Source organism: Urocitellus parryii, chromosome 10 (genome assembly GCF_045843805.1).
Source record: "Urocitellus parryii isolate mUroPar1 chromosome 10, mUroPar1.hap1, whole genome shotgun sequence".
Lineage (NCBI taxonomy): Eukaryota > Metazoa > Chordata > Mammalia > Rodentia > Sciuridae > Urocitellus > Urocitellus parryii.
This window is the reverse complement of record NC_135540.1, coordinates 114956062-115239483: the sequence shown is the minus strand read 5'-3', so window position 1 is coordinate 115239483 and position 283422 is coordinate 114956062. Positions and strand designations below refer to the sequence as shown.

The following is a 283422-nucleotide window of genomic DNA, read 5'->3' as shown; positions in this document are numbered from 1 at the left end:
AGCAGGTAAGGAGGACTATTAGGTGATCATTGGAATTGTGCCAGTTGTTATTTTCCTTGGCCAAAGGAAATAGAAATGAATATCCTCCTCAAGACAAGCCTGAAAGCTGTGTTCATGTTTCTACAATGCTGTTTTTACAGCCCAATCAGTATTGACTCTGATTTTAGGACTGTCTCTAATTGCCTGCCAGTCTTCCCTCTGGCTGAAACTTCTCAAAGGAAGACTTACCTTTCATTTTTGCAACCCCACGTTCCTAACATGGGTAGCCAGTATTGTGATAAGTGAAAGAATAAATAAATGAAAGAGCCTTGGGGTGTACATAGATGTTAACCAAGTCTCTTAAGCACTAAGTCCAATAAAATCATATTGGTGAAGTTGTATTTGGGAGCTCCATGTTTCTATAATTGCAAAATATATCCATTCTCATCTGTATTTCCATTATCTCCATGAAATCTAAGTGTGTTAAACTATTACATTAACTGTGGTATCTTAGCTGCCTTTTAAATTAATGGAAAAGTTAAAAATACTGCTATAAAAGAGATTATCTTGCCAGTGCATACCCAATGCAAACTTATTAAAAGACTCAATGTTTAAGAAATTCCCCTTCTTAAATAGCGTAGACTGCATAATTATGATAATTGAATATTCCTACTAATGATTCGAAGACTCAGATACATTCTTGATGAAAAATTATCAAACATGGTGCTCTATTTTTAACTTAGGACTTCAGAGGGTTTATTATTTTGAAATCAAATCTATTAAACTTCATGAATATATTACTCCTCATTAAGATTCCTTTTGAATTCATTTGACATATTAAAGACAGGGTATCAGTGAATAATTTATAAGTAAAAATCATCTTATGATATTTATTTTAGAAATTAAAGCAAATAGAACATTTTATATGAAGGAGGAAAAGCGAAACAAGTAACTGGCAAAGTAGGACTAGACAGGAGAATGTCAAGGTTAATTTTCCTACTTCTAGAACACTCTTAGCTTATTATTGAAATAATTTTGCCAAATACTTTATTTGTGAAAGACATTGGTTGACAATTCAATTCATTTTATAGGCCAACTGATATTGTGATTAAAATTAATTTAGTGCCAGGCGGTGGCATGTGCCTGTAATCCCAGTGGCTCAGGAGGCTGAGACAGGAGGATCACGAGTTCAAAGCCAGCCTCAGCAAAATCAAGGTGCTAAGCAAGTCAGTGAGACCCTGTCTCTAAATAAAATACAAAACAGGGCTGGGGATGTGTCTCAGTGGTCAAGTGCCTCTGAGTTCAATCCCTGGTACACCCCCACACACAAAAAAAATTTAAAATGCAAACAATTATATTTAAATCTCCTTAATCAACATAGGACTACATTAAATGAGGCTACACGAACATGCTCCTGATGATCCATAACCTTAAAAAAAATAAAGCATTATTATTATTACACTATTGCATGGGCAAAACATATTACCTAATAAGCAACCCTTTTCTTATAGTGACTCTGCAAAATTCCTTCTACCACCAAAGGGCATCAGAAAAAAACAGTGGTGTTCAAACATTCTTGTTTGTTGGTCCCAAATAAGGATCCTTTGAAACAAATTTCTCAAATAATTCCATCATCCCAAAGCATTTGAAGAAACTATTATTTTCAGTCTGGGAGAGCAGCATTGGAGCTGAGGAAATTAAGAGAAACATCCCAATCAAAGAATCAAAGATAGCTGATTATCATCAAGATGAACTACTGACACATTACTGTTAGGCCAGGGAAGTTTGGCTAAGGTGAATTTTATAAAAGCTCTTTTCTTCTACTCACAAAAACAAGGGCCTCCAGGGGCTCCTCCCTGTGAATTTCTGAGCTGCACTTGACATCTCTCTGTTGCCACTGTCCCAGAAGGCCAAGTGTCACACTCAGAAAGAACTAAAAAAAAAACTGTGCATCTAACCAAAAAAAGAGGAATGTTGGCAGGTTCTTGGAGTCACTAGTTCTCATAAAACACTAACCAATAGTTAGCAAATAGGGCATTATATCTTTTTTGAGCTAATTTTCTGGTTTTCATTAAATTCAAATGATTGTTAGGAGGCGATAGGTATCTACCTTATATAACTATTGAATGAGTTTACTCTCAGCCCACAATAGCTTAAAAATAGATTTTCTTTGTTCTAACTATTCTCTGTGTAACATATTTTCACCCAGGGAAATCAAGCATTAAAAATATATGCCCTGATTGCTTAATTTGAACAACATCATGGCGGCAAACAAAAAGAAATTTTAAGAATTCAATCTCTTGCAAAATTTCAGTTATAGTGTTTATTTAGCAAAAATATTTTTATTCGGCTACTTAGCATCATTTAATATGCAACATTAAATAATCATTGCAATATGGCATCAAATATAATTAGCAAAAACATTTTTATCAGATGACTTAGCATCACACATATGCAACAATAAATATTCATTGCTGCAAATCATCAAATATAAGTTTTTCACTGATTTAAATAAATTCGTATGATTTCTATTTAATGATAGAGTATTTTTTTCACTTTTTTCCTACTAAGTGCTAGAGAGCACAATTACATCTAAACATTTACATTACTGTGTCTTTAAATCTTTTACTAACAGTTCACATTTACATCTATTTTTCTAAAGTTTCAGTGATCATGTAAGAGTTCTCTGAAGTTTTTACAGAATTAATTTTGTTCCATTTTTCTCTAGTCACAAACACACACACACACACACACACACACACACACACACCTGTTTAAATTTGCACCAATCTCATTATATCTAAATACTCTTATTTTTCCAAAAGCAGCAGTAACTTATTTGCACAAAATTGTTGTGATGGAGGGAATTCAAGCATGTTATCATAATAAATATTGCTCTCTCTATCAAATAGGTTCAGAATGTAAAAGCATGCTTAAAACTGTTTTGAAGGAAACTTTCAAAGAGTGAAATCATGTGAGAAAATGGTTATAAACTCAAAGTTTGAAATCTAGACTGCAGATTTTAAATGTTACATTTCATTTTTATGAAGTGTTTCCTTTTATTTTTATGTATGCTACAAGAGCTAAGTACTAAGAATTCACTGTGCTATGTAACAGTCAACTAAAATTATAATTTCCTTTTGTTTTACTAGTTTTTCAGACACAGCCCATGCAGCATGTGTCCGAAAGGATCTTTTCTGTGACCATTAACTGACAATTTTTCAAATTAAGAAAGAAGAACTAAAGTACAATTATACACTCACCTTTTGGTGTCTTGAAGTGTTCTGGCAAAATTAAAATGAACGTGATCACTATTGCCACAAACAATTTAAGGAGAGCTGTTTTTGTCATATCTATTCACATGACACCAGCGTGCTCCATGCGATACATTGATGGTGTGTTGCTTCCTCCTTCAAGTTTCATCTCTGCAGTCCCTTGAGTTAGTACAGTTCACCTCGTACTCACTTCCTTCTGAGTGAGACTTTAGAAAAAAGAGGCCTTGATCTGAGACTTCTTCATTTAGAGTCACTTTCCATTTAGACAACGGTTCTCTAATAAGCAATTTTAAATAATCTTCTAAACAGGAAAGACAAATAAATGACCTAAAGAAGCAAAGGGATCTTGTCCTCATGTAAATTGGATCCTGTCTTCCCACGTTTAATAACGTGTGAGAGTAAATACAAAACCTGCAATATACTTTCCAAAAATAAAGCTGAATTTCAGTCATGCCCAGGCTGTATGGACATCATCCATTCACTTACATATGAAACAATTATTGATCCCTCCCAAGTGTCAGGTGATGTGCTGGATTCTGGTGGTCAGGAAACAGTAGTCTGGAACACAGTAGGTAGTGCAAAATGTAGTGATAAACTAAAGATGCGTGCAAATATTTGGTTCTACTTTACTACCTTGTATATGTGCAGTAGAATGGAACTCATTAATATTAGGCCTTATAACACCATGATTATTGTTACAAATTCCATATTTTCTGCCCATTTAAAAAATAAGAACTTTCATTATAGTAATACCAGTGAAATAAAATCCTTCATCTTAGAATAGAAATGAAGCATAAAGATACAGGTCAGGCAACAGTCCTCAGAGGGATCCTTCATTGTTCCCATCTCCCAAGTTTCACTAAGTGATCCATGAACAATCTACTCCTCATTTGGATCCTGTTTAGATTCCCCTAAACATTCTGACTCTTATTTATGAATACAAACATTCTAATCATAATTTTACTGAATTTATGAAATGTATCAAGCAAGTACTTGATATAACACCATTAAGTAAGTAATTTCTTGAACAATTTCTTTTCAAAGCAACTAAACCACTTCTATTTTTTTCCACTTTAATTTGATTTGATTGCAATAATTGTGTTATGTTAATGCCTATTCTTTTTCCGTGTTAATTTTAGAACAGTGCTTTGGTTCATTTATTAATTCTCGTGTCCATATCAAACTTTGTTGGTTGGTGACCTTTCTTTGTGGTAGTAGTTTTTCCAAATCTGTCGGCATGCATGCACATGTGCGCCTCCTCCCCCCGACCCCCACACACACATACACACTCATTCGCATACATGACCCTGCTCCCTACTAATCTGACCTCAGGCCGGTTGTTATTCTTGGGCACCTGAAAAATATTTTTCTCTTAGCATCTCCATGGGGCCTTTGTCCTGTCTGGGCTTATGTGTTCTATACCTGGTATCTCTGGTGATGTCTAGATACTTGGATAACAGGAGAGTAGTCCAGGGGCCCTAAGTCCCAGGCCACAACCTGACTGCTCTGAGAATATGGTGGATTCAGATCCCACAGACACACTATAATCCACTTGCTGGCCTTGGTGTTTTATCTCTGAATTAGCAAATCTTGAGAAAATTAAGTATGCCCTCAGGTATTTCAGGAATCTTTAATTATTTTCTTATATTGCTAATCCAATTTTATTAATACTTTTAACATTCTGTCTATAGTTATTAAATTATTAGCTGAATGATGGTCAATTACAAGTTCCAAATATTCACTATGCAGTTTGTGTTTTTCAAGATCCAACAGCAAGGGTTAAAAACAAAGGATCCGGGCTGGGGTTGTAGCTCAGTGGCAGAGTGCTTGCCTTGCACATGTGAGGCACTGGGTTCAATCCTCATCAACTCATAAAAATAAATAAATAAATAAACAAACAAATAAATAAATAAATAAAGGTATTGGGTCCATCTATAACTAAAAAATATTTTTTTAAAAAACAAAGGATCAAAACATATTGTTTTTTTTTTCCTGTGGATAATTCATCCACTGAAATGTTTTATAACTGAAATTACTGGATCACAAAATAGGTAATTAAATATTTCCTTCTGAAACACCAGCAATCTCTAAAACTAAAGAATCAAGCTAAGGTTTTTTTGTAGGCAATTCATCTTAAAGTGAAAATACCTCAGAAATAAACATAGGTGTGCTGACCTTTGATTCTATTTAACTTTTAAAAAGTTATTTTTAAGAGAACAGAAGTAACAGAAAAGTTGGCAACAAACCCAGAATAGACAGCATTGAGTGATGCATAAGCAACTTTTTTTTTTTTTTTTTTTTTTTGGTACTGGGTATTGAACCCAAGAGTGCTTAACCACTAAGCCACATCCTCGGCCTTTTAAAAATTGTTTTTAATTTTTTATTTTTGAAGCAGGGTCTTGCTAAATTGTTTACAGCCTCTAGCTAAGTTTCTGAGGCTGGCTTTGAACTTTCAATCCAATCCTCTCAGACTCCCAAAGCACTGGATTACAAAACTGTGCCACCATGCCTGGCAAACATTAAAAAAAAAAAAAAAAGATGTTATTTGTGGCTTTAACTTCTACACTATGAAGGTCAGAGTTATAGCAAATGCTAAACCTCTAAGTTTATGAGTCTGGGTCATCATTAGAATTTAATCTGCATATTGACCTTGGGAACTGTGGGAAGCCAAGGGGACTCTCGGAAGGTGAGAGTAGGGAAGGGTGTCCTTGCTGCCTGGCTGTTCTCTTGTGATGTCTCCCTTGCATCTGTGCTCCACACTATTATAGCTTCTGTTACCTGTGCCATCACCTCTCGGTCACCCAAACTTGAAAATGCTGCAGTAGTTATTAGTAAGGCCTACATTCAATTTTTTAATGGCCCATGGATGGATCATAATTCACTTAACCATACTCTATGTCATTTTAAAAATTTTATATGCAACACCATGGTGGGAAGATTCACATCTATAAAACTTTATGAGTCTGATTATAGAGTAGAATTACTGAGACGAAGAGTGTGAAGATATCTGAAGTTTTTAATTCATCGAACCAATAGTCTCAAGCAAAGTTGTGCCCACGTCCACTCTACCAACCACACATGTGAGTGCCCATGGGTCACCAAACTTCATTAGCCATCTTATTCTTCGAGCCTTTGATAATTTGAAAAGACTAAAGTGTTGTTTTGATTTGCCTTTCTTTAAAGATTTCTCATATTGGCTAGCAATTTTAATTTCTTCTCTTTGTTAATTGCCTATTCATGTCTTTTATTGGAGCATTTGTGTCTTTCTTATTGACTTACAGGCCCATTTCTCTATTGGAACATGTGCCCTTTGTCATATACGCTGCGAACATTTTCACAGGTTGTCATTTGCCTTTTCGTTTTCTATGTGGTATTCTTTTTATCCCCTGTGACAGATTGTAAAATATCTTGCATTCTGTACTTAAAAGTTTTTTTTTCTGAGAAACACAGTTCTCCCTCATTGTATTTATAATACGAAAAATAATTTATAGTTTATCAGATAGTTGTTTCTTCTTAAATACAAACTTTACCTGTAGCCTAATTTTGGCTGCCTGACTACATACCAACAAGAACCATTGGGGCATGACCATCTCCCTCACAAGGGAAACATCTAACCCTGTAATAACTTGTTAGAGTTGATAATAATACCCACATTTTCACAACTATGCTTAACAATTTCCAAAGAACCTTCACAAATATTAGATTATAAAATGAGACTCTAGAATTAGTCAGTGGCCACAAATTGCAATTACTCATCCACTGTGGGCTTCTGCATCTTATTTCAATAAAGGAATAAGAGATTAATAAACTTAAAACACAAGAGGTGGTTGTTATTGCATTAGTGTTTAACTTTCCTGTCTTGTATTTCATGTCTGAGACCTAGTTTCTCAAAATCCTTTAATTTGTCTGTACCAGAAGTCTTAAATAATTTTACTTTGTGTGCTAGATACAAATTTTTAAAATGAGAGAAATTTTATTTCAGGGAGTTATTCTACCAGGGAAAGTAATAACAAAATACTTTTAAAAGATAAAAAATAACAGCCTTAAAACAGTTGGTTTAAATGTAACTTTTATATAGTTACCTATTGTTATAGAAATACACGCATATATATTTTATATGAGGAATTTTCTATTTCTTTTTCCTAGATGAAACTACCCTTAATTCCTTCATCATATTCTGTGGAAAGATTTTTGGGGGATCAAAAATAACAGCAATAATCATGACATTTATTGAACATCTACTGTGTGCTACTGTACAGAATCAAATGTTTTGAATGGATTATTTTTATTCAAGCCCCTAGCAACTCTCTAAGGGGGTTACTATCACTAAACCAATTTTAAAGACAAAGAACAGGAGGTATAGAGAAGTCAAATAACATGCTCAAATCACACAGTTAATGAAGAGTAAAGCTAGATTTCAAACCCCGAGGGTCTGACCAGAGTTAATGATCTCAACTCCATTCTGCGTCATCCTTCCCTCTGGAGGTTTTTGAGAATTTTTGTAGGAAAGGTCATTACTAAATAACAATAGAAAACACAAATGTATCCCTTACTATGTGCCTACTTCATACTAACCCAAGGGTTCTCAATGGTGCACTATTGACATTTTAGACCAGGTATTTCTCTGTCATGGAGAACTGTCCTGTACACTCACTCTAGGACGCTCAGCAGTAGATGCCAGTAGTAGTCCTCCTGATCCCAGTTTTGACAACAAAAAAAGCATCTCCAGACATTACCAGAAGTCCCTGGGGGGACAATATTGCTCCCAGCTGAAAACAACCACAGTAATCAATTCACTTATATGAAGTCCTTAAGTCTCCACCACAACCCTATCAAACAGTTACCATCATTATTTCCATTTTACTCACTTCAGGTTAGTTCTATTTTGAGTAATCTAATCATCCAGAAAGTGAATTCAAAAGACAATTCATAATCTGGACCAGCCTAATTACTTCTAATTGTATTACTTGCAGATAACCATCTACTTTGGCTACACAGCAATACTTAGATTAAAACATTTTGTAGGGAAAATAATCTCTTTTTAATGAGATCTGCCTGAGTGTGGAGAAGGTCCTGGGAAATTCTGATCTCCTCATTCATTTTGTGGTTCATTCAACAAATACTTACCAAACACATAAAATGTCTGGCAGCTTCCTGATCCCTGGAAATCTGGTGGCAAACAGGCAAAATCCTCCCCTCACATTTAAGTAGAAATGAACATTTGAATGAGAAACCATAATCAAATAAATAATGGAAATAATTTGTTTCCGGGTAATATTAAGTATTCTAGAGGGGAAAAATCAGGCAAAGTATGTGGGTAAGATGTGCTAGCAGAGAGTGGGGCAGGGAACCTGTTTGTTTAAAAAGGATGTTGATGCAGGTTGTGTATGATCCCATTTATGACACTGGGGAGAAGGCGGAAACACAGGGTCAGAAAATAGATCAGTGGTTGCCAGAGGCTGGAGGTGGAGGGAGGGGTTGACCAGGGCACAAGGGAATTTTTAAGATTGTAGAATTGTTCTGTATCTCTTTTTTTGCTGGTGATTATTTAACTAACAGTGTTAGTCAAAATTCTAGAACCGTGCACAAGAAGGGGTGAATTTTACTATACGTAAATTATAACTCAATAAGCTTAATTAATCCTCCCCTCTCCCTCCCCCCACCCTTCCCTCCCTCCCAACATATCCTGTTTGATATTTTGGGAACAGAGATAATTGAGAAAGGAATTATAGTGATATTTCTGAGTCTGCCCCTCTCCCCAGGCTTAAACTTCACAGAAACTTAAACTTCATAGAAGAGAAATCAGAGCAGACCAGTAGGAGACAACTGAGATACCTAGTTCCCCAAAGAGGTTGTTGCAAAGAAGCCCAGGGCATGAGGCACCCAGGAGGGCACCCCTGCAGCAATCAGGCCTCTCAGAAAACCAGGCAAGGTGCTTGGCCTTGTGCAGACATGGGCTGTGGTTCACTTGGCGTATTTCTTCTCCAGAGGGGAAAGTCTAGTTTGATCTATCTGCCATCTCTGTGATGAGAATGGTCAGAACCTGTAGAGTCCCCCTCACTCCAGGCCTTCACACATAGGCCTCCTCAGAGGTGGCCCCCTTCCCACACATAGCCCGCTTGTGGCTGCTTTGCCAACGCTGTCCCTACCCTGATCACCTGTGGCTGGAAGGCAGCCTTTTCTACTCTCACACCTGGCTGCACTGAGATAGCAGCCTGCAGGAAAGAACCTGTTGGAGCCACTCTCCTTAAAGGACTTGGGCCAGACACATCTATGTTGGAAGACTCCAAGGGAGACAGGAAGGGAAATGGGCCCTGGAATGGATTTCTAGAACCACTATCATACTTCAACCTTTGTCAATAAAGCTTCTGGCAACCAACTTGACATTAAAATACCACTCGCACTTTTTTGGGGGGAGGGGGGATACTGGGGATTGAATTCAAGAGCACTTAACCACTGAGCCACATCTCTAGTCCCCTGTCCCCATTTTTTATTTTTTTATTTTGAGATGGGATCTTACTAAGTTGCTGAGGCTGGCCTCAAACTTACTATCCTCCTGTCTCAACCTCCCAAGTTCCTGGGATTATAGGTATGTGCCACCTCACCCAGCTAAAATTCACTATTGTAAAATCACATGCATAAAGAGAATAGAATAATCAAATAGAATAATCAAAGCATTCTTTATGCTGTTAGAATAATATAATAATATTTTACTCTTCAATGAAGAAAAATCAATTGCTCAAAGTCTGAAATTATCAGATCTAGTAGACGCAGTCTCAGATTTAAAAAAAAAAAAAAAGCTGCCATAAGAGAACCTTCAGAATCTAAATAATTCCATTTCTTGATTTTCTTGGGGATGGGGCCGAGGAGAACAAAATGTTTGTTTTCTTCCTTCTTTGTATCACTTGGACTATTGACTCCGAATGAATTCAGATGTGTACAGTGCGTGTCACCTTCTAATCACCTGCTGTTTTTTTCTCAGGTCAGCTGCTTGTTACACAGCCAGCATCTCTCCCCAAGAATTCTGGGCTAAGTATAGTCATTGAATATAGAAGGCAAGTGTGAACTCAGAGGATGTGTGTTTTTTAAAAGACGAAGAACATGGAGGCAAAAGAGGAAGCCTAAAAATTGATAAGAACTTTTCCGTTTATATATCTGTCTGATTTATCACTGTTCGTTCTCCACTCATAGCAAGTAGCACAGTGTCTTCTATGCTGAAGGCCTCTTCATATTATTTGATAAATGTTGCCAGATGAGTATTCTGTAAGCACAGCAACAAACCCAAATGCTTAAACTTGTATAGTGGCTTTGAACTTGATCTCTGAGAAAATGAAAATAGAAACCAGAGTGAGTGGTTCCTGTCTTAGTGATCAGGAAGTAATTTATCAAATACTAAAACATATCCTGGAACATTTTTTAACTCATGGGAAGTCAACATACAACTGTCTTGCAACTGTTATTTTTTAAAAATGTAACAAGGGTATTGAGATGTTGGGATGATTTTTTTAATGCATAGGAATAAACACAAGTACTTTGTGTTCATTTGCTTGCCCTTGTAAGTTTATGGAATCCTAAATTTAAAACCTTCTAAAGTTTCATGAAACTAGTGGTGTAACACTATAAATGAGAGGACTGTTTCTGTCTGTATATGTTATAGCCCGGGGGAAAAAGATGGTCATACTCTAATAAGTTGCTATTTCTCAAGGCATTGTGTGTAAGAGGTGTTTGCATTCATGCATGCATTCATTCAGAAGGTATTTATGAGTGTCCATAGCAGGCACTCTCAGCTATTCAGATAGATAAATAAGCCAACATCCACAGCCTCAGGAGTAGTTGCTACAATAGTCAGGCACCCAGGAGACTAGGAGCACAGAGGAAGAATGCACACGGCCTAGATAATTCTACAGGAGGTGACTTTGGAATTGAGTCTTGAGGACCAGCAGATATTGGAATGGAAGATATTCCAGATAGAAGAAACAGAATTAAAGGCATAATTGCGGGAGAAACATTATGTTCCAGACTCTACAAACAATTCAGAAAGAGCACAGAGCTGGAGAGGGAGTCAGGGGGTAAATTATGAGAGACTTAAATCATGCTTAGTTTGCCTTGAAGGCCATAGAGAATCACTATAGCACATTAAGAAGAATCTAGGGATGAACAGAATTAAACTTGTATTTCATATTTTTATTTTCAATTAGAAAGTGTGGTCTGATTATAGGATATCTACTTGTGGATAGCTGAATGGAAATATATGTGTAAGAGAATGCATATTCCTTCCCATGTCCCCAGCACTATAAGGGGCAGTTCTTGTGTAAATGCTCTGGGGACTCCAAGAAGTGGCCTGACAGTGGGCTTGCAATGATCTTCCCTCTTGTGTAAAGAGTGACTCACCAGAAGCAGGAGCTTATATGCTCTGCCAGTCACCTCAGTCCTGCATTTTGAGTGCCAGAGCCCTCTGGCCAGAAGTCAGAATGAAAGGCAAGAAAAAGTGGGACTTCTAGCTTCACCTGTGGTGGGGAACAAGCTAGATGGCTCTCCCATGAAAGGCAGAAAAATGACTTTATCATGTGCAGAAAGAAAGAGAGCTTGGAAGAAAGGGAACCAGGCAGATTGCCTACAAATTTATAACTGCTCTTTGGAGATGAAAATTTCTTCTTAGGAGAATAGGAACTGAAAGAGTAGCTAAACAAAATAATGAAGTTATTGTTGTTTATATTTCCTTGATTATTTCATTTTTATTCTCCCTTAGATTCTGGTAAAGATCATTCTGAAAATTCTAGGTTTGTTGGACATGGTAAAGAGCCAAGGACTTTTTTATTTTGGTTGGGTTTACTTGGCCACGGTGTCTCTTGACCTAGAGATTCTCCTTACTGGGGTATGCTCTGGTCATACCTCACATAACTAAATATTTTTTTAAATCCCCCCTGAGGTGCTTTAATCAAACAGAGTGGTAGGGAAGTGCTCCATCAATGAACTGCATCCCCAGCCCTAGTTCTGTGTCTTAATGTGACCATTTTGACATGAGGCTGTTCTCATCAAAACATGAACAGTAGATTGGGGCTGGGTTTGTGGCTCAGTGGTAGAGAGCTCGCCTAGTATGTGTGAGGTATTGGGTTTGATCCTCAGCACCACATAAAAAAATACATAAAGTAAAGGTATTGTATACATCTATAACAAAAAAAAATTTTAAAAGAAACATGAACAGTAGAAATACTGTTAGAATAAATCCTAATCTTCTAAAAGAGATGTCTTCCTGGGATCCAGATTTTGAACATATATACAGTATATAATTGCAGTTTAATCTTTCAATCCTTTCCATCTACACACTCAGCACTCAGAACAGAAAATGAAAAGTCAACCATTTATTTATTAAGGGCATCTACACATTAGGATCAGTACTGGACTTTACACAGATTCAAACATTAATTATATAAAGGTAGAAAAGGGGTGATCCCTTTCCTGGCTAGCCCAAGGGTCATGGCTGGCACCCCCATATCAGGTTAACAAGGAAAAAAAAAGCATAAGAAATTTATTTGACCATGGTTTTTCCTTGACTTGGGAGTCTTCAGATTGAGGACCCAAAGGTATAAGGGAAACTCTGATTTTATGGTTAGGTTTGATGGAGCAGGGGCAGTCCCATAGAAATATGGCTGGACCACAATTGTCTGAACTCACAGAAACAGACCAAATGGAGAAACTCAGTAAGGAAGGCCTGTTTAGATTCCTCTTGGCCCTCAATTGCAGTAAATTCTTCCTCCCAGAGATGGGGCAGGACCCCTGTAAAATGAGAGTCCCATGTCATATAATCAAACAAGCTAGGTCAGAGAATGTCCTTATGTTCATCTCACACAGAAAGGTATATTATTAATGATTTTTTAATGGCTAGCTTTGGGGAAAAGGAGTTCTGGTTTCAATGACCTCAGGGAAGGGAAATTCTAGTTTCTAAGGCTAGCCTTGGAGAAGACTGAAGGGTGAGAGACAGGAGGGCAAAGGGCAGAGAGAAACTGCTTCTGGGGCTGCTTTTGAGGTCTTTGTTTTGTTTTGGAGTGTTGTTTTCTGAGTTCCAATAATTGTTAACCCTCGTGGTCATGGCCATCGTCAATTAAAATTATCTGTGCACTAACACACCATCTGTCAAGTTATCAGTAATAAAATTTAAGGTTCAATTATTCCACTTCTGTTCACTGTTATCTTGCTTTCTCTCAGAGGCAAATATTAAGGCTTGACCACATTTATTTTATTTTTTTTAATATTTTTTTTAGTTATACATTGGGCACAATATTTTTATTTTTATTTTTATTTTTTATTTTTATGTGGTGCTGAGGATCGAACCCGGGTCTCACACATGCGAGGCGAGCACTCTACCACTGTGCCACAACCCCAGCCCTGACAACATTTATTGATCTATCATTATACTTTGATTCTGTGAATCTATTTATGGGCCACATTGTAAGATCTCAGCATAAGTTCTTAGCTGTAACTGCTTCTTCAAATGCTATTGCTCAGCATTGCCAGAATGAGCGATAAAAACAGCCTTTTCAGATTCTAATTTTAAGAGTAAAACTGGGCTATGTTTTAACTTTATCATCATGTCTAAATCATATGACTCATAAAATCACATGAAAACCTTTGTCCATAACAAAAAAGAATATAAGCTATGACTCCTGCGTGGCATCATCATCCATTCAAAAAATATTTGTTCAGTATCTACTATACATCAGAGACAGTAACAGACACTGGAGATGTTAAGAGTGAACTAAACAAAGTTCTGCTGTCATGGAGCTTACATTCCAGTGGGAGTAGAGAATTAAACAGATATGTAGGTGTTGCTAAGAGCTGAGAAGTGAGGAGATGCCGGAGGGAATCCGGAAAGGTGGCATGAAGAAAGAGAGAGCCAGTTGTGCCAATTGCTAAGAGAGAGTCTGCCAGACAGAGGGACTTGCAGAGGCTTCACAGGCAGCGGTTGGAGTAAAGACAGAAGAGGAAGTAGTTCAGCCTGGCAGAGCTGCAAGAGAAAGTGCAAGTGGCGGGAACCTAGGCTAGGAGCAGGAAGCCAGATCACAAGGGATGTTTTGATTGCTTTTACTGGAGTGATGGAACAAATAAGCTGAAAATCCAGATTAACAAATCAAATGGGATAGGATTCAGGATGGAACAAGCAATGTTTAACATGAAGAGTGGGGGACTAGAAAAGGGATCTATGGGAATTCCTATATCTTAATTTAAGATTCATTTTTTACTAAATTATAAGCTGATTTGATTGCAATGTTTTTCTGACTTTTCTTATTATAGGCACAAAAGAAAAATATTGAATTCAAATTCCAAAACTGAACAACTAACTGCGAGCAGGAAGAAAAGAAAAACTATAAAAAGAATGTCATTTGCTTTTAATGTGCAAAATATTTTAATGTGCACAAATATTAACACTGAAAAGGCAAATAAGAGCTGAAAGGTTCTACCAAATTCCAGAAATTCCGGCTATGGGTTTACACACTATCTTTTGAGGTTAAAGATAATGTTGCTGAAGTAATTTTTGTCTTGAGTGTAGGTGTCATTGTATAGGGTTGGCTCTGATTAAAAAATAATGATAATAATGTATCCTATGCTTTGTGGTTGGAGCCTGCCTAGATAGAAACAATTTGTGATGTATCTCCTTCTTGATTGTAACAATATTAAATTGCCCCATCTACTTTCCCTTTGAACTAGCAGTTCGCGTCAATGCTTTATGATTTTACATTATGTTGCTTTTTCTAACCACTTTCCCAAGAAGGCATGCACAAAACATCCCTACATAGACGTCCCAGGCACCCCAGGCTGCTACCACAATTTGGTTATGTTATTCAATTATCAGTCTTCTGGACCACTTGCTTTGCATTGGGTTTTTATTATGGAGACATACTACAGATCTCTTGAGAAATATCTGGCCATCACAGACAGCATTCAGATGGGTCAGAGTAGCAAACACCAAATATGCAAAAGATGAAAATATAAATTACTTTGAGAATCAAAAGCAGGTAGGCTCTTTTTTTTTTTTTTTTTTTTTTTTAACACATCACTCTGAGAATAATTAAGGAAGCCCTTCCTTTCTTTATCCACTCTGAGCTCCCCAGGGACAAGGACCATAGCTATTTTGTTCAAACCTAATGATGAGGTAATATATAGATAAAGCACTTTAGATAGGTGTTTGACATATAGAAGCTGGATAAATTATTATTGTTCCCAGCACCTAACACGTAGTTCAATATTCGTTTGCTAGAGAACTGAATAAGTAAACCACATCTCCAGATTCTTTGTATCCCACCCCTAGAAACCAATGATGTGGTCATAGTGTTGCGATCATAATTGCAGTGGCACAAATCTACTACCTAGAGCACAATAATTATAAGATGATTGCAAGGGGAAGAGTTACAGGGGCTGGAGAAGAGACACCTCTTGGTGAGTTCTCTCAGTGCTCTGACACAGCACAGGCCGGCTCTCTGATCGCCTTCCAGCCCTGCAGAGGGACCTCTTTCTAAACTTCCACCCCCAGGAATTCCCCTTTCCCGGGTTTCCAGGGACCAGGAACAACCAGAATCTTTGTTAGGCCCGCCTCCCACTCCCCCGCCCCCCCGCCCGGCGGCCTGCCTTCACTAGAGCCCCGCCCAGCCTGACGTCCTCCCCCTCCCCCCAGCGAGCTCGGGTCGCCGCAGCTGGCGCCCTCCACTCCTCTCCCAGCTCCCCTCCTCCCCCTAACCCGCTCCAGCCGTCAGCCAGCGACCCGCGGGGTCAAAACAAGCCGCCAATCCGCCGGCGACCGCGGCCTTTCCCCGCGCGCAGCCGGAGAAGGGGCGGGGCTCGGCGGGGGCGGGGCCTGGCGGGCGGGGGCGGGGCGGCAGCTGCCTGCCCCGCGCCGGGACTGACGGGTGAGCGGGTCCGCGACCCCCACCCACTCGCCCGTGCGCCGCCCCCTCCCTGGCCGCCCGAGGAGTTTGGCCCGGCCTGGCGCAGCCTGACGGAGGGGAGTGGCTCTCTCCGGGCCGGCCGGCGCCGGGGGTGAGGGTGCCGGGAAGGGGCTGGGGGCGCGCGCGGGGCCGTGCCTCCCTCGGCTCGGCTCTCCGGCCCCCGCCCCCCGCCTGCTCTCCTCCGCGGGCCTGGCCGCCCCGCCCCGCCGTGACCCCCGGGCGCCCCGGGAGCCCGACGCGGTAAGTGCGACTTCTTCCTCGGCGTCGGGGAGGACCAGGCCCGCTCCCCGCCCCAACGCGACCCTAGCTCCGGCCCCGGCAGTCCGCAGCGCGCTCCGGGAGGCGGCCGGGAGGCACCGTGGCGCGGAGCGGGTGGGCCCGGCGGCGCCTCCCCGAGCCGCGCGCGGGACTCGAACCCTGGCCCGGCCTCGCCGCCGGTGTCCCGGACCCGCGGCCCGGGCCGCCCTGGAGTTGTTCAAAGTTCTCCATGCGGCGTTGGTGGCCCGCCGGTGAGGAGCGGACTGCAGTTCCCAACCACTTCTGCTTTCTCGGACAGTTACCACCAATAAAACAAACGAAAACGTTTCAGATTTTCCCCTTCATTGTTACCTGCAGACAGTCACACCTAAGTTTTTAAGTTTTCCCTTTATGTACTAGCCTCGGGGATGGAGAATGAGAAAGGAACTGTACTCTGATAGGACTGACTCCCTGTGGTTGGTTGGAACTTGCATTTAGGCATTTATTTCAGTGCATATTCTGGAATTAGAAGCTGGAGGGAAAGTTTATCGTGTCAAAGAGTAAATCTTGACTGTCGTCTTTATTTTCGTTTCGTTTAATCCTGAAAAACATTCTCGAGGGTTGATCCAGTCACAAAATCCACAAAGTACAAAAGTGATATTCAAAGCCTCTCTCCTCACTTAAGCTGGGCACCCGCACAATATTTCAGTTTCCTGTATATCCCTTCAGAGATTATGTACTTGGGGATGCCTCTTCTGCTTCCTTTTAAAAGTGGAGTTGCTTTTATGAAATGCCTAGCAGATTTGCTGATGCGCAATAAATGTTAATTTTTCATAGAAAACAGTTTAATAAATCTGCCTTCCGCTCAGGAAACAGTTTAATTAGTCTTTTTTTTTTATTAGACTTGCTGGGAAAAATAATTTTCTTTTGGCTGTAAGCATTTACAGGTTTGACTGCATAGTGAATGTGTGTGTTCTTTTGGTTTATTGGGACTTAGGTGAATACTTTCACATAAAGTCGAATACATTGACATTTTGGGGTAATGGGGCAGTGAAGGAGAAATCAATATATTGTAAGAGAGGTCTTAATATATACAAAATATAGTTCCAAAAATTCTCTGAAACAATTTATGAATAGTACAATAGGGACAAACAAGCTAAATGAGAAAATTGAGGTAGAGAGAGAAAAAAAATACAAAATCAAGGGAAAAGATAATACCAAGCACATACTATGAGGACCTGTACTAGAAGTGAGTCAGTTCAGATTTGGGGCTTGGTAGGAGCCTGGGGTGGTGGGGGAACACAATACAAAGTAAACTTCAGTATGTTTCTAATTGCAGCATTAAACCAGTTCTGCCTAAGCAAAGCATTTGCTAGTAAGGAGCAATGAGAGGAGCATTTTCTCATAGGCCCTAATAAAAAAAGGAGATGTGATATAGTTGACAATATCTTTAAAGAAACAGTTTTGCACAAAAATATTTAATATAGGCCAGTAATAGAACTCTAAGGATAAGTTCTCTGAAGGCGTCGTTTGATTTATTCATAACCTTTAGAATGATCTGGACTAGGATTTCCTAAACCATGTTCTAGGGAATGAAAAATTACTTGACTTCTTGAAATAAAATTCTGAGTTCAAATAAGTTTAAGATAGCTGGGTTAGACAGAGTCAGTTGTTTTTTACAACAGTTTTTTGAAAGGGTTTCAACGCTAGTGTTCAAGTTGACTCTTTAAAGAGGAATATATTTTATAACCATCTCCAAATTTAATGGATGAATTATCTATTCTTCACACAGTTCTTCATGAGTATTTCCTACAACTCAGATTTGATAAGAAGTGGAGAGCAGAAAGTTTGAAGTTAACCAGTATGATGAGGACACCCCCAAAGTGAAGATAATCTAAAAAAGCCAGAATTTTAATATATTTTGTATCAAAGAGAAAGGTTACTTTCCCCCTGAATTCTTTCTTCCTTTTTTTTTTTTAATATTTATTTTTTAGTTTCCGGCGGACACAAACATCTTTGTTTTTATGTGGTGCTGAAGATCGAACCTGGGCCTCACGCATGCCAGGCCAGCAAGCTACCGCTTGAGCCACATCCCCAGGCCCCTCCCCCCCCAATTCTTTCATAATTCTTTGTTGTTCTGCAAGTTGCCTGTTGGGCCAAATTGCCCTCTTAGATGTCTTTCTCTTCTATGCTTGAAAGCACTGTGAATCAAAGTAGGTTTAAGCAAGTAGAAGTCTTTGGGGAATGATTTAGTTATTCTTGGAGGTGAATGTGTGATTGGCATGTTATTTTATCACAAACACTGTTTATACTATTAATTTACTACCAACTTTTAAATTCTGTGATTGTAAAAGACCTTAGAAAGCATGGAACATAGTATAAAGAGAAAAGATTTAGAATCAGAAAATCTTGGATTGTGCTACTAATGTGCAGGATTGTTTTCAGCAAATTTGTGAACCTCTCTGAATTTGTTTCCTTATTTGTAAGACTGGAGTGATTATAGCACACAACTCATTTATGGAATAAATACTGAGAGCCTGCTAGGTACTGGGTAATAGAAAAACAGCTTTAAGAATGCAAATGAAATAATGTGTCATGAATCCCTGTCTAAATTTATTCCAGAGGAGTAGAGATGGCAAGAGTTAGAGCACCTTATCTAAATCTATTTGGTTCTTGAGTTTTAGACCACAAGTACAGAAAGTTGAGGGGATGAGGATTTGTTTTAAAATTTTTATCTGAATCCTTTCATTTTCTGTATTTGGATTATGAGTTTAGAGAATATGGGACAGATCTATACAAAAGTGATTTCTGAATGATATACCCTGTACAAAATGTTACCATTCTGAAAACAAAGAGAGGGCTAGAACTGTTCATTTTCTTCACACCATTTGTGAGGGAGATGTTTGATAAGTATATCGGGCAAAGTATATATTATGCTATAGGAATTAAAGACCCTCACATCCTACCGGTTTGAAACAACACAGGTTTATTTCTGTCATATGAACAGTGAAGGGTAACTAGAGCTTTCTGCTCCAGGTAGTCATTTGGAATCCCAGGATGTCAGACTCTATCTCAACAAAATTCTTCCACAGTTGTTAAGGGAAAAGGATGTGGTGAATGATTGTACATTGGCTCCAAAGGCTTCTACTTGAAAGTGAAAGGGTAACATGTCATTTCATTGGCCAGACAAATGTATGACTACACCTAACTTCAACAAAGTGGGGAAATGCAATTTTACCATGTGGCCAGGAAGAGGAGAACCAAAATAGTCTATGAACAATTTTAATGAGTGCTTACTAGTCATTAAACTATAGGCTATGGGCTTCATAGTTCTAAGAGTTAACATATACCTCTGGGGCATATCTATAATCCCATCTACTCTGGAATTTGAGGTAGGAGGATTGCTAGTTTGAGGCCAGCCTGGACAATTTAGCAAGACAAATAAAATAACAAATAAAAAGAGCTGGGAATGTACTCAGTGGCAGAGTGCCCCTGGGTTCAGTAGCCAGTGCTGCACACAGCCCAAAACAAGAAGCTGAATAAGTCAAATCCAAATTACATTTTTGTATTCTGTTTAAGAAATAGGAAACAGTATTTCTTTGTGTATGTATGTGTGTGTTTAAACAGAATTATACTAAGAATTATAAAGAACATCTTTTATAAAATTGAAATGAAATTCTGTTGAAAACTCCACAATTAGATGTACTGTTTTGATCAAGTGAATTTCATTCTTTTTTAATTGTATATCTATTCAGTAATCATTTGTTACATTCATATAAGGCACTGTGTTAGGTCCTGTGAGGATAAAAAGATGAATAGGGAGTTCACAACTCTAATAGAAAATAGCTCTAATTTGAGTTCTCTCTCTCTTTCTCTTTAAAGCAACATTAATAGAATTTTTCAGCATGTTAAAATCTGACAGAATCTGTGTGTGTGTGTGTGTGTGTGTGTGTGTGTATTATACTTTGTCCCCCTGCCTTGTTTTGGTCTAAAGATTATTTCCTGACAAGTTACATAAAAAACTACTTAAACTAGCTTAAGCAAAAAGATTGTTGCATTAGAAAAGGAATATAGCTTTCTGTCTTCAAGGCAACTGACATCAGTAACAGAAAGTTAGGAGCTAGAGCTATTTTCTCTTTCTCCAGTTCTATACACTTTCTTGACAGTACGTCTTTCTTCACATATAATGTCTTTGTTTTATTTCTCCATTCACTAATTTTTCTGTGTTTTGTTGTTACATGGGTGCTTTAACTAAGAGTTTACTCACTTGAAATTAGAGCCTTTGGCAATCCCAGCAGATCTAAAATTTTTGTAAGTGCCCCATCTTGGTTAGCCCTTAAGTTAACCACTATGAGTGTTTATAAATAATGGAGTTAGCCCTTATGTATAACAAATTAGGTATTTGGCAACTTTATAGAAAAGAAGGCAGTTCTAATAGCTTGCAATCAAAGCAATCTGAGATTAAAGAAATTTGAGATACTGTCAAAAGTTCTGCACAGTTAACATTAGCTTGCAAATTCTAGTGGGACAGACTGATAATGACAGGGTAAGAAGGGAGAACTGAAGCTGCCATATAGCAATTATATTCCCTCCCTAAACACTTGCAAATATCATCTCCACTGTAATCTTTTAATTCCTCTCTTTCTCTCCCAAGGTACAGGTGATAAATAGTGAAAACTTTGCAAGTCACTTGCTTTGATTGATATAGGACTCCCTTGCTTCTCCTCATAGCTAATAATGTAGAAAGAAGGGAACACTTAATATGCTACTTTGCTCTTTTCTGTCATCCAAACTGATCTCCAAGACACTCTTTATCTGGATATTTTTGCATTTTAACATACTATTACCATCGCTCTTCACCAACTTAATCGTGTTTTTATTCTCAGTAAATTTCCATTCTTATTCTATTAGCTGTGTGTACTTAGCTTCTGTAGCAAAGTTCCCTTGCGTTCTTTACCTATTCGATATCTCCTTTCTTCCCAGTCTGAAAAGTATCCATAGCTTCACCTCAGCAGATGGCTGAAGGGATGAACTATGGGGAGGTGGTATATGATACCTGGAAGAGGGGATGCCCAGAAAAATAACAACAGAGGAAGGTGAGTAAAACTGTGTATAAAGGGCTGGGGTTGTGGCTCAGTGGTAGAGTGTTCGCCTAGCATTTGTGACGCCCTGGGTTTGATCCTCAGAACCACATAAAAATAAATAAATTTAAAAGAAGGTATTGTGTACAACTACAATAATTAAATATTTTTTTAAAAATGTGTATGAGATCAAGTGGGATTTGTCAAAGATGTATATTAGCTAAAGGAGCAAAGGGGAAGTGGGTGGGTTCAGACTGTAGTGGTTCTTAAATATCATTTTAAGATGTTCTTATACTATGCAATGTTCTTACTGCTATGCAGATGAAGGGGTCATCTTAGGTACAACCAAATGTTCAAAGTTAGAAAATGATAGGTTTGTTTACTCAGAAGCCTATCCAGTTGCCAGCAGAGCTGTCTCAGTGTTCCTAATTGGTGGGAGGGAACTTCTCAACAGTTCATGCAGGTGGCTCACAAACCATCTGGGTAGCATCTCAGAAGAAGCTCATCTTAGGTAGGTATAGGAGCTGCTGGGATTAAAAAAAACTCATGTCTCAATATCATACAACTCAATATCATACAACTCTATAAACTTAGCTTCTATAATCCCTGAAAGGATTAAAACAGCCATCACAGGGAAGTCAAAGCTATAGTTTTCCTCATGAGGTATTTATAGTTACTGAGTTCCCATGCAAATTTACTGATCAGGGAGATCATTTTTACTATAAGCAATGTTGCCAAGTAATGTATTTAACGCACCTAATTCTGTGGATTGCTAGAGTAACAGAACTGAGAGGGTTAAATGAAGGTTAAATGCAGAAGAATTTTGTCAACTCTGCTTATATTTGTATTGTCCACAACCCCTTTTGTTTAGAAAGTAGTCAACAGTGTTTATTTTGCTTATTTTGATGTAGTGTGTTTTAACTTTTTATCACAGATAAAGTGTGAAATAGAGTGAGAGGAGAGTAAGGCTTGAAAGTTAGGCAAGGACTATTAGATCATTAAAATCCTGGAATTCTATGCTAAAAATCTTGGCTTTTATTATCTTGTAGAAGATCAGAAACAAAAGAGTAAAAGTTTTGGGTAGAATAATGTAATCAAGAACTGAGGTTTAGTAAGGCACTTTGGCTGTGCTGTGGAGAGTGGATAAGACAGGATTTAGACTTAAGGCTGGTTGTTTTATTTCTACTTTTTTTTTTTTTAATATTGCCTTTCTTTGGGCAAGATATTTCTCTGATAAGCAAAAAGAAGTAATACTCAATTCTATGCTCTATAGGATTTTAGAATTGCTGGACAGGTTCTGCATGGTCTTTTGAAAGGGTCTGAACCAGTTTGTCCCTTAATTTATCATCTCCTTTCCCCAACAGAGGTTGAAAGGACTATCCTGAAGGGCGTCTTAAGAATGATGGATTTAACCTAACACTAGGAAATTCTAGCCTCCACTGACTTCCACTCATCTCTGTTGTACTCACTAGCATGTCCCATTTTCCTTTTTGCTGGAGTTAAATTATAAGAGCAGTTTATTGGTGGCTTTTAAAAATCATTATTTTTTAGGTTTAGTTTAGGGCAAGCCAGGGAATTTCTTTAAGGGTTAGCGGTTTAATTAACATCTGTAATGATAAGCCATTTCTAATTATAAGCTGTGTGAGAAATAGTTTTCACATTTTCTCCTCTGTATTTCTTATATTTCTCTTTACTGCCCTTTCCTTACCAGGCTATGCTGTTATAATAAATATATTGTTTATAAAATCTGATTGATCCAGCAGCAGAAACAAGTTGATCTATAATTTGATCATTATGTATTCAAAGACTCCAGGACACTTTGATTGGTATATTTGTGCCTAGAGAGTACCAATTGATTACCTTTTCCACCTGTATCACCATAAAGCTACGTGGAAGACAGAAATACTTCTGGATTTGATTCAGGTCAGTAAGATAAAATTATGGTTATCCAGACTATTTCTTTTTATGTCTTATAAGACAGCTAGGTATCTTAGCATATGCCAAAGATAATGGATCAGGCAAAAATTTGGCATTGTTTTCCCACTGCCTTTTGATATTATCAGTTTCCATCCTTGTGCAACAGCAAATATATATTTATATTCATAAAATCTAAGGAATGGTGTCAAGAAACTTTTCTTTCTTTACCAGTAATCAAACCAAAGGGCTTTTTATTTTTGCTTAAGATTGATCCCAGAAGGCTGGGGTTGTGTCTCAGTGGTAGAGTGCTCATCTACCAGGTGCGAGGCACTGGGTTCAATCCTCAGCACCACCTAAAAATAAGTAAAGGTAGTGTCTCTAACTTCAATAAAAAATATATATATTTAAAAAAGAAAGAAAAAGATTGAACCCAGGGTTTTGTAAGTACCACACCCTGCCTGGCCAGCCCTATTTTCAAAAGAAATCATTTTTTATAATCATAGTTATTAAAGTATCAATTCCAACAATGTTTTATAGATGAGCTAAGGGGAAAAGGCTCATTAATTTAGCCAATTTTTAAAAATATTTCTTGTTTTACTACCAAATACTAGTGTACATATTTGAGGAATGAAAAAATATACTTCTGATACTATGGTTTAGCACTGTGCTCTATAGGAAATAGTGACAAAAATCAGTATGGAGACAAGTGGGGGGGAAATATGTGAGGCACTTGTATTTGGTGAATAAATGCCACTTGGGCATTAATTTCAACTATGATGAACTGAACAGTATTTTCTGATATAAGAAATGTAAGCCAGGCGTGGTGATGCACACCTGTAATTCCAGCAGCTCTGGAGGCTGAGACAGGAGGATCCCTAGTTCAAAGGCAGCTTCAGCAAAAGAAAGGCACTAAGCAACTCAGTGAGATCCTGTCCCTAAATAAAATACAAAATAAGGCTGGGCATGTGGCTCAGTGGTCACGTGCCTCTGAGTTCAATACCTGGTACATCCCACAAAAAAATTAATTTAAAAATGCAAACAATTATATTTAAATCTTGTTAATCAACATAGGACTACATTAAATGAAGCTACATGAACATGTTCCTGATGATCCATAATCCTTAATACAAATATAAAACATTATTATTATTACATTATTGCAGGTGCAAAACATGTTACCTAATAATCAACCCTTTTCTTGTAGTGACTCTGTGCAGAATTCCTTCTACCAACAAAGGACATCAGAAAAAGACAGTGGTGTTCAACATTCTTGTTTGTTGGTCCCAAATAGGGATCCTTTGAAACAAGTGACTTGCTTATCGTAATGTAAGCTAGCCAATCACAGAAATTAAAACATTAAATAAGTGGGACCTGTGGGCGCTAGGCAGGACTGGAATTTTCTAGTCACAAGCAAATTGTAAACAGAAGCTAAAATTGCAGTCAGTTGACCACAGTCCCAGGTTCAAGCAGGTGCTAGACAGTCACATTCTGAACTTGGGCAGGGGTTGGAAGGGATGAGAATCAATTTCAAAGTCATGCAGACCTACAAGTGCACTCAAACCCAGGATGTAGCTCATCATGACCACTGCTGCATCCTGAGTAGGGTACAATTTGTGGGGTTCAAAGTACAGAAAAACAATTTTTATAAGAAAACAGCTTTCGTTTCAGTTTCTCAGAAACAGTTCTTGTAACAGTTTTTTTTTTTCTTTTTTTTAATAGAAGGCAGCAAAATGGAGTCTTAGGCCTGTCTATGACAGTTCTTGCTTTATAATTGTCTTATCTCACTTATCAAAATCTTATAATATATATTTTTTACTAATCTATAAACCTATAACTTACACTCTTATTGATTGTATTTATCAGTTCTTACCACAACATTAACCTTATAGAGAAGATACCAAATAAGTAATTTTAGTAAAATAATTGAGTTATCTGAACAAGTAGTTTGAATGCTGTGATCATATGGTAAGGGAACGTAATTTAAAGGATAAAATTTATTTCACTTGCATTTTTCACCTTGATCATACAGGTGTGTATTACAGTGCTTTTACTTAGATTATACAAATAAATAAAATCCCTTTATTAGATGGCTTTTTTCATGAAACCATATGTCAGTTTTCACTATATATTAGAGTTCTTGACTGCTAAAACTTCAGTTTACTATGAAGCTTACAAAGCTTAGTTTATTACAGCTGAATTTAAATTTGATGTGTTTATAATTTTAATTTGATAATTAAACAAAAATAGTACATAATTATTTTTAACAAGTTGACTTAATATTGGGCTAGAAATCTTCCCCCCGCCCCACGGTGCTGGGAATTTGAACTACAGGCCTTGCATGCACTAGACAAGCGTTCTACCATTGAGCCACATCCCCAGCCCTGCATTAAAAATCTGAATTTTGGATTTCAAAGTATATTCTAAGTTTTCCTAATTACCAAAAAAAAAAAAAAAAAAATGGAACTGAGCTTGGGGGTACACACCTGTAATCCCATCTACTTGGAAGACTGAATCAGGAGGATCATAAGTTTGAGGCTTATGATCATAAACCTAGAGCTATAAGTTTGAGGCTTATTGAGACCCCGTCTTAAATATAAATGGCCAAGGATAATGCACTTGCCTAGTATGTGGGAATCCCTGGGTTCAATCCCCAGTACTGAAGAAAAAAAAAAGATGGTGCTAGGTGCCATGTGTTTATGGTAACTCTGAAACTTTGAAAACAGTGCAAAAATAATCAATGTTAACAGCCAGCATTTGTTTGTCCATACTTTTCTGATTTCTGAAATGGATTTATTTTTTAAAATATGAGCTAGATTCTGCTCTAGGCCCCTATTTCTAGTGTTAGATGTATCATTAAAACTAAGTTTGTCCAGAACAGCATGCAGTCTCCCTGAAATTCTATCCTTATTAATTTATTTGTTATTGTTACTATTCTTCCACACACTCAGGTTTGAAAAGATACCATCATCTTCATCATTCTTCCTGTCCATTTGCCACAGGCATACCATAAGGTCTGTCTCTGTAGTATTTTTTACATTCATCCCCCTTTCAGATCTTGTTGCTTCTAGGCAAGTTTAAATAGTACCTCTTACATTGTAAAATTTTCCAACTGTTTTCCCAACTGAAAATCATATTCACCAATGCCAAATTCATCTTCTTAAGTATACCTCTACATCCTCCCTTCAGGAGCCTCTTCCTCACTCAAGGAAAGAGTACTTGTCCTTGACAATTCAGTTAGCATTTTATTCAAGACCTTTTTTTTTTTTTTTAAAGAGAGAGAGAGAATTTTAATATTTATTTTTTAGTTTTCGGCGGACACAACATCTTTGTTTGTATGTGGTGCTGAGGATCAAACCCGGGCCGCACGCAAGCCAGGCAAGCGCGCTACCGCTTGAGCCACATCCCCAGCCCTCAAGACCTTCTTTTGCTTAATTTTAAGATATTTCAAGTCAAGGTCTCTGCCATTAATTTACTCATTTATTTCATCTTATTTAAATTCAGTAATATGTAAATGTCATATACTACACAAAGTGTTAGGGATATATAGTAGTCCCTGCCCTGACAGATTTTATAGACTATTTTCTCATCTTTGTTTTCTGTGTAGAGAATGGCTCTTTGTTGGATTTATATAAATATAGGATTTTTAAAATTTTATAACACTTTTATGAGTTTGAAAAAGAGTACAGATTACCTAGTGTATTTCTAGAATTAAAGTCAAGGTTTAAAAAAGCAAATCTCAAATCTTTTCTATCTGGGTAAATAATTTCTGCCATCATACATTTTTAAGTGTTAGGTGGGATATAGTTGAGAAAAAATTTAGGGAGTGAGTCCTGCCAGGTTAGTATAGTAAAAATAGTTCTGAATGTTTCCTTTTATATTTTTATTTATATTATTTACACTTAAAAATATAGAAATAGATTTATTAAAATTGATTACTTTTAGCACTGGGCATGTAGCTTAGTGATAGAGTGCTTGCGTAGCATGCATGAAGCCCTGGATCCAGTCCCCAGAACTGGGGGAAAAATGATTACTCTTAAATACTGTTATCTTAAAAACCAAACCAAAACAAAAACCATGTGAAGAGAGATTTGAATAATGATTATTACCTATATAAATTAGCTACTAAATAGCTATGGTTTAAATTATTCAGTGACTTGATAGCTTCTCCCCACCACACTTCTGTGCTGGGGGTAGAACCCAGAGCTTCATGCATGCTAGGCAAGCACTCCACCACTGAGCTACATCCCCAGCCTGACGTTTTTTCTCCCCTACCTTAAATAGGTAAAAGAATAAATACATAACATTTATTACATTCCCAACGCATTGTAATATAGATTCCAAAGCCATAGCTTTAAAAGTCACATAGTTGGAGTGTGCTTATCTGCCCTCTGTCTCAAAGACGTTTCATTGTTTCTACTGTATTACTGAATACTGTGTCATGTTTCAAATTCACAAACTAACATTTGAGCAGATATGAAGCAAAAATTTTAGATGAGTCCCTTAATTACTTTTTGAAAATGTGTTCATAATTGACACTTATATGTGAGCATTTGTATCTCAAATTTCACTTGAAGTAAAGCAAAGTTATTAAAACAAAAAGGTACAGAATATAATTTTATAATCAGTTTTAAGAAAGTATGTGTCAGTTTGAAAAGACAACTGCTATTTAGCCATTGGTTTTCAAAGTGATAGAATTTTATATCTCAAGAATGAAATATAAAAAAGAAATTCTTGGAATAACATGATTTTACTCAAGTTGAAAAATTTTAAGAAGATTTTTGTCACCGGAGGTAAATGCTTTCTTTTTCTTCTTTCTACTCCCTGCCCCTCAACACACACACTGGGAATTGAACCTGGGGGCTCTACCACTGAACTTGCAGTCCTCCTTCTTCAGCCTCCCAAGTAGCTGGGATTTCAGCTGTGTACCATCATGCCTGACTCACTAATAACTTTTGAAATATTTGGTTTTTAATTTATTTTATAATTTAAAAATATACAGGATGTTTATAATATACCAGTTAAACAACAATAAATAAGCTGGGCGCAGTGGCACACACCTGTAAACCCAGCAGCTGCTTGGGTGGCTGAAACAGGAAGATCGTGAGTTCAAAACCAGCCTGAGCAACAGCAAGGTGATAAGCAACTCAGTAAGACCCTGTCTCTAAATAAAATAAAAAATAGGGTTGGGATGTGGCTCAGTGGTCAAGTACCCCTGAGTTCAATTCCCTATACCAAAAAAAAAAAAACAAAAAACAAAAAACCACGAAACAATAAATAAATAACTAGAAGGAGGACCAGTAGAGTAGAGGAAAGGAAATAGGGGAAGGGAGGAGTAAAAGGAAAGTAGAAATATTAGGGATTGAAATGGACCAAATGATATTATATACATATATGAGTATGTCAGAGTCAACCCCAGTATTATGTTTTTTTAAAATTTATTTATTTTAGTTTTTAATGGACCTTTATTTTATTTATTTATATGCAGTGTTGAGGATCAAACCTAGTGCCTCACATGCTAGGCAAGCACTCTACCGCTGAGCCACAACCTCAGCCCAACACTATTATGTATTAACTATAATGAACTGATAAAAACATTTTTTAAACAAAGAAGCTTAACTCTGGCAATAAAACAAAAAACCTTGAAATTTTATTAGAAGTATATGTCATTAATGGTAAAATTCACCATGATGTGAATATTAAATCTTTATATTAATAATTTAAGTTTTACATTAAAATAATCTTCATGAATAATATTTATAATAGTAATAATTAATCTTTACATTAATAAATCAGACATGCTTTAAAAATACATGGTATAGCTACTTGCATTTTGTTATTGCTCTTAAATTTGTTGGATTCATTCATTATTGGAGAACCACTTATGGAGCATGTATTTGCCAGGTACTATTCTAAGGGCTAAAATTACAGTGATGAACCCAAACAAAGTTGTACTGCAGTTTACTCTGTAATGAGTTTAAAGAAAGTAAGCAAATAAATATTCCAGCTAGTAGTAAGTGCTATGAAAGATTTAAGAGGGTCAGGAGGACAGAGAATGATAAGGGCCCTAAATTATATAGACAAGTTAGTGAAGATCATATATACATAACAATGTAATGATTTTCTATATATATATTGATCTTCTATAAATAATTGCCCTAGTCAGGCATACTGGTGCATGCCTCTTTGAGGCAAGAGGATTGCAAATTCAAGGCCAGCCTTAGCAACTTAACAAGACTGTAAGCTTAGCAAGATCCTGTCTCAAAATTAAAAAATAAAATAAAAGAACTGGGGATGTGCCTCAGTGGTAAAATGCCCCTAGGTTCAATCCCCAATACCTAAATAAATAAATAGTTCAAGGAAGTACTTATCAGAGCTGGATTAATATTTGGTTGAACAATTTTATATCTTTTTGGCAAAAGTTTGATGGGACAGAAGAAAAGTATTATTTAAATAATAACTTCATGCCATAAAACATTAATTCTTAAGTTTACTACATATTTTTCATAAAGAGAATATCAGAAATATTTTTTACAAATCAAGAAAATAGTAGGAAAAAAAGTAAGAGACCTAAATATCCACTTCGTAGAGGACATACAAATAACCAATAAACGTGAAAAAAATTACTCAACTTCATCATAATCAAGGAAATATAAAAGAAAACTAAAAGGAATACCACCACTCACCCAACAGAATGATTAAAATTAAAGAGCTCAACAGTACCAGTGTGACCTGGAATTCTCTTGTGCTGCTTGTAGAAGTGTAAATTGTTGACAATAGTCGAGTGTAACATATTTATACCTTATGTTCCAGCAGTTTACTTCTGTACACACACACACACATAAATGCATATATACATGCAACAGACAACATGTATAAGAATATTTATATAGCAACATTATTTGCAAAAGCTTAAAACTAGGAATAACTCAAATGATTGTTAGCAACAGAATGGATTTTGATGATTGTGTATTTATACAGTGGAATACTATATAACCATAAAAATTAATCATCAGCTGCTACAGACAACAGATTGTGTGTATGTGTGTGTGTGTGTTTGTGTGTGTGTGTGTGTGTGTGTGTGTTGTGCTTAGAATTGAACCCAGAGCTTCACACATGCTAGGCAAGTACTCTATTATTGGGATAGACCCTCAGCTGCAGACAACAATTCCAAAACAGTGGTGAACAAAATAGTACACGGGTGAATTTCAAAAACAGATAAAATTAATTTATGATAAGCATGTTGGTTACCTTTGGGGAGGGGCATGAAAAAGCCTTTTTGAGTGCTGGTAATCATAATCTTTTCTAAGCCTGGATGATTATATGACTGACTCATAATTCTTTAAGCCTCCAGTTATAATTCGCATACTATTCTATTATGTATCAAACTTCTAATTTTAAAATATTTTGAAAGGTACAGGCACTAGTTAATATTCATTTGGAGAACAAATTATTTTCAAAATACAAAAATACAGAGTGACTATCTCTAATACACAGAAAGCTTCTACTTGGTTCTAAAGAAAAGTTGAATAGACCAAGAGAAAGACAGGCAAAAAAAAAAATATAAGTAGATAGCTCAGAAATGGCCAATAAACCTATAAAAATATGCTCCAATTCAGCAATCATCTGGAATTAAAAGAATTATAATACTCATTGTTAATTGTCAGGCCTATGAAAATAGACGAGAAGGGTGCGCTCACTTTATGTTTGAAATGTGAATTTTAGGGAAGGTAAACTAACTATTCAAATTTAAAATATACATACCTCAATCCAGCAGTCATACTTCTGGGAATAAATTTCATCAGCACAAAAGCTTCACAAGGGTGTCTATTTCAATGTTATTGTAATAGCTAGCAATCAAACAAACACTTGAAATCAACCCAAATGGCTATAGCAAGAGATAGTTCAATGAATTGCTCTAAAATTATGAAATATCATACAACTATTAAAGAGGTTATTAAATTACATTTCTGTGTATATATAAAATTAGGTGAGAAAAGCAAAATGCAAAAATGATATATATAGTATGAGCTCTCTTATACCAATAGTCAAAATCATATAAAGGAATATGTAGGTTTTATATTTTATAAACATGAAGAGAGCTGTGAAAGGTTGCATACTAATCTGTCTACATTGATTACTGGGAATAATTAGTGGAGGAGGATTGATAAATAAAGGTAGAACTGAACAAGCATACAGTGAGTCCACTCATGTGAATGGCTTTTTTTTTGGGGGGGGGGAGGTGTGTGTGTGTGTGTGTGTGTGTGTGTGTATACAGCTAAACCCATGATCATGACAGCAGTGTTAAATGCTATGTAGCCTTTCCCAACTCAGGATCCTGATATCTCTTTAAAATCAGGGACCCTATTTCAATGGTTGATCTCCCACTGCAGTCCACTCAGAACATCTACTACATTAAAGAGTTATATATTCAATGTATATCTGAAAACTTGACGAAAAAAGTATATTTGGACCCTCTTGAGAATGGGGACATGGTTTAACATTATAGCATTCTTGTCTAAATTTTTTCTAATAGAGAGTTATGTTGAGAAATGTCTCACATTTCAAGTTAAGGTTTTAGTGAGTCAACCAACCAACCAGTTAAAATCACTCTAGCTATTAGAATTAGCACTTATTGTAATTAGAATCTCTCATGCTGATAATGTGCTCTCATATTGATTGATTAAATCCAATTTAAAATTTATTTATAAAACCTCATGCCGCATGCCTGTAATCCCAGCTACTTGGGAGGCTGAGACAGGAGGATCACAAGTTCAAGGTTCTAGCAACTTAGTGAGGCCTTTCTGAAAATAAAAAATAAAAAGAGCCATGGATGTAGCTCAATCATAAAGCACCCTGGTTTCAATCCCTGGTACCAAAAAACAAAACAAACAAAAACCCCATATATTAAAATGAATTTTTAAAAAATAGACAATTATGCTTTGTTAGAGTGTAATTTTTAAACTTACTAAAAGCAGGATATGTTAGTGATTCATTTGTCTCTCTTGGTGCCTCATAGGTATAAATACATGGTAAATACTTATTCGAATGACTAAGGTAAAGATGACAAGATCATTATGTGCTATTACAGTGAGAGTTGTTCTTTGTATCAGTCTATACCATGCATTGCAATGCCCACTCAATGCCTGTAGCACTCTGCATTCACTCATCTAAAACCTACCTTTCCCCCAGTTTCCAGAAGCCTTTGTGGTGGGAGGGAGTGGTGCTACCATTGTTGAGAATGAAAGGCTAGAATGTTTGAAGATGTGTTTATAAGGGTGGTAGTGACTGAGCTATACCTTGAAGGATAAGGAGGATTTTAAAACCAGAGAAACTGGGAACAAACAGTGTTGTTAAAGAGGGAGTAACATAATGTAGACTGACTGATGAAATGATGGACAATAGTGGACAATAGCCTGTGTTGGACAATAGTTAGAAAGAAAGAGTGGAGTGAGAAATAAAGGTAGAGTGGGGTTTTAAGGGTTTTGATAGGAAGGAGCCTGCCTGGTGAGAAGAGAAAACTGTCATTTCACTCCCTCATGCATCCTGCATACTACCACCAAGTTAATTTTCTAAAATATTGCCCTGTTCAACAGACCACTTAATAACACCTTTACTTTATGCCCAAGGCTTTTTATCGCGTCAGATTCATTAAGTTTATCTCCTATACGTAAAATTAATTAGGTATGGCTGACTGGCTGATCAAACTGATATTTCCCCTCCTTCCTCTTCAACATGCTCATTTCATGCTTTTATTAATCTCTCTCTTACTTTATATAAATCTGTCCTCCTTCTGCCTAATGATACTGGCTTGTGCCACTCCACACCATCCTGATATCTCCTTTCTCTTATAATTTTTATATTTTTTCTTGTAGTATTTAGAACAGAATCATAAATGGCTTTTCATGCTTCTCATTCTTGTTTTTCTGAATAATTTTTATTCTCCTAAAGGCTGTGCAAGGTCAAGTTATATGCCTCACAATATTCTTGTAAGCCTCCAAGATAGCTTTTTGTTTTGATTTTTGGTCAGTTGTTATAGATATTGCCTTTTGTATGAAATTATTCGATATAGAAGTAAATATTAAGTACCTTAAAAACTGGAATTCTGCATTTATAGATCATAAAATTTATTACTGCTGCATTATAATGTTTCATATTTTAATTTGTCAAATACTTTTTGTTTTAATAAAAAGATTTTTTTATTTGAGGTATAGAAACCAAGATGTGTATGTCTCCGTTTCCCTTATAATGCCTTGTACAATGCATTGCTCACAATTAGTACTCTATATCTTAAAAACTTGATGGTTTTTTAATTTGCTTTATCAGTTTTCCTTAACTGTACCCGTGTTCACACCATTGCTTTGTTTTGCCAACAACAGAGGGCACCATTAGGATACTTGTACACCAAGGAATAGCCCTTTCCCAGTCCTTCGTTGCTTTGTAGGGTGACACTTTCTTTTCCTAAGCAGTATCATATAAATTTGAATATTATGCTAAATGGAAGTGGTTCTATCATGATTATAGGAAAATATTGGCTTCAGGTTATTTATTTGAAAAAGAGTAAGTACTGTCAAATTTTGATCCTTTGTGGTTTTCAAACTTTTTCTCCTAATTCTTCTCATTATTCTTTAAGTGAAATCTTCCAAGATCTTATTACATTAATTAGATATCCTCCCTTTTGAAGGGAGGAAGAGATGGAAGTTAACAATCTAGAACTCAACCTTTGCACTGTTTCCTTCTCACCCCTTATCCATAGAGCAGTTTGAAAATCACCGCAACTCATCTAATTAAAAATGCTTTTTAAAAAACTTATTTTGTGATGTCTCACCTTGGAACTTGGTTTAAAAATAGAAACATTTTGGTTGTATAGTGATTTTTTTTTTTAAGTACAAAGAAAAACGCTCTGGAATACATTTCTTGTTTCAGCAATAAAAGAGTTAATATACTAAGCTGTAAAGACTGAGATACTGCACTGGGATAGTGCTTTCTGTCTCTGTCATTTGTGGTTTAAGAAAAGGGGGTGGTGTTCTGCATTTGAAAGGACTTTAATGAATGCTGTCAGTGTTTGTGAGAGCTAATGGCCAGTATGGGAAGGGAGAGCAGGGAAAGTGGTCTTGCTGCTTCAGGATAGGCGGATGAGAGTTTGCTCTGATTGAACGGAATGTTCCACCGGGTTTCATCTTTATGCATTATCCTTTGTTCTTTATAATCTGATATATTGGCATAAAAGTAAATGTAGATATATATATATATATGCATGTAATTTATATTCTCTTAAATCTGTTTGTTGTGTACAGCAGGGCATATACTTCTCTTATCTTGGTTGGATGCACAAATCTGTGTGCAGTGCTTTTTGCCCGTTGCCTAGACGATCACTTGGTTTCTCTGAGGATGTCTGGTTCTCGTAAAGAGTTTGATGTGAAACAGATTTTGAAAATCAGATGGAGGTGGTTTGGCCATCAAGCATCATCTCCTAATTCTACAGTTGACAGCCAGCAGGGAGAATTTTGGAATCGAGGACAGACTGGAGCAAACGGTGGGAGAAAGTTTTTAGATCCATGTAGCCTACAATTGCCTTTGGCTTCAATTGGTTACCGAAGGTCCAGCCAACTGGATTTTCAGAATTCACCTTCTTGGCCAATGGCATCCACCTCCGAAGTCCCTGCATTTGAGTTTACAACAGAAGATTGTGGCGGTGCACATTGGCTGGATAGACCAGAAGTGGATGATGGCACTAGTGAAGAAGAAAATGAATCTGATTCCAGTTCATGCAGGTTGATTATTTTCTTACTGTTAGAAATGGGGTGTGGGGGTATATTCTCTATAATGTTTTAAAATAATTTAGCATTATTATTTTAAAACTTGATTATTTGTATATCCTCATACATATATAGTATATTGGTATGAACATGTACTTTTTGCTAGGATTTAAAACAATGTTTTAACAATTTTGTAAAATTATAAACATATAACATTCATTTTGAAATATCTTGTGTTCTATATATAGATCTGGCTCTGCTTTGAAAATACAGTACCAGTTTTATGCATCATTGACAGGCGGTTTGTTCCTTCATTTACCTTCTATATTCATAGCAAAACTAGAGAAGACATTTCTATTGTATAAAATTTTGTGACATTTTAGTTTATAATAGATTGTAGAGTCAAATTTGAGTTTAATGAAAATGAAAGGTTTTACAAAGAGATACACTTATAATTGCCTATTTTTGACACCATTTTAATTGTCAATACTATTTTTCTATGGTTATTTCTCTTTGTCCTATCTATGTTGCAGCTCTCAGACTAATACAGAGAATACTAAGTAACATGTCTCTTTCTAAGATGACAGCTACTAATTCCGGTTATCTTCACTTTGACTGACATTTGTGTTTTTAGGGAAATGAAGGACATCTTTTCAGGAGAGTTTAAGGGAACATAGAGGGGCCAGATGTGGTCAGCTGGTAAAAAGGGGTCAAAAAGAAGGGGAATAAGTTGGAAGAAAAATAAATAAATAAAAATTGATAATTTCATAATGACTTTATGCATCTTCATCCTTGGAATTTGGCTTTATCTTTGAAATAGATTTTCTTATTAATCAGTTTAAACCACTATAACAGATCATATAACAAGTTAGAGCATGAAAGTCATCTTTCTGATTCACCTTCACTCAAAAATATTCCTAAATATTAAAAGGCACTGATGTTTGTGATTTAGCTGGTTTAATTCTTTATTTTTTCTTTTAAAATTTCTTTGCATGTTTTGACTATACTTAAAATTCGCTTGTTAGTTATGATTAATGTAAGCATCATAAGGGATTGAGATAAAATGAATTCAGATATTCAGGTTTCTCTTATTTGGGGATATTTACCACCTTTTCCTCTTCTAACCTTCAGAACATGGAATTTTGAACTGTGGTGTTGAAGTGATGAAAGATATAGACAGTCATCTGTAATCATTTGAGTAATGGAGGGGAGGGATAGCTTTACACTGGTAAATAGTGTATCTAATTCACAATGTTTTAAATTAATTTGTAAATTTTCATTATCTTAAAGGAATAGGAGCCACTAATATTTTTAATATGGAGATCAGTTGAGCTAATGTGATTTCATTGTTTTGTATTATGTTTGGAGACTTGTTGCTCTAAAGAGAATAACTTATATAGTAAAAGGTTCATGGTTTTTCATTTTTGTGGGAAGCTAAAGATTAATCACCATTTCATTTGAAAATCAATATGTCAAGAATATTTAAACAAAATTAGAAAATATGAAGCATTCACCTCTTTGCCAGCATAGATTGTAAAACTCTTAACATGTATCTACTAGCTGGATAAATTATAATGTGAGTAAAAAACTCATATTCATGTATAATCTTGGAAAGATTGTACACACATTAGTTGCTATTGTTTACTTCCTTACAACAAAGGTAGTTTGCATAGCAAATGATTACTAAAATTTAATCTTTCTTTGGTATGCATACTGAAATATCTTGGTGAGCTGTTCATTATGAAAGAAAAAAGATACGTGTTTCAACTAAGAGATTGCTATGAGCATTCTTCAAGAATTTAAAATTGATATTTTTATTTACAAGAGCTAAAAAATAAAGTGGCATTTTAAAAAATCTAAAACATTTATTTTTTATTTTTTAAAGTATTGTCCTTTCATCTTTTTTTTAATATCTTCATTTTATTTTTATGTAGTGCTGAGGATCGAACCAAGTGCCTCACGCATGCCAGGCAAGCGCGCTACCACTTGAGCCACATCCCCAGCCCCCTAAAACACTTATTTAAAAAATGGTAATCAAGAAAATTGATCCGAGTAAGATGAGAGTAGACAGTTCACATCTTCAGAGACCAAATTTTTCCTAAAATATTATTTCAAAAATAAAATGAACTGAAAGCATCTTTGGTTTCTAGATATAAGGGGAATATGTCAAAGCAATTTTATATACCTGATGGTTTGAAATTTCACTCTTAACATCTTATTGCAAAACAGGAAAAATTTTATATTTTAGAATGTCTTCTGTGTGTATACATGCACCTCTTTCTCTCTCTCTCTCTCTCTTTTTTTTCCCTAGATTGAATACATATAATTCTTATATCTTCCCTCAGTCCTCTAGCTCTAAGTCTTTGACCTTTACATAAAGATACATTTATTTGCCCTCAGCTTTTTGATTAAGTGAGCAGTCAGACTTCTCTAAGTGATTTTCCTTCTACTGTAAATAAGTCAAAGGCTGTCACTGATAACATCAAAAGAAGTTTCAATGGCATTCATCAAATTTTTGTATATAACTTGGAAATAATTTTTTTTAAATATTTGTAAATAGTGAAATGTATTTTGACCATATTATAGATTGATATCTTAAAATATTAAAGCTATAATGGGAAATACATTTGATTTTCTAATTTCTTCTTTTAGCAGTCATAATGTTTACATAGCTCCCAGAACTTAAACTGAAATTTTGAGTAATTAGAGAAAAGGAAAGTAGCTGAGTGATTTTACAAACCCAGAATCACAATTCCCTCAGTGGATCTGGACCATTTAAGGCAGGAATTAAGAGGCATCATAGGAGGTAATATGTTTTGTCAGCTATATTCTAGCCACAATAAATATCTGTCTGAGCATTAGACTTCTGGTAATCTGCTGCCATCCATCTGAGTGGTTTAAAATATTCTCACATTTTTAACTTTGGTCTTGGGTCTGTAACCTAGCCATCACTTCTCCATGGGAGCATCTAAGTCATTACTTTGTTATTTAAATATAAATCTTGTTTTTTTATATCACGAGAAATTTTAGATTCCAAATAACAGAACCACTTTTTTTTTTTTTTTGAACAATAGGTTCCTAAGACCATAATTCCAGACAAATTCTTTCCAGAGATAGGAAGATTTTTATGGTGGCCCACCACATGACCATATATAAAGACAGTTTGCACGTTACTTGATTTACTCACGTTGAAATTATGTAATTTTTGACATCTTTTAAATTGGGGAAATTTCATTATTTCACATTTTGCTTATGAAGTTATTATGAATTTTGGGCTATTTTTAGTGTGCATAAAATGTTATTGCCCTTTAAGAATATTCAGAAGTAATCAAAGCTAATACTGTGTGCTTCCTGTGAGGCACATAGGAAGTTCAGGGCACTTTAATATATTAACACAATTTTTAGTTGTTACTGCTCTCAACCTAATTCTGATTTTACAGATGAGACAATTGAGGCACAGAAAGGCTAAGTAACTTGCTCAAGGTTAGTAAGTAAAATGGCTGTATTTTTTTAAAATAAAGTATTTTTAGAACAGTTTAAGATTTATAGAAAATTTCCAAACATAGTACAGTGAGTTTCTATATACCCAAACCCACTTTTCCTTATTTTTTATATCTTACATTAATATGGTATATCAGTTTCTATTATTTAGTCAATGTTGATATATTTATTATTTAACTAAAGTCCTATAGATTTCCTTAGTTTCCTACCTAGTGCCCTTTTTCTGTTCCAGGATCTTTTCCCAAATACTACCAATATATTAAGTCACAATGTCTCCTTTGGCTCCTATTAGTTGTGATAGTTTGGCAGACTTTCCTTGTTTTTGATGACTGTGGCAGTTTTGGGAGTTCTGGTCAGGTGTTTTGTAGAATGTCTTACTCAATTGGGATTTGTCTGATGGTTTTCTCATGATTAGACTGGGCTTATGGGTTCTGGCTAAGACTACTAGAGAAATAAAGTAACTTGATTTATCACTATAGATCCTGACCTTGATCACTTGGGAATAGATTCTTTTCTGTATTTTTTAACCGAATGCTCTGTTACCTACATACAAACAAGTCATTTCTGTGTGACTGTTGTTCACTAATCATAGAGTTCAAATTGGATTAACATATACCTCATTATTCATTCTAACCATTTTCACCTTCTTTCCCCAGCTAATTCTTCATCTGCCTCTTGAGAATGTGAAGACTGGCTGGGTTACAGGTACAGTCTTTTGACCCAGCCACAACTCTGAATCCACACCCTTTGACCCATCTTACATATTGCTTTCCTGTCTTTCAACTCTAGATATCCGGAACTCTTCTATTCCTTGGTCAACCGATTTGCTTCTCGTGGCCTTATCTTGAAGGCACTTAGGTGTCCTCTTTTCCCAACAGGGTTATGTTCATAATGTCACATTTCTTCAAAGGCTGCTTTTTTTCTTGGCCTCTTTTATGTTGACTCTGGATCTCATTGTTTGATCCAGTCTATTAATTTTGTTCAGTCTTAAATTTATATTCTTTACATTTTCATGTGAAAAATAAAATTTGTTTCCAGAAATAGCAAAGTTCAACTATAATAGTTCTTGTATCTGGGAAGAATATATTGCCTTGTCTCCCTTCTCACATATGTGCCCCCATCAAACCATGGACTCTCATGAGAATCTAATGTAAGCTCTTCCCAAAACATATTCTGTGTGTCTTAAATATTGGTACATAGTTCATGGACCCCCTGAAGCCTATCTGTATGTCATATCAATCATAGTTCTTGGTTTTAAGTAACTGAAATTGATTGGATGATTTAAAAGCAATAGAATTTCTAGGAAAGCTGAAGATTGAGCTTCAGAAAAGGATAGGCACTACAATCACATAATTGGCCTTAGAAAGGCCATTTTGTTTTTGTTTTTGTTTTTTTTTGTACCAGGTATTGAACCCAGGGGTGCTTAACTATTGAGCCACATCCCCAGCCCTTTTTATATTTTTAGATAAGAGTCTTGCTAACTTGCTGAGGCTGGCTTTGAACTGGTAGTCCTCTTGCTTCAGCCTCCAGAAACCTGAATTATAGGTATGTGCCACCACGCCTAACTCTAACTCTAAATTTTTAAAGCAGAAGAACCTGTCTATGCCACTTATTGTTCACATATTATTTTCTTTTGCTCCATTTGGAGCTAGGCATGAAAACAATGGTACACCTGTGCATGTTATTTAACTTGAGGAAGTATATGAGCAGGGCATAGGCTAAGGTGATGTATTAGAGATTCAGAAACACATAGACTTAAATAAAACGTAAGTTCATTTCTCTGTCTCCTGACAGATGGGCAGGTGGCCCAGGGCACATAATAGCTGTGCCTCATAAATTAAGAGATTCATATTCCTTCCATTTTGTTTCTCCATCATAGGGTGTTATCCTTTCTGCATGGCCAAAGCTTATCTAGCCCCCTTGTCTGCATTTCAGCCTCAAAGAGAGAAACGGGAGAATATTAAACAAGTGATACAGGCTGCATATATTAGTACTAATTACATTTCTTTTTTTTTTTTAAAGAGAGAGAGAGAGAGAATTTTTAATATTTTATTTCTTAGTTCTCGGCGGACACAACATCTTTGTTGGTATGTGGTGCTGAGGATCGAACCCGGGTCACACGCATGCCAGGCGAGCGCGCTACTGCTTGAGCCACATCCCCAGCCCAGTACTAATTACATTTCAATGATGAAAACTTAGATGATCACAGCTAGTTACAAGGGAAGCCCCAAAATGTAGTCCTGCCAGGATAACCATGTGACCAGCTAAAACTCATTATTATGGTAGAAATAAAGAATGGATTTGAGATTATAATCAGCAATATGCAAGAAGTAAAAATAAATAGAATTCTTCACACTTCTTTTGGATCTCATTTTCTAAGTGATTTTCCCCATAAAACATAATATAGTTTTATCAAAAATTCATGGGAAGGGGCTGGGGATATATCTTATTTGGTAGAGTGCTTGTCTCACATGCACAAGGCTCTGGGTTCAATCCCCAGCATAACAAACAAAACAAAACAAAACAAAAAGTCATGGGAATAGGAAAGAAAGAAGAGTGATCAGATATAACTTTCCTATTATTCATATAAGAATATATGATCAGTGTAATTCCATATCAGGTACAACCACAAGAATGGGAAATTACATTCTACTGCCATATATAACTTAAAAGAACAATTTTTTAAAAGAAATTAAAAAAAAACTCATCAGAAAATAGAGATAAGTAAAAATGGAAAAATAAAGATCAGTTATTATCCAGTTATCCCAAAATAATAACTGTTAATTTAGGGAAGTATCCTTTTAGTATATTTTTATACATGTATAGTAATAATCTGAATTTAAAAAATAAAAATCTCAATTTTATTGTACATGTAGATCTATAACTTCTTTACCTTAGTGTAGATTTTTATCTTATAACTATTTTGATCACAAAAAGCAAACCCAAATCAAATAAGCAAAAGCTGGAGGTTTTTTTGTTCACATAAGTAAATAAAAATCCAAGGACAGAGCCTACCTAGACATGGCTGGATTCAGATACTTAAATAACACCAGTAATCTATTTTTCTCCCTCTGTAGATTCTGTTTTTCTTTGTCATGGCATTATCTTAGGTAGACTGTCAGCATGGTAGCAAAAAAAAAAAAAAAAAATTAGTAGCTCTTAAGTTTGCTTTTTATCAACTTAGAACTTCAATGAAAAGAGAAAACTCTTTACAAGAGTGCCAACCAGTCATGAATTGACTTAGACTAGCCCTGTTTAGATCCTGTGCCCACCAGAACCAATCATTATTGCCAGGAGGTATGATGCTATTGGCCAGGCCTGGGTTGCTGGGTCATCTCTGCCTAAGCCATATGAACTGAGGTGGGGAATGTGTGGTTTCTCAGAAGGTACATACAGGTGAGTTCTGTTACCAAAAGAGGAATCCAGGATAGGCAGAAACAATTTTGTCACTCAAAACATCTTTCCACCTGGTTAAATAACTTATATCTTTGTAAATGACTGCACCATTCTTTCGAGTATTGGTGTGCCTTTTGTTCAATCAGTGTTTAGATTGTTCCAATATTTTCCTCTTAGAAAAACCTGTGGTAAATCTTCCCTATTGCTAGATCTTGTACATATAGGTAATTATTTCCTCTGGACAGAGTCCCAGGGGTATGTATGTTTTTAGGATTCTCAATTTGTATTTTCAAGTCCTTTTAGGAAGATTATACTGTTTTAGTTCTCACCAGCATTGTAGGAAAGTACTCATTGTACCTCCTTCAAAGTGATTATCACCTACGAAAATTTGATTCTTGGAAACATTTAACTCTTCCCCATAGATATCCTGGTCATGGTGCCAGCAAGGAAGAAAGCAAACAAACAAACCTTAACTTCCTGAATCCAAACATGTTTATCTTGAGAGGAAGGGATAATTATATTCTTTTTAAGCGGATGCTAGGGATCAAACCCATGTCCTTGTACATGCTCAGCACTTATTCTAGCTCTGAACTACATCTCCAAACCTTGATGATACTGTTTTTGTCATTTTTCTATGCAATTGGCTTGTCTTCTCCTTGGAGGGGACCACCTTCTTAAAGAGGACAACCCCAATTGCTCTTCTAAACTTTCTCACCCATCTAAACTCTAAGACATATTGCAGATTTTACTGCTATTTGTTGTCTTTCCAAATACTAATCCATGCAGATCTTTCCCTGCTGTGCAGTCCTGTAGGAATTACACTCTTGGGGATAAGATGATCAATTAGAGTAATAGTTAGAACTTCTATTTGTATTTAATCTCTTAAATTATTTTTATCTGTATTTAATAATATGAATAGTAATTGGACAGTGGTATCTACTTCTTTTATAAATAAGTAAATATATTTGAGCACAAGCTTAAAGTATATTGCAAAGGCTATGCATCAAAAAATTTAGAGACTGATAGCCCGTATTGAGTAATTTATATTTTCATTTTATATTTATGGTTTTAAATATTTATAAAAGACGCAAAAAATTTTGTGATACAGTAATTGCAGCTGCACAAAGACATAAATTCTAATTGCCATAAGCAAAGATGCAGGAGTAAATCACTTACCTAGGGAGTAAGCCAAACTAGACCATTTGGAGTTTCAGTGTACATTTTTTACTACTCAGAATTATATGTAATATAATGCTTGTGAAGTAATTGTTAAAACTTCATTAGAAAAATTACTCCATTAAGAAATCCTTGCCGGCCCTGGTAGCACACACCTGTAATCCCAACAGCTCGGGAGACTGAGACAGGAGGATCCATCCTCAGCGATGGTGAGGCACTTAGCAACTCAGTGAGACCCTGTCAATAAATAAAATACAAAATAAGGCTAGGAATGTGGCTCAGTGGTTGAGTGTCCCTGGGTTCAATCCCCAGTACGAACGAACGAATGAAAGAAAGAGAGAGAGAGAGAGAGAAATCCTAATGCAAATTCTTGTGATAGAATAAAAAAACCTAGTATAACAGAAAAAAAAAAAAAAGGTGGGGGGTGGTGGGAGGGAAGAGCCAGGCCTGGTGGTGTATATACCTTTTTAACTCCAGCCACTTGGGAGGCAAGAGGATCGAAAGCTTGAGACCAGCCTGGGCAATTTAGCAAGATCCTGTCTCAAAAAATAAAAAATTGGGGGCAGGGGGCTGGGGGATATAGCCCAGTGAAAGAACACTTTCCTGGCATGCACAGGCCCTGAGCTGAATCAAAAGTACAGATTCAGGGGTAGTGGGGAGGCGGGGACCTGATAATACTAAGGATCATTTATTTTTTCCTTTCTTTCTTTCTTTGTTTTTGGTATTGAGGGAGGAACCAAGGGTCACTCAACCACTGAGCTACATCCCCAGCCCCTTTTAAAACTTCGTTTTGAAACAAGTTCTCATTAAGTTGTCCAGGCTGGTCTCAAACTTTTGATCTTCCTGCCTCAGCCTCTCAAATAGCTGGGATGATAGGCATACACCACTGTACCCAGTTCTGGGGATCAGTTTTTTAAAAAGCCAACAAAACAAATAATATCATATAAAGATAAAAGTCTGAAATCATAGAACTTTCCACTGAAAAGCAAGGATCTTCTAACAGTAGCTTACTTTGTGTACTTACTCTGTGCTAGAGCCATGCATGAATTATTTCATTTTGTAGATCTCCCATGAAGGATTCCCTAAAAGAAAATACTATGCATTACTTATCCCCATTCTGTTGAAGAAGGTAAGCATTTAACTTCTCTAAAGAAGTTAAGTAACTTGTCCACGGTGATACATAATGAGTGACAGAGTGAGAGGCGAACCTAGGTCTGTGAGACTAGGGCAGCATTGTGCAGAACTTTATGTATTGATGGGAATGTTCCATGTATTTGTCATCCAGTTTGGTAGCCTCTAGTGTCATGGGACTTTTGAGCATTTAAAACATGACTAGTCTAAGTAAAGAACTGAATTTTTAATTTTATTAGACTAGTATTTGTTAATAATTAAAATAGATCCATGGGCTAGTAACTGCTGTATTACATAACACTGCTCTAGAACCTTCTTAAAATGCTCTTAATTACTTGCCAACACCTATCCAATTCAATCCTCCAAACTAAAGCACATAGAACAAAAAAGAGTAAGGAAGTATTCACATTGTCAGCTACACAGAACCAGAGTATTAAAAGCAATTTGATTAGCCAGGGTTAGGGATGTGATCTGTCATGGAAACCTGAGATTCTTTGCTCTCTTATTCCTAGCCAAGAAGCAGTCACAGGGTGATGAATTTTGGTCTAAAATCCTTAATTCCAATGTCTTTTTTCCCCTTTTGAATTACCATTCATATCATATAAAATCATTCTCCTTTTACACTCTTAGTCCTTGTGCCCACTGCCTTAGTATAAAGGTAAGCAGGAATTCCCATTCCTTTGTTTGCACTTTAACCACCCACAATACTTCCTGACCCTAGCTTTGTAACCTGCTCCTGATGTTTTCGTGGTCAGTCACTTTGGCCATTTGAGGCCTCAAATTTTCTCATCTGCAAAATAAGAAAGTTGGATTAAATGAGTAGGTTTCTTCTAGTTGTAAAAATTCTGTATGCAATTGTTTTAATGACTGTAGCTTAATGTCCTATAGTTGTATGGATGTGTAGTCAATTTTTTAAAAGTAAATTCTTGTGTTGTTAAAATTCTATGTGCAAAGTCCCAAATGTCTTTAAAAAAATAAAAACAAAACTACTGCTAGAAAGCTCTATAGCTCTTCAAGTCTACTGAATAGCTCTGTTTCATTCTCCTTTATGCTCATTTTGTAAACAATGGCTTTACTTTTCAGTAGCTACAAATCAGAAGCCTGCACTTCTTTGGGGCCTCATTTGAAGCCTTGGAAGTGATTACTATATTCAAAAACCTTAGTGAATTGATTGTCACATTTAAATAACATGTTCATTAAACATGTGATGGCAGTTGAAGACTCAACAGCAAATAAAGAAGTTTGAAATGTTGTTTTGGAAGCATAGATTTTTTTTTTGTTAATGTTTATGTATATTAACAGTTAAGATATTTTACCTATATGTTCATTTGGAAAAGAACAAATACTCCATTAAATTCTACTAATTCATTTAAAATATTTTACTCAAGCAATTTCAGTTTGCATATGTTTGAAGTAAAGTATCCATTATGTAAATCAGTAATTTGAACTGCAGGTTCATCGCATACTAATTTTTGTAACAACCATTTCTTGACTAAATTGTACACCAGTGAAATTTGGCCTGTAATAGATGTTAGGGTCATCTGTGGGGTTCTTGAAAAATGCAGTGTTCAAGTCTCATCTCAAACCTTGTGACAGTCTCAGAGAGGAAGGGATTGAATGTGAATGTTTCCCAGATTGTCCTAATTTCTTTCAGGTTCTGAACAAAACACTCTGAAAATTCTTGGCAAGAAAGAATTGTTCTCTTTTATTGATTGGGTTTATACCAACATCAGATTTAGCCTGTAATAACTTAGTATAGTATTATGAAGTTTTTTCAGTCTTTCAAAATTTAGCATTAATTAGTGTTTGTATTTGGTTGATCACAATTCACTCAGAAAACATTTACCCAATTCAATGCTTAGTCATTGCTGATAACATGAAATATAAGAAATGTAAAATATAGGAACCATAAGAAACAAGTACCTGATTTATTTACTTGACTGGGTGATTAAAATAATTTATGACTTACAAAAATTTAAAAGTATAATTTTATCTCATTCTCAGATTATTAATACTCTTATAGTTATTTATTGGTACTTTCTCAATATAAAACTTCATTTTACTAAAAAAGCATTTTAAATCTTCAAGTTATTATTATCAAATCACCATTATTTATTTTTCCCTAGATTTAAAAAATATTTCTAATCTGCATTTATATAAATAACTTGTAATTCTACATTCTTCATTCCAAATTTAAAATGATGATGTTCTTAAGTGGAAGTTTGAGTACGTACTTTACTGGATCATACCAATAACATTCATAGTATATAACACATATCTTCTAGATCATATGTATTATCCTCTAATGGTCTGCACTCATGTGAGTTGGGGATCAAATCCAGGGCCTCACACATGCTAAGCACATGTTCTACCACTGAGCTACAACCCCAATCTCCCAAAAGTATTTTTTAGTGCCTGTATTTACAGGCACTAAAAACTGCATTGCACTGGGAGGATTTAGGCAGCAATGTTTATTATAGAGTACCGTAAACTTCAGAAATAGATAAATCTCAGTCCAGTGTTTTTGTGAGTATAATCTGAATGTTCTTGCTTGAGTACCATTTCGTTTATTTGACCTCTTCTTTTACCTAAGTCCTCAGTCTTCTCCATTCAACCCATGAATAGGGAAAGTACAGGAAAACCATACCTGCTCTCAACCACTTTAGCTAAGGTGAACTATATGAAGTAACAGTTTATTTCTATCATAAAGCCACCTTTTTTCCAAAAGAGGCTGCAAAATGTCGTGTAGCCTTATTCCCAGGAAAAAAGGAAAAAAGATTTCAGTAAACACAACAAAGGCTCTGCAACGACCTTGTCTCTGCCATGAAAAACTCTATTACTTTTGACAAGGCACTCAATTTCCTTCAATTCTCTTTACTTTAGAAAGTAAGAGATCCAATGACTTTTTCTTTTTTTTGATAACATTATTAGATGCTTTTATTAAGAAAATTCTCTTAAAATATGGTGAGGCTTGATTCAATAAAACATTCATCAGAATCACAGGTTTCTTTTAAGATCTGATCAGAAATGAGAATTAAATTATGGCACAGTCAGTGACTTTTAGTGAATTGCATAACCAACAGATATTGATGACTTGATTTAAATGATGTTGGAGAGTGGATGGGGGTAGAGCATGTGGATTCAGATTCCCTTCCTAGTCCTAAACAGTTCACTACCTATCAGTAAATCAGATAAAAACATAGAACTCATACCTCTTCGAACTATAATTTGGAAATTTCAAATCATTTTTTGGATATGTGGAATCAGGCCTTCAGGTTATTTTAATCTAATTCAACTTACTTAATATACATTTATAAGTTACCTGGGCTTTTAAGGACTGGTCAGAGAATCAAAGGAATTATTTATAACTTTTATGACAGTGCGTTTTATAAATTAACTGTGGCATATAACTCTTTTTTAAAGAAAAGATGACTTGGACTTATATTTCCAAAACAGTTTAATTGCTTTCTTGCCTTCAAAGATAGGAAGAGTGAACAGTTACATCTTTAAATATAATGTTAGGAACCCAGCTGTCAATATGAATATAGCTTGGCTCTTCCTAAGCAGAGATGTTAGGTTTTTAAAAATGAGACCTCATAAATAGGTACTACAAAGAGTATGTGTAGCTATTAATTAACAGATGTCATATTCACTCATAGTAACTTGAGCTATCATTGATTTTAAAAAAATAATAGATTAAAATTGAGAGCATTGATTTGTTTTATTACATTTGAAGTATTTAAAAGGATATAATAGGAAAGATCTTTTTAAGTGATAGTGATATTTTAAAATGTGCATTTTCTTTCTTTTCAGGACTTCTAATAGTAGTCAGACATTATCATCCTGCCATACTATGGAGCCATGTTCATCAGATGAATTTTTTCAAGCCCTTAATCATGCTGAGCAAACATTTAAAAAAATGGAAAACTATTTGAGACATAAACAGTTATGTGATGTAATTTTAGTTGCTGGTGATCGCAGAATTCCAGCTCACAGGTAATTGTTTTCTAAATTTGTATGTGTGAAATATTTCCTGGGTAATTTTGTTATGTATGGCGAGGTAACATACTGCATTTGACCATTATGCTTTTGAAAAGGGGTAGATCTCATGGGACTTCCACAAAGAAAACAGTGCATATAGAAATTATTATACATTGAATGATCCTAAAAGGCTCATTTTCCCTTTTTAGAAGCATACACACACACACACACAAAAAAAAAAAAAAAAAAACACACTGGCCTTAGACAAGTCAATATTGTCCGGTATAGATTTCAGCTACTACAAACAGCTTTCTTCCACAGTTATTAAATACTTTCAGTAAATTCAGGGGAAATTAGAGTTTATGGGTATTTAGGAAAAAGAAAAACTGGTAGAATAGAGTTGCTAGAAGTGTTAACAATTGTTAAGTTTTTTTGTTTGTTTTTGGTGTTGTGGGTTGAACCCAGGGCCTTATGCATGCTAAGCATGTGCCATACCACTGAGCTACACACCTGGCTCCCTAACAGTTTTTTAAAAACTACATGTATCCTAACTTCTGTTTGCTGATCTCTTAAGAAATATGAAAAGCAGTACTGGGGGCGGGGGGCAGGAGCCTTTAACAAATGATAAATCATTTCATTTTCTTCTGATAATTTCATATTCATTCAGTTGTTCATTGTTGATCATCACTGTTATCCCAAATGATTTTTCATGCCCTTCAAAACTAATTAACAAACACTCTGTTCCAAAGAGTTTTTTTAAAAAAAAAATCTTCCAAAATAGAAGTAAAACAAGAATGGGCTTTGTCTTATAGTTGTCAATTTTGTGTACATTTATTGAGCTAATACTATTTACTAGTGACAGAGCATCCTATTAAGAGCATGAGTTTATGCTCATATTAAAGATATTTCAATCTGATTTCATGGAGATATCTCAAAGTCTGTAGTATTTCCTGAACTGAACACATTACCAGATTACCTGACATACTCATGTTAGCCATCTCACTTACAGGAGTCTTCTTACTGGTATCTCTGCTTAACACCTTTACCCTACATTGTTTTCAACACAGCCATTTGAGTGATCCTCTAAAATGGAACTCGGATCCAGTCACTCTGACCAAACCTCTCAATGATTCATGTTACTGAGTATGAAAGCCAAAGTACATTTAGTGACCTGTGTGACCCAGCCTGCCATTTCCTAAGGTTCTGTGCCACTGCTCTCTTGCTCACTCTGCAAGAACCACACTAATAGCTCTATAATTTCTTATATGTGCCAGTAATGACACTTCTGTCTTTGGACTTTTGTATTGGCTGCACCTTCTGCCCAAATGCTGTTCATAGATACTGTGACTAAGTAGCTTATTAGGTTATTTTAAAAAATGATAAACAGAAAATAACTTTCTCAAAGTCTTTGCCCAAATATCACCTTCCAGTGAGAGCGACTGTTAAACTCACCGTATATTCTCCATTTGTCTTTACGCTACTTCCCCCCACAGCACTTATCACCTTTTTGTTTACTATCACATATGGTGCTACTCTTCATTGTTTCTCTCCTTTACTTCTAAAATGTAAGACTACATAAAGAAAAGTCTTTTTTTCTGTCTGGTGTACTGATGTATCTCAAGTATCTAGAAGAGCACTCATTAATTGTTAGGTGCACATCAGTATTTGTTCAGCAAATGACTGAATGAATAGGTAATTCTATGAAGAAGGAATCTGAATGGCTAGTAAATATTTGAAAATATCTGCACCAATTATTAGGGGAATGAAAATTAAAACAGCAAGATTGTATATTTAAAATTGTGCAGATGACCAAAAATTTTAACATCTGACAATATTATGGAGAAACATTAGCTCTTATACAATACTAGTCGGGGTCTAAATTGGTACAGTACCTTAAGAGAGTCATTTGGCAAACCTTATAACTCAGTTCAGTTCTAAGGAAGCAGAAGAATGGAATTAGAGAGGGACACAAAGGGAACTTCATCAATAATTTGTATTATTATTTTTACTTCTTTAAAAAATGGGTGAAGGGCTAGGTGCAGGGGTGCATAACTATAATCCCAGTGGCTCAGGAGATAAGGCAGGAGAATGGTGAGTTCAAAGGCAGCCTTAGCAACTAGTCAAGACCCTAAGCAACTTAGCAAGACCCTGATTCAAAATAAAATATAAGGCCTGAGGTTGTGGCTCATCTAGCACATGCGAGGCCCTGGGTTCAATCCTCAGCACCACATAAAAATAAATAAATAAAGATATTGTGTCCAACTACAACTAAACAATAAAATATATTTTTTAAAATATATAAAAAAGAGTGGGGATATGGCTCAATGGTTAAGCACCCCTGGGTTCAACACCTAATACCAAAAATAAAAAAGAATAAAGGGACTAGAGATGTGGCTCTGTGGTAAAGAGCTTGCCTCCCCAGTGCAAAGCTCTGGGTTTGGTCCCCAGCACTGCAAAAAACAAAATAAATAAATATAATGTAAATCTGTGTAAGCATGCTCACATAAAAATATCTTCAAGACATATAATCAAGTGAAAAAAATGCATGTTTCAAAAATACATATATTTGTAACTACTTTTATTTTTATTGACTGTCAAAAATCTTGCTGAGTCACAGCTACTCAGGAGGCTAAGGTAGGATTGCCAGTTCAAGACAAGCCTGGGCAACTTGGTAAGACACTGTCCCAAAATAAAATTTAACAATGGCAATTGCCTAGCATGTGAAAGACTCTGGTTTCAATCCCCAGAACCACCCCTACCCCAAAAAAATCCACAGAAACAGGCCATATGTTATTATGTATTATAACAAAATATTATAGTTTCATAGTACTAATACATAAGTATTATAATAATATAGGTACAATGTGCTATGATAATAAAATGTTATAAAAGTTAAAAATAACTTGCTAAAACCATTTTTAACTGTTTCGTATATATTCATTCCTTCTACCATTGAATTTTTTTAAAAGATAGCTTAGATTATTTTAAAAAATGATAAAAAGTAACATTTTTTCTTTTATATATGTAGTTGATTTAATGCTGTGGGCTTGTGGCTTGTTTTCTGGATGTTATAAAGTTGTATTTGAGTGATAAGCAGGTAAATCATTTACCTCAGCAGAAAATTTTCATAATGGTAATTTATTATTCAAAGGAAGGAAGTGGAGCATAAAGCAATTTGTCAAACTTAAAATGCATTTCCCAGTACCATGTACTTTCTATGGGTAACAAATTTTTTGAAAAAGATGATGAAGCATTTATTAAAGAACATCAAATTTAAGACGCTCATTGATTTTTTTTTTCCTAATCCTCAGATTGGTGCTCTCCTCTGTCTCTGATTATTTTGCTGCCATGTTTACTAATGATGTCAGAGAAGCAAGACAAGAAGAAATAAAAATGGAAGGTGTAGAACCAAACTCGTTGTGGTCCTTGATTCAGTATGCATATACAGGTAATAAGTCTGAAAATGTAAATAAAACTCCTTAATCTTGTGTTATATTATTAGATTCCAGATTTCCAGACTCATTAAAATATGTCTGGCTAACAGTTAATTCTGCTATTGTCATTACCATCTTGATAATACCTCACATAGGTTAAAAATCTCCATGTTAAAACCTTTAAAGTACATCATAATGAAGCTTTTGAATGGTATTTTAAAATATTAATATAATAATTAGATGGATTATGTAATTAGTGAAAATTTTGCACTTAAAATTGGAGAGTTATATAGAACTGATGTTACAAATATGTCATTTTAGAAATTCTGAAAATAAGACATTAGTTTCTCTTTTTATTTTTTAATAGAGGTCACAAAGAGCTAATAATTTTCCCCCACATTCAATACTTTTTATTTTATTTTTTAATGTCTTACACTTTCTAGGTTTGTAATACATATAATGAGCTCTTATTTCGAAATATTACTACTAACATCAATTATTTTATAAAATAAGATTCATGTATTTCCCTATTTAATGGAATTTCTTTTTATCATTAAGGCCGCCTTGAATTAAAAGAAGATAATATTGAATGCCTGTTATCTACAGCTTGCCTTCTTCAGCTTTCACAGGTTGTGGAAGCATGCTGTAAGTTTTTAATGAAACAGCTTCACCCGTCCAACTGTCTTGGAATCCGTTCTTTTGCTGATGCCCAGGGTTGTACAGATTTGCATAAAGTGGCTCACAATTACACTATGGTATGTATTTGAAGAGCAGGCAGGCATATCCTCTTTGCCTTATTCCTTATTGTTGAAGGCTAATATACATATTGGCTTTGTCATGAGTCTTGAGGTTCAGGTTCATGGTCTACCATGTCATATTTTCATTGAATTTTGAGGAAAAAACACCAAGTAATATTTTTGAATGGAAGAGCCAGGCCCTAAGTTAATATAGTCACTAAGAAGTAGAGTGGTATCCTAGTTCAATATTTTCAGACCTGCTGCTTTTTAAATCCAGACTTTCCCAAACATTTTACTTTATAGCATATGGATGCATTTCAGAATTGTCCACATATTCACTGCCAGAAATCAGTGATAGTGGTTATAATGTATTGGGACAGTACTGATATAAATGATGAGAAGATGAATAGGACACTTTTTAAGAATGAATCTGATTACTTACAAGAAGTGTTTTTGTTTATTTGTTTGTTTATTTGGTTTTGGTACTCAGAATTGAACCCACAGTTGCTTTACCACTGAGCTACACTCCTAAGTTCTCACTAAGTTGCTTAGAGTCTCACTAAGTTGCTGAGGCTGGCTTGAACTTTCAATCCTCCTGCCTCAACCTCCCAAGCCTCAGGAATTACGGGCATACACCACTGCACCCAACTAACAAGAACTGTTTATAGACTTGATTTAAATGCTTCAGTTAGAGCAATTGACTTCTAAGAGAAGAAATAATGTGAATATTCACATACATGTATGCAGCTATCCACATTACTAATTTTATCAGCATTTAGGAAATGCCATTTTGTCTACCCTCTCCTCCATCCTTCATGCTTCCATTGAGTTGTTTGTTTTGTGTAGAGATTGGCATTGCTTTAGGAAGCTTCCATTAGAGATACAGAGATTTGGAGAAATAAGAATAGGTTATTTTTAACCTATTGGGAAGATTTAGTCTACCTATTTCATAAGCTTGATGTGAAAAAGCATTAAATGTTAATAAAAGTTAACACTCAAAACTAGCAATTGGCCCATCATCTCCCCAGTCAGAAAAAAATGCCATCATCACATGCTCATCATCATTATTTAGGTTTACTCCTTCAACACAGTAGGAGTTTATGTGAGGAAACAAAAGCTTTCATAGAAAACCACAGTGTTTATGATTGGTTTTTCTCCCTGTGGTTGTAATCACTTCTCAGGAATGTTTCTTGTTTATGATCGTCACAGGGCCTCAAGTAAAAAAATAAGAGATTGCACAATAGGACAATAATATACAGACTTAGCATGGTGGTAGGCTAATGTTTTTTAAATTAAGTCCATTGAAAAATTTCCTGCTCAGTCTTTATCCTTCTTTGTAGATTTCTCATTTTAACCTTACACCTGCAGATTCAAGTAACTTTTATGACAAGATTAATATAAATAAATGAAATATAGCTAGATTTTTTTCTTCCTAATAAGTTTATAATTTAATATCTCTTTCCTAGGAGAGTTTTATTCAGATGAAAACATTTGTATGCATTTAGGTCACTTTTTTGTTTACATTAGAGATGTGATTGCTGCTTTAAGGCTTAGACATAAATTAAATTTGAATTACCTGGGTGTTTTTAAATTTTTCGTAGCCAGTTACTTGTGGTAAATTTTTTTCTCAAGATCATTATTTAACATTACTTAGTTTCAGCAGAGACATGAAATGGAATTCTAATAACAATAAGTAACTTAGAGGCAGATTGTCTGATTTGAATTGTTGCTATGGGAACTGAATAAAAATGTATAGCAAAATTCAATCTTCAATTTAAATAAATCCCTCAGTAATTTTATTTGCTTAAAAACTATTCCAAAGGGGGAAAGAGTATAATGCTAGCAAGTGTTTGGTAGCATGATATTTGTATCATAAAATGGATTTAAAATATGAAGTAAGCATAATGTATGCTAGTGAAGTCAGCCAGTAATTCATAGGTGGACTGGACATGTTCCCTAGTGTGGCACAGGTACAAGGAGAAAAGGATAAGCACCTCCTTCTCAGAATCTGGGGCCTGGAAACTTTTGTTCTACTTCTGACTGCCATTAAACAGGACCTGGAGCAGACCATTTAATGTCTAGAAGAAGTTTGACTAGTTATTTCATTACAACTATTTAATATCATTATTGATTTGGAAAAACAAATGTAAATATTTAATTTAAAAATATTAAATTGTTTATCAATCTACAAAATTATAAAAACACTGAATTCTGCAAACAAAAAGCTGCTTTAAAACAAAATTTATACTTTTGAAAAGCACTTTGTGTTTAAAATTGAGTCCAGTAGTATTTCATAATTTGTTGAAGAACTCAGGTTTTCACTTGATATAAATTATTCAAAAATGCTGTCTTTCCACCACCTTTTTGTGCCACCATAATGGTGCACATGAATGTCCTGGCTGATGCTCTCAAGAACATCAGTAATGCCAGGTCCTTGTTAGGCTGAGCTTCAAAGTCATCATCTGGTTTCTACATGGTAACATTGGTGAATTTGAAATCATTGATGATCACAGAGCTGGGAAAATTGTTGTCAGTCTCACAGGAAGGTTAAACAAGTGTGGAGTGATCAGCCCCAGATTTGATGTGCAGCTCAAAGACCTAGAAAAATGTCAGAATAATCTGCTCCCATCCTGTCAGTTTGGTTTCATTGTATTGACAATCTCAGATGGCATCATGGACCACGAAGAAGCAAGATGAAAACACACAGGAGGAAAAATCCTGGAATTCTTTTCTAAGTATATAAAACATACACAATAAAATGCCTCAATGGAAAGAAATAAATAATATAAGAATGGAATTCGCAGTGTTCTGAAATATATGCATAAACAGTTTATCAAAACCTTATGTATAGGGATAACTGGATCATACCTCAACATTGTAAAAGCAATCTATGATAAGCCACAGGCCAGCATCATTCTGAATGGAGAAAAATTGAAGGCATTCCCTCTAAGATCTGGTACAAGACAGGGATGCCCTCTCTCACCACTTCTGTTCAACATAGTCCTCGAAACACTTGCCAGAGCAATTAGGCAGACGAAAGAAATTAAAGGCATAAAAATAGGAAAAGAAGAACTTAAATTATCACTATTTGCAGATGATATGATTCTATACCTAGCAGACCCAAAAGGGTCTACAAAGAAGCTATTAGAGCTAATAAATGAATTCAGCAAAGTGGCAGGATATAAGATCAACACGCATAAATCAAAGGCATTCCTGTATATCAGCGACAAATCCTCTGAAACGGAAATGAGGACAACTACTCCATTCACAATATCCCCCCAAAAAATAAAATACTTGGGAATCAACCTAACAAAAGAGGTGAAAGATTTATACAATGAAAGTTACAGAACCCTAAAGAAAGACATAGAAGAAGACCTTAGAAGATGGAAAAATATACCCTGCTCATGGATAGGCAGAACTAACATCATCAAAATGACGATATTACCAAAAGTCCTATATAAGTTCAATGCAATGCCAATCAAAATCCCAACAGCATATCTTGTAGAAATCGATAAAAGAATCATGAAATTCATATGGAATAATAAAAGACCCAGAATAGCAAAAACAATACTAAGCAGGAAGTGTGAATCAGGCGGTATAGCGATACCAGACTTCAAACTATACTACAGAGCAATAGTTACAAAAACAGCATGGTACTGGTACCAAAACAGGCGGGTGGACCAATGGTACAGAATAGAGGACACAGTAACCAATCCACAAAACTACAACTATCTTATTTTTGATAAAGGGGCTAAAAGCATGCAATGGAGGAAGGATAGCATCTTCAACAAATGGTGCTGGGAAAACTGGAAATCCATTTGCACCAAAATGAATCTGAATCCCTATCTCTCGCCGTGCACAAAAGTTAACTCAAAATGGATCAAGGAGCTTGATATTAAATCAGAGACATGGCATCTGATAGAAGAAAAAGTTGGTTATGATCTACACGCTGTGGGATCGGGCTCCAAATTCCTCAATAGGACACCCATAGCGCTAGAGTTAACAAATAGAATCAACAAATGGGACTTACTAAAACTAAAAAGTTTTTTCTCAGCAAAAGAAACAATAAGAGAGATAAATAGGGAGCCTACATCCTGGGAACAAATCTTTACTCCACACACTTCAGATAGAGCCCTAATAACCAGAATATACAAAGAACTCAAAAAATTAGACAATAAGATAACAAATAACCCAATCAATAAATGGGCAAAGGACCTGAACAGACACTTCTCAGAGGAGGACATACAATCAATCAATAAGTACATGAAAAAATGCTCACCATCGCTAGCAGTCAGAGAAATGCAAATCAAAACTACCCTAAGATACCATCTCACTCCAGTAAGACTGGCAGCCATTAGGAAGTCAAACAACAATAAGTGCTGGAGAGGATGTGGGGAAAAGGGCACTCTTGTTCATTGCTGGTGGGACTGCAAATTGGTGCAGCCAATTTGGAAAGCAGTATGGAGATTTCTTGGAAAGCTGGGAATGGAACCACCATTTGACCCAGCTATTCCCCTTCTCGGTCTATTCCCTAAAGCCCTAACAAGAGCATGCTACAGGGACACTGCTACATCGATGTTCATAGCAGCTCAATTCACAATAGCAAGACTGTGGAACCAGCCTAGATGCCCTTCAATAGACGAATGGATAAAAAAAATGTGGCATTTATATACTATGGAGTATTACTCTGCATTAAAAAATGACAAAATCATAGAATTTGGAGGGAAATGGATGGCATTAGAGCAGATTATGCTAAGTGAAGCTAGTCAATCTTTAAAAAACAAATACCAAATGACTCCTTTGATATAAGGGGAGTAAACAAGGACAGGGTAGGGACGAAGAGCTTGAGAAGAAGATTTACATTAAATAGGGATGAGAGGTGGGAGGGAAAGGGAGTGAGAAGGGAAATTGCATGGAAATGGAAGGCGATCCTCAGGGTTATACAAAATGTCATATAAGAGGAAAGGAGGGGCAAGACAAGATAATACAAATGGAAGAAATGATTTACAGTAGAAGGGGTAGAGAGAGAAAAGGGGAGGGGAGGGGAGGGGAGGGGAGGGGGGATAGTAGAGAATAGGACAGACAGCAGAATACATCAGACACTAGAAAGGCAATATGTCAATCAATGGAAGGGAAACTGATGTGATACAGCAATTTGTATACGGGGTAAAAGCGGGAGTTCATAATCCACGTGAATCAACCGTGTAATATGATGTATTAAGAACTATGTAATGTTATGAACGACCAATAAAAAAAAAAAAAAAACTTATGTAATGGTCTTTTTCTCACTAATGAAAGGCAATTAATGCTATTTGTAAGTAGCAATAGTTACACTAATGTTATATAAATATGTTGATTATACTATACACCATACCTTTAAACAAATGGAAATGCATATTATTCTGATATCTTCAGAAATTCACATGATATTATGTAATTAATATTTTTACAGGTAGCTATGTTATCTTTTTATATATATTTTTTTTCCAGTCATTGATGGAACTTTATTTAATTTAGTGATTTGTATGTGGTGCTGAGAATTGAACCCAGGGCCTCACACATACCAGGCAAGTGCTCTACCACTGAGCCACCACCCCAGCCCTGCTATGTTATCTTTGCCCTTGAATTCCCATTTAGGCTATTTCCTACATTTTACTATTATCAGTAATAAAATAAATTCATCTTGGTTTTACACTTACACAGTATTTATTAAGAATTAAACCTCAGGGCTGGGGTTGTGGCTCAGTAGTAGAGAGCTTGCCTAGCAAGCACTGGGTTCAATTCTCGGCACCACATATAAATAAAATAAAGGTCCACTGACAAAAAAAAAAAAAAAAAATATAGATATATATATATATATATATATATATATATATATAGAGAGAGAGAGAGAGAGAGAGAGAATGAATTAAACCACAAGTGGAATAACTGGGTTGAGAATTTTAGCATTCTTGCTGTGTTACAAAATTATTTTACAATGTCAGTATACAGTTGAGTAATTACAGTTTGCTTGAAGCAATTCCAGCAATGAGATTATATTAAAAGCTATTTCTGAAAATGATAATCAATCATTTAAAATAGATTAATTTGGGTATCTTTTAACAAACCATGATGAATTGGGGCAACTGAATTTAATTAATTATTCATGAATGGTTTTCCTCTTAAGAATTTCTGCTGAAAGGGATATCAACCCAAGATGTATTTTAGATAAGTACCTCAGTCAGATTATCACAGGCTAAATAGAAAATATGATTCTCATTCTTATATAGAAGATAGCTATTGATAGACCTTATCTGTAGCTCTAATTTAAACGGCCTTAGTAATTTTACTAAAACTCTGCATGCTGAGTCAGGGATAACACATTAAGAAGTATAAGAAAAACATTAAAGGACATATGTCTAACATTTGCATTTATATTTTTTCCTTTTTTTTGCATTTATATTTGATGATATCTTAAAACCTTTCAAATAGGTGAGTAAGTTTTCCTTCTCTCCAGATTATTTAGCACAATAACCTATAAAGTTTATCTCACACCTAAATGCATTTCTAGCTCCCATTTCAAATTATAGAGAGCTTGATTCTAGCCAGGATTGAATCACTTTCAGTCAAAGGTCCTTGTCCTACTACATTCTAGGTTAGCACTTTTGCTTTGGTTCTTTTTCCTATGAACCAAAATAACTTTACATAAATCATATTAGATGAAATAAAAATTTTTGAAACAGACCCAAAACTCTGGATGGTCTTATAAAATAATCTTAATGGCTAATTTGGTTTTAGAATAAACTTGAGGACAAATACTCTTTAATCTAGAACAGTCCTGGGAAATCTGGCCAGCCTGGGCGGCATTTTTGAATAAGAGAAGTAACTTCACGCTCACCCAGGTTAATTTGGCTTTACTATTACCTAAATTCTTCAGCAATCACAAATCCAAACTAATTCCTGATGATAGAGTATCATGCAGATCAATGTCTAATACCAGGTTTGTTTATTTGTTTCCTATTTTCCTTCAAAAAACTTGCAGATACTATTCCCTAACTTGGACAAAGCAATACCTAAATGTCACAGGTTCATTTTAAAAATGCTGTAAATGATATAAACCATAATTTTTAAAATTTATGTTTAGCAACATAATGGTGACTTTTGTTTGTTTGGCTTGGTTGTTTTGTTTTGCTTTGGTTGCAGTACTAGAGATTGATCCCAAGGGTACTCTACCAGCTACCTCAACATGCCCAACACTTTTTACTTATTTGTTTATTTTTTGAGGCAGGGTCTTGCTAAATTGTGGAGGCTGGCCTCAGACTGCCTGAGTCCCCCAAGTTGTTGGGATTACATAGACATTCACTATTGCACCCAGCTCGTAATTTCAGTTTAAAAGTTTCTTTCTATTGTTTCTTTTTACAGTAAGTGGTGACACATTGTAAGGTCTAAAGTATAAATCATGTTTGGGTACCTAATACAAAAACTTGTAGTTTCTTTTAAATAAACTGTGATGACCAGAGGAACCATATTACTTATTTGCTGTTTTACTGTTTAGGAACATTTCATGGAAGTAATCAGAAACCAGGAATTTGTATTACTGCCAGCCAGTGAAATTGCAAAGCTCTTGGCCAGTGATGACATGAACATTCCAAATGAGGAGACAATATTGAATGCACTTCTTACTTGGGTCCGTCATGATTTGGAACAGAGACGGAAAGACCTCAGTAAACTTTTGGCTTATATTAGGCTACCTCTTCTTGCACCACAGGTAATTAATAAATACTTCTTTATAGATTTTTTCTTTGCTTGTTCTATCAAATTTTTACATATATTCCTATAAAACATAGGTGAAAAGATAATAAGCTAATAAGATTCTTCTTACCTAAGTTGCATCAATTAAAATTCTTGATTTTGAATTTATAATTTTGACTCAGCTACAAACCTATGTTACCAGTTGGAGGAGAATTAGTAACAAAAGAAACACTGGACTCTAAAAACCAGAAAATTTAGATTAGTTCATTTGCCTCACATTTATTAAGGATCCACTAAATACCTAAATTCTATCCATATGCAGATTAATTGAATTAATCTAAGATTAATAAGATATGATGATAGTTCCACCTGTGACATTTTAAAATTCTGTGACTTGGCATATTCTCACACTACAGTTTCTTTGTCAAGTGGAGATAACATCCTTTCTGACCATCTCACAGGATTATTATGAGGGTCAGAAATGTGTTCTGTGAAATAGCGTGTGCTATAAATAAGATTACCTTACTTGTATTAATCTTGAAAATGTATTCCTGTTGTTGTGAGTGAAAGTTACTCTTTATAACTACCTTACAGAGACAAAAATCAATGCTGATGCTTTATAAGAAAGACTTTCATCTTTTTAAGTGGGATATTGTATGAACATACAGTCATGAGACTACATGAATTGATGGCAATTCAGGAAAAATAACAATAAAAATATTTCTTATGAAATCAGATTTAAAGAAAGTAGTTATTTTTTTTTTGCTTCTACCTAGCAGAATTTCTTTTCTAGATGAAATAAAATCTGAAAAAAAATCCCATTAGATTTTGAAAAGAATCTGTGCAATTAAGTGAGACCTTTAGAATATCTATTATCCTAGATACTGCTGGCAGTCATGTCCATAAGTTGTTAAGAGTTGAAAGCACTTACAAGATCATTTAGTCCAACATCTGTGGTACAAATGAAGTAACAAACCAAAAAAGTAAGACTCTGTGTTCAAAATCACAAAGTGATTTCTGCCCTTCTGCACTGTGGTTTTATTTGTCTTTGCTCCTTGGCTATCATCACAGAGCTAATGAGAGGTAGAGGTGGGAGTCAAATCCAAATAAAGTTCTATGCCACTGAACAATTCTGCCTCTTGAATGCACCATGTGTAAAATTGCTGTGTGGAGGAAAGGATATCAGGTGGAGTAATAAATAGGTCCAAACTAAATCAAATTATAACATATATTATAAATATATATATATATATATATATATATATATATATATATGGAGAGAGAGAGATAAAGATTGTGATAAATGGATGGAACATGAAAATAATAGGAGTAGCCCACCACAAGTGATGGTGGAGAAGCAGGGGATCTCTTTCCTAAAGTGAGCCACATAATCTGTACCATGAGTTAGCTACCAAAAGAGGGGCACAATACCCAGGGGGGATAGGAGATTGTACCTTGTTATGGAGTCATGAGTGAATATATTATGTTCTGGAATCTGAAGCTAGTTCACATGGCTAGAGTATAGAAATAAAGTGGGGTCGTGTCAAAATATGAGGTGGGAGAGGGATATGGACCAGATCATGAAGACCCTCTAGTCATGCCAAGGAATTTTAATTTTGTCCTAAAAGCAATGATTAAGCACTAAAGAAAATGACATAACTGATTTTATTTTGGAAAGATTGCTGCAAACACATTGCAGAGAGTGGATCCAGGGGGTCAAAACTAGAAACCCATTAGCAGGGTTTTTGGAGTTCAGCCAAGTGAAATAGGCACTCTGGCAGAGGAAGTAGAGAATTACCAGACTCAAGAGCTATCTAGAAGGTCAAGTTGACACATCTTAATGACTCAATGGTAGAAATTAAGGAGGGCCCAAGATGATTCTGATTGGTGCAATAGGTTAGTAAAGATGCTGTCATTTGAATCAAGAAATATAGGATGAAGAGCTAATTTGGGGTATGGAGTGGGGAAAGAAGTGGGAAAATCATATTCCCAAAGCTTCTAAGTGCCTTTAATCCTCTTAGAGTCTAAGGGAAAAAAAATTGAAAACTACTTACTTAGGTTGTTGAAGCCAAAGCCAAGAGAACAACACAGGCCAAGAAGAACACAAGAGTGCTAGGTATAGAACCCGAGGAAGTACTGTTTTACTTGGCTAAGTAACTATAGAGTGCTATTAAAAACTGATTTCAAGTTCAAGAAGGAAATGTTAACATCAGAGAAGACAAAATAGGAGGAGAAATCCCCTGTCTTGCTGCAGTGGTTCTCCAGGTGATCCCCAGCAGAAGGGAGTTGACTCAGAACCTCCTGGGGACTTGTTTAGAAAGCAAATTATTAGGCCTCACCCCAAAACTAGTGAATATGAATCTCTGTGGGTGGGGCCAAGCAAACTGCGTAAGAAGCCTCTGTGGCTTTGATGCATCTTCAAGTTTGAATACCAGTGTCCACTATTGTGAGGTGGAAGGAGTGAAGACATTGTGGGCATGTTGCCTTGTATACTCTAAACTGTTACTTTACCTTTTTGTGCAACATTTTTTGCTGAGGGGCCTGCCCTTCCAGCATTGACTATGGGGAGCTTGAGAGCGCAGTGAAACCCCTCCAGAGACCGTTTCAGAGAACTGGGTCTGCTTTATTGAGCAGCAAAAATAGCGTTTTACAGTGGGTATGTGCCACTTTAAATATAACAGTCATGATAGGCCAGAGGTGATACACAACTTATATTATGGGAGTTCAGACACCAAGAGTTCAGGAACTGCCACATAGGCTCACCTTGTACCAATAGGGGAATAATTTCTTGTCAAAGGAGCAAGAAAATGGTGCTTACCAGTGTTCTGGCAGCACTTTGTCCCAAAACACAGCGTTCTGTTAGGACTTCCCTGCTGTACAATGAGCAAGATAAGCATTCCCCCCCTGAGGGTCCAGAGTCAGGCCCACCAACAGTTTTTCTTTTCTACAGTGATAATACTAAATATGTTACAGTATTGTGACACTTAGAAATACTGGCAGTGGTTTATTTCCCTTGATAAAAGTGAAGAGCAAGGCTACAGAATTATTAAGTAGTAAAGTTTTGAGGTAGAAACTAAAATCAATCATGCAAAAATGTTGAATTGTGTTGTGTTTTATTTTTAAAGGTAGGAAAATATGAGAGTTGCTAAAATTATTTAAATAATAAATGACTGATATTTCTAAAATTCAGATTAGGTTTAGTAACCTAGAAAATTTTACTTTGAAATAGTTTTGTACTCATGATACCAACTAAATGAGGGTTTACTATACTACATTAATATGAGGCAGTATTTGACCTAATGAAAGTGTTCTATTTACATTTAGTGTCTCCAACAGTAGATCTTTAAAATGATGTAGGAAATAATTTGTGTAACTGTAATCCTCTATCAAATGATCATTTTAGTGTGGCTTTAAAAAGCCACAATAATCGAAAAGACAAGTGTTTATGGTCAGTTTATTTTCCTTTTGCCTGGAGTGTTATTAAAAATGGATTCCAAGTTCAAGAAGTAAGGACTGTGCATGTTGTCAGATGCGACAAAAACAGTAGGAGATATATCTCCTCAGTATATATAGATACATTGATATATTATTTAAAAGAACTTAACATTGGAATTGTTAAATGTTCCCAGTGGTAGCCTGAATTATAAGTATGTTGGTCTCTACTGTTCTGTTCTCAGTTTTCATTATGTTTTTTACTTAAAGTCAGAAATTTAAAATGAATTAGTATTATATTAATTCACAAGTTTTAGAAACAAAAACAATTTTTAAAAGTCTTCAGAATTCATAACATTCTATTTGTGTTGACAGTTTTAGAGAAATTCCATATGGTAATGTGGCAAGCAAGTGTGAGAGTGAACATAAAAATTTACAAAATGATAATGTTTCTCTTCTATTCCAAATGCTTTCATCTTAATAATTTGCCATTCTCTCATGGCAGAGAAGCCACTTAGAAGAGTATGTGAGAATCTGTATTTTATAGTTCTGTCTTAGTGCCTTTTTTTGGGGATTGAACATTGGGGTGCTCTACTGTTAAGCTACATACACAGCCCTTTTGTTTTTTTATTTTGAGACAGAGTCTCACTAAGTTGCTGAAGTGGGCCTTGAATTAGAAATCCTATTGTCTCAGCCTAAGAAACAAGTCTCATGGACTGGAACTGTGGCTTAGTGGTAGAATACTTGCCTAGCACATATGAGGCCCTCGGTTTGATCCTCAGTACCACATAAAAATAAATAAATAAAATAAAGTATATTTTTTAAAAAAAGAAATAAAGAAGTCTCATGACCTACCCTAGAGTGTAAATTCTGATATTAATTATTCCATATTTCTTCTGTGCAAACAAAACAGTTATGCTAGCCACAGAAGACATTAGTGAATGTATGTTAGGTTGGCTCATTTAGATTAATCTCACTGTTCATATTACTTCTGTTCTAATTATTTTTACTCCTTTTAAAGATTGAGTAGATTTTGTAGTAATTGGGATTCAAAGTAAAATATTTTTTAGCATGTTGACAGGCTATATAATTTATTAATAGATGGAATTAACTATATTTAAGTAAAGAAATTAGAAAAAATAGAAAAAAATAAAGCCATGAATATAAGAATCAGATTAATCAAATGGAAAATAATAGATATTATTCAAAAAAATTATTCAGAAAGCAATAAAGAAGCTTAGCACATTCCTATAATCCCATCGATACAGGAAGCTGAAGCAAGAGGATTGTAAGTTTGAGGCCAGCCTGGGCTACTTGGCAAGACCCTGTCTCAAAAGAAAAATTAAAAGGCTGGGGTTATAGCTCAGGGGTAAAGTACCTCTGGGTTCAATTCCCAGGACCACACACACACACACACACACACACACACACACACACATACACAAACACACAAACACAAAGTTAAGAATAAAAATACCATATGACCCAGAAATTCTACACATAGATTATCTACCTAAGAGAAATGACTTGCACATAAACTTTCTTAGCTTTATTGATAATAGCTCCAAACTAGAAACAACCTGAGTGTCCATCAACTGATGAATGAATAGATGAAAAGAGATGTAGCCATATTCAACAATAAAAAAAAATAAAATACTGATAAATGCTACAACATGGACAAACGTCAAAAACAAGTGAAAGAAACAAGACACAAAGACCACATATTGTAAAATTTTATTGATATGAAATATCCAGAAAAGTGGATGTATAAAATATCGAGGTGATGAAAATGTCCCCAAACCATTATGTGGTAATGGTTTTACAACTGGGTAGATTCACTAAAAACCATTGACTTGTTTGCTTGAAATGAATTAATTATGATAATTCAAATATGCCTTAATTGTAAAATTATAAAGAAATATATTGTCAAATACAAGCTGGCAGTGTATCAAAATGATAATACACTATGTCCAGGGAGACCTTTTTCCAGGGATGATTTTTATTTTCATTAATACACCAAAATATTTTATTATCAAACATCTTTTTTAAAGTTTTCATAACTTTATAAGTTATTATAATGAAGATGTATTGTGTACTTAAAATTTGCTGCGAGAGTAAATCTTAAGTGTTCTCACTACACACGAAACAAGGTAACCATATAGGGTGACAGATCTGTTCATTAGCTTATTGTGATAATCACTACACAATGTATACCTGCATCCTGTTGTGTACCTTAAATAAATGCAAATTTTGTTTGTCAATTTATTACTCAGTAAAGCTGAGGGAGAAAAAAAAGAACAAATCCATGAGTAGATATAATTTCTGGATATAGGGAAATGCTAACAAGCACAAAGAGAAATCATCAGGAAGGATGCTATTTTTCCCTGCTATCTAGAAGAGAACAAGGAAGATGTCAAGTGGTTGCTGAAGTCTGCCTAGTAAAGGCTGGAGCCAGGACACTGTAGAAATGAGAAGAGTCCTAGACAATGAATTGCACTACAGAGCTCTGTGTGCTAAAGATTGGAGCTAACATGACTTGGGGATTTTAGTGCTGATAAACTTGAAGTGACACCACTATTTCTATTTTTTTTCTCTTCCACATTTTACAATGCATCATTCATTCTGATAGTTCATTCACTTTGCTAATAGCCCTATACAAAGTGCAGGTATTGCCAATGAAGGGCCTGTGCAGCGTGTGAGCCAGCACTGTCCAATCAAAGAAGACACACATGGCATTAAATCTAAATAGCTACATAAAAAAGAAAAGAAATAGCTGAAACTAATTTTCATGTCATTTAACCCTGTATATTCAAAATATTATCATTTCGATATGTGATCAATAGAAAAATTAACAAGATATTCTTTGTATTTCATAACGTATTGTCTGGCATAATTGGTACTAAGTGTTAGCTCTTCTGTGTATGTCTGTGAGTGTGTGTGTGTGTTAGCTCTTATCATCAGATTTAAGCTTAATCACATCCTCATCTGCAAAGCACTCATTACATCAATAACTTTGAAAGAGAAAGTAATATAATTGATAACAGGTATTTGGAAAAAATTTGGCAACCAGTCTTAATTTGAAACTCTAAATCAGGAAGAGGAGACAAACTTAATAAAGATGGGTTGCCTGACGCTATATCACTGATTATCCTAACCAATAAAACAATAACACATGTCAGTTAAGACCAGGAATGGGGATGCTCCATTTTACTCTACTTATTTAAACATTGCTTTGAAGGTTTTTACAAAGTAATAATAAAATAACTGGTGTACACATAGAAAAAGATGTCAAACTCTTCCTCTTTGATGATTGTATACATAATAATAGAGGGTAATCAGGGAATGTGGTAAAGTAGCAGGTTAAAATACAAGCGTAAAATAATCAGAAGACTGTCTTTCTTCCAGCAAAATATAAACATGAAAATTTTAAGATATATACCCAATAGCAAAAAGAAAATAAAATATTTAGGAATGTATTTAATAAAAGAAGGGCATAAGACTCATGTGAAGAAAGCTATACAACAAATGGAAAGACTTCTTAAACAGAACACATTAATATCAAAATATAAACTCAAAATTAATAAAGAAATTTAGTGCAGTTCACAACAGAATACCAAAAGAATCCAGATGATGAGAGGGAATTGGATAAAACCATCTTAGGTTATATGGAAAACAAGGACTCAAATAGCCAAGCAAACTGTGAAAATTAACAGTGAGGGGAGACTTATATCAAATAATAGAATATGCTATAAAGACTCTGCATAAAAACACAATATTAGAATAGAACTAGGCAAATAGATCAATAGAACAAAGAATCAAAAAAGATATGAGGGGCTGGGGCTCAGTGGCAGAGCACTTGCCTAGCACATGTGAGGCACTGGCTTCAATCCTAAGCACCACATAAAAAATAAAGACATGCTGTCCATCTACAACTACACACACACACACACACACACACACACTTTTTTTTTTTTTTTAAGATACGAGATCTGCTTTTGAGGCTGTAATATATGACCAAGGTTCAATTCATTTGGAAATGGAGTGGATTTTTTAATAAATGGTATAGGTGTAAAACTGTCTTTATCTGGAAAAAAATAAAAATATTCCTCCACTTGTTCTATGTCACATGAACCAATGGCCGCATGAAAGAGATAAAGCAATGAAATTTTGCCAGATAATCTAGGAGGCTACATGTGCAAAGTGAAATAAAAGCATCTCTAACTAGATTGGAAATTCTGAAACTAAGAAAAAATGACACATATTTGACCTAAAAATAAAGATTGTTTATAGGCCAAAGTATTATGAAACAACCTTAGTAGACAATGCAAAATCTAGAAAAATACAGATGTTTATGTGTGTGTGTGTGTGTGTGTGTGTGTGTGTGTGCGCGTGCGCAAGCATGTATAAGGGAGAGAAAAAGAACTCTTCAAAATTTCTCATCAAATTTAAAGCAACAACGGAAAAAAAAGAGGCAAAGGGAGAAAGAAAATTTACAAGTGGCCAAAATATAAAAAGATGTTGCATGAGAGGGAAATGTGCTACCATTGGCAAAATGAAAAGATCTAACACTACTTCCTGGCAGGAATGTTGTGCTCATAGCTGGTGCAAAGATGAATTAGTACAGCCTCTTTGGAAAGTATTCTGATGTTTATACATCTTTTATATTTATATACACCTTTTGAACTGCCTGAGGGCATCAGCACTTGTATATGTTAAGGTGTATGTACACACACTGGAAAAAAACAATGTTCATAATAATAAGATGGCTAGAAAATTTTAGTATACCTGTTAGTTATTTATAAGAATACATCTGAACAGTATTTCTTTAGGAAGACTTGAAGAATTTTTCATGAGATATTGTTAAATAAAAATGATAAGATGCAGCAAAGCATATAATAAAACAAATAGCAAAAGAGAAACCACATGCCACACACACGTATGAGAATTATGTCAGCAGAGGACTGTTAAATAGGAGAAAGAAATGAAAAGATGCACATAGGTTGTTGGTCGGGCAGTGAGGAGTTGCACAAAAGGGAGGCATGATGGAGAGCCCAGCACAAAAGGAAAATAATCATTTTTAAAAGATAGGTTATAACAGTTTTTGTGCATTTACATAAAATAAGATTCAGTGAAACACAAGGAGAGTTAATTTTTCTTTTAGAGTAATCACAGTTCTTTGTCCTTTGAGAAATTGGTAAGTTGTTTTTTGGTGGTAGTATTTGTACATCATTTAAAGAAGTCTGGTAAGTGCAGAATAATTAGTCAACACCCACTTAGTATTTCTCAGTTAAATTTATTTATAATTATAACTGTAAAGTGATTTATGTTGGAAAATCTGGAAATTATAGAAAAATAATAAAAAGATTAATTAATATATGTATATAATAAATAGACTTTTAATTGTTCTTTAATAAAAAAAATTGGTTAAAAAAATTACTTATAAAGCACCAGCATTCCCACTACCCAAGAATAAGTGCTATTAGGTTCTTAGCTGGGTACAGTGAAGCATGTCTGTAATCCCAGCAGCTTGGGAGGCTGAGGCAGGAGGATTTCGAGTCCAAAGCAGCCTCAGCAAAAGCAAGGCACTAAGCAACTCAGTTGAGACCCTGTCTCTAAATGAACTACGAAATGGGGCTGGGGATGTGGCTCAGTGGTTGAGTGCCCCCGAGTTCAGTCTGCACTACCCTCCCCCCAAAAAAAAGGATCTTAGAGTACATCACATATGCTCTTCAATTTTTGCCTTTCAATGACATTTAAAATGAAAATCTTGCAAATGTTACATGTTTTAGTTTCAAATGTGTTCAAATTTGAATTTTGTTTTCAAAAAACAGGATAATTTCCATTCAAAAGCTAGTATCATTTATTCTTCAACCTTACTGTTTTCTTGGTCATTCAGTATATATATATATATCATTCATTTCTAGTTCCTGGCAGACATGGAAAATAATGCACTTTTTCGGGATGATATAGAATGTCAGAAACTCATTATGGAAGCAATGAAGTATCATTTATTACCAGAGAGACGACCCATGTTACAAAGTCCTCGGACAAAACCTAGGAAGTCAACTGTTGGTACATTATTTGCAGTTGGAGGAATGGATTCAACAAAAGGTATTTATTTGGAAGAACAGAAAAAGAGAAATTTTAATAAGTAATAATTATGACCAAAGAGCTCTTTGGAGAAATGGCTGGTTGCAGGACAAGGGCAAAAAAGAATTACAAGATAAGCCTGGAACATAACTCTAGTGCCAGAAAGAAAGTGCTCAAAGAATGATGGAAACAGGTCAGTACTCACAGCAAGCAGTTTGTAGGGGCTACCACTGTCTAAATCTGGGGTAATTTGGGTATCAAATAATAGACTCTAAAGACTGAGGGAGGAGGATCACAAGTTCAAGGCAAGCCTCAGCAAATTTGCGAGGCCTTCAGCAACTTAGCAAGATCCTGTCTTAAAATAAAAAATAAAAAGGACTAGGGATGTAGCTCAGTGGTACAGTTCCCTGGGTTTTATGCCCAGTCCAAAAATAATGATAACAGTAAAGGAGTATAACTAAATACATTGGTAAATGTCTGAATCCATGCTGATAAAGAAGGGAGAGGAAAGTTTTTTCTTTATAGTAGAAGTGCCAACTGTTAGGTGCAAAAGGAAAGATAGAATTTAAAATGTTGCCATTTAGCAGCCATCAAAATCCAAATTATGAAATGTTCCAAAATCAAAAAACTTTTCAAGTGTCATGTTGGTTCTCCAAATGATGGAGGTGCTCTTCATCTCATATTTTCAGATTGAGGACGCTCAACCAGTAAAGTCAATCAGTCAATCAATCAGAAACACTCAAATCAGAAACACTTCTGGTCCCAAGTATTTTATGTATCAGTCAAGAATCCTCAGTGTAAGCCAGGCATGGTGATGCATGCCTGTAATCCAACTAGTAGGGAGGCTGAGGCAGAAGGATCACAAGTTTAAGGCCAGCCTCAGTCTCAAAATAAAAATAAATAAAATTCAAAAGAGTTAGGGATGTAGCTCAATGGTAGAGTATCCCTGAGTCCAGTCCCTAGTACTGCAAGAAATGAAAGGAAAAAGGAATTATCAGTGTATGGTAAGACTGATGGGTAAAAATTTGAGAAAAGGATATTTAGACTCAAAGTACCTCCTAGCCACATACTTATTAGATACAAAGGGTAAAATAGTATCTTTACAATAGAGAGCACTGGCACACATCCACTTAATCATCCACTTAATCAAAGATAATGTTGCCAGTAATGAGAATGAGCGGCAGCATGTGCCTCTTATAGGATGCACTGTGAAAAACTCAGCAGCCCACCTGTGGTATTCTTGTGAAAAGTCTATAACCTGAATTCAATCATGAGGAAAAAACAAATCTAAGTTGAGAGACAGTCTACAAAATAACTTGTCTGTCTGTAGTTTTCAAAAATGTCAGTGTTGTGAAATACAAAGTAAAAAATAAAAAGATTCAGACATTGTTCCAGATTACCAGAGAATAAAGACACATAGCAACTATTATAATCAATCATCTTGGTTTTTCTTTTGCTTTAGGACATAATTGAGATGAATGAAAAGCTTCAAATAAGGTCTGTAGATTAGATAGCATGTTTAATATTAGTTTTCAGACTTTGATAATTGTATTGTGGTTTTATAAAAATAATGTTGTTCTGAGGAAGACACTCTAAAGTATTTAGGGGTATAGGGTCATATCTCTGTAACTGGCTCATATATAGTTCAGAGGAAGAAAGGCAAGCACACACACATTCAGACTAGAAAACAAATGTAGTAAAATGTAAACATTTGGGAAATCTGGGTCAAAGTATCTGAGAATTTTTTATACCATTCAGTTTTTACTAATGATAAAAATTACAGTAATGAACAATATACATAGTACCTACTGGCTGCCAGGTATTATGTTAGAAGCTTCTATGTGTTAATCTCTCCATATACATTGATCTCCCCTGTGTCTACATTTCTAGTACTAATCATCTACAATCCTTTGACAGTACCTCTCTAATCTTAGCTTATTCTGCTTCTTCCCTTGCTCTTCTCTTCTAGCCCCTAGAGATTGAAGCAGCATATATATTTGTTTACTGTCTCTCTACGTCTTCTCCTCAAGTAAGCTCCAGAAAAGCAAGGAGTTAATATATCCTGAGTGCCTAGTACAATGCCTTGCACATAGAGCATCAGTATCTGTCAGTGAATGAAGATTTGCTTTGCCATCTCTTGAATTACTTGTACAACTGAAGCCCTAAATTTATTAATCCTGTGTGTTTTTCTCCTGTGTGTTATCTATAAGGAATATAAAATTATGAGCTCTAATTGAAAGTTTTGTATGTTATTTATCTTGTAGGTTCATGGAAGCAAAGACTGACATCATTTGATATATCTGTCTATAGATTTGATTTTATTCTCATAGTTCTAACTTGTTTAAAATATCCATCTGTCATTACATGTGGTGCTAGGCTTTGTAGTTATTACCAGCTCCTCTTCCCCTCTCTCTTTCCTTCTCTTTTTCAGGGCTTTAACTGTTTATCTCTGTATTAATCTGTGTATTCTACTCTCTTACTTTGACTTTATTCTCATATTTCCAACTTGTTGAAAATATCTACTTGACTTTCACCATTCACTTCAAACGTGGCATGTTTAAATCTCTGACTATGTCTCCCAGACTTAAGAGTGTAGAACCAAAATAAGTTTTCTTCAGTGGACATCAATTCTGGCTCATTTAAACAGATAAGGGAATTTATTAGAAGGTTGATGAGACAAGGGCACTGTGTCCACTGCCTGCTTCTTACTAATGTCCTGTGTTTAACTTCTGTATGCAAGTGTTAGGTCAATCCTGAGCATTAAATGTCTAAGGGAAGGAGAACAAGTATCTGTCTTTCCAGTTTTCTGGGAGATGAGTTGCTGCCTTCTATCAAGACTTATACATACAGTGGGAAATTGTCCAAGCAAGAGAAAGAAGCTCAGATTCTAGTACCCAAAGGAAATAATTCTCTGTCTCAAATCTTAAATTCTGACAGCTGTGTCTTCCTTCACATGGGTCTTGTATCTAATTCCTTCAGATCTCTACTGCCCTCTTTCCAATATTCCAGGTAGCCTCCTATCAGCCTACCTATTTGGATCAGGTTAGCTTGGGGGAAATAGCACTCATTATGTTGTGAGTATCTGTTATTAGGAAAGCTCTAAGAGCCGAATACAGTTCTTGCTCTCTTTTATAGTTGAGGATACCAAGACTAAAAGAAGTTAGTAACTTTTCCAGGCTAACATAACTAATTAGTGATGAGATATAAATAGGCATTTTAACACTGGAGACCATACTCTCTGCTCCATTAAGTCTTCAGTTAACATTATCACTACTCTGCTCAAAAACTCCAGAGATCTTTATTTCTTACCACATAAGGAATAAATTCCTCATTTCAGCTTTTAAGACATTCTTTAATCTGGTCCTTGCTGCTTGACCAACTTTATGTCTGAATCTTTCTTAATATTCAAATACTGTGACCCTCTATCCTATATAAGCTATCTTCCCTCTCTTTATCTTATTCCCAATATCTTTATAATGAAGAATGGTTTGCCTTTGTTGGATGGTAGTCAGATCATTCACTCTTGATCCCTTCATATGTCTTTTTAGTATAGAGTCCAACAAATAAGCTGATGATGATTCTAGATAGCCACTAGAAAGGTGTCAGAAATATTTGTGCTTACTTTTTAAAGGTTGGTCCTTCATTATAAGTTAAAGACATTCTGTTTTTACACAAAACTTTATAATTGTTAGGATTTTTTTATTTTTGGAATGTTTGGATTTTTAAAAATATTTTCGACTGTTTTAATATTTTGTATGCATTAGACTTGAAATTATCAAAAGAAGTTTTAAGTTTGAATTTATTACACTGTGATACTACTTAGTAAACTAGATATTTAAAAAAAAATAACTTAGGGGCTGGGAACTTAGTTTAGTGGCAGACTGCTTGCCTAGCATGCTCAAGGCCCTGGGTTTTATCCCCAGCACCACAAAATTAATTAATTAATTAATTAATTAAAGTTCAAAAGAAAGATATTTCTTAAATATATTCGTGAAGAGAGATGATTAACCTTTATTGGATGGGAATTTTTATTTGATTTGATTAATTTTATGGAAGGAAAAAGATTTTAAGATTTTTTTGTTTTGTAATGTTTTATTTTTTTATTTATATATGACAGCGGAATGCATTACAATTCTTATTACACATATACAGCCCAATTTTTCTGTTGGAGTCCAGCTCCAACAGGGGGTCTCAGGAGACGAATGGATGGTGAGGAGTCAGCAAAAAGGGGGTGGAGAAACAACAGACACCAAAGTAAAGGTGCTGAATCCCAATCTTTACTTGTGAAGTTAATCATATATACTTTTCATTTTGGCAGGCTCACAGTACTTTGTGGTTACAAAACAGAAATCATTATTCAAAGAAACAAAGTATTACATAGCTACAATTAGAATAGAAGAATGTATCTTGGCTTATGCATAAACAAGCAGTTTTACTTTCAGTTCGAGTTTGGCTTTGAGCTGTTTCTGCTTAGTTAGCTTTTAATAATAGTTAGAAATGTCCCAGACTACTGGCCTATACCTTGACTATTCTTTCTTGACTTACTGACTGGAACCGGTGCTATGATTACAGCAAGTGGTTAACTTGAAAAGAGAGGCTACTAATTTTAATCAAACAAGAGCAAGAGCACAAACCATTGTGCACAGGAACAAGAACAAGTTGCCCAGTACTAAGCACTAATCTGTCTTCTTAACATTAATTCTTCTTCTCTAGATTTTAATTTTCTCAAAAACTTCCTTGACTGTTTTTCCTACAAGGGGTTTTTCATTAAACGTTAACAATTTACATTCCACAGCTGAATCATTGCATTTAGAGCAAACAGATTTATTCTTTAGAAGTAGTTGCATTAATTGGGAAAGTCATGTTTTTTCCTTCATACTTAATGGTCATATGAGAAGTCGCAACTATACTTATTAAAGGAATACAAAAACAAACCAGCCCATTCCCAGAAATATACTGTGCTCCTCCAGAGGATGGAAGCCTTGCGCCATCCACCTCAGTAGGGCCTTGCCATTGCCTGAGTCAGGGGAGGGGCGCAGCATTTTTCATATCTCTGGTTGTATACAAAATATATTCACACCAATTTGTGTCTTCATACATGTACTTTGGATAATAATGTCCATCACATTCCACCATCATTTCTAACCCCATGCCCCCTCTTCCCTTCCCACCCCCCCCCCGCCCTATTGTCTATCCTTCCATGCTCCCTCTCCCTACCCCCCTATGAATCAGCCTTCTTATATATGGGAAAACATTCAGCATTTGGTTTTGGGGGATTGGCTAACTTTACTTAGCATTATCCATCCATTTACCTGCAAGTGCCATGATTTTATTCTCTTTTATTGCTGAGTAATATTCCATTGTGTATATATATGCCACATTTTTTTTTTTATCCATTCGTCTATTGAAGGGCATCTAGGTTGTATAGGGCATCTTAGTTTAGCTATTGTGAATTGTGCTACTATAAACATTGGATGTGGCTGTGTCCCTGTAGTATGCTGTTTTTAAGTCCTTTGGGTATAGACCAAGGAGTGTATGGATAGCTGGGTCAAATGGTGGTTTCATTCCCAATTTTCCAAAAAATCTCCATACTGCTTTCCATATTGGCTGCACCAATTTGCAGCCCCACCAGCAGTTATGAGTGTATCCTTTACCCCACATCCTCGACAACACTTATTGTTGTTTGTATTCATAATAGCTGCCATTCTGACTGAGGTGAGATCATTTTTGAAGTGATAAATTACATAAACTCTTACATGAAATAATCTAAGCATATGAATAGAATTTCATTATTGCGAAAAAGTTATAAAGAAAGATCACTCACATTCAAAAGTATTTTTGAACAGGTACTATTAGAAAGAATTCTGTTTGGTGCTGTGAAGAAAACAGATGGAAAGAGAATTGGTATTAATCCCAAATAACTTAAAACTGCATAGAACCAGTTTTTAAAAAGAACTATAACATAAGAAAATATAATATTTATATGTAGAACAAAACTATTTGTAAATTTTAGGAGATTATCAATTTTTAGGAGATTACTAGTTCTCTGACCTAATATAACAAATACTTTAGAATAAATGTTTGTCACAATCATAATTCTGTAAGGCTAGCACTGATGACTTGGTATATTAGAAGCTTAGGAGAAAGGGTCCTAATTGAAGTCTTCATGATTGGGGGCTGGGGTTTTTTTGAGGGGAGGTGGCGGTTTTGTTTGTATTTGGTTTGGTTTTTGTTTTGTTTTTAATCTCTACTGGTTTTAACTCATAAAGAGAATAGTTCTGGAATCTTCCAGTTTTTAAAACAATGTAGACAGCATTAGCAGAAATTCCCTAACGTCCCACACTTAAGTTCCCAAAACACAGACCTTTTGCCCTTCCTCCTTGCATAGATGTGGTTCCCTCTTCCTATAGAAGCCAGCCTCTGCCTGTGCTGTGGGTACTGCCCTTTCCTGCTTCCTCAGGAACCTCACACTATTAATTATGATTCCTTTTCATCTCCAGTGTTTTCAGCTTCCTTCTTTTCAACTAGATTCCTCCCATAAGCATTTAAACCAACTCAAGGTTTTCCAATTTTAACAACAAAGTAAAACCTCCATAAACTCTTCTTGTAACCCCTTTATTCCTCCTCCCTTTTGTAGCAAAACTTCTTAGAAGAATCCTCTGTGCTCGTTATTTCCAATTCCTCACCTCCTATCATGTCTCAGCCACTTAGTTAAGAAAGTCTTCCTCATATCATCAGTGGCCTCCATGTAGCTGAGTCCAGTAATACCTTTTAGTCTTTGTCTTAACTTGCTTCTCTCAAGAGCATTGATGATGTTAGCCAGCCTCCCTGCTACCAGCGTTTTACCTTTGCCTTGCATGACACTAACCTCCTCTGCTTTTCCTCCCACTTCTGGCCATAGTTTCTCAGTCTCCTTTGACAGCTAATCCTTGCCCACTTTACCTTTTAATTCTGGGCCTGGCTTATGCCCTGGAGAATGGTAGGAGATGAGGTCATGGATGTAGGAGGAGCCCGATATTGCAGGGGCTTCATGGGATACAAAGTATTGTTCTCAATGCTAATAAAAATTATTCTTTTGTATGCATAATTTTATAAAATAGTCAATCATGGTGGCATTTTCATTCACATAATTTCTGCATATTACTGTTAAGGAGCAACAAGCATTGAAAAATATGATCTGCGTACAAATACATGGACTCCTGTGGCAAATATGAATGGGCGGAGGCTACAGTTTGGTGTTGCAGTGTTAGATGACAAACTGTACGTGGTTGGAGGGAGAGATGGACTGAAGACTTTGAATACTGTAGAATGCTACAACCCCAAAACAAAAACTTGGAGTGTGATGCCTCCAATGTCCACACACAGGCATGGCCTTGGTAAGTATAGCTGCAGATTCACTATACTGTCATACATCTGCTGCCATGGTATTTTACATTCTATACCAGGCAGAAGACAACCAACATAGTAGCTGAGTTGGTAGTAATCAACCACCAAGCAATTGTTCTCATACTCCTGTTATCTGAGAAGCAGAAGCAGAGAAAACAAGCACATACACAAGTATGACAGCAGCCAGTGCAGGTAAAAACATATCTGAGGGGTTTAGGGTAGCAGCATGGTCGAAGCCACCTTTTCACAGAAGTGTTCTATGTTTGCAGTTAGTTTTACCTAACCTCATTTAAATGCTTATCTAAAAATATTAGCATTATTATTTTTTATATTTATGTAACCCCTGTTTTTAAACAGAAATGGAATAAAAACCCAGAAGAATTTTGAGGTGGCAAAGAGAATGTAGTAAGAAAGACTTTAATTTTATCACTCAGTAATTTACTGAGCATGATTAGCATATACTGTTTGCCCTGCTCTTTCTTCTATATGTTACACAGATGAAGACACTGTCTTCACCCTCAAGGAACTGAGGGTTCATTCTAAGATGCATGGAAGAGAAGTTGGGGACCTCTTTTTTCTCAGTGAAATAGGATAACAAGTTGTTTTATGAGAATGAAGGAGGTAGAATTAAAACTAGATGGGACTTAAAAGGTGTGTGCATCACCCAGCTTTTACTGCATAACAAACCAGTCCAAAATGGAGAAGCTTAAGGCAACAACCATTTATTTGGCTCATGGGTCAAAAGAACAGTTTTTCTGGTTTAGGCTGCCTTGGATGATCTCTACCAGGTTTTCATAAATCTGTGGTGGGCTGGCAGGTTGACTAAATGATCTGGGATTGCCTTATTCACATGTCTGGTAGTTTTAGGCAGGTTGTTGGCCTGGCCAACAGCAGCAACTGCCCATATGACTCTAATCCTTCAGCACATTAGCCCTGTGTTCCTTCACATGGTGGCATCACAGGCTTTTGAAAGCAGCAGGAGAATGCAAGCCACACTGCTCAAAATTTCAGGCCTCTACTTGCATTATATTTGCTAATGCCTCACTGACCAAGACAAGTCCCATGGGCAAGCCTAGGTTTAAAAAGTAGAGAAATAGATTCCTGTTCTTCAAGAAAAGACCTACAGTCACATTGCAAAAAGATGTAAATTCAGAGAATGAAGAATCAGTGGCTTTATAGTCAATTTATCAGATTAGAAAAGGTTTATAATAGTTGGAATAAAGAATTTTATAGGTCACTATAAAAGATGGATGCATAGCAATGAAAGCACAGTTGAATTTAGCTAGCATGGTATATACTCAATTTGTTAAATTAATACTAGGCACCAGTGTGGATAAAGGCTGCTCAAAAAAGCCAATAGCCAATAATAAATGCTATCTAGGAATAAAGACTGATGTGGTGACAGGAACAAGAAAACAGCAAAGGGACAAGGAATTCTACTAGTTGGTAATTAGGTTTCAGTGAAAGATATTAAGTTTCAGTACAGGAGTAAAAGCCAAAGAGTTGGGCTAAGGGACACTGAAAGGAGGAGTTTAAAATTAATTATATGAAATGTAACAAAGAAAACTGTAAAACATTACTCTGAAGTCCATAAGATCAGCTAATACATAGGCACAGAATAGAACATGTATCTTAAGAACAAATCAGATTTATTCATTTTTGTTTTGTTTTGTTTGTGCTGCTGGAGATCAAACCCTTGGCCCTGTAAATTCTGAGCTACACCCCTAGACTCTGAATGAGAATTATAAATTTGGATTTACTATAAACAAGGGTTGATAGTTTAATTCAACTACATACTTCTTCTACCATGTAAAGAGAAATCTAATTCTAATTTAAGGTAAATATAGTACATAGAATATAATGATTCATGATTTGTGCCAACTGGATTGTGCATGAAATGCTATCATGAGTTCCAGGTGCCATATGAAAGACATTGTGAACCATAGCAAGTTAGAGGATGATAGTCAATAGTTTAAATGTCTTCTTTAAGTCCTAATTCAAAATTTTTGTTTCATTTATTCAAAACAACCTTGGTTTTACCTTAATAATAAGTAAATTTTATAAATTTGAGCTCACTTTATTTAAGAAACACTCCCTTTATCTCTTCATATGTGAAAATTATATGAAGAGTTCATTTGAAAAAAAGCTTCTACAACTAAAATTTCTTTCTCAAAGCTATTATTTAAGGGGTTGGAGTAGGAGGACTCTTTTTCCTTTACCCTTTGATTAATTATATATTACATGTTTTCGTAGTACATCTAAAATTGGATATGTTATATAAAATTGGCAATATATAAATATTATAAATATATACCCATACACATATATATGTAATCTCCAGTAGTCAGCACTGTGGGGCACAAAACATGATATAAAAAATGAGTGAAATAAAATGTTACTTTGGGTTATACATGAAAAACAAATATTTTAATCTTATCTAACCATGATCTCACAAATTAAAATATATTTGTATTATAAAAAGTTTTTTGCCCTCAAGTTTTTTACCTCACCTGGCCATAATCATGTCCTACCTCTTTTCAAAACCCTCTATTGGCTCTTCTTCTCATTAAGAGTAAAATCCAAAGTCCTCAAACAAGGTCAGTGTACTTATTTCTGACTGCCCTGTGTGATGTGACTCTGCACTCTTCCTCCTCACCTACACTCACCCCCTCAGTCTCCCTGCTCCGCCAAACTGGCCACGTGCTGTACCTCACACACACCGAGCATTGCTCTGGGCCTTTGCTTATGCTGTTCCTTCTACTTCATCTTATCTTCCCAAAGATAACTCCATGTCTGATCTCCTAACTTCATTCACTCATCAGCTCAAATGTCACCTTATCAGAAAAGTTTCCCTTGGCGCTCTCTACCCTTTTATTTTACTCCTTATCGTGCCTGTGTCTTAAAAATATAAGGTCCAAATGGGTCTTACATTTTCAGGAGACACAAAATAGATATTTTTTACAACATCTGGCAAGTTCTATTAAATGTCTGGCACTTAGTAGAAACCCAATAGATAATTGTTGAATCCAACTTGACTCCCTGGCAGTGAATCAATCAATTGGCTTATAACAAATCTAACTATAGTAAAGTATCATTAATTTGAATTAATAGGAGGAAAAGAATAAATTTTTTTTCAAATATGTCTTAAATCCAGAATTTAAAAAAATGTTTTTGGCACTGTATCTGGTATAGTTTTAAATTAACTTTCCACTGTCATGCCTGGAAATAATAGTTTCTAAAAGCTTTAAGAGCAGAACTACAGTGCTATTTTATCCCTACCCACCTACCCACTAAGAGGAGCAATGAGGAAGGCAAATATCTAAAGTACAGATTTTTGATTGGTTACATTTATATGTCTTAGGTGTATTATCCTTGGAGTTCAGCTTACATGTGATGTTGGCAGCAAATATTCTTGGCAGTCATCACCTCTCCCTGTCTGTGTGTAGGTGTGGCTGTGTTGGAAGGTCCCATGTATGCAGTAGGCGGACACGATGGCTGGAGCTATCTGAACACAGTAGAAAGATGGGACCCTCAGGCTCGTCAGTGGAACTTTGTTGCCACCATGTCCACCCCCAGGAGCACAGTCGGTGTGGCAGTACTAAGTGGCAAGTAAGGAAGTGCTTAAAATTCATTAAAACACTATACCTGAAATTTATTAAGCAGTTATCATTTCCAGTTTAAAGAAATGCATAAATACTTCAAGTGATTTAAAGAAACTTTTTAAACAATGACTCTTTTTATAATTTTAAAAACAAATGAAAGCCCATCATTGGGCTTTCATTCTAATGTGCAAATGCTGTCCATTTTTAATCATCATTTAGAGTGAAGAGATTTTTATGTAAATAATCCATATTAAAGTTTAAACCAAAAGGTCAAAACTAAGGGAAGACTTGAGTTGTTTTTTTTATCTCTTTTTTCATATTTTCAGATTCTTTGATGGCTGACTCATCTACCAAGTAGCTATTAAAAATGTAAATAATACTGTCAAAATCTGATGATTTATATATATACCTTTAAAAGTATATGGTCTTTTAAAAGTAGGGCAGTCTGTTTCTATGTTCCTCTAAAACTTCCTTCTGTCTTCTCTACTGACTTGTCTTTAATTTGGCTCCTCATCTTTTAAAACTTGGTAAACTGGCAAAACCAGAATGGATTTGGAAGGAGGCTCTCTCTTGCCTCTCATCTGCTATAAATAAACTGATTTAGATAGACCTTCACCCGTATTTCCTGGTTATTCAAAAACTAAATGTGAAACTTTTTCACTCCTTTCATCTGTAAAATGAAGCCCTCCATGAATGTTAAATAAAAATTTTTGTTGCATTCATTTTGTATTATTATTTCCAGAAAGAGAAGAAATCAGAAAATAGAAACCTAGAATTGTTAGTAGAATTGTATTTTAAGAAAATACACATATCTGTTCTCCTTACTTCTCCCTTCCTTTATTTTAGTTAAAGAAATAACTTACAAATGTGTCACTATGTATATTTACTAACTTTGATACAAACATCAACCATTACAAATCTGAAATAAGAAAAAAGAAGAAAATTAAAACAGTCCCTTGTTTATTTAGACCTTTTTTTTTTTTTTGAAAGAGAGAGAGAGAGAGAATTTTTAATATTTATTTTTTAGTTTTCGGCGGACACAACATCTTTGTTTGTATGTGGTGCTGAGGATTAAACCCGGGCCGCACGCATGCCAGGCAAGTGTGCTACCGCTTGAGCCACATCCCCTTGTTAGACCTTTTGGGTTAAACTTCAGGGATTAGTTTGTTGGGTGAATTTTTGTTCAATGTCAAGTTTCTGAGCTCTTATTTCTAATAGAGGACAAAGGAACAACCACCTTCTTTCTTTAAAACCTGATTTCCAGAAATAAAAATAATTTACTTCCTTACCTTTCTTTGTCCCCTAATGATAAGTCAATATTTCATATTTTACCTGCTGGAAATTTAATTAATTGAATATAATTGATACAGCCTTGAATAACTTCCTCTTTTCTTATTTTATAATGTTCAATGGAACAAATGTAGTTGTGTTTATGTTTTATGCGATACATTCTATATCTTAAAGTTTCCAAAATATTGAATTTTTTCTTTCTATGGTATTTGACAGAAAGAAGCTTTACTTAGACTTTCTTTCTTCTCTCATCAGGCTACCTCTAAATTGTTGTTAAGATATTTTTAACAGTAATATCTTAACTTTATTTTAAGTTCAAGTTTAAATTTTATAAAAATGATATAGAAGAATAACTCAGTTTTCAAGAACATCCAGCTTAGTTCTGTTTTCTTTTGGTTATCTAGTAGTATGAGAAAATCCTGATTCACAGATAAAAGGTTGAAATGGCAATAGTTATTTTAATTACTAATTTAATTGGAGTCTCAGGAGACTCTTCCATTAGATTGCTCAAATAATTTGAAAGTAGTAGGAAAATTTTTGTTCTAAGTTGAATATCAAACAGTATCAGCCAACTACTTGCATTCTTGATCATAAATTTAAAAGTCTGTGAAGATCTAAATCTTATTCTAAAATACATAGCTCAATATTATCACAAGTTGATGGGCTGGGGTTGTAGCTCTGTGGTAGAGTACTTGCCTAGCACATATGAGGCACTAGGTTCAATCCTCAGCATCACATAAAATAAGTAACTAAGTTGACATAATTTCCTGTTTTTATTGTAGTAGATACTGTCATGTGAGAAGAGAAATGAGTTCTAAATCTTGCATGGAATTTAATTGAGTCAGGTGATATTTTTGAAAATTAAAAATTCTATCAAAAACTTTAATTTCAAATGAACCATTTTGGGAATACCCCTGCCCCATTCATCTGTAAAATCTATTCTTAGAAGACAACTTTAAAACCATTGCTTGAGATAATGATTCTTCATGAAATGTTAACAACACATTTAATTCTTAATATTAACTCAGTATAAATGTTGTTTGTACAATTTTAAGATCTGCTAAAAATGCTTTTTTCTAAAAGAACACAAATAGAGACAATTTTTCTTTAAATACTTATATCATGCTTACTACATGCTAAGCACTGTAATTATTAATAATACTGTGATATCATGCTTATAGATGATGAAATTGAGGCACATAGAAATTAAATAAATTGTCCACAATCACAAGGAGTAAGTGAAGAAACTAGCATTCAGATCCAGATAGTCTGGTTCAAGAATTCATGCTCTTTATCACTGGACTATATAATTTTTACAGGGAAGACTCATGGTAGAGGGCCCCAAAGCCTTCTCCATGTGTGTGTTTTATCTATTCAAAGACACATTTTTTTAACATCTCTAAAATTACAATGCCTGTTGCAGTCAATGGTGACTTATCAAAGAGATAGCAGCTATTAAATAGTTGTCACTGCTTTCATGTGCAGTTATGTTTTCTTTTTCATGTATACAGGGTGATATATAACATATACAAGTGTCATTTAATTGTTAGATGTCTTATTTCTTAATGGCACATAAATTGACAGTGTCTCTGACAACTGGGCATCTTAATTCAATGAAATACCATAAGAATAGCCTCTCTGTCTTAAGGAGAGCAACAGCACTATTTCTTATTTATCATTTCTTGTGTTCTTTTTACAGACTTTATGCAGTTGGTGGTCGTGATGGAAGTTCTTGTCTCAAATCAGTAGAATGCTTTGATCCTCATACTAATAAATGGACACTGTGTGCACAAATGTCAAAAAGGAGAGGCGGCGTAGGAGTAACAACCTGGAATGGATTGCTGTATGCTATTGGAGGACACGATGCTCCTGCATCCAACTTGACTTCCAGACTCTCTGACTGTGTGGAGAGGTAATTTTCTGAGAAGGAAAACTAGGGGGAAAAATCAAATATAAGACTCTAGTACCTCCAGGAAAATTGATAACTCTACTGAATATCCATCATATGCGGAATGGTTCTTTGGGAGTTCTGTAGGCATGGATTGTCTGCTCTAGCCATCTCTTCTTCTGTCTGCCAGCAGCCTATACTCAGATTCTTTTCTCATCATGTTACTGCTACTTACTTAAACTTTACCTTAGAATTGATTACATAAATTATTAATTGAAGCATATGGCAAACATTTATTTTGTGCCTGTTTTGTACTGGATGCTATACCTACTAAGAAAAGGAGCTTAATGAAGTTCAGAGAGAATGAACCTAAATAAAAAGTTAAAAGGATAGAGACATTTCTGACATATTTGTATACAAAATGAAATAATATAAAATTTTAAAAGGCTAATAATATCTCTCCTTTTTTTATGTGTGTGGTCCTGAAGATCAAACACAGGGCCTCACACATGCTAGGCAAGGACTCTTCCATGGAGTTATATCCCCAGCCCTCTGCAGCCCTTTTTATTCTGAGACAAGGTCTCACTCAGTTGTCCAGGCTGACTTCAAATTTGTACTTCCCCTGACTCAATCTCCTGAGTCACTGGAATTACAGGTGTGCACCACTGCACCCAGCAGAGGCTAGTAACAGATCTTAAAAAGCTTAATCAAGTCATTCAAACTGATTACACAAAGCTCAACTTTGGGGCCAGAGAGCCTAATACTGGGAGATTTGGATGGTACATGAGGTACCATGTCATACATTCATTCTAGTCTAGGAATGAAGAGTATTGAATGCATTTTAGAGGTAGAATCAACAGAAGCATGTATGAACTCTCTAAAGCAGAAAAGAATGTGGCTCATACAGGAAACTAAAAGGCAGCCGTTGTGGCCAGAGAGCAAAGAGCAATGGAGGTAGCGACAGGAAGGAGTTGGAGTGGATGGGGACAGATTATATAGGGTCTTGAGACATTATAAAGGATTTTGATTTTAAAGAGGAATTGTAAGTTAATGAGTGCCCAAGAAACAAGGACTTGATCATATTTTTTAAAGATGAGGGTGATTTATTAAATAAGTTGTGACTAGAAGGATAAAAAGAAAAATCAATGTTTGTTGATAATAATGAGCACTCTGTAGAATAATAAGACTTGGTTCTTTCTTGAGAAAGCAGTCAAGTTACACCTTGTTCTTCCTCTGTATGGGGATAAAACATGCTTGTCACATGTTATAATTCAGGAAGGGAATGTGGAAGACTTTATACACTTTACCCCATAAATTATGGGCTTACTATAGTACTATATCCAGCAAAATTATGGTCATTGATAGAAGAGGTATCAAAAGAAAAATAGGTCATCTTAGCCAGAAGCATCTGCTCATCGAGAGACCACTTTGGGTGTCTAGTTAAGATGTTTCATGAAAGGGACAAGAAGATCTAAAATGGGCAGCTACAAGATTGAGGGTATAAGTCATCATACATATAGCTTAATGTATTTGATTTTTCTACATTTTCAATAGGTAGCTTAAGGCCTTGACTTAGTTTTTAGTATTTATTTATGTTAGCTCCTTTTAAGTGTTGCACATATGCTAAATTAATCTATAATACTATAATTTAAAATATTTAAGAAAATACTGATCTTTTCTCTAAAACATGTTGAAATGATTTTTTTTTAGTTACATAGCAGACAAGAAGACAGACTTAAAGGACAAAACTATTTTTACATATAATATTTTGAGAACAATGTCAGCTCCAGTTCTAAAAATTTTCTTTCAGATATGATCCCAAAACAGATATGTGGACTGCAGTGGCATCTATGAGCATCAGCAGAGATGCAGTGGGAGTCTGTTTACTTGGTGATAAATTGTATGCTGTTGGAGGATATGATGGACAGACATACCTTAACACGGTGGAGGCTTATGATCCCCAGACAAATGAGTGGACCCAGGTATAGCCTTTTCATTTTCATTATCATACTCTCTTTTTGTGAAAATAATTTTTGGTAAAGAACCACTCAACTTTGTCCAGTATTGAAATGTATTACATGGATATGATAAGGTCACCTCTTGATTAAATAAGAAAAAACAAGAGACAATATTTAATTTTAAAATATAATTAAAATCCAAAATTACCTTCAAAGTATAAGTTAATACTCAAAAGAAATTATTCATTGATCCCATCACTTTCTTGGAAATGTTCTGGCACTGAGAGAGCTAATAGGGCCACAGGAGGGCTATCACAGAAGGAGGAAAAAGGATGAAAAATAAGAAGCAAGAACAGAATCAGAGAAATTTGAATAATTTGCCCATGTACGAGTAATACTTTTTGAATACAGAAGCATTGATATTTGAGAGCTGATTAAATTAAATAACAACCTGATAAGATGGCAACCCTAAATTACATTAATGAATAAGAAACTGGGCATGGCGAGCTTTTAAACAGAAAGAATTCCATATCTGTTTCTGCGGGAGCTAAACACACGTAAGAATCATCATCACCAAGACTAGAATCAGGACTTTGTGCTTATAAACACCCAGTTTATAAAAGACAATAACTGAGTCAAGGTTTTCTTATATGCAGGGAGCAATGGTAAGTATATCCCCAAAAAAACTTCTGAGAATCTGATTGTCAAAGAACTGACTTAGGTAGGTGAGAGAGATGTGTGCAAAAGAAGAACCTACAGTATGAGAGAGGGGATATTAAGTATATCTTCAGACAAAAGAAGTGATTGTTGGGATAGCTTTAGTGAGGAAAAAGTGGGATTTTTTAAAACTAAGCATCAATCTGAAGTGATCCAATTCAAAAGGTTAGAAATAAAGGAGAAATTGTGTGAGAAAACATGGAAGAAATGTCACTGACACAGAAATACACAAGACATATTGAGGGAAAATGGCTGGTTATAAACATGCATGCTAGAGAGGAGGAGCTTTTTTTAAAATATTTTTCAAAACATTTATTTTATTTACTTATTTTTTATGTGGTGATGAGGATCAAACCCAGGGCCTCACATTTGCTAGGCAAGCACTCTACCGCTGAGCCACAACCCCAGCCCGAGGAGGAATTATTAATGAAGAAGAGGTTGGGTCAGAGTGGAGCCCTATAAAGGCCAAGCTAATTAGTTTGGTAATCAGCAGCCAGCAGAGGATTTTACCAAAGAGAGTAATACTGTTGGGCTCAGTGTAAGTTGGGTTAGGGCAGGGCAGCAGAGATACTGGATAAAAGGAAAACATTTAGAAGATTGCTTCCATTGCAAGGCTACAAGTGTTAAATATAGATGAAGTCAAGAGATATTACCATTCCCGCCAACCAGTCCTTACAGACCCATGCTTATTAGTTGGACTGGGAGTGTGGCCTCTGAAAAAAGCAACAAAGGAATGATCAGAGAGAGTCTTAGGGCTAGTGGAATAAGATAGTCACAGGAAGGAGAGCATTTCAACTACATAAAGAAGAATGGAAATTCATCATTCCTGATGTTGTGGGGCCCTCTGAAAATGTGACATAAGCAGAAGCCACCACACAATTTAAAAAGTGTGGGAGCTAAAATAAATTGACATTTATTGTGCACATTATATGTATCATGCTGTAAGCACTTCACATTAAAAAATGTACTTAATCCTCTCAACAACCCTGGAAGGTGTAAGTGATCTTATTTCTACTGTATAGGATAAGGAACCTGAGACACAGAAAGGTTAAATAGCTAACCCAAGATCACATAGCAAATAAATGGTGGGATTAGAATTTGAGCCAAGGACTTTTTTTCACAGTGGAGATGACAGCAAGAGGGTGAGAGAGATTCTGGTAGAAAAAACTTTTGAGCATCTTCTTGAAAGAAGGATGGGAAACAGAATTAAGAGTAAAGACTGGTCATCCAGACTAGAGGGATAATATTACTTCCCGTGGCTTGAGGAAAAGATGAGAATATGAATACAATGGTACAGGGAGTTTTTAAGTGAAGAGAAAGGTAAGAAAAAGACTCTGATGCTACCTCCTTAATTTTATTTCTTAAGTAAATGATATATCTTGGAGAAAGATAAAAGGGATAAGACTGAGTGTTTGAATTAGAGCTGCAGGATTTCCTTAGAAATTACATGATTATTAAATAACAGATACAATTTAAAAGGCTTACAAAACATTAATTGTACTTGTGTTTAATGGCACTGGCCTATCCTCAGGTTGGCAAACAACTGCTCATGAGCTCAGTATAGCCTTATACATGCTTTTATAAATAAAGTTTTATTAGAACGACAACATCGAAAATAAATTACATAATTACCTGATATCAGCCTCCCATGATGGCAGAAGTAGTTGTGAATGACTATGAAGAAGTCCAAAACGAGGTAGAAACTCTCTTTTTCTGAGAAGTACTTGATTTAAGCCCTTATATCAGTTATAAGAAACTCTGTTAGCCAATATTTGATACTTGTTATAACAGATAATTAATACTTTATGCTAAAAATCAGCTAGTACCAAAATCAGTAATCTGGATCACATAGCTATTTTGCTTACATTCTACCACTAATTCTCTTTAAGACACCTAAAAACGTGAACGTATACCCATAGAATCTGAGAATAAATGTTTTTCTCTCAATGTTTAATATATGGACAAGAGGTAATTTATATAGGGACTGAAATGAGATTGCAAAGTCTCAAGCCACCACCTACCCCACTACCAGCCTTGACTCAAAGCACAAGGTGACTGCAATGTATTCCCGAAGTCTAAAAGCTAAGCTTTCTAGTTGGTTGTCATGACAATATCACCTATTGACAGTGTGGAGGCTTAATATCTTGGGGAAAATATATTGAGAAAAGCTGCTAAATACAAACTGACATTTGGTTTTAAATGATTTAGAGGTTATAGCTTCTATAATACTATAATAGATAAGATTTTAAAATAGGTTAATTGATTTTTTTCAAGGAGAAACAGTAATCAAAACTGATTCAGATGGAAAACGACTAAGAATTCTCTTACAATTAAAGTCTGGTCATTCTCAAATCTTCATGGGGGTGATGGTAGGGGTGGCAGAATAGGCAGTCAAACTAATTAGGAAGTCATCTTGCTATTAAAGATTTGACAGAAAACACTTTCTTATACCCTTATACGAATAATAACAAAGCAAACTTTCTTAGTATTTTGCTTTAGTCACCCCAACCCCAAATGCTAACATTTTAACACACCTGCATAGATTGTTACTGTGTTCAGAATACTGTTCAGCTTTAATTGTTGAACAAGTAATCTTTAATCTTGTCCAAACCTTAATTTCAGCTATGAATTGCCTAGTGTCTTGGGTATTTTTAAGAAAAAAAGAGGACAATAAGTGAAAGATGTAAGAATTGTTCCTTATCTATAAATTAAGATTATTGCTTAGATTCATTCAACAGGTTTGTTTCCACTCCTGCTAGAGGGTTGTATGGGTAGTATTTGTTTGGTGACAGCGTTACTTAAAGTGTTCAACATTTTTTTTCACATCCATATTGTTCAACATTTTAGCCAAATATAATATTTCATATAACTAATTCCTAAGCCATCTGAAAAAAAAAAACACCTTTAAAAAGAATGAGTACCACTAATCTGGTAATATGCCCAAAACCAAATAAGGCTGAAAATTTGACATCAAGAGGGGAGGTCACAGTAGGGCTGAAGAAGCAGGTCTTTACCAACAAATAAACTATGTCACTATTTCAATGGGAGTAATATCCTCCAAATCCAAATATATCTCTTTTTGTTTCTTTTTTAGGTTGCTCCACTGTGCCTAGGAAGAGCTGGAGCTTGTGTTGTGACTGTAAAGTTATAATTTAGTGCTTTGTTTTCTAAATGAAAATATCTTCTTCCTTTATTAATTTACTACAATTATTCTACTATCAGTGGATATGTTTTTAGTAAATGTGCAATATTCCTGGGCACAGAGTGCCTCATCTCAAGCTGAAATGTGGGGGAAAAAAAAAAAAAAAGCAAGGAGTGGATGGACCAGGATTAAAACTTTCATTTCTTAGTAAATCAAAACTACAGCTGGTGGATTGTGAACATATGTTCCTGACATGAAACATAAAGAAAAAAAGTGCTACTCCAAAACAATCCAGTGTTAACCAGAAATTTCATTTATTCATAGTTTAGCCCATTTTACTTACATTATCCAGATTGATTTTATAACAGCACAAACATCATTAAAAACTTCTAAAATATTATTTTGTAAGTTCATCATACATGAATTGCAGTAATTTTTGTTTAATCATAATCTCTACTTCTGACATACTGAAGACTATACTATCTAGTTTTTTCACCTACACTATATATGCTTTGGTTGTGGATTTTACCTCTAAAATTGGCGTAGTCCAATGGGGGGGGACGCTAAAGCATTAGAACAACAATGACCAAATAAAACAATATGATCTTTGGGGTCTGTTTAAATCTTCATTCCATTATATTTAGATTCATCAAGAATTACATGTATGATGTTCTTTAATTGAAATTTAAACATATGACAGTTTACATTAAATATATGCAAACTTATGTAGAGAAAATAAATATTATATGCCCTTTACTGTTCTTTAACCTAACTAGTATTTAATTACATGAATTTGTTTTGTTTCCTTTTCTATTACAAAAAAAATTGTTTGATTTGTCTTTTGATATTGACAGAACAGGATGTTATTATGTTCAAGTTTTGTGTTTGCCTCTTCTGACTTGTCTCTTACGTTTTGTCACAGTTAGTAATCCATCATGCATTTTTGTAATCGAGCAGTTTGGAGGGATCGGGCTAATTCAATATTTGAAAAATAAGTCTAATGTGTTTGTTACCCAAAGTTTTGTACATTTGTAAACTCTAATTACATCTGTGAATGTTAATACTCTCCCTGAATTGTGTATTGTTTGCAAAAAAATGCACGGGGCAGTAACATTTTTTTTATATTTCCTACTAGGCATAAGTCATTAATGAATCTTTATATAAAATGAGTCTAAATTCTCATCTTTCAAAATTCATTAAAAGTTGGAGCAAAATCTCTTTTTAAAAAAATGAACTGATTTTGAATGCACATGAAATGTTTCTGTCTAGGAACCCAAGAAAGGAAGTGCTTCTATTTCCAAATCAAATCCAACAGTCATTTTACTGATGTAGTCACTAAGAAAATAATGGTGATAGTGATTTGTCATGTATTAATATTTTACATGTTCATTTTGAGTGTGAGTTCATTATTTTCCTGGCAAAAGATTAGTTATGAAGTATATTTATGTATATTATGAAGTATATTTAAGGGAAGGGAGGTGAAGAGCAAAAAATCTAAGAAACAAAACAAAAATTTTAGTAACAGAATCCTCATTACATCCTCACCTCCTTGAGGAAGCTGAAATCTTATGATCGTTTCTTGGAACACTCATTATCTGCTCTAGTTCCCTGTCCCCACAGAAGACTCATGTTAAAGTAAAGGAACTAATTCTCCCCTCCCAGGACTTGCTTTCCTTTATGGAATTTCCTACTCTATTTCAGGGCCCCTCTAGTGCAGTTTTGTAGGCAGTAGCACCTGCTCTCCTGGGTATCATTAGACCCATTTCTTTTCAAGGGACGGGGAATTTACCAAGACCTTCATTTAGCTTCTAGTCCCGATCCTATAATTTTAGAGAAAAGCATGGCTCTTTCTTGTGTTCACATTGCTGCCTTGGCTTTTATTATTAGCCTGTCCATTAAGATGTATGTCTAGGTACTGTTTATTTTAACTCCAATTAATGACCACTTTATGAAAAATAATACTAATAATTATTTAATGCTTGTTAAGAACAGAAGTCAGGTTTTTTTTGTATGCATTAATTTTCTTAATCTTCACAACAACCACATGAGATAGATTCTGTTATTATTTTGTTTCTTACAATTAAAGAAACAGGCAGAGAGTTAACCCCAAGAGTATATGTAGCAAGTAAGTGGCAGAGCAAGGGTTCACACACACACACAGTCTGACTCGGAGTCTTCACTCCTACCATTCTTGCCTTTGAGTAGAAAAAGAGAGGCTTGTTTTATGTGAGTAATCATTTGTTTTGGTAAAATGAAAAACTAAAGGAGTTTATGCTCTTTAGCAATAAAATTTACACTAGTCGCACCCCATCATAAAATTATGGTTCCTTAGTATTTAGGGAAATTTTTGTTTAACTCATAAAATTCTATACATATTTTTCTTGAGAAAAATAAATGTAATAAAATATGGCATACATTTAAGTTCCATAAATATTAGATAAATTGCATAGTAGCTTGAGTAACTAAACTATAAATGAATTTATTTGTCAAAAGTATTGTTGCCAATGGATTAGAAAACCTAGATAAAATGGACAAATTTCCAGAAACATACAAATTATCAAAACTGACTTAAGAAGAAAATTTTTTAAAAAACTGAAGAGACATGACAAGAGGCTGAATTGGTAATCAAAAACTTCCAACAAAAAGGTACAGGACTACACAGGTTCACTGGTGAACTCTGCCAAACATATAAAAAAACAATTGACACCAATCCTTAAACCCTTCCCAAAAATGGAAGAGGAGGGAACAATTTGTAACTCATTCTGTACAGCCAGCATTACCTTGATACCAAAACCAACACAAGAAAACTATAGACTAACATCCCTATGAATATAGGTGCAAAACTCAACAAAATACTCTGTCTAAATCCAACAGGCCTTTAAAAGGATTATACACCACGACCAAAGTAAGATTTGTCATAGGAATACAAGGATGGTTTAATGTACCAAATCAATGTAATACACCAAATAGTAAAATGAACAGAAAAAAAATACTTCCATTGATAGGAAAAAACACTTGACAAAATTCAATACCCTCTCATGGTAAAAGGAGGGGGGAAAAAAAGCAAAAATGTGAAGAGAAGAGGATTTACGTAATCTGATAAAAGAGACTCTTAAGCAAACCCAATTTTACTGCTAAAGAGCATAAACTCCTGTAGTGCCAAGACTATTTAAATGTCTTCAACAAATGGAACTGAGACAACTAGATACTCACAAACAACAACAAAAATGGAGTCAGGCCCTTACTTCACACCCTGTACGAAGATCGATGCAAAATTGATCAAAGGTCTAAATACAAGAGTTACAACCTAAAACTCTGAGAAGAAAACAGGCATAAATCTTCATCATGTTAGATTTAGCAGTAGTTTCTTACATATAATAGCTAAACCTCAAGCTGCAGAATACATAAATTAGACTTCATCACAATTGAAAGCTTCAGTGTATCAAAGGACACTATCATAAAAAATGAAAAGCTAATTCACCAAATAGGAGAAAATATTTGTAAGTCACATAGCTGGTAAGGGACTAGTACCCAGAATATAAAAGGAACTCCTACATTTAACAACAAAAAGACAACCCAATTTTAAAATGGGCAAAGGACTTAAACATTCCTCCAGTGAAGATATACAAAGGGCCAACAAGCACATGAAAAGATGCTCGCATCATTAGTCATCGTGAAAATCAACATCACAATGAGAGATCACTTCATACCAACTGAAATGACTATAATTTTAAAAACATAAGTGGTGGAAATAAAGTGGAGAAATTGGAACTTTGATTCATTGCTGGCAGGGATGTGAAATGGTGCAGCTGCTGTAGAGAACAGTTTGGCAGTAACTCAATAAGTTAAACAGAATTACCATATGACCCAGCAGCTCCACTCCTGGCTGTGTAGCAAAAGGAACTGAAAATGTGTTCAAATGAAAACTTGCACACAAGTTTAGTAACACTAGGCAAAATAGCCAAAAGTTAAGAACAGACCTATGTGCATGAGCTCATGAATTGGTAAGCAAATGATGCATACACACAATGGAATTTATTCAGCCATAATGTGGAAAGAAGTACTAATACATGCTGTGACATGGAGAAGCCGTGAACACGTTATGCTAAGTGAAAGAAACCAGATACAAAAGGCCTCATGTGCAATGATCCCTTTTATATGAAATATCCAAAATAAGCAAGTCCATACGGAAAACAAATTAGTGGTTGTCAAAGAGGAAGGGGGAGTGGGAAGTGACCACTGAATGAATGAGGAGTTTGGGGATGATGGGAACGTTCCGGAACTAGTTATTGTGATGGTTTCACACAACATGGCGAAGAGTACTATATGTCACTAATGGTAATCTTTATGTTTATTTTACCATAATTTTTTTAAAAAACTTTTATTAGATACATTACAAATTATTTTTTAAACATAATGATAAGCATCCTATACACATCACTAGAATTAAAACTCTGGATTTATACGCATCCTAAAGAGGATTTTTTTTTTCAGTGTAATTTATGAATAAACACATTTTTTTTTTAATCTGACAGACTAAGCGAGAGACGGTGACAAACGTAAGAGGGAAGTTGGAGTGGGAGCTCTTCCTCAGTGCAAAGGCACATGATGGGCTTTTCAGAACTGTTTCTAAAAGAAGGATATCATTCCACAAACTGTATATTATTTGAAGTTATTAAGACAACTCTTACTCAGAAACAAATATGCAATAAAATAATAATTTTATCATGCCTGGGTTATACATTTCTTTGTGATATTTTTATTATATATCATTTTGTAACTGGAGTACAAAATATATATACCATGAAGAATTAAAGCCTATTTTGGGTATTTTCATTCTTCTGGCTCTTTGATAACGTCTGTAGATTTATAAAAATGCAACAAGTCCTCCAACATAGCCTCTGTCCTCACTCCTAAGACCTATGAAAGTGCTGTTTGTGTCATTCCTGGGCCTGAACTACTCTGATATCCTGTGAATCCCAAAGACATTCAGTACTGATTGATTTGGGTATTAGCATCAAGACTACACCCTACTGCCACCCTCACATCCAGTCTGAGCAAGGGTTTCCTCTGGCTGCCTAGTGAGGAGGGATCTCAACAGCAAAACCAGGGAAGCTTGGGAATCAGACTGCTTTTTTCCCCTATGATGCTGGGACTGAACCAGAGCGCCTGGCTTGCTAGGCAAGTGCTCTTCCACTGAGTTGCATCCCCAGGCCCAGGAAAGAAACTTAATGCCCTGGATCTATGCCCAGGCTGAAGTTGGTTCCTTTTGATTATTCACAGTGCTTTGTGGATAATAATTGCATCTGAGGCATTTTAAAATAATTTTATATTGTTGAAATAATATTACTTAAATAATAATAGGCTTGTAAAATTAGGTTGGGCAGGCAAATGATGATTCAGTGACCATTCAGTTATGACAGTAAGTGGCAACATACTTATAAAGTATTAAGGTTATCCACCCAACACCAGGTTTAAAAACTTGTCAGATTGTTTAATATGTATTTTTCTGAATAAATTCTGCACAGTAAAGTTTTCTTGCCACTTTTTAAGATAATAAAAACAATTGGGTGCCACAGTGCATGCCTATGATACTGCTGGTTACTGGTGACAAGTCCTGCTCTGTCACATTTTGAAGTATAACATTAGAGAAGCACGCTGAGGCAAGCGTATAAACAGGGTTTATTTAAAGGGGGATAACATAAACTTCTCCCAGGAGGGAGAAGGAGGCCATAGCTGGTATCCTGGTATCCCAAGAAGTGAGGGTATTCTGCCTTTTTTATATGTCCTGGGCCTCTTGTTCTGCTCTCTTCCCCTTATCTCTCTCCTTCCTGCTTATGTGACTAGGCCCAGGCGATGCTCAGGTAAGATGGCTAAAAAGTGAGAAGCAGGTGGGCTGGAGGAGCCAAGGTGGAGTGATCTGTGCAAAAAGGGGTGTAATTAACAACTTTTATAACTCCCAGTAGGGAGGGACAATTCCTGGGTTAAGTTACCTTAGCAACAGGTTGGAGTAGGGGCAGGGTATCTTGATAAAGGTGGAGGAAGGACTCTGAAGGCATTTCATTCCCTCAGAAGGTAGTCTCCAAATTCTTGGACTCAAATTGGCCTCGATCTAACTGACCCAATTTACCTTTCTATACTGACTATCTTTAATTCTGGCTTCACCTGTAATCCCAGCAACTTGGGAGGCTGAGGCAAGGATCCCAAGTTCAAGGTCTGCCCGGACAATTTAGTGAGACCTTTCTGAAAATCAAAAAATTAAAAAGGATTGGGGATGTAGCTCAGTGGTAAAACCCCTGGATTCAATCCTCAGTACCGCCCCTCCCCAAAGTAAAAGCATTCTACTTGAGATTAAAAACTAAATTTTAAAGATGATTTTCTCTAAAATCATGCAACTTTATAAATCTATACTATTTGACAAACAGTTCAAGATATACGGAGTAAATTTTGTGGAAGGAAGAGGCCCTTGTCTTGTGGTAGGTAGCTGGAGCAGTGAGGTTAGGGAGAAGCTGTCATTCAAAGAGCTGTCTGTGCATGGACAGGAATAGCTGTGCTGTGTGAGAATGTCAAAGAAGAAAATGCTGGGTAATAAGTTTGGCAAAAGCTGACCTACTTATTTGTCAGATTCCGGATTCTTTATTAGAAACAGTAGCAAAGCTGCAGAAAAGGACTGGGGAAGTGAGTTAATTCAGCAGCGAGCTCCTTTATCTCAGAAATGTCCTGATCAATGAGGCATTGAGCAAAACAGTAGGGAGACTGTGATCCATACATGAGTAGGTGATAAAGCTAAGGAGGAAAGAATGTGAGTTCCTTAAGAGTATATACCAGGGTACATTTTAGCCTTTTATCTGCCAATAGACCTTCACATAATATACACTCACTAATTATTTGTTGAACATAAATATGGAGGTAGACTTGCTTTAACATGAGTCACTTCTAATTTGGTGGAATGTGGGTAAATGATATCACAGATTCTGAAACACAGTACAAAAAGAACTTACAAGGTGTCCTTGTTTGGGTGTTAGGGGTGGAGGTAGGTTTGGAAAGAGGTGGAAAAAATGAGCCTGGAGGCGGGACCCCAGGAAGGAGTACCCCAGGATGACTGCACATTTGAGCATACACAAAAGAATAGTGAGAACTGCCAGCCAATTCGTTATTTTGCAGATTTTTAAAATAAACTTTATAACCTATTGTTTCAAATTAAGGATGCCAATCATCCCTCCTGTCTGTACATTGACTCCAAAATACACGGAGACACTGGGAGACGGTCATAATGACTGCTGGAGATGCAGTGCGCCAGTAGGCTCGCCTTCACTCGGACCACCTGCTCTTCCCTTTTTGACCTTATTGAAACAGCCATTTAGATCACTTGCAGCTAAAATATATTTTTTAAATAATTTTATTTCCTCCCAGCAATAATACAACAGATTTTCAAATGTATTGTCATTTTACTTAATATTTGGGTTGTGGGGAAATTAACTTCTCTGTGTTATATAAAGAATAAGGAATAGTCACAGTAAAAAAAAAATATATATATATATATATATATATATATATATATATATATATATATATATATAGTCTTTACAGAGATTGTACTAGATGACTGATCAGATCCCTTCCAGGCTACAGTACTGCAGAATGTAGGTTGTTTCTTGTGGGCCCGACCCACCAGCAATGACAGCTTTGGATACCAGACCCAGCCAGACCCAAATGCTACCGGAGTTCTCAACATATTGCTTGAACTACCTAGCTCAGTGATTCTCAACCATTGTGTCCAGAGTTACTGGATGTGCTCTGAAGTACCTAGATGCCTGGACTCTACTCCAGACATGACATCTTGGAGTGTGAATCCCAGGCAGAACCCAGGTGACTCTAACGTGCAGTCACGATTCAGAATCATGACATCACCCGCCCCAAACATGGAAGCTTATGCTCCTCTCAGACTCTCTCACTAGCTTGCCACTTCTTCAAATTAAGGCCCTCTGTGTTATTCCAACAGCAAACCTTCCAAGCATCCTCAAGCACTTTACAGCAGGTACAGGGACACTGGAGCCTGGAAAGGACTAAAGCCATCACTTAGTACAAACTTTAGAAAGACTATTTATTACCATGTTATTTCTTATTCTTTATGTAACGCAGAGAAATTAATTTCCCCACTACACAAATATTGAGTAAAATGTCAATACATTTGAAAATCTGTTGTAATATTGCTGAGAGAATGGTTTGTTCACATAATTATGAGATTGCAAATCATTATTATGTGCTTAAGTTCCCTGAGGGCCAGTACTAGGAACTTGATTAGTTTCATTAAACATGTGCAAGAAATATAACTGAATTTATTTTAAAACATCATATGATTTAGAGGCTTCTACTAATTTAGATGTGTTTTCCCCAAGTTATACCAAATCAGTGAGGCTGAAAAAATAATAGTAATTTGTAAAACAAATAGTTTACTTTTATCAAAGATACTTACGAGGATATTTGTAATAGTCTAAAATGAAACATGGATAACTCTGAGCAGGAATTGGTTTTCAGATAAGATGTTTGAATAATTATTCAGATGAATCATCCTACTTGAACCAAAATTCTGAATGAAATATAAAATATTATTTCTTATAAGTATTGAATAACAGAGTGTTCAGGATGATATGGACAAAAATCTAAACGAAAAGAGACAAACACTTGGAGAAATGCCCAGAGCACTGAAGCTCGGTTCCGCAAGAGCATTTGCCAAACAAGCTTCCCTTTTGATTTGTTGGCTTCCCAGAACAGGGATAAAAAGTCAAAACCTAGGACATGCCCAAGGTGGAAGTGCTGCAGTCTGGCTGGGTACAATTCAGGAGCCACTTGTCAAGCAGAAATGAACTTTATTTTTAGAACACACAGGAGGCACCACAGGAACTCTTCAGGAATTCCCTGAGTCCAACTGCCACCACCAGGCTTCCAGCGAGCCCCTCAACCCCCTGACCCCCCTCTTGAGACCAATTGGCTGGGTCACATGGGCGGAGCCAAAAGAGTCCCCCAAGGAGCAGCTCCATGGTCTGAAAGGGCAGGGAAACAGCCCAATGAGCATCACCGCAGAGGAGCCAATCAGCTGGAAGTTTGCTTGGGCCACTTCGGCTGTGGCTCTCAAAAGGAAGAACTTCACCTCTGGGAAGCTCAGACCTCTAAGTGCTTCAGCTTCCAGAGTAAGGAAAACCAAGGGAACATCTCCTAACTCCTCATTGTCAGGAGACACACACACAGACACACATACCTTGGGCACACTCCATGAGCACACACCTCAAAGTGGCTGACACAATTTGACCACATGCCAGCCACCCATAAAGTCACAGCCAGTGTTTGCATTACCTGGGGGGGGGGGGATAGGAAATCTGAACAGACCTATAGTTACTTTCAGAAATTCATTTGAACAGAATATAAATGCCCTAGAAATTAGGTACAGGCGCTATCATGAAGTAAGGCCATATCCACACAATTTTAATAAAACATTTCTCTAAGTGTACCTTCAACCATGCTAAAACCTATTAATTACATTATACTATGCAATTCTTTCATTCCTTAAAATATGTTGAAGATGTCTTTTTCCTTAATTCTATCTAGTCTTCTATATTGTTCACATCATTGATTGCCATTACTCTTACGTTATTTAATGTTTGAGCATTTTAGAAAATGTTGTAAAATCTAACTACGAGAATGAAAAGGTAGTTTACTTCCAGGAATCACAGTCACAGTATATCATGATTGCCAAATGATGATAAGTCCCTTGACTATAATAAAATAATAATTTAATTAATACTAACATTTTAATAATCATCATTTAACAACTAGTCTGTCTTATTGGTAATAAAAATTATTCAAGTCCATTTTTTCTTTGACTTATCCAAAAGACATTTTAGTTTGCATCAAATTATTAAAAAGTATGCCAATTCACAATTCTGGGTTGTTTACCAATACGTGTAGTTAATGCTATTTGCCACGTGGTCCTTTTTTTCCCATTAGTTACATTGTGTTTTAAGATTGACACTAAGGAAATTTTCATAATTGTCTACATGCATATTTATAATCTGTGCCTGTAGAATCACAGGGAGTGAGGTGTAACTATTCAATGAAGTATGTGACAAATATTATTAGAATAAGTAATATGATTAAAATTGGGACTGAGCTGTGACTCAGTGGAAGAACATTTGCCTCACAAGTGTGAGGGATGGTTCCATCCTCAAGCACTACATAAAAATAAAAAAATAAAATAAAAGTATTGTGTCCATCCACAACTAGATTTTTTTAAATGTTTAAAATTAAGATTTTTACATTGTAGCAAGGCAAGTTTCCCCAAATAAGTACATATTTGAATGAGTCCCTTTTTGAAGGCCAAAGTTAAAGAAATATACCTAGTACAAAATTATACCTGAGCACTCTAGGTCAAAAAAATAATAATAATAACTAAAGTCAGAGCTACTGCTTTATGGAGGGAGTTTAAGCTGTCTTGATTATATAGGATGATGTATACTCCGTGCCAAGGTCAGCACATCAGCACTCCATTTTAAGTATTTCCTTTTCGTGAGAAGTGACAGGCTATATAGTTTTGCCTGTTGTGTATGTGAATGAATGCACACACACACACACACACACACACACACACACATAGAGCACTTAATAAGTTCCTTTCTATGGTGGAAGGACAAAAGAAGGGCACTTTTTAAAGGATGACATATTTAATGACCTGGTTTCAAGGAAGGATTGTTGCTATCAATAGAACAAAGAGCAGAGCTGTTAAGAAAGCAATAATGAATGGAAATGGCAGAAAGAGCCATTAGTAATAAGTCAGAAATCTATTATCATAAGTTTAATGTAATTTGAGAGAGGCAAGTGCTTCAAAATTCTAAGGAAAATGTATAGTTAAGTGAGAGAGATAATTATGCTGCTGTAACTAATCATCAGGAACCAATCAGGAAACAAAAAACACATAGTAATCTGAAGAGTGGAGTCTTAATAAAAGAATTTTGTACTAAAACAGAGAAGTAGACTCACAAGGGATTGGCTGGATAATAGAGTCTAAGATTTATTTTCCTCTTCTTAAGTTAATAAATTAACCTGTTATTATTTAATGGATGACATCCATGGGTTAGAGACAAAGAATTTTTATCACCTATGGCCCAGAAAGCAATAGAGGTATCATGTTCAGGTCAATTCTCCTAGCATCTTAAGTCTCACAGGAACAATACAGAGAACTCCACCTAGGTGGGAATCCACTGAGTCAGGAAATCTACTCCTTTGTAATCAGCAGTAGGTAAACCTGCTCTTTGTTCTCTGGGTTTCTTACTACAAACACAACCCTGGGAAATGAGCCAGGTAAATTTGTAGTGGACCTGTGGCAAATTGCCTCAGTCCTTCCTCCTGCAATTCCTCCAGCACCATCTATTGACCATACATTGTGCTAGCTTCGAAGGAGAAAAGGACCATTTTCATGGAGCAGGTGATAAAGGTTGGATACAGAGATGAGAAGCAATAAATTGAGAACTGGCAGATATGATTATCAGTAATACAAGGCACAACTGAGTTAAGATATTGTCTGAGAATATAGAACAAAAAGGAAGAGTGATTCAATTCATTTTAACAAGGTTTTGTGTGTGTGTGTGACACACACACACACACACACACACAGCTGCTATATTCTGAGAGTTAAAGTAACTAAAAGGCATGGTCCCTAACCCTAAGAGACCTTAAGGAGCTCACAGCCTAGGGCACAGAAAACTAACCATAAAATAATGTCTCAAGTAGTCTTTTTTTACATCAATGATTTCCTTTCATAAAAAAAGAGGTAAAGAAGGGAAACACTTTAGTAAAAAAGAAATGTGCCGTGGATAATTGCCCTACAAGAAGATGAGTAATAAATCAGATTATGAGGCCTTAGAAGAATTCAGAGGAAGAAGTAAGATAACTAAGATTTTTAAAATATGACTCTCTTCAACAATCATTGAACCCCATAATATATTAAGATTTATTACATAAACTTAAACTTATATGGGTAGCAAGCATTTTCATAAATTAGTTCAGTTGGACTGAGGCTGTAGCTCAATGGTAGAGCTCTTGCCTAGCACTTGTGAGGCACTGGGTTCAATCCTCAGCCCCACATAAAAATAAATAAATAAATAAAGCTATTTTAAAAAAGAAATCAGTTCAGTTAAGGTTAGTAAACATTTATTGAAGACCTAGAAAATAACAATTAAAGAATGCAATAAATTTTGTTAAATGACTAACAAATTTATAATCCTTTTCTCCTACATTTTCTGTTGCTTACTTATTGATCACCTCTTCATATGGCAGCAGATTTCTAATATTTTCCACAGAGAGAATGGGAAGGTAATTTACTTTCTTCTAGCATGGTTGATCATAATTTATTATCAACAATTTCAGCTTCACCACTTGCTATTGATAATGTCTTGTCAATTTTAGAACTATTACCAAATTGGGGGAAAAACATATTCCTTTCACATGTGAGCGCTGTTTCTCCTCTATTTTCCCATACTGCTCTGCTTTCCTTACTTTTAAGACATATTGCTTTCAGGATAATGACCCCTGGCCCTGCACCTTCATGCCATTACCTAAGTCAGTTCAACTGCAATAACTTCATTGTACATGAAAGTAAGGTACTGACAAGGGACCACTGATTTTTGTCAATAGGCAGTTTCTACAAAGCAGAAACTATTGTCTTGGTAAATGCTTGACGGCTGACTCTGTGGGGATAAAAATAATCTAGGAATTTTACCATCTGCTAATTTTAATGGTATAAATACTCCCCCCAATACTAGGTCCAATTTCCAGCTATCAACATGATATCACTAAATGCAAAGTTGGGAGGTGTCAGGCACAATTGGGGGTCCTGAGCCAGCGCTCCTGGGTTCCAGCCCACCAGGGAGTAGGAAGATCAGCACACCATTGCTCTGCACTGAGGACAATGTGGAACAAGTAACAGGAGTGATTTCTCCAGAAAAAAAAATAATGAATCTAAGTTCTGATGAGACTGTAATTTTATTGATCCTCACACACAAGAACTTCAGCTTTCTTTTTCTTTTTTATTTATTCTTTTTTAGATATACATGACAGTAGAGTATATTTTGACATATTATAAATACATGGAGTAAAACTTATTCTAATTAGGATCCCCTTCTTGTGGTTGTACATGATGTGGAGTTTCACAACTTACTTATTTTAAAAGCATCTGAAAAGCAGCTAAATTTTTTCCCCTGTTAAATCATGAGTCATACATGTTGTCAACAAAGCAAAAAGAATTTAAATGCTAAAAAAATTGTTTTATCATTTGAAACACGAAGCAGTCTTCTGAGAGTCACAAAACCTGTGAAAAAAACATGCTGGGTTTGATAATTTCCCTTACATTTCCAGAGAGTGCTAGTAGTTTCTGCCCCACTTTGATGTTCGTCTAACTAAGTTGACACCTCACTGCATCAGGGAGGGAGTGAACTAATGCTGATGCCCATCCCCAGGGCATAAGAAAGCACCCTTCTCATGATTTACATGCAGTAACCCAATTTAAAAGTGGCAGAGACTTGAAACCAACTAACAAAAAGGAATATCAAAATAGCCAATATAAATATGCAAAAGGAGCTAAAAATCATTAATCAGTAGGTAAATGCAAGTTAAATCTGTGACAGCACCAAACATCACACTAAAATAGATAAAAATTTTAAAAGATTGGTAATACCAAGTACTGGTGAGAATAGAGCAACTAAAACTCTTAAGCATTAGGTTGGGAAATTAAATCAACATAATCACTTTGTTTAAAAAAAATGCTTTCCAGAACCTACTGATAATTTACTCTAGATATACGCCCAATGGAAATAAGTGCCCATCAAAAGACGTGAACAAAAATGTTCATAGCAAGCTTGGCTCAGTGGTGCATGCCTGTAATCCCAATGGCTTGGGAGGCTGAGACAGGAGAATCGTGAGTTCAAAGCCAGCTTCAGCAATTTAGTGAAGCACTAAGTAATCCAGTGAGACCCTGTTTCTAAATAAAATACAAAATAGAGCTGGGGATATTGCTCAGTGGTCAAGTGCCCTGAGTTCAATCCTTGGTACAAAAAAAAAAAATGTTCTTAGCAGTTTAAAGTAGAAATAAACCCAATGTCTGTCAACAGAAAAAAGAATAAATAAACTGTGGTCTTTCCCCACCCCCGTACTGGAGATTGAAACCCAGGACTTCATGCATAGTAGGCAAACACTCTACCACTAATCTACATCCCCAACTCTTTCTATTTTATTTTGAGACAGTATCTTACTAAGTTGCCCAGTCTGGCCTTGAACTTTAATTCCTCCTGCCTCAGCCTCTCAAGTAACTCCCAAAGAAATATAGGCCTGTGGCATCACACCAGGATCTTAACTGTGGCATGTTGATACATGCCACTTATGCATAAAAAAGAACCAACTGCAAATTTGTACCAAAACATGATGACTCTCAAAGATATAATGCTTGATGAAAAAAAAAAAAACACACGCAAAAGAGTACATGCTTATATGTTTTTTAATGCTTCCATGGATATAAAATTCAACAAGAAGCAAAACTGACTTTTACTGTTGGAGAAGGGTGTGTGGATGTGGATATGAAAGGGAAAAAACTAAAATGTGGTATTGAATTGGAATTAGTATAAACTCATGACTTTCAAAATAGATAGATAAATAGATAATAGAGAAATAAGTGTGTGTGTGTGTGTGTGTGTGTGTGTGTGTGTGTGTGTAGAGAGAGAGAGAGAGACACAGAGAGAGAGAGAGAGAGAGAGAGAGAGAGAGAGAGATACAGATGTATGATAGACAAGCAGATATCTCTAGGTCTATCTAGTGAAAGCCTGGTAACGACAATACTCACACCTTATGTTAAGGTATTGTCTTCTAAATATCATTTTCTACCAAAAGGAATGAAAGATCTTGGCAAAATGGCTGATTTCAGAGCTGGAGTAGGGAAAATGAAAAGCAAACACGTAACAACCAACTATGCCAAAAAAATGAAATTGTGCTCAAAGAATGATAAAGGTAGGTCAGAAGGTCACAGAATCCACTTGGATGGGGCTTCCACAGGCCAAATTGGAGATAATATTGAGAAATTGCTGTGACACCATTTTTGAGAAACCAGCCTCTACCTCAGAGCAAAGCCTGTCCAAGGAAGGGGGTATGACCCTTGTCCTCAGAAAAACCCACAGAGCACTCCTAAGCACATACCCACCCTGCTGAGTTGTTTGTCTACAAAGAACAAGAGAGATCTGCGGAGCCAGGTGTCCCTGACTCAGTAGGCTAGGTGAGGACCCATAGCAACCCCCTAGCAACCTCCAATCAGCATGAGACAGGGAAAATTCCTGGGATGCCAAATGACCCACCAGTAGTTTATGGTGGTTGATAACATGTTAGGAAACCATGTAGTTCAGCAGTACACCCCTCGTGGCCTAAACCAATCAGGACATTTATTGTTTTAATGATTCTTTGTGCCAAAGTATGTTATAAAATATTATTTTCATAATATTTCAAATACTATTTTTTAAATATTGTGGCCTAAACCACAGTCCCAGCCCTCTTGTACTAACCAACCACCCCTACCCAACTTGTTCCTGCCAGTGAATGTGCTAATCAATGTTTAAAGTTGTTGTTTGACTTTCCCGTGATGTGAAATTATTTGCTGTGTGATGTTGTGACGCATAGACTATCCCCCAAAAAAGCCTATAAAATCTCACTGAACAAAGGGCCAGGACTCACTCCCTGGGACCACTGTGTTGGAAACGATTGTGAGTCCAGGCTTGAGCTTGCAATAAAGGCTCTTGTGTGATTGCATCTGATTCGGCTCCTGGAGGTTTATTGGGATCCCATGAATCTGGCATTACAATCTCAGTAGAGAAATTAGAGTAATAAATTATAACCATTTGAATAAAATAGGAATTCATACAGATTAAAAGTTTTTCTGTGGATCAGGATGTTTATACATCTCCCCTTCAAATATTTCTTTATTCCAAAGGTCAAAGAGCAACTCTATTATTAAGAAGACTAGCAGACACCTCTTTAATCAAGTGATCAAAGTGAATTCATCACTTTGTAAGTGAATAAATAAAAATCTTATGTCTAAACTACAGAGACGGTAAAAAGATATCATTTCCCTAAGTACACGTATAAAGAAACGAATGGTGTGAATATACTTTGTATACAACCAGAGATATGAAAAAATGTGCTCTATATGTGTAATATGAATTGTAATGCATTCTACTCTTATATATAACAAGTTAGAGTTTAAAAAATAAAAATATATTTGAATGCCAGGAGTTTGGAGTTGGGAGGGATAAAAAGGTGGAACACAAGGGATTTTTAAGGCAGTGAAACTATTCTGCATATTATAATACAGAATATATTATATAAAATATTAAAATATAATATTATAAAGGCAGATATAGTTTTTTTGTTTTGTTTTTAACATGTGTCCAAACCCACAGAATGTACCACACTAAGAGGAAACTCTAATGTAAAGTATGGACGGACTTCTGATGAACTTGTTGTCAATGTAGATTCATCAATGGTAACAAATATACCACTGTGGCCAGGGATGTGGTAATGAGGGATTTGTGAGCAAGGAAGGCATTATAGAAACTCTTAAAACCTTTTGCTCAAATGTCCTGTCATCTCTAAAAAAGTATCTATAGTATCTATTTTTTAAAAATCTAATCCTCATGATAGGATGAATGAGAATGCGGCAACATTTTCATGATATTCCTGCCAAATATGCATCATCTGAATCTAATCATGAGAAAAATCAGACAAATTAAAATGGAGGGTCATCCTAAAAACTAACTAACTTGGGATTTTCAAATGTGCAAAGGCATGTGAGTTGAGGAAAGATTGAATAACCTCACCACACTGAAGGCACAAGAAACATCACAACTTTAAAGTATTGAATCCTTTGGATGGAATGCAAGGCCTCATGCATGCTCAGCAAGTTCTCCTCCGCTGAACTACATGCCTGGCCCATGGAACAAATGCTTTGCCTTCCTCAAGATGCCCAAGGAACATTAGTGTGGCTGAAAATCACCAAAAAAGAGTTAACCACTGAAAACTGCACATCTAGTCTCAGACTTGCCAATGTTAGCTTCTCTGCATATTACCCCTCAAATCTTCATCACAGGAACAGGAGATATGAGCTTATGAAAATGACCCATATTTGAGATATTGCAAATGAAGCAGACAAAAGTCTAGTCTCCATTTTTTCCCTTTGGGAAATTCTTAGAAGAAAATTGATACCCTTCCATGGGGAAGAGATAAGCCAAGGTGAGCACATGGAAAAAAGGGTTAGATGTGCAAAATTACCATTTTTATAAGTTTGAGGAGATGTTTGCATTAAAATATCTTGCTAGTGATGAGACAAATGAAGAGAAAGCTTATTTTTTATATAGTTATGGTTTCCAGGGAAGAGGAAATGTTAAAAGGAGTTGGGGTCAAAAGAGGTGCGAAGATACACAGAATTTTTTAAAGTTAAAACTTGAAAAAAAATCAAGAGACCAAGAAGAAGTTAATTTATGCTGAATATTCTATTTCCCTAGCCTACCGTCTACCTTTTCCCACTTAAATAAGTCTCTATCCCTGACCTGTATTAAATATTCTGTCCTTGGCGTCATTTCTTAGCCTTTAGAGCATGTTGATGCTGGGAGCAGCCATATCCGCCTACATGAAGTCTCACATGAGAGAGCAATTTACATCTTATTTAGAATTTTGTGGGCAAAAAAAATCCACATTTATTGTCCTGTAAGTCTTTGAAAATATTGTTTTAATGATTCTTTGTGCCAAAGTATGTTATAAAATACTATTTTCATAAAATTTCAAATATTATTTTTAAAATATTTTGAAACACTAACTACTCAACAACCATCTCCACTGTTCTGTTTAGAAACCTTAAGTTCACAAGTCAAAGAGAAGTAGCTACTTTCTGACAACATCAAGATCATTACAGAGCAAATAGAGAAACAAAATATCTGAATACAGAATTTCAAATCTACATTTAAATTTTTTTCTTAGTTGTTGATAGATCTTTATTTTATTTATTTATATGTGGTCCTGAGAATCAAACCCAATACCTCACACATGCCAGGTAAGTGTGTTTGCTACTGCTGAACCACAGTCCCAGCCCTCAAATCTACATTTTAAGAAAAGAATCTTTCCTTTTCCCTTTCCCTTAAAATGTTTATTTATTCACGGAAACATGGGCAGCTTCTTGGAGAGATTCAATATTTCTGAAAGGGAATATTTTCTTCTCTCAAAATCCTGTTCACACCATGGAAAATGATTTGATTGTTCCTTTCAAACCTAAAAATGGATCACGATCCAGCGATGGCATTCTTGGTGTTACTCATAGTGTCCCAGAGAAATGAAGATTTATTTTCACACAGGAACTTGTACATAAATGTTCACAACAACTTTATGGCCCAACACTGGAAATGACCTAAATGTCCTGCAATTGGTGAACAATTAAACAAATTGTGATACATCCATACCAGGGAATACTACCCAGCAATAAAAAGGGACCAAGTCTTGATACATGTAACAACCTGGATGAACCTCAAGGAAATTATGCTGAGTTAAAAAAAAAAAAAAAAGCCAATCCCAAAAGGATACATATGACATAGTTCTATTTATGTAACCTCCAAAAAAATAACATAATTATAGAGGTGAAGAATAGATCTGTGACTACCAGAGGTTAGAGATGGTGGGGAGGGGAAATATGGGTATAAAGGGATGATGACAGAGTAGAGGACCTTGATTGGGGTCGGGGTCACACAAGGTTTTGTACGTGATAAAATTGCATCAAGCTACCCATATGTGCATGCGCAAATGCATATGTAACTAATGAGATCTGTATAAACAGTATGGATTATATCAGTGTCAATCCCTACCGTTATGATATTTTCTTACAGTTATAAGATGTTACTAGTAAGATGTTAATGTTGTAGGAGGCTGGGGGAAAGTGCATTTCTTTGCAACACTCTATTTATCTCTAATTATTTCAAAATTAAGAGCAACCCCCTCCCAAAACAAAAAGCCATTGTACAAACATTAAATCTTTCAGTTTAATGTGGTTTCTTAGAAATACAAAACCAGCAGGAGAGCAGGAAGGGGACTGCTAGCTGGGAAGTGTGGTCCTGCACTCCCTATGTTCACCATGGCAACATGGTAGCACTTCCTATGTGTAACGTATTAATGTAACACATTAACCAGGATTATACAATGTGTTCTGTATTTAGGTCTAGGCTTGGGTGTGTTAGGGCCCCAACTGTGGCTCATACCTGCCGTCTTCCTAAGGCTATTAGGATAACTTGAAATCTAGGGACAGGTCTTGGGACTTCTGACCACTTGGTCCCTATGAGCCTGTGTGTTTATGACAGAATGCTGTCATTTATCAGTTCTGCTACTTACTTACTGTTTTCACTCTTTCAGAAGATGTCCTTCAAAATAGTAACAACTTTATCCTAGGTTCCAAATGTATCTCATTATTTGGCATTTTTTAATAACATAAAAGCAGCATTATATATTCTTTTTTAAAAGAAAAAAATTAAGTTTAATTCATTGTTATATATGCATACATGCACACAATGTAACTATATAATTTGGTCACTATCATTTCCCAGTATTTCTCCTAAATACTCATGACAGTTTGCCTATCTTTCAACACTGACTTTTTTCCCTGTTCTTTTTTTTTTTTTTCTACTCCCTTTGGCATGCTTCTCCTCTGCACTTTTCAAGAGAGGAGTATCTTTAATTGTTTTTAGGCTTAGAGGACAGAGTCAGAGGTTTTAAAATTATTAACACAAACTACTGGGACAAGGGATAGCATTTGGTCCTTGTGTGTTTTCTAGAGAAGGCAAGAGAGTTGTTTTTTTTTTTAAATCAATTTTCAGATAAAGTATGTTCTTAGGTGTAAGCAAAAATAACCAAAACAGGTTTTGGCAACACAATGAAACCAGGACAGGAGCAGACTTCATAGATCAGCAATGCTTTTACTCAGCAGCAGAGTCAGGCATCAGAGGGGCTTACTTTCTGGGTACAAAAAGGCTCCTGGTTGCAGAAGGGGTCTTGGTTTTCATAGGTTACATTGAGAGGTGACTTAATTATTGACATAACGTGTCGGTTTGGGCACTCAGGGAATAGATTGTGAGAATCTGAAACTTGATTTTACTGGGCAAGGATGAAGGGTCCAGAAGTCAGCATTCAGTGCTTATATTTTCCCTTGGGCGTCTATTGTCACTGGGAAAGAATTTACTGAGAAAGGATTAATATTTGTCCTGTTCCCAGGGACTGTCATTTTAGGATTTATGTTCACCTCCTTCCCAGGGATTGTCTTGCACAGGGAAGGATTTATTGGGGAAGGATCAATGTTTTGCCTTCTTCTTCCCTCATCCTGGGTCATTCTACTGTCTTTGGAGGTTGTCATTTTCCATATCCTTCATTAGGTGTATTCAGGACACAGGTAAGTCAGAAATTCTTCCTAAGGCTATTTATGAAACAAAGAAAAAACTTTGATCACATAAATAAGTAGATGCAATCATGGTTTTATGGTAATTTTTAATCAAATTTTCTGAAATGTTAGTTTAATCAAGAAAATTGCACTAAATGTAAAAGTGAATGTGCATAGGTTTATTGTTAATTGAGGCAAAATTCATATAACATAAAGTTAACTACTTTAAAGTGAACAATTCAGTATTATTTAGTACTAATAATGTGTAACCACCTCCTCTATCTCATCATCTGGTGCCAAAACATTTTCATCAACCACAAAGAAACATATCCACACCCAGTAAGCAGTTACTCCCCATCCCTCCCACCCTACCCCAGCTCCTAGAAATTGCCATTCTACTTTCCATTTCTATAGATTTGCCTATTCCAAATATTTCCTATTAACGGAACTTCAGACTTCTTTCACTTAGCATGTTTTCCAGATTCATCTGTCATAACGTGTATAAAGAATGAAGTATTCACTTCATTCCTTTTTGTGGCTAAACAATATTCCATTGTACATATATAACACAATTTGTCCATCCAGGGTCATTGGAGTTGCTTCCTTTTGGCTATTGTGAAGAGTGCTGCTATTGTATTCTGAAATGAGTACCTGTTCTCAATTCTTTGGAGTCTATATACGTGAATAGAATTGCTTGGTCATATGTTACTTCTATGCATTTTTTTAAAAGAACCCACCAGACTGGTTTCCAAGAAACAGAGCTGTTTTACATTTCCATGCATGGGCTTTTAAAGAAAAGTATGAATCTTTTAAAATGAAACATGTTTCCTAAATGCTTCCTTGAGCCCAACACACCTCAAGTGACCATCAAGTAATTCTAATGGCAACCAGGACTGAAAACTATAGCTATTCTATATGACCTCAGAATTAGCAATGCAAAGTTTCCCCCTAGAGAATAGGAACTATTAAATTTTCATGAGACCAAAACTAATTTCAATTGCCCAATTTCCTTGGTTCTTGAATCATAGCCATGTAACTGAAGCTAGAATCTTGATTGGCACATAACTGGGCAAAAACACTGGCTGATGTTGAATACCCAATTTTATTTAAAGCTTAAAATCAATCAGCATATCGCCAGGCAGTGGCACACACCTGTAATCCTAGTGACTTGGGAGGCTGAGGCAGGAGGATCTTGAGTTCCAAGCCAGTCTCAGCAACTTAGTGAGGCACTAAGCAACTCAGCAGACCCTGTCTCTAAATAAAATGCAAAAAAAAAAAAAAAAAAAGGACTGGGGATGTGGCTCAGTGGTTAAGTGCCCCTGAATTCGATCCCCAGTACCAATAAATAAATAAATAATCAATATAACAGCAATTAATAATTCTTAAACTATATCAATAATTTTAGTCACCAATATTAAATAGGAAACCAGAGGAGAAAATGGAAATCTCATGATCAGATAATATTTTTAACATACTTTCTTTTGTTAATAATAGCTATGTTTATTAGACTTTTTGTATAATATCAGGAGACAATTATTTTTCAAATAGCTATCAATTTAACATATGCAAGCCTAAATAATAAGTTGAAGGCAAAAATATAAGATGATCAAACAATATTGGCATTCATTAGAATTGTAGTTGTTAGACCACGACGCAAGAAAAGACCACTGACTCCAATTAAAATCAAATTTAAGCAAGCTTATTATTTCAACCGGCTGGGCTGCCTCTCCCAACAAAATCGTGGGAGCCAAGGACAGCCCTGCAGCTTTCTTGTAGTCCAGGTTTATAGCCCAAAAAAGTCACACAAAGGGGGGTTACAGATAACAAAACTGACAAGCCTAACACAAATGCTAGTTTACATTTTTGCCTGCCCCGACATCAGAATTTATGAAGGTCATTAGAGCCTCAGAGAGAGTCGTTATCCACCAGGGAAGGCCAGGATTTATGAGGCGTCACTAAGGTTTAGGAAAGGATTGTTATCTGGTCAGGGAAAACCGGACCTGGGTGAGTTCAGGGCACAGGCAGGCATTCCAAGCAGCTTTACAACATCAACGTATGGCCAGGCTATGCAGACATCCTAATATTTTTACAGAAAACAGAAATGAATCCTTCATAACTTGTGACAAGCTGGCTTCTGATCTAAAGAGAGAATTAGGCTAGGTATATCATAGTGTACAACAAAAAAGTTTTCTGCATTTACATTCATTTATTTTTAAAATGTTAATTCTACCTAAATTTTCCAGTTTTGCATTTAGTTTTAAATGTCATTATTCTATCCCCAATTTTACACCATTCTCTTTTCTCTTCAACCTTGGAAATTCTCCTTTCTCTCTCTCTCCTCATTTTTTTCCCGACTTGCAGCAAACTGTTATTAATGTTTCAGTATCCTGTTGAGCTTCATACAGTTCTTACCAGTTTTATAGCAGATTCTGGCAAATACTTTTTCATGATGTCATCCTTTTTCAATTCACTCTGAGAATTGCTACCACAGATATTTATTTATAGGTAAAATAAGCAATTTTAACTTATTTAACTTACAAAAATAAAAGCTCTGGGTTCTATAGAATTACTTCCCACCCCATGTGTTAGGAGCCGCTCTGGAAATACAGGCCCTTAAGTCCTGAGCAAGAGATACTGAACAATTATTGGGCTTTACCAATATAATATAACTTGGGCTTTACCTACTAGAATAATGAGGCATGGCTCCAGGAGTAGGCATCACCCAGTGGGGTTGAGTTACACTCACCTGTTCCTTTGTAATCCTACCCCTTGCCCTTTTTCAGATAGAATGGTTTAAGAAACAGTGTCCCCCAATAAAAGCCAGCTCCAGCACCCCCCCTCTCTCGTCAGCCTCTCATGACTTTTTCTTGCCCCTCTTGTGGGAGCTGGGGAAGCTGTCATGAAGCTCATATTAAAAGGTATTCTGTGTCTGCGTGGTATTTTATGTCACCCCAAATTCACACGAGTGACTTTGGTTCAGTTGTCCGCACTAGAGAGGGGTGCACCCATGCACATGTACATGCAGGTTGTATAATACCTTGACTAACTCTTCGGTGACTACATTGACTATCTCTCAAGTAAGTGGACACCAGACCCTTTCCTAGTCGGACAGGCTTCATCGTGTACCTGGCTCTCAAGTTTTAGAAAGGGAAGCTGGATTTCCCTTCTTTCCCCCAAATTATAATTACAAGAAGTGATATTGGTAAGACTAAAGCATTTCCCAAAGAGCATCATAAATAAAAATATCTTTACTAACAAGTTTCAAATTAAATTTTTTTCATATAATTAAAATCTTCTTAAATTAAAAAAAAAATAGGGGCTGGGGCTGGGGCTTAGTGGTAACACACTTGCCTGATAAGTGTGAGGCACTGGGTTCGATTCTCAGCACCACGTATAGATAAATCAAAATAAAGATCTATCAACAACTAAAAAATATTTTAAAAAAATAACTGGCCAAAATCTGAAGAGATTTTCTGCAGTTAAAAACAAAAAGCTACATATATTCATTTGTTAGAGAATCTAAAACATGATTCAACAAAGACTGGATCATCAAGAAATACTAGTGTCTAGTGTTTTATTACAGGGAGAATGTGAAAGGAAAAGAGGAAGAAATGATGTTAGATCCAGATTTTTCAAATCTTTAGCTTAATTTCACAGGGTTGAGGCCACATTTGCTGAAGTAAAGATTCTGTCCATTGAATTTCAGTGGCTTCTTCCCATTTTCCTTTACATAATAAAGGTAACATACCCTCAGTGGCTCAGGAGGCTGCAGTAGGAGAATTGCAAGTTCAAAGTCAGCCTCAGCAATTTAGTAAGACCCTGAGCAACTTAAACGATATCAGTAATTTTAGTCACCAATATAATAAACATAACTACTTAAGAATTCTAGCAGTTTAAGAGTGGATCTTGATGACCTCATCAAGGTTACCTGTATCTTGATGCCTCAATTGTTAAATAGTGGGTATTATTTGCCAAACAAACAAGAAATATGAATGAATGAATAAATGACCCTAATGTCTCATTCTAGGACTGCCCAGCAATGGTGGCACATGTAGACCACAGGTAGCCTGTAAGGGTTTAGCATCAGGTGCTAAACAGATTTCTCAAATGCAAGATTAACGGGGACAATGACCAGTGTCTAGTTGGGTGGTTCTTCTTCCTGCCAAGGAGGGTGTAAGCCACCTGAAATCTTAAAGTCTAAAATAATTAGTGACGAACAAAAGAGCCAGAAATATATTTACAAAACAAGAGCCTCTGAAAGATCCAGTCCACCCTAGAGCTGGAACTAGACAAAGAAAAGATGGCTCTGGTGGTTGATTTAAGGGGGTACATCAAAGGCAGTGATGTCTTGCAGTCAGCAGGTTGATTGGCAACTTGGCAGGTCACACCCATCTCAGGTGCTGTGTGGGACATGGCAGAGTGGGACAGAAATTCACAATGTCTCTGGGCAATTGACCAGGAAAATTGACCACTGGTCATTCCCAGACACCAGATGTTTCTGTCCACTAGGGCTTGATCAGCAGTGACCTACACACAACTCTTAGACGGCTCCTGACAGAATATGGCAGGGCAGGGGGGTGACAAGACACTGGCATCTCCCCAGATCATGGATCTGGGTGGGAGTGGTGATGCTGGCCCTGACTGTGCCACAGGCTGGGGGAGCATCAGATATGGTACTCATGGTGATGGGAAGGGGTGTCAGACTGGACTCTAGAATTAGAATACTTGGATTGGAAATTTGTTTTCTGAAACTTAGCAAAAATGGACAGAACCTAGATATTGATAATAACTACCCTCTGATTATCAAACAGTGGGACCCCATATCCCTAGTCTCTGAACTGACCAATCAGGGCTTTGGGCATGCAGAACCAAGAGGCTCAGATTTCCATCTTGAATAAGGAAAGGAAGAAAATGTAGACAGCACAGCACCAGGCACTAGGAATGTTCCTCAAAAACACTTAGTCATATATCAGGAATAGAAAGGAACCTAAATCACTTAATCCAGCTCCCTCTGTATGAGTTAGGATTTGTTTAACTAATAGTGATTTAACAAGATATTGGTTTATTTTTATCTATATCAAATGAGCTCATATAAATAAATGGCTCTAGAAAATAGCCATAATAACAATAAATTGATATGATTACAAAAAGATAAGGGCAGCAGCACAAAGAATCAAACTCAGCACTGAAACAAGCAGGGGAAGCTACTGAATCCGTGACACAATGGTCCAAAGTTCAGAGAGCTGAATATTTCTTTATTCTAATCCTTTTTTAAATATTTAGTTTTTAGTTGTAGTTGGACACAATACCTTTTTATTTTATTTTTTTATTTTTATGTGGTGCTGAGGATCGAACCCAAGGTCTCACACATGCTAGGCAAGTGCTCTACTGCTGACCAGAACCCCAGCCCCCTCTTCATTCTAATCTTAATAAATCTTGCTCTGAAAATTAGGGTTCAGTTGGGAGCTGGAAGAGCAATAGCCCTCAACTCCAATGCCTGTTCAGTTATTATATCAGATCTGCTTGGAAGAACTTTGAACTTTATGTTCAGTCCTCAAGTGTAGATATTTTGGACAGAAAAACAACATTCAAAAATATTCACTTTGGATTCAGAATCAAAGTAAAACAAATTTCCAAAAACCTAGCTCTAATAAGAGAGACAACTTTGTTCCATGGAGAGTGTAAAAGTGAAAAGAAAAAAAAATAGTTTCGGGTTATCAGTTTATGCTTTAAAATTACAAATTAGAGCAGGGCACAGTGGCACATGCCTGTAATCCCAGCAACTAAGGGAGGAGGCATCATGAGGTCAAAGCAGCCTCAGCAACTTAGCAAGGTTCTGGGCAATTTAGCAAGACTCTGTCTCAAAATAAAACATAAAAAAGGGGGTAGGGGTGGAGATGTGGCTCAGCGCGGTTAAGCACCCCTGGGTTTAATCTCCTGTACCAAAAAGCAAACAAAAATTAAATTAAATTAAAAATTAAACATAGAAGATCAAAGAAATTTTCTATGATGGTTATTCCCCTTCTCAAAACATGCTATTGGAAGGAATCAATTTTGTTTTTGCCAGATTGGGGCAAAGAGGAGATCTGCTTGAGTGGGAATACATTCTGACATGTTGTGTTAGTCAGCTCTGTGTCATTGTTATGACCAAAATACCTGACCAAAACAAATTAGAGGAGGAAAAGTTTATTTGGGGCTCACAGTTTCCGAAGTTCAGTCCTTGGTTGATGGAGTGTGTCTACTGCCCTGGACCCAAGATGAGGTGGACCATCATGGGAGAAGGGCCCAGAGGAAGCAGATGGTGGGGGTTGGAGGGGTGGGGGGGGAAGCTGTTCAGTTTTCAGTGGGGTCAGGAAGCAGAGAGGGTGGGAAGGGACCACAGGAAATATACATCCTTCCAGGACACGTGCCCAGTGACCCCCTCCTCCAGCCACACCCCACCTGCCTACAATTACCACTCATACCCAGTTAGTCCATTGAAACTAGGATTGACTGATTAGGTAACAGCTCTCACAATTCAATCACTTTACTTCCAAACATTTCTGCATTAACACAAGAGCTTTTGGGGGACAAGTTATAGCCAAACCATAGCACGTGTCAAATGGGCACTCTGACCCACCAAAATTGTAAACGTGAAACAGTACTAGGCTCTAGGGGTAGTAAATATGATCATAATTATATCTACTTATTCCATGTCCCTCTTAACCATGAGCTTAGCCATCACTTTCTGGGGTATTTACAGAAAGTGAAATGGGGATTTTCCAGTCGTGGCTGTGTTATGCCAGACATAGTTTCTCTGTTAGAAGATCTTTCTCAAATACTCCTTGATGGGTGGGCCGTGACTGGTCTTTCCATCAAGTTCTTTTCAATACCATCACTTTGAGCTCCACAACACAGAGCCTTCGATTGACTTTTTTTTACAATATTATATTTTGGGGATTCATCTATATTAAGATATACATTTTACCTGTTAAATAGTATTTCATTGTATGACCATCACAATTTGTATAAATATTCTTGTGATGTACATTGTTTCTGCCAATTTTTTTTTTACTTTAACTAAAAACAATGCTACAATGTGCATTCTTATTTGTACAAGCAGCACAGAGGAGTGGTTAGGAGCTCCACAAGAAAGAGCCTGTGATTGTCCTGCTATAGAGATATTTATATTCTCTAATATGGGTCCTAATCTAATAAGTAAGCATTTACATAGGTTCAGGTTGCTCTTTTCATTGGTGACAAGCTCATTAAGAATGATTCTGAAAGCATAAAGTTAAAAGGTCTGTCTTCCTTCATTTTTTTCATGACTGAAAGAAAACAGGCCACTTAACAGAAGCACAGAAAGTTAAAGTAATTTTCCTGTAGTGACACAGCTACCAAGCATAGTAGTAGCATCAGGATTTAAACCCAGTTAACCAACTACTGGCTCCTAACTACTCTTCTGTGCTGCTTGTACAAAGAAAAATGTACATTGTAGCATTTTTTAATTTAAAGTAAAAAAAAATGGTAGAAACAATGTACATCACAAGAATGTTTATACAAATTGTGATAGTCATACAATGAAATCCTATTTAACAGGTAAAATGTACATCTTAATATAGATGAGTCCCAAAAATATAATATTGTGAAAAAAAAGAGCAAGTTTTAAAGATATAGTTTAGTATATATATGGTTTTATGTATATGTAAAAACATATATATATATATTTGTATATATATATATGTTTAGAATATATATATATAATTATATATATACTATAAAACATGTCAAACTAGTCTATATATATTATTTCCAGACATATATGACCATATACGTATGTTTTGCTATAAACACACACACGCACACACACAAAAAAAACTGTTCATCATTTACCATCCACACCCAAACTATTATTAATCCAGACCATGAACTTGATTTTTTTTAAAGAGAGAGAGAGAGAGAAATGTAATATTTAGTTAGTTAGTTAGTTAGTTATTGGCGGACACAACATCTTTGTATGTGGTGCTGAGGATCTAACCCGGGCCGCACGCATGCCAGGCAAGCGCGCTACCGCTTGAGCCACATCCCCGGCCCCATGAACTTGATTTTTTAAATGCAAGGCCCAAAATTCCTTACTACAAAATGATATTACTAAAAATTAGCCATGTAGTCTTTTTAAGCCAAAGTAAATCAATATCACTTATATATTGAAAGAAATGTATCTCTATGAATGGCCTATTACACATCATATAAGCCCTGTAGTTAAGCACACACCTGTCATTGAATAAATTGGTTTCATTCATTCCAGGGAGGGAGAATGCTAACCCTGCATCTCAGTAAGAGAGTATTAGAACCTATTATAGGATTTGGACATTTTGGGGGTGACTGGGGGAGAGTCCAAAGAAGCAGAGGTTCATTGTAAATTGAGTTCTGGAAGAAAAAGAGGACAAGTCTGTGACTAGCTAGCTCAACAAATCTTGTCTCTAGGGAAGGCAGAACAGAGCGAAGCTAAAGCTGAAATTGGTATTTAGTCACCAGTGCTTATAATAAACTAATGATAAAATAGCTGTTTGGAAAGTAATTGTACATAACTGTAATAATAAAATGTTTACTAAGTAATGTGCTTAAAGAACAATTATTTTACTGAGAATTTTATAAAACTCAACATAGCAATTTTAAATAAGAACTTAAGACAATAATATGACCCCTCCAAATGATAAAATTTTTTCTAAGATTATTTATGGTTACTTTTAAAAGTTTTTTTTTTTCTTTACTATTTTGGGGTATTGGGCATCAAACCCAGGGACCCACGCAAACTAAACAGGTACTCTATTACTGAGCTGTACCCCAGCCCTGTGGAGGTTACTTTCTGATAAAATATCAAGAAAAGTACATGAAATTCTTATCTATGTTTTACTTAGATTCACCAACTGTTTATATAAATTTAGAGACACTTTGTCTCTTTACCTTAAATACCTATATGCATTTTCCTGAGAACTTGGAAATTTTCTTATATAACTACAACACAGTTATGGGAATAAAGAAATGTAACACTGATACAAAACTATTATCTTTTCTTTTATTTATTTATATATTTGGTAGTGGGAGTGAATCCAGGAGCACTTAATCACTGAGCCACGTCTCCAGCACTTTTTTGTATTTGAGACAAGGTCTCACTGAGTTGCTCAGGGCCTCACTAAGTTGCTGAGGCTGTCTTTGAACTCCTGCCTTCACCTCCTGAGCCACTGGGATTACAGGCCTGCATCACCATGCCCAGCCAAAACTATTTTCTAATCAGTTGTCAATGTTTAAATTTCATCAATTATCCCTATAATGTTCTTTATAGGTACCATTTTTAAATTTTGATACAGCCCCTCTGCCTTTTGTGTTGCTTAACCCTGACATTTTTAAAGAAATCGAGTCAGTTCTGTTTTTGTTTGTTTGTTTTGTCTTTTTGGTAGTGCTGGAGATGGAACCAAGGTCCCTGTGCTTGCTAGGCAAGTGCTGTAACACTGAGCTGCACCTCCAGCCTTTTTTAAAAAACTTCATTTTGGACAGGATCTCACTAAGTGGCCCAGGCTGGTTTCAAACTTGTGATCCTCCTGCTTCAGTGTCCTGAGTAGCTGGGATTATACGAGTGCACCACGATGCCCAGTCTAGAAACTTAATGTGTTCATTAACTTTTTTTTCTAAAACAAAGCATAAATTAGGGCCTCCTAGTGTCAGGGGAGTAAAGGAGGGAGAAAAAACAGAGAAACTCTACATAACAATAAAGGCTGAGGAAGGATATTGGCCAAATTATATTGTTATATTGTGTGCCTGTATAAATATGAAACAACTAAGCATTATGTGTAACTATAATGCACCAACTAAAAAAAAATGTGGAAAGAGAAAAAAAAATGTGGATCAAATGCAAAAGCAAAGTTGCCAGAGATTCTTTAAAAATGCTACATAAACAGATTCTCTTATAAAAATATTTCTACATGCCAACAATATTTACTACCCCAAACATCTAATAAAGTAAAATATATTGGGCAATATGTTTTAAGCTTCAAATGTATAAAATTGTCTTAAAAGTTAAACCCATAAGATAATTATCATTTTACATACATGAGTAAGTCATAAGATGGTAAGCCTTTCTTAAAAAAAATATAGGATTGTGGAGTGTATGTGCACAAATGCACATAAAAAAGAAAGGAGAGAGGAAGGAATAAGAAAACAGCCCAGAAAGCCTTTCTCAAAGCTGAACCATGAACTTGAACAAAAGATGCACAAGTTAGAAAAGTTGTCCTTCAAATGCTTTCAGATAAGCAGAAAAGAAAAAAATCCAGTTATTGCTATTTTATGTGACTTGCAGCATCCTGAAAAGAAACAGCCAATAGCATGGTGGGCAGCATCGCATTCGACTTCAATCCCAGGTCAAATTTTCTACCAGAAAATACCTTGAATTTGTTCTGATCTTTTCATTTTTACTTCCAATATTCTGATAGAGCCCATAAATTAGACCCGCAGGCATTCAGGGTCCCTCCAGCCTGAGCCCCCAAGGCCAGCATATTTGAAAAGGTATCAATCCTCAAAACATGAGTTTGTTTCACTATGTCTTTGTTTTTAGACTGATCTGTCTGGAATGCCCATTCTAACCTCTTCTCTGTCATCCAAGCCTTCCTCATTCTTCAATGCCTATGTCAAATGTCCTCAATGTTTTAAAGCTCTTCCCGAGTCCCTCCTCATACCTCATTCCATTGATATCAACCCTTCCTCCTGTATTTGCCATTCATTTCCTTTATATTGAGTTTCAAGTCACTCTAGAGCATGGTGCTTGACAAGGACTCAAAGAACCTCAAGTGTTGAATTGAATGGGCTCATCATATTTTAAATAACTTTTTAATTATAGAAACTTTCAAACATAGTTAGACAAAATGGTGCTCTAATAAATTCCCATGTGACCATTCCTCGTCTTTCTTTTTGCTTTTTATTTTAGTAGAGCTTTATAGTTATACATAGCCCATCTTTAAAATTAACATTTTTCTGCACAAGCCAGAAACCTGAGTCCTGCCTGATTTATAATGTTTCAAATTTGTGGCCTTCTGTTTATTGTCTATGCAAAAGTGTAGCTTCTTGAAGACTGACCAGGTGTCCTTTGATCTCTGTACCTGGCATGGGGGAGTGTCTGGTATACAAGAAGTTAAACAAATACTTGCTGACTGAAAAACAGTTCTACACAAATGTCAAGGTGGTCATTCCACTTCATTTTCAAATTGACAATAGTCATAGTCTAAAAATTTCTTATCACTTGCAACATTCCTCAACCCCTAATCCCAAACTCAGAAATACAGTCCACTAGACTCTTGAGATTATTGACTTTAGAGACCTTAGTAAACATGCTCTCATGAATATGTCAACATTTGTATAGGTTTCTGGCCTTCTATTGAATTACCTGTCCACTCTGATGCATAAAGTTGTTTTTTTTCTCCACTTGAGAACTATTTGCCACAAAGGAATAAATTTAACTCACTTATTAATTTATATGATAACATATGGAATAAAACAAATTCCAAGCGGGTTGCAAATGCCAGACAGAAAACTAAGCTTACTCAGTAGGTAAATGACTTGATGCTACATACCATTCTTGAAGTTTATGATAAAAATACCACGTTCAGCAAAATTACTAATTCCCATACTCGGTGGCCTTTCGGAGTCATTTGCAAACTAGCTGCAGAGACTGCAAATGTTAGATCTAGAAATGTTAATTGGGTAAGTTTACTTTTTTAAAATTTTTTTAGTGGATGGACACAATACCTTTATTTGATTGATTGATTGTAGTGCTGGGGATTGAACCCAGAGTTTGTGCATGCAGGACAAGCATTTTACCAACTGAGCTATATCCCCAGCACTAATTATTTTTATGTGGTTCTGAGGATCAAACCCAGTGCCTCACACATGTGAGATAAGCACTCTACCACTGAGCCACAACCCCAGACCATGGGTAAGTTTTCTTACATGTTAAAAGAAAACAAATGTACTATGCACAATAATGTGTCAACTTTTTGGAATTCTTCATTGGAAAAACAATTATTTTACTGTTTAATTATCTTAACCATTGAAAATCAATTGGCCACAGATGTACAGTTTTGTTTCTCTCAAATTCATTGATCCATGTATCTATCTTAATGCCAGTACCACATTGTTTTAATTATTGAAGCTTGTACTAAGTCTGAAATGTGAGAATGTTAGTTTTCCAAATTTGTTCTTCTTTTCCAGGATTGTTTTGAATGTCCTTGAATTTCCTTTTTAACTATGATGATCTATTAGATATCATTGATGAGTCTACACTGACATATTTTTATTACCCAAAGTTCTTAGTTTGTATTGGGATTTACTCTGTTGTATCTTCTGTGGGTTTTGACAAATGTATAATGGTGTATATTCACCACAGCAGGATTGTATAGAATAGTTTCACTGTCCTAAAAATCCTGTTCTTGGCCTATTCATCTTTCCCTCCCCACTAACATCTGGCAATCACCAACTATAATGCCTGTAGCTTTATCTCTTCCAGAATGTCCTATTGCTGAGAGCCACAGCCAAAGCGGCCCCAGCAAACTTCCAGCTGCCAGCTGATTGGCTCCTCTGCAGTGATGCTCATTGGGCTGTTTCCCCCAACCTTTCAGACCACTGAGCTTCTCATTGGGGAACTCTTTTGGCTAGGCCCACCACGCAACCCAGACACTTGGCCTCAAGAGTGGGAGGAGTGGGGGTTGAGAGGCTGGCCAAAGCCAGTGGTGGCAGTTGGGCTCTGAGGGAATTCCTGAAGAGCTTGCATGGTGCAGCGTGGGCGTTCTAAAAAATAAAGTTCGTTCCTGCTTGATAAGTGGCTCGTGAATTGTGCCCAGCCAGACTGCGGCTTCATATAATTGGAGTCACATGATATAGAGCCTTGTCAGACTGGCTTTTTACACTTAGCAATTTGCCTTTAAGACCCCTCCACATCTTCATTATTTAATCTCTCATTTTTTAAGCACTGAATAATATTTAATTGTCTGGATATTCTATGGATTATTTATCCATTCACCTCCTGAAGAACATTTTGGTTTCTTCCAAGTTTTAGCAATTGTGAATAAAATTGCTATAAGCATCTATGTGCAGGATTTTTTGTGAACATAAGTTTTCAGTTCATTTGGGTAAATACCAAGAAGCATAATTTCTGGATCGTGTGGTAAGAGTATGTGTAGTTGTGTAAGAAACTGACACACTATCTTCCAAAGTAGCCATATCACCCTGTATTCCCACCAACAACAAATGAGTGTTCCTCTGGCTTCACTTCCTCATCAGCATTTGGTATTTTCAGTGTTTTGGATTTTGGCGATTCTAATAGGTGTGTAGTGGTTACTTTAATTTTCAATTCCCAAATGACAGAATTTTCCTTTTTTTTTTTTTTTTTGGCACTGGGGGCACTCTGCTGAGCCACATCCCCAGCCCTATTTTGTATTTTATTTAGAGACAGGGTCTCATTAAGTTGCCTAGCGCCTCACCATTGCAGAGGCTGGCTTTGAACTCATGATCCTCCCATTTCAGCCTCTTGAGCTGCTGGGATTACAGGCATGCACCACCACAACCAGCTCCAATGACAACATTTTTTTAGTCTTTGTTATCTGGATGTCTTATTTAGTGAAGTGTCTGTTCAGGTCTTTAACACACTTTAAAATCAGGTTATTTATTTTCTTATTGCTAGGTTTTGAGAGTTCTTTAAACATTTTTTATAACAATCCTTTATTAATGTGTATTTTGCAAATATTTTCTCCCAGTCTGTGGTTTGTCTTCCCATTCTTTTAACATGGTCTTTAGCAGAGTTTATTTTTTAATTTTAATGAAATCCAGTATGTTATTATTTCTTTCTTGGATCATGACTTTGGTGTTGTATCTAAAAAATCATAATTATACCCAAGATCATCTAAATTTTCTCCCATATTATCTTCTAGGAGTTTTATAGTTTTGCATTTAACATTTAGGCTTGTGTTCCATTTGGGGTTAATATTTGTGACAGATCTGTGTCTAGATTCTTTATCTTGCTTGTAGATATCCAGTTGTTTCAGCACTATATGTTGAAAAGAATATTATTGCTCCATTATATTGCCTTCATAGATCAGTGACTAAATTATGAGGATCTTTTCTGGGCTACCATGTTCTATTGACCTATTTGTCTATCCTTTCACCAATACCACACTCTCTTGGTTACTATAGCTCTACACTTAACTCTTGAGGTCAGGTAGTATCAGTCTTCCAATTTTACTATTCCCCTTCCAGTTAACTATTCTGAGCCTTTTGCCTCTCCCTATTATCTTTAGAATTAGTTCATTCACAAAGCAACTCCCTGGGATTTTTGATTGAGATTGCACTGAATCTGTAGATCATGTTAGGGAAAAGTGACATCTAACAATTCTGAGTCTTCCTATTCATGAACATGGACTCTCTATTTAGTTATTCTTTTATATCTTTCATCAATCCATTTTCTTCATATAGATCTTGCACATATTTTGTTAGATTTATAGCCATGTATTTCATTTCAGAGGTGCTAATAGTATTGTTTTTAATTTCAAATTCAATTTGTTCATTGCTAATATGTAGGAAAGTGATTAACATTGTATTCTGAAACCTTGCTATAATCGATTATTAATTCAGGGTGTATTTTTAGTTTAGGTTTTTTGTTTTGGTTTGGTTTTTGTCCATTCTTTCAGATTATCTATACAGACAATCACATCATCTGCAAAGAAAGACACGTATTTTTCTTCTTTTCCCGTCTACCCTTTATTTCTTTTCTTATTGAATTAGCCAGCACTGCCATTATGAAGTTGAAATGGGGGGCAAGAGGAGATATCATTGCCTTGTTCCTGACCTTAGGAAAGTTCAGGTTTCTCATCACTATGTTGACAGCTGGGGTGTGGGGGGGCATGGATAACTTTCTTTATTAAGTTGGAAATTCCCTTCAATTCCTAGTTTATTAAAAATTTTAATGAATGGATATTAGATGTTCCCAAACACTTTTTTGGCATCTACTAATATTTTGATCATATGATTTTTCTTTAACCTGTCAATATGGATTAAATCAATTGCTCTCCTTTGTGGAATCAGTTTTGCATACCTGAGATAAATTCCACTTAATTATGGCATATAACACTTTTTGTACATTGTTGGATTCAACTTGCTAATATTGTATTGAGAATTTTGCATTTATATTCATAAGAAATACTGGCCTGAATCAGGCATGGTGATATACACCTGTAATCCCAGCAAGTCAGGAGGCAGAGGCAGGAGAACTGCAAGTTCCAGGTCAGCCTCAGCAACATAGATACTCAGCAACTTAGTGAGACCCTTAGATACTTAACAACTTAGTGAGACCCTGTCTCAAAAAAAAAAAAAAAAAAAAAAAGAAAGAAAGAAAGAAAGAAAGAAAGAAAGAAAGAAAGAAAGAAAGAAAAGAAAAGAAAGGACAGGCGATGTAGTTCATTGGTAAAACATCCCTCGGTTCAATCCCCAGTGTATGTGTGTGTGTGTGTGTGTGTGTGTGTGTTTCTTATTATGGTTTTGTTTGGGTTTCGTATTGGTGTAATGCTGATCTCTTGAATAAGTTTGAAAGAACCCCTCTATTTCTATTTCCTGAAAGAGTCTGCCTTTTGGATGGACTGTGTAGGAATATTTGGCCCATGAGACAATTCCTTCCTATTAGCCAATGTTTTGTTTCTCTTTTTCTTTTCTTTCTTCCCCGACCCTTCCCTATCCGGCTTTAACTTCTCTCTCTGCTCCCCTTCTGCTTACCCCGGGTTTTCAGTCACTGGCGGTTCAGAAGCAGCAGCATTCCAGGGCTCACAGAGCCCGCCTCCCCGGGACGAGTCTCTGGATTTCACCCAATCAGAGCCCAGGCAGGAAGAGGAGTCACTGCAAGACCCCGGGACGCCCAACTTCTAGGGACTTAACTCCGCCCATGTCATGTGACCCAAGCCACATCTCCCACCTTTCCCCAAGTGGTGGGCTCCTTCGAGTCCCCGCCCCCCTGGCCCCGCCCTCATATGGAGCTCGCGGATTGGTCGCTGCTCGCTCGGTCTCCTGGGTGACGGGAACGCGGTAGCCCTCTAGAAGGAGACCCAGTGCGCCTGCGCACTTTCTAAATCGCGCGGCTGCTGGAGCTTTGAGATGAAGGTAAGTAACTTACAAATCCTGGGGGTGGGAAGACGCGACCGCTGACCCTTCATCAGACCCTCTAAGCGTCCCAGCGAGGAGAGGGTCTGTGCCCCCTTCCCTTCTCTGGAGTTATGGGGAGGGCAGGGGCGAAATTGAAGGAAGCAGGGGAAAGAAAAGAAAACAGCAGAGAAGAAGGCGGGGAGAGAGGCCTCTCTCTGCTGGAGCCGCGAACCGAGTAGAGGTGCGGGAAGAGAGAACCCCGCCACGGCTTCTAATGAGCAGACTGGGTCTGAAGACACCCGAACTTCACGGAGGAAAGAGGGGGCCACGGTGAAGTTGACTCAGTCGGGTATCATGATCTACATCATTTCGTGGGGCTAATCCCCTGGCAAGCCGTGCAGCTGCTCAGCGACCTAAAAAGAATGAAAAGCCTCCGAAAGAATAGTCTTAAATTGCATCGCCGGTGACTGGTCCAATTTACAGATTGCCTGGTAGCGAGAGCACTTTATTCACCAAGAAATCAGCACCCCCACGCGCACGTCTCGGGCGCATCATCCTCTGCACGCAGGTTTTCTAGTCTTGGGCTTCTCATAATCCCCATTCCCCGATCACTGGCTACAGCTGCCTCACCCTTCGATTTACCGCAGCAATACCTCCGTCCTCCTCTGTCAAAGACCTGGAAGGCTCAATTTAAAATTGATTTAGATGTCCAACCCTTCTTTGTGGCTATTAGCGTGGAAATTGGAATTGACAGATTGGTGATCATAACTCATATTTCTAAAGCTAATACTTTCTAATACTTCACAATTTATGAAGTATTAGAAGTAAGGAAGTATTCTCGATTTACAGTTGAGAATTCTATGCTTGAAGTAATTTCAGTGACTTGCTTTAAAGTCCCACGGTTAATAAGCGAGAAATAAAATTTAAATCTTGGTTTTTTGGTTGTGAAGCTAGTACTTTTTCCTCTGCATTGTACTTAGAGTATCTATAGAGCTCCACAGAAGAAAAATAATGTGTAAGATCACAGCCAGAGGCAGGTCTGCCATAAAGTAATAAAGTTCAAATTTAAGGACTCCTTGCTAGTATAAAGGGTTTTCCAGCTAATGCAGTCACAAGTTGCAAAAGTAAAACTTTATAAATACCCTTGTTTACCCCTTCATGAGTCTCCATGCACTACCAAACCTGAATGATTTAGCAGGTTCCTGCTTTTAATAGAGATGTATTTCCTCTTGTCTTTGGCATAGGAAATGCTCACTGGTGTTCAGAGGATTGAAAGTTTTGTGTTGCACTGATTCGTGTTTCCTGCAGTAATAGTAGGGGTAGTGATAGTATGCGTAGAACAAGGGCATCATTGTTTAATCTGTAACTTAGTATTAAAATCTAATTTTTCACTCAAGTTTATGTTCCTAGATCAGCACTGTTTGATAGTTAGTATAATGTGAGTCAATGTAATTTCAAATTTTTAGTAGCCACATTAAAAATTAGAAAGAAGGGCTGGGGTTGTGGCTCAGCGGTGGAGCACTCGCCTCGCACCAGCGAGACTCTGGGTTCGATCCTCAGCACCACATAAAAATACATGTATAACAAAAGTATTGTGTCCAACTACAACTAAAAACTAAATATTTAAGAAAAATGACAAAGAAATGGATAAAACTAATTTTAGTAATATGTTTTTATCTTGCCTGGTATATCTAAAATGTTATTTCAGCATGTAGTCAATATAAAAATTATCAATGAGATAGTTTGCAATCTTTTTTCATACTCTTTGAAATCTGATGTGTATTTTAAGCTTATATCACATGTAAATTTGGATTACCCATATTACAAATCCTCAATAGTTACCTGTGGTTTGTGGCTTCCATATTTGACACACCACTTCTAGATTAGACAAATGAAAATTTTTCAATTGATATACTGTCCACCAAGTAGCCAAGTTAAACACTTAATAATGAAGTAAACATAAGGTAGTGAGAGAATAAAGAAAGAAAAATATAGACATTTTTATGTCTATCTTAAAAATCATTTATGTTTTTTCAAAAAGCAATTTTGTTAAATATAATTCCCAAGAGTTCAATGGATAATCAACTAAATTCAAACTTAAGTTATTTTAATCTCTATCATCTATAAAATTTAAATTACATATTTTTGTAAATTTAACATTTAAAAATATTTTTAAAAAGGCTAGCCTGGTGCAGTGGTGCACTCCTATCATCAGGATGATCACAAGTTCAAGGTCAGCCTGGACAACTTAGGAAAATTCATCTCAGAAAAGAAAAAAAAAAAGGAAAAAGTTTTATAATAAATATTCTCTTATACATTGAGGCCCATACTGTATTAACCACTTGTGTTTGGTTGTGTTTTAGTGTGTTTTCTTTTGTGTTTTTATTGCTTTTTTGGGGGAAAGGAGGCAGGGATAAGCACTAACATAAGATTTCACCAACCTTTATCCTACTGTTTTCATGATCACATTTTGACATATTTTCTGACCAACACTTTATTGTATATGTTTTAAAAATATAAAAATTGTGTTTATTTTTTAGCGTGTTTTCTCTCTACTAGAAAAGACGTGGCTTGGCTCACCGATACTGTTTACCTGGCAAAAATCATCAGGAAACTATCTTGCAGCAACAGGGTAAGAACCAGTAAATGTTTTAAGTAATTCTATTATGCCCATATAACCAAACCTCCTGTTCTACCAGTAGAGGTTCTTGTGTGACTGTAGTATGGGGGGAAAATGAATATTTTCTCTCTGTTAACATCACAGTTCATAGAACCTTTTCTCTGGCAATAACTTTTTAGATACAAATTACGAAAGTACCATGAAAGAATGCTGAAATCACTTGAGTGGCAGATTAATTTTTTTATATACTTAGATAAATAAAAGAAATAATCAAATCATGTCTTCATATTCTAATTGTTTCCAGAGCTGATCATACAGTGAAAATCTTTGATCGCCATGGCCAAAAAAAAAGTGAAATTAACTTACCTGGGTAAGTACAAGCTTTGTTGCCTAAAATATATATATCTTTAATTTGCTGAAAAGATTTTTTTAAAAAACATAGTACTTTCTTAAAACTATAATCAAATAAAATTATATAATCCTCATCTTTTGCCTTCTCCATTTACAGAGGAATTTGTTTTCATCTAATTACTGCATGCTAACTGGTTGCACAACTGGAGCCCCAAAAGAATTTATTTTATGATATAGTAGTTAATGAGATATGCAGAATCATAAATGAGTCCAAAATAAGGATTTTCTGATTAGAGATGCCCAGCCTGCATCTATTTTAGTAATTTTCTTTCCAATAAGTTGGAAAATAGTTACTTTCCACATGCTTTTATCCATTTTCAGGAAATCATAAGTATAATATAGGCATTTTTTTACATTTATTTTTTAGTTGTAGTTGAACACAATATCTTTATTTTATTTATTTATTTTTATGTGGTGCTGAGGATCGAACCCAGGGCCTCACACATTCAAGGCAAGCACTCTACCGCTGAGCCACAACCCCAGCACCGATTTAGGCATTTTTAATGATTCACTGTAATCGTTACCTGTATCAGTTATTCTGCGGATAGTCTTGGTAGTTAAGATTATGTATGTATGTGTAGAGTCCTTCACGGAAATGGCCTTTTGCTTCTATGCTTTTAAAATTCACATCTGTTTTCTGTGGTTTATTGACCATTTTTGCAAACCAGGTAGTTTTATTTCTCTTGGTCTCAGCCTTTCACACCTCCTGCTCTGCCTCACTCACCTAGTGAGCTACCATTTTGGAATTCGCAATTCTCTCAGTTGTTGATTCTGATTTCTACAATCTGGGAAACAAGAGGTCAGAGCAGTCACATGGTCTTTATGTCTAAAATAAGACACTCCGTGAAAAACGTTTTTCAAGTAAATCACATGGGCTTAATAGGCCTAATCTCTGACATCAGGTTTGGTTACACAATGGCATCATTTCTTCTGAATTCTTTTGCTGTATTTATGATAGTTGAATTTGATCAAAAATGATCTCCAGATAAATAAATTGCTATTATACATTAAGTCTTTAATGGGCAGGTGATTTTATCAACAATGTTAAAGCTTCCCTCTTCTATACTTCCAAGATTTCTAAGGATGTTATGGAAAATTAAAATCTTAAGGGGTTGGTATTGTGGTTCTGTGGTAGAGCACTTGCCTAATACGTGTGAGACATTGAATTCAAGCCTTAGCACCACATAAAATAATTAAAAATAAAATAAAAGATATTGTGTCCACCTATAACTAAGAAAAAAAATTTTAAAGAAGTAATCCCCAACTTAAATGTAAATCAAAACATACCTTAGCCAATACCCAAGAGCAAAGAGCATCAACATGAAAAATAGCATTAGGGAAGAAAAGTTCTATTTTCTTAAGAATTTAATGAATTTCAAAGTTTTAAAATTATAGCAAATGGGTTAGGGCTGTAGCTCAGTGGCAGAGCACTTGCCTACCACATGTGAGGCACTGGGTTTGATCCTCAGCACCAAGTAAAAATAAACAAATAAAGGCATGCTGTCCATCTAAATCTACAAAAAAAAAAATTTTTAATTATAGCAAACATTTTGGAATAATCTTAAACAAAGAATCATATGAAATAGAGCATTTACAGTTTATAACTCTGTTGTGACCTAAAGTAAATCATTATTCTTATTCTATCAAGATATAAAATGAAAATAACATTTCTTACCACTTCAGAATTCAGTCTTCACATTGTTTGTGACCTTGATCTACTTTATTTTCAACTTCTTTATACATAACTTCATTTCTTATCAGTGCCTTCTTTATCTCTCTGTAAATCTGAAACAAACTTTCAAAACTTGATTATAACAATTATCTGTTGATTCTAGGTGTGATGTTATGGAGGTGTTTGATGAGTATGTTTTCCCAGAAGGCCAGATTCTTTATAGGATTCAAGAAAATCTGTTAATTCTTTAGGTGTCATTATATTAAATTAAAATGGTATTAATAATAAAATTAAAATTTTCAACAAAAATCTGAAGTTAGTATTAGCTAAACAGTCAATAGAGAGTTACATTTCTCATTTTGGAATTTATGACCTGTTCAAAATAGATTGAATGGTTTTGTGGTAAACAAAAGTCACAAATAGGTCTTTCAATTTCTTTCCCCCTACTTAAGAAAAATGTACAGAAATGTTTTGCTCTCTCTCTTTTTTTAAAAAAAGTAACTGTGTTGCCATGGATTGGGATAAAGATGGAGATATCCTAGCAGTGATTGCTGAGAAATCCAGCTCCATTTATCTCTGGGATGCCAACACAAATAAAACCAGCCAACTAGACAGTGGCATTAGGTAAGGATAACCAACCAACCAACCTACCTACCTACCTACCTATCTTTCTTTCTTTCTTTCTTCCTCTTTCTTTCTTTCCTTCCTTCTTTATTTCTTTTTTTCTTTATTTATGTTAAGTGGTGATCTCAGTTCTTTGGTTTTACTTTATTTTTTGACTAACATCGATTAATTGAACATATTATTGGAGTATAGCATGAAATTTCAACACAAGCATACAATGCATGCACTGACCAAATCAGGGTAATAGCATTTCCCAACATTTTTATTTTGTTAATCTTCACTTAGAAACATGATTATCTATAAGTTTGATGCCAGCAGTTCATTTTAAAGATGACTTGAGTGACTTTCTTATAAATGAAAAATCTCATTTCATTGTTATTATTATTCTATAATCCTAACCTAAACCAGCTTATTAAAACAAAGTTGTTATAATTATAAAATGGAAATAGCTTCTGAAAAGTTGCTTTCAATGAAAAACATAAAAAATCACAAAGATATTTGAAATCACATATATATGGGAAAATCTGGAGATGGAGTTGGCTGCAGGGATAGCTGTCTATGGGCGTTCTAATAATGCAGTCCAGACTCTCCATCTCTCAGCTCTTCCTTTCTCTGTATTGACTTCATTTGAAGTCAGAATCACTTTTATTATTCTTCACAGCAGTCATGTCAGAGAAAAGAGTAAGGCCCTTTTTACCACCAGTGACCATTCAGAAGGTCTCTGAATGAAGCAGAGAAGGCCATACATGGTATTGCCGGTCCCACCAGGTGAAGGATGGGGTAAAAGGTTGGGCTGCTCCCAAGTGAAGAAACTCTAAAGTAGAGAGAATAAATCACACACCCTGCTAAAATAGAAAACACTTTTTACCATATGGAAAAGAAAAACTTGCCTGTATTTGCAACTAAAACTTCATCATGTTGACCTGGGACAAGTTGCTTTATTTCTAAGCCTCAATTTCTTCTTTATGGAATGGGTATGATATCTGCTTGATGGCTTCATGTGCCCTGCAGGCGGGCAGGAAGAGATCACACACAACAGTGTAAATTTAAATTATAAATTTCCAGCTTATTTACTAGGGAATAACAGAACCAGAGGAAGCAGGTTGGCTTTGCAGAGCCAGACCAGACATAACTTCAGTGCAGTGTCCTTTGACCCTACAAAGTGGCTCTTGAGCCACAGAGCTATAGAAGATACTTTCTACCCAGTGTCAAGTCTCACTAGGTCTAAGAACCTTTGTCTTTTGCCCTGTCCCTTTGCACTTGGGTTTGCATCCCTTTTCAGAAAGATTTTACATACTCAGCCAGGCGAGGTGATGCACACCTGAAATCCCAGTGGCTTGGGAGGCTGAGGCAGGAGGATCGAGGGCTCAAAGCCAGCCTCAGTAAAAGCAAGATGCTAAGGAACTCAGTGAGACTCTGTAAAATATAAAATAGGGCTGGGGATGTGGCTCAGTGGTTGAGTGCCCCTGAATTCCATCCCCTGGTACCCCCCCCCAAAAAAAAGAAAGATTTTACACACTCTGTCCTGTCACACTTTCACTCAAGGGAATGTTTATAAACAGAGTTCATTTCCCCACATCATCTCAGGGTTGTTGTGATGTTTAAATGAGTGTTATGGCCAGGCATGAAATTAAGACCTGCAGAAATGGTAGATGTTATTGTAATTGTCATTAAGATAAAATTTAGGATTTTTGCTCTTGGTATTAATATTTAATGTCTAAACAACTTTTATATATACAAATATATAGCTGCTACCTTTTGATATTTATGTAAAGGCAAATCCTGTGTATGTATGTGTGTTAAAGTGAAACTCTTAAGTTGGAATATCAAAATTTTGTAAATGTTTTTTTTTTCAACTTATATGCCCTTAAGTATTTTAGATTCCATCTACAAATTTGATCTGAAATTATTCTTTTGAGCACTTCAAATACCTTTAAACAGTATACAAAACACAAAATTCAAATAGGATTATTAAAAACTTACTATGATACTACTTAACTAAAAAAACTGTTTTAACATCATTTCTTCATTTTTGCTGTCTATATTTTTATATCTTCTTAGGATTAAACCAGTATTTACTCTGATACTGGCCTACAGCAGTAATCAGTTAGATAATTGAGATACAGCCATCTTTCCAGAGAGAACCCTACATAAAACATCTGGTTCATCAACCAACCCATTCTTGGCTAGATCGTGGCACATGGTTGCCTCTCCCAAGGCAACACAGCCCTGACTACTGGTTATCCTGCTTAGTCTGTTTTCTAATTGATCTTCGGTTATCATATCATCAGTAAGATTCTTCTAAACCCATACCTTCCATAGAAGTTGCAGGGTTTTGTAGTCTGTGCATTTCTCTAGAATTACCTGTCTTTTTTTCCCCCCCTAGTACTGGGGTATACATTCTAGCCAAATGCTCTATCACTAAGCTACATGCCCCACTCAAGTGATTACTGTTTGAAGTTTTTCTTGACCATAGATAACATAAGACTATTCTACATTGGCATGATCTGTTAATATTATTGGGAATTTATGTATGTTTTATCTTTTTATAAATTATAGGCCCCTCTAGAGACCTTATCTCCTAAGAGAAGTTCAGTGAGCTCTTCGTTTCAGGATATCCAGTTCCTTGATTTTCTTAGAACTCCCTGTTTACCCTCTTTATAGGGGGTGGTTGTGTGATGGTTGGTTCTGATCGACTGTTGAATAGACCAGTGTTACATGACTCCTGATGCTGATCAGACCTTGTTCTTATTACACATGCCCTCTTGTCTGTTACTATTTAACTCGCTCACAGTTCCTTTTATTCATGTGATCTGAGAAACAGATTCCGAGATGTCATTAACTGGATAAGAGATTTACTAAGGGAACACCTATGAGAGGACTTGGGGCGGGGGGGGGAGAAGACATTAGAAGAGCCGTGAGACCCCAGTGCATATCTAGCCCTAGGGAAAGAGAGGGAAGGAAGGATGAGTAGAGATATCTTTGATTGTAGCATAGTTCTGAGACAGTTCAGCTGGGCGTAGGGGGAATCTTTGAAGCTAAGGAGTCCTGGGTCTCCAGGAATGGGCCTTGGAGTATCCCTGTCTTGTTCAGTCATTATCTAGAAACAGTCCATGGCAAAGCATAGCTCCAGTGCTGAGCAGCTGGGCCCTAGATCCGTTACACTCTGCAGCCAGAGATCTGAGAGACAGTCACATGGCTGCTACACCTGCTTAAACAGGTAGAGAAAAATTCATATTTGTCTTTTATAAAATATATAGTTAATAGAAGAACCCAGCAGTCTGGTATATTAGCACTCCCTTTACTTACTGAAATTGATTTTTAACTAAACATTTTGTCATATTCACATGTTATTAAAACTAACTTTTCATATTCTTATCATAGTTTTATGACCTTTTACAAACTTGTATCAAGTATATAATTTGAGGCAGGGTGGGGGGTACTGGAGATTGAACTCACAGGCACTCAACCCTGAGCCACATCCCAGCCCCATTTTGTATTTTATTTAGAGACAGGGTCTCACTGAGTTGCTTGCACCTCCCTTTTGCTGAGTCTGGCTTTGCACTCTTGATCTTCCTGCCTCAGCCTCCCAAACTGCTGGGATTACAGGGGTGTGCACCCCATCCAGCTTAAGTATATAATTTTTGATGCTCAAATTCTCCTAATTTAGCTTGAGAAGTCCTCTTTAAGCTTACTCTTTTGTCTTTTAATTACTACCCTCAACATTCTTGGGAGGAATGCTCTTCCTGAAAACAGGAGCATGGTCTGTCAGGGGTGTTCAAAATGTAGCTGCATCAGGGGGCTTATTAAAACACAGATAGCCAGATAACACCACCACCACCCATCCATGCCCAAATTTTTCACTGAGTGGTTCGAGGTTGGCATCTGACATCTGGCATTTCTAATAAGTTCCCAGGTGATGCTGCTGGTTCTGGGGTTGAAAGCTGCTAATCTAGACCCATTGTGGTTTCTTTTCTCAATATGTGGAATGAGCTATTTTCCAAAGAGTCCTTGATTACCTTTCACAGGGAATTACATAAAAGTCCAACCCATGAATCTTAGATTGCATGTTATAACTGGTGGCAGGTAAAAGTGCTTTTTACCTGCTTCTGAGCTATTCTTAATAGTGACAGAGACAGCAGAAAGATATATCTTTTTTTAAAGTCACAAATTCCCAGTGATTTTTCCAATTCAATATATCATGTTATTTTACTACTACTTTTTGAAAGCACAAAGTGTCATCATCCGTTAAGATTTTACAACAATTAATGGTAAACCCATCATTAGTGAAGTAATATCAAGAGTCATTCCATGAAATTTGAGGTTATATCATAACCAACTAGAAGTCTACATTCATTATATATTTATATTTTGAGTCTGATCCTAAGATCATCTTATAGCATCTCCAAAATTTCTTTAGCACTTAATTTTTGTCCTTAAGCAGTAAGTTATAATTTCATGCTTTAGCTTCTGAGCAGAGGTTAAGATTATTTCATGAAGTACATTTTGAAAGGATTATTTAGAGGTCATAATGGTGAATTGTTTAGTAATTTGTATCTTAATGTTACAGGGATCAAATGTCTTTCCTTCTTTGGGCCAAAACTGGAAGTTTCCTGGCTGTTGGAACTATTAAAGGAAATTTGCTAATTTATAATCATCAGACATCTCGAAAGATTCCCGTCCTTGGTAGGTTGTAGCTGGAAACACTGCCGAATATTTGAGTTGCTTTACCTGAATGTAAATTTTTTTGTCTCATATTCCCTTGATATTACAAAGGAAATTTTGTAACAGGAAGGCCCTCCCTGCTTCAGTCTCACAGCTAGTTAAACAAGAAAATCCCTCTTCACTGCTTACTAAGAATTTCCCAGGGTTAAGGTCAGCCAATGTCTTTGGGCATCAAGACAATAATGATATGGATTCCATATGTCCTTTTCTCACCCAGTTTGTATCTTTCAAGGTGAACTTTAGTCATGTTATAATGTAACAATTTTAGTCCATGTAGTAGGTGAACCAAAACATTTGGAAATTGCTTGAATGAAGTATATCCAGATTCCTAATTCGGACACCTCACTCTGTCCAAACACCAATTAAATCTAGGTGTTGGGGGGTTGGGATTGTGGCTCAGTGGTAGAGCACTTGCCTAATAAGTGTGAGGCACTGGGTTCAATCCTCAGCACCACATAAAAAATAAACAAAACAAAGGTTTGTATACATCTATAATTTAAAAAAAATTAAATCTAGGTGTTGGGCTGAGTTCTGTTTGCCTCAGGTATGTGGCTAGGGAGTGTTTGTTTCTTGTCTGACCTAGTTTCAGGCTCTTTGAATCCCCACCTTTGGTCACCTGGCCTGTGCCCTCTGAATACCCTTGAAGATGCAGTATTGGTTCTTTTCAGTTAACATTATTCTGCTGACTGGTGGAACTATTGGGCTTAATGCAGGTGGCCAGAAAAAGTTATAACTTACTACTAACAAAAGTATTAAACTCCAGAGGTAGTGGCACCTACAGAATACTTGAGTACCTTTCCATCAAGGATAGTTAATCCTTTCAAATTATTTTCACCTTTATATATCTCTTTAATATTAATTTTAATTCTACAGCTAAACAGTAATGTCATTGACCTATTTGAAAGATTAAACTAAAATTTTTGAAGTTACAAAAATCAAATTTATCATATAAATTATCTATTCAACTTGAGTAGGCATTTTTTATTTCCCACTTATCTGCAGGTAGATCCCATCAGCTAATTTTGAAGCCCCAGAAATTGTGACACTCATGGTATAAGAAAATAATTGCCTGTGATTATTTTTTAATAAGGCATTTAACATGTATACATTATTTTGCTCTTCAATTTAATATGAATATTGATGCTGCTTACTTCCTTATTTAATAACTATGTAAAATGGACCTTAAGAGATGCAGATTAATTACAGATTTTAGGTCCTTGAGTTAAACTTAAACCTGCCTTTCTCACAGGTGACTATGACTTGTGGCTCTGCTTTTCTTTCTAACTTGCTTTCTAAAACCCAGCCATCCCATTTCTAATAGCAGCTGATGGTTGCATGAGATGTCAGCACTTTGCAGTAACTAAGGATCTATGACCTTGTTCCAAGTTGCACTTACTTTTCTTGAACTAGACTAGATACGAGCAGTTCTTGCTTTGCCTGGTTCAAATATGCATGAATCCAAGTTAGAAGAGTTTAATCAAATGATGCCAGTTTCCTGTAACACAGTTCCCATCTCAGTTACATAGTATGTTAACTGTGAGTTAATGTTAATTAAATGAGTTGATAATATGTAAAGTGCCCTGAGCACTACAAGTGGGGACATAGGTTGGCTTTTATGGTAAGGCTACCCGAGTTCTGAGCACTAGAAGCAAAAGGGCCTTTGGGTTCATAGGAAGAAAGAGGAAGACCTTCTTCTCCCTTTCTTGCGTAAGGAAAGGAGTTTGTCTTGAGCATCTTTCCACCTTCCTCACATAGTCCTTTTTCCTCCCCTGTATACCAGAGTCCCCCACTATACAATCAGCAAAATCTCTGTTTCTCCAGCCTGTTCTCTGAATGTTCTCTTCACATCAGTGCTCTGGTCTCCTGATTTGAAATACTCCCTGTATCCTGAAAACTCCTTAATTTATCTCTCTTCCACACCATACACTCATACATCCAGCTGCTTCCTCAACATCTTCAAAGAGATGTCAAGTAAATGCTTCAGATTTAATATCTCCAAAACCCTCTTGACCCACAGCTTCCCTCTTCTTGCTGATGACATATCATTTCAAATTGTGAGGCCAAACTTTACATCCCCTTGACCCTTTTCTTTCTCATACTTTCCATGTCTCATTTGTCAGAAACTCTGGTTTCTACCTCCAAATATCCCCAGATTCCTGCCTGTCTCATTACCTCTCCTGCTGCTATCAGGGCATGGGCCTTAGTATTTTCCACCTGAATTTCTGTAGTCTCCTCTTCGTTGGTCTCCCTGCCTAAGCTCTTGCCCTGCCATAGAATACAGTTGGCCCTCCATATTTGGGGGTTCTACATCCTCAGGCTCACCCAGCCACAAATCAAATATATTCAGAAAAAAAAAACTATCTATACTGAGCATGTACATATTTTTTTCATTTCATTATTCTTTTATTATTTGAGAGAGAGAGAGTGAGAGAGAGAGAGAGAGAGAGAGAGTGTTATTGTGCTGACTGGAAAGCCCAGAGAGAGTTTCTGATCCTTAGTGGTTATCTACTATTACTAGCTAAGAAACTCAGATTCATTCATATTTTCACCTTAGCATTACCATGAAGTATTATGAATGATTAAAACTGTGAGTGTTCTTTCTACTTCACGATTTACCCGACCATGGTAAATTGTGGAGCTGATTATAAGTAAAGATGACATCACTGCTTTGGGATTTACTTCTCTTAAGGACATTATTGTTACAGGCTTTATTATGTTGTAAACAAACAAAATTTGTCAAGGATCAGAATATCCTTTTATGTGCTTATATTCAGATAAAAAGTTGGAAAGAGCATTAACTTTATGTACCTTTTTCTTGATTTACAACTTAGTAATAAACTTAGTTTATTACTAAGTTTATTACTAAGTAAGTAGTTAGCAGACACTAACTACTTTGAAGATATTCTAAATTCTTTGTTAGTGAATCCCATGGCATATCACCTAAATTTTCAGACTGGTATCACAGATTTATTTATTTATTTATTTATTTATTTAGAGAACTCCATGTAGCTATACAAAAATCATCTTTTTTTTTCCTTAGGAAAACATACCAAAAGAATCACATGTGGATGTTGGAGTACAGAAAATCTGCTTGCTTTAGGTGGTGAAGATAAAATAATTACAGTTAGTAACCAGGAGGGGGACACAATAAGACAGGTAATGTAGTAATGTCTCTGTGGTCTGATATATTCAAATTTTCCTCAAAATAGTTTGTCTTTTGCGTTGGGTTATGACTCAGTGGTAGAGCGTTCGCCTAGCACATACATGTGAGGCCCTGGGTTCAATCCTCAGCACCACATAAAAATAAATAAATAAAATAAATGTATTGTGTCCAACTACAACTAAAAAATAAATATTTTTATTTGTTAACATTCAGAATTTGTGCATGTGGTATTTTGTTTTGTATTTTGAGGTTTTAGGAATTAGATCCAGGGCCTTGTTAGATCCATAAGCCCCAAGTCCTCTAGAAAGAATTTGAATATTGGGTTTGTTCACAGTGATGATATTTTTATCCTTATAGACAACGATGAGATCAGAGCCAAGCCACATACAATTTGCCACGATAAAGACCAGCGACCAAAGTGCTGCTACTGAAAACACAGTAAGAATTCTAAATCAAATCCATGCTCAAGTCATTGTGGTAATTTTGTAGAATATAGCTATTTCCTTTTCTTGGATAGGTTTTGAAAAATAAATTATGTTTGTCACTTATTAATCCAAAGTAGGGCTCAATTTCTCAGGCCTGAAAATTGCTTTTGCCTCTGTTGACCTCTGGTATCACAGAAAATGAGAATAACTTCCTTTCCAGTTGGTGGTGTTGCTCTGTTCATTCATGTGGTAACAAAAACAGGGGAGATTCGTGATTTCTCTGTGACTTTTTTTCTCTACAATTGGGTGAACAGATCTCAAAAGTTGTAATTTTTCATTCCTTAATACCTAGTTACATTTTCTTTTCTATATTTTAATATTCCAAAATTCAGATGATTTGCATAATCAACATGCATATATTTAATGACGTAATGTGTCTTTATTTCCTATAAAGCAATTTTTATGTTGATATTGACTACTATTGGTGACATCTTAGAATCAGGGAATATATCAAAGTGTCACTCTTGATGAAGTCAAATAAACAAACATGCTCTTTTTTCTCCCCAACACAAATATACCTTCCACTGAGAATTATATTAAGTATTAACTTGTGTTAGTAGCAAAGGGATGCTAGTTTAGCCATGCTCACCTGCAAGTGATGGAAGTAATGATATAAAAAGCCAGGCTAGATCATCCATAGAAGTGTGGGGATCTGTAATCCCCAGTGGCTCAAAAGCAGATTGGCCTCTTAGAATGGAAGACTCTTTAAACTCTGAATATGAAATAACTTCAGTGAAACTATGTCAGACTTACCCTCCCACATTGCATAGTATTCTAAGGAGAGGTGTAGAGTTTATTCCAGCCGGGTGTGGTGGTGTACACTTATAATCCCAGCAACTTTTGAGTTTGAAGCCAGCCTCAGCAATTTAGCAAGACCCTGTCTCAAAACAAACTCAGTGGTTAAGCACCCTTGGGTTCAATCCCTGGTACCAAAAAAAAAAAAAAAGGAGGCTATTCCACAAAGGTATTTTAGTATATTTCAAAGGGTATGTTAAAGATGTGTAAAGCCAAGGACCCTTACCAAAATATACCTCACTAGATGCATTTTTTGTTAAGTCACATTATCATGCTAATTTAGCACATGGAAATTTGGTTTATTGTTTTCCTAAATTAGGTTCAGCTGTTTGGATTTGCTTATTGGTCTTTTCAAGAACTACTAAGTAATTTATTTCACAATCTCCTGATCTTTTCTGACAGATAAGTGCGGTGGTTGGCAAGAAAACTTTGTGTATTTTTAATATAAATGATCCAGATTGCCCAATGGATCTGGAATTTCAGCAGCGCTATGGCAGTATTGTCTGCTATAGTTGGTATGTACCAAAAGCTCATTATAGAAAGAAATCCATTGTTTTTCCATACTAATTATATGTATAAAGTTTTGCCTGTAACATTCTCTATAGAGCATTTCTGAGTTATAGTCTGTGATTAAGTATGTGAAACTGCCTAGCATATTATCTGATATTTAGTTGGCCCTTGATAAATCATATTCTTTAAGGTATTTGCTGATTTCCCATATTACCAGTAATATATGAGTCTCCTTTTTAAAAATTTCTTTTTCTTTACCATATTTTTGCCTTTGTTGCTGCAGGTTTGGTGATGGCTACATCATGATTGGTTTTTCACGTGGCATTTTCGTGGCCATTTCTACATACTTCCAAGAAATTGGGCATGAGGTATTTCAGACTCGCAACCATAAAGATAATCTAACCAGTATTGCAATATCACAGACTCTTAACAAAGCTGCCACATGTGGAGATAACTGGTAAGTCATATTCTCATATGGCTAGGAAAGTTTATATAGAGAAGACTCAAGAAAATCAGTAAGACTTTGGTAACTGATAAATCTGATATTCATACTTTCTTGGACTCTGAGAACATGTTTACATTTGCAGATTTCTTAAACTCCTCACCCTCTGCTGCCTTTAATACTCAGAGCAAAAATATAATATGGGGGGGGCTGGGATTGTGGCTCAGTGGCAGAGCACTTGCCTAGCATGCGCAAGGACCTGGGTTCAATCCTCAGCACCACATAAAAATAAATGAATGGAATAAAGGTATTCTGTCCAACTACAACTAAAAAAAATAAATAAATATTTAAATATATATATAAAAAATATGGAATATACTAGAAAATCAATCTTAAAAATAGTATAGGCAATCTCAGATAATCAGTTCAGCACACTGCACCCTGTCTCTCCTACCATACACAGCAGTAAAACCTGGAAAGAGTGATGGAGCAGCTATTTAAGGTCTCTGAAATGTAAATATTAGCAGGTCAGAATTCAAAGTACCACTGAAGCAACAATGAGGCTTCCTTTCTCCTCCACTCTCTCTCAGGCAGGACTCAAGATAGCCCGAATCCTAGAAGCAGGCATCAGAGCACAGAGAGCTGCAAAACATTGCAGGAAAGGAAAGACCTAATGATCAGAGGCAATTGGGGAAATGTCCTGATTTTTGAGTTTTCATTCTTGTTTTTCTCTCCTGCCCTGGCCACCAAGTAGCCTGTAAGAGCATCAGCACCAAGGACCCATAGGCACCTCAAGCTTTGATGGAGGGTAGCCTCCTTCATCTGTTAGAGGACCTCTGGTCCCAAGGAAGCGGAACAAATCCCTGTTGCTTATTTTTCTTTCTGCCCACAGATGCTGGTGCAGTTGTAGGGACTACAACAGAGTACAGGGTGTCTAGAGCCCCAGGGTTCCTGGAGGACCAAAAAGGGAACCCCCAAGGAACCAGAAAACAAAGAGGGAGGGACTCAGGAAAGAAATCTGAAACAGATGGTTATGAACTCCTAGGTTTACCCCTCAGCTTGTATGTGTAAATTTTTTTAACTTTATTTTATTATTATTATTTTTTTATGTGGTGCTGAGGATCTAACCCAGTGCCTCACACATGCTAGGCAAGCGCTCCATCAGTGAGCCACAACCCCAGCCCCTGTAAATCTTATTCTAAACATTTACCAAAGACTTTGAGCATTGAACTGAGGTCCAGTACTGGCCACTGAGTGGGCCGTGCAGGGACATATCTAAATACTACTGCAGAAGCTTAGAAAATAGAGCTGTCGTTGAAACCAGAACCCACATAATATGCTTGAAATCTGTGGCCTGAACCCAAATGGGTTGATTGCCTAGTAAAACAAAAATATTAACCTTCTCCAAAGGAATTAGGTTAGACACAGGGTCTCAAAACATAACGTTCAAAGTGTCTAGAATATAACCCAAAATTACCTGGCATCTGAAGAATTAAGAAAAGTTCAACTCACTTGGGAAAGGGCAATCAGAGGACACCAATGCCAAGAAGGTACAGAGGCAGCTGTTACTGAAATACTGTCAAAGGGCTAATAATCTAAAATGGGAAAGATCACCTAAGAAAAAGAAATAGAACTTCTAAAGAAGAATCGAGTAGAAATTTTAGAATTTAAAAAAATCCAATACATACAGTGGACTTAGTAGCAAATGGAGGTCAGGGTAAAGAGTACACTTAAAGATAGATCAACCTAAAATGTCCAATCTGAACACAGAAAAAGAAGATTGAAAAAAAAAATTAGTAGGAAGTTGGGGACCTGTGAAATAATACCAAAAAGTCATCAGAATCCTCAAAATAATGGCTGGAAACTTCTTTATAGGAAAAAGCATAAACCTAGATATTACAGAAGTTCAGCAGGTCCTCAAAAGGATAAAATCAAAGAAATGAATCTTGACAAAGAAAAAATCTTGACAGTAGCCAGAAAACATTTTAAATGGCAATGAGTTTCTCACCATAAAGTATGGAGGACAGAAGGGTCACAGTGTCCTTAATCTGCTGAAGTAAGGGCACTGTCGATTGAAATTCTGTATTCACTGAAATTATCTGATTAGCAATGAAGATAAAAACTTTCTCAGAATAAGAAAAAGTGAAGAGAATTTCTTGCCAGGCAGCAGACTTGATCTAAAATAATTGCTGAAGGAAGTTCTTTAGAGAGAAGAGAACTGATGACAGAAGGAAATTTGAGATGATAAGAATGAAGGAAAAGCCCAACACAGTAGTGCAAGCCTATAATCCCAGCAACTCAGGAGGCTGAGGCAGGAGGATAGCAAGTTTGAGGATTGTTAGCCTCAGCAACTTAGCAAGACCTCCTTCTCAAAACAAATGAACAAAACAAAAAACAGAAGGAAGGAAGAATTGGCAAGGAATGTAATTCAGTGGTGGAGCATTTTCCTAGCATAGCATGTATGAGATCCTGGGTCCCCAGTAACAAACACACACACACACACATACACACACACACACACACACACAAAGACCAAAATAATCTGGATGAATATAATAAGACTTTTTTCTTTAACATAAATGTGACTGTTAAAAGCAAAAGTTATAAAGTAAGTCTAATAGAGATGTGATACACAGGACAACTGTAATACAAGAAGGAGAGACTAAAAGTTGACATATGTAATAAGATTTCTACATTTCACCTGAAATGGTCAAATATTGATTCTAGAAAGACTATGAAAAATTAAATATGTATATTGTAATCTAGAGCAACCACTAAAAAAACTATACAAAGATATTTATAAAAGTACAAAATTATGGCATTTGCAGGTAAATGGATGGAATTGGAGAACATCATGCTAAGCAAAATAAGCCAATCCCCAAAAAACAGGGGCCGAATGTTTTCTCTGATTAGTAGATGCTAACCTATAATGGGAGGGGGACATGGGATGAGTAGAGGAACTTTGGATGGGGCAAAGAGAAGTGGGGAAGGGAGGCAAGAGGATACAAAAGATGGTGGAATGAGACGGACATCATTATCCCAGGTACATGTGTGATTTCACGAATGGTGTGACTCTACTTCATGTACAATTAGAGAAGCAAAAAATTCTGTTCCATTTGTGTACAATGAATCAAAGACCTTTCTACTGTCATGTATAACTGATTGGAACTAATTTTTTAAAAAAGCATGATAGATAAATTAAAATGGAATACTAAAAAAAATTCAAAGATAAATGAAGAAAAGAAAAGGAGAACAGGAACAAAAGATAGAGGAGACAAACAAGACAAATGCCATAGATCTACATTCAAACCTACCTAGACTACATTAAATATAAACGATACAGTTATATCATTTATAGGCTGTTAGAATGGATTCTTAAATGCCTGTAAGAAACTCACTTCAAATATAACTAAGAAAAAAAGTAAAAGGATGAAAAAAGTTAAAACATTCCAATTCTAATCAAAAGAACCCTCAGCAATATGAATATATAACAACAGATCCCACCATTATGTACTACTATAATGCACCAATGCAAACAAGAAACCCCAGCAAAAGAAAGATGGGGCTGGGGAGGAGGGAGGCAACATAAAGGGTCCTGTAGTCATGGACTATCTGTATCCTCATTGTGGTTGTGGACCTCAGGATTCTCACGTTAGAATATTACATAGAACTAACACACACACACACACACACACACACACACACACACACACACACACTGGGTACCAGTAGAACTGGGGACATCTAAATAAGGTTTGTGGAGTATGTCAGTGTCAGTAACCTGATTGTGATATTATACTATAGTTTTCCAAGATGTCACCACTGGGGGGGAGGGGCTTACAGACTCTCTTGGGATCACTTCTGAAAACTGCATGTGGGTCTATAATTCTCTCAAAATAAAAAGATCAACTAATGAAAAGAACAGGGGGGAAATGTAAGGGGGAAACACTAGGAGGGAGGAGAAAGAGGGAGACACAGAGGAAAGAAATATGATGCTTATTGGGCTCCAGTATTGTGCTATACGACTTTCATTTTCATGGACCTATTTATTCTTCCCAGTAAGCAAAGGAAGTAATATTATGTCCCCATTTTTTTCCAGCTCTTTCAACCTAGGTCTTGTGATCCCAAATCTAATGCACTTTCTGTTGTACCTCCCCACTTTTTGTATGAACCAATTCTGGGCAGGGGAGAAAGGTGACCTGTTATAAAGAGCACTTGTGTCATCTTACAATAATTAAACTGCTCACCTAGGTACACGTGTGAAGACACGAATGGGGGTGACTCTACTTTGTGTACAACCAGAAAAATGAAAAAATTGTGTTCCATTTGGGTGCTATCAATCAAAATGCATTTTGCTGTCATATATAACTAATTAGAACAAATTTTTTATAAAACTGCTCAGAAGAAGGTTCTCCTATTCAAACTTCATCAGAACAATATTAACCTCCCTTTGTAGTAGCTATATAGGTCAGAGAATTAAGTGGGATACTGCTCCCCTTCCTGTGCCCACACATGCTCAAATAAGCAAACAAACCTAACCAGAAGAAAACTTTAATATTATCCTATTTGGGAGACCTCTGATCTATTCCACAGTTTATAATTTTTTGTGTGTGAACTAAAACAATTTTGCAAAGAGCTCATATATATTTAAAATATCCTCTTTTTTTCCAGCATTAAAATTCATGACTTGGCAGAATTAAAAGACATGTATGCTATAGTCAACCTGGATGATGAAAATAAAGGTATTGATTTTCCTGAAGCAGTTGACATCTTCTCATTTCAATTATAGAGAGTAATTCTGTGTTTGTTATTGTGTGATATGCATTCATTGTAGGAGAAATAAAATTAACACCTTTCATTAGAGTTCCCTAAAATAGTCTCCCTATTTTAGTAATTATGTTAAATCATTCTACTTGACTAAAAGAATATTAGCACACTTAAAACCAGAGATTTAAAGTGAATTGAATCCTGATCCTAGTTGGAAAATGAATATATACTTTCCATTTGAGCCATATTGGATGAGTTTGCACTCATATTCTTATGCTCATCCATGGTAAATTCCCTATTTTAAATAAAGACTATATTTGAAAAAAAAATACTTGAAGTTTTTTTTTAAGCCTCTGGTAGCTTAAGTAAAAATATGTGCTTGCTTGCCTACAACTGTAAATTGTTTTTTTTTTTTTAATTGTTTGTGTTGTGAATTTTTTCAGGGTTGGGTACCTTGTCCTGGACAGATGATGGCCAGTTACTGGCATTGTCTACCCAAAGGGGCTCACTCCATGTTTTCCTGACCAAGCTTCCCATACTGGGGGCTGCCTGCAGCACGAGGATTGCGTATCTCACCTCCCTCCTTGAGGTCACCGTAGCCAACCTTGTTGAAGGAGTATGAAAATGGTCTTATTTTTATTTTATTGATTAATAAATCAAAACATTTTAACAGCTGATTTACTGCTCTTACTTCTCTCTGTTATAGGAGACACCAATCACAGTCTCAGTTGATGTGGAACCCAACTTTATAGCAGTAGGTCTCTATCATCTGGCTGTGGGAATGAACAATCGAGCCTGGTTTTATGTTCTTGGAGAGAACGGCAAGTCGACATCCATTTGTTGCATTGTTATCTAGCATGTAATTTCTGTATAACACTGGAAGTTTCTCTTAAGACCAAGTCTTTCACTCATTTTTATCCAAACATCTCTTTCTTAATTTGAAAGGCTTTGTGAATCCTCTAAAAATTTTGTGTGATTTTTAGAAAATAGCATGAAAATAGCATGGTATAGTGGGTAGATTGGAATTAGAGAGGTGCTGGGTTCAATTCCCCTTCTGCTTCTGTAAGCTAAGTGAACTGTAGCCTACTTACTCTACCCTGTGAGCTTTGGTTTACTCATCTGGAAAATGAGGCTACTTCTATGTTTAAGGGATCATGAGGCAGATTTTTTTTTCATACATGACAATAGTGGAATGCATTACACTCATTATTACCCATTTACAGCACAATTTTTCGTAACTCTGTATACAAAGTATGTTCACACCAAATTATGCCATTGTACACTACATGTACTCTCTCTCTCTTTTTTTGTATTACAATTCTTAATACACATATATACCACAATTTATCATCTCTATTTGTATATAAGGTATGTTGACACCAAATTCAAATCTTCATACATGTATTTTATATAATGATGACCATCACCTTTCACCATCCTTGCTATTCCCCTTCCCCTTCCTTTTCCCTCCCACCCTTCTTCCCTATCTAGAAATAATCTTCCTCCCATGCTCTCCCTCCCTACCCCACTTTGATCACCCCCCATATATCAGAGAAAACATTTGGCATTTGTTTTTGGGGGGTTGGCTAACTTCACTTAGCATAATCTTCTCTCATGCCATCCATTTACCTGCAAATGCCATGATCTTGTTCTTTTTTAGTGCTGAGTAATATTCCACTGTGTAAAAATGCCACATTTTTTAATCCATTCATCCACTGAAGGACATCTAGGTTGGCTCCACAGTTTAGCTATTGTGAATTGTGCTGCTATAAACATTGATGTGGCTGTGTCCCTGTAGTATGCTGTTTTTAGGTCCTTTGGGTATAGTCCGAGAAGAGGAATAGCTGGATCAAATGGTGATTCCATTCCCAGATTTCCATGGAATCTCCATACTGCTTTCCAAATTGGCTGTTCCACCAGCAATGTATGAGTGAACCTTTTTCCCCATATCCTCGCCAACACTTATTGTTGTTTGTCTTCATAATAGCTGCCATTCTGACTGGAGTGAGATAAAATCTTAGAGTAGTTTTGATTTGCATTTCCCTGATGGCTAGAGATGATGAGCATTTTTTCATATATTTGTTGATTGATTGTATATCCTCTTCTGAAGGTCTGTTCATATCCTTGGCCCATTTGTTGATTGGATTATTATTATTATTTTTTTTTTGGTGCTTAGCTTGTTAAGTTCTTTATATACACTAGAGATTAGTGCTCTATCTGATGTGTGAAGGGTAAAAATTTGCTCCCAGGATGTAGGCTCCCTGTTCACCTCACAGATTATTTCTTTTGCTGAGAAAAAACTTTTTAGTTTGAATCCATCCCATTTCTTGGTTCTTGGTTCTCACTTTACACAGTGGCTTTGTTAGGCACCCCTATGCCTGGTAGCTTAACAAACTATGGGTCCCTCTCCACATTTTCCCCCAACTCCTAGATCAGATAACCTTCAGGAAAAGACCTGAGAAGTAACCTGTAGAATAGAAAACCCCATTAAGCTTCTTGTCACTTAAGGTTTAATTCACTTATTTTCTCTTGTTTCATATGAACCATTATGTAATTCCCGAAAGCAAATTTATTTGGCTACTATGATTTTCTTTACAATAACTGAAATAAGATTTAAGTTCAGAAGATTTTTACAAAGACACACATTTAAAAATTATTTGCAAATACTTGTATGAGGTAGTTTTGCCTAATTTCAGTATGTTATTTTTTTACATTGCTACAGGTGTAAAAAAATTAAAAGACGTAGAATATCTTGGAACAGTAGCTAGCATTTGTCTTCATTCTGACTATGCTTCTGCACTTTTTGAAGGCAAAGTCCAGTTACATTTGGTAAGTATAATTCTGATATCTTGGAAATCTGCTAATTTAAGTAGTAATAATGAATAACCTCATGTCTCATTATCAAGAACCTTGGTCAGGCAGCAAGTATATACAGCCTAGCTAGAAAGCCAGATATGGGTAAGGGTGAACAAAACTCTTCCCCTTCTGTATGAGATGTTCAAGTGACATTTTAGCCCTGTTCTCTAGAACCTTGATAAATAGCAACAGTGCTCTTTACCACATTGCTTGTAGTAAAAATAACTCAGTTGGTAAATTGCATCTAGAAGGAACTACAAATGAACCATAAACCTCTGGGCTTTCTGCAATGCAATGACTCTTAGATTTGTGCATGTTACATGTGAGGATCCTCGAAATTATGTCCATTGAGTCATTCAACAAATATTGGCACCTGCTATGACAGGACTTCTAAATCAGGGCATCTGCCACACAAATAGCTTTTCATTCTTTTTTTTTTTTTTTTTTTTTTTTTGGTACCGAGGATTGAACCCAGGGGCAGTTACCTACAGAACCACATCCCCACCCCTTTTTTAAATATTTTATTTAGAGACGGGGTCTCACTGAGTTGCTTAGGGCCTCACTAAATTGCTGAGGCTGGCTTTGAACTCACAGTCTTCCTGTCTTAGCCTCCCGAGCTGCTGGGATTACAGGCGTGTGCCACCGTACCCAGCACACATAAATATCTTGACCCCTCTCATCTGGGGAGCCAAAGAGATAGGTGGGAACACCTAATGCTGCCCTGCAGGCCAGCTGTGGTTGCTGTCAGGTATATTTCTGAGTAAGCAGGCCCAAGGTAGTCTTGAGATTCCAAATGTGTAGTTGAACTTGAGAAAAAGGACACTTTGCACATTTATGCAAACAATCTTTACATTTTAGATAGAAAGTGAAATCTCCAATGCTCAAGAAGAACGTGAGACTCGACTCTTCCCGGCAGTGGATGATAAATGCCGTATTTTATGTCATGCCTTAACTGGTGATTTCCTCATCTATGGGACAGATGTATGTATTGTCTTTTTTAATATAGAGCATAGAGGATTTCTAATTTTTACTTTGTGATTTAGACTTTTTCCTACTATTTTTTCCCTATATATTTTTTGGTATTGAATTCAATATGAGGAATGAAGTTATCTGTGATTAATCATACACTTAGCAGAATGTAGATGGTATGATCTGCTAGTATAAGCGTCTTGTGATTTTTAAACAATTTCTTAATTTATGAAGTTGAAAGGACAGACTTGGGATGATGCCATCACTAAAAGCAGGTGAAAAGCTGATTCATGACAACTTCCCACAAGACAGAGAGGTGAATGAGAAATGACTTGGGACGGCTCTTCTCCAGGCTGCCTGCTCTGTCATGTCCCTGTCCAACTAGATTTGAGCCTTACCTCTGTGCCTGTGTGAATGTTGCAAAGTAGCCATGGTGTTATGGTGGAGCTCTCCCCCTAGGCCTGGACTTTTCTTTACAAGACGATTTTAAACTACAAATTCAATGGTGTCAGTAGAAAGCAAGCTATTCAGGTTATCTGTTTTTCTTCATTGGTGAACTTGGATGGTTTGTGTCTTTGAAGGAATGCGTCCATCTAAGTTATGGCATAAAATTATAATATTCCTTATTATCCTTTTAATAGTTGTAGATCTGTAGCAATATCACTCGTCTCATTTCTGATGATGTAATTTGTGTTTTTTTCCCCTGATTGATCTACCCAGAGGTTTATCAATTGTGTTGATCTTTTCAAATAAATAGCTTTTTTGGTTTTGTTTTTTGTTTGTTTTTTTTTTGTTTTTTTTTTTTTTTTTTTGTTTTTCTCTATTGTTTTCCTGTTTTCTCTTTCATTGATTTCTGCTCCATTATTTATCCTACTGATTTGGGTATTAATCTGTTCTTTTTTTAGTTTTTAGGACAGGAGTTGATTTCATTTACTTGAGATCATTCTTCTTTTCTAACATAAGCCCTTCAGTGGGAGGAAATTTCCCGTATGTCCTACTTTAGCAGCATCCCCCAAATTTTAGTATATTGTATTTTTTTGTTTTTATTCAGTTCAAAATCTTTAGAATTTCCCTTTTGATTTTTTATTTTATTCATGGGTTTTTTAATATTGCATTGATAAATTTGCAGACAACTGAGATTTTTCCAGATGTCTTTCTGTTACTGAATTCTGATTTCATTCTATTATGGTTAGGGAACATAATTTGTCTGACAAATTATTTTAAATTTGTGAGACTTATTTTATGGTACAGAAAGTGATCCATTTGGTAAAAATTCCTTTTGTAACTGGAAGGAATGTATATGCTATTCTAGAGATCGAGTTGGTTGATAACATTCAAGACTTCTGTATCCTTTCTGATTTTATATTTTTTTATTCAATCAATTATTGAGAGCTACAATTGTGAATTTGACTATTTATCTCCTTGTATAAATGTTCTCTAAGTATTTTATGTATATTGAAGCTCTCTTGTTAGGCACCTAACCATTCTGGATTGTTTTGTTTTCTTGACAGATTAGCCACTTTATCATTTTGAAATGACCTTTTAAAATCTCTGGTAATAGTTCTGCTCTGAAATCTATTTTTCCTGATAGTAACACAGCCATTTCAGCCTTCCAGAATGTTATCCTGCTGCATCTTTTTCCATTTCTAACTTTTTTGTATCTTTATATGTAATCTATTTTCTTATAAGTAGCATATAGTTGGATCCCACAGTCAGACAGTCTCTCTGCCTTTTAGCTGGGAGTTTAGACTTTTAAGTATAATGAATTACCCACCTGTTTAGGTTTCAGTCTGTTGTCCTGCCATTTTCTACTTGTCCCATCTGTTCTTTGTTGACGTTTTCTTCCTCCTTTACCTTCCTTCAGACTCTGTATTTTTATTATTTTATCTCATCTGGTGATTTATTAATTATAACCTTTGTTATCTGGGGTTTGGTCTATGCCTGTATTCGAGTGATGGTGTACCATGAAATGCTCCCCTCCAACCTCAGAGCCACTTCCACATGTCTTGCTTTAACAGTTCTCATAAACCCCTTCGTGCATTGTTTATAGTTTTGTTTAAACAATCAGCTATCCTTTAAAGAGATTTAAGAAAGAAGTAGCTTAAATATTTATTCATGTGGTTGACATTTTTGGTGCTCTTCATTCCATGGTGTGAATCCATGTTTCCACTTGGTATCTTTTTCTTCTGCCTGAAGGTTTAACTTTATCAATATTCATCATACTGGTTTCCTGTCCATGAATTCTTTTAGCTTTGGACTGAAAATGTCCTTGTTTCACCTTTATTTATTTATTTTTTTAAGATGTCTTCGCTGAGTGTAGAATTCTAGGCTGACCACTTCTTTCTTTCGGTACTGTTTCTGCCTCGCTGTCTTCTCACTTGCATTTTTTCCAACAAGAAATCTGTCATCTTGATCTTGTTCCTCTGTGTGCAGTGTTTTTTGCTCTGCTTTTACTATTTCATCTTAATCACTGCTTTTGAGCAATTTGATTGTAATGTGTCATGATGTTGTTTTCTTCCTTTTTCCTGAGCTTGAAATTGTTGACCTTCTTGAATCTGAGAGCTTACAGTTTTAATCAAACTTGGACCATTTTAGCTATAACATCTTTAAATTTGTGCTGCCACTCTCTAATCACAGGGATTCTACCTACATGTATATTGCGGTGCTAAAAGTGCCTCACAGATAAAACTCTTTACATTTTTAAATTCTCTTTCTTCTTTTTCATTTCTACTGCTGTATTTTCAAAATCACTAACCTTTGTTTTATCATATCTGAGCTGCCATTAATCTCATCCAATTGTTTTAAATTTTAAACATGGTAATTTTCATCCATAAAAAATCTATTTGGGTTTTTAAAATGTCTTCCATGTCTCCAATTAGCTTTGAAACACATGCTTTACAGTTATAATAATCTTTAATGATCTTATCCACTAATTCTAATATCTGGGTCCATTTGGGGTCAGTTCTGATTGATTATTCTCATTATGGGTCATATTTTCCTATATGTCTGGTAATTTTAACTTTTGGGGTTCTGGATATATTTGTATTCCCCCAAATATTCTTGAACTTTGATGTGGGGCACAGTTAATTTATTTTAAAAGAGTTTGACTCATTTGAGTCTTGCTTTTATCATTTTTTTAAAATAGTTTTTTAGTTGTCAATGGACCTTTATTTTATTTATTTATATGTGGGCTGAAAATTGAACCCAGTTCAGTGCCTTACACATGCTCGGCAAGCACTCTACCACTGAGCTACAACCCCAGCCCTTATCATTTGTTTTTGGCAGGTATGAAATAGTGCTCAGTTACAGCCAATTATCTCCCATTCCTGCAGCATGGCTTTCCTGAGTACTCTGAAATCTACAAGGCCCCTGTGGATTTTAAGTTTTTAGAGTGTGGCTGTTGGGAATAGTTTTCTGTGAGGCCAATCACTGTTCACTTTGTTTCTTTTGGATGATTCTTTCCTGGCCTCAGTAATTTTCTCATATATGTGCACCTGAGTCAAGGTGGACCCTCTCCATAGATCTCCAACTTCTCTTTCTCTTTGCAGCTTTGTCCTCTCTGGGACTCTACCCTGTCAACTCTAGCCACCACCTTCTTCTCCCTGTGCTCTCAGCTCCATCTCCACAACTTGGAATCATGCTCCACCTGCAGCACCAACCCCCTTGCCATGATTTGAAATCTCTCTGAAAGCAATAGCTGGAGCTGCCATAGGACTCACCTTATTGCCCCCTCTCAGAGATCAATGTCCTTTGTTGCCTAATTTCAGCATCTTGAGAATGGTTGTTTCATGCACTTTGTTTATATATGTATTAAAAAAAAATACAAGTGGTTATTTTGGATAGAAAAGAAAATCCAGTGTCTCACTCCGTCTTGGCCTAAGTGAAGTCCAAGATGTTATCATGTATTTTTATTTCAATTAAACTTTTTTTTTTATTTGAGATCCTTGCAAAACTAAATGCAGTTGTCAGAAATAAAGAGATCCTATGATCCTATGTACCCTTCACCTAGGTTCCCCGGTGTACAATTATACTCCAGTATCACAACCATGTTGAGATCCGTACAGTCAGACAGAACAATTCTGTCGACATAGGAATCCCTTCTGTTACTGCTTTAGACCACACTCATTTTCCTCCTAACCCCACCCATCCTTAAACCCCTGGTAACAAATAATCTGTTCTCTATTTCTATAATTTTACCATTTCCATAGAAATCATATAATATGCAGCCTTTTCAGATTGGCTCTTTTTCACTCCATGTACTTCTCAGGAGATTCAGCCAGGTTGTATGTAGCAGCCATTTGCCTTTTTTATTGCCAAGTAGTGTTCCGAGGTATGTGAACCAGTATGTTCAACCTTTCACCCACTGAAGAGCTTCTGGATTGACTTCAAAGTGGGGTTTCTTTTTTGAGTGATGAATTGTTTTAAGTTGATTAAAGTATTGTACAACTCTGTAAACATGCCAAGAGTTGTACACTTTGAGAGGATGAATTTCATGATATATGAATTACATTTTCATAAAGCTACTAAAGAAAAAAATGAGTATAAGCACCTTTTAAACAGGAATAAGAATCAGTTGAGCATGTCCATGTCTATTTTCTGGGCCCTCTACTCCATTCCGTTGACCTGTGTGGCGTCCCTCCATCTATACCACATAAACTTGATTATCACAACTGTATATTTTTTTAAAAATCTTTGAAATTGGGCAAACTAATTCCCACTTTATTCTTTATTTTCAAACTTGGTTCAGTTCATCTAGTTGTTTTGCCATTCCGTATAAATTTTAGAATAGTTTTGTATCTTCAAAGAAATCTTGTTGAGATTTTTATTAGAATGATGTTAAACCTATATAGTTGGAAAAATTAACATTTCTACTCTGGTGAGTCTTCTAATACATTATGAATAAAGGGTTTTGTATTTAGTGTTTTGTAGTTTTCAGCATGAAAATCCTATGCATGTTTTGTTACATTTACACCCAGATATAGAAATGTAGATTATCCCTTATCCAAAATGTTTGAGACCAGAAAGAAATGTCTCAGGTTTTGTTTTGTTTCACTGGGGATATTTACATAGATATCACTAGTTGAGCATCCCTAACCTGAAAATCTGAAATCTGAAGTACTCCAATGTCTGAAAACTTCCGAGTGTCATGTTGGCACACAGAAAATTTCAATTTCAGATTTTCAGATTAGGGATGTTCAGCCTTTATTGTGTTTTCAATTTTGAGATGTACAAGTTCATTGCTAATATATACAGTTGATTATATCAGGTAAGGTTTTTGTTTTGTTTTTATCTTAAAACTAATTTTCCAGTTTACTAATTAACAGAAAAAATATTTGAAAAAAACACAATCTGAAAGTTTCTCTTCAGCAACAAGGGTATTGCAGCAAGTAAGAAATACTATGAATTAATTATTTCATGTCATTAAAAGCATATGAATTAATAAAATATTGAGTCACTTGTGTATTCTCATTGCATTTATTTTTAGGGGTCTGTACACTGCATACATACTAAATATTGTTAGGCTTTTCCTTCATCAAAAATAATGATGCAGGCTGGGCATGGTGGTACACACTTGTAGTCCCAGCAGCTAGGGAGGCTGAGACAGGAGGATTGCTGAGTTCAAAGCCAGCCTTAGCAAAAAGCGAGGCGTTAAGCAACTCAGTAAGACCCTATCTCTAAATAAAATACAAAATAGGCCTGGGGATGTGGCTCAGTAATTGAGTGCCCCTGAGTTCAATCCCTGGTACAAAAATAATAATAATAATAATAATAATAATAATACTGCTGCTCTAAAAATTAGGAAGTATATTTAACTTGAACATGGAAAGTCAGTGTTTCCTTGACCACCCCTTATATTTCCATAACTGGATTTTTTTTTTTTTTAGACTGGCGTCATTCAATATTTCTATATTGAAGACTGGCAATATGTTAATGATTATCGACATCCTGTTGGTGTGAAAAAGATTTTTCCTGACCCAAATGGGACCAAATTAATTTTCATTGATGAAAAAAGTGATGGATTTGTTTACTGTCCAGTAAGTCTAGAAATTTTTTAAATGTTTGTTTAAATAAATGGAATATAAGAAAAAGGTGTTATTAAAGTAGAGCTCATGTAAAATTTTCCTACACAGTATCAAAGATTGTGCTACTTGCTATCACCTAACATGTTGTTACATTTCATACAACTTTTAACCTTGTTACTGCATGGTATTATCATTGCAGTCTACCTTCCTGCCCATGAGTTTTCTCTCTAGATGTGCAGGAAGCCTCAGAAGGCAGAGGCTATACCCTGTCCTTTCTGCCCATCTTAGTTGATTTAAAAGTTGTTTTTTATATTAAAATGATTCTTAAAAATGGATGGACCTATCCAAAAGTCAGTTACTCCTATTTTTGGACATCCTTTGCGTTTTTGAAAATAGATTTAGAAAGAGGAAATGTGCTTTTCGATCATTACTATACTGGGGCTTTTCATTTATTTTTGACTCACCCTTAATGGTTTCCCATGCACTGGGTCCCAGCTCAAACCTCACAGGGGCTCCTGGACCCTCCTTAATGTGGCTCCCAGGTGTCTGTTCTGCCTAGTGTCTGCCCAGTGAAGGCGGCTTTCCGTCCCTTCCGTACCTGCCTTGGTATGAAGATTTCATTCCTCCTCCCTGCCTCCTTCCTTTCTTCCTTTCCTCTCCTCTCTTCTCCTTTTCCTTTCCTTTTCCTTTCTTTGAAAAATATAACAAGAAGAAGCCTGGATTATTTATGCCAGATTCCCATTGTGGACTCTCCACTCAACCCATTCCTCTCCCGTCCCATGACAAAGGAGGAAGAATAACATAAACCTGAAGAGAACATCCTGTTCCCTCCACTTAACTGGCACAGGTTCCCCTGGTTACCAGGTGCCAATCAGAGCTGCCTCCCGCCACACCGTCCCCTTGGGTTCACCCACTGTTTGACAGGGCATCTGGAGGTGGGAGGACCAGTGTCTATCAGGTCAGCGCCTGACGATGACTGCTAGGGAACCGGTGGAGAGTAAGAACAACCATAAACAAGAGGATGCCATTTATCGTTCTCCTTTCATGGTTCTCTTTTCCTTAATCATTTCTGTCAAAGAGCTGAGTAATTGGATTCCCAGTTTCCCTATATTTCTAGATGGAGATGGTTCTAACACTCTGTGGGGTCATTGGATGACAACTAAATGGGATGATGTGTGTAGGGTTTTGTACATGATAGGTGCTACACAAATGGTTACACTTGAAAAAAAAAATCCTGTATCCTCCACCTGCTGTGCTCATCCATATAAACTGAGCCTTGGTGTAACCTGGAGGTTAGTAGCCTAGACTCTGGAGCAGGCTGGGGTTCAAACCCTCGCTCTTCAACTAATTAGCTGTGTGACTTTGGGCTGATTATTCTGTGCCTGAGTTTCCTCATCTGAAAAGTGGGGCTAATTACAGTACTGTCTTGGAGAGAATAATGTTACAATTAAATGAGTTTACACATATAGGTATATGAGTAGATAATATAGTACCTTTTAGTAGTACTGTCAAATTGGAATGTAATGTGAACCACATAGAGAATTTTTAATTTTCTACTAGCCAGATTTTTTAAAAAGATAAAAAGAAATAAATGGAATTTTTTTTGCAAAGCAGGGGATCAAAACATGAAATTAATTTTCATGTATTTAATATAACCTAACATTATCATTTCAATATGTAGCTAAACATAAAATTATTAATGAAATGCTTTACATTTCTTTTTTGCTTTGAGACCTAGTATGTGTTGATTGGTTTAGGCATATTTGAGTGCTCAATAGCTTTAGATGGATATGTTATCTAGGCCCAGGTTAGAGGCTACTTGAGTTCTGACTGGGTTTAGTTGCCTGCCTACATCAGAGAAAAGAGAAGGCTATATAAAAAGGAAAAATGAATTAATTGCAGTTTGGCCCAAACTAGGAAGACCTACTTTCCTCATGCTACAGAAATGTCACAATTGGTAGGAACAAAAAGCTAGGAAATATGCATATGTAGATTCAGCCAGGCTGTGCTAGCCAGAGTTAGATTGCAGTTCCTGTTTTGTGATTTTCACCAGGGCTTTGGGGGTGGTTTCATCTCCCCCATTCTCAGCATGAGATGATGGACTGTAGAAAGCTGAGGGGAGGAAATGCTTAAACAGATTTGTAGGAAATGGATAAGAAAAACAATTTGGAGCTTCTGATTTTAAATGGGCCCATTACAGATAATATAATAGCAACTATCATATCATATAACGCAGCTCTGTAGTATCAGTTATTATTTGGAAGAATCATAAATATCATTCTCATTTTGAGAGAAGATGGACTAGGAAGAACACACGGTTCTCCATTTAAGATGTATGTAACCCTATCTGTTTAAGTTCACAGAAATTATGTGGATTTTAAATGTTTATGTCATTATAGTATTATATTTATAGATTTTTGAAATAAAACATCCCCAATGTAATTTTTGTAAATTTCAAATCGTGCATGAATTAACTTGTTTCTTAACACCCGTATTATTTACTACCCATTATTATTTAAAGGTTCCTGGGGTTATAGCCTAGTATGTGTGAGGCCCTGGGTTCTATCACCAATAACACACACGAGTGCACACACACACACACACACACACACATCTGGAAACAGGTGTGTTTGTGGTGTAAACTTCTGCCATCTTGAGCAGCTTCTATATGTTATTCTTAACCTGAAGCTACTGTTTTTAGACTTGTAGTTTCCTATAAATTCCCCATAGTTTAGATCAAACCCTTGATTTGCCAAATATCTGCAGTTTTTCCAAGTCTGATGTGGTATAGGACTAGGAAGAGGAACTTCTCTTCCTGCTGTGGTTGAAGTAACTTTGGGTCCAGTGGGGGTTGGGAAGCTCTGCCAGTTAAGGCTGTAGACAGGCTCCTGCCAAGGCAAATGATAGTGATCTAAACACAGACGTGGGCAAATCTATAAACCCTATTTTGTAGGTTAATGATGCTACCCATGAGATTCCAGATTTCTCACCAACCATTAAAGGTGTTCTTTGGGAAAACTGGCCGATGGATAAAGGCGTATTTATTGCTTATGATGACGATAAAGTGTACACTTATGTCTTTCATAAGGACACCATACAAGGTACTGAATCACTTTTTTGTACGTTGATTGGTAAATCAATTTTCATTGCAAAGAAATTAAAAGCTTCCTTTCTGATGTTTGTGCTAAGTATTCACTTTTGTCATTAAGAGGTCTGCTTTATGATATAGGATCCAAGGTTATTTTGGCTGGTAGCACCAAAGTTCCCTTCTCTCATAAACCTCTGCTATTGTACAATGGTGAGCTGACCTGCCAGACAGAGAGTGGAAAAATCAACAGCATCTTTCTCAGCACCCACGGCTTCCTCCACAGTTTAAAAGACAAGCCGCCTAACGAACTGAGACAAATGTTGGCCCAGACTTTAATGCTCAAAAGGTAGGGTTGCAGACACTTGGCTTGGAGCTTCTCACGTGCTTTTGTGATTTTTCAAGGTCAAACCCAATTCAGTAGATATGTATAACACTACTGGCTTTCTTCACAAGGCTGTTATGAGGCTCAGATAAAATAATGAATAGAAAAATATATATAAATTCCAAGGAAGTACCACTATCGGATGTTATAGCTAAAAGTATTGTTTACAAGAAAAACCCTTCAGAATAAAAAAGTTTCTAAGGATCTATGTAGCCCAGGTGTTATGAAATTCTAATAAACTGAATTATTTCGACAATATCGACTTTATCATAATGAAGTCTGACTTTGCCTTGCTCCAAGATTTCCTTTTCCTGCTGTTTTCTTTTATGTCTTGGGACCACCGTGAATTCTTTGGTGGTTCTGATTCTTCTAACTATCTCTGAAGCGGTGCTATTTTTAGCATCCCCATGAGCTCCTTTATGTCTTCTCACTCTGTTTCTCCTGAGCAAATCATCTCTACTTCCAAAGCATCGATATAGTCCATGTGAGGCTGACGTCAAAATCTGTCTTCATCTTAAACCTGTGTTTACAACTAACTGCTTTCAGAACTCCACAAGCTCCTCAAACTTGCCTGCCTAACACAGAGCTCTCCTTCTTCCCCCATCCCTGTCTTGATCAACTTGTCCAATACACACACACGAGCACCTCAACTTCAAGATCATTTTCTCCTCTTGTTCTCCTATCTTCTTTCAGATACTGACTTGGAACGATGTATAATATGACCGCTTGCTAACTGGTCTCTTTCCAGATAGCCTCATGAAGATCTGTTCTGTTTTCACACAGTTTTCTTTTCTTTTTTCTTTTTTTAGTTGTTGATGGACCTTTATTTTATTCATTTATTTAAATGTGGTGCTGAGAATCGAACCCAGTGCCTCACGCATGCTAGGCAAGCGCTCTACCCTGAGCCACAACCCCAGCCCCTTCACACAGTTTTAAAAATATGAATCGGATCCTCTCGTTCCTCTGTTCAAGATCTTTCAGTGGGCATGACTGTGTAGCTCAGTGGTAGAGCACTTGCCTAGCATGCACAAAGATCCCATGTTCAAATCCAAGCATGAAAAGAGAGAGAGAGAAAGAGAGAGACTGACTGACTCTGACTAAACTGTAAAATTTAAAAAATAAATAAATAATTCAGTTGACTTACAATTGTCTTTAGGAAAAAAATCCAAATTCCTCAGGGATCCCAGTATGGCACACTCAGCTCTTGATTTAATCCGAGCCACAATGATTCAACTGACCCCACTCAGCTCCCTCTCTGTTCCACTGCCAGCTTAAATTAATTATTTTTCATGCTTCTTCCTGGAATGCCCTTCCCCCATCTCTGGAGGACAAAACTCCTCATTCTTTAGCCACCAGGCAGCCATCTCCTCCAGGAAGCCTTCCCTGACTCCCCCCCCACCATGAAGTCCCAGCTGGGGGTTTTGTGGCATGTTGCCTCAGGGCCAGGATGAAGTGCCTCTAGTGCTTCAGAACACTTCACTACTTACCACCACTGTGTGACTTGAGCCAGTCTCTAACGCGCCTAAGCTCACTTCTTCATCAGTAAAGGAGAAGTAACAATTTGTAGTGGGTGGTATATTAGAATGTGTGCAAACAGCACAAAGAGTCACGTACCCAGAGCACCTGGTTCCCTCTGTCGCACCTTGAGCTCATTTGTTCTGTCTCTTCCTCCTTCCCCAGTCATAGCTGTCCTAAGGGCAGTGACTGTGTGTTTGACCTTGTATCTTGGTTCTAAGCACAGTTCCTGGCGCATAGCACAGAGGTGCTCAGTAAATGTGTGCTGGATAGAAAAATGGACGGGCGGGCAGGTGGATGGCTGAGTAGGTGGGGGTGTGTGAGGTTTTCACTGCGGCAGATTCTGTGAAGTTGAATTGGCATGTGTGTTCATGTTTTAAGTCAGAGATCAGCAAACATTTTCTGCTATGGGCCAAATGGTAAATATTTCAGGCTTAAGGGCCACAGGGTCCCAGTCACAGCTGCTCAGCTGACTCTTGGAGCACAGAAGCATCCAGAGAGAGTCCAGACAGAACAGACTGCCAAGTCTCCCTGTTTCACTCAGACTTTACAGCAAAAGCTAAAAGCAGATTGGACTTATCCTTTTGGCCAGTTTACTGACCCGTTTTCACCTTCTAAATTTATAGGACTTTATTAGGTTTAAGTGTAAACAAAAACAATTTTCATCTATCTGTGAAATAAAAGTACAAAAAAAAAAAGAATTCGTTTAGTTAATTGAGGCAGAAGGGCTGGTTACAGAGAGTAGATTCAAATTAATTTTTAAAAAGGCAAGGGAAAACATTTGTCATACAAAAGAAGAAAGTTTATATATTTTTTTTCATTAACAAGTGACAATTATAGGTTAAAAAAATGTTTTGCAAAGTTTATTTAATAGCACATGATAATCGATCATATGTAATCTGCAAATTGCCAAATAGGTGGCAGTGCCGCTCTCCAATTAAGTGTGTATATTCAAATCCCAGGTTTGCTGATGCTTGGGACATATGCAAGATTCTGAATGATCATGCTGCCTGGAATGATTTGGCCAAAGCTTGCCTGCATCACATGGAAGTGGAGTTTGCAATCCGGGTTTATCGGGCAATTGGAAACGTCGGCATAGTGATGTCCCTAGAAGAAATAAAGGTATACAGCATTTTATGAGAATTATCAGATTAAGATTTAAATGCTATTTCTTCAAATATTTTACTTCCTTAAGTTAATGTTACCTAACTCATAAACAAGCAAATAGAACATTGCCACTTCCTACTGAGCACAGTCTTTTTCAAAATGGAGTTAAACCTCTGCATTTCTTCTTATCAAAACTGCTTTTCTTTGCAGGGAATAGAAGACTACAATCTTTTGGCAGGACATCTTGCCATGTTTATGAATGACTTCAACCTGGCTCAGGACCTGTACCTTGCATCCAGCTGTCCTGTGGCTGCCCTAGAGGTATGGCTTTAAATAAGGAGGGAAAGAATGTGCGGAGAAGGAGGTCTCCCCTTTTTTCTGGTTAAAACTTCTTAGTTCCAGACACCATATGCCTTCCCCCTCCTAAAATGTAAACATTTAAGCTTTTAAGAATCCCTGAGTAGCCAGGCACAGTGGTGCATGCCTGTAATCCCAGCAACTTGGGAGGCTGAGACAGGAATATCACAAGTTGGAGACCAGCCTCAGGCAATTTAGCAAGGCCCTAAGCAACTTAGTGAGACCCTGCCTCAAAAAACAAAAAGGGATGGAGGATGTGAGTAAGAGGTAAAGCACCTGTGGGTTCAAGCCCCAACACACACACACACACACACACACACACACACACACACACACACAGCATAAAAGGCATGGTATTATAACATTACTAAATAATTTAAAGTCTAAATGTGCCCAAAGAAAACAGATTGTATAACTTACAAAAATATTTGCAAAGAAAAATAGCTGCCATTTCTTGAATGCTCACAGGTGCCAGGCAGTTTTCTAAGCACTTGACATTTATTGGCTCATTTAACTCTCACAAAAATCCTATAAGATGGTACTATTATTTTCTCTATTTTCTGCCTGGGAAAACTAAGGCACATTTATCTTTTATCTGTTTATGAAATTCTCTTATGTATCGAGAGTTGTAGGAGAGGAATTGGAATAGAATGAAGGACCAAGTTCAAGGGCAAAGTGGAAGAAGACATAACAATATAGAAAAATGATCAAGAGCACAGACTCGAGAGTAGAACACTTCTGGGCTCAAATCCCAGCTCTGTATGACCTTAGATGAATTATTCAACCTTTTCAGCCCCAGGTCCCTCTTCTTTAGAGTAAGGATAACTATATCCAGCCCGCAGGATACTTGTAAAATATCTTCAAAGGAAATTAGATCTTTTAGCACAGTGATGGATCAGTAGACATAAAATAGTAGTTATTGTAATTATTAATGTTCTTCCAGCCCAAAGCAGCATTTCTACAACTATATAAAAGGAATAGTTTTGAAAATATATTTGTTACTAATTTCACAGCTTTTCTTTTTCATATTGTTCTACAGCAAATTTTCATTTTCTTTTATGCAATGCTGGGCCTCCTCCAACCCAGGGCCTCCTACATGCTTGGCAGGCACTCTACCACTGAGCCACATCCTCAGCCCTAAATTTTTATTTGCACTTTACATTGATGTTTCATTTTTATTTTTACAGCAAATTTTCGTTTTTGTTTTCATTATAAGTAAACTAAATTCATTCTTTTTAAGAAAAAAAAAACTAAGGTTATTCTACCCTATTATTTGAGATAATTGGGGACACCCTGAGAAATTTTCAAAGCTTGGATGGGTACTGACTTAAGTAAGAATGTGACTACAGAGTAAAGGCAGTGCCGTCATCTTGGCTCCTCTGCATTTACCTGTGGAAAACCTGTGCCCCTAGCTTTGTCAAGGATTTGAGGGATGGCTTCAGAATGAGGGGTAATTGCAGTCTGTTATTCTTTAACTTCATTCTGAGTGGTAAATTAGCCAGTGGAGAGGGCAGGGGCAGAGCCCTACTACTGGCTCTGTTATGAACTGGCCGTGTAGCCTGTGTCAAAACTAGCCTCTCTTTGTCTCAGAGTCTGGATCTCTAAAATGACAAGTTCATTGTGAAAGGGTAGAAGTGAAAAGTAAAATAAGCTAATGCCTTAGACCAGTGTCTGGCAAAGAATAACACTTGAAAAACGTTAGCTATTCTTAATTCTTCATAAAGTGTACATAGGGCGAGGAACAAACTTTAAAAGATTCTGTAATGATAAGTTTGTATTTGGAATTGTGTAACTGACCACAGGAACCACAGACACTGGTAAAAGATAAAAGAAACCAGGAAGGAAGAAAGTTTACATTTTACTTATGTTTTCTGTTATTTCTGTTGCCATGTAGCTTGAAATTATCTAATAAAATAACATTAATTCCTATAGTAAAGTGTTTCCCAACTTTTTTGTCATTGCCCCTCAAAGATGAAAAATTAAATTTAATTGACTGCATTAATTTTTATTGGTACATTATGATCATACATAATAGTGGGATTCATTATGCCATACTCAAACACATGTATAGCATAATTTGATCAATCTCATTCCTCAGTACCTTCCATTTCTATCCCCTCCTCCCTCCCCAATCCATGTACTCTACTGATCTCCCTTCTATTATCATTTTTCAACTAGTGCATTATAATTATATATATATATATAAAATATTAATTTTAATTTACCCCTACTGAGAAAAATACTAAGGAATAAGGTTTTTTTAGGTAGGATTGAGTATGGGGAGGGCCAAAAACCACTGTAATAGCTAAATTTAGGGCTCTGTTACCACCATTGAGACTGTAGAAAGTACTAGTTATCCTTGTAAATGCCAAGTTTCACTGTTAAAAAAAAAAAAAAACACCTTTTTTTTTAAATTACTTTTATTAAAACTGGCACTATATTATAACTTTGCAAAATAGTTTGCTCTTTTGAAATCAAGGTCTCTTCCTAACAGATGAGAAGGGATTTACAGCATTGGGACAGTGCTCTCCAACTGGCAAAACGTTTGGCCCCAGAGCAAATACCATTTATATCAAAAGAATATGCTATTCAGCTTGAATTCACGTAAGTCCTCCTTGTTACATTTTTTTTATGGGGGTGGGGGCACCAGGGATCGAACCCAGGGATACTTAACCATTGAGCCACATCCCCAACCCTTTCTTTTTTTTTTTTTTTTTTTTGAGACAAGGTCTTACTAATTTGCTTAGGATCTCACTAAATTGCTAAGGCTGGCTTCGAACTTTCAATCTTCCTGCCTCAACTTCCCAAGCCATTGGGATTATAGGCATGTGCCACTGCACCTAGCCATCATTATGTTTTCATAGGTAGGTAATTGCTACATATTTTCATTTAAAAAAATTTTTTTAGTTGTAGATGGACACACATATCTTTACTTATTTTTTATTTTTTTTAAGAGAGAGAATTTTTTTAATATTTATTTTTTACTTTTCGGTGGACACAGCATCTTTATTTTATTTTTATGTGGTGTTGAAGATCGAACCCAATGCCTCACACATGCAAAGCAAGCGCTTATCAGTGAGCTACAGCCCCAGCCTCTACGTATTTTCATTTTAAACTGCCTTTAATTATAAGGTTCTCCCTTGACTTAATAATTGCTTTTTAGAGAGGAAAAAAATGATGCTTACTATATATTCAAAAAACATTTAGCTGTGCATGGTGGCACACACCTGTAATCCTAGTGGCTCCAGTGGATGAAGCAGGAGGATTGCAAGTTCAAAAACAGCCTCAGCAATTTAGCAAGGCCCTAGCAACTTATCGAAACCCTGTCCTAAGATTAAAAACAAAAAACAAAAACACAGGGCTGGGGATGTTGCTTAGATTACACACTGAAGGTTCAATCCCTGGTACCAAAAAAAAAAAAAAAAAAGTTTTAGCTGACTAATGATATCCTATCCATACATTTATCCACTTTGATTTTCAGCATCAAAATCTAAGTTTGGGTCTAAGCCTTTTCAGCATGGAGAGTGATACACTGTTTCGTAACCTGTGTGCAGGAGCCTGACCTCCTTTAACACTTTGAGGATTTGCAATGTAATTCCAAGGCAAAATGAAAAATGCTGAATTTTAGTCTATGTCTTAGTCCATTTGTGCAGCTATAACAGGATACCTGAGACTGGGTAACTTATGAAGATCAGAAATTTATTTCTCACAGTTCTGGAGGCCAGGAAGTCCAAGATCAAAAAGAGTTCTCCCTCATACCTTTGTCCTGATGACTTTATCGCCTCCCAATACCATCACATTGGCAATTAAGTTTCAATATATATAAACATGTGCCATAGCAGTCTGCATCTCTATTAGCTTAAAATTTATAGATTTTTCTTTTTAAAATTGAATTGCATATGGATGAAAAATAGTATTGAAAGTCAAGAGAAAAGCTTTTCCCAAAGTGATGCTTGGTGCTTGAGTAGTAAACCTTTTTGGTACATCAGTAGGCTTTGCAAATCTCTCCTACCTTTGGAAATTCCATAATCTATGCTGGGAAATTTAGAATTTTCTTATTCTATTAATTGTTAGCTCATCTTATTTGCCATAAATTTTGTTTGTTTGTTTGGTACTGGGGATTGAACCCAGGGGTGCTTTACCATTGAGCTACATCCCCAGTCCTTTTTGTTCTGAGACATGGTCTTGCTAAATTGCTGAAGCTGTTCTCAAATTTAGGAAACTCCTGCCTCAGCCTCCCGAGTTGTTGGGATCACAGGTATGTGCTACCATGCCCAGTTGTCATAGTCTTAATCAATAGACACTACATTTTTATTTCAGTGCTGTATAAAACTGTAAATGTAGAGGCATTCAGCATCTAGTTTTAAGTTAACATTCAGTTGTGGTTATTTCTACCAACACAAATAGCTACAAAGACTATAAATGAATGACGTATTTGCAAATATAAGTTCACACAGTTCACACATGCATGTGTATGTGCAATGACAATATCACAACTGGGTAATTTCTCCTGCCATATATTATAAGATACATTCAAATTTCAAAAATATTAGAATGTAGAAAAATACTGGTCTTTGACAAAGAAAGAAAATATGTTTTAACATTTGACTGTTACAAAAATGTTATGTAGTTACCTTTTATTTTCATACAGATTTTGGATTGTGAGACTATTGACCTCCAAATTTTGGTGTAGAAATCATTTTATCAAAAAGTATTCATTTTTGTTCAGGTTAACTAATTTTAAATTTTCTTTTCTCCAATAAAAAGCTTTTTGGAGGCGTTATTTCTTCGGAGTCAGTCTTGATTTAAATTTGCCTCATTTCTGTCCTTAAGTTATTCCAGGGGTTGGAGGTGTAGCTCAGTGGTAGAGCCTATGCTTTATCAAGTTTAAGGCCCTGGGTTCAATCCCCAGCACCACCCTGCCCCCAAAAATCCATATATCAAACTGTATTAGAATCTTAGAATCAGAGACAAGGCCTTAGTGCCTTGGCCCTCCATCTCCATCCTAAGAGTGTATCTTAGAGTATAAAACTTCTGCACCGAAGAGAAATCCACCATTTCCTGACAGAAAACAAACAGAAAGTTTCCAGAAGCCTCAGGAAATTGATGCTCTTGGAGCAAACTCAAACCAGCTAAGGTCAATTGAAGGCCTAAGCTTCCTTGTTTTGGGTGGTGGTGATGGCAGTTGCTTTAATTCTTTCTGCTTGACAGTTGACCCTGGATCTACCATTCTCAAAGGCTTCACTGCTAATTTATATGCAGACCTTTTGACACTGGTCTCATACATTCCAGCCCCCAACCATCAGAATAGTTTCTCTTGTGTTAATAGTGACTTGCCCTGTGGCATGGAGGTGCATGCCTAGAATCCCAGCAACTTGAGAGGCTGAGGCAGGAGGATAGCAAGTTTAAGGCTAGCCTCAGCAATCTAGCAAGGCTCTAAGGACTTAGAAAGATCCTGTCTCAAAATAAAACATTAAAAAAGGCTGAGGATGTGACTCAGTGGTTAAATAACCATGTGTTCAATCCCCAGTACCAATAAAATAAAATAAAATAAAATCATGACTTTCCTAAGTGTGTCCTATCATGAGGTATCAACGACTGATTTTGAGGCCTACAGCCCAAGGCCTGTGCTCAGTTCCCAGTCTGTTTCATTATATATCCAAGACATTGATTAGGTCAGAGCAAGGCCAAATTTATTCAGTCTGGAAGAGATTTAGCTCTCCAGTGTGAGATGAGACTAATGAGCTAGATCCATGTGAGAATAAAATAATAAAGCAAGGTAACTAATATAACATAAATCAGAGTTCCAGAATCTCAATTTAGCATCTACTAATTGAGCAGGCTCCCAAAAAAAGGAACTGTCATTTCTCTTGTCCCTAGGTGGGTTGATATAGTTGGACCCAAATTAGAAATTTCTACTCAGGAATATTGCAAAGCCCTGGGCTGACCAATTGAAAGTTCTCAATCATCCCTGTGTATCAGTAGTTGAGGAAACTGAGTGAGGCCTAGACAGGTTGAATAACTTGCCTAATCTGATAAAATGGCACTAAGATAGATCCCAAATGATGCCATTTTCAGAGATGATTATACAAAAAGAGATGGTTTCTCAGAGGAAGACGGGTCTCAGCAAAAAGGTCTTAAGCAAATCATGGTCCTAAATAATGAAAATTAATTGATATAATAAATAGGTCTTCTAGATATGCAGATCTATGTTAGTATTCATCATGGGAACAGAGCCTATATTAATTATTGATATGGTTAGGATCGTAAATGTCCCCCAAAGACCATGTGGTAAAGGCTTGGTCACCAGCCTGTAGTGCTGGTGAGAGGTGGTGGAACTTCTAGGAGGTGAGCCCTAGTGAGAGGTCACGGGAGTGTGCCCTTGAAGGGGATAATGGGGCCCCAAGGCCCTCCTCACTTGCTTCCTGGCTGCTGTGAGGGGAGAGGCTTAGCTCCGCTGCACATTCCCTGCCATGACACTCTGCCTTGCCACAGGCCCAAAGTAAAGGGTCCAAGGGACCATGAACTGCTCTGAACTGGGAGCCAAAATCAACTTTTCCTCAGGTTTCTTATTCTCAGCTGTTTTGTCACAATGAAGGAAAATTAACTAACACAATTATATCATGAATGATACGTTTTATTAAAGTAAGAACCAGCGCCCTCAATACTGTAATAATACCCAGGGTGTTCTTCCATGTCTATCTTTAATAAACTGATGGTAACCCATATTCTCTCAATACATATTCTTCTTATGAATATTGGGTCTTTGGAAGAAAGCATTAGTTTTTATGGTCACATGATTTGTCATTTCATGCCCTAAAGGAAATAATTAACCAACGGTAGCTCATAAAATTTGCTGTAGCCTCCCACAAATGCCTACCAAGTCCCTCACAGTGCAGAGTGATCCATTTTAATATTTTCAAAGTGCCAAAATAATGATGGGCTGCGCTCTGAAAGAATGCTTGCATCTTTGTTGTTTACCACATCTTTCATGAATTTAAGCAACTCAGAGATTATCTCTTAAGTTTTGTACATATAAATAAGATACGTAAATATGAATTAAATTCACTCTGATTTTTCTTTCAGGGGTGATTATGTAAATGCTTTGGCTCATTATGAAAAAGGAATAACAGGTGAAAATAAGGTAATCTCAAATAAAGATCTTTATCCTGTTCTTATTTGCATTGAACTTATTCAATATCTAGTAGGTGACCTGTTTTTCTGTTCATTAGCACATTTGCAAAAACATAGTTAAATTATTTTAAACACTTTTTAAACTCTTAAAAACTAAAGATGGCAATATTTTTACCCATCTGAAAATAAATGTTTTCTACTACAGCCTAAATATAAGCTTCTAATTAAGACTGGAAGTTAGAAAGTGGCATAAAACTTTCCCATTTATAGGCCAATATAATTCAATAAGAAAATGAATGAAAAAATTAGGGTACATCCTAACAATGTAACATTAGAGGACTAAAACAGATTCATATGTATTGACGTGGAAAGTTCCTGAACAGGCAAAATGCTTTGCACAGAGTAGATACCAACTCAAGAAGCTCAATTTTGGAATAAAATGGGTGTTTTTTAATTTACTTGGTCTTATAAAGATTGAGAATCTTTTTTTTTCTATTTATATCAAGTTCTTACAAAAGGAATGCAAGTTCATCATACTCAATTTTTAAAAATCACCCAAGGATATTAATGTGAGAAGTGAGAGTCCAATACTCACTCCTCCGTCCACACCCTGTAATGATTCCATATGTTGACATCCAGAATCTTATGGAGCTCACAAACATGTATGTCATACGGGTTTCTGCTAAACATAAAATCACTCCCTCCCTTTCATTGAGGAAAGAGTAGCTGTTGTCCACTCTGCAAAGTAGCATTTTGCTTGCTCCCAATCTTTCCAAGTCAATGTATATGAGTCTGTTTATCCTTTAAGAGAGTCTATGTTCCATTTCTTGGATATACCATAATATTTCATCTACTCCATATTAAATAGGGTTTTCTTTCCCTATTTTCAAAAATACTGCAAACACTACAATGACTGTCCCACCCAGTACATATTTTTTTAGCTACCAAAAATGGTATTTCTGAAGGATATATTCTTACAAGTGAAATTTCTAGGCCATAAAATGTGCTTTTAATTTTTGATATTGCTAAATTGCTCTCAAAAAGAAATTATAGTAATTCATGCATGTATTGTTCATGTATGAGCATATTCTCAACATCAGTGAACCATTTAGTCAATTTGATAAGCACATACATATATATAAAATTTTATGTGTATTTGAGTGAAATTGAGCATGTTTTTATTTATTTATTGGCCAGTTATATTTTTTATTAATTACTTAATCATATCCTTTACTAATTTATCTCTTGGATTTTTTATATTTTGTGGGGGCTACCTCTGCTTTACTTTATTCTTTATGTGCTCTATCAAATACATTAACCACTAGCCACATGTAGCTGTTCGAATTAATTATCTAATCTACAAATTGAAAATTCAGTTCCTCTTTCACACTCATCATATTTCAAATGCCCAGTAGGCACTTGTAACTATTGGCTACCATGTTGGACAGGGCAGACACAGATTCCTATCCTCACAGAATGTTCTACTGTACATCTGCTTCAGATGAAATAGGATCTGACTCTTTAGTCTTTGCTCCATCATTTCAGGAGCACGATGAAGTGTGCCTGGCTGGAGTGGCCCAGATGTCCATAAGAATGGGAGACATACGCAGAGGGGTCAACCAAGCCCTCAAGCACCCCAGCAGGGTTCTTAAAAGAGACTGTGGAGCCATATTGGAAAATATGAAGGTAGTCCTTTCTCTGCACAAATGTTCACGTGGTTCTTACACGTAACAAATTTAGTACCTTAATGATCCTGTATTATTTTAGCAATTTTCAGAAGCAGCTCAACTGTATGAAAAAGGCCAGTACTATGACAAAGCAGCCTCTGTTTACATCCGCTGTAAGAACTGGTAAGAGCTGGTGAGGTTTCGTTTCCAGGCAGGTTTGGAAATTAATGTGTTGGGGTTTCCCCACTTGTCTCCTTGCCAGTCTTCCTACCTGACACTCTGTTCCCCACAACTGCGCCTGCCATCTTGTTTTTACTACTTAGTTCACATGAATAGCCTTTGCCCAAAGAAGAGCACATTTTGCTGATTTTGTATGAGAATATCTCTAAACAGATAAATTACAAGGAACAAACAAACAAAACCCAAGAGAGTTAATTAACTAACCTTCATCTTCCCACATAGGGACTAACAAGAGGCAAAGCAATTAAGTTTACTTTTTCCTATTGCAGCCAAGATTTTTGAAAGATCATAACTGTTTTTTCGTTTTTGTTTTTGGCACCAAGGATTGAGCCCAGGGGCAGGGGTGCTGTTCCACTGCACTATATCCCCAGCCATTTTTATTAGCCCAGGCTGGCCTCGAATTTTGTGAGGCCACAGCCTCCTGGCACAGTCTCCTAAATCACTGGTATTACAGGCATATGACACTGTGCCCAGCAGATATTTGTTTTTTGAATTCTAAAATTTAGCATTTGTTTGTATGCAACTACTTGAGGGAGCACAGTGCTGATATCATTCCTTGTGTCTACTTCTCTAGGGCAAAGGTTGGCGAGCTTCTGCCTCATGTTTCTTCTCCTAAGATCCACTTGCAGTACGCCAAAGCTAAAGAAGCAGATGGAAGGTTTGTACGATTTCTTAAATTTATACAAACTTAAAGAAGTAAGTTTGGGGCTGGGGGTGTGGCTCAAGCGGTAGCCCGCTCGCCTGGCATGCGTGCAGCCCAGGTTCGATCCTCAGCACCACATACAAACAAAGATGTTGTGTCCGCCAAAAACTAAAAAATAAATATTAAAAAAATTATCTCTCTTAAAAGAATTTTTAAAAAAGAATAAGTTTGATCAATTAATCATTAACATTTACAACGCTCTAAGAAAGACAAAGCAGAGAAAGACAGAAAACATCCTTTATATATAACCTTTGCCAGTCTGAAACCACAGTCTTCAACATCTTTCTATATCTCATACCTCATGCCTTCCTTTATGTATTCAGATATAGACTGGGATATCTTTGTATTTGAAGGGAAATGGAGGAAGTTGAAATTTGGCCTAATGAGGCATGAAAATGGAATTAAGTGATCATCATTTTGTTAAGGAGGATAACTTAGAGATATAGAATGAAAGAAAAGTAAAGAACCATGAATTCCACACACACATGGCTGGCTGCGCTGTTTAAACCATAAAACAGTATGAAAAGTTAGAAATGAATAATGAATATTAAATGCGCCAAGATCTTCTCCAGCTTAATATAGTACAAGAAACTCAAAAACACTAATATTGGAAAAAAGGCTCAAGATAAGAAGGCAAGTCTCAGAGGAAATACAGTTATGAAATTGTATGTGTGTAAACATGAAAAAGTTTCACTCCATGAAGAGTAATAAAACTATGCCACTATATTTGGAAAATGTATTTTAAACTAATAACCATACGGTGAAAATGCACTTATTTTACATGACTGATGGAAGTGTAGATTCCACTTTGGAAGTTTGTACTAAGAGACTTTTAAATGTTAGTGATACCCTTCACTTTTTGAAAAGTAACTTAGGAAATGGTGAGATACACTAATAGTCTTGTTGAGATGGAAAGAGTTGGAGAATTAGTTCAAGCCGAAAAGAAGTCCTGAGCGCCATCTAGAGGTCAACACACTAAGACTTTATATCATTGTTAGGCATATATAATTGTGAAAAATTATTGTTATATGTGTTTTATAAAATAATCCTATATTGCTATTATAATATTCTCACTTAAAAAGGAAAAAACAGTAACATATAAAGAAATTATATAACTTTGATTCAAGTGAGAAAATACAATTCAATATTGGCCTTTTACTGTTTATCAAACCCTTACAAAGAACATATTTTAGTGGGAGAGTTCCTGCTGTTTTTTCTGATGAAATAAAAGGAGGTTTAAGGAAAACAAGCAACGATTGCAACACAGTAGGAAAGTGACCCAAACACTTATTGTTATTTCCCTCCTAAACTGACAGTGTTGGGAAAGTTCATCTCAACCAAGTATTTCTTACAGATACAAAGAAGCTGTCCTGGCTTATGAGAACGCCAAGCAGTGGAACAGTGTGATCCGCATCTATCTGGATCACCTCAACAACCCGGAGAAGGCCGTCAGCATCGTCAGAGAGACCCAGTCTCTGGACGGGGCCAAGATGGTAGCCAGGTAACACAGCGCATTCACATTTTTGGACTTCCAAAAACTAACTGTAAAAGAAGGACCCTGCCTCCACTCGTCAAATACTTAAATTTGAAAGGAATATTTATTCTTTTTGATTTTTTAAATCAGCTCTAGGTATTTAAATCCAAAGGTTGTTTGTGAATGGTCAGCATGAGCATTTGATTGTCTAGTATCATAAGCATATAATGAGGACTGCAGTTTATGTAATAAATTTTTATTTTTAAGTGATTTCTCCTGATTAAAAACGATTTTATTTTGTAAATCACACACTTATTTTATATGAGGGTCAAGCTAATTAAAGTACTTTATTCTAGGTTTTTTCTACAGCTGGGAGACTATGGGTCTGCCATCCAGTTTCTTGTCATGTCCAAATGTAACAATGAAGCTTTCACCCTGGCCCAGCAACACAACAAAATGGAAATTTATGCAGACATTATTGGTAAATATCATTGTTTCTCTACGTTCTCTAAAAGCTTTTATCATAGAAACACTTTGACTCTTACCATCTAATTATCAGAATGGCGTAGGCCTAGCCACACTGTCATAAATGTGTACCACGTAGACACACACATGTATGTTATTGCTAGATTTCAAGATTCCTACAACTTCAAGGTGAGATTGAGTTATAAGACTATGTGATTATTGCAAGGTGTGGTGGTCTACTCCTATAATCCCAGAGGCTCAGGAGGCTAAGATAGGAGGATTTCAAGTTCAAATCCAACCTCAGCAACTTAGCGAGGCCCTAAGCAACTGAGTGAGACCCTGTCTCAAAAGATGAAAAAAGGCTGGGGATGTGGCTCAATGGTAAAGCACCCCTGGGTTCAATCCCTGGTAAAAAAAAAAAAAAAAAAAAAAGGATATATGATTACTAAAGCTGGGCACTGAAGGCCTGTAGTCCCAACTACTCAGGAGACTGAAGCAGGAGGACTGCAAGTTCAAGGCCAGCCTCAACAACTTAGTGAAATCCTGTCTTTAAAAGAAAGAAAGAAAGATATATGTATATGATTATTTTGATGAAAAGTAATATTTTTTGGCATGCTTGCCACTGTTCTTAGAAATTACTGAAATAATTTTTAGACCTTTATAACATGAACCATATAATTTATTTGTGTTGTCTTTCTTTAGCCTTTTTTCATTGAGGTAAAATAGACTTTACCTAAAATTTCCATTTAAAAAGCTCGGTTCTGGGGCTGGGGATGTGGCTCAGTGGCACTTGCCTTGTGAGCACTGAGCACATGCTTTACCACCCGCCGAGCTGCAGCTCTCAACCTTGAAATTGTCTCTCTCCACACCTTGTCACTGTCACTGTCTTCCTTCACACTTGCAGGTGTGAGGCCCTGGGTTCAATTTCCAGCATTAAGTACATTCACATTGTAGTGCAACTGTCACCACCACCCATTTATGGAACTACTTCATCATCGCATTCTAAAACTCTGTACCCTTTGTACTCCGCCCCCCCCATTCCCCTCCTGGTAACCACTTTCTACTTTGTGAATTTGACTATTCGTGGTACCTCATGAAAATGGAATCAGAAAATATTTGTCTTTTTGTGTTTTTTTCTTTTTTAAAATTCACAAAATGATCCTAAATTGTTAAAACTCATGAGAAATTTTCTGTCTCCATCTTTAAGAGAACATTTGTTGGGAAGTCATTAAGATAAGTGGTGGAAATAAAAAGCTAAAGAGAACAAAGAAGTAGAGATAAAAGCAACTTTAGACCTGCCAGTGTTTCACTTGACAGATGTTTGTCCTAACATTATAAGTGACCATTGCACTAAATCATCTAAGTTTTCATAGATAGAGAGATAGAGATGGAGATAGATAGAGATGGAGAGAGAGAGAGAGAGAGAGAGAGAGAGAGAGAGAGAGAGAGAGAAAGAGAAAGAGAATGAGAATCCTCCCATAGGGTTCAGTATCCAACCTTTCTCTTGGAAACTCTGTATCTGCCTTGGGCTGGACTTGTAGAGCAATTGTGGATAATTGTTGTTACCCAGTGAGCTGCCATGGGTAAATGTATGTAATGAGTTGGAACCTGTGGAGCTGTGGAGCCCTTCTTCCTCTGTGCTTAATAAATTTAAAAGCCCTAAACCAAATGAAAACAGTAAGAGAATAACAGTAATAATGGTAACTACCCTCATTGGCCATTTTGGATACTCTCTTTCCCTGCTGTCTGGCACACACAGACTGTTGTTCAAACCAGTCCGTGCTGGGAAAGGGAGGTGGGTCACGTCTGTGTTGGGTTGATTTGGCCTCTGAAGCTGTAGGCAGATTGTGGTCATAGTCATCGTGGTTCCTGTTGTTTTAGGAGTTGAGATTTCAAGACTCAAAGAATGACAAAAAGTTCAAAGGCTAATAACGAATCATAACCTGGATTCATCATTTTCTCTCCCAAGTCCTGTTTAGAGTGAAACAAAGATGGAGCAGAGTTAATATCCAGGGTGATGATGATGAATGTCTTCTGATGAAAACAGACACTAAGGGTTTTAGTCTCCAGTTTTTAGATCACTTCTTAGAATTTTTTTTTTTTTTTTAGTTTAGCAATAAAAGGTAAACAAGTTCTGCTCACGTATTTTACTCAACCAACTTATGTTGTAGGTTCCGAAGACACGACTAACGAAGACTACCAAAGCATCGCCTTGCACTTTGAAGGAGAAAAGAGACATTTTCAGGCTGGAAAATTCTTCTTGCTATGTGGCCAGTATTCACGAGTTAGTATTTGCCAAGAACACATTCCTGGACTCCACAGGAATGATTATGGGAAATGTTTTAAAATGCTAATATGTTTCCAAACACCCAGATTTGGGATCTGTCCACCTTTTTCGTTGTCCTTGGCCCTAGGGTTTGTACCCAGGGCCTTGTGCACACTGAGCACATGCTCTACCACCCACTGAGCTGTACCACTCAACCTTGAAATCGTCTCTCTCCACAAACTGTCACCATCTTCCTAAAATCTCTCACATCTGTCCCTTTCATTCTAACTGCCATCAACCCAGAGCCCGATGACCTTTCTTCTGATTATTCTGATAGTTTCCTACTTTCCCTATTTTTAGTTTCTCTGTCTGAAACTCATCCTTCATTTCATTACCCCCCAAACAGTACTTGCTTTGCCTCAGGCAGGGAAACTGTCCAAACAAGAGACACCGTGAGTTTATCTGGGGGGTGAAGCTGAGTGTTGGATGGCAAGGCTGGCTGGCACGTGCCTTGTCTAAAGGGGACAGTCGCTGCCCACCTCCAGCACATCAGGCCATTCAGGATTCTGAGTCCAGCAGTACCAGATCGTATGATGCTCCAAGAGAAACAGAAGTCTGGGTCTGCCAGTCTTAAAATCTGGGTCCAGATATTTGCAGAATACCTCACAGGCCAGAGAAAACACATGTGTGTGAATTTCGCCTACAGGCCACAGTTTACTGTTTCTGCCTCTTAGAAAAAGGCCCACCTCCTCAGCTGGCACTCAAAAGGAATTTCCAGAATTTGACCAGCCAGCCTGAGCCTCCCAGTCTGGCTCCAGCTGTTTCATGGAAGCACCACACTAGGTTCTCTCAGCCAGCCCTTTACCAACCCCCTCCTCCTCTCTCCCTTCACCACCGACCACATACCCATCCATCCTGCAGGCCTCTCCCCCCTCTGCCACCTTGGGACTGTCCCCACGCATAACCATCTCGGCTTCCTCAGAACACTTATAATACCAACTGGCCACACCTGTCTTTTAAGCTTTTTAATTTCTTTATGGGTCTGATGTTCAGGAATTGGGCAATTGGGACTTAAAATAATTGGTTCCTTTTATTATCACCTCACACAGATCTCTCCCCAGTTAGACTGTACCTAACATAAGAAGCGGGGCCGCACACACCAGAGCATTCCTGCTATACACCCATCTCCCACAGCCCCACATACACAGTTACAAGCTATCAATAAATATTTGTTGAAAGAATGAATGAAAGTCACTAAATCTTCCTCCTGCAAGAGGGCATAGTTTGTATTTGCATTTCATCAAAAGTCAGAATAAGATTCTTCAGAGGGTTAACTGGATCTTTCCATTTCTTTTAAACTCCACCCCAATCTTTGAAGTTTATATTTAAGATCCAGCACTGTGCAGGCCCCTGGTGAGATGAAGATTTTTTTCACAAACTAATTCATTTGTATGTGGAAATGTTGTTTTTCCTATTGTGAGCTCAGTCTAAAGACATTTAATTGCTGTTCATTTCCCATTTTAGGCACTGAAACACTTCCTGAAATGCCCAAGCTCAGAAGATAACATGGCAATAGAAATGGCAATAGAAACTGTAAGTAAACTCTACAATGAAACCTTCAAGAATGCCAGTGTTTTTAAAAACTCTCTGAAGAAATTTCCAAATATATGCAGTGTAACAAACTCCCACACCCGACAGCTGCCCACACATGGACAGTACTATTTTATTCATGCTCCACCTTCTTTCCTTGGATTATTTTAAAGTAGATCACCGTCATCACATCACTTCCATTCTGGATAAAAATCTTTGTCTAAAAGATAAGAACCTGGGCTGGTCAGGTATCTCAGTGGTAGAGTGCTTGCCTAGCGGGTCTGAGGCCCTGAGTTTGCTCCCTAGCACCACAAAAAGAAAGACCCTGTGGGTTTTCTTTAGTTGCAACTTGCATAACAGTGACGTTCACAGAGCCTGTGTGTACAACTTGATCGATATTTTCCTACATGTCAACCTAGGTGACCCTCACAGATCTTCAGTTCTACTACAAAAGGCACCCTCATGTCACCTCCCAGTCAGCACCCCCCACCCAGGGCAACAATCCTGACTCCTGTCCTTAGAGAATAGTTTTACCCATGATGAACTTCATACAAATGGAGACAGGCATGTGTACCCTTTTGTGTCCAGTTTCTTTGAATCAGTGTTATGTAGGGGAATGTGTCTCCTGTTGAAGGTAGCAATGGGCCTTTCTTACTCACTGCTGTGTATTAGTCTACTATATAACTATGACACGATTTATTTATTCCTTACTGTTAGTGGGCATTTGGATTATCTCTAGCTTCAGCTTATTATAAATAAAGCTGCTGCCTTAAGCAGTTCATACCTTTTGGTGGACATAGCACTCAGTTTTATTAGGTATGCCTCGAGGAAAACTATCAGTTTATATGGTATACATGTTTTTAGCAATAGTGGATACTGCCAAGCATTTTTTTTCAAGGTGGTCATACCAATTTACATTCTAGTGAGATATTTTAGTCACTCCTCATCTTTACCAACAGTTATTGGTCTATTTCAGTTTAGCTCTTCGGATAGATGTGTAGTGACATCTCATTATGGCTTTCATTCATTTTTCTAATGACTGACGATATAGAACACCTTTTCATATTTATTGTCCATTTGAATATCCTCTCTTGTGAAGTTCCTTCTGTCTTTTTTCCAATTTTGAATTGTATCTACTCATCCTTACTGATTTGTAGGATTTTATTACATATCCTGCATATCAGTCTTTTCACTACATACACACACACACACACACACACACACATGCACACATGCATGCACGCACACAATATAAATCATTCAAGATATGGCTTATCTTTATTTTCGAATGGTGTCTTGATGAACAAAAATTCTTATGTTTTGATAAAGTCTAATTTGGGAATCTTTTATAGTTAATGCTTATTTATTTAAGAAATTTTGTCCATTCTCTGGTCATGAAGATATCTCCCTAGTGCTTTTATGTACAAGTTTGATCATTTTAGCTTTCTCATTTAGGTCTATGCCTACCGAATTCATTTTTGGGTATGGCATGAGATAGGGTCAAAAATCTTTCTTTTGCATATGGTTATCCAGTTGACCTAGTGCCACTTATCAAAATATCATTCTTTCCCCACTCAATTACCATGGAGTGTTTATTGTAGATGAAATGACCAATATGTATAATTGATTTTATTTTTGATTTTTGATTCATAAGTTTCTTCTGTTATTTTAGTTATCTTTTCACCATTACCATACTATCTTACTTATTATATGTAGTCTATGTTATAATCCATTTTAAATTTCTATGGATTTGCCTATTCTAGACATTTCCTACAAATGGAATCATGCATGCAACATATGGTCCTTGGTGTAGTCTTCCATTTAGCTTAATGTCTAAGACTCATCCAGGTTGTCGTATGTATCGGGACTCCATACCTTCTTATGGCTTAATGAAATTCCATGGTATGACTGTATCACATTTTGTTTATATGTTTATCTGTTGGACATTTGGATTGCTTCCACTTTTGAGCTTTTATGGATAATACTGATGTCAACAATTGTGTGCAATTTTTTGTGTGAACGTGTTTTCTTTTGGATATATTACATAGGAGTGGAATTGCCTGGCCACATGCAAACTGTTTAACATTTTTGATGAACTGCACAGCTGTTTCCCAAAGCAGCTGCACCACTTCACGTTCTCACCAGCACTATATCAGGATCCCAATTGCTCCAACAATGATTTCTTGATAATGTCAAATGCCCAGTTAGGGGTCAAATTTCCCAACTCTCACATAAATGCTTTTTTACAGCAGGTTAGTTCACATCTGTCTCCAACAAAGTCCTTGTGTTATGTTTAGTAGATGTACCCTGTGCCTCTTTTAATCTCCCTCCCCACTCCACTCTTTTGCTCTATCTCCTAACTCTACCTCCTGGCCCCTGCCATTCAGTTGTTAAGAAAATGGGTCATTTTTCCTGAGGAATTTCTGACATTTAGATTTAACTGATACATCCTTGTGGCATAATTTCTCTGTATTTCCTACTAAGTAGTAGTTAAATTTAGATACTTGATCAGACATAGATCTGACATATTTTGAAAAATGACTTCTTAGGTGGTACGTGTACTTTCTATTTCATCATTATCAGTAGGCTCATGTCTGAAGTCCAGTTGGGTTGCCGTAGTCTGAGTGCTTAAACAACTAATCCATTCCCCACAGTTCTAGAGCCCGGGAAGCCCAAGATCAAGGGGCTAGCTTCCCGTTCCTGTGTGAGGGCTCTCTTCTTGACTCATGGATGGCCTCCTTCGCACTGTAGCCTCACGTGGGCTTTCCTCCATTTGTGTACACAAGGAAAAGAGATCTCCCTCCATTTTTCTTCTTTTAAAGCCACTAATATCATCATACCTTCCAGTATGGCACACTGTTTTCCTGATCAATATCCCCCACTTCAGTGGTTTCACTTTCAACTTTGTGGAGATGATTTCTAAGAGATCTGTAAGCCAGGGTCCCCACCAGAACCTCATCCAAGTTTCCCCCTCATCCAAGTTTCCCAGCTGCCTACCCCCTCTGGGCTCTGTGGCTGCTCCTTGACATCGAGCTGCCTGCGGGGGTGTCCTCAGGGAGCCGCTGCAAGGGCCAGGCACTCAGTAGGGTGACGTTGTGCAAGCTGAATATCCCTTACCCAAAATGCTTAGAACTAGAAGTGTTTTAGATTTCAGTCTTTTGGATTTTGGAATGCCGGCATAGATTAATTAGCATACTAAAATCTGAAATGCTCCAAAATCCAAAACTCTTTGGGCATCATGTTGGCCCTCAAAAAGTTTTAGATTTCAGATTGTTTTGATTAGGGAGATGCACCTGTGAAAGGCCCAGGTCTTGTGCTCAAGAGAGGATGCTTTTTGCAAGATGTTGCTACACTGATCTTAAGATTTTTTTATTGAAACCTAAGAAGCATATTCTCTGTACAAAGAAACATCAGCTGAGTAAAGTTACAGTTCCTAAGAATGGATTTTTATTGGCAACTAAAGACTCTGAGTCTATGTTTCCGGCACTTTACTATAGATACTTCCATGTATTCTTTTATTCCACATCCACAGCAAATGATTGTCTTTCTCCCCTCCTACTAGGTTTAAGGTGCTGATTTGCTGGGGTTTTTTTCTTTACAAAACAGGTTGGCCAGGCCAAAGATGAACTGCTGACCAGTCAGCTGATCGACCACCTGATGGGGGAGAGTGACGGCCTGCCCAAGGTAGGGGAGGCTCTGCTCTGTGGGGTGCTCATGTCTTCATTTGGCCCAGCTTTCACCTATCAGCTATCAAGGCTTTGGAACACGGGCTTGAAAATTTGTCTCTGAAATTAGCTGCAGCTCATTTAGACAGACCCAAGTGTTGGAGGATATTACAGATGTTCACTCTTTTTTGGTGGGTGGGTGGGTATTAGGGATTGAACCCAGGGGCACTCAGCCTATCCCCAGACCTATTTTATACTTATTTAGAGACAGGGTCTCACTGAGTTGCTTAGTGCTTCACCATTACTGAGGCTGGCTTTGAACTTGCAATCCCCCTGCTTCAGCCTCCCGAGCCGCTGGGATTACAGGTGTGTACCACCTCGCCCAGCATATATATTTACTCTTTCAAGTTAGCGGTCCACCTGGGAAATAGCTGCATCCCTCCAGAAAACAGTCCCCAGCACCTTGACTTTTGTTTTAGTTTTGTTTAGCTGGGAATTATGAAAACAATCGCTGTTTCACTGGTCCCTAAAAATCAGTGTGCTTTGTTCGAATTTTTTAAATTATGGACATTAACAAAAATCATATTAAGCATAAAAACAACTCACTTTAAAGTAGAAATTAATTGCAAAGATTATCTTTTCAAAATACTCCCTGAGAGTTCCTGCAGAAACTGGTCTTCTCCCTGTCCTGGTGAGGACAGACTTGCCAGCCTTTCAGAATGCCAGGAACCGGTTCTCCCGCTTGCTTTTATGGTCAAGGAATGCTGCTTGACCACTCAAGTCACTGATTTAAAGAGGGCTGTACAGTCTCACAGCTGGAGAGCAGGTAGATGCCTGAGTCCATTTCCTTTATTTTACAGATTAAGCCACTGAGACCCAGAGAAGCTAAATTGACTTGCCAAAGGACACAGGTCCTTGGTCTGATCCAAACTACCTCCCACTATGTCCACTTATTCCAATAACCTGGAAAGCAGCATCAAATACATGATGAAAGGCTCTCAAGCACAGGCCTGTAATCCCAGCAGCCTGTGAGGCTGAGACAGGAGGATCATGAGTTCAAAGCCAGCCTCAGCAACATAGGGAGGCCCAAAGCAACTTAGTGATATCCTGACTTAAAATAAAAACTAAGCAGGCTGGGGATATGGCTCAGTGGTTAAACACCCCTGGGTTCAATCCCTGGTACCAAAAAAAAAAAAAAAAAAAAAAAAAAGAAGAAAAGAAAAATTCTCAAACTAGGATTGGAATAAAGTGATCAAAGGCCACAGAAAATTTTTATAAAACAGAGAATTTATATGAGTTTTAAATTTTTTTTCAGTCTTGGAAAGCTGGTATATTGTGTAAGAATGCATTTCCCTCCAAATATATAAAGATCCTCTGTGAAGCAGGGTTGGGAACAGAGACTTGGAATCCAGACCATAATGGTCCAAACCCTGGCTCTGCCCCTCTCCTATTGTGTCGTTTCTCATCTATGAAATTAGAATAATAACCATTTCTCCTGGGGTAGGCCGAAGGACTTAACAGAGTTAATATTTCTTAAGTACTTAAAGGGCTACTGGGTACATATGAACTTCTGAACACATTCCTTTATTGCGTTTTTTTTTTCTAGTTATTTTTTATTTTTTCCTTTATTGGGTTTTTAAAAACAGCATCAATTCTCAGTTACTGGCAGATGAATGTGATTCTAAGTGTAGAATCATAGGTGTTTTTCCCCTTAGCTAATGAAGAAAGTGATGTTTCTCTAACTGTTTGTATGATAGGATGCCAAATACCTGTTCCGCTTGTACATGGCTCTAAAACAGTACCGAGAGGCTGCCCGGACCGCCATAATAATTGCCAGAGAAGAGCAGTCTGCTGGTAAGTGCCTCACATGTACATTTTGTTTGTTTTAGTTTGGGCTTTTTATAGTGCTGGGATTTGAACCCAGGCCTCACACTTATTAGGCCAGTACTCTAGCACTGAGCTGCCTCTCCAGCCCCAGTCCCTAACAGTTCTTTTTCTACCCAAATAGATGGTAGAATCAAGCCCCAAGCCCTTTTCTGACAGAAAAAAAAAAAAAAAAAGTAGGCAGATTCTAATTTAGACTTGCTTTGAATCCGAAAGAATAAGGAAATAACCAGGCACGGTGGTGCATGCCTGTAATCCCAGCAGCTCAGGAGGCTGACACAAGAGAATTGCAAGTTTAAAGCCAACCTCAGCAATTTAGCAAGGTGCTAAGTAACTCAGTGAGACCCTGTCTCTAAATAAAATACATAATAGGGCTGGGGATGTGGCTCAGAGGTTGAGTGCCCTGAGTTCATTCCCTGGCACCAAAAAAAAAAGAAAGAAAGTAGGAAGTAGCCATTTCTAGGTCTCAGAGAAATAAAATAATAGCTGTCACAGAGGGACATGGAGTAACTGGACTGACCCTTCTCCTGTGGGGTACTCGTTCAACCGTCCTTTGCAATCTTACAGTTCCTGACTCTGGACGACTCCTCTGACCTTCCCAGCCCCCTCCTACAATGGCATTTCCTTTCAGTTCCATGTGTTTGACCTTAACCGTGTAAGAGATATCAGATGGTAGAAGATAATCATACTGTATTACTATGGACCTGGTTCTTTGTGATCTACAGGACTACTTATGGAAACTCCGAATGTTCTATGGTTCCCTTATATGCTTTGTAAATAGTTATTGAATAAGTCAGAATTCTTCACTAGTTTTTGCAAGCCAGTTCTCTTAGATATTAGATACATATATATGGAACACCTGGAGGTGTTAGGCTTCTGGTGAGGCATGAAGTTTTGGAAAGACACTGACATCTGAATGAAGCTCAGGAGAAACACTGGTTAGCACACTACTGCCCGGAGGAAAATGAGAGGCACTGGTGGCAGGCACAAGGAAGGGAGCCGGACAGAATCTGAAGGCCTCAGAACTCAATGACCCAGCGGACTTTGGGGTCAGGTGGTTGCCCTGAGGAAGAGTGAATCATCTGGGAGGGCATCTTCTCCTGAGGGACTGGCTGGATGTTAGTAACATGGAACAGGAAACACTACTAGGTTACTGTGTAGAAGAAGAGGTTAAAATGCTACTAAAAACAAGATTAGCAATTTCACTTATAAAATGAGGGCCCACAAAAGTCCTCAGATGACTTCCTTTGCAGTAATGTCATTTTACCGCCTTTTTTCAAGGAAACTATCGGAATGCACATGATGTTCTCTTCAGCATGTACGCAGAACTTAAATCCCAGAAGATCAAAATTCCCTCTGAGATGGCCACCAACCTCATGATCCTGCACAGTTATATACTGGTGAAGGTGAGGCCCTTGGAATGACCCAGAATAATGCTACAATATGCTGTCTTATGTGTGAAAAGAATGCCTAGCTGTTCACTGCAGAATAATGAGAGACATACTGAAGAGACTGGTAGAACTGGTTTGCTAAAGTGGCAGGGCGTGAGAGGACCCAAGCCCCAGCAGACGGGAGGGAAGAAAGGAGCAGGCTTTGCTATGTGCGTCTTTCTATATTGTATTTATTTGGAAGCATATAGGTATATTAGCTGTGCCCATAAAACAGATTTACTTAAAACATTTTTATTTATCCAGTAATTGTTAGTTTATTAATTCTAAATTAATTAATTACAAAATTTCACTGTTTTTAATACTGTTTCATTTTTCAGCTACATAGAAAAATAATATGTATTAAAAATTTTTGAGAATATAGAAAGTTTGGTGAAAACAATCATTCAGGCTTGAAGTCTGTCACTCAGATATAAGTGTTAACATTATGTTGTACATATCCTCTGTGCTTCTTCAAATGCATGTACATACGTTTTCAAATGTTTTACCAAATTAGATCATATTTATTTCCAGTTGTACATTGCTTTTTAATCAGTAATTTCAACAGAAACAAAATAGATCATGCAAATCTCAAGTACTTATTCATATAATATAAATCACTGTTATTCATATAATATAAATCACTATTGTATGTTTGCATGGGTATGTCCATATGTACACTCATATCTCTGTAAAGGTACAGACAGAATCTAACTTGTATTTTCCCAAATTTTCACTTAGGTCAAAGTACCTTGCATATTAGTGATAAATTGGTTCTCTGGCTAGTCCATAGGACCTCATGTAACCTTGAAAGTACTTAGCATATAGTCACATTACCAGATTTAAACCCTGATTACTATGTCAGCACTGTCCAGTAGAACTTCCTGTGGTGATAGAATGTTCCATACCTGTGCTGTCCAGTACAAAAGCTGACAGCCCGTCTGTGGAGCACTTGTGTAACTGCTAAACTCAACTTTTAGCTTCTTATGATTTTAAAGTTTAAATGTCGCATGTGACTAATGGCTACCATATTAGACACCTGGGTCCTCAGCGCTGATTGATAGGAAGAGGCATTTAGAACTCCAACACACAGCCCCCAGGGAGTCCACTTCCCTTCAGAGCAGCAGGATCCTTCTTTCCTAGAGAAAGTGGCTGCAAACAGGTTTACCTCAGCTGCCAACATGAGAGGTGACGCCAGTGTCCTGGGAGCACAGATAAGCAAAATGGAACCTTAGGTGTTGAGGGAGGCTAGAAACAGTTGGAGCTGAGGTGCAAAAAACAGGGATTCCTCCTCTAGACTGTCCACCACCATACACCATGGGATGCTGCTTGAGTCCTTTTCTTCTCCTCTGGCCCCCAGGGCTGACACCTTCCATTCCATCCAGACATTCTCCTCCCTTCTCACTGGAGAGCACCCTTGTGACTCTTCCCCTCAGCTCTAATCTCTCCCCAAGCATTTCCAAGGCTTTCTAGATCTTTGACTGCTTATAGTATCTAAAGCAAACTATCAGACCCTCTCAAGGAAGAATACATTGATGCACAAATGTTAAGGTATCTATGCCACAAAGGACTGAAGAAAGATTCATCCACACACACTTCAAGAGAAATGTGGACTTGGCTGTGGTGCGGCTTTCTCCTCAGAGCTGGGATAGGGAGCGTGGCTTAACGACAGCCTAGGACATTCAGGTGTCGGTGGCTCGGCTGGGCAGTGTTGAGACCCAGAGTCAGTGGAAGGTGGTGGAGAATGAGCAGGAAGGGCTTCCCCTGCTTCAGATAAGAGGTCAACAACAGCTAATAAAATAGAACATTCATAGCAATATATTCTAACTATGTGAATGTGATCACTCAAGAGTAGACAAAGGTGCATATTTTTGGACCAAGGTGGATTGTAGGGAACTAAGACTGTAGAAAGCAAAGCCGTGGATGAAGGGGACTACTATACTTCTCTCCATCCCCACTCTCCCACCTCTATGGGCCCCCTCACCTCACACTGGGTGATTGCAGTGGCTTTTTGGCCAGGCTTTTGCCAATTCTGCAGCTTCACCTCATCTTACCCAAACCCCTCCACCTCAGACCTTCCATCTGCCATTGCCTTTTCCCCTCTGTGTACATAAATGGAGGAAAGCCCACATGAGGCTAAAGTGCAAAGGAGGCCATCCATGAGTCAAGAAGAGAGCCCTCACACAGGAACGGGAAGCTAGCACCTTGATCTTGGGTTTCCCAGGCTCTAGAACTGTGGGGAATGGATTAGTTGTTTAAGCACTCAGACTACGGCAACCCAACTGGACTTAAGACATGAGCCTACTGATAATGATGAAATAGAAAGTACACGTACCACCTAAGAAGTCATTTTTCAAAATATGTCAGATCAAGCATCTAAATTTAACTACTATTAATAGTCCTCTAATAATGACCAGTAAGAGATGGACCAGGGATTTGAACTCATGTCAAGGGTCTAGGGCAGAGTAAAATGCATAGAATAGAAGAGGTGAGACCTAAGGCACTGTGGCAGGCAGCAGCTGTTTGAAGGAGAAGTAGTAAGGGAGAAATTGCCAGTGGTATCAGCCAAGAAAGGCTGTAAGGACCTCGTAATGGCCCTGTCCTGGGCCACAATCAAGAAGTTGTTTGGGCTAGGTGAGGTGATGCATCGCATGCCTGTAATCCCAGTTGCTCGGGAGGCTGAGGCAGGAGGATTGTGAATTCAAAGCCAATCTCAGCAACTTAGCGAGGCCCTAAGCAACTCAGCAAGACCCTGTCTCTAAATAAAATATAAACAGGGCTGAGGATGTGGCTCAGTGGGATGAGGCTCCTGAGTTTAATCCCCAGTACCAATAACCCCAGTACCAATAATAATAATAATAATAATAATAATAATAAGTTGTTTAGGGGAACAAAGCATGAATTGGGGTTGCCTGTAAGAATAAAATGTATCATTTATTTCAGATTCATGTTAAAAATGGAGATCACATGAAAGGGGCACGCATGCTCATTCGAGTGGCCAACAATATTAGCAAATTTCCATCACGTAAGTACTGTGTGAAGAGCTCACTATCCACCCGTCCACCCTAGTGCAGTTTGAGATCTATACTCACAGACTGAGCTGCCAGCCAGTGTTTTATATACTATGTACACAGGTAATCCCTGCCTGGCATGTACCAAAATTTCCAGCCTCCTAGGAAACAAATATCCACATAAACCACATTGTTTGTACAAAGATTTTTAGGCACATGGAGCCACTCATCAGTTCTGGAAATGGTGGGAACTCTCCCTAAATCCAGTTTCCCAGATACAAGTCAAGGGCCAACCGTTCAAGCAGGTCTAGACTAAGGATAAGGTCTCCAGCATGAACATGTGGCTACTCTTCTGCACACATGGGGACCATTCTCCACATGTTATAGATAAGCAAACTGGGGCAAAGAAAGTGAAAAATAACATCCATCTGCCCAAGATCACATTGTCAGTTAAAAAGTTTGATTCTGTGTTCTCAACTACAATAGGATATGTTCTCTGAAAAAGGTTCTGTAATTCTAAAAGACATGACATGACAATATTCTTAAATGGATAAGACTCTGTACCATAATAGGACAGATATCTACCTATTTTTTCCCATAATGGATCACATGTTAAATGTTTTAGGTTTTGTGGGTCCTTTGTCCCTCAACTATTCGACTCTGACATTTTTGCATGAACAATACATATATGAATGAGCAGGGCTGGGTTTCAACAGAACTATTTTTTAGACACAGAAATCTTGGAACCTCATAAAATTTTAACATGCCACAAAATATTATTCTTTTGATCTCTTTTCAGCCATTTAAAATGAAGAAACCATTCTTAGTTCATGGGTCATAACAAAGTCAGAGGGCCAGATCTGGCCTATGGGTCATAATCTCACCAACCCATTCTCTAAATGTATTTTTGTTACAGAAAAGGACTTAATACCATTTGGCAAAGGGTAGGACAGAACAAGCCCTCTCATGCATGCTGGTGGGAATGAAGCTGATGTAGCCTTTCTAGGAAGCAGTTTGTCTACTAGTAGTGAGTCATTTTTAAAAGGTCATGTTCTTTGAGTCAGTAATTCTGATTATCTGTCCTGAACGAAGAATTAGGTGCCTGCAGAAAGATTAGTGCATAAAGTTATTAACTTCCCAGACCCATTTATCAGCAATCCTGTCAGATGCAAAAAATCTCAGGTGTGGAAGGAGCCTCGTCCCAGTGTCCCAGAGCAACAAGTTAATCAAGGGAAAGACATCAGTTAGCCTGACTACACGGTGGTGTCCTTTCCTTATTAAACATATCACGTGTGGGTATTTGCAGAAAAAGCTAAGCTTGGATGAGTGTGATCCTGTTTTTCTAGCAACCAGGGATGGAGTCACGCCCGTGCCCTGAGAATGGGAGCCATGTGCTTTCTCTGTTGCATTTGTATTATAGACATTGTGCCCATCCTGACGTCTACTGTGATCGAGTGTCACAGGGCAGGCCTGAAGAACTCTGCTTTCAGCTTTGCAGCTATGCTGATGAGGCCCGAGTACCGCAACAAAATAGATGCCAAATACAAAAAGAAGATCGAGGCAATGGTCAGGTAGGCAGAGACAGTCATTTCTACTCTCTAATCCCATTGCCCAGAGGTATTTTTCAAAATGGAACTGCTAATGTGCAGGCTCAATAAGAAAATAGACAGCAGGTAAGGGATTATATTCAGCTACAAAGCACAGAAAATCTTGAAACAAGTCAGGATTTATATGACTCTTGCACAAGGCATCATGGTTCAGGGCTGGTGTCACTGTGTCCTGATACCACCAAGCACAGATCCAGCTGTGCTATCCACAAGATGAAAGTTTCCTCCTCTTGATTGCAAGATAGCTGCCACACCTACAGACATCACATTCCCATTCAAGGAGGGAAGAAGTAAGGGAATTAAAGGAAGGGCCTTTGCCTGGTTATTCAGAAAGGCATTGTCCTCAGGACTCCCAGTTTACCTCCTTAGCCAGCTCTGCCACACAACATACTGCCGAGTGAAAACAAGTTCTCTTACCAAGGAAGGAGAGAATGAATGGCTACTAGCAAGGAGCATCTGCCAGGGGAATAAATAAACTAGTGGACATTCTCAGTGTGAGAAACTCTGTAATAGCCCTTTGCCAGTCGAGTCCAAATCCTGTGCATTTTCAAAGGCAAATAAGGCATGTCCTCGCTTCAGAAAGGAGGCTAGTGGCCTGGTCAGAAAACTAGGAAAAGGTAGCAATACCATCTACAAAAGGAAAGATTAGTTGCGATCATGCAGCAGTTCTAAACAACTTGTCCAGAGTAGTGATGACACTTAGGATACCAATTAGTCACAGTATGACCAGGGACCCAGCTGTACCAGAAACGTGACCCAGGCCTCAGCCAAGGAAAATGGAAGCAGGTAACACTTCAGTTTCAGATGGCCCTGGGGCCATCCTCTCGGCAGAGAACTTTTAAACTGGGTGGGCCTACCTGAACACACCCTTTTTTAAAAGCTAACAAGTTCACACCAAATCAGTCTGACCCAGTACGCTTTCCAGCGTGGAAGGGGAGAACTGCAAAATGGAGGACAGGTAGAGCAGGCTGGCCAAGGCCCTGGCTTTGAGGAGACGATTGTCATTCTCCACACATGAGTGAGTGGTCCACAGCTGTGTGGTCTAAAATGGTACCCACTAGCCACATATGGCTCTTTAAATTTAGATTAATTAAAATGGAAATAAACTTTGAAACTTAGTTCCTCACATATATGAAGTATATGACTCGTGGCCACAGTACTGGACAGCACAAAATTAGAACTCTCCCATTGTCACCAAGTTCTGTTGGAACAGTGCTGGAGAGCCGTTAAAAAAACCCTTCAGCTACACAAAAAGGAAAAGAGGGAAAATATCAAGCTCACCGCTGCAGTGACACAGCAAGTCCTCCCTGTGTCTGTGAACTCTTTAACTCCTGAACCTGGGCAATCCTGGGTTCTCTCTCTTCCCTACAGCGGGATCAAGGGTGGCAGGGAGCTGAGAAGCATCTCCAATCTCTGCCTGCCTGTGAAGAAACTGGTAGTTACACAGTCCTTTCCAAGTGTGCTTTTTGCTATCCATGTTCTATGAAATGTGTTTGTAAATGACATGTGATGGTTCCTCCACAGGAGACCTGATACATCTGAGACAGAAGAGGCCACAACCCCGTGTCCATACTGCGAATTTCTTCTCCCGGAGTGTGAACTACTCTGTCCTGGATGTAAAAACAACATCCCCTATTGCATTGCAACAGTAAGTTTCTTTATGATAATAGTTTCCCTTTTCATTTGAATACTTGATATACTTCTGCATTTTCTTCATTTCTGAAATAATCCTATCCTTCCAATTTCCTGCCACACTTAGCATACAATTTCATGGTCAGCAAAGTTGGAAGTTATGTTCAAAGCATATGTAAGCTAGGGCACTGGCCAGAAGGCACTGCAGGGCAGCTGGGCAGATGAGGATCGGCAGCTGTGGACTCAAAGTTTTTCCTGACACTCACTAGACCACAACATGGTGCCATTTCCTGTACCTTGCTACACGCATCTGTAATAAGACCTTCCTACTGAGATTGACTAGACTGAAAAGATAACATGTCCTAACAAGGTCTTAAGACAACATCTGACATGCTGCAGCATTTCATAAATGGTAGTTTAGTGTTGTTGTTGTTGTTGTTTTAATAATTGTGGGGGGGTTAGCCTTTATTTATTTATTTTATGTGGTGCTGAGGGTTGAACCCATTGCTTCACACGTACTAGGCAAGCGCTCAACCACTGAGCCCCAGCCCCAGCCCACTGGTAGTTTTTATTAAAACCAACTGTCAAAAAATTATTTGTTCATCACTGGGCTAATGTAAACTCTGTTTTAAAGGAAAATAAATTCAGGTAATGATGTAAAAAAAACTGAAGATTATTCTGTCTTTAAACATGAATCTGGTAAGTAAAACCTAGCTTTAGTACTTCTGATACCATCTCTTTCTAGGCAATTACACACCTATAGGAAATAGCAATGATTTTATAATTTAGAGGCCTGGCTTTAATTGTAATTGTTATAATTTAATACTGGGATTTTTAAAACAAAGATGAATTTTACTCTTAAATGTACTGTTTCCAGGGCCGGCACATGTTGAAAAATGACTGGACAGTGTGTCCACATTGTGACTTTCCTGCACTATATTCAGAATTTAAGATGTAAGTGTGCATCCTTTCACAGTCACAATTTTATATAAAAACAGGCCTTTTTTTTTCACTTCTTTATTCTGAAGTCTCCTTATGTTTCATGTTCCTAAATACCCCTAAAGACCCAAATTGTCTTCTTGAAAGAAACTTCTATGACCTATGGACCATTATCTTTAAGAGGATCTTTCAATAGGCATGGTGGTGCCCACCTGTAATCTCAGTGACTCAGAAAGCTGAGGTAGAGGCTGAGGCAGGAGGATTGCAAGTTGAAAGCCAGCCTCAGCACCTTATTGAGAACCTGTTCCAAAATAAAAAATAAAAAGGACTAGGGATGGGATGTGGCTCAGGAAAAAAGAATAATCTTTTATTATTATTGATTGACACAGTATCTCAAACTTCACCTACTGAGTTGCTTAAGCACCTTGCTTTTGCTGAGACTGGCTTTGAACTCATGATCCTCCTGCCTCAGCCTCCCAAGCCACTGGGATTACAGGTGTGCACCACCACACCTGATAAATATTTCTAATTCTTAAATTGCATGAGTTATGAGGTAAAGATAGAAAATAGCTGCTTTTTACACTAGAATTACCCAAAGGTAAAGGAATATTGTACAACTACCTTACTCTGAATTTCCTTCCCCAAAACAGCATGTTAAACCATGAAAGCACATGTCCTATGTGTTCAGAAAGATTAGATTCTGCTCAGCTGAAGAACATTTCAGACTGTACCAAGTACCTGCGAACAGAGATGGAATAGTGGGAGCACGTGCAGGTAAGGGCACCATTTTCTCATGTTCCAGAGCACACACAGCTGGTACTTGGTAATGGCATTCACTTCTTTTTGTGAATCATGTCTTTTTAGATCTGAATAATTGGACAAGAAACCTTTGATGTATTTTTTTAATGCTAAAATGCAGGCAATATAGTTGCCAGTGACAAAAGTTATTTGGCCAAGGAGAATCACGGAAAGCAACTAGAACTCACTGTATCAAGTCACATAGAATTCTTTCTAATCAATTCATTAAAACTAGAGCCACCTAATGAAAGTGGATATTACTTTTATAATTCAGGAGAATATGCTCTAAAAAGTTTTGGCTTCCAGAGATTTGAAAAAATCCCATTTGTTTTTCTTTCCAAGTCTCAGTTTTGTTAAGTGGAAGCTACACATACTTGTGCTGTTCTCCATTGACAAGGATTTACTCACATGGCTACATAGTGCAGAAGGAGGAAGGAAAATGTATAGTCTCTAGCTTGGACGCCAAAAGCCCTACTAAAAATCATGAGATTCTTTAACTAAAAGAAAATATTCTTTTATTATAATTGACACAGAATCTCAAACTTAACCTTAGGAGGAAACTCCAGGTCTTCCCTACCTTTCTCTACCTCTGCTAGGGGCAGCTCCCTCCACTCAGCTGGTCAGGATGTGAACTGGAGAGGTGACCTTGATTCATCTCACCCTTACCCCCACCCCATCAGTCCACCTCCAGCATCTAGTTCCCTTCCTAAACCCATCAGTGGCTTTAGAAGAGCCTACAGGTGGTGAGCTGGCCCCAGCCTCCTCCTCCTGTCTCATCTCAGATTATTCCTCTTGCTCACTATGCTGCAGCCCATTGACCTTTCTGCTGTTCTCCAATACTCCAGACTCTTCACAGGGGATTCACCATCTTCCATTCCCATCAGCAATGTACGAGGCTCTAGTTTCTCCACATGCTCACTCATACCTGTTACCATCTGCCCTTTGATTGCAATCATCCTGCTGGGTGTAAAGTAATATTTCATTAGATCTTGATTTACATTTCCTTAGTGGCAAGTGATGTGGAATCTCTTTCCCTGTTTATTTCTTTGAAGATATACAAGTCCTTCGCCCATTTATTTTGTTGTTGAGTTATGAGTTCTTTTAGAATATATTCTAAATACATTTTATCAGATATGATTTGCAAATACTTTCCTCCTGGGATTGGTTTGTTTTCACTTCTTTAATATCACAAGTTTATTTTGTGAATTCCAATTTCTTTCTTTCTTTGACTGCCATCATATCTAAAAAACTATTGCTTAATCCAAGGTCATGAAATTTACACTTACTATTCCTTTTATGAATTCATAATCATTACTCTTACATTGAGGTCGTCTTTGACCCATTAAGTGGTATGGATCCTCCTCCTTTTCTGTGTAGATAATCCAGTTGTCCCAGATATTCATTGAGAAGACTCTTCTATCTTCACTAGCACTGGGTTATCTGTCTTTTAACTTTTTACTATAGTGAAACAAATTGATATCTATAATCATAGGGGTTGTTATCTTTTTGAACTGTCAAAATTATTTATTCTAGTCACAAATTGTTCATCAAACATTTTGAAAATATTTCCTCCCACTCTGGCTTTCTGCTTCTGAATGGGCATTTGGATAGCAGATATTAATGAATTTGTTTATCAGTTCTTCAATTTCATAGTTATTCTGTGTCCTACCCTTATTTTTAATTGCTCATTGAAGTTAGGAACACATTTTCCTGTTTTCTTCTAGAAACTCTAGTTCTGTGACTCATCTTGAGAGGATGTTTGTCTATAATGAGGAGAGGCTGTCTCACCCATCCCCCCACACACATACCAAGTAGATAGATTCAGTCTTCTAGTACCATCTGTTAGCAGGTCTTTCTTTCCCTCGTTGAACTACTTGGATGCTTTTACTGAAAAATCAGTTAGGTTTCAATTGTGTCTGTCTTTAGACTGATGGATTTGTTCATTATTTTAACACTACATTGTTTCAATTATTTTAGGTTTATAGTGGTATATTAAAGTCTTGAAGTACTGTGGATGCTCCAACTTTTATTGTTTTTTCCCAAGATTATTTTGTCCACTCTTGGTCTTTTTATCTTTATAATATCTTAGTCAGCTTGTCAAATTAAGATTGGGATTTCCTTTAGTTGCTGCTGCTGTACAGCATCCTAAAACAACATACACTTATTATCAGTGAGTCAGTGTCTAAGCATAGCTTTTTAGCTGGGCCTTCTGCTCAGGGTCTCACAAGACTATAGTCATGATGTTGGCTGGAACTCATGGGCTTCAAGTCCTCTTCCAGGTTCACCACTAGCAGAATTCTGTTGTTCATGATTGGAGAACTGAAGCCCTAAGCACTTAGAGGTAGTTTCCTAACACATGAAATTATGTTTCAAAGCCCAGCAAAGGAGCATCTCTCCAATGTACAACTTCCCTTCAGGGAAAGTCTAAACCCTCTTAAAAGGGCTTACCTAATTAGGTCAGGCCACCTAGGTTAAAGTCCTATTGATTAATTCAGTCAGCTGACTGGGGACCTTAACTGCACCTACAGAATCCCTTATGTAATATAGACAAACATGGTTATTTCCACAATCACAAGCCCTTCCCCGCACTTAAGAGCCAAGTACCATATAGATAGGATGTGTACACTGAGGATGGGAATCTTGGGGGTCACTCTAGAATTCTGCCTGCCAAAACTACATTGATTCTGAAGACCATTTTGAGAACTGACATCTTTAATATATACCAATCTACCAATATAGCCCTACATTTATTTCAAAATCCTGAAATTCCTTTTGGAATTTGAGACTTTGATATGGAATTTTTTATTTTCAATTGATATGGAAAAATGCAGTGGATTTTCGTATCCTGACCTTGCATCTTGCAGCCTGCCTCCTACCCTAGTACTAGGGATTGAACCTGGGGCCCTCTACCACTGTACCCGCAGCCCTTTTATTTGGAAACAAGGTCTTACCTAAATTGGCCAGGCTGGCCTTGATTTAGCAATACCCCTGCATTAGCCTCCCAAATAGTGTGATTACAGACATGTGCCACCATAAATAAACATAAATTTATGTTTTATGTCATAGTGTATAGTCTTTCAGACTGTCTATGTAAATAAGCATGTCAACAGACAAAAAAATTTTTCTTCCTTTCTAATATTTATGATTTTTATTTCTCTCTCTTCCCATATTGCATTAGCTAGGATCTCTAGTACAATGCAACATCTTTGTCTTATTTCGGGTATTGGGAGAAAGCATTCAGTATTTGACCATTGTGATTAGTTGTAAGGTTTTTTTAAGAGAGGCCTTCTATGGGGCTGGAGTTGTAGCTCAGTGCTAAAGCATTTGCCTAGCATGTGTGAGGCACTGGGTTCAATTCTCAGCACTACATATAAATAAAAAATAAAGGTCCATTGACAACTAAAAAAAAAAATTTAATGAGAGGTCTTCTATCTTAATTACAAAAGTTTCCTTTTATTCCTAGTTGGCTGAGTTTTGAATTTTGTCAAATGAATTTTCTGTATTAAGATGATAAATTTATCCCCCTTTATTCCATTAATATAAATTATATTTATTTTTAAGTGTTAAAATCAACTTTTATTTAGGGGATATATTCACTTGATCATGATAATTTCCCTTTTTATGTATTTCTGGATTATTTTGCTTATACTGAGAATACTGTGTCTAAGTTTATGAAAGATATTGGTCTGTAATTTTTTTTTGTTCTAATTTCTTTTTCAAGTGTTATGTTGAATTTAGGTGTACTGTTTCATTACTTTTGTCTTGCCTTCTATTCATATAATCCAATTCTTTTTTTTTTTTTTTTTAAGTATTTCACTTGATTCCTCTGTTGACCTTTTATCTATATACCTTTGCAAAACTTTTTACTTGGTCAGTAGCCTATGTCACAAATATACATACATACACAGATACATACACACTTATAAACCTTATAATATTATTTTCCTTTATCATGTCTTAGAAATTACAGGAAAAAATATGGATATAGCCTTATGCTTGCCAACCTATTTGCCATTTCCATGATATTCTTGCATTCCTGAATCCAGATTTCCACATGGTATTATTTGCTTTCAGCCTAAAGAATTTCCTATAGCACTTCTTTCAAGTTCAGGTTTGTTAGTGACTATTTCTCTCTTTACTTTCCTTCAATTTTGAAGGATATTTTCACTTGATAAGGAATTCTGGTTTGGGGGTTTTGTTGTTGTTTATTTCTTACAGTACTTAAAAGATACTTGTCCAATGTCAACCATCGTTGTTCCCTGTGTATACCACTTTCTCTGTGGCTGCATTCAATATATTCTCTGTTTTTAGAATTTGACTATTTGACTAGGTGTGTGTGTTTTTTTTTTTAAATTTCTTTTAGTGAATGTCTTCAGTGAGTTATGATTATGCACTGTCTTTTTAAAAAGTCACTGTGTCTTTTAAACAATGAATATTGGTTGAAGCCATTGTTCACTGGTTCCTTTAGATAAGCAATCTTTAACTGTTTATATATGTTCTCTGTAGTTTGCTGAGGATTCACTCTGCATTTTCTCATTCTTCCCAGTATGGCCGTCATCAGCATCAGCATCAGCATCATTCTCAATTTACAATAAAGGCTTAGAAGCTTGCCACACATTAGTCAGTTACAAGGCCAGTACTGAAACTCAATACTGATTATAGATTGGAAATTTCAAGCTTGAATGTAGTGTTCTTGTTCCATAGTTCAGAAATAAGCAGAGAATGTGGCTTGATTATTAAATGCTAGTAATTACCTGAAACCCTTCTGAAGGCATGTGTTTGTCTTTTCTAGATACAGTGTTCCTGAGAAGACAGTAATTTTTCCACAGGAGACTGTTTCCACCCCAATGGACTTAAGAGATGATTCTTCATAGATACACAAAAAAGAAACAGAGGTGACCTCTCCAAGTCAGCACTTGGCAAAAATGACATATAATAGTGTTGTTTATTATACTTTGTATATTTCCTCTTCAAAGTTTTACATTTTAATAGTAACCTATAACGTAATTGTAAATACTTAGTTTTTGATTACTTTTATATTTTGAATATCTCCTTTAAAATAAAATTATTGACTAGATATTTGTACTGTTTTCTTGGCGTTAAAGACAGAAAGAGAGATAATGAAGGTAGCTTTCAAGCACATTGTGAAGTTTCGATAGTACATATATATTAAGTGTAAAAAATCATGAAATATGTTCATACAAATCAAGGCTTTTAGCAGAATCAGTCCCAGAATCAAAACACAGTAAAATTTTTGTCATTCTACTGCACACTACGGAATTTGTCACAAATTGTTTGACTTCTCCTAAAAACACCCATTACTTGGAATCTTTCCCAAGGCGGTGTGACAGTTCCTTCCTCGTATCATGTACACCACACAAATAAGCTGCAAGGGACCATACTTTTCCTGCAACTTCAGTATATGCTTCCTTGCCATCCTAGCCAATGTCACCAAAGTCTAAACAGCTAACAGAAATGAGTCACCTCTGAATAAATCACACAGTTTTACATTTATGGCCTTCCTAAGCTGAGGCGAGGGCCCACAGGGCCAATAATGTTTTATAGCATCTAAGCAGCCTGCCTGTATGATGCTTCCAGCTTTATGACCTGTCCTTCCCTCCTAATGGCCAGAAGGACAAGCCAGAGGCCTTTGGCCAAAGTGATTCAATACAGTTTACTAACATAAAACCCACACATAATCCCCCACTTATGAGGACAGCAAAGAAGAATTAGACCTACACTGTCATCCTCATATATTAAATAGCACATTGATAATTTCTAAAATAGATGTTCTTGTACACATGTTTAGAACTTCATAATGAACTTGTAAAGGACACTATTTGCTCTGGCTCCAAAGAGGCCCTTTCCAGAGTGTACAAAATAACTGGGCAGACATGACTTGCTATTCAAAAAGAATAGAAATGCAAGAATAATATGCATGAGAAGACCATCTTCACCCTACTAGTGAAATAACTTTCACTGAAATTGAAAAGTTCCAAGCCTGGCTTTAACAAAGAAGAGCATGGCTCAGTGGGTAAAGGCTTAAGGCAAAATTTTATTTTCATAATGAATTAATCTCCATGAAAGATACTTAAAAAGTCTCCAGAACTTTGTCCAATCTCCCAAACAAGATTATCAGTCCTTGAAGGCAGGTTAACACTATCCTTATTTTATATTCCTTTTAGCATATACCTCACAGAGGCAGCGCACACCTCTGAGCATTTCTGACAAGATCAAAAAAATAGCTAGAAAACTAAATTCCAGGTTAGATCCATAACCTTCAGAGCCACTGGCAAGCATATCTCTAGGTACAGCCTGAAGTTCCAACAGATCCATCACAGGACAGAACCCCATCTACAGCCAAAGTAAGCCTAAGAAACCCTGCCTGAGCCCTACTGGTTTGAACCTAATGAGATGCACAAAGGCGGGCACGTCTGGCAATCCTAGGGCCCCACCCTCTACTAGCAACAAAGAGGGCCTCTCCATGAGAGAGGTGCATGACTGTGGTCAGCACTGGAGGGAGAGAAGCTGGAAATTCCAGCTCTGGCTCTTCAACTACCAGTCATGTTTCACACAACTGGTTAGTACGGAATATAATGAGCTTTTAATCCACTCATTTGCAAACTAATAAGGAAAGTAATATACCAACATACTATTTTGCTGTACAAGATGACAATCTTGAGAAAAATTTATACATGTATCATGTGGAACATTTTTATTCCTAATTTATACTTTGTAAGATGCTTGACAATGTACAAAGAATACCCAGTTCTAGGTGGTGAATGTTTTGTATTGATTTATTTACAAAATTTCACCACATAATAAGAACTACCTTTAAAAAAAATCAGCATTGGTCCTATAAAGGCCATTAGGATAAATTCTTAAACCTACAAAAGACACCTTCGTACCACTGCTCCCAGGTTTATCATTGTTAATGAAAATCTGGCACGAAAGCCCACATGCAGTTTCTGGTTCTAATTATACACAGTCATCTGAAGTACAACAATCTAATTAGATTGGCAGGAGACAGTGGAGCACCCACATAGTCCTACAGACCTCTATGAGAGGTGTGCACGAGCCTACCGGTTACATCCCAGCTGTGCTGCCTTTGGAATGGGACCACCATGTCACCCCATTATGCTAAACATGGCTCCCCTGGAAAAAATGAGGCTTACTCTAGACCAGCTGGACTGGTCAGGAGGGTAGATAAAAAGTGGCTGTTGGTGAAAAAATGGTTTCATTTCTTCAAACTTTTTCCTTTTCCTTTTTTGGACTCCTTATCTTTTTCTGGTTTTGAAGGCTTTGGAGATTTTGTCTTTTTCTGTTGGAGGGAAAAGATGCACAAAATAGTTAGAGCTGTGTTCATGAGTAAATGAAACAAGCTTCTCTCTACAATAAATCTCATCTTTATCTGCAGCTGAATTTAAAAAGAAGAGAGGCTGCAAACATCTAGATCTTGAACTACTGCTGCCTCTGATGAGCTTGCCTCTAAGCAACAACTAGGCTAGTTAAACTTTTCAAAGACAGCAGTTAAAACTGAAGCTATCCATCTAAAACTAAGATACATTCCCCATGGAAGGCAAAATAAGCAAAAGTTAATTTACAGATAAGTTTTTTTGTTAGTTTTTTGTTTTGGTACCAGAGATTTGAACCCAGAGGCACTTAACCACTAAGCCACATCCCCAGTCTTTTTTTTTTTCCTTGTGAAAGCAGCTCACTAAGTTGCTGAGGCTGGCTTTGAACTTATAAACATCCTGTCTCAGCCTCCCAGGTCACTGGGATTACAGGCATGCACCACCATACCAGCCAAATATGGTAACGCTTACATGAAGAATTTCCTTTTTAGTTTCAGACTGGAGATCTAAACACACTCATTTTGTAAAGGCGGAAGAGGAGAAAGGTAGACTACATCTTATGTCTAAATAAGGCAGAACAAGATTCATGGAAAAGATCACTATTCCTACTTTGCATATACAACACAAAAATAAGAGGCAAGGAGCACACACACACCAAAGGACAGAGGAGGACACAGACTAGATTCCTTTGCCTTGGTCAGCTGTCAATACTGAGCTGATACCATGACTAATTGTACTCTTTCCTAGCCAATGACAAGGAAAGATCAAGTTAGCTCTGAGAAAGTTCTACAGGCAATTCAATGACTACAGCAAAACACATATAACAGAAGGGCAAAATGTGTTTGTTAAAAATGTGTTTCCATCTGCAGCAAAAATGTGTGTGTACAGATAAGAAAGCATATACCAATGGCCAAATACATAAAAAATCCAACTTTTCCTTAGAAAATATATGACCATCCATATAAATGGCCTATTTTCTTAGCATTTGGCTCTTCCACTATGACAAGGAGCTATTTATAAAAATAAAATCTATCCCTTCACCACCCTAAGCCACAATAAACAAAACATTGGAAACATTGTCAGCTTACCCTGCCACTTGCTATAGGCTCTATTATTTACAAGGCAAGTGACACAAAGAAAAGAACATCTTTTTTGAAGTTCTCCCATCTATTACTTAAATACTACCTTGATCATAGCGTCAGTCTCTATAGCATCTTGGTCTTTCTCCTCAGACTGAGAGTCATCTTCATGTAATTCTTCATTGTATTCAGAATCTAGTGCTGAGCTCGTGCTGGGTCTAGATGTCTTTATTACCTGAAGTGAATATGGGGTGAGGTGGGCTTCCTTATTGTAAGCTCTTGTGAAAGCTGCTTTCACCTGCATAAAAGGAGCAGAGGGAGACTATTAAAAATCTAATTGCCAAACAATTCCTTAAACTCCATAAGCCTAATGCTTGCAGAGGTATTGGAAGCCCCTTGAAATTATCGGCAAAATATTCATGTATGCGTATGTAGATGGAAATATATGTATTTTTCCATGAAGACGGTCCACATTTTTCATGACATTCTTAATAGAGCCCTAATCAGTATCGGGAACTTTAGGCATTTTTTTTAAAAAATGACTTTAAGTCATATTTGAATATTGAACACTCTCCACACTTCTACTAAGTATCAAGCAAAGTTAGTCTATGAATCAGTAAATCAAAAAAGGCTCATTATAAGGTACAAGTTGGCCTTTACTACAAAACACTGAAGTTTCCTTTAGCAGAATACTACAAATACTGGTAACTTAAAAGCCTTTAACTTTTAACTTCAAGCTTCTAAACAATTCCAGAATAATTCCATGAATTTAGTAATAACTAGTCAGATCAAAATTCTAGAGAAAACAAACCAGAGTGTTTTCTAAAACAGCATCAAATAAACAAAAGAGAGAACTAGATATTACATATTCATGTTATATCACTTGAGCTATTAAAAAAAAAAATGGGGGGAGCGGTGACACATGCCTGTAATCCCAGCAGCTGAGACGGGAGGATCGTGAGTTAAAACCAGCTTCAGCAACTCAGTGAGACCCTGTCTCTAAATATAATAGGAAAAAGAGCTAAGGATGTGGTTCAGTGGTTAAGTGCCCCTGGGTTCACTCCCCAGTACCAAAAAAAAGAAAAGGGGCTGTTTATACATAGTAGACTATCCAACCAGAATAAATACAGAATCCACAAATTAGGGAGACTAAGAAAAAGGAAAAATTATTCAATCCTCAACCAGGAAACCCACCTTCTTTTTATTTTGAGGTACTAAGGACTGAACCCAGGGATACTCTACTACTGAGCCACATCCCCGGTCCTTTTTATTTTGAGACAGGATACTGATAAATTGCATAGGGCCTCGCTAAGTTGCTGAGCCTGGCTTTGAACTTGCTTCTGCCTCAGCCTCTTGAGTCTCTGGGATTACTGGTATGCACCACTGCACCTGGCCACTCTTCTTTTTATGATCCGTTACTACAACCTCACTTTTACTTCTTCCCTCCACTCTTATTAGGAGTATGTTCATGTTTGCTCCTCAGATTTGACATTTTTTCCTGCTCAGGATGAAGATAAAAATACAAATTGCAAAGTTAAATCCAGAAGTTTTTTTCTAACTATTGTAAACAAATGCTATCTTTAGAAAGCATAGGCCATAAAAGAGAATAAATTTTAAGAGAATACACAGTAAGTTTTTAAAAAGCACTAAAAACATTACTGAAGTACTACTAGGACAAACTTGGTCATCACAAAGTGATGAAGAACCAGGAGGTTGTACAATTTACCTTGGGGTCCAGCTTGGAAAAGGGACTAGGTTTGCCACCCCAGCTGCTAATTTCCATGATATTCTCAAAGTCTTCTTTCATCAGATAATATGTGTCCATAAGTGCAACAACATCCTGTATTCCTTCCACCCCTTGTGAAGTCAAGGGTTGTACAAGTGCATCCCTTATATGTGACAGATAATCCATGTTCACAGTCCTTTTGCTAGAGTAAGTTCTAAAACCAAACAAAAGACACAATTGTGGTTGATGGCAAACTATCACCAATTCAAGTCATATTGTGCATATCAAAAGAGGCAATCAGGTGGAGCTTCATCCAAGTTTACTACTGTCTGGGGAAATGCCTACTATTTATTTAACAGCTGGCAGGAAAGGCCCAGGGCTCCACACCAGGGAAATGGACATACATCACTGTGCTCAAAGGCAGTTTTCTCCTCACTTGGAGCAGTGACTACAAACCAAACATAGGTTCTATTTCTATCCTACTTTTAAGATCCAGGCAACAACACTGTTTCTGTGTGCACATATTTATTATAGCCATAGAGATTACTCATTCAACTTCCAAAATACTAAAAGTATCAGTAAAAGGTGGTGAGACCTGAGATTCTATCTCACTCTAGTCAGAATGACAATTATTAAGACTACAACTAAAAATAAATGTTGGCAAGAATGTAGGAGGAAAAGGTACACTCATACATTGCTGGTGGGACTGCAAATTAGTCAACCACTTTGGAAAGCAGTCTGGAGATTCCTCAGAAAACTTGGAATGGAACCACCATTTGACCCAGTTATCCCATTCTTCAGTATATAACCAAAGGACAAAATATATTACACAAAGGACAAAATTAGCATACTACAGTGACACAGCCACATCAATGTTTATAGCAGCTCAATTCACAATAGCTAAGCTATGGAACCAACCCAGATGCCCTTCAACAGATGAATGGATAAAGAAAATGTGGTATATATACATGGTGGAATATTACTCAGCCATAAAAAAGAATGACATTATTATGACTTTTGCAAGTAAATGAATGATCTGGAGACTATCATGCTAAGTGAAACAAGCCAATCCCAAAAAACAAAGGCAGAGGGAGCTGGGGTTGTGGCTCAGTAGTAGAGCGCTTGCCTAGCACGTGTGAGGCATTGAGTTTGACCCCAGCACCACACATAAATAAATAAAGGTCCATCACCTACTAATAAAATAAAAATAAAACAAAATAAAAAACAAAGGCCAAATGTTCTCTGATATGCATGTGCTAACTTACAATAAGAAGGGGGAGGAAGAACGGAAGTTTAGTGGATTAGACAAAGGGGAATGAAAGGAAGGGAGAGGAGATGAGAATAGGAAAGACAATAGGGTGAATCATAAATAACTTTCCTATGTTTGTACATGGACATATATACTCCATGTATGTATATATCAAAATACATTTTACTGTTATGTGTATCTAAAAAGAACCAAAAAAAAAGGTGGCGAGACTTCCTCAGAGCCACTTTCCACAGGAGGGTGCCTAACACCTTCTGTTCTGATTATTACGTTTGAAATGATACATGAATGCCTCCCTTACACACTCTGAAATCTTCAGTTCTACAGTGGTATTTCTGAGATTTTCCCCAAACCTCAGAAAACTGAAGAGAATGTCCTGCAGAATCCAAAAGTTATCCACACTTGCCAGTGAAAGATAAGGAATCAATTCTGATTTGCTGAAAACTGGGATATCATCAGGAAATGACATTTTCTTTTTCTCTCAAATGCTGTCACTTTTTTTTTCAGTTGTAGATGGACACATTATTAATACCTTTATTTATTTATTTTTATGTGGTGCTGAGGTTCAAACCCAGTGCCTCACACGTGTGAGGCAAGCGCTCTATGACTGAGCTACAAACCCAGACCTGCTGCCATTACTTTAAAACAGAAAATACATTAACAAAACAGCATTTCAAATGTCACCATCTTAAATCTTTTCAACTTAGATGCCTCTGTATGCGTTCTTTAAACAAAAGCCATCTAACACCATTAGTATCAGAACCCACATGTTACTAGATGGGGCCCAGCTGGAGGAAGTAGGTCACTGGGGGCAAGCAGTTGAGAGGATGTTTTATCTCCCTGGTCTTTCTCTCACATGCTCTCTCCTTCCCGACAGCCATGAGGTGAACAGCTTCTGCCCTGGAGCCAGCCAACCATGTACTGAAATCTTTGAAATCATATGCCTAAATAAATCTTTCCCCTCTTAAGTTGATTTTCTCAGGTATTTGTTACAGTGATGAAAGAGCTGACTAGCGCAAAATAGAATTAGAAATGACTGTTTAAAAATTAGGGTCCTATTCCTGCCTTCACATAACTAATATCTGAACCCCAAGAGGTCGTAGAGGTCTTCCTTAGTCAGAAACCTAGAAACATGCCCTTGTGACTGTCTTATTGCTCAGGCAAATTTCAATTTCACCCATTTCCTGTAGATTTAGTCTTTTATAATTAAGGGCACTAGTGCCTGAAGAGAAGCACAGTGAGTCCCTAAGCCACAAAACCCAAGACCATGAAACATTTTCAAAATAACTCTCCTGAGCTGTTGAATTGTCATCTTCTAGTAGAATCAGAGAATGTTAAATCCAGAAAAGTATAGAGATGACATCTATGTACCTAAAATCAGGGATTCTTAACTTCAGGAATCTGTACTTCCCCTATGATTGTATTATTTGAGCATCTGTGCATTTTTCTGGGGAGAGGGTAGGGGGAATAAAGGTCAAAGCTTTCAGATTCTCAAAGGCACTTAGGACCTCCAAAAAGGTTAAGAATAAAAAAAAAAAAAAATCACACTTCCATTTTGAAAAGATGGAGAGAAACTGAGGCCTCTAAGGGTTCAGTGATTTGATCAGGATTAAAAGGTTAAGTGGGAAGGTCTTAACCTAACCATAAATGTCCTTGATGATAGTGTCCCATGTGTGATTCACTAGGAAACACTTATGAGCTGGATGAGTAAGCTCAATTCCTACCCCGACAAATGTTCATCTGAGAGGGGAAGGGAACAGCCACAAAACAACATGGAGGTCAAGGGCTCTAAATCCATATGGAGTAGGGCGGGAGCCTCAAGGAGGGACATCCCTAGGGCAGAGTGATGCAGGACCTTGAAACCCTGGTGATAAATAAATCCTGAAGTCTGCTTAACATCTGTTATATGCACATTTCTTTAGATTCTGAGTGGCCTCCTTCTGTTACATGCTAAACTGTGTTTTCTATCTCAAATGAGGTCCGTTCACTACTAAAATAGGCAAAAACTAGTTCATTTCTCTGAATAGTTCAATTTTTTCCAATTAATTATTCTGAAGCTGAGACACTATTCCTACTAGTAACAGGCATAGTCACAATATCAGCAATACCACCTCAGATGTATATAGTTTTCAAAATGTATTTTGAAGTTATGACACATCAAAATTGTCTTTATTGTCCAAAATGTCCTCCTAAGTGGTAAAGCAAATCTTGTATGAGCCCACAAAATATAAAGAACTTAACCATGATCATTTTAAATGTTAGTAATAAAATCAAAACTAAAGCTCAAATCTTTACACTCATGCTATCTTACTGGATAAAGGCTAATACCCTCACCATAAAATGTCAGAAATGGAGTAATTCTGCTTACCTGAGACTCATATGCAATGCTAGTTCCTGAACAATACGATCATGTTTGCCAGTAGATGAGTGCTTGCCCAGCCAGCTCGGAAAGGTGGGAAACTGGGTCATGTACCCCCTCATCAACTCTCCAGGAAGAACACTGGCATAAATGGCCTGGGGGGAAAAAAATCAATTGCAGTCCAGAATTGAATTCAGTGCAATGTCACTTCGGTAGCAGTTGTTGGCTTCCCAGAAGGCTGCTATGATTTAGATAGGATTCAGTGTGTCCACCAAGCCTTCATGACTTAATTTTTAAGTCCCCACTGTGAGGTTTTAAGAGGGTAGAAACTTAATGCAAGTATACTGCTTAGAGGTGAGGCCCTGGAAAGTGATCTGGACTAGAGTCATTAAGGTGAAGCCCCATGACTGAATGCTGGTGAGGGAAGAGAGATCACACGCACACACACACACACACACACACACACATGCATGTTCTCCATCTCTTGCCACATGATGCCCTGTGCCACCTTGGGACTCTACCAGTAAGAAGGCCTCACCAGATATTGGCCCCTAAACCTTTATAAATGTGAGCTAACTAGACCTCTCCTCTTTAAAACTTACACAGCCTGTAGTATTGCATTACTAGTAACTGAAAATGGACTAAAACACAATCTACAGAAAATGAAGCAGTGTACCTAATTACAGGGCTGCCAGGCCCTTTCCCTGTCTCTGATCTGTAGGTGAAGGAAACTTCTAGAGAAAACAATGAATTGCAATCAACACCTTTTTCCATAATATGTGACAGCTCAGAGAAAGCTTGAATCCTCAGCCAGATGACCTCAACATACCCGTTACCTTATGGATGCCAATGGCACAGCACAGAACTAGCTGAAGAGGAATGGGATTATCTTTACATAAGCAATTGACAGCACAGGCAGATTAATATATGGAAAGTCTAATAATTAGAAAATTGATTAGAGTGGCACTTGACAAAATTAAAAAGGGAACTTGACACACCTTTTAGGGTCAGGGTTTTGCTTTTTTAAAGGTTGGAATTATACTCCACATAAACTTTGTATCCTGCTTCATTCTAGTAATATTCTCATGTTTTTTCATATTAGATAATCTCTACAAATAATAAAGGGTATAAAATTTTTTATCAAAGGATTACCAAAAGTAATCCTCTTATTACTGGACATGTAGATTTTCTCAAAGTTTCTGCTATCAGAACTAAAGAGTTAGGGAATATTTTTATACATTAAGATTTCCCTGGGCTGGGGTTGTAGCTCAGTAGTACAACGCTCGCCTCACATGCAGGAGGCCCTGTGTTCGATCATAAAAATAAAATAAAGGTATTAAAAAAAAAAAGATTTCTCTGTATTTAAAATTATTTAAGAGAAATTCTCAAAGGTACAATTATTAAGGCGGGGTAGACACTTTTAAAACATAAAAGATTCTGTGTCTCCAGAATAAGTCTTTGTTTTCTATTTCCAAGCAACGTGTGGGTAGAATTAAAAGAAAATGGGCCTTCTGAAAGTCCCATGTTTATCACTCAGGCCACTAATGCTAAAAACAAAACTCAAATAGGAATTAACAACTCTCTTAAGTAAAAATGTCTGCCAAATTCTGCTTTCCCTTAAAGATATCAACTTATGAGCTGGGGTTGTGGCTCAGAGGGAGAGTGCTTGCCTAGCAGGCATAAGGCCCTGGGTTCCATCCTCAGCACTACATAAAAATAAAGCATATTGTATACACCGATAACTAAAAAATAAATATTTTTTTAAAAAGATATCAACTAAAATACAGTACCCAACATAAAGCTGCCTTGTTAGCAAAAAAGAAGGAAATTGGAATTCCTGCATCAGAGATGACTGCTGACCTGACCTGACTCATTCCTTTGAGGAGGAGCTACTTAGTGACCCTCTAGGAGGACCACAAATAACAAAAAATAAATAAATTCTTAAGGTAGAACAGGGCAAACAAATTTTTTTATTCACATCTTTGGTTATAACCAATATCTAGCCTTCCTCTATCCGAGTATACATTTAGATAAAAACATTTTTGAAACACTGAAAAATAAAGACAGATTAGTAAACAGATAATAGTGATTACGGTGTTTTCATGTATAACAGATCATAGTTTTTCCAGAAAAGCCATATTATTCACCTGGTATCTTAAATAATGTAGGAGCCCAAAACTATTTTGTTCTCTTTGGCTAAAGCAAAATCCTTATATGCATATTATTGTCTGAAATAAGTCAACCTCAAAAGTCTATATACTATGTAATTTCAAAGTCCACTCTTGAAGGAGAGCCCTACACCTACCTGTGTGGGCAGAAGACTCCAGTTTTGCTTACTCCGAATCTGACTGTCCACTAAGTCCCCATCACAAATGCTGTCTGCTGCTCGGCTCAAAAGCATCAAATGCTTTTTCATGTCACCCCTACAGGAAAAAACCAGTCTGGATTACACCACTATCTACACCCCAGGACACTCCCTCCCAAATCTGTGGCCTTCGCAGCTCTGTCCTACCCCTCAGAAGTCAGAAAGCTCACCCTGCAGCTACAGGCTTCACATGCACATAGTTCTCCTGGACAAAGAGGGGTGCTATTGAATAGTCATGAAAAAAGAGATCTGATTTGTCCATAAGTGACATATGAGCAGTCTCCTCTCCAACTGCAAACACTTTCCGGGCAACATCAAATGGGCCCTGAAAAGAAGAAAGGACACACCTGTTAGAATGTTCAAAATCTAAAACACTGAACACAACAAATGTTTGGCAATGATACAGAGCAACAATGATAAGGCACTCTCACTGGTTGCTGGTGGGATTGTCACAAACACTTTCAAAGATAGTCTGATTCTTACAAAACTAAACTAACTTTTACCATCAGCAGTCATACTCCTTGGTATCTACCCAAATGAACTAAAAACTTCATCTACACAGAAACCTGCACACAGATTTTTATAATTGTTTTATTCATAATTGCCAAAAATTAGAAGCAATCAAAATGTCCTTCAGCATCTGGATAAACAAACTATGGTACATCCAGATAATGGAATATTACTCAACAAGTAAAAAATAAAAAGAGCTATCAAGTCATTAAAAGACATAAAGGGAACCTTATGTGCATATTATTGTCTGAAATAAGTCAACCTCAAAAGTCTACATACTATGTAATTCCAACTATATTACATTCTGGAGAAGGCAACACTACAAAGACAGGAAAAAGTTTAGTGGTTGTCAGGGCTTAAGTGGGGAAAAGGGATGAAGAAACAGGACTTTTTTGGACAGAGAACCTACCCTACATGACACAACAATGGTGGACACATACCAAAAAACCATAGAATGTACAACAATTTTACAATTTACAAATGGACCACTCTGGAGGGAAGGCTGGCAGGAGGGAAGGCTGGCAGGAGGGAAGGCTGGCAGGAGGGGAGGCTAGCAGGGGGAAAGGCTGTGCCTACAGGGGAGGGAGTGGTACAGGTACAGGAGAAATCTGCACCTTCCACTCAATTTTGCAGTGAACCTAAAACTGTATCAAAAAATAAAATATATTAATTTCTTTTTAAATCCATTACTTAAATTGTGGAAAGAAAAAAAACATTACTTAATCAATGCTCTAACATAATAATAAATTCTGACTAGTTAAATGAAGCACAGAGGAAATTGATATAGACCTCTGGTTTCATAGAGATTAAATTAAACCATTTGAAACAAATTATTCCAAATAGTACAAAACCATTCAAAACATGAAAGCTACTAGGTGGGGCACACTGGTAATCCCATCAATATGGGAGCTTTAGGCAGGACAATCATAAGCTCAAGGCCAGCCTTAGCAACTTAGTAATAATCTGCCTAAAAATAAAAACTTAGTGAGAATCTGGCCAAATTAAAATTTATATTGTTATATTATATGCATGTACAAATATGTAACAACAAATCCCATCAATAAGTAGAACTATAATGCACCGATTAAAAAAAAGTGGGGAGAAAAAGGGACGGGGGATATAGCTCAGTGGTAGGGCACCCAAGTTCAATCCCTAGTACAAAAAAAAATTAAAGCCATACATAAGGGACTCTAGGAAAGCTATTTTGTAACTGTTGAAGCATGAGTATAAGTTAAAACTTATCCCTTACTTAAAATTTATCATAACATTAACGATCCTTGAGGAAAAAATAAATTTGAATTAGAACTACTTCCAGCCACAATGTCTTATTATAAATATCCATGGGTTGCACAGTAACTCAATACCACTTCTATTAAGCTAGTACCTATGAACAAAAAGTGCTGCGCTTGGGAAGAACTACGAAACGGATAGGCATTTTACCAGTTTGATATCCTTCTTGGCCCTATGAGAGTCGGCCTTGGCCTGATCGTAGGTTAGCGCCTTGCTTCGCGCACACCACATACTCAGATTGTGCAAAACCTGAAAGAATCACAAATTAGACAATGAAAGATGGGAAAAGACCTCTACTTCCCCTCCCAGCAGGACAGATGGATGAAACTACAGAATATCATGCTAAGTGAGATCAGCCAGTCCCAAACAACCAAAGGCCAAATGTTCTCTCTGATATGTGGATACTAGCCCACAATAAGGGAGGGTGGGGAGGGGAAGAATAGAAGTCCATTGAATTAGACAAAGGGGAAAGGAGGGAAGGGGGAGGATTAGGGAAGACAGCAGAATTAATTGGACATAACTTTCCTGTCCTTATTTATGAATACATGACCAGGGTAACTCCAAATCATGTATGACCCCAAGAATGGGATCCTAATAAGTTATACTCCATGCATGTACAATATGTCAAAATACTCTACTCTCATGTACATCAAAAAGAGAACAAATTAAAAAAAAATGAAGGCATTAATGAAAAAGAATCAACAACTGCCATAAGATATATTTAATTTACCTGTCTGATATCTTGATTGGCTCCTAAAATTATTTCATTCATAGCAGGAGGGGGAATCTTTAAACCCTCTTTAAATGCAATGGACATCATAGCACCCTGGAATTCAAAAGGAGGGAAGGATCTTTAATAATTTTTTTAGAACTCATAATCTAGCTTAAATAAACAAGACAGTGTGGTTAAAAAAAAAAAAAAAAAAAAAAAGAACCTTAATACCTTTATCTGTTCAACCCGAGGTCTTTGAAAACGAAGATCAAAACAATAATGAACCAAAGAGCGAATCTTGGGATGATTTCTATCATTACACATACAAATAATGGGTATTTTAGTATGTTTTATCAGGCCAATTAATTCCTAAAAGACAAATATGCAAGACAAAAATAATTATTTAAACAACAAAAATATCACACAATATATTTTAGGTTTTTAAAACCTCCCTAACGATATGCTTTAATAATTATAAATATCAATGCATAATAAATATTTTCTAAAAATCTAAAAATCAGCAGTAAAACTGAAAAAGTACATGCTTCCAGTACCTGCACTCCGCCCCGGTCTTCACTGCCTGCCATGCCGTCTACTTCATCCATGATGAGCGCGTGTTTCATGCTTACGGAAGGGGCTGCTCCACCTGAGCCTGGATGAGATGCAACAGAATGGGACAAAAACGAAAAACAAAGTTCAAAAACTGCTACTTTACAAATAATTATATAACGCATCTCAAAAGCTTTAAGAGTAAGCAGTAAAAGGAAATTCTTTCACCCCTTCTGTTGGGTTTCCCTTCCCGGAGGCAAACAATAGTCTCTTGAATTCCCACCCACTGCCCTTTTTAGGGTCTTTTAAATTTTATTTATTTATTTATTTATTTATTCATTCATTCATTCATTCTAATTAGGTATATATGACAACAGAATGCATTTTGATTCATTGTACACAACTGTAGCACAACTTTTTCTTGAATACCCTTTAAGAGAAATTCTATACATGTTATATTAATATACATTTAATATATTTTTGGTGATGCTTTCCCTTGTCTATAGATATAGAACAATTCCTTTGTTGACTCTGGGGATTAACCCAGGGAAGCTTTACCACTGAACTACATCCCCAACCCTTTTTATTTTGAGATAGCTGCTTAGGGTTTCACTAAACTGCTATGGCTAGCTTCAAACCTGTGATCCTCCTGCCTTAGCCTCTCAAGTAGCTGGGAATACAGGTGTGTGTCACCGCACGCAACAAGAACACTTCATTTTTCTCAAGACTATTTAATATTCCATTTTAACAAAGGCATCATAATTTACTTACTCACTATCTACCAATGAAATATTAACATACTCCCAAGCTTTTACTATAAGTTACACTTAATATCCTCATGTGTGTGCACACACGTCATTTAACAGTCCCTAAACCAGTATAGTAATAACTGAATACCAGGAACTAAAATTTCTGGTTAGAGGTGTGTATAATTAAACTCTGAGAAACACAGCCAGGCAACTCTCCCACCAGCCATAAGTGACATTTCCTGAGCAACTTCATTAAAGAAAGATTTTCTGCCACTGAAAACACCAAGAATGCAGGTGAGCAGCAGTACACCTCCGGCTCTCAACAGTCAGTTGAGTCCTTAATTTGGCATTTTAATTCTCCCCGTGAACTCTGGCTGTTCAGGACCACCAGCCACAGCCTAAAACACAGTGAACACTTACTTCCACACTGTGTTTTTTCTTCTTTTCTACTATTTTTGCCTGAGATGACATTTTCTACCTCCAAATAGATCTCTCTTTCTTCAAGGCCTTTCTAATAAATACCATCCTTTCCCAGCTTGCTAGCTTAGCCAGAACCCCAAACACAATCATTCCTCATCTGCAGGCCTTATTACCTCATTCATCACATGGAATTATATTTATTTTCCTGTGAATCTTCTAAAATCATATGAAAATGCAAAAATTTTACCATAGTCTCAGAAACCTCAAAGCCTAAAGCAGGGTAACCATTATGCTATAAGGGTTATGCCAGAGGACTTTCTTTCTTGATAGCCCCAAGATTCAGCAGGGTGCCTGCTACACAGCAGTACTCAATACTGGTTACAAAACAGTAAAATCAACTTATTTTTCTTATAGAACAATAACAGTTCAAAAAGCCACATACTTGAATAAAAGCCTTTGATGCTGGTGTTATTCAGTGATTCAGCAACAAGTGCCTTCAAACTGTTCTTACTCCGAGTGTCACTTGCATTTAGTTCCACGTAGCTATATCCCAATTCCTAATCCAAATATCAGACATCATTACTATCACAATGCAAATTAATTTATTTCCCACAAACAAAAGGGAAAAGTTCATTAAGAAAAGAATGCAAAAATCACATAAGGAACCATGGGTAAAAATACAAAGTATAATCACAAAAGACAATGATTTTAACTGTCTCAAAATATTAGTCATTTTTTAAAATATCACATATAGACAGCACACCTATATATATAAACACATGAAAGTTCAATCTTAAGGCCTCAGCTACTAAATCACTAATCTGGAAGAATATATTTAAACAAACAATTTTATAAAGTTTGCTTCTTAGAGCCCTAAAATTTTAAATATAAAAATCCCAAGAATTCAATAGCAGATAAAGAATTAATCTATTATAAAATACCAAAAAAATTCTTGCCTAGGATAAATTATAAAATTAGAAATTAAGTCATTCTTTGCCAAACTGTCCCAAAATACAATTTTCCTCTTTAATCAGGAAAATTCAAGTTATTCTGATATTTTCCAAAACTGATTAGCTTTAAAAATGCCTTATTCTTCATTATAAACAAAAAAGGAATGATACCAAGGGAGAAAAAAATAGTGCTCATAAATGTAGATATCAGGGAAAAAAAATTGCTTTGCTTTTTTTAAAAAATACAGTGAAAAATATATAAGCACTTATATTTAAATTTTAGGTTTTGATCCATACAACAAAGACCAAAATAAGTTACCAGCTTATGTGGCAAAGGACTGGGAACCCAGCAATAAACTTATAATCCCTTATTACTCTGATAACACAAGAACTCTGATATATTCTAGTCTAGTGCCTCTCACTGTCTAGAGAGTTAGCAGTAATAGACACAAGAAAGAGCAGGAACCCGAGTCAGACCACCCAGGTTCAGATTGTGCCCCCATGTGTTTTACCTGTCACATGAGGTTAATAAAAGGACATACACTGAATACAAAGAATAGTTACAAAAGTATATGAGTTATTTGTATCTTTCAGGGTCTGTAACAGCTATTTACATTACAGGTTAAGTACCCCTTGTCTGAAATGCTTGGGACCAGAAGTGTTTCAGGTTTCAGGGTTTTTCAGATTTGGGAATATTAACATAGATTTTACTGGATGAACATGCTTAACCTGAGAACCTGGAATCCACAAATTTTCCAAAATCTGTAACTTTTTGAGTGTCTCAGCAATGCTCAAAAAGTTTTGGAGTTTCAGAGCATTTTCAATTTCAGATATGCATATTAGGAATGTTCAACCTGTATCTAAGATAATGTACCCAAGTGCTTTAATAACAGCACAATGACTGGCTCAAAGGTAAATTTTACTTATTAGTTCCCCCCTTATCCACAGTTTTTTACTTTTTGAGATTTCAGTTAATCAACCATAATCTGAAAATATTAAATGGAAAATTCCAGAAATAAACAATTCTTAAGTTTTAAATTGCATGCCATTCTGAGTAGCATGTTGAATGCTCGGGCTGTCTTGCTCTATCCTGCCAGGATGTGACTCAGCCCTTTGTCCAGAATATCCATTCTGTATACACTATCCGCCCATTAGTCACTTAGCAACTGCCCTGTTTATTAGATCAAGTATAACAGTATGGCAGTGCTTGTGTTCAAATAACTCTTATTTTACTTAATAATGGCCCAAAGAACAACAGTAGTGATGCAAAGAAGGTAACATGGTACAAAACTTGGAGGACAGATTGCATGGCAATGGTATTATGTGGCAAGTTGTAGGGCATATAGGGAAAAACAGTATATGTAGGATATGGTACCATCTGTGTGGCTTTAGGCATCCACCTGGGGGTTTGGGATGTATCACCCACAGATAAGGGGCACTAGTGTATTTACCTCAAAAAGGATGAAAATAACAAATATCACCAGAACCAAAACAGATTTTAAAAGTTGGATTTTAGAAAAATATACATCGCATGTTTATACACACCTCTTATACACTAGCATTTGTCTGATACAGGAGGTTATTTCCGACCACAGTGACAGTGTACCCACCTGACACACCAAAGAAGCTGTGGTGGTTTTGCCAACACCAGGAGGGCCTGAGAGTAATGCTGCTTTAAAACTAGAGCCATCGTCTTTACCGGCAAATTTACCAAACTTTGCTGCCAGAGGAAAAAAAGTTTCAGAGTGTTACCTGGGGCACCCAACAGAGATTCAGGAATGGCAGGAATAGGTTATGTGTTCTAAATTTGTAGAACAAAACTAATTTGCTTTCAAACTCTGACGTGAAACAATAGTTTTATAGGTTTCCTTTTCTACAAAAGCACAGGCCTGACTCCGCCCATCTCCAGCTGGGAGAACTTGAGTCAAGACTGAACCCCTCCATGTCTGTCTTCTGCTTTGTAAAATCAAGATTAATAACAGTGAAGTAGCTGATACTGTGGTGCGAGGATCAAAGTGCTAAGCACAGACTCGGGTCTGCCTCAATAAATGCTAACAACCAGAATCAGTTATAGGAGCACAAGGAGAAATAACAAGTTAAAGATGCTAAGTCTACAACTATCTTGCACAGCTCAAAGCTAGAACTTCCTTCCTGCCCTTACTACATGAGTGCTGGAACATACAGAGACCCAATGGATACTCAATAACAGAGAAATTATTGCACCTGCTATCCATGGACACAGAAAAAGAGATTACAGTTCATTTGTAGTCTTAAAGTCTTCTCCAGGCATACAAAATACTTGTTCCCCTTTTAAGGTAGGTTTTATACAGTTTCAGGAAGAGAAAATAAAAATTTAACTAAATCTTAAACTATGTCATTAGAATTACATTATTTAACGGTTATGAATAAAGTAAACTGGCATTGCTTTCAATGTCAGGCAGCCATGCAGATATTAATGACTCAGTTACCACTTGAGGAATTTGCTATACTGCTCCTAAAGTTTGTCTTCTTACTTTTCACGAACTATCTTCTAGGGCTATGGCTGAAACTTAAGAAAACACTACCAATATCATGATCTGAAACCTCAGTTCCAAAAATACTTTAGACATTAACATATATTTTGACTTTTCATTTTCATGACAATTACTTGGTAAACAAGGATAGAAACTACTGAAGTACACGTCTATCAAGCTTACCAAAAGCAAATCACACACTGCTGGGATTTTAGGATGCCTACTCTGTGTGCATGCCTTATTCACACCTTTCACCCTACAGCTCTGGGCACTCTTCTCTCTTTCCCACCCCAAATCCACCCATCCCTTTACCTGGCTATCTCCTACTTGGATTCCAAGCCTTAGCATAGCCATCCATTCCTGCAGGATGGGAGCACACATCTTCATCCCTGACCCCACACTTCCACCCCAGAAGCACCCTGTACTTACCCCTCTAACAGTACTTGGCACAATGCATTTTAATGGCTGGTTCATATGTCTCCCCTACCACCTGTGAGCTCCTGAGGAGCTTTGTTCACAACAGCACCACAAGGGTCTAGTAGAGCACCTAGGCTCAGAGCAATACTCAATAAGAGCTTGGTGACAGATGAATGAACCAACCATTAACCTTTTGCATATGTGTGCGACTGAGCAATTACATGCTGACAGACACACAAAATGAGTGAAGTTGTGAAATCACCATGTTTCTTCTCTTCAGGAGAACTCTTGTGCCAGTTTCGGAGCCAGCGTAGCAGTTTATTGGCACAACTCTGGTCACCTTGCTGTCCAATTATAGTCTTGAGTGAAGTTGGCTTGTATTTATCTACCCAGAGCAAATTTTCCACTTTGCTTTCACCGCTGTCAGCCAAATCCCTAGTCTTACTGTCACCCTGTGTGTCCTGGGCCACCTGCTCCTTAAAGTTCAGGGCTTTCCGAGGCACGTTTGTTTCCTGTGTCTCCTTTTTTATTGCCTTTATAGAACTGTCCCTTTTAGGAGTTAGCTTGTTCCTTTTAGATTCTGATTCCTTCTTGGTTGGACTACTTTTTCTTTTTCCTTGATTATTTTTTTGGGGTGTTCTCTCCAATTTGGATTTTTCTTTCTTCATCTTAAAAAGCAGAAAAATTAGAGAAAAAGAAACCTGATGAGACACAGAAAATTTCAATGCTGCAAAATGTACTCAAGAGCAACCTGAGATACCCAGGTTACTCGATCATTGAGTTACTCAATCTGGGTTGGTCTTTTAATGATGGACCCTGTGGTTTGTGGAAATCACCACTTTTCAAACTTTATAAAAATTAACAACAGGGCTGCGGTCGTGACTCAGTGGTAGAATGCTTGCCTACCACGTGTAAGGCAATGGATTCAATCCTCAGCACCACATAAAAATATGTAAATAAAATAAAGGTGCCATGCCCATCTACAACTAAAAATATATTTTTTAAATTAACAACAAACATACTAAAACTAAGAACATGCTGTTAAGTAATAAGAACTCCACCCAATTTCACTTTGAAAAAAGAGTAATGATTTAAAAGATTTTTGTTTTTAAAGTTTCCTGACTAGTTAAAAGCTAATGCTCCACCAAAATTTGTACTTAAATGTTTACAGCAACATTATATTAAATGACATATATAATATAGCCAAAAAATGGAAACAACTCAAATGTCCATCAACTGATAACCAAATAAACAAATGTAATCCATATCCACACAGAAGAACATTATTCACCCATAAAAAGGAGTAAAGTACTAATATATGCTACAACATAGGTGAACATTGAAACCATTATGCTAAGTAAAAGGTCAACATGTTGTATGATTCCGTTTTCATGAAATGTCCAGAATAGGCAAGTCCATAGAGACAGAAAGTAGATTAGTAACTGCAGTGGTGGGTATGATGAGTGACTGCAACTGAGTTTCAGATCTCATTTTGGAGTAATGACAATGTTCTGGAATAGGCAGTGGTGAAGTTTGCACACTTTGTGTGACTATACTAAAAACACTTGACTTACACACTTTAAAAGGGTGAATTATGGTATGTACATAATATCATAATTTCTAAAATAGTTAAGTGTCTTCATCAATGCCTGCTAAAACTCATGGACAAATATTTAAGGAGAAATAGAACATTTAGCATCATCTTCAAGTATCTACCTCAGATAGTTATCAATTACAGAGGGGAAAACAGTTTTTCTACTAGTGCAGAACCAGGTAGGCACCATGTCAACCAACTAACTGAACAAGTCATGCCTGCATTATATACATGTCATACACTAGGAATCATGTACATATCATACCACTCCTGGGAAAATCCTGCCAAAACAATTAAACTCAATCTAATTAACGGAAAACATCAAAGAAACCAAAACTGAAAGATTCTCCAAAACAATGTTAACTTCCTGTTTTTAACAACTTTACTACAGTTACACAATACAAATCATCCCCTCAGATTTTTCTAACTGTCATAAACTGGGTGGATCATCTTGCCACATTGGTGACAGTGCTGGAGTTGTTAATCTCAGGATGCTAGAACTCCTGTGTCCTGCTTTGAGAAAAGCAGCTATATAATGTTGGAATGAATGAGGGTAACACTAAAAGAAGCAGAGACAGAAAATCAAAGGGTTCTGAAAGCACTGGACCCTGAGTTCCTACTCAAGACCCACTCGGCTCTTAGTTTAGCTTAATTGACTACATTTTTTGTTTTTTTGCTGAAACCAAGACAAGCTGAGTTTCTGTCTCAACAGAAAAAGCCCTAATAGTTCAGACTAAGCACTAATCATGCTAATGCCCAGAACATATCCTTTAAAGAACTCCTAAGCAGTAATTTCTGCTGTAAAGTCGACACAAGAATGTGAGATACGAGGAAAGTTTAACAAGTCGATACGTGTAATACACTACCCTCTCTATGCCTCCCTTTCTCTACATATTCTTTTGAGAAAGCCAAGGAAATACACCATAGAAGACAACCTGAAGAGAGTCCTCCAAGTCAAAAGGAAATAAGGTTAAGTTCATTTGTGGTAAAAGGAACAGTTAATCTTCTAGCCAATGAACCGGTATCCACATAAGATATGTCTGCATGAAATAGAAAATGTTTCTACATTTTGACTTAAATAAACCAAGTTCATTTATACAAACCTCAGCTTCAACTGCTATTTCATATTTAGACTTCTTGCCTGGCATAGTTCGAATCAAATTCAACAGTCCATCTTCATCAATAATTTTTGTCCCCAAGGCTGCTGCCTGTTGATTAAAAATGAGAATCATCAGGGGCTGGGGTTGTGGCTCAGTGGCAGAGCGCTTGCCTAGCATGTATGAGGCATTGGGTTTGATTCTCAGCAACATGGATCAATAAGTAAAATAAAGGTCCATTGACAACTAAAAAAAAAATTAGAAAAAAAAAAAAAAAGAAAAGAAAATCATCACTGCTAAGTGAAGTTAGCCAATCCCAAAAAACCAAATGCCAAATGTTTTCTCTGATATAAGGAGGCTGATTCATAGTGGGGTTGGGAGGGGGAGCATAGGAGGATTAGACGAATTCTAGATAGGACAGAGGGATGGGAGAAGAAGGGAGGGGGCAAGGGGGTAGAAAAGACAGGGAATGAGATGGACATCATTACCCTAAGAACATGTATGAAGCCATGAATGGTGTGAATATACTCTGTATACAATCAGAGATGAAAAATTGTGCTCTATTGTAATATGTGTAATATGAATTGTAATACATTCTGCTGTCATATATAACAAATTAGAATAAATTTTTTTTTAAAAAATGAGAATCATCAAAACTGCACTCTAACCATTCATTTTTATAAGAGGGAAAAAAAAAAGATTCCAAGGCCTATTTGTAAATTAGGTAACACTAAATTTTTTTTTTTCAGGGGGTGGTACTAGGGGTTAAACCAGAAGTACTGAGTACCCCAATTCTTCTTTAATTTTTATTTTGAGGCAGGGTGCTGAGGGCCATTGCCAAGTAGGAATGACGCATCGATATTTCCTTGCCAGCGTATCCCATGTTAAATGGACTTGCCTTGGAAATTTGCTGTGACCTTGCATGTGTGTTTGAGAAAGGTAACCCTGCTCAATGACCAGGGTGGATCCAGGTTTTAGGAAGTATCCGGGTTTAAGATAATTTGGTTTTAAGGCGTTCCTGGTTTAAGACAATAGGGGTTTTAGGGAAGTTGGAGGTTGAAGATTATTGCTGCTGGGATTAGGGTGTTCCTGCTGCTTGTTCCCTGTTGAGTTCTCGTGAGATTCAAATGGGATTTGGAAAAAGCCTCATGGAGTAGGTAGATTGGACGGAGAGATTTTTGATTGCCCCTGAACCTGTGTGGAGGTGGTGTGAGTTCGGGAATAAAGAATTGCTGTTTGAATCTACAAGGTGTGTGGTGGCTCGTGATTCTGTGCCAAGCCGAAACCTTGGCAGCAGGGTCTAAGTTGCTTAAGGTCATGCTAAATTGTTAAGGCTGGCCTCAAACTTGTGATCCTCCTGCCTCAGCCTCCTGTGCCATTGAGATTACAGGTATGTGCCACTGCACCCAGCAACAATGGAATTTTTTAAAAAGCAAAAACATTCACTGAAAAAGCACCGTTAAAAAGAAAGAAAAAATACCAAGCACGGTGGCTCATGGCTATAATCCCAGCAGCTCCTAGAGGCTGAAGCAGGAGGATCATGAGTTCAAAGCCAGTCTCAGGAATTTAGTGAGGTACTTAGCAACTCTCTAATAAAACATTTAAAAAGAGCTGGGGGCGCTGGGGTTGTGGCTCAGTGGTAGAACGCTTGCCTAGCATGTGTAAGGCACTGGGTTTGATTCTCAGCACCACGTAAATAAATTAAATAAACAAAGTTAAAAAAAAAAAAAAAAGAGCTGGGGATGTGGTTCATTGGTTAAGCATCCCTGGATTCAATCCCCAGTACCAAAAAGAAAGAAGGGGGTTGGGGGTAGAAAATGATAGATAAACTCCCTAAGAGTGATATGCTAACAGCTGAAGTATCACATTATTATTATTATTTATTTTATTTTTTATTTTTTGGAGACAGGTTCTCACTAAATTGCTAAGGCTGGTTTAGAACTTGGAATCCTCCTGCCTCAGCCTCCCAAATTGTTGGGTTTACAGGTGTGTGCCATCACAGTCAGCTAACATTACTACTTTTGTAAACTGCTTTATCTTTCCTCCCAGAAAAGGGCAAACTGGATCTAGGTCCAGTTCTTCACACCCTCTCCTATGTTTGACTCATACTCATCTTCCATCACCTTCTTCCCTGCTAGCACAACTGCAATGTGTCCATCTCCAAGTGATGGAGTATGTCTGGTCTAAGGCAATCAGAGAATTCCTGCTCCTCCCCAACCTCCATCAGAGCTCTGAATGTCCATGTGCCAGCTCTTGCCAATGACACTTGGGTGGAACTCTTCAGGAGATGTTTCTGGGAAGATGCCTGTCAGGCCACTCACAGCTATTATGACATCTTGCCCCTGTGTCCTTTGTCCTGCCTTGAATGCAGCTACCTTGCAATCACAAGGCAACAGGCATGAGGACTAAAGGAAGATGGCAATGGAAGGTGGCACTACCCTAGCTACACTGCCCAGCTGCTGAGCCAACTGCTGACCTCTGAGATTATTGTCAGGTGAGGAAAATAAGCAGCAGTTTGTCTGAATCACAAGTTGAGTTGAATATTCTTTTACTTGGAGCTAAACACAATCCAACCTAACAGACCTCAATCTTCCCTTAGAGATTCCAGTAAAAAAAAAAAAAAAAAAAAAAATTAGGATGGAGTATATCACGACATATACAGGAATACTTAGAGCCAAAGAAAAAAGAAAACTGCATTTGTTTCTCTATCTTAAAAAAAAAATTATTATTAACTAGAAGACACTAAGGAAGTCAAATAAACAGGAACTATGCCTTCAATTGGAAAAACAAGAGCCTGGGGTCAAAGCCAACAGCACTTATACAGAGAAGAAATAACGAATGAAATTACTTTTCCTTTATTTTCCCTCATTTAACTCTCTATATAAAGGCATTACTTAGTATGCACAGTCACACCAAGAGCATGCCAAGGAAGCAGGCTCCCACACTTCGGGGGGCACAGCAGGACCCACCTTATCACTCTTGGACTGTCCACTATCACGACCCATGACAAGGTAGTTGGTTTTCTTGCTGACATTTCCTGTTACTTTTCCCCCATAACGTTCAATTAAAGACTTGGCTTCATCTCGTTCAATAGACTCCAGCACTCCTGTGATCACAAATATAAGGCCTTCCAAGCAATTTTCAGCTCCCTAAAAACCAAAAATGTTCACACAGAGAAGAAATTACATGGTAGCTTTCCAAAGAAATATTTGGCATCAAAAATGCAGCAAGCTGATTTTTCTCATTTGACATCATAAGTAACCTTGGCATGAAAAATTGGCTGGAAATTTACAGCAAATAAGCAGAACCTGAAACTAAATCCTGAGAAATTCTTATGTAGCTAACGTTTTTCAATTTTTTTTAAATGAGCTACAAGAAAAACAATTCTCTTAGCAAAACTCATTAAAATTACCCATTCATGCAATTTTCCATTTTGTTCTTTTATATTTCAATTAGTTAATCAACTTGCATAACTTCAAACAACCAAATGCAATCCACCCACAAAAACTCTTGCTATTGTTAAAAAGGGAAAGTTAATTATGAAAATCTTATGAGGCTGCAACCTCCCCTTCTCTCTGCTGACTCTGCTAGGACAGTAAATCCAACAATTGGCAGGAACTTAAAGGCAAGATCATATTATTCCTTGATTGGAAAGATATCTGATAATCTAAGGCACACTGGCCAAAGGAAGCTGGATGGAGAAGACATAATCATATTTGCAACTATATAAGTCTATATATGTTATAGACTTTTATTTTAACAATAGATTAATGAAATTACACAACCAAGCAAAATGAAAATCATACATGACAAGCCAAATTACTATTACTCTGTTTTATCTTTTTGTTATTAACCAGGGATTGAACCCAGGGGTGCTTAATCACTGAGCCACATCCCCACCCCCTTTTTTTATTTTGTATTTCAAGACAAGGTCTCACTAAATTGTTTAGAGCCTTGCTAAGTTGCTGAGGCTGGCTTTGAACTTGTGATCCTCCTGCCTCAGCATCCCAAGCCATGGGGGTTACAGGCGTGTGCCAACATGCCAGGCTACTATTACTCTTTGAGTAGAGAACTGAGATCAACACAAACTTAAAACAGGCTTGAAAAGCAGCTACTCAAAATTCAAAGACTACCCTACCACAAGATCAATCCTTCCCATCTAGGTAAAGATTATTTCTTAGAAGACAAAAGAGAAATAGCTATGAATTTGGCTGGAAAGAAAAAGTTTGACTAATAAAATCTCAAGGTCCCTTCAAGGCCCACAGTTCTAGGATTGAAATGAGCCAATGCAATACTACAGGTACTTCCTTCTTGACAGATTCAAAATAACCCTGGAACAGACCACATGGGGAAGCCCCTATAACTCAAACCCCAATCATCTGCTATTTCCTAAGCAATCCCCCACAATGATTCTGAATGTCTCTTTGCTTATCCAACCTCAGCACTTCCAGCCTCCTTACCCAGCCCTTCCATTCTAGGACTCCTCTGTAGGCCTTACTCCAGGAGCAGCAAACCTCTTCTCAATCTCTTTTCCAACATTCCCTCCACAGTCTTTCCATCACTGAAACCCAACTGTCGCCTAAGGACACCAGTTTGCCTGAAGTCCTCTCAATTAGTGACTTATTTAGTCTTTCAGTGACATGCCTGGGCACTAGACTAACATCTTTCTAAAGCTTCCTGTACAATCCACAAGCCCCTCCAGGTTTACCCCTTTCCCCTTGCCACCCCACAGCTGCACCATCCTCAGCCCCTCTGTATTAGGGGAACTACTAATCTCCATTTGTCGTTATGTATACAAAGCTACATGTGCTGTCTCCATTTTGTCTCCCACAATCACTCTTCAGCCCACTTTCATCAGGCACTGCCTCTATCAATCCAATGTAGCTGCTCTAGCTAGGGTCACCAAGGACCACTGTTCATGTCACTAGGTGAAATGACAAATTCCCATCTCATTTTTCTTAGAATCTTAACATGACAGACTTAATAGCCACTCTTATCATTTTAAAAGTACTCTCTTGCCTTTGCTTCTGTGATACCACCCTTGAGAGACTTCTCTCTTATGTTAGTGGTTTTTCTTTTTCGTCTCCTTTTGATTTTCACCCCCCTCTACTTCACAAAGATACTGGGGACAAGGCCCCCTTCTCCTCCCGTTCAGTTCAACTCTCAGATAATATTAATCCCTTCAAATATTACCTAAGCGAATAATGCCCAAGTTTACGTCCAGTCTTGACTTCTGAGCTCCATTACTACATACATATTTGCCTACTCAGCATCTCTGCACGGACACTGAACATAGCATGACCAGCAATGAACTCATCCGCATCTTTCTAAACTGGCTCTGCTCCAGTAGCACCAGTGTTCACCTAGTTGCTCATAACCAGGAGACCATCCTTATGCTCACTCTTCCTCAGTTCCTTCTTCCAATTACCACCAAGTCCTGCAGATTTACCTCTTCCCTTGAAACCACTTCAGGTCTACCTTCACTGCTCCCTCAGACAGGCCTATCATTTCCTACCACAGCTCCTAACTGATCTTCCCCTTTCTATTCCTGCCTTGCCACAGCACCCCAGACTCAGCAGCCACAGTGCTATTTAACATATGCAATCTGGTCAAGTCAGTCCCCACTTACAACTCTTTTTCTTACACAGAAGCCTGAAACATGGTGCCCCAAAAGATATAGTCCCTCTCATTCCTTGGTCACTTTGCTGAAACAGTATCAGTTTTCTTTTGCTTGTCACCATGCCATCACAACCCCGTGACACCTGTGAATCCCCTTCATTCTTAAAGCCCCCATGAATAAATGCCATGTATTCTTCATGTCCCACCCAGGCCCTACTTCTTCTATTATATTAAGAGAACCCTGGATTTTTCCATCATAGCCATATAATTACAAATAAATAATAATCTATTTAATCTTTCCCCTTAAACTATAAGTGCATCAAGGCAAAGGCATTTGTCTTCTCACCAGTGTATTCTCAGAGCCTAGCCCTTCTCAGGCTACTTGTTAGTTAAAGGAATTTAAGTATCAGGCAGAGATTCATAATTTGAAAAAACATCACTCATTCATAAAGTTGTGGCTTAGTTTTCTATTTTTAATTTTTCATTCTTACTCTGATACTGTAAGCATACTGAATGCACACATGGACCCACAAGGCAGGGGTGGCATACTCGCTCAATACTCTTACCTTTGGTATTTCTTTGGAGCCCAGAGCTTTGGGACCTTCTCGATTTAAGTAGCTTCGATAAGCTTGATAATTACTTCGTTTCTTTTCAGAATCTTCTGGACTTACAGACTTTGGGGAGCAGAAAAGGAAATTGAATAAAGTCATGCAAAATTCATGTAAAATTAAAAATACATATCTAGAAATAAACATTAAAGACACTTCTGTGTTTTATCCTGAAAATAACAATTTGAGTTATGTAAGTACTCCAGGATGCCTGACTTACAAACCCCTGCATCGGCCCTTCTCAAAACAGTCTACTCTCTCTAAAGGCACATACCTCAGGGCAGATCCATGGCATAAGCCAAGTTGCCAATTCTAAGTAAGGAAATGGAAACTATTTTATTTTAGAAATTCATGTGGATTTTAAATTCTATTCCATGCTAAATCCATGATTATTTACAGAAAGATAAATTCCTTTACAATTAAATCTATTAATCCAAGAAGATATCGTGTTTACCTATGGCCTTTGGGATAATTCAAAGAACACTCAAATTCTGTGTGCCACCATTATCCCTTCTGTGTTTAACCTCTCCTATCTAGCTCTCTCAAGAGCTCTTACCATTTTATTATAGCTCAGAATATTCTGGGGAATGGCTAGGATAGGTATACCTCAGGGGAGGGGAGGGGAGGGTCCTAGGTTCTGATTTAAGAACCACTACTAGATGGTCTTTATTGATTTTTCTACTTCCTATTTTACATTATTTTTAACTTATAAGCAACCCAAAATCCCTTTGAGAATAGAAAAAACATTTCTATATAAATAAGTGATATAACTAATAAAATAGTTAAACTTGTTTGGTTATGAGTTAAATAAGCCAATATAGAATCTAACCCTACTTTTTAACAATGGCTCCACACATTGATTATTAAACTATATCTGCCCATACCACATGCCCTGAAAACCATATTTTTAACAAGCTTTACAAGGGAGTCCAATGCATACCAACATGGGAATGTTATTCATTTATAACATTAATTCATTGGGGAGAAAATCTGAAATATAAACAATTTATAAAATAACTTTGAAGCATACCCATTTACAAAGTTAGATTTATTTGAGATCAACTGAATTTACTAAACATTGATGTTCCCAAAACTACTAAGTAAAAGTTCTGAATTCTTTCTAACTTTGAAAACTATCATAAAGAGTAACAGTTAAAAAAAAAGTAATAATATCGTTAAAAATTTCCTTTTATTTCATAAAAATACACGTCCTCTGTAAACTGAACATGTTTAGTGTGCCTGAAGAAAAACATTCATCTACCAGATAAGTATTTAGTGAAGAAAAATCTGAGACCAAAAAGTTAATTGCTCCTTTAAGCGTATTTATGAGCACTACCCACAAACAAAAGCATTTCAAAATCATCACCATTTCATGGTTTTGCACTAAAAAGCAATGATGATGAGCAGTTAAAATAGACAGTATTCTGCTTTTAATGATAAGTGCCTAGCATGAAGGAACAATGGTTTCTCATTATGAATCTAAAGTGTTCCAAATTGGAGATTCAAAAAAGAACATTAGCTTCATATATATATAAAACTTTTGAAAAGCATTCATTATTTTACCATTTTTCCTTTGGAAATGATTTCAGTACCTCAACACTATCATACGAGAACAAAAAAGGAATAACTTCAGGAAAAATACAAACAAAAATTCTTATAATTATACTAGCTACAACTTACACAGCACTTACTATATCCCAGGCACAGTCTAAGTGGTTTTACAGATTGAGTCATTAGGTACTATTATTATTTCGAAGTATAGAGAGGGGAATCAACCAGACCAAGGTCACAAATCTGCTCAGTACTAGGGCTGGGATTGGAAACTGGCTCCAGAGCCTATGTTTGGAGCCACTATGTTGCACTGTTATTTTTGTCTTGAGTTCTCTGCCACTTAACTATGTGGTTAATCTTATAAAAGTTACTTAAATTCTTTCAGCCATTTCCTCACCTTTACAACTTGAATAAAAAAAGAAAATATTTCACAGGGTTATTGTAAATATTATGATACCATATATAACATATTAGCAAAATATCTGATACATATTAACAATAAATACTGGCTAACTTAACTATAATTATGTAATAGTTACTTAAATTCTTTCAGCCATTTCCTCACCTTTACAACTTGAATAAAAAAAGAAAATATTTCACAGGGTTATTGTAAATATTATGATACCATATACAACATATTAGCAAAATATCTGATACATATTAACAATAAATACTGGCTAACTTAACTATAATTATGTAATAGTTTAAAATAAAAAGTACCTTCCGGAGATCAAACTCAGGGCCTGGCACATGCTATACACGCACTCCACCACTGAGTTACACCCACCACCGCCCATAAATAGTATCTTAAAAGATCTGTAATGATTGGAAGTTGAAAATAAAATCTGAAAGCAATCAAACTCAGATCAACACAAAGCCCCAAAATAAACTTTTTTTGGTGCTGGGGATTTAACCCAGAGGCACTTTATCACTGAGCTATATTACTCAGACCTTTTATTTTTATTTTGAGAGAGGGTCTCGCTAAGTTGATTAGGGTCTCACTAAATTGCTGAGGCTGCCCTCGAACTTGTGATCCTCCTGCTATATCTTCCCAAATTGCTGGGATTACAGGCATGCACCACTGAGTCCAGCTAGCAGAGATACATACTGTTCAGAAAGTTCATACCTCTTTTTTAGCTGGAGAACTTTTGGTTTTCTTAGGAGTTTTCTTCTCTCCTTTCAACTCATTGGCACTGTCTTTTCTTTTTGAGGCCACAGGCTCTGTTTCTTTATAGGAACTCTCTTCTTTTGCTTTCATAAGTGCCAACTTAGAACTGGCCTTTGGAGAAGAGGATTCTCCTGATGACTTGGAATGTTGCTGAGATTCTTTTGAGTTTTCACACTTAGTTGACTTATTAGGACTATAGCTCTTTCTTGCATTTGAAAATTGTTCTGGTTTTACTAGGAAGAAAAGATTATGATTATTCTTTTTGGAAAACAACACCCAATATCAACACTCCATTTGTTTATTTGGTTTTTTCTTTTCAACTCAATGATCTTAGTAGTACATAGTATAACACAGTGATTTCAAAACATTAATATTTTCATTTCTTAGCTTATATGGCATATCTATTTTTAAAAAATTAAACATTTACATATTGCTTCTTTAAAAAAACAGTTCAAAAATTAAGAGATTTGTCTGTCATTTTAAATACAAACTACTCATTTCTGGCTATAATACTGTAAACAACATCACACCACAAATGTGCTCTGAAATTTACACAGAGAAACTTACTGACTAGAATATTACACATAAAAATTCTATGGTTGGCAAGCTCAAAATTCAGAGGTGTGAAGACCAAAAGATACTTCATAAACAGATTTACTCATAGGATTAAGATCATCTATGCAGTAAGTCCTCCACATCTGGGGGTCCCACATTCATACATTCAACCAATCATGAATCAAAAATATTTTTTAAAACTGTGTCAAGTGATTGTAGCTCAGTGGTAGAGCGCTTGCCTTGGATGCATGAGACACTGGGTTTGATCCTCAGCACCACATAGAAATAAATAAATTAAGATTTTTTTTAAGAAACTGTCAATAACACAGATGGACTAGACCTGTTTAATAAATATAAAACGTTTAAAAATTTTTGTCAATATTATGATATATGCATGTATAAATATACCACAGTGAATTCCACCTTTATGAATATCTATTAAACACCAATTAAAAATAAATAGATAAATAAATAAGAGGAAGACCAATAGAATAGAGGAGGGAAATGGGGGAAAGGAGGAGGCAAGAGGTGGCCCAAGGGACTGAAATGGAGCAATTTAAATTACATGCAATGTATGATTATATCAAAATGAACAACTATTATGCATAACTATAATACACTAAGAAAAGCATTTTTTTAAAAAAATTGTACAGAATGCGTACAGATATTTTCTTGTAATTATTCTCTAAACAACACTGTATAATTATGTAGCATTCCTCTTGTGTTAAGTAATCTAGAGATTATTTAAAGTATACAGGAGGCTGTGCATAAGTTATATGAAATCCTATTCTTTTATATATAAGGAACTTCAGCATCCACGGATTTTGGTATCCTCAGGGGTCCTGAAACCAATCCTCCACTAATAAAGAAAGATGGTTACACTAGCAGTTGGCTTGATATCAAGGCCATTAAAGAATAAACCCCAAAACAATCAGTAGAAGACCTTCAGATGACCTGGACAACTGTAAGTCAACTCTAAAACTATAACATGAAAAGCTCAAAGCATTTAGTTGTCTTCATATACTGAAGTCCACATGTAATATATTGGAAATTAACAGGAAGCCAAGAGCCATAACACATTTATCATAACAGTCTTAGAGCAGATAGGCATACTCCACCAGCTAGTATCCAAAGAGCTCTCAAAATACAGATGATCCCTGACCTATGATGATTCAACTGATTTTTCAGCTTTACTCTGTGCAAAAGCAATATGCATTCAGTAGAAAATGTACCTGAAATTTTGAATTTTGAGCTTTCCCTGAGTTAGAAATATGCAATAAGATACTTCCTCAAGAGGAAGCAGCTATAAAATACAGTGTACTTTGTTGCTGAGCTATACTTTTGGAAAATGGGGTGTATTAAATGCATTTTCAAGTTATGATATTTTCAACTCTAAGTTAATTGGGATGTAACCCCACCATAAGTCCAGGAGCATCTGTAATAGTTTCATGAAATAATGTCTACCTAATACAATTATCAAAATGTTTAAGAGAATTCTAAGAATTCTCTTCTACAAAGATAAGCATTCTTACTTTCTTCTGCTAGTATTACCTTTATGAGGATATTTATGTTTTTCTGGTTTACTTAAATTGGCTTGGGCAGATGAAAACGTTTCTCCCTCTTCAGTGTTCTTTTGGGCCTAAACAGATTTGAAAAGTGTCAAGTGTGACAAATATAGGAACATTATTACCACAAAATTCATTGTGAATTAAAGTTTTACTTTTAAATTCAAGGGTCACCTTCCAAACTAGGAAAACACTACAGTAAACTGTCATTCATTTAACTACAACATTTCTACAGCAAATGAAGCATGTTTTCTAACCTCATTTTACAGATAAAATGAAGATAAGGAAACAGATGAAAGACTGTAAAAATACATCTATAAAACATTATTGCGTTACATAACAACCTGCCAAACTGGAAATGGAAGCTTACGTTTGCTTCTTTTATTTCAACTCTCAAACTGTATTATGCAGTTCAAAACTAAAATGTAAACCAAAATAAAGTGAAAACACACTAAAGCTTAAAGAAAAATTAAAAAGCACTTTCTCAAAAGAGAAAAATATCCAATATCTCCACTGCTCCCTCAAAATTTCATTTTATAAATGGGATAATATAGTATTTGTTATAATTTGAATATCTTTATGTATAAGGCTTTCCTTTCTTTCTTTTTGTACCAGGGATGGAGCCCAGGGTCACTTAATAACTGAGCCACACCCTCAGTCCTTTTATTTTATTTTTTTATTTTGAGACAGAGTCTCAAATAAGTTACTTAAGACCTCACACTAGGTTGCTGAAGCTAGCTTTGAACTTGCAGTCCCTCTGCCTCAGTCTCCCAAGCCACTGAGATTACAGGCGTGCCCTCTGTGCCTGGCAAACAGTCAGATATTGGTACTGACAATTATACCGATTCATCAAAAATAAAACCAAAATGTGATTGATTAGAAATAAAGCTAATTTATTAAAGATCCAGTGCTTTTAAAAGAAAAAGAAAACATCATGAATAGTCCCAGCCACTGAGGAGGTTAAGGCAGGGGGATTGTGAGTTTGAGGCCAACAAGGACAACAGCACTGATTCTTACTTTAAAAAAAAAAAAATTTTTTTTGATGCCAAAAATATACTGATTATTTTTTAAGATTGCCCTAATATAGATTTAAAGTCAGCTTAAAAACAGCAAAATTAAGATTGCTGAAATGACAGTGATTAAAATTAAAGTTACTAAATTTATGTCCTATCAGCATTATTCCCTGAACAAATACATAAAAGCCCCCTGTAAAGATTCTGGATTTTTGTGTTCTTGCACTCTTCTTTTAGGAAGAACAAATTTTCCAATGAGTTTCTCCAAAAACATTTTTATAAATTATAAAAATTTAGCTTCTTTCTGGAAAAGTCACTCATGGCTATATCTCCAGAGCCTAGAATATACATAACACTGATCTATAGTGTATATTCAGAATGCAAACAGCCCATTATAATGCACCTTTTTGGTCTTGGGTTCCTCATCCAACATGGCTAACGTTCTGGCAAACTCTTCATCTTCATGCAATTGCCTCTCCAGCTGTAAAAACAATCAACATACTGAGATGCTTGTGTTCTTTTGTATTTGAAAGCACAGAGTAAATGCCTAATAAATGCTGAATGAATATAAGTGTTTGGAGGTCAAAAGAGAACTCTGTACTGGAGACAGATTTAGGGGTCATCAGCATATAAATAATAATTACAAACACAGGAATGGATGAGATTGCTCACAGTAAAAATAGGAGATATGAGCAAATTAAGTTATTTTAAATATATTAAAGGAGCTTCCCACTAAAGAACTCTTAAAAGTCGGGCAGTGGCATATGCCTCTAATCCCAGTGACTTGGGAGGCTGAGGCAGGAGGATCACGAGTTCAAAGCCAGCCTCAACAAAAACAAGGCACTAAAGAACTCAATGAGGGGCTGGGGATGTGGCTCAAGCGGTAGCGCGTTCGCCTGGCATGCGTGCGGCCCGGGTTCGATCCTCAGCACCACATACCAACAAAGATGTTGTGTCCGCCGAGAATTAAAAAATAAATATTAAAAATTCTTTCCCCTCCCTCCCTCCCTCCCTCCCTCCCCCCCCCTCTCTCTCCCCTCTCACTCTCTCTTTAAAAAAAAAAAAAAAAAAACTCAATGAGACCCTATCTCTAAATAAAACACAAAAAAGGGCTGGGGATGTGGCTCAGTGGTCAAGTGCCCTTGAATTCAATCCCCCAGACCAAAAAAAAAAAAAACTCTAAAGATAAATCTTAAAGTAAAATTATCCCTTGGTCTCATAATTTATCTTTTATAGATATTTAGAGTTTCGTATGTTAGATTTTAACTTACTTTACACATAATCTCCAATAAAGCTCAATTCAAAACTAAACTAGAACTTTCTTGACTGTTTGCTTAGCTACGGCACATCAAAACATCAAGTTATTAATGATACCTAAGTAAAATGCCAATACCTCTGCATCTTCATCAAGTTGCAATTGCTTGGCAATGACTTCATCGTTTAATATGGAATCATTTGTATTCTGTGAAGGCTATATTTCAAAGAAAATTAAACAGTATCAGCATAAAACAAGTTAAAAATAAGGTGTTTTTTCTTGACTATAATAGCTAATTAAACACACCAGTGAGATAAGTATATCAGTAATAGTTGTAACCCACACCAGCCAAAATGTCAACTTTACTGGCAAATCAACATAAGAATGATCACATTGTCCCATGGTAGCACTAACATGAAATCAACAAACACACACTACTGGGCAGGTTAATTTAACTCAGGAGGCTGCTTTGACTAAGTTATAATTTCTATACAGCCAGAAAAAGATGAATCTAACTCCAGTAGAGAAGGTCAAATATAGCATATTCATAAGGGATGTATTTATGACTTCATTTGGGAACAAATCTATTATCTAATTTTGTCTGGTTGAAGTCACAAGTAAAATGAGTTTGTATTATGAGAAAACAATTTAAATTCTAAGAACTATAACTTTTTCTAATAGTCTTCATACCTTTTTCCTGTTTTGAAGTATAAAGAAAAATTATGTAGTATCTTATTTCTTTGTCCTCTAAAATGAGGGCAACACATTTTATCCTAATCACAGGAAAATTGTCTTCATTAATAAAACATGCTGACCCATTTATAACATCCTATTTTTTCCTCTTATTAACATCAGTACATGGCTATATCATCTGAAAATTCTTTCTTGCATGTGGAACACTCACTTGTTTTCTTTTGCTTGCTACCATCTTCTTATCGGATCTTTGGACACTTCCAGTTCCAAAATAATCAAGCACTGAGGTTGGTGTAAGTTTTATTGGTGATAAAGGCTTATTCTTGGTCTTAATGTTTTCTTCATTCTTTTTCATGTTTGATGTTCCAAGATAACTATTTGTAGATCTTCCATTTTCTTTTGATTTAGAGGCTGCTTTCTTACACATAAAGTCGTCATCTTCATCTTACATGGAATATAACCAAATATATTTTGATAAATATCAATTTCTAAATTATATAAGGCAACTACTTCTACCAGCTTTAGAAAAAGTACAAAAAAGCTTTGGGATGCTAATAATTCTTTTTCCTTTCCATCTCCTGAATTCAACAGTCACCCCCCTGCATTTACCACTGCCAGGCCTGTAATACACCAACCCAACTACACAAATATTTACTGAACACCCATTATACGCCAGGTACTGATGATACAAGAGTGAATTAAAAAAACAAAAACAAAAAACCTGCGCTCATGCAACTTCAAGTCTACAAGCGAAAACAGATAACAAATATGTACTGTTGAGTTATATGTGCTATGAAGAAAAAACAGAAATGGGGTGTAGATCAATGGTAGAGTACTTACCTAGCACATGTGAAGCCCTGGGTTCACTCCCCACCAATGAAAAACATTTTAAATTAAAAAAAAAAAAAAAAAGAAAAGTGATGAAGGATGCTCTTTTAGAGAGTAATCGGGGAAAGTCTCTCTGATAAGCGAACTTTCACAGAACCCTAAAATACAGATACTACCAGCAAGAAGGCTCAGACAATGAAAACTACAAGTGCAAAAGCTTAAAGTAAGTGTGCTTTGAGGTCAATGTGGCCACAGCACAATAAGAGGGTATGTGCTGCAAGAATCCAGGTGAAAGAGAGAGAAGTCAAATCCTGCAGGACTTTCTAGGTCACACAAAGAATTTCAGATTTTACTATAAAATGAGAATCAATTACAGAACTCCAAGCAGAGAATTCCAACTTAAGTCACATCCTTTGGAGAAGACACTGTACAAGGTTGAAAGGAAAGCAAGGAGATAACTTAGGAAGCTATGGTAGCTCCAAACAAGATGCTGTGTACAGTGGGTTTGCAGACATGGTGAGGAGTTGTCAAATTCCAGCTATATATTAAAGGTGTACTATCTTACCAATATCTAACCATTCATTTAAGACTTTAAAATTTTGCTATATTTTATATTTTTTTAAAAATTCCCATTAAAAATTGGTCTTAAGTGTCTTTTTAGGACTGGGTATATAGCTCAGTGATCAAGCACTTGCTTAGCATGTACAAGGCCATGGGTTCCATCCCTAGCACAACAAAAGAATTTCTATATATTCATAAGGCTTAGATAGCTAGAAACCCTAAAAATGTACTTCAAAGGGTCCTCAACAAATTTTTATTTGGTTCAGTGACTCACAAAAGAAAAGGCTTTTCAATTTGGTCTATTAACAAAAGAAATTTTTTTAAAAAATCTAAAAGATGACCATGAAGATTAGGTCGAGGGAACGGGAAGGTTTCCTTTATAAACTCAGTATGCAAAACCACATGAGTGGGTCTTACTTCCTCTGAAGGGCTCACTCTTTTGACTACCAATATTTGTTAAGGCCATATGATCCAGGAGCTGGGCTATTCCTAATTGGTTCCCACCAAAAAATGAAAGTTATCAATGCTATGTTAAAAGGGAAGAGGGGAGTAGATTTAGCCTTACTTTCTATAAATATATAAAATTGAAATTATAAACTTTACAACATGTAACTTAGACCAACTAGGCCAGCTGTACACCACGACCTTAAATCAGGTGCAATGTCACCAGGTAATAAGAATTTTTCAGCTCCATTATAATCTATGGGGCCCCTGTTGTATATGCTGTTTATCATTAAAACATTCTGTTATGCGGTATGTGACTATATCCTACTTAGCAAGCCAAAAAAATATGCAAAATAGCCTTAAAAATTTAAACCAAGAAGAGCATCGCTTATATCCTGGCTTTAATAAAGAAAGGAAGAAAAAAAGGGCAGGAAGAAAAAGGAGGGGAGTGGGAGGAAAAAAGGAAAGGGGAAAGGAGCAAGGGAAGGCAGACTAGAACCTTCCAAGTACAGAAAATCAAAACATCACCTTAGGCAATACCTGCCAAATTAAAAGCATAACCAGTGTATGTAAGATAAGACTTCTAATCTTAAGTTTAATCATGTTTATATGTTTCATGCATGCAGGCAAGCACTCTACCACTGAGCCACATCCTCAGCACATATTTATTTGCTTTAAGTTCAACAACCACAGGAGGGAGGGGGGAGGCAGGAGGGAGTCCCTTAATGGAGAAGAAACAAAAATTAAATTGTCTGTGAAATGACAGTGGCTATTCTAGCTTTACACCCACATTAAATACGCCAAGAACAGCTGGGCACAGTGGCACACACCTATAATCCCAGCTATTTGGGAGACTGAGGCGGTAGGATCGCATGTTCTAGACCAGCCTCAGCAATTTAGCAAGACCCTATCTCAAAATAAAATTTTTAGAAAGGCTGGGGATATAGCCCAGTGGTAGAGTGCTCCTGAGTTCAATCTCCAGTACCACCAAAAAAATAAAATCCAAAACACTAACATTCCATTTCAACTACACCTCAACTTGCTCATAAGTAGTATGACAGAAAACACCAGAACTGAGTGGGTAAGGTCAACTACTATGAGAACAGACTATGGGCAAGAAAAGATGAAGAAATTAGGGGACTAATATAAGATAGGCGAGCAAAATGGCCTCACAGTAATAATGGCAGTAGAGATTGAGAGAGGAATGAGTATTGTTTATAATATGGGAAAACAAATAGCCTAAATACCTATTCAAAAGTTCAACCATGTGATGGAATTCTATGCAGCAATAAAATATCTTAATGTAGATCCATATTTATTGATATAAAGATATCCATGGGACTGGGGTTGTGGCTCAGTGGTAGAGTGCTTGCCTTGCATGTGGTGAGAAACTGCTTTTATACTCAGTGCCACATAAAAACAAATAAAACAAAATAAAGGTATGGTGTCCATCCACAATTTTAAAAATATTTTTTAAAAAGATATCCATGTCAGGGCTGAGGATGTAACCTAGTGGTTAGAGTGCTCACCTAACATAAGTGAGCCCTGGCTTCAAACTCCCGGTACTAGGAGAGGGAAAAAAAAACTTCTCCTCTATAATTTTGTGACTCTGAATAATCATATAAACTTTTTTTTACTGTTATGCTCAACATTTATGAAAATGTGATGAGCTATGAAAATGTAAATTAGTATGACTTCTAGAAAGTAACTTGGAAGAACACATCTTTAACCTTAAATTAATTCATATCCTTTAGTGTAGTATTCTTGGAGATTTAGAGGTGTGGAAAAATATATATTACAAATATATTCATCAGGGATGCGAATGTAGCCCAAGTGTAGAGCACTTGCCTAGCATGCACAAGCCCTGGGTTTGATCCCCAGGCACACTATTAGGAACATGAACAGTGTAGGCAATCAAAATAATCAAAACTGGGGAAAGGTTTAAATAAATTATGGTCTAACCAGTCAATGGACTTACGCAGCTGTTAAAAGATCAAGCCAAAATTTCAAGGTTCAAAAAACTGATGACAACAGTTTAAAAAAAAAAAAAGCAGAATGCATCAGTTCTTTTTCATTAGTCCTAACATTCTAGGTCTTACACCAGCTTAAAGGAGGGCTTCTTCATGAGCCTCCCCTGCTAGTAACCTTTACAAGAATGAAAAGCAAAGAGCTACTCTCTGAATACATGGGTTTAAACTTAACAAATGTCTTCAAGCTACAGGTCCCAAAAAACAGACACAGTTTTATAAACATTTTCATAATTTTTCAATAAGAAAGTAAATCACACATGGATCTCCAAGAAAAAATCATGGAAGTGAAATTTCAAGTATATTTTCTCTATATTAAGCAAAAATTACATACAAGTCCCACAAAATAAGTAGCTCTCCAGACCCCTTGGAAAGTAGGAGGAATTCTGGGGAATGAGAAAAGAAGAGACAATTCTCAAGGACAACTCTCTTGCTTTGACACTTCTTCAATGCCTCCTGATTTGTGTTCTTTCCCACACTCCTTACAGTTGTGGGAGTGATTAACAACAAAAGGAAATTCATGATTCTAAGAAAAGTGATATTTGTGACAAATATAAGGGTTTCACAACTAGAGTACACTCTGTCACGAATATCTGAAGGATCCTGTCATGTGACTTTGATGAAACCAGAAAATCTGAAGAAAGAGCAGTCCTACTGTCTACACACACGATGACTGTTGAACAGATTGTCTTAGAGCTCCTTAGACCTCAGTATTCCAGGGTTACACCAATATATTATGGAGAAAAAAGGCAGAAAAGGCCAAGGATGCAACCAGCTGCTTGCAAAGACACAGTCATTTAACAGGTGTTGCTGTTACCATCCTCACATAAAATCAATATTTGACAATCCAACACATTGTGTAGAGATGAAACATTCCTCTTTTTTCACATTTACCATTTGCTAACAAACCTAAATTTGTTTCTGCTTTGTCAGAAGCCAAAGGCAAACTATGTTCTCATCTCCCCCAGAAACTTACAATAAAATAATGATAAATAAATCTAAGTCAAATTTCTGAGAACTAGGTAAAAATCATGGGCAACTGAACACTTAAAACTTCCCTCCAGGATATCTGTTTCCTTATGAAAACACCATTTATTTTCATTAAAGACAACATAAACTCAAATGTGGTAACAACAACCAAGTAAACTAGCATTATCCAACACACAGCAGAGGAACTGCCTGGAAGAGAAGATTGCTTTGCCACTTGGAATTAGATACATTCATTTATTTAGAAAGATAACAAATAAAAGAAAAAGAGAATAATGTGCAGGTCCATATGAAAATCTATTTACAAACCAAAAAGAAAAAAAATCTCATCTGGAGTTCATACTGCTGAGAATATGACCTTTCCAAATGGATCTCTGAATATCCTAATTCTGACTTTCTTTCCTTTGGTCTGGAACACATCAAAACCAAATTAATGGAGAGATCTCATCACAGAAATTAACAATAATTTACTCAGCAACAACTCAAAAACGAAAAAGAGGACCTAGACATTTAAAGCCTGTGTCTATGAAGTTCCTTTTCAATACTTCTTTGAGTTAAAATCCTAAATTGTCCTTTTGGTTTTGGAGCTAGAGAAAGGTTCATACATTTGTCCAGCCACTAGTAAGAATTCATTAATTAAGTAGAAGAGAAACTATACATAACTTCTTTGTCTGTTTATGTGGTGAAACATTCTGTACATATCACTGTAATAAAACTTCTGAGACTGTTCATCTTTAATCAAGAAACCAGATCTCATGATTCATTACCAATGAATCCTCTTAGAATCAAACGGAATCCATTATACTTTTTAAAAACTTTTTATAATTTGTGGAGTCTTGTAAGGTAGTTAAGGAATAATAACAAAAAATTGTATAAGCTTGAAATATGATGTTATCCACCACACAGGTATCAAGCCCACTGGATCTCACAGAAAATGTAAAAAGAGGGAGCACACCTGAACATCTGGCCAAAGTACATGACCCAAAACGTCTTACAATTCAAAGTCTTCAAAACAAACAACAGAAGGAACCCTTACTGGCCAGAGTTAAGGCAGCGATTCTGCAATGCAACTCCCCACACACAAGAGGAGGAAGGGAACAGTGCTGGGCTCGGTATTAAGGCAAAGTATAAATCACCTGCATGTTAACTTTGATAAAGACAGCCAGGCACTGTGGCACATGCCTGTAATCCCAGCAACTAGGGAGGCTGAGACAAGAGGATTGCAACTTAGCAAGGTCCTAAGAACTTAGCAAGATCCTGTCCCAAAATAAAAAATACAAGGACAGAGGATGTGGCTCAGTGGTAAAGCACCCCTGGGTTTAACCTACAGTACAAAAAAAAAACTCTGTCCCTTAAAACAAGCTTAATAATTTTGCCAATGATTAAGAAAGAAATTAAAAGATAAATCTATCAAATATATAGAGGTGGTCTTGGGTCATAGCTCAGTAGTAGAAAGCTTACCTAACACGCTCAAGACCCTGGATTCAATCTCCAGCATCACACAGAAAAACAACAACAATATATGCAGAAGATGTGAAATCAGATTACAGAAAAAATGTAAGTAGATGAGGGACATTCGAAGATCCACTAGATTCTTCCACCGTGAAACTTGTGCAACCTTAGATTAAAAATTGCTTCTCTAAGAACATATTTCCTCAATCAGCCTTAATACTAGGTAGTTTCAAAGATAAAATTAGATAAATATGAAAAATGGGCTATACAATAAATTCTATTTTATTCCATGAAGGCATTAAAAAGCACTTGAAAAAAGTTATAGATCGACATACATAGTATTTAAAATTCCCCGTCTTTCAGTCTGGAGACACGAATTTCAAATAAAATAATAGGTTCCTATGTAAAAGATAACTGTAATTAAAATACAAGTAACAATCTAATCTGATATAAATCTGTGAAAGTTTATGAACTAAAATTTTAAATTAGACTCTCAAAATGTATAATGGAAAAAACTATAAAATAGAACTACTAATTTATAAACTATGTATTATTCTTTCTAGTATACATACACAATACTAAATTTCCATGTCAAATCTTACCAAAACTTTTCACACTTAGCTCAAATTCCCTCTCCTCCAGGAAATATTTCCTGAACTTCCAAAATTTAAGTTAGCTCACTCATGCCTGAAAATCCTTCCAAGATATTTCTATCACTGTTAATTTTCCCCCCATAACTTTTATGTAAAAGTATTATCTCCCCAATAGACTTTTAAAAAAATATTTACTTTTTATTTGTAGTTGGATACAATACCTTTATTTTATTTATTTTTATGTGGTGCTGAGGATCAAACACAGGGACTTGGACTTGCTAGGTGAGCACTCTACCACTGAGCCACAACCCCAGGTCCACCAATAGACTTTAATAGTGTACTTTAATCCAGAATACAATTATGTATACAGTGTATACATCACTTTTATTTAATAAATAAATTAGTAATAATTTAATATTATTAAATAAATGTATTGATCATTCCACAATGTATATATTTATGTGTGCATATATATCCAAACATCACTTTGTAACTGACAAATAATTATTATTTGTCATTATTATTTAGAATTGAAAATATATGCAATATTTAAATTTTAATTTTTTAAAAAATTTTAAGTATTGAAATTTAATATTAAAAAAACAAAGGATACAAAACCTGGAATCAGACCAGAAACTAAGAAGATAAAAATGTAATACAGTTAGTTGATTCTAGAAAAAAATTAAGGAGAAACTGAAAACTGGAAAAGAAAAAGCTAACTTAATAGTAGCCCATGGCTTTGTTTTGTTTTTTTAATTTTTCAGGAGTGTTTTGACCTATAAGATAAATAGGAGTCAAAAGGAAAAGGAAAATGGTTGGGGCAGAAGGACCCTAATAAAAACACTGTGCTCAGAGCATAGCTTTATGAAAATAAACCCTGTGCTATTACTCATAATACAGGTAGATAAGCTACACTCTTAAAAATGCTACATAGCTTCAAGAAACACTACTCCTTTTAAAGTGGTCATATTCTTTGTGAACTTCCAATTCATAAAGTAATGAAGCACAAACAGACTCACATCAACAATACAATATCCAAAAAAGGAAGAGAAAGAAAAATTGAACTCATACTATTAAATTCTATGCAGAAGTTTAAAAGAATGAGACAGGGATCTTTTAAAATTGAAAGAGGTAGACTGAGGAAGGGGGCAAGAGGAACAGGAAAAGGGAGAAGAGAAAGGGAGGAAAGGAGGAAGGGCAGACTAAGACATTAAATTATGAAAAAGCAAGCTACAAAAATCTTACAGTAAGACACTACTCAAATAAGTAAATATGCATATATACATACAAATACAAGTGTGTTTAATATAGCTATGTAAGGCAAAGGAGTTACATGAGGGAAATGGAACATATACTCATTTGATTTAAAACCATGTTAAACTAAATACTTTATCCACCCTCAAAAATTCTCAGCTCAGTTTCTTTTATACAGAATCTTAGTGTATAAATTAATATTAATCTTTAGCAATAATCAAACAATATACAGTTCTTGGTTTCTTCTCCAAGGAAACTTTCTGCCTCAAAACATCTAGGTTTCTCTGAAAACGTGTCTAAAAGGCTCCCTGTCATACACAGAATTTATACCCATTTGTTCATACATAAAACTATGTCTGAAAATTAGCAAAAAAATACTATAGGAACCTCCAGTAATATTTTCTGCTACTGTTTTTCCAAATCACAGGTCACTGGTGTTACACAGTAACCCAGAGAACAAAACAACACCAATTTTTTTTTTCCTCACTTAACACCCACCAAATAATTATAACATAAAGAGCACTAACTGCCTCTGGGATTATGAGCTCAATAAAATTAGCAGTCATAAACAATTCTTGAGAGAGGAAAACCCCCACCTTTTTGGATCAAATAGTGGCCCAATGAAACTGCATATTGAAAGGTCATCTTTACCAAACAAAACTCAAGGCCTCTCACTTCATTAAACAGCTGAAAGTAAATATATTTACCCAGTACAACAAGTATTTGGGTTTTTACCAACCCAGAAGAACATTTTACTAGTCAATGGTTGGCTATAAAAAGATTTACAAGCAATTTTTTCCTTTTCCTATAACATGGAAAATTAATGTAGTTAAATTAGTCTTTAAAAAATTAATAAATCCTAGAAGACAGATTTAATCAAAGAGATGATCAAAAATATTTGTCATGAAGTTAATGGTAAACCTAAATGCCTGTATAATAATATGGTCTAAAAGGCTATATAATAATATAAACAAAAATATTTGAAATCTACATTATTCCTAAATCTGTTTTGCACTGTTTAGAAAATGATGTAAAAGAAATAAAATGTAAGCCACATATGTGATTTTTAATAGTCTCATAGCCACATTTAAAAAGTAAAAAGTAAAGTTAATTTTACCAATGGTTTACTTAATCAAATATATCCAAATTGTTATCATTTCAACATGGGATGAATACTAAAAAGCCAGTAAGACAGTTTACCTTTTTGTAGGAAGTCTTTGAAATCTTTTTTTACATAAATTTTACTGTGTATAGTTAAGGTATATAAAAATTATGTATGTGATTCATACAGTCAGTAAAATGGATATTACAGTGAAGCAAATTAACATATCTATCATCTCACATAGTTAGACATTTTTTTTTTTTTGGTCTGTTTTTGTGGTAAGAGCAACAAAAATCTACTCATTCAGCAGTAATCCCAAATACAATTTGATTAGCTGACTCCTCTTTTATGCATCAGATTTCTAGACTTTGTTCATAGTACACATCTGCTACTTTGTAACTTCTGACCTGTATCTCCCCATTTTCCCCCTCTACCCTCTTGGTAATTGCTGTTTTATTCACTCTGGGAAATCATGCAATATTTTTCTTTATGCACATAGTTTATTTCACTTAGCATGTCCTCCAAGTGGCATATGCCCATATCACCTTCTTGCAAAGAAGGCTGAATATTCCATTGTATACATATATACAATTTCTTTATCTGTTACAGCATAGTTTGTTTCCATGTCTTGGCTATCATGCATAATGCTTTAACAAATGTGGGAGTGCAGATATCTTTACAAGGTGATGATTTCATTCTCTTTGGATATATGTCCAGAAGAATGATTGCTGAGCTAACTGGCAGTAATATTTTTAATTTCTTTAGCAATTCCCAAACTGTTTTCCATAAAAATTGTACCAATCTATATTCCTAACAATAATGTAAATGAATTCCCTTTTCTACACACTCCTGACATTTTTTATTTCTTAACTTTTAGATAATAGCTACGTTAACAGGTAGGAAATGATATCTCACAGTGGTTTTACATTTCCTTAATGATTAATGTTGTTGAGTACCTTCATAATCAGTTGACCATTCTTAGTATTTTTTGGAGAAATGTCTAGTAAGGTCCTTTGCTCATTTTTTTAATTGGGTTATTTGCTGTTCTACTACTGAGATGTATGAGTTCTTTATAAATTTTAGATATTTAACACTTATTTAGATATGTAGCTTGCAAACATTTTTTCCAATCAGTTAAGTTGGCTTTTCGTTTTGCTGATTATTTCCTTTGCTGTGCGACGTCTGTTTACTCTCACAACACACACAATTGAGGCTAATCACATTTCAAGTGATCAAGAGTCACATGTAACTAGTAGGTGCCATATTGAACAGTGCACATCTATAACAAAAGTGAGTCAAAGACCATTTCCAAAGTTCTAAAACATAATCGCATAATCAACAGAAAGCACTAAGTACCTAAACAAAAGTAGTATCTGCCTTTAAAGGTAGACATAGGTTTATGAATGGAGTCAAAACATATTCAGAATTTATTATGTGTCAGTCCCTATTTTTAAGTACTTGTCAGGTATTAATCAATTGATATAAGGCCACTCACTGATGTAGGTACTAGTAACATCCCCCTTTTACATATCTAGAAACAAAGACAAGATAAAATAGGTAAAGATTTAAGCAAGGTAGCCCAACACAGTGATGCACCCTGGAATACCAGCAGCTTGGGAGGCTGAGTCAGGAGGATCACAAATTCAAGGTCTGTCTCAGCAATTTAGTGATACCCTAAGCAACTTAGTGAGACTCTATCTCAAAATAAAAAATAAAAAGGGCCAGGAATGTGGCTCAGTGGTACATAGCCCCTGGGTTAAATCCTCAGTACCAAAAAAGAAAAAAGAAAAAAAAATATTTAACCAAGGGTATGCTATACTACAAGAAAAACATCAAAGGTTGAGTTTTTTAAATGAGAATAAAAAAGATGAGCATAAAATAAAAGATACAGTATGGAATAGTAAACAAAAACTATATTTCAGAACTAACAGATTTTTATAACCAAATTATGTTATATAATACTTTTTTATAAGATGCTTCAAACTCTAAATAAATCATGTTATTTTAGATTAGAATTTGTATTTTTTTTTTAAATAGGGTCTAACTGAGTTGGTTAGGCCTCGCTTTTTTTTTTAATATTTTATTTTTATTTTTCGGCGGACACAACATCTTTGTTTGTATGTGGTGCTGAGGATCAAACCCAGGCCGCATGCATGCCAGGCGAGCATGCTACTGCTTGAGCCACATCCCCAGCCCCTAGAATTTGTATTTTTAAGCTCTTATTACCACAAACATTTCATTTAACTTTAACTAGTAATGTAAAATGAATATGTTTAACATCTAGTATTGAAAATTAGTTCTAGCTTAAAGAAAAAAAAAGAACTGTTTTAAGATCATGAATTTTCAGGTAATTTGTTAGGCTCAAGAACTGTACTTTTCTTTTTTGAAACCCTTATTGTATGTCTGATCGTATTATGCTAATTTACTATGGACTTTTTAATAGTCTCAATCTCATTCACTTATCATTTCAAAGAACAAAAAGTACAAGCCAGGCAAGGTGGCAATGGTGCAGGCCTATAATCCCAGCAGCTCAAGAGGCTGACACTGGAAGATCAAAAGTTCAAAGCCAACCTCAGCAACGGCAGCCAGCGACGGCAGAGACATGTTAAGCAACTCAGTGAGACCTGACTCTAAAAAAAATACAAAAAAGTAGGGCTGGGGATGTAGCTCAATGGGTGAGTGCCCCCGAGTTCAATCCCCAGTAACCCCCACCCCATCCCCCCCAAAAAAGTACAAGAAGATAAAGGCAGGCAAGAATAGAGCTAGTTTCTCTCCTATATTTCAGTTCTAAGGAAAAAATAGAAAGCTATCTAATAATAAACATCACATTAGATGGGTACAATGTACCCCAAAACTTTGCCCTACAACAAGCAGATAATGCTTACTTACAAAATGATACAAACATTACCTAATGGTCATAAAAAGTTCAGATAAAATGCTAGACATCTCTTCAGAATACACATTCAAAAATTCCTCTACTAAAAAACAGTCCTGTGTTAAAGAAAATCTCTGATCAACCCTTAAACTGTCTGACCCCTTTTGTGTACTTAAAAATCACAAGATAACACTAGTCTGATCCACAGTTGAAGGCCATGGCAGTTTACACACTGCTGTTTCAGAGTGCTACTGCAAAGCCTGATCACACCACCTTCAGTTACATAACAAACCTACTGCCATTTGTTTTCATTATCCCACCCACACACTCAAAACTTCACAAAGGTGGCCAGATCAGAAGGGGAGGGGGGCCTTAAAAAAATAGACCTCATTTATACAATGTGTCTGAGCAAATTTAGCAACAGAAAAAGGTTAGAAGTTCCAATCTGCCTCTGTCATAACAAAGAAATACATCAGTTTGCTAAAAATGTTTCAAAAATATGTTCACATCATTTACATTCTGCCTTTGATCAATTTGAACAATTTCATCAATAAATGCCTCATATAATGTTCACCTGTATGCTTTTTTTTAGGTTTGTTTTGTTTTGCTTCCTTTTGACTGCCTAGCAGTAAATGTGTCAGGCACTGGGCTTGGCTCTTACATATAGATCATCCCATGTTATTCTGGTTAGGGTCTCCTCTAGGAGTTAAAAATACTAGAATCAAAATGACTTTACCACTAACTTATCTGAAGCCTCCCCCCACCATGAAAATATAATTCAGAGATTCTCATACAAATAAACAACTATACTATGAAACTTTAAAAGATTAGTACACAATTATTTATAAGTGTCTTTTGTTCTTTGATCACTCTTACAACTGATCAAATAAATTTAAGTACAAAAACCATCCTTTATACATATATATATATGGTTGTAGTTGGACACAATACCTTTGTTTTATTATTTATTTATTTTTATGTGGTGCTAAGGATCGAACACAGGGCCTTGCACGCACTAGGCAAGCGCTCTATCAATGAGCCACAACCCCAGCCCCCATTGTTTTTTTTAATAATGATAAAATCTTTAGTGTCACCAGAGAAAGGGAATTCAAATCACATCTGTGCTAAATTATAAATAAGGCTAGACACAGTGATACATTCCTGAAACCTCAGCTACTCAGTAGGCTGAAGCAAGAGGATTTTAAGTTCAAAATCAGCCTTGGAAACAGTGAGACCTAGTCTCAAATTAAAAAATAAAAAACGTTGGGGCTGGGATTGTGGCTCAGTGGTCAAGCGCTCCCCTAGCACGGGCAGGACCTGGGTTCGATCCTCAACACCACATAAAAAATAAAGGCATTGTGTTGTGTCCATCTACATCTAAAAAATAAATATTAAAACAATATATAAATAAATAAATAAATAAAATAAAAAATGTGGGGCTGGGGTTGCGGCTCAGTGGTAGAGCATTTGCCTAGTATGTACAATCCTCAGCACCAAATATAATTAATTGTGTCCAACTACAACTAAAAAAAAATAAAATAATAAAAAAAAGCTCTGGGGATGTAGCTCAGTGGTACAAAAAAAAAAAAAAAAAAAAAACCAAAAAAAAAAACCAGAACAGGATATAGTGGTACATGCCAACAATCCCAGCTGCTGAGAAGACTCAAGAGGATTGCAAGTTAAGGGCCAGCCTCAGCAATTTAGCTAGACCCTAAGCAACTTAGTGAGACTCTACCTCAAAATAAAAAGGGATGGGGATGTATCTCAGTGATGAATTGCTCCTGGGTTAAAGCCCACATATCTATGTAATCACCATATTATTATGACTTTAGCATGCAAGATCAAAAAAAAAACTTACATAAAAAAAGTAGTTCTAAAATAACCCACTAATAATTCAATATATAATTCAAGATAAATCTTCAAAATGATTCAATATAAAGCATTTTTTTAAAATTCCCCTTTAATTGGCCCTTTAGCCCACAGAAAATGTCAAAGATGACCATTCCCCTGATAAATATGATTCAACAAAACAAAAAAGGCACTAGAAATTCAATTCAAAATGAAGGAGATACAATTTAACATAAATGAAAAGTTCAAGAGCCTAACACTGCATGGCTCCAAATAACTGAACGTATTTAGTACCCTTACCTGTTTCTGAAATGTATGTAACAGGATCCTTCCGCAAAATTTTACTAGGTTTAGAAGACAATGGCAATTTTTCTGATTGCTTTTTGGCATTTTTTACCTGCACTGTCTCCTCTGATTCTGAATCTGTAGGTGAACGGAAAATAAAACTTTGAAAAGAAGTATTATAATATTCTTAAGTAGTTATTGTGAATCAATTCCTCAAGGCCCTTTTCAGAGCACATCTCTCTTGTAAATTGTCACCGTTAGTTTTAGCCAGCAATAAGCCTGTATATTAGTTTCCTCTTACAAATCACCACAAAATTTATAACTTAAAACAACATAAATTTATCATCTTCATGGTTCTGGAGGTTACAAGTCTGAAATGGATCTCACTAATCAAAAAAAAAAAAAAATCAAGGTGTCAACAGGGCTGTTCCTTGCTGGATCACTCAGGAAGGAATCACTTTCCCTGACTTTTCCAGCTGCTAGTGGCTGCCAACATTTCTTGGCTCATAACCACTTCTTCCATCATCAGACCCAGAAACATCAAGTAGAGTCCTTCTCATTCTGCCATCTCTGATTCTCTGAACTTCCTCGATAATCTCTCTCTAAATTTCTTCTTCTGTCTTCCTACTTCTTATGCACACAAAGCCCACCTCAATCCAGGATTATCTTCCTATTTGAAGGTCATCCAATTAGCCTCTGTAACTTTTATTTCCTTCTGTCACTTAACCTAACATATTCACAGGTTCTAGGAATTAGGCTCTAGGTATCTTTGGGGACCATTATTCTGCCCACCACAGCCTAATTGCCCAGAACACTTAAATATTATAAATGAGGACAAAGTGTGCGCACTTAGCATAATGTTTCATAAACTGGCTGTCCTTCCTCTTCCTCTGCACCATTCATTTATAAGTCCTGACTCATACTGTCTTAAATTATATCCAACAATTATATTGCAATAGTTTTCCAAATAAAGGAAACTCCTAGAGAATGGACACACACTTCTATAAATTCCTTACAACACAGAGCAATATGGGATGGGGATATAGCTCAGTTGGTAGAGTGCTTGCTTTGCAAGCATCAAGGCCCTGGGTTCAATCCCCAGAGCGTGTTCGCACATACATACACACACACCAAAAAAAAAAAAAAACCAGAGCAGTAAAAGGCATATAATAAATACTAAATACTTTTAGAACTGAGGCAATACAATTTCTATCACTGTCAAAATCATGATAAAAAGTCTGGGTGGAGTGACACATACCTGGAATCCCAGCTACTCAAAGAGACTGAGACAGGTTGATTATTTGAGCCCAGGAGTTTGAGAGCAAACTGAGCAACACAGTGAGACCCCATTTCAAAAAATAAATAAAGCTACTAGGAGACTGAGTATCACAAGTTCAAGTCCTTTTTAAATGCAAGCAAAAATGATTACATCTTTTAATCAAACACAAAAAATAAACTTTAGACCTCTGTTTTAAAAACAATATTCTAAGGGCTGGGGGTGTGGCTCAAGTGGTAGCATGCTCACCTAGCATGCGTAAGGCACTGGGTTCGATTCTCAGCACCACATAGAAACAAAATAAAGATATTGTGTTTGCCTAAAACTAAAAAATAAATATTAAAAAATAAATAAATAAATAAAAATAAAAACAATATTTTAAGACACTCTTTTTCAAATTCAACTTTCAAGAACCTCCAGCCCAAAGAAAAAATTATTATTTTTTTAAAATATGGGCTGGGAATACAGCTAGTAGAGCTGATATAGTGCTTGGATAGTATGTATGAAGTCCTGAGTTTGATCCTCAGTACTGCAAATGAATGAATGAATGAATGAATACACCATAATCAAAGTAAATATGAGACATATGCTACATATTCTATCCCCATCTAAACAACCTTAATACATTAATATATTTAGGTTCTGGGCTAAATATGTTCTATGACATCCTGGAATTGATCCTAGCACCACAGAACACAACCATACATGTACACATATACACACATGTATGAATAGATGCATATTAGATATAACATTCATGTTCTGATAAATTCTGCAATTGAATAAAATTGTTTTAGAGGGGTACAGTGTTGCCTGCCTATAATCCCAGCACTTGGGAGTGAGGCAGGAGGTTCAAAACCAGCTGGGTAACAAAGCAAGACCTCCATCTCAAAAAAAAAAAAAAAAAAGAAAAAGAAAAAGAAAAAATTACTTAATTTAAAAAAAAAAAAATTTTTTTGGAGGGGCGGGTATAGTGCTAAGGATTGAACCCAGAGCCTTGTGCATATGAGGCAAGCACTCTACCAACTGAGCTATATCCCCAGCCCCTAAAAATTGATTCAATAGCCAGACACAGTGGCACACACCTGTAAAACCAGCAACTCAGAAGGCTGAAGCAGGATTGCAAATTCATTGTCAGCCCAGCAACTTAACGAGACCCTGTCTCAAAATAAAAAATAAAAAGAACTGGGGATGTAGCTCAATGGTAAAGTACCCCTGGGTTCAATAATAGGTATCCCCCCAAAAAAAAATTTACTTGCACATACAGCCCTATTCTCACAGTACTTATAAACATCATAGAGAACTAAGTGCCTCAGAACATCATTGTAAAACACTGTTCTAAGAAATACAAAATAACTTTTAAACTTTAAAGGTCCTTAGAAGAACTATTACCTGAATCATAGATAATCCTCTTTTTCTTGTTTGGTTGTTTCTGTTTGGAGGCATCCTCTTTACAAGAGCTATTTACCTAAAAACATCATAATATAATTAGAACACAAAGAAGCCTATCATATAACATCCCTTTATTCCCCCCCACCATTAGTCTTGGGCTTAATGGTTCTCAAGAGCAATTTTGTTCCCAAGGAGACATATGTCAATGTTGGGAGACATTATTATTTATCACAACTGAGGGGGAGGAGGGTTATGGGACATCTAATAAGTAAACCAGAGATGCTACTAAACATCCTACCATTCACAGAACAGTCTTCCACAACAGAGTTTCTAGCCCAAAATGTTAATAATGATCTTACTGGACTAAAGAATAAGCCACACAATAACTGTATCAGGATGGTAAAGAATTACAGAAAAAGCTATATTATTATTGGGCCCCAATAATGCATAACAAAGAATAAAAGAATGTCAGATATTAAAAGACAAGGTGATACAGTTTGAATCTTGAGTGCCCCCCAAAGACCCATGTGTTAAAGGCTTGGTTGCCAGGGTAGTATAGCACTATTGGGAGGCAGTGAAACTTTTTAAGTTATGAGGCAGATGGGGTGGGGTGGAGCTGTCCCCAAAAGGGGATTGTGAAACACTGAACCCTTTCTCTTTCTCTTTTGCCCCTTGGCCATGAAGTGAATAACTTTGCTCTGTTATATGCTCACACCATGAGGTACTACCTCACCACCATAATAAAGCAATGGGATAAATCAAACATGGACTAGAACCTCCAAAACTGTGAGCCAAAATAAACCTTTTCTCTTTGTAAGTTGACTATCCTAGCTATTTTATTATAGTAACAGAAATTATCTTAACATTATAGAAGGCAGTACTTCCTAAAAAAATGAAACCTAAACTGAAATAAAATCTAAACTAGAAACCCACTACTATCCAATACCTGTTGGAAAAATAAAACCAAGGCAAAAGGCATTATTCATATTTTGTAATTAAACATCACATTTCTAACATTAAAATTTTCCGAAAAAGCATCAAGAAAGCAGGCAGCAAAAAAAAAAAAACTGTAAACAATTAAAAGGTAAAAATATATGCTATTTCTGTTCATAATGAAACTTCAAAAACATAAAATCAACTAGTTTGCTAGAAAATGGAACAAATGAACCATTATAATTCAATCTATATCATTAAATCAGAGAACAGAGTTAATAGCAACTACAATAATTCAAAAGTCAAAGATGTTTTCTCCCAAGGAAAGAACTACAGAAAAGGAATTCCAAATTCTGCCTATTATAAACTTTGCCCCAATTTCTGGCTTTCTCCTATCCTTTCTGGAACACCTCCAATCACTTAGCTAAAGTTAAACGAATTGAATAAAGATTTCTGCAGCTGCCTGTCACAGGGGAGGCAAGAATTTAGAGCTTAAATTCAGTCAAGTCAACTGCCTAATAAACCAAAAGAATCAACATTCTTTGGAATAATATAACAGAATCCAAAGTTCCTACACCATATCATTCACAATCTCCATGATAAATCCAAAATAACTAGACATACAAAGAAAGAAAAAAATATGACCTATAATGACTGATTATATACAAACTTGAGTGGACCACAAGGTATGCCAGAAACACAAAGTGTTTCTGTGAGGGTGCTTTTGGATGAGCTTAATAAACAGAATAAATCAATAATAGGCCAAGTTAAGCAGATACCCTCTGTTTAGTCGGCTTTTCATCACTGTGACCAAAATACCTGACAAGAACAATTTAAAGGAGGAAAAGGTATTTTGACTCCCAGTTTCAGAAATTCAGTCTATGGTTGGCTGATTCCATAGCTCTGGTCACAAATGATGCAGAACATCATGGCACAAAGTCATGGTAGAAGAAAGCAGCTCAGGACATGGCAACCAGGAAACAAGAGTTAGCTCTGCTCACCAGGGAGAGTTACACACCCAGTGACCTACTTCTTCCAGCCACACTCTGCCTGCCTGCAGTTACTGCCTAGTTAATCCATCAGTGGATTAATCCACAGATTAGATCAGACCTCTTATACTTAATCATTTCATATCTGAAAATTCTTACATTGTCTCACACTATGAACTTTTGGGGGACACTTCATACCTAAACCATAACACTGCCCCTCATGTAGATGAACTTCAACCAAGTAGGTGGAGGCCTAAAAATAACAAAAGGCTGAATAAGAATTCTTTATGCCAGACTGCTCGCAGCTAGGACATCAGTTTTTTCCTGCCTTTGGACTATAACTGGAACGTCACCCTTCCTGGGTCTTAACTTTGTCAGGCTTCAGACCAGAACCACACTATTAGCTCTCCTGTTTCTCAGGCCTTCAAACTTAAGACTAGAACTACACCATTAGCTCTCCAAGTCTCCAACTTGCCAACTGCAACTTTTTAGCCTCTGTAATCACATGAACCCATTCTTTGTAATAAATTTCTTTATACGTATATGTATACATATGTATGTATGTGTGTGTGTGTGTGTGTGTGTATATATATATATATATATACACACACACACACACACACACACATATCCTATTGATTCTGTTTCTCTGGAGATCCCAATACAAATTTTAGTACTGAGAAATGGAATACTGCTATAAATACAAATAAATACATATATAAAATATATATAATAAATAAAAGTATAAAATAAGATACATAAAATATGGAAGCATCTTTAGAACTGAGTAATGGGTAAGAGCTACTAGGGTTTTGAGATACAAGCTAGAAGAAACCTAGATTGCCACAACTGTTAATAGAAATATGGACATTAAAGTCAATTCCAGTAAAGGCTCATAAAAAAAGAAGAGTTAAATGAGTGCTATAGTAAAAACTTCTTTCATCTCAAAGAATATGTATATTATCACGAACAGAATGTTCATAAAAATAAGAATATAGGGCTTGGGATCTAGCTCAGTGGTAGAGTGTTTCCCTAGCATGCACAAGGGCCTTAGATCTGATACCCAACACAAAGAAAGGAAGGAAGGAGTAAGAGGTTATTGAAAACTAGAGTAAAGAACTTGGCTGAGTTGTGTTCTTGTATTTTGTGAAAGACAGAACTTCTAAAGAAGAAAATTAGATATTTAGCTGAGAAGATTTCAGAGCAAAATGTTGATGGTGTAGCTTGAGTCCTGCTGATTGCTTATAGTAAAATGGAGGAGAGAGAGATGTATTGAAAAGGGATTGTTAAGCAAAAAGGAACCAGAACTTAAAGACTTGAAAAATTCTCAGCCTATTTATATTGCAAAAAATGAGAAAGCATGTTCTGAAGAGAATGCCCAAAGCATCTGAATTAGCACTAAAGAGATTATGGGATTCCATAAGCTCAAACACTGCCAGTTTGAACTGAAGGGGATGGAGACAGAACAAAGGAAGGATGTGGGACTTCTTAGATTTTATAGGACAGAATAATAGTTACATTCTTCAGGGAAAAAAGGAAGAACAGCAGCAAAGGCAATTCAGAGGTCATCAGAATTGCCTCTTCAGTTTCAACATTGTGAAACCTGAAGCCGCTTGGTTTCAACAGACCAGACATCCTCCACCTGTAACCTTGAAGGAGAGAGGTCCTGGAGAGCCACACAGGCAAGACTGCTGCCTAGGGCTATGGAGACAGAACTACCACCCAGTAGGTCTGGAAGATAGGGCATAAACCAAAAAAAATTATTCTTGAGCCTTAAAAATATAATGTGCCCTGCTAGATTTTAGACTTGCTTGACACCACCCACTATCCCTTTCTTCCTTCTGATGACTCCCTTTTGGAATGGGAAGGTCTAGCTTATGCCTGTTTCACCATGATATTTGGTTTCAAAGATTCACAGCTAGAGAGGATGAATCATACTTCAAATCTCACCTATATCTGATTTAGATGACATTTAGATGAGACTTTGGACTTTAAGACAATGCTGGAATGAATTGACTGTTTATGGCTACTGAGATGGAACGAATGTACTTTGCATATGAGGGCACAATTTCAGATGACCATGGATGAAATGTTACACAGACCGAATGATCTTATTAAATCTAATTTACTCATGGCTCCCAGTATATCAAGTTTAGAAACTCAGTTTATTTAACATTTCATACAATAAAAAATTACGTTTGGAAAACTGACCTTGATTTCCTTTATTCCTTTCTTTCCTTTTAAAGTTTCTTCAACAGACTTTGTTTTCTCATTCTTCTTTACTGTTTCACTTACAAGTTTTTTTCCACTTGGTATAACTCCAAAGAATTTCCGAATGTCCTAAAAGAGAAAATAAAGACTCATAAATAAATAGTAACCATATAATATTCTAAGTTCAACAATAAATGGCACTGCTTATCTCACACACTGGTTTACCCTAAGTAATTTCTCCATACCAAGATAGTTCCATGCATGCAGTGGCATCCTTTTAATGTACAAAAGCTACCTGATAAGATTACCTGCATTAAAAACAATTTTCGGGGAGGGGGGACGGGAGAGGGCTGAGGTTGTGGCTCAGTGGTAGAGCACTTGCCTAGCACATGTGAGGCCCTGGATTCAATCCTAAGCACCACATAAAAATAAATAAATAAAATAAAGTTAAAAAAAAAAAAACAATTTGCCAGGCAGGGATATGGCTCAGTGGTAGAGTACTTGCCTAGTATGTGCAAAGTCTCAGGTATTTATTGATCATGTATGTACAACATAACCCAACATAGCTGGGGAGAAAACAAAAAGTTGAAGAATATGATCTTTATCCATGGAATGTATTCTTCAGTTTAAGAGAAATATAACTCTTTCAACCCTAATCTCTCTTAGTTGCTAGGAAAGCTTGAAGTTACTTTCTCCTTTATATGATTTTCCCAAATTTCTGAAGAAAAACTTGGGGTGCTCACTACAATATGTTCTTCTTACTCTACTCCATATTCATCTTTAGAATTCAAACCAATTCAATGCAACTTTACAATTTATAATTAAAATTACTCACTTTTCTCATACTTCTCAACACAATGTGACTCAGCAAAAAGCTTCATTGCTGAACTACTATCCCTTCACAACATCTCCATTTATAAATATGTTTACAGGCAAGGGTGTAAGGATCACAAAATAATAAGAATTTGAAATCTTAATTCCAAAGAACTGAGTTCAAGAACCAGCTGTAGGGGCTGGGGCTGAGGCTCAGTGGTAGAGCGCTTGCCCAGCATGTGTGAGGCACTGGGTTCAATCCTTAACACCACATAAAAATAAACAAATAAAGGCATTCTGTCCATCTACAACTACAAAAAAATGAAGAAAAAAAAAACAGCTGTACCATTTTCCTATCCTTCATGTTCATAATTTTTAACTTTTTAGTCCCTCCAACTTCTCTCTTTATTCTTTGAGAGAAATGACTACAAAAGTACTTTTATAAGAAAAGATGGCAATTATTTGCTGGTACTGTCATACTCATATGATATCAAAAAAGATGGCAATTATTTGCTGGTACTGTCATACTCATATGATATCAGAAAAGATGGCAATTATTTGCTGGTACTGTCATACTCATATGATATCAAAAACCTCAAAGTGTGTTTTTCAAGACACAAACAGCTTTGGGCTAAGCCAATAAACAAAGCAGACAAATGAGGCAGAGAGGCATGTTAACATAAGAGATGAGAGAAAGATTAAAGACTTCCCTGATTTTAAACCCTCTTTTGTAAATCTCCTAATATAGAAAAGTTATAAATCCATTAATTAAGTCTAAATCTTAAAAAAAAAAAAACACTGCTTATAGAATGGATACCTCATCTCTAACACTGAAACATCTTGTGAGGTACTAAAGCAAAGAATAGAAAAAGACAGCCTTGGGGCTGGGGCTCAGTGATAGCGCACTTGCTGGTGTATGTGTGAGGCACTGGGTTCGATTCTCAGCACCACGTATAAATAAATAAAAGTAAAGATCTATCAACAACTAAAAAATATTTTTTAAAAAGACAGCCTTCCTTATAAATTGCAAAGAATCAAGTTTAAGGCTGACTACTTTATTGCTTCTGAAGGAAATATGTTTCACATCAGTTTCACTTTTTGAAATTACACAGTAATTCTTCACTAAAATAGTGATGATTATTTAAACACACAAAGAGTTGCATCATGGAAATACCAAAACTTGAACCATCAGTGTACGAAGTTTTGAATAGTAGGTCTTTTTAACATCCATGTACAACCCAGTTTTGAACCACAAATGCTTAAAACTCCAAAGAAAACAAAATGTAATTCAGAGAATAAAACTATCAGTAACACTGAACACTCTGATTTTATCTCTACTGCCACTCTTAGCACTGTCACACCCTTTCCTTCCTAATTCTTTCCATTCTTTCCTTTTCTCTTATTCTACCCACTCCCTCCCCCCACCTCCCTATACTCTGAAGCATAAAAGAAATAAATGCATCCTGATCTCACTCAATATGTACTAAAAACCTAAACTTTTAGAAAAGAATTGTCATAAACAACTTCTTAGGACTCTTTCCAGTATGAGCAGCTGTAGAATACAAACATGTAAGAAGCAAAGGTCAGCAATTAGGCTAATTAATTTATACAGCTTGACTTTACCTTACCCTTCCAATTAACATTTCCTTTCTAATACTCTACATCTTCAAAGATTTCATGCGATGCAGATCAATCCCTAGTATCTAATCATATTACCAAAGAATGGCTCTCAACACTTCCCTTGCCTGCCAGATTATTTAAGTAAAAAGGAAGAAAAGGGAACAAATTTTTAAATTGGCAAGGGAAAAGCCTTCTAAGCAGAAAACCAAAGCTATAAACATTATAAAGAGGTCTGACTAGATAAAAATCAAAAAAGATGCCAAAAAGTTAAAATAGAGGCAACCAAAAACTGTCTACAACATTTGTAAATATATGTAATACATAAATGAGTTCCTACAAATCAACAGAAGATAAGCCAAAATAACAATAAAAGCTAGTAATAGACAAGTTAAAAATGAAATGCAAACAACCAACACACAGAAGACACTCAACTTCACAAATAATAAACAGGTAAATTAAAATTTGATTGGTTTCCTCTAAGCTTTAAAAGATTGATAATGCTAAAATTCATCAAGGATGTGGGGAAACAGATGCTCACAACACTGAGAGAAGTAAAAACTGGCATAACCTTCCTGGAAGATAATTCAGCAATACTTATCAAAATCCTTTTTAATATTTTTAGTTACAGACAGACACAATATCTTTGTTTTACTTATTTTTATGTTGTGTTTAGGATTGAACCCAGTGCCTCACATGTGCTAGGCAAGTACTCTACCACTGAGTACAACCCCAGCCCCACTTATCAAAATCTTAAATGTAGCCAGGATATAGCATGCCTGTAGCCCCAGCTACTAGGGAAGTAAAACTTTAAATGTGCACATACCCCTTGTCCCAGAATATAGTTTTTCTTTGACCATTTCTGGGGAGCAGAAACAAAAAAGAGCTATTCTTTCTTTTTTCAATGATTATTAATTGAACAAACAGGTCAATTCAAGTGAGTCAAAAGATTCAGGCAAAGATCACATAAAAGTTAAATAACAAATTTTAACAGAAAAACTAAGTAAAATGCTTAGTTTTCATATTTGACTTACAGCAACTGGACACAGATTTATGTCTTTTGATAATTCTGTGTGGTGAATAGTGCAAATAAAATTAAAATACATTCCCACTTTATAAATGAATGGAATGAATAAGTCAGACAAACAAGTTTTCCACTTACTATGAGACTTGTGGCATGAGTTACTTCATTTCTCTTTCCTTTTTCGTCTCCTCATGATGCCACTGCCTCACGGAGCCCTATGAGGATTAGCAGTGGCACACCAAAAACCTCCAGAATGGAAACTGGTCCTCTCACTCCAAATCTCTATCCTAGTTTTCAACTTGACCATGGCTGCCTCCTCAGAGTGTTTCTATAACTCTAGGGACTATACAAAAGCAGATGTAGGCCCCAATTAGAGACGTGCACTTTCCCCTCCTACCATTTTTTAAAATATTTTTTAGCTGTCAATGGACCTTTTTTTTTTTAATTTATTTTTTGTGGTGCTGAGAATCAAACCCAGTGCCTCACACATGCTAGGTAAGCATTCTACCACTGAGCCACAACCCCAGCCTCCTCCTACCATTTTTGATACACTTGATCCTTTTAAGCTTACAGGTAGGCTCTGTGCCAGGGACTTAGGATGCAAAGTTGAGTGCTCCTTTATGAGAAAAAAATGCCTTCATGAAGCTTCCTGGAAGATAAATGGGTACATTAGTACATAAAGGCCTAATACAGTACAGAGCACTGGGTTCAATCCTCAGCACCACATAAAAATAAAAAGCTAACCACAAGGCTATGAAAGCACCGGGAGCACTTAATACAGGACTGAAGAAGCAACACCTGAACTGAGCCTTAACATCTGATGCTCATAGAAAGTTAAGTTTAAAGACAATTGTTAGTTCCATACAGCAAGCTTGTCTATCTTACTACCATATCTCAAGTACAGGGTCAGTACACCAGATTAAGTAGATGTTTGATTAATATTCAATGAATACATAAATGGTTATTCCTAAAACCACTCACCTTCAAACCTGGGATCAGAAAAAAAGGCTCTGGATTATGTAAAATGAAATTGTGGTAGACTTCTTTTTGTTTTTGCAGTACTGAGGACTGAACCCAGAGTCTCACACATGCTAGGCAAGCACTCTACCACCAAGCTACATCCCCCCCAACCTTTTTTTTTTTTTTTGAGACAGTGTCTCTCTAAATTGGAGAGGCTAACCTTGAATGTGATCCTCCTGCCTCAGTCTCCAGAATCACTGGGATTAACTGTGTGTAGCTTAGATTTGTTTTGAAATATGGGGCTGCAGCCTGGGCAGCGGCAGCGGAGGCCCTCTGCCTCCCACCTCTAACCATGCACCTCCAGTACTGATGACAAATGGGTACATTAGTACATAAAGACCTAAATACAGTACAGAGCACTGGGTTCATCCTAAATACAGTACAGAGCACTGGGTTCAATCCTCACTGAGTGAGTTTCAGGTCTTCCTGAAAAATGTGTGGGCAGGACAGAAGCATTCTGCATGCAGAGGAAATACAAATGCACTTCCTGAGGGAATGGGGAGGGTGTGGCGGTTACAGGGTCACCTGCTACTCATAAATCTAAATCAGAAGAAAATATGGAGGAAGAAAAAGTAGGAAGAAGGCAAAGAAAAAGAGGCAGGCAAATTATTGAGGGAAGTAATCTAAAAATTTACAGCGAAGGTGCAACTGAACCAGACACAAACAACCTCAAGAAATGGGAGATGGAAATGTAGCAATAACGGAGGTGATGAGAGGCCAGGCAAGAGAGGAGAAAGGGGTGCCACTGCAGCCCTAAATGATGGTGGACTAAGCATAGCCATTGACCTGTTCACCGATGCCATCATGCCAAATTTCCAGGTGGCCATTCTGTATACTAAGAGAGCCAGCATTTTCAAATTAGAACAGCCAAATGCTGCCATCTGGAACTGTGACAGAGCCATTCCAATACATCCTGATTCAGCTCAGTCTTCCAAGAGGCAAGGGAAAGTACATAGCCTTCTGGGACACTGGGAAGTAGCAGCCTATGATCTTGCCTTGCCTGTCGTCTGGATTAGAATGCTAGAGTGAATGCTGAAAGAAGTTCAAGGGAGGGCCTGGAAACTTGCAGAACACAGAGAAAGTACAAGTAAAAGCAGGAAGATGAGAGATCAGTGAAAGCCTAGAAAGGGTTAAGAAGGCTTGAGCACAAAGGCCTAGAGAAAGAAGCCAGCTGACAATCAAAAGCTCAGAATGGCTCTTTTCCAGGTTGCTTTCCTGGAGGAATGCCCGGTAATTTTCCTGCAGGAATGCTTGGAATGGGAGGAATGCCTGGGTTCAGTGAAATTCTTAGTGACACAAAGGTTCTTGCAGCTACGCAGAAGCCTGGTGTTATGGAGGACTTCCAGGATATGGCCCAGAATCTGGCAAACATGTCAAATACCTGAGCAACCCATTCAGCAGTAAGCTGTTAGCCAAATTTGGAGGTAAGGCATAAGGCCCTCCTGACAGCCCTTCCTGAAGGAAAAGCAATCTAGATCACCTAATGGATGCCACAGTAACAGAACAGTGTACCTCTGATGTCTCACCTCAAGACAGCTGAGTACTTTGAAGCTAATCCCACAGCTCTGCACCAAAGGCAGCTGAAGCGTTCAATAGTGGTTTGCCAGGGGGGTACTCACTCAGGTCATGTTTTCCTACTAGAAATTACAAATACTTTTTAAAACTTGTATTTAAAACAAAGTAAAGGGTGCATCAATTCCTAAATTTAAAAATAAATTTGTATCAAAAAAATCTTTAATTGGAATTCATATTTCGGTATGAATTTTAAGAAGTTAACACTGTGCATTATTTGTGAGCTGAATTATTAAAGTTAACTTTCTATATTTGATCTTTATGTTACTCTCCTGTCTTAAAACAATACTGTGGCTGAGGAAAAAAAAACACTTTCATTTTAATAGGGTACTTCCTCTTCTTCAAAATTTGTTTTAGCCAAACAAGTTACTTTTTTTAAAAAATCAGAAATATCACTACATACAAAATTGATGTTACTGATACATCAAAGTGTGGCACCTGCCTCAAGAACTTCCCTGAGGAAGACATCATGAGAAACAGAAGCCTGATTTGAGAAACCTTTGAACAAAAACAGGTTCTAAACAGGAAGACTTGCAAGGTCCTGAGTCAGTTTCCTTTATTCACTACTCATCTATTCATTCAAGAAGAAATACTACTGAATCCCAGTGGACATGGGAGGCTGAGGCAGGAGGCTTCTAAGTTCAAGGGCAGCCTCAGCAACTTAGCAAGGCCCTAAGTAACTTAGAGAGACCCTGTCTCAAATACCAAAAAAAAAAAAAAAAAAAGGCTGGGATGTAGCTCAATGGTTAAGCACCCCTTGTTTCAATCCCTAGTACCAAAAGAAAAAAAAAAAAAAAAAACTTATTGAGTCCAAGAAGTAACTATTCTTAGGGCTTGGTATAAACATAACAAGCAAAAATTTGTTCTCATGGAACTTAATTCTACTTTCTGCTCTCATCTTTCTGGCTTTAGAAAACAAAGCTGAGCATAGGAAATAAAAAACAGATGCCACAAAGCACAGTACAGGAAGAGAAATGGGGACTAGAAACCACTCTCCCAACACAGCCTAGAATCTACTGACCATCTGGTAGGCTCCTTCCAAGACAATGAAAAGATTCACTTCCATTTTTAGGTGTGTGCAAGAGGACAGGAAAGACTGTGAAGTCACATTCAATATCATAGAAACTTAAGACTACTCTCTCAATTAAATAACATAGAACAAAAGTTTTCAGGTATCTGACCCAAAAATATAAACCAACACTGGCAAAATTCAACAGAATTTGAAATAATTATATAATTCAGGTTTAAAAACTAAGGTCCTTTCAAACTTGCATAACTAGGATAACTGATGCATTTGAGACGACCGTGCCTGATCTAACAGTTTATTTCATAAGTTTAACATTTTCACCAGGGCTAACATTGTATAAGTCAACTTTTTAGAATTGAGTTCTGATCCAAAAAAACAAATATTAACTACTTGAATGAGCACAATTCAGATCAAACCCAAAAGAGACCCACAACATAATATAGCACGACAATGTAGTTCTCTAGGTTACCTTATTCGTTGTAATGAAATGTTTTGATAGCTTACATATAAAGTCATGTAGAAAGGGCTAGAGAAAATATCTTCATACCAACAAGTTTTACCTTCTAGTTGTTGTTTTTTTTTATTAAAGATACAAAGTTTATCTGTACTTATTCAACTCATCAAACATTTCAGAAAATGCATCATGTACCACTCTATACAATAGTTCCCTATCCTTGTGGTCCCTCCCCTTGCAGAGCTTGTAAGCCACTGACAGAGGTACCCACTTGTTAAAATATGCCAAAGCACATGTCAAGGAAAAAAAAAATGAATGGTTTTTTCACTAACAATACCAGCAGTGTTTGCACTTTCATAAATCCGGTGAAAGGTATGAATACATTCCCCAAAAATACGCAAAAACAAACATGCACAGAAAACTTTGTATGGAGGGTTAGGGGTATAGCTTAGAGGTCCACCTCTTGCCTAGTATGTGGGATTCCTGGGTTCCATACCCAGCTCTGAGGGGGTTTTTTATTTGTTTTAATTAGTTACACAATACAATGGCCTTGACATATCATACATTTGTGAGGTTTTTTTAAAAAAAAAAAAAAAAAACATGGAATGCAGTTCTGGGGACTTTCCCAAATCCTATCACAAAATCCAAGTTAACAACTTTGAACCCACACTCATTTTGTGTGAGCTAACAGGTACCTACTTAACCTCCATACAACTTAAAATACACACCTTCCAATCTTGCCCTCCACTCCAAACCTCCTTTGAGCTCCATACCCATGTAGCTAACAGCCTGCTAGATATACTTCTGTCCAAATGCGCAAAGGGGCCTCCAACTCATAATGACCATCTTCTTCCTGCATTTGCTTCTGTCCCTTGATCTCCCATCTCCACACACTGTACTTCTGTTCACCCAAGAAGGTACAAGCGCATTGTCTTTCCTCCTCATTCTGACTCTCCACCTACTCCTCTCACCTAATCTTGCTCCCAAATACTGCTGTATTCTCCCTTCCATTCCTACTGCCACTGCCCTGATTCAGAAATTCATTTATTTACTTATTTAACAAACCCTTATGTACTGTGTCCATCTACAACTTAAAAAAAAAAAAAAAAAGGTGAGAAAATTGAGAACACCAAGACATTCTCTAATAAAAGGCCGGGAACTGTGGTGCATGCATAATCTCAGCAGCTCAAGAGGTTGAGGCAGGAGGATCTTGAGTCCAAAGCCAATCTCAGCAATAGCCAGGCACTAAGCAACTCAGTGAGATCCTGTCTCTAAATAAAATAGGGCTGGGGATGTGTCTCAGTTGTTCAGTGCCCCTGAGTTTAATCTCCAGTAACGCCCCCCTCCCAAAAAAAGGTTTGAAATTTAAGATGCACTTAAATATAAGCAAAGGCCACTTGCATTTTTCTCATTTAAGGTATAACTAACAATCTACAACACTATTAGAGAGAAGCATTGCATATCAGGCAGCCCAAATACAATCTGAATATACATAGGCTAAAACAAAATATCTGACTTTGTCAAACTCAAACACACACACACAAAAAATAATAATAATAAAAAATAAATAAATAAATAAATAAGGCATTTAGTATGTCTTCAACCCATATCAAGATGTTTCCTCCTTGGTTGGTTGATTTCAAAACTATTAATAGAGGGCTGGGGTTGTAGATCAGTGGTAGACCACTTGCCTAGCATGTGTGAGGACCTGGATTCGATTCTCAGCACGACAAATAAATAAATAAAATAAAGGTCTATTGACAACTAAAAAAAATAGAGATTAAAAAAATGTTTTTGCAACAAACCCTCCTAAACCCACAGAAATGAGTACCACAATGACCTTTAAGCTTTAGAATGTCAGAGTACAAAAGCTGATATATATTTACTTTGAGGTGTAACCAAAGGAACTCTAATTACTGCTAATGGGCTCAACCAACATGCAAGTAATACTTGCTTATGAAAAATGTGAACAGAAACAAATTATGTCACTGTGGTCATTTATCTTCAAGAGTATAGTATTTTATGCAAAATAAGTATCACAGTGCTCTGCAGAGTGATTTCCAAAATACTGTATGTTGGTTTCACTTCTCTATTTTGACAGTACTGATGAAATATAAATATTTCTGTTTAATATTTTTAAATAGCCAACCAGATTCACAAGCAGAAACAGCAGAAATTGATTATGAACATACATCACCAAATCTCTAAATATAAAAATCTCTGATCTTGAACTAATCACTAAAATGCAAAACTATATTTCTGAATAAAATATACACTGAAGTAGCTGGTGACAGCATAGCAAATAAAATCTGAGATAGTTTAATAATTTTAAAGTATTTTAAATTAAGTATTTTATTAAGATCTTTGGAAGCAAAAAGTAAGCTCGAAGAAGGCTTTCCCCCTAAGATCAAGAAAAAGATAGGATGTCCACTTTTGCCATTTGTATTTAACATTGTGGCAGTTCTAGTAAAGAAAAGAATTTGGCAAATGCCGGGTATGGTGTTGCTCACCTATAATCCCAGCTACATGGGAGGCTGAGGCATGAGGATCACAAGGTCTAGATTACCTGGTCAATTTAATGAGACACCATCTCAAAATAAATTAAGGGCTGGAGGTATGGCTCAATGGTACAGCCCTTGCCAAGCACGTGTGACACCTGGATTTAATCCCTAGTACAGCAAAACACACACAAACACAAATAGGCAAGAAAACAAAATAAAAGATACCTAGAATGGACAGACTCTCTTTTCACAGACTAAAAAAAAACGTCATATACATTGGGGTTCGGGGCTTGGCTCAGTGATAGAGCACTTGCATAGCACACTTGAGGTGCTGGGTTTGATCCCCAGTACCACACACAAAAAAATAATATTTGTCTGTAAATCAGCTAAATCAGTGAGTTATGGGCCTATGTACATTTCTCTGGGCAAAAATTTGCATACAATTCACATTTATCAAAGGGAACTGTGAGCCAAAGAGAAGTTACAAACTACCATCCTATAATGTAACTTGTGCACAGCTGTTTCAAAAGAAAATTATGGAATGGAATTTTAGTCTAGGTTTTTGCTAGATATATTTTTTAATTTGTTTTTAGTTGGCAATGGACTTTTATTTTTATTTATATATGGTGCTGAGAATCAAACCCAAGGCCTCACACATGCTAAGCAAGTTCTCTACCACTGAGCTACAACCCCAGCCCCACTAGATATTTTTGTACTGGACATTGGAGGGCTTAACTAAATATCAGAGGATGCAAAATTCCTACTACTTTTTAGAACCTTTTCCCATTAACAAACAGTAAAACTGACCAACTTGACCATTTCTTTTTTTTTTTTTTTTTTTTTGTAGTTGTAGATGGACAGCATGCTTTATTTTATTTGTTTATTTTTATGTGGTGCTGAGGATCAAACCAAGTGTCTCATACATGCTAGGCAAGTGCTCTGCCATTGGGCTACAGCCCCAGCCCTACACCATTTATTGTCTGCAAAGAGGACTGTTTTTCATCTTAAGTTTCTCAAGTTTATATCCAGAGTGTCCCCCAGAATTTCCTGAGTTAAAGGCTTGATTGCTAACTGGGAGGTAGTGGAAATTCTAGGAGGGGGGCCTAATGGGAGAATGGTAAGTCTTTGGGGGTATTCCCTTAAGGATACTGGGACTCCAATTTCTCCCCTTTCCTTGTTTCCTGTGGTCAGGAGGTGAGCAGCTTTGTTCCACCATGTACTCCAGGCACCATGATGTTCTGCGCTACCATGGGCCCAAAAGCAATGGAGCCAGCCAACTGTGGACTGAAGCCTCTAAAACCATGAACCAAAATAAATGTTTCCTCCTTGGAAGTTGTTTATCTCAGGTATTTTGTCACAGTGATGGAAAGCTAACCAACACACTCACATAGAAAATCATAAGAAATCCATTATAAAACTATCAGAATAAATGAGTTCAACAAGGATACAAGATCAATATACAAAATTCAACCATATTTATTTTTTTAATATTTTTTTTAGCTTTAGGTGGACACAATATCTTTATTTTATTTTTATGTGGTGCTGAGGATCGAACCCAGTGCCTCACGCATGCCAGGCGAGCGCACCACCACTTGAGCCATATCACCAACCCTCAACCATATTTCTATACTCTTACAAATGAACAATCCAAAACTGAAATGAACAACTCCAAAGGCTGAGAGTATAGCTTGGTGGTACAGCACTTACCTAGTACCTATGAGGCCCTCAATATGAGGCCAAATCTCTAAAAAGGAAAAAAAAATCATTTAAAATATTATCAAAAATAATAAATTATAGGAATATATTTAACAAAAGAAGTGTAAGCCAGGCATAGTGGCAAACACCTGTATTCCAGCAACCTGGAAGGCTGAGGCAAAAAGACTGCAAGTTTGAGGCCAAGTTCAGTAATTAGGCAAGGCCCTAAGCAACTTATCAAGACCCTGTCTCGAAATAAGAAAATCAAAAAGGCTGGGGATGTAGCTCAGTAGTAAAGCACCCCTGGGTTCAATCCCCAGTACCCACCACCCCACTGCCAAAAAAAAAAAAAAAGAAAAAGTGTAAAATTCAAAATGTTATTTGAAAAAAATCAAAGATCTAAACAAATAGGAAGACATTACATGTTCATGGATCAGAAGACACTATATTTAAGATGGCAATATTCCCCAAATTGATCTACAGTTTCAACACATTTCTTATGGAAATCCTACCTACTCTGCTTATTCTAAAATGCATATGGAAATTCAAGAGACTGGAATAGCCAAAACAATCTTGGAGAAAAAAAAAAAAAGTTGGAGGACTCTTACTTCTAAAAGACTTCAAAAATTATCACAAAGCCACATTAAGAAAGATAGTGCACTGAAACATTAGAATAGGCAGAGACCAAAGAAATAGAATTTAAGAATCCAACAAATCTAAATCACATTTATAGTCAACTGATTTTTGCCAACTGTGCCAAAATAATTCAATGGGAAATGAATGGCCCTTCCAAAAGATGGTGCCAGGACAACTAAATATCCACATGCCCAAGAATAAACTTTGACCTCTATACTTCATACCACCCAAAACTGAGACATGAAATCAGAGAGACAGGGGGCTGGGGATGTGGCTCAAGCGGTAGTGCACTCGCCTGGCACGCTTGCGGCCAGGGTTCGATCCTCAGCACCGCATACAAAGATGTTGTGTCCGCCAAAAACTAAAAAAATAAATATTAAAAAATTCTCTCTCTCTCTCTCTCTCTCTCTCTCTCTCTCTCTCTCTCTCTCTCTCCCCTCCCCTCTTTCACTCTCTCTTTTAAAAAAAAAAAATCAGAGAGACAGGTAGGGGCCTCACAGACCAAGTACTAGGATATATGACAAAATTACATTACAATGGGATCACAACCCTGTCCAGGGAAGCAAGAATTTCACACAGCAAACAATGACAAAGCAGCTGAGATTACAATGTATTTAAAGTGACCTGACAGTCCTTCAAAAATGCTGCCCCTTAAGTTTGATGTCTTTAATTCAACCTTATGTATATTTTTAATTATGCCAACCAATTAATGACATATGCTGATTCCCCACTCCCCCCACCCAGTACTGGGGAATTGAACCCAGGGTCACTCTACCACTGAGCTACATCTCCAGCCCTTCTTTTAAACTTTTATTTTGAAAGTCTCATTAAACTGCCTGCCAGAGTCTGGACTCCAATTTACAACCCTCCTGCCTCGGCCTCCAGAGTCACTGGGATTACAGGTGTGTGTTGCCATGTCAACTTATATGCTGATTTCTTAAAAGTAGCATCTCTTGGGTTTTATTCACATTTTGAGCAAACTATTAACTCTCATAGCAATTCAAATTGTTTACATGACTCATTTCTTATTCCTTTTAGACTTTATTTCTGATCCTTTTATATTCACATGGTTCAAAACACATATCTTTCAGACACATACTTCCCATCTCTGACAACAATGAATCTTATCAGTTACTTGTGTTTCTTTCCAGAGGAATTTATACCTTGGAGATTATTTTATATCAGGGTATATAATTTTCTTATTTTTCTAATGGCTGAACAGTATTCCATTATGTGGACAGTGTTTTATTCCTTAATTGGTAACTTCTGATTGGAAAATATCTGGGGGAAAATGGAGCTCCCAGATTACCTTTTGTCTGTGAATAAGCTTAGATGATATGTTACAGGCCTATGTGTATTTCTCTGGGCAGAAAAGTTGCATGCCATTCACATTTACCAAAGGGAACTGTGACTCAAATAGAATTTAAGAACTACTGTCCTATAATATAACTTGTGCGTAGACGCATAAAAAAAAATTGTGGAATAGAATTTTAGCCTACGGTTTTGCTAGACTTTTTTGTACTAGAGGCTGGAGAGCTAAACCAAAAGCCAAAATACAAAATTCTTACTACTTTCTAGAACCTTTTCCCATTAGCAAACAGTAAAATTGACCAACTTGATCATTTCTTTTCTACAAAGAGGTTTGTTTTTCAACTGCATCAAGAACAGAAGTTCGAAAGAAAGAAAGAACCAAATTTAAAAGTACCTAAATGATCAATAATTAACCATACAAGCTGTTGGTTCATTGTAATTGACATCAGAAGCATCTACAATTTCCCTTAAAATCTTATGTATTTTTTTCAGAGTCCTTTCTGAAAGAAACAAGTTATTGGAAATTAAGCAGTTGTATATTACCTACTACATACCATGCTCCAAAATGGAAGCTGTATATATATATATATTATCTTGTTTAATCCTAAAAAAATATTGGAGGGATAGCTATTATCACCCCCACACCTTTAAAAAAAAAAAAAAAAAGAAATAGAGTCTAAAGTTAAGCCACTTAACTGGCTCAAGACCATATAACTATAAACTACTAAACTAAAACAACATCTCATTTTCACCTTCAAGACTTCAAATCTCATCAATTTTCCACCCTACCATGATTCCCCAAATCCAAAGTGTAATGATAATCATTTTAGGGAGGTAGTAAAATGCAGTAGCCAGAAACACCTAGGTTCTAATTCTAGTTCAACCATAGTTGTATGACAAATTGTTTAAAAAGTCTCTTTACCATCTGTAAAACTGAATTGCTATGGGTCAATATGAAAAGAAAGTAAGGGCTAGGATTGTGGCTCAGTGGTAGAGTACTTGCCTAGCATTTGTGAAGCACTGGGTTCAATTCTCAGCACCACATATAAATAAATGAATAAAATAAAGGTTCATCAATGTCTAAAAAAATATTTTTTTAAAAAAAGAAAGTATTTAAAAGCAAAACAGCTCACATATTGACCTGAAGATGATGGTTGGTTCAGGGTGGCTATTATCATCATTATTATATCCTTTTTTGAGAAAAAACACAAAGGGCTGCAAAGTTTCCCAATTTGGCATGAAACTTTTTTAGTCAGAATGCTGGCATTCTGACAAGGTTAAGAATGACTTTAAAAATTACATATGATTGGTAAGTGTCTTCTGTCTTAATAGAACACCTTAATTTGCCCGTTAGAAACATTTCAAGCACATAATTGTATCCACTGCCATACCATGATGAATGTCTCTTGCCGGCTGCTATTCTACTCTCAATTTGTTTGAAATGCTTTATACAGAATTATGCACTTAAGTTGGGGGGGGGGGGGTTAAGATCATTGTTTTAACATCAGGTGATAAGGAATGACAGCTGTCAAATACATTACATTTGTTTCTACTCTTTGCATTTTTTTTTCCTGGTAAACCGTGCTATCCGTTTAACTCCTATGAACATTCAAACAAAATGAACCGTCTTCCCCTTATAGCCATCGAGACTCAAAAAAAAGACTGAGAAGAGAGTTGTAGGGAGCTGTTCATCATGAAACTTGAAGGCCTCAGGCAATTTACTCTTAAGAAAGGAAAGTTTGTTGCATTCTTCCTCCTGACCCACATCTTGAAATCAGCGCTCCAGGAAGCACTCAAACGGAGTTTGGGGGCAACAGTAAACAGGAAATGAACTTTAACGCTCCGTTCCCAAATCATCACCACTCTTCCTTCTTCCCTTCCCCCAGAGTTGAAAAAAGAGTGAAAGTGCCGCGTAGCACCCAAATCCCCGTGCATCGGGCGACGGAAAGCGCCGCAGCCCGCATTCCCAGGGAAGTCTGCAGCCAGAGCGGGGTGCGCGGCCCCGCGGGTGCCTGGGCTCCCCCGCCGAACACCCACCGCCGTCCTCCCCCACGCCGCACCCAGGAGCACCCCATCCGCCCCCGGCCTGTAAAGGCTCCCAGGCCCCCGAGCTGCACGGCCTCCCCCCGGGGCTCACCATCGCAGCCCCAAGGCTAAGGAGCAGGCTGGAAGGCCGGCGGGCTGGGGAATCCGTTATCGGGACTCGGGATCCATTGGCGCCAACAACTTATCCCGCGAAGTGGCAGAAGCGGAGGCACCGGCGCCCGGCAATGACGTCAAGAGCGCGCGCTTCCTCTTGACCCCGCCCCGACGGGGAGGTGCGACGCCGTCCAGGTGGCTCCAGGGGCTGGCGGGGCCTGCCCTAGAGAAGGGTCGTCGGGTCGTGGTCAGCACGTGGGTTCCCGTCCGCGATTTCTTGGCCGAGGCGCCCAGATGGGCGATACAGGATGGGTTTCCTCTCAGTCCCGGATACCCAGGTTCCTCCCGGTAACACCTCTGGAAGGTGCGCTGTTCTACAGTCTTCCAAAAGTTTGCACTATCACCGGCAGAAAGAAAACAGTGGGCCCGCCGGGCAGCCCACGCCTCCAGTCCCAACACTACGGAGCCTGAGGCTGGAGGATCGCAAGTTCGGGGCCGGCCTCTGCAATTTACATCACAGCGAGGCCCTAAGCAACTTAATGAGACCCAGCCTCAAAAAGGGCTGGGAACTAGGATCGGTGGTGAAGCCCCTCGAGGTTTAATCCCCAGAACCAAAAAAATGAATAAACACCTTGGATGTGTAAATATCTGCCTTAGCCTGAGGGCAGTAGCCACACTTCTAATCCTGAGCCAAATGACAGAAATTCGCCAATTCAGACCGTCTCGAATTAAAAGAACTGAGGCTGAAATTCAGTGGTTGAGCAGCCCTGGGTTCAATCCCCAGTACCAAGGTTTGGGGTGGGGGAATGTACTCCGAAGCAAGCGACATCTGATATTTTGTTGTTGTTGTTGTTGTTGTTGTTGTTGTTGTTATTTTAATGTTTGGTCCACTGAATTGGGTTTTGTTTGTTTGCCTATTAATAAGAGAACACCCACAGTTTGAAGACCACCGGGCTAAAGGACAACTTTAATATTGTATACTTCAAAAAGCATTTTGTGAAATCATCTGGTCACCACAACTCACCCCATTTTATAAATGAAAAATAAGAAACTCAAACATGTTAATGGGTCTAAATTTGTCCCAAAGCTACCAGAGGAAGAAATCTACACTTAATTTGGAATTTCCTTTAATTCCAAACCTGCACTGCTCCTGCTCTGCTGAATCCCACCAAGAGCAGTGGTGTGTATGAAGCCAGGGCACACCAAGGTGCATCCCCATAGAAGAGCCATGATGGCTTTAACAATTATAGAGCCTTATGGCCAAAGGTAAAATTAAATTTTTGTATATATTTTGAAACAGAAAAACGAGACACAATAAACAAAAGAATCATAAGCCCAATAAAGTATTAACTAAGATGAAATGATATGGAGAAAAATGGAATAGCTAAATTGGTTTCATGTGGGAAAAGAATAGAAAGTGAGTTTGTTTACATATTTGTATAAATAGTTGTTATTGTTTTATATAGCATCGGGTACACATCAAGAGTGGCATCACTGAATGAAGAATTGTAATGCAAAAATAAATAAAGTAATTTAAAAAAAGAGTGGCATCAGTGTTTAATAGTGCCAGCACTTATAATGCATGGGATGGCAATCTTTAAAACTAATTAAACTTATGATGGGGAAAAAAAAAAAGTCATGATGGGAGAGCTTTGACAGAAGCCAGTTTTATATTCATAGATAAGTATTGAGTTGTGGAACAGAATGCAACATTTACATACAATTTTGAGAGAAAAAGGGAGACCATCAGAGTGTTTAGTGGGGTGAGCAATATCTCTGCTTAGGCCCCAGGTTTTCAAATGTTTTTCAACCCACCCCTTGTTGGGTCTTGCACTTTATGACACCAATGTCTCTGCAATGAAAGTTAGCAAATTCTCCTGGAATAGAAGAGCTAATATATATTAAGCACCTATTTTAACATGTGCCAAGTTTGCAGCTATGGACCAGCCTCAATTAGTTCATTTTTCCCCTATAGCTTCTACTATTCCCAATTTATAAACAGCTCAACTGTCACCAATGAACAAAGCCTCACTGCTTGAGTCCCTCCTATGCTAGTATGCTAGGTTCTCAGCCTCACTACATGCTAGTTACGTGATCCTAGACAAGTTATTGTGCCTGAGTTCCTCATCTGTAAAATAAGATAATAATACCACTTCGTAAAGTGTTACAGAACTGTTTCTGAAACAAAAGTAGGTAATAATTGTTTTTTAAGTCAGCAATTATTACCATCATTGTTACATGATGCTAGGTGTTATAAAAAGAGAAAGTTCCTGAAATAGACATCTCCTGCACAATGTTGCTTAGGGAAAAACTTGATTAAGGAGGAGGCCAATGTCATTAGATCCTTTGAGAAATCAATTAAAAAAAAATCTATGAACCAACTTGCTAGAAAAATATACATAGCATATACAACACATAAATTTTTTGCCTATAATTTCTAGATCTAATCCAATTTACAAATGTTCATTGTCACTTCTGAAAGATACTTTGTAAATTTGTTAGATCATTTTCTAGGAATGTTTCCTTAAAAATACCCTCAGAACTGTGTCAGATTAAAATTATACTTCTCTTTTAAACCAGAACTGGCCTATGATTGATTTAACCAAAGAACAAAGTGGAAATGACCTTAACCAGTTCCAGAACTAAGCCTTAAGAAAATGTAGAGTTCCTACCTTGCCCTCTTGGAGCCCTGAGCTGCCAAGTAAAGTCAGAAGGGTGCAGCTGAGCCCAACCTCAAGCCATTTCCACCAGGTACTACACCTGTGAAGGAAGCCATCTTGGACTCACCATGCCAACAACTGCTGGAATTCTGCTGAGTAACCCCAGTTAGCAGCTCATAGAGCAGAAAAATCCCCTACTCAAGGCTCATTCAAATTTCCTGTCTCTCAGGTGATAAAATGATTACTCTTTTAAGGTCTTCGGCATTAGGGTGGTTTGTTGATAAAGTACTGGATAATTGGAATAGAAATTATTTTTAGAAATATTTTTAAAGACCCAAAATGCAATTTTTAAAAAAGCATGCATGGAAAAATGAACGTTTTTTTTTCACTGCAGTAATTCTTATTGGTGCATTCATTCAACAAATATTTTTTGAGCATCTACTAAGTGTGAGCACTTTTTATGTGCAAACTGGATACCTGAGTCAATAAGACAGACAATCTCAACTTCCCTAAAATTTATGTTTTTAAAAGAAAAGATTAAAATATGGAGACAAAATAATGATATGCTTTCAGATAAGGCTATGTACTATAAACAAAATAAAGCAACATAATGAGATAGAGGAAAAGTGGGGAGAAGAATGTGAAAGTATTGTAAATAAGTGATCAAAAACCCCTAAGGAGATACTGATCTGAGACATAAGTATTAAGAAGGCAACAGGAAATATAAAGCCCCTGATATGGGAATAAGTTAAAATATTCAAGGAACAACAAGTTTTATGACTAGGGACCAGTTAAGTGGGAATAAGAGATTAGGTTGGGCTGAAGGGAACGGAGAGATTCCCATGAGCCATATACCCCAGCAAGGAAGTTTAATTTTATTCTAAATGTAATGAGAATGTTTTACAAGATTTGTGTGTGTATGTGTGTGTGTGTGTGTACGCGAGCCCACCAGAGACTAAAGGGGGGAAGGGGTTAACTACTGAGCTACATTCTCAGCCCTTTTTTATATATTATGTTGAAACAAGGTCTCAGCCAGGTTGTTAGGGCCATGCTAAGTTGCTGAAGCTAGCTTTGCACTCGCAATCCTCCTGCCACAGCTTCCAGAGCTGGCAGTTTTACAACATTTTAAACCAAGAAATTACTATGATTGCGTCATTCTGATAATTTGTATTTTATACCCAAAAAGAAAAAAAAATGATTACTATGTGTTTTATGGTAAAATATGATATCCACTTATTTCCCATGGCAAAGAAATCTTTAAGAGTGCTAAAAATATTTCTAAATATTTTTTTTTATTTTCACTTGTTAATAAGGGAGCAGCTGAGTCTCTTATTAAGTTTGTTTCTACATAAATAGTGGCATCTGGATTTTAACCTTTATTTGGCACTGTTTCATAATAGTTTCTAGTTTGAATTTGTTCCAAGCAAAAGACTAACCAAAGATCAACCTGGGTGCACCTTGCATTTCTACGTGACTTTTCACTGGCAATGAAAATAAAACTATAATAGATCATAACTGCTTTCATGTCTTAGTATTAACAGAAAGACTTCAATTGTGCATCTCCAGGAAACTGAAGATTCACAAAAAATACAACAGGCCGGGGCTGCTGATTTTTATATGGTTTTCCAGAGAGGCACAGAAAAGTCACTTATTGCTAATGTTAAACATTAGCTAAAGATTCTTTGCATGTTTTCTTAAGTGTTTTGACCAAAATGTTTTCTTTGTGTTCCTTAGTCATCTGTTAAGCTCTTATTAGTATAAATATTTCTCAAACAAGCTAATGAATAAATAGGATGGATTATTCATTTGTAGAGTCAATTTGCTAAAAGATACTACAGCGATTGGATTAGCACTGGAGTTTCTAAAATTAAGGCCCTCTATCCCAAAACTTAAACCATTTCTTGAAATGTTTTTTCTTTTAATAATGATTTTAGACCTAACACAGAAAAGACACTTTAAGGGAGATATTATATATTAGATCTGATTACATAGTACTCACTGGCCTTGTCTTAATCCTCCAAAGAGAGGGCTTCAGGAAAAATTTTAACTTTATCAACACAGCCAATTTTGTGACAGATCTATTCCTCCCCCACCCTTTTAGAAATATATCCCTGGTGGAAATATTGCTTACATCCATGAAAAGCTTTGTCCCAAAGGTTAGAATATTGACATCAGCATCTTTATTTGTATGCTTCTAAACTTTTGAATAGTTGAACTGTTCTTGTAATAATTGACTCTCTTTTCTTAACATAAACACAGAGAGAGAAATCACTGTCCTCCTGAAATGACAAAAAAAAAAAATTATTCAACTAAGAAAGTGTATGCCTGGTACCCTGGAGCCCGCCTGTAATCCCAGTGGCTCCGGAGGCTGAGGCAGGAAGATCTGAGGTGGTAAACCAGCCTCAGTAACAGCGAGGCCCTAAGCAACTCAGTGAGACCCGGTCACTAAATAAAATACAAATAATGGCTGGGGATGTGGCTCAGTGGTCAAGTGACCTTAAATTCAAAACCTGGTACCAAAAATAAAAAGAAAGTGCATGATCTGAATTTTGGTCCTCTTTTATGGTCTAACTACTATTGTAAGGAAGTGGAAAACAAGTGAAATGGTCAAAATAAATTCTCCATGTCAACACCTTTGTCTCAGTTAACTTATCTATGTGGTAGGATTAACTCCTTTCTTAGAGTTACTTTTAAATCGTTTTCAGAAGCACAATAGTCACATTGTCTTTCACTAAACTTTTAAAAATCAACAGAAATCAATTGAATTTTCACTGTGTAACAACAAAAGTGACCTTCTGCCCCCTGGATAAATATTAGCATGTCCTGCTTTGTCAGGACTTATTGGAACATTTTCCTTATAGAAAATAGTCCATTAGGCAGCTTGTCCTTTTCTTTCTGGTAGCTGCAGATCCACACCAGTGATGTTGACCTTGTAATTCAGTTAGGAACATAATCATTAAGTCATAATCTGTCACCATTAAAGTGTACATATTCTAATTTAGGAAATCAGGCACTGTCGGTTATCTTAATTCTTTGATGATGCCCTATTAATCTTTTTAATATCATTATGTTTCAGTAATCTAGGTTTATATAAACTTGCTGGATGATTTTTATATCCTACAAATAACAGAAAATTTCTACCAAGTAAATCAGAGTCTTCACTTAAGAATATTTACATTTAGAAGAATACATTTTAAAAAGACATATAACTTTACTATTGATCTATACATTTGATTACATATATAATGTATCTGAAATGGTGGACTCATTCCTATGATATTCATTGGCAATTTTAAGGGTGCATACGGAGAGATCAATAGTCTTTGAATTCTAAATACTTTGAAAGTACTTTGTAGTGATGGTAGGTTTGATGAGTAGGATAATCTTTTTCTCCAAGTTCTATAGGTCAGAATAATTTCACAATCCTTGTTGTTTAAAAAAAAATGTGAGGCACAGAAAATAAAAGAAACTAACATCACTTTTCTGAGAACTTATCATATCAAGAATGACCACAGACCTTGATATTCTTTACCCTTAGGACCCTTAAAATCTGAAATTCAACTGGGTACTGTAGTGCAAGATATAGTCCCAGCAGTGGGGAGACTGAGACAGGAGGATCCACGGAGCCTGGGAGTTTAAGACCACTCTGAACAACATAGTGAGCCCTACCTTCTCAAAAAAAAAAAAAAAAGAATCTGAAATTTTATGATAAATTATGGCCAGAATATTCATATTTCAGCAATGTTTACATTAAAAAGAATTATTGAACTTCCATGAAAATCTCACAGGTCATTTTTCTTGACATGAAGTTTAAATACAATTAAATATGATTATAACTGTTTATACAGAGTAATGTACATCAGAAGTTTGATAATTTTTTTTTGCAAATGAATACAGGTTGAAATAAAAGCATGGCAAAGGGAATTCTAATAGATTCACATCTTCCATGAAATACATGCAAAAAATCTCACTCAGATATAAGTCTGGTTCACTAACACAAAGAACATATAAACAATACTTTTAATATCCATTTAAACTACTGGTGGCTATGAGAAAAGCTAATTTTGTTTAGGATAAATAGGTGAATTGCTTTGGGCTCTACATTTTTAAGTATTAGACCTAATTTGATGCCTTTATTTATCATTAGTTCTGAGATGATGGTAAGTATTATAATTGATAAAGTAAATACAGTATAAAATCAGTAGTACCTGGGATTCCCTACACATTTTTTAATGCTTTTTTAGATTCAAAGTGTAATTTGCAAACTTTAGTATTAATATATGTTGAAACTCACTATTACAGTTGCATTTCACCTATTTTCCTTCTTCTACTGATATGCTTTAAGTAATAAGAATAGTTACTAAAATTGTCTAAAATGAAGAAGTGAATTCACAGTTTTCAATTTAAAGAAATTCTTTTTAGACATATTTTTTATTTAGACGTTGTTGTAGTTTCCCCACATATACACTTCCTACTTTATAGGTTTATGTTTATTGCTATTAATATTTCCATTGGAATCTCAAGCCTCAAAAATGAAATTATAGGTGGAGAGGTAATTATAAGTAGAAATCATCAAACAAGAAAGCAATATACTTGTGGGGTGGTAGGTTAGGGATAAAACCCCAGGGTCTTGCACATGCTAAGTAAGCACTCTGTTACTGAGCTATATTCCCAATCTATTCATAACTCTAAATATAATACACTAAAATAATTTATCTGTCAAATGCTAAGTATGTCATTGCTATCTACTTCACAAAGATATAGACATTACTATTTTAAAATCTGTATAGTTTATTTCCATGCTCATTGAGTTCTCTGGGTTTCCATATTTATTTCAGTGACACTTTTTTTTTTTTTTTTACTACGTATTGAACGCAGAGGCCCTTAACCACTGAGCCACATCTCTAGCCCTTTTTTAAAAAATTTTTTATTTTCAGACAGCATTGCCCTAATTTGCTTAGGGATGGGGGTATGTGAAAAGGACATAGTAACCTAACTAGAGGAGCCCTTATAAACAAAACTAGAACAACTTGAAAAACAAAATAACTAATGATAGTTATTGTATATATGTATGTGTGTGTAGATGTGTTTGTACCAAAACCCATTTAATAAAATCAATGTGAAATCAATGTGAATTCATGATGAAATAAATAATAGAATAAGTAAAAAGCAATGAAGAGGATGGTCTTTTTTTTTTTTTTTTCTTTTTTTTTTGGTGGTTGTAGTGTTGGGGATTGAACCCAGGGCCTTATACATATGAGGCAAGCACTCTACCAACTAAGCTATATCCCCAGCCCAAGAATGCTTTTCTTCACAGAATAATTTCAATTGTTATATGTAGAAATGAGGAAGAAAATAAAAATCATTATTAGGAAATCACCACAGTAATAATATAGGCAAGATCTGCTAATGGGCCAGGTACAAGGGTGCACACCTGTAATCCCAGCAGCTTGAGAGGCTGATTCAGGAGGATCGAGATTTCAAAGCCAGCCTCAGCAACAGTGAGGTGCTAAGCAACTCAGTGAGACCCTGTCTCTAAATTAAATTATCGTAAGTGAAATAAACCAGGAACAGAAACACAAATACTGCATGTTTTCACTTACACATGGAAGATAAATAAGTCACAGAAGTAGAGAGTACAGTAGTGGTAACAAGATGCTGGGAAAGATGGGGAAATGGGAGAGAGAGAAAGTTTGGTTATTGTGTACAAAAATATAGTTAGGAGACATAAGTTTTAGTATTATATAGTACAGTAGGATAACTATAATTAACAATAATTTGTCATATATTTTAAAATAGCTAGAAGAAAGAATTTTGAGTGGTCTCAATACAAAGAAATGACAAATGTTTGAGGTAAGAATTATGCTAATACCCTGATTTGATCCTTACACATTGTATACATGTATCAAAATACATGTTTTTATACTTGTACTCCATAAGTATATATAATTGCTATGTGTCAATTAAAATTTAATTTAAATAAAGAAAAAAACAGAATCCAACAAATTTTACCATCTCCTCTGCTACAATATTGGTCCAAGCTATCATCATCTGTTATCCAGTTCTTTTCTCTCTATTCATCACCCTGATTTTGCTTTTGTTCCCCACAATGTACCTTGACAGTGGCATCCAGAATGATACTTTTAAAACGTGAATTAAATCATGTCACTCTTTCTGCTGAAAACTCTCCAATGTTTCTGTTCTCACTAAAGGCATAAAAGAAATAATCTGTATAACCTCTCTGAATCTTATATATCAAACAAGAGGTTTAATGTAGATAGATAGATAGATGATTGGTAGAAAACTCCTTCTAATTCATTAGAAAAAGTAATCAAAAATGGCAAAATAGATAACAGAGATTATAAGGCAACTCACAGAAGAAGAAATAAAAGTATGAAAAGAAATCCAATCTCACTTAACAGAGAAAATCCATATGAATATAAAAATGAAATGCCATCTTTCCCTCACCATGTTGACAAAAATTAGAAGAACTCATAAAACCCAATATCAAGAAGTGTAGGGGAACTACATTTCCTGCACTAATGGTAGGAACTTAAATTGATACTGCCTCTTTGCAGGGCAGACAGGAAATATCCATGAACATAGAAAATGCACACACACTTTAATCCAGAAATTCTAATCTCATCAATCTCTCATACCTCTCATATGGGCAAAATAATAAGTTCAACAATGTTAATTGCTAAATTGTAATAGAAGAAAATGGAAACTCAAGGGTTAAATAAAATAGATTCGTCTGTGCTGTTTTAGTATTACAAGTACAGTAGGGTAACTAACTATAATTAACAATTAACATAATTAATGATAATTTGTCATATATTTTCAAATAAGTAGAAGAAAAAATTTTGAATGGTCTCAATACAAAGAAATAATAAATATATCATGCATCTTTTGAAAAGATGAAATTATATCTATTTTATCGATATGCAAATTCTTCAAAATAAATTATTAAAAGAAAAAGGCATGTTGTGGAACACTGGTGTAAGGTGTGATCACATTTATGTTTTTAAAAAATAAACTGTAGGAAGGGCAGCAGAATAAAATAGACATTATCATTGCTGTATGTATATAGGTGACTGTATGACCAATGTGATTCTGCAACCTGTACAATCAGAAAAATGAGAAATTATACCCCATTTGATTCAAATGTAAAAAAAAAATAAATAAATAAAAATAAATAAATAAATAAACGAACAAACTGTGAGTTCCACACGGTGGTGCACGCCTGTAGTCTCAGCGGCTTAGGAGCTAAGGATCTCCAGTTCAAAGCTAGCCCTAGCAAAAGCGAGACACTAAGCAACTCAATGAGACCCTGTCTCAAAATAAAATACAAAAAGGGCTGGGGATGTGGCTCAGGGTCAAGTGCCTCTTAGTTCAACCCCTGGTACACCCCCAAAAAAGTAAACAGAAATAAATTGTGTGTGTGTGTGTGTGTGTGTGTATAAGGATATACACCAAATATTCACAAGGGGTACTTCAACTTTTTGTTTCACATTGTTTTATTTTCACTCTTTGTAAGTTACCTCTTAATAACTTCTTACTTTGTATATTTTTTAAAACATGAATTCTAGAAAAGAAATACATTGGGGCTGGAGTTGTGGCTCAGCTGTAGAGCGCTCGCCTAGCATATGTGAGGCCCTGGGTTCAATCCTCAGCACCACATAAAAAAAAATAAATAAAGATATTATGTCCAACTAAAAAAATAAATATTAAAAATATATATATATATTTTTTTAATTCAAGAGGTGATTCTGATATGAGAACATGGAAAACATATGACAGTTTCTCAAAACATTAAACAGAATTAACCCATGGTCTACTAATTCCATTTTTGAGTATATAACCCAAGATTTGAGATCAGTGTTTTTTCTCCCTTTATAGCACCAGGATGGAATCCAAGACCTAAGCATGCAAGGCAAGCACTCTATCACTCAACAACATCTCCAAGAATTGAAAGCAAGGACTCAAACAAATATTTGTACACCCATGTCAAGGACAGCATTATTCAATATAGTCAACAGGTAAAAGCAATCCAAATATTCATTAGTGAATGAATGGATAAATAAAATGCAGTGCATAACTACAATGGAATTTTATTTATTCATAAAAAGGAATGAGCAGGTGCAGTTGCATGCACCTCTAGTCCCAGTTATTTAGGAGGCTGAGGCAGGAAAATAGCTTGAGCCCAAGAATTTAAGGACAGATTGTATAAAAAGTCAGTTTGGGATAAGAAAAAAGTTTCAGAGATGGATGCTGGTGATTACTAACTGAAATTTTTATTGCAATTATATTGAATCTGCAGATCATATTACAGAAAAAAAAATTTGATAATATTTATTTTTCCTATTCATGTACCTGGAATATCTCTCCATTTACTTAGATTTTTTTAATGTCTTTCATCAGAGTTTTGTAGTTTTTCTCATATAGATCTTGTTCATATTTTGTTGGATTTATACCTAGGTATTTCTTGTTTTATTTTTACTAAGATACATTCATAGCTGAACAATGATAGGGAAATGATAATAGATTAATGTAACGGGAATTGTCTTTTTTTTTTTAAATCATCTTTTAGATACACATTCAGGCAAGATCATCCCCAAGAAACAATCTATAATAACCTTTTTTTTTTTAAAGAGAGAGTGAGAGAGGAGAGAGAGAGAGAGAGAGAGAGAGAGAGAGAGAGAGAGAATTTTTAATATTTTTTTTTTTTTAGTTCTCGGCGGACACAACATTTTTGTTGGTATGTGGTGCTGAGGATGGAACCTGGGCCGCACGCATGCCAGGCGAGTGCGCTACCGCTTGAGCCACATCCCCAGCCCCAGGGAATTGTCTTTTTAATCTTGAAGTTTAATTATTCATTGTTCATATATAAGAAAGCAATTGACTTTTGTATATAAGCCTTGACTCTCTTAACCTTGTTATAGTTGCTTATTGATGCCACAACTTTTTGATTTGGGGAGACTTTCTCATAGACAATTATTATCATTTGTGAACAATTTTACTTTTGCTTCCTAGTTTGTTTGTTGTGTGTGTGTGTGCGTGTGTTGTAGTTTAATGTATTTTAGTAGCAAACTTACAGGAATAGCACAGAAGACAAACACTTAAAAAGCATGTAGGACAACCCAGAAAAGTATAGTGAGCGGATGGAATCTACTATATGATAAAAATGCTACAAACAGGTGCTGGAGATATAGCTCAGTTGATAAGAGTGCCTGCCTTTCATGCACAAGGCCCTGTGTTCAATCCCTAACATCGCCAAAAAAAAAAAAAAAAAAAAAAAAAAAGCTACAAACACAATTTAGTTGCTCTCAATAAGAAACATACTTGTTTACAAAAATCCAAATGCTGGCATTGTACAGAAAAATTTAACAGTTTCATTTATAATTGTTATAAAGTTGAGCTGCTGAAACTCATTCACTGAAACACTTTGACTTGCATTAATGCTCTACGTCCCTGCATTTA

At 36.6% G+C, this 283422-nt stretch overlaps 4 protein-coding genes and 2 pseudogenes across 11 annotated transcripts in view; 4 read left to right on the top strand and 2 right to left on the bottom strand.

Moving 5' to 3' along the window:
* Positions 1-3359, bottom strand: part of Tmem156 (transmembrane protein 156) — a 37694-nt gene extending 34335 nt beyond the window's left edge. For both annotated transcript variants that reach the window (XM_026387410.1, XM_077803578.1), the window contains exon 1: positions 3243-3359. In XM_026387410.1, coding sequence (XP_026243195.1) covers positions 3243-3330 — 88 coding nt within the window. In that variant the 5' untranslated portion in view covers positions 3331-3359. The remainder of the gene's footprint in view (positions 1-3242) is intronic.
* Positions 3360-16170: 12811 nt separating this feature from the next.
* Positions 16171-90520, top strand: Klhl5 (kelch like family member 5). 5 transcript variants are annotated; one of them, XM_026385369.2, is made up of 14 exons: positions 16352-16435; positions 21416-21528; positions 23225-23436; positions 39344-39392; positions 48204-48386; positions 51683-51819; positions 52364-52560; positions 60077-60289; positions 69630-69816; positions 76947-77171; positions 80628-80790; positions 83773-83985; positions 85772-85943; positions 89731-90520. In XM_026385369.2, exons 5-14 carry the CDS (start codon positions 48244-48246, stop codon positions 89785-89787), a joined length of 1707 nt encoding a protein of 568 aa, XP_026241154.1. In that variant the 5' UTR covers positions 16352-16435; positions 21416-21528; positions 23225-23436; positions 39344-39392; positions 48204-48243; the 3' UTR covers positions 89788-90520. The 5 variants fall into 5 exon arrangements, with proteins under 5 accessions (XP_026241164.1, XP_026241154.1, XP_026241134.1 ...); XM_026385349.2 differs by lacking the exon at positions 39344-39392 and adding an exon at positions 34728-35201; XM_026385340.2 differs by lacking the exon at positions 39344-39392 and adding an exon at positions 34725-35201.
* LOC113181361 (small ribosomal subunit protein uS8 pseudogene) lies at positions 54920-55299 on the top strand (annotated as a pseudogene).
* Positions 90521-126406: 35886 nt separating the features above from the next.
* Positions 126407-198391, top strand: Wdr19 (WD repeat domain 19). Its single transcript, XM_026387374.2, has 37 exons — positions 126407-126442; positions 128965-129056; positions 129349-129414; positions 131626-131751; positions 136322-136437; positions 139517-139632; positions 139997-140077; positions 141322-141434; positions 141713-141886; positions 146543-146613; positions 147082-147254; positions 147345-147459; positions 149361-149467; positions 150353-150475; positions 156349-156498; positions 159440-159587; positions 159716-159920; positions 162434-162593; positions 162789-162899; positions 165430-165539; positions 170022-170079; positions 171615-171755; positions 171837-171919; positions 172551-172634; positions 174034-174180; positions 174510-174634; positions 176790-176902; positions 178409-178477; positions 182081-182158; positions 183897-183993; positions 185305-185429; positions 188394-188475; positions 189882-190032; positions 191593-191716; positions 192578-192654; positions 193290-193413; positions 198230-198391. The coding sequence occupies exons 1-36, from the start codon at positions 126437-126439 to the stop codon at positions 193396-193398; spliced, it is 4026 nt and encodes a 1341-aa protein (XP_026243159.2). The 5' UTR covers positions 126407-126436; the 3' UTR covers positions 193399-193413; positions 198230-198391.
* On the bottom strand, positions 162489-271398 carry Rfc1 (replication factor C subunit 1). Of its 3 annotated transcripts, XR_003300626.2 has the most exons (26): positions 271281-271398; positions 255474-255602; positions 251341-251416; positions 248688-248810; positions 234628-234860; positions 233862-233939; positions 232872-232949; positions 231442-231529; positions 229294-229568; positions 226575-226682; positions 223359-223538; positions 220396-220500; positions 217961-218366; positions 216379-216488; positions 214261-214375; positions 212655-212752; positions 212332-212469; positions 212119-212214; positions 211539-211637; positions 209759-209913; positions 209529-209646; positions 207233-207378; positions 203598-203811; positions 201978-202169; positions 200613-200758; positions 162489-162578 (listed from the first exon to the last, which is right to left on the bottom strand). XR_003300626.2 is itself a non-coding variant. In XM_026387384.2 (25 exons), the coding sequence occupies exons 1-25, from the start codon at positions 271281-271283 to the stop codon at positions 200675-200677; spliced, it is 3447 nt and encodes a 1148-aa protein (XP_026243169.1). In that variant the 5' UTR covers positions 271284-271398; the 3' UTR covers positions 198463-200674. The 3 variants fall into 3 exon arrangements, 2 of the variants coding, with proteins under 2 accessions (XP_077659647.1, XP_026243169.1); XM_026387384.2 differs by lacking the exon at positions 162489-162578 and having other exon boundaries at positions 198463-200758; XM_077803521.1 differs by lacking the exons at positions 162489-162578; positions 248688-248810 and having other exon boundaries at positions 198462-200758.
* Positions 260381-261382, top strand: LOC144257332 (hsc70-interacting protein pseudogene; annotated as a pseudogene).
* Positions 271399-283422: the final 12024 nt, after the last annotated feature.

What these genes read in the sequence shown, in the direction of transcription:
- Klhl5 (XM_026385349.2), top strand. Translation starts at nt 34,819, where the DNA reads ATGTCTGGTTCTCGTAAAGAGTTTGATGTGAAACAGATTTTGAAAATC. An exon ending in GATTCAGTATGCATATACAG is followed by an intron (nt 51,820 to 52,363) that starts GTAATAAGTCTG and finishes TTTATCATTAAG; the next exon opens with GCCGCCTTGAATTAAAAGAA. An exon ending in TGGCTCACAATTACACTATG is followed by an intron (nt 52,561 to 60,076) that starts GTATGTATTTGA and finishes TTTACTGTTTAG; the next exon opens with GAACATTTCATGGAAGTAAT.
- Wdr19 (XM_026387374.2), top strand. An exon ending in TAGCCAACCTTGTTGAAGGA is followed by an intron (nt 147,255 to 147,344) that starts GTATGAAAATGG and finishes TCTCTGTTATAG; the next exon opens with GAGACACCAATCACAGTCTC. An exon ending in TTATGTTCTTGGAGAGAACG is followed by an intron (nt 147,460 to 149,360) that starts GCAAGTCGACAT and finishes ACATTGCTACAG; the next exon opens with GTGTAAAAAAATTAAAAGAC.
- Rfc1 (XM_026387384.2), bottom strand. An exon ending in GCATTGCATATGAGTCTCAG is followed by an intron (nt 203,812 to 207,232) that starts GTAAGCAGAATT and finishes GTTTGGTTTTAG; the next exon opens with AACTTACTCTAGCAAAAGGA. An exon ending in TTTCCAAGCTGGACCCCAAG is followed by an intron (nt 202,170 to 203,597) that starts GTAAATTGTACA and finishes CCTTTTATGCAG; the next exon opens with GTGAAAGCAGCTTTCACAAG.